At 41.1% G+C, this 279,644-nt stretch overlaps 2 protein-coding genes across 18 annotated transcripts; one reads left to right on the top strand and one right to left on the bottom strand.

Moving 5' to 3' along the window:
- Positions 1-44,229: 44,229 nt before the first annotated feature.
- Positions 44,230-48,934, top strand: LOC129466317 (uncharacterized). The gene is made up of 3 exons (XM_055249700.2): positions 44,230-45,006; positions 46,460-46,579; positions 48,101-48,934. Exons 1-3 carry the CDS (start codon positions 44,957-44,959, stop codon positions 48,276-48,278), a joined length of 348 nt encoding a protein of 115 aa, XP_055105675.1. The 5' UTR covers positions 44,230-44,956; the 3' UTR covers positions 48,279-48,934.
- A 12,836-nt stretch (positions 48,935-61,770) lies between these two features.
- Positions 61,771-196,014, bottom strand: ADD3 (adducin 3). 17 transcript variants are annotated; one of them, XM_063626165.1, is made up of 16 exons: positions 122,438-122,566; positions 120,264-120,321; positions 96,709-96,932; positions 84,598-84,736; positions 80,509-80,660; positions 79,513-79,593; positions 78,259-78,408; positions 77,649-77,792; positions 77,441-77,539; positions 75,819-76,001; positions 73,839-74,096; positions 72,173-72,292; positions 71,617-71,703; positions 67,133-67,256; positions 65,242-65,337; positions 61,771-64,012 (listed from the first exon to the last, which is right to left on the bottom strand). In XM_063626165.1, exons 3-16 carry the CDS (start codon positions 96,901-96,903, stop codon positions 63,720-63,722), a joined length of 2,121 nt encoding a protein of 706 aa, XP_063482235.1. In that variant the 5' UTR covers positions 96,904-96,932; positions 120,264-120,321; positions 122,438-122,566; the 3' UTR covers positions 61,771-63,719. The 17 variants fall into 17 exon arrangements, with proteins under 17 accessions (XP_063482235.1, XP_063482181.1, XP_063482191.1 ...); XM_063626111.1 differs by lacking the exon at positions 120,264-120,321 and adding an exon at positions 107,757-107,812 and having other exon boundaries at positions 122,438-122,507; XM_063626121.1 differs by lacking the exon at positions 122,438-122,566 and adding an exon at positions 107,757-107,812 and having other exon boundaries at positions 120,264-120,316.
- Positions 196,015-279,644: the final 83,630 nt, after the last annotated feature.

A 279,644-nucleotide genomic window follows, 5' to 3' on the forward strand; every position in this document is an offset into this window, starting at 1 on the left:
AGCAAACATGGCACCAACAGAAAAGTTCTCTGGGTTTCCAGAAGTTTTCCTGCCACCGGGTTCAGAGCTGGATAAATAGCTGCCTCTCACCTCTAATGAAGAAAATCATTTTATTAGTGTGGATCCTAAGGAGAGGTTTTGTTGCTTTTTTTTTTACAAGTCTATATAACTGGCTAACATTCGTGCTTATGGGTATTCTGAGAAAACGCCTGTCTCCATTAGGATTTGAGATAAAGTCTTAACCAAAGTGGACATGAACTCCTTTTGAAGCTGCACAGGAAATCTCTGGGAAACACAGTTAAAAAGACTCTAGTTCAAAGGAAACTTCTTTATTAATAATATTCAGAGATTTGTTTCTGATTTGACTTTGGTCACTTGCCTTGCTGAAAGAAACATAATAGGAATTTAGGCCATATCTCCAGGAGATCAAATCTAAAAAGTGGGATGTGGGCTGCAGATACTTAATTTGGGGACATCACCAGCCACCAGTTGGAGTTTTGACATGGTAAAGCAAGACCCAACAGCTGGGCATTTTGGTGTTTTTAGGACAGCCATTCAGAGTGTAAAACTATCTTCCCTCTTTGAACTATGGAGATTTAGCATCCTTTGATGGGGTTAATTTTACTGTGATAACAGATTTACCCAGAAAGGATACTTGAATAACTCAGGCCTGATTAGCTCTCTGGAAAGATGGGCCCAAAATATCTCATGGAGACGTTCTATTAGCAAAGGATTTTGATCGCTTAAAAATGTTGATGAGTTTTGCTGAGAGTTGGAATGATACTGAAATTTTAGTGGGTTTTTGCTTCGGTTAAGAAGTGTAAGTAAAAACAGGGCAGAAAGAATTTCTACTTTCAAAAAGAAGGGGTAGACATACTTTTCTCTATTCCTCCTAAGCACAACCCCAAACCTTAGACATTATATTATAACAAGCATAAGACAACTCTAAAAGGTGGAGAGAGAAAGGAAGACTGCCCAGAGATCTCAGAAGCCTAGGAAAAACACAGTGATTAATTCTCTGGGTTTTATTTTTGCCTCATATGTTCCAGGCTTGGAGCTGAAGAAGCCAGTAACCTGGACACACCAAAAAGTGCAGAGGCAAAAACAGTCTCAACAAAAGCCTATTCTCTCTAGCCAAAGGACCAGGAAAGGGACAGCCTAGCAAGACAAAAACTTTTAGATAATAACCACTCTACTGCAGCCAAGTACCACAGAGAAATTGTGACCCCACCCACACTCTCACCCAGAAAAGGCCAAGTGGGGAGCCTCAACTTTCACCCTAGCCAGGCTGTAACACGCCTTCCCAACTCCTCCCACCAGAATGATGTCAGAGAAGGCAGAATAGGGGGCCATGACCTTCAATCTTACCAGCTGGTAATAAGGGCCCTCCCCACTGTGGTTAGTGGAAACCACAGAGGCGCTCCCATTCCTGCACAATTTAACAAAGCGCCCCCTCCAGTGTCCATGGAGACCAACAAGGGAACTTGGACTTCTATCTCCACCTAGCAGTAACAAGGCAGTGCCTTTTCTTCCCCCGCCATGGTGGTGTTAGAGAAAGCCACATGAAACAGAATGTCTAAATAAAATGCAGAGCCTTATAACAAAACAGGAAAATTTCCAGGTTTCCAAAAAAAAATCATTCGTCATTCTAAGAACCAGCAAGATCTCGAACCAAATAAAAAAGACAATTGAAAGATGATGGGAGCAGAAGGGAAAATTGAGGAGATGTTGGCTAAAGGATAAAATTTCTGTTAGGGCTGGGCATAGTGGCTCACCTCTGTAATCCCAGCATTTTGGGAGGCCAAGGCGGGCAGATCACCTTAGGTCAGGAGTTCGAGACTAGCCTGGACAACATGGTGAAACCCTGTCTCTATAAAAAATACAAGAATTAGCAGGGCATAGTGGTGCACACCTGTAATCCCAGCTACTCAGGAGGCTGAGGCACGAGAATCGCTTGAACCAGGGAGGCGCAGGTTGCAGTGAGCCAAAATCGTGCCACTGCACTCCAACCTGGGCAACAGAGCAAGACTCTGTCTCAAAAAACAAAAATTTCAGTTAGACAGGAAGAATAAATTCAATAAATCGATTTACAACATGGTGCTTATAATTAATAGCAATGTACTGTATACTTGAAAATTGCTAAGAGAGTAGATTTTATGTGCTCTCACCACAAAAGATGATAAATATATGAGGTAATGAATATGTTAGTTCACTTGATTTAGTCATTCCACAATGTATACACATTGTGTATATACACATATATACAGAACAACATATTGCACATTATAAATGTATACAACTTGTGTTTGTCAATTTTAAAAATAATTTAAAAAATAGATGACAAAAGGCCGGGCGCGGTGGCTCAAGCTTGTAATCCCAGCACTTTGGGAGGCCGAGGCGGGCGGATCACGAGGTCAGGAGATCGAGACCACGGTGAAACCCCGTCTCTACTAAAAATACAAAAAAATTAGCCGGGCGTGGTGGCGGGCACCTGTAGTCCCAGCTACTCGGAGAGGCTGAGGCAGGAGAATGGCGTGAACCCAGGAGGCGGAGCTTGCAGTGAGCCGAGATTGTGCCACTGCACTCCAGCCTGGGTGACAGAGCGAGACTCCGTCTCAAAAAAAAAAAAAAAAAAATAGATGACAATGCTTAGATGAAAGAGAAATAGCTACAATAAAATGCTTCAATGAATAATTACAAACATACTTGAAATATATGAATAAATAGACAGTCTCAGCAAAGAAAAGAAGATATAAAAAAGAACCAAATGGAAACTGTAGAACTAAAAATTACAATAACAAAAGTTAAAAGTTCAGTAGATAGGTTTAACAGCAGAAGGGAGGAAACAGAAGAAAGAAAAATGGAGCTGGAAAATAGAACAATGAAATTATTTGACTGAACAATTGAGAGAAAAATAGACTGAAAAAAATGAGCAGAGCCTTATGGAACTATAACAAACGATTTAATATTCCTATCACTGGAGTTCCAGAATGAGAGGAGAAAGACAGCAAGGTTGGAAAAGTATTTGAAGAAATAATGATTGAGAACTTCCCAAATTTGTCAAGAGACATAAACCTACAGATTCAAGTAGCTTAGTGAACCCCAAACAGGGTTAATCCAAAAAAATTCATTCCAAGATACACCATAATTAAACTAAGTTTCTGATTCCAAGATAACCACAAACTAAGCTTCTGAAAACTAATGACAAACTCTTGAAAGTAACTAGAGAAAAATTGTACTTTATCTGTAGGGAAAAACAATTCAAATGAGAGTACGTTTCTCATCTGGAGGCCAGAAGGAAGTGGCACAATCTTTTTCAAGTGCTGAAAGAGCTGTCACTTGAGAATCCTATGCCTACTGAAAATATCCTTCAGGGATGAAGGGAGTATCAAGACATCTCAGATGAGGAGCGCTAAGAGAATTTGTCACCAGCAGACATACCCTAAACGAATGGCTTAAAAAGTTCTCTAAACAAGAAAGTAGATAATTTTTTTTAAAAAAGGAACTTTGAAACATCAGGAAGAGAGAACATGGTAAGTGAAAATATATGTAGATATATTAGGCTTTCCTTCTCCTCTTGAATTTTTAAAATTATATTTTGATGGTGAAAGAAAATAAAACTGACATTGCTCTAAATGTATGTAGAGGAAATAGTTAAGATAATTATATCACAGGATATATAATTCTCTTAACTATATGGTATATATGGAAGATGGCAAAGAATGGAGGAGGATAAAGATAAGTAAAGAGAGGTAAGGGTACTATGCTTCATATGAACTGGTAAAGTGATGATATAAGTAGACTGTAATAAGACTCCATAAAAAGCTACACAAAGAGATATTCTCAAAAATACTATAGAGAAATCAAAATAAAATTCTAAAAAATGAAAAACAAACAGAAAACAGAACAAACAAAAAACAAAAAATAAAATGGCAGAATTAAGTCTAACACATCATGAATTACGTTAGATATAAATTGTATAACACACCAATTAAAAGATAGAGATTGACAGAATGGATTTAAAAACATGACCAAACTTGCTGTCTACAAGAAACACTTCAGGCTGGGCGTGGTGGCTCATGCCTGTAATCCTAGCAATTTAAGAGGCCTAAGCAGGCCAATTGCTTGAGCTCAGGAGTTTGAGATCAGCCTGGGCAACATGGTGAAACCCAGTCTCTACAAAAAGTACAAAAATAAGGTGGCACATGCCTGTAGTCCCAGCTACTCAGGAGGCTGAGGTGGAAGAATTGCTTGAACCTGGAAGGTGGAGGCTGCAGTGAGCTGAGCTCATGCCACTGCACTCCACCCTCAGTGACAGAGTGAAACCCTGGCTCAAAAAAAACAAAAAACAAACCACCTCACTTCAAATGTAACACTAAAAGCAGGTTGACAGTAAAAAGATGAAAACAGATGTATCATGCAAGTATTAATCAATGAAAAGCAGACACAGCTATTTGAATATCAGATAAAGTATACTTCAGAGGATAAAAAACACGAGAGACAGAGCAGAATATAATAATAAAGGAGTCCATACAAAAGGAAGACATATCAGTCCTAAATGTACATGCACCAAACAACAGAGCTGCAAAATACATAAAGCTAAAACTGAAAAGAAATATAGATAAATTCAATATTATACTTGTAGATCTCAGTAATCTTATCTCAATAATTGATGGAACAGCTAGACAGAAAATCAGTAGGGATATACAGAATTCAGTAGCATCTTCAACAAACATGATCTAATTAACATTTATTAAACACTCTACCCAACTCTAGCAGGATACACATTATTTTCAAGTGGCCATGAGAGATACCAAGATAGATCATATTCTGGGCTGCAAAAAAGTTCAACAAATACAAAATAATAAAATCCTACAGGCCGGGCGCGGTGGCTCACGCTTGTAATCCCAGCACTTTGGGAGGCCGAGGCGGGTGGATCACGAGGTCAGGAGATCGAGACCACGGTGAAACCTCGTCTCTACTAAAAATACAAAAAATTAGCCGGGCGTGGTGGTGGGCGCCTGTAGTCCCAGCTACTAGGAGAGGCTGAGGCAGGAGAATGGCGTGAACCCGGGAGGCGGAGCTTGCAGTGAGCCGAGATCGCGCCACTGCACTCCAGCCTGGGTGCCTGGGTGACAGAGCGAGACTCCGTCTCAAAAAAAAAAAAAAAAAAAAATCCTACAAAGTGCGTTCTTCAACTGTCATAGAATAAAACTAGAAATTAATAATAGAAAGATAACAGGAAAATCTTCAAACATTTGCAAACTAAACAATGCACTTCCATATAATCCATGGATCAAAGAGGAAAACACAAGGGAAATTTAAAAATACATTGAACTGAATGAAAACTCAAATGCAATATATCAAAATCTGTGAGGAGAAGCTAAAACAGTACTGAAGGAAGTTTATAGCTCTAAATGAATTCATTAGGAAAGAGGAAAGTCTGAAATCAACAAGCTCTCACTTCACAAACCTAGAAAAAGAAGAACAAAATAACCCAAAGCAAGCAGTAAGAAGAAAATAATAAAGGGTAGAAATAAACAAAATTTAGAATACAAAATATACAGAAAACCTACAAAATAAAGAGTTGTTTCTTCGAAAAAATCAGTAAAATTGACAAATTTTTTCTTCAGAGAAATGCTTAGGTACAAAACAACAAACAGTTCTGGACTAGTATGGTGAATATGACACAATGCTGATGAAAGATATCAAATCTAATCTAAATAAATGAGAAATATACCATGTTAATGGATTGGAAGACTCAACATAGTAAAAATGTCAATTCTTCCTAAAATGAGACCCATATTTAATGCATTTCCTATCAAAATCCTGGAAAGCTTTTTTGCAGATATAAACAAAATTATTCTAAAATTTATATGGAAAGGTAAATGAATTAGAATAGCTAAAACAATTTTGAATTAAAAAGTATAAAGTGGTAGGTATCAATCTACTTGATTTCAAACCAGATTTTAAGACTTTGTGTGTATGTATATATATATATATATATATATATATATATATATATAGTCATGTGTCACTTAACAACAGAAATACTTTCTGAGAAATGAGTCATAAGGCAATTTCATAATAGTGTGAACATCATAGAGTGCACGTACACAATCCTAGATATTACAGCCTACTACACACCTAGGCTATAGGGTACAGCCTATTGCTCCTAGGCTATAAACCTGTACAGACTGTTACTGTACTGAATGTTGTAGGTAATTGTAACATAATAGTAAATATTTGTGTATCTAAACATAGAAAAGTTACTGTAAAAACTCAGTATTATAATTTTATGGCACCACCATCATATATGCAGTCCATGGTTGACCAAAATGTTATATGGTACATGATATATAGACACACATATACACATGCATACTGGAACCAGTAGCCACCACCTATGTTTCACATTCACAGCTCTCCTGCACAACAACAGTTTTGGTTTCCTTTGTTATATATAGTAAATCTTGAAAATCTTGGCCGGGCGGGGTGGCTCATGCCTGTAATCCCAGCACTTTGGGAGGCCGAGGCGGGCAGATCATGAGGTCAGGAGATCCAGACCATCCTGGCTAACATGGTGAAACCCTGTCTCTACTAAAAATACAAAAAATTAGCCGGGCGTGGTGGTGGGCGCCTGTAGTCCCAGCTTTTCGGGAGGCTGAGGCAGGAGAATGGGGTAAACCCAAGAGGCGGAGCTTGCAGTGAGCCGAGATCGCGCCACTGCACTCCAGCCTGGGCGACAGAGCGAGACTCTGTCTCAAAAAAAAAAAAGAAAGAAAGAAAGAAAAAAAGAAAATCTTGAAAATTGTCCAGGCGTGGCAGCTCATGCCTATAATCCCAGCACTTTGGAAGGCTGAGCCCGGCAGATCACTTGACCTCAGGAGTTGCAGAGCAGCCTAGCCAACAGGGTGAAATCTTGTCTCTACTAAAAATACAAAAATTAGCCGAAGGTAGTAGCACGTGCCTGTAGTCCCAGCTTCTTGGGCGGCTGAAGCAGGAGAAGCGCTTGAACCCGGAAGGCAGAGGTTGCCGTGAGCCGAGATTGCACCACTTCACTCCAGCCTGGGCAACAGAGTGAGACTCTGTCTCCAAAAAAAAAAAAAAAAGAAAAGAAAATCAAGTAGATTTATGCACACACACAGAGTAATCAAAACTGTGTGGTATTGGCATATGAACAGACATGTAGATTAATAAGACAGTAAAGAATCTAGAAATAGACCAACAAATATGCTCAACTGATTTTTGACAAAGGTGCAAATGCAATTCAATGGAGGAAAGATAGACTTTTCTTTAAAACCTCTTTATATATACAGAAATTCTAGTGGTTCTCTAAAAGTATAAAAATACTTTTTAAAATGAAACTGGCCCTCCCAGGATAGCTTTTTCAATAAATGGTGCTGGAGCAATTGGGCATTATAGGAAAAAAATTTTAAAACAAGAGAGAACCTCAGCTTAAGTCTCATACGTTTTATAAAAATTAGCTCAAATGGATCACTCGCTTACAGGTAAAACATAAAAATATAAAACTTCTAGAAACAAACATAGGAGAAAACTTTTAGGATCTAGGGCTAGGCAAAGAGATCATAGACGACATAAAAAGCATGATTCCTAAAAGGAAAAACTGATAAATTGAGTTCCATCAAAATTAAAAGTATTTCCTGTATGAAAGATCCTGTTAAGGGCCAGGCGCGGTGGCTCACGCTTGTAATCCCAGCACTTTGGGAGGCCGAGGCGGGCGGATCACGAGGTCAGGAGATTGAGACCACGGTGAAACCCCGTCTCTACTAAAAATACAAAAAAATTAGCCGGGCGTGGTGGCGGGCGCCTGTAGTCCCAGCTACCCAGGAGGCTGAGGCAGGAGAATGGCGTGAACCCGGGAGGCGGAGCTTGCAGTGAGCCGAGATTGCACCACTGCACTCCAGCCTGGGTGACAGAGTGAGACTCCATCTCAAAAAAAAAAAAAAAAAAAAAGATCCTGTTAAGAGGATGAAAAGACCAGCTACAGACTGGGAGAAAATATTCGCAAACCACGTATCTGACAAATATGTCAGATATCCACATATCTGGAATGTATAAAAATCTCTCTAACCTCAACAGTTAAAAAAAAGCAAACAATCCAACTAGCATATAGGCAAAAGATGTGAAGAAACATTTTACAAAAAAAGGTATACAGATGGCAAATAAACACGTGAAAAGATTTTCAACACAAATTAAAACCACAGTGAGATAGCCATCATATGCCTATCAAAATAGCGAAAATAAAACAAAGTGACATCAAATGCTGATGAGGATGTGGGGAAATGGAATCCTTCATACACTGCTGGTAGGAATGTAAAATGGTACAGTCACTTGGTAAAACAGTTTGGCAGTTCCTTTTTTTTTGAGACGGAGTCTGGCTCTGTCGCCCAGGCCAGTGTGCAGTAGCACGGTTGGTTCACTGCAGGCTCCACCTCCTGGGTTCACGCCGTTCTCCTGCCTCAGCCTCCCGAGTAGCTGGGACTACAGGCGCCTGCCACCATGCCGGGGTAATTTTTTTTTTTTTTTGTATTTTTAGTAGAGACGGGGTTTCACCATGTTAGCCAGGATGGTCTTGATCTCCTGACCTCGTGATCCACCCACCTGGGCCTCCCAAAGTGCTGGGATTACAGGCATGAGCCACCACGCCCGGCCGGCAGTTTTTTTAAAAACTAAATATCCAACAATCACATGACCTGTCAATTGTAGTTTTTGCCATTTGACCAAGAGGAAGAAAAACTTGTGTTCATACAAAAATCTGTAAATGAACGTTTACAGTGGCTTTATCTGTAATCGCCAAAAACTGGAAACAACTCAGATGTCCTTCAATAGGTGAGTGGTTAAACGAACTGGTACATCCATACCGTGAGATACTAGTCAGCACTAAAAAGGAATGAAATACTGAAACAAACAACCTTTTGGATGAATCTCAAAGGAATTGCCCTGAAAAGAAAAAGCTAATCCCAAAAGGTTGCACACTACATGATTCCATTTCTATATAATCAGAAATACCATCTGACTCAGCAATCCCATTACAGGGTATATACCCAAAGGCTTATAAATCATTCTACTATAAAGACACATGCACACGTATGTTTATTGCAGCACTATTTACAATAGCCAAGACTTAGAACCAACCCAAATGCCCAGCAGTGATAGACTGGCTCAATAAAATGTGGCACATACACACCCTGAAATACTATGCAGCCATAAAACAGAATGAGTTCATGTCCTTTGCAGGAACATGGATGAAGCTGAAAGCCAGCATTCTCAGCAAACTAACACAGGAACAGAAAACCAAACACCGCATGTTCTCACGCAAAAGTGGGACTTGAACAATGAGAACACATGGATACAGGGAGGGGAACAACACATATTGGGGCCTGTCAGGGGTGGGGGGCAAGGTGAGGGAGAGCATTAGGACAAATACCTAATGCATGCTGGGTTTAAAACGTAGATGATGGGTTGATAGGTGCAGCAAACCACCATGGCACATGTATACCTATGTAACAAACCTGCACGTTCTGCACGTGTATCTCAGAACTTAAAGTAAAAAAAAAAAAAGAAAAGAAATGATAAAATTATAGAGATTAAGAACAGATTAGTGGCTGTCAGGCATTAAAGAGGGGATGGATGCAGAAGAGAAGAAGTAGGTGTGGCTATAGAAGGTCAACATGAGGAATTCTTGTGATGGAAATATTCTGTATCTTAACTGTATGAAGTGTCAATATACTGGTTGTGGCATTGTATGATAGCTTTGCAGGATTAGAGAACTGGGTAAAGGGTAGAAAAGATCTACAATTATATCAAAATAAAAAGATTACTTAAAAATAGGGCAATAAATAAAAAGAAAGAAGGAATCAGAATTATCCTTGGAAGATATAACTATGTCCTCCATTCATAGGTGCTGAATATATATATATATATATATATATATATATATATATATATATATGTCAAAATATACCTTATTCCACTTCAACATGGGTAGCCTCTTGCCCAAAAACAAGCTACAATTATCTTAATGTGTTATAAATTTTTAAAAAGAAAAAAATACATTAGCGTTGTATAGAATTCCTCTAACACAAATGTTTGGTATAATATATTAATCGGTATAAGTTTCTTATATTCTAATAGTTATCACTGTATGTTTAATTTAGTTTTTATTTACTTATTTTTATATTTGCTTATATTCACCTTAATGGCATTTTCGTAAAATATTGGCTGCAGCTAAAACACACACACACACACACACACACGAGGCAGTAGCTCTCTTTTCTGCACACCGTTGTCTTGGGTTGAAGTTCTCTCTTTCATATGTACTGGGGCCTGGAGCTATCCCCCCTGGTTCCCATTCACATTTTTCCGGTGCAGCAGTGGTTTTGGTTTCCCTTGTTTTTTTCTCTTTTCCAGTCCTAACCAAAAATGAGGTGGCCACGTGGCAGAGACCCAGTGTCTGCTCAGAAACAGAATCTAGCACATGGTACTTGTCTGCACCATCACCCCAAGGAGATGTGACCGTGGAAAAGAAGGCCTGGCAATTGGTGGCATGTGTCTAAGAGAGTCTCTGGAAATGTCAGGGGCATCGGTCCCCGAGGGGCTGCAGATGAGATTCTGAGGCAACTGGAGTTTAGTGCTCTCTCCACTCCCCTCCCCTCCCTTTCAAGTCTCATAGAACTCTAGCCATCTAGATTTCCATTCGTCTTAAAAAAAAAAAGACAAAAAATTTCAAAATAAGTAAATAATCATTACAGAAATACAAAGATGAAAAAATTAGATAGTAGGCCGGGTGCGGTGGCTCACACTTGTAATCTCAGCGCTTTGGGAGGCCGAGGCAGGTGGATCACCTGGGGTCAGGAGTTCAAGACCAGCCTGGCCAACATGGCAAAACCCCGTCTCTACTAAAAATACAAAAAATTAGCCGGGCATGGTGGCAGACGCCTGTAATCCCAGTTACTCGGGAGGCTGAGGCAGGAGAATCACTTGAACCGGGGAGGCAGAGGTTGCAGTGAGCCAAGATGGTGCCACTGCACTCCAGCCTGGGCAAGAAGGCAAGACTCCATCTCAAAAAAAAAAAAAAAAAAGAAAGAAAGAAAAAAGAAGATGATAAAAATTATCAAAATCCCAGTTGCTAGTGATAACATTTTTGGTGGACATATACACAAAAACACCTATTTTTCCCCTTAGACTCCTTGGTTTGTACCTCCCCCAGCCTTCCGGGTAAAGTAAAAACATGTTATGTGAAAAAGCTATATTGCCATAATACAGAAACATTCTGCATAAGGCCCCATATTACATGTTCCCCTAGCAAAGTCCTCTGTAAAAAAATGCTCTCCCTACCTACACAGAGTGCATGTATGTATATTTTTTCTTGAAAATTATATATCATACAGACAGTTTTGTAACCTCTTTTTTTTTCCACTCAATAATGAATTTTGAACATCTTTCCAGGTCAATAAGTATGCTTTTATGATATCTTAATGACTGCACAATATTCCATTGTATGGCTGCACCATAATTAATTTAACTAGTCTCCTAAGGGTGGACAATTAAATTGTTTCCAAATATTTTTTGCTGCTGTGAACAATGTTCCAATAAATATTCTATAGCAAAATCTTTGCCCTCATCCTTAATTATTTCCTTAGGAAACCTCCCTGGAAGAGAATAGCTGGATAGACATTTGTACATTGTTGAGATTAGAGAAAGGTTTTATCCAATTGTCCTGGAGTTTATTTGCTCCCATCAGCTGTGTGTGAAGACGTCCACTTCCTATCCCGTCTCCCCAACACACACAGTGTCTTCATCACTTGAATGTCATTCTAATTTTCAAGAAGCTGCCAACTAATTTGTGATTTGCTCTTAACATATGCATAAAGGTTTATGCTGATGACTCTCCCATGGCAATTGGCACTTTATTTTTAATTTTTTTAATTTTTTATTTTTTGAGACCGAGTCTTGCTCTATTGTCCAGGCTGGAGTACGGTGGCATGCTCTTGGCTCACTGCAATCTCTGCCTCCTGGGTTCAAGCAATTCTCGTGCCTCAGCCTTCCGAGGAGCTGGGATTACAGGCGCCCACCACCATAACCGCCTAACTTTTGTATTTTTAGTAGAGATGGAGTTTCACCATATTGGCCAGGCTGGTCTCAAACTCCTGACCTCAAATGATCCACCTGCCTCGGCCTCCCAAAGTGTTGGGATTACAGGCGTGAGCTACCATGCCTGGCCAGCAATTGGCACTTTAAACATGGGTGTCTGAGAAGGGTCGTGTGGCCCCTTTAGTGGATCATCCCTCTGTAACATCTGCATCTGGCACTAAGAGATTGGGTGTCCCTCAACCACCACTGCCTCAGTAGACGATGATTTGCAGGGAGTACTTTACTCCCTGACCCTTTTGGGAAGAAATGATTCCACTAAAAACTGCTGAGCCCAAATCTGAGCAGTGCCAGCCCCTAGGGACAGACCCAGGTCATCTCTTCTCAGACTTCCAGGTTCACCACCCTCAGTGGTGGCGGTGCCCACTAGACCATCTCAGGTTTCAAATTCCAATTAGGAATCCCTGCGCTTGCCACCTTCCCTCTCGTGTGGTTTATCCAAAGCTGCAGGCTAGTGGCACTCAGTCCACGTCACTGACTATCAGGCCACTGCCTTGGAGCCACATTGAGAGAAAACAGCATGGGTCTTGAAACAAGGGAGATGAGAATCTTGGGCCTCAACTTTCCAGCAGGGGCATCTGGGACATGGAATGAAACCTCTTCCCTCTTTATTTTATCTGTCTGGGCAGGAGGAAGAAGGGAATCCTGTTCCATATCTCTTTCAACCCAACAGGATTGGACAGTGAAAGAATGCATGATGGGAAAGAAGACTTCAAGCCCTCAGGGCATACTCGCCTTGTGGTTACCACCATTGTTATCGATAGTATCAGCTAACATGTGCCAAGTCCTGACCGCTTTGGGCCAGACACATATCACTTAACAAACCTTAGCTCATTTAATCTTAGCAACAACTCTACCAGGTAAGTACTAGCATTATCCCCATTTTACTGATAAGGCATGTAGAGATTGCCCGAATTCCATAGCTAGTCAGTGAGGGAGCTGAGAATCTTACCAGGGTGGTCTGACCCTAGAGCCCATGTCCTTACCAGTGTGTGGAATTGCCTTTGTAATAATCACGGTGACATCTACCACTAGTCACTGAGCAGTGACTAGGTGCCTGGCACTGTGCTGAGAACTTGAAATGCAGAGTCTCGCTTAATCTTCTCCACCCCTGGTGAGATGAGGATTACGATCTCCAGTTTACAGATGAGCAAACTAAGGTCCTGACAGATTCGATGACTTGTCCAGGGGCCAGGAGAGCCCTGATCGTAATAGCTCACACACTGCTTCTTCAGCAGCCCGCGAAGCCCTGATCAGCCCTGACCACAGGACGCGGAGGACAGCATCTGTGCACACGCTCCCCAGGACCCCTGGCAAACGACACCCCTCCCGTTGCTCCCTGGCTTATCTCCTAATTAAGTATTTTGTCAGGGCAAGTGGCTTTTTGTCCTCAAAACAGAACTCCTCTTTCCTACAGAAAAAAGCAATTTCCCCCATGTCAAAGTTGCCAATATCTTTTCATTGTTGCTTCCTGGAGCCGGGACCTGGGTGACACCATCAACAATGCGGTTTCTCGCAGTGCCCCCGGCCCTCCCATCCACTCCAGCCTTCCTGGGGGGCTTTGCGCTTATCTCCAGGTACAGTGTTATCAGTTTTCAAAGCCAGCAGGCTTGCTTTATTTCCACAGAAGAGAAGCTTTTAGGCCCCGACTAGATTTGGAACGTCTGTCCTAACCAGGGCCAGAAGTGGCCTTCAAAGGCCGTGGAACTTCACCCTTCTGGAAGAGGGGCTCTGAGACCAGCCATGGCCTCTGGCTTCTTTTTCAAAACTAAAAAGTTAATTTTTACACATAAAAACATTTGAAACAACACAGAAGTATATAAGGTAGTGTAAAAAGTATAATTCTCATTCATTCTGTTATACCCTCATACACACACTACAATCCTTCTGGATTTTTCCTTCTATGTTTGCATTTAGCTATGCAAACATTTTTTAAACAAATTTTTTTAGAGATAGGGTCTCACTGTGTTGCTCAGGGCAGCCTCAAACTCCTGGGCTCAAACAATCTTCCCGCCTCAGCCTTTTGGGTAGCTGGGATTACAGGCACTCACCACAATCTCTGGGATTTTAATAATTTTAACTTTAATTAATTAACGTTTTCATCTATGCAAATATAAGCATATGGAATTTTATAGATGCAGACTTGTTTACACACAGAAAATAATACAGTATACCTTATGATTTGTTTCCCTACATAAAAATACATTTTTGAATATATTTATATATGTATATATCTTTGTGTTTTTCCCATTCTTTTGAATAGGCACATAGTGTTCAATAGTATGGATGTGACTTTTCACCTCTCTATTTTATTTATTAAAATAGTTTCTTTTCTTTTCTTTTCTTTTTTATTTTTTTGAAACAGATTCTCGCTCCGTTGCCCAGGCTGGAGTGCAGTGGCGTGATGTTAGCTCACTGCAACCTCCGCCCCCAGGTTCAAGGAATTCTCTTGCCTCAGCCTCCCTGGTAGCTGGGATTATAGGCATGCACTACCACGTCCGGCTAATTTTTGTATTTTTAGTAGAGACAGGGTTTCGCCATGTTGGCCAGGCTGATCTCTAACTCCTGACCTCAAGTGATCCGCCCACCTCGGCCTCCCAGATTGCTGGGATTATAGGCGTGAGCCACCGTGCTCAGCCTAAAATCGTTACTTATTTTACTTTTTTGAGACGGAGGCTTGCTCTGTCGCCCGGGCTGGAATGCAGTGGTGTGATCTTGGCTCACTGCAACCTTCGCCTCCTGGGTTCAAGTGATTCTCCTGCCTCAGCCTCCTAAGTAGCTGGGATTACAGGCACGTGCCACCACGCCCAGCTAATTTTTTTTTTTTTTTTTTGAGACGGAGTCTTGCTCTGTCACCCAGGCTGGAGTGCAGTGGCGGGATCTCGGCTCACTGCAAGCTCCGCCTCCCGGGTTCACGCCATTCTCCTGCCTCAGCCTCTCCGAGTAGCTGGAACTACAGGCGCCCGCCACCACGCCCGGCTAATTTTTTGTATTTTTAGTAGAGACGGGGTTTCACCGTGGTCTCGATCTCCTGACCTCGTGATCCGCCCGCCTCGGCCTCCCAAAGTGCTGGGATTACAAGCGTGAGCCACCGCGCCCGGCCTAATTTTTTAAATTTTAGTAGAGACGGGGTTTCACCAAGTTGGTCAGGTTATTATTTATTTTTTGTAAAGAAAATGGGAAGATGTAAGCTGTGCAAAGGGGCATAGACTATGTCTGTCTTGTCCACCGATGTATCCCCAGTGCCTAAAACAGTACCTGACAAATTGTGACTCAATAACAATGAGACACCTTTTGTTTATTGACTTATGTCAGTAATCGTGACTCAATGAACAAAGGGGTCGCTCTCTCTCTCACTCCTGGACTCCCACCACCCCACCACCTGGTTTCCTGGGTATCCTTCTGCAGATATTCTCCACACGCACAAGCGTATCTGCCAGTACAGTCTGTGATTTAGATACAGCCCTTTACCACCTCCCTTCTTCCTGCTATCCCCATGAGGATCGACCACGCTTTGAGGGTGGGAGATAATAGCCCACTCATGAACTCCTCTGCTGGTCATCCCACAAGCAGTAGAATCAAGTGTGAAGAATCCTGGCTGAGTCAGGAATGGGGACCTGGGGGCTTTGGAGAGCTCCTCTTGGTGAACTGCGACAAGGATGGGCCCAGACAGAAGATAGATGGGAAACCCTTCAGAAGGTGGATGCAACTGTTCAGGGGCAAGAAAAGGAGGGTCCCAATAAAGCTGGTGGTTTTAGAGATGGAGCAGGCAAGTTGTTTTGGGAGAAGATGTGGAGACCTTGAGAATGCTCTTTCTAAAAACCTAATGCAGAACAGAAGAAAAGATGGAGCTGAGGGAAGAGTTTGTTGTTGTTTGTTTATTTATTTATTTGTTTTGAGCCGGGGTCACACCCTGTTACCCAGGCTGGAGTGGAGTAGGGCAATCATAGCTCACTGCAGCCTTGAACTCCTGGGCTCAAGTGATCCTCCCACCTCAGCCTCCCGTGTAGCTGGGACTACAGGTGCACATCACACCTGGCTAATTTTTTTCTTTTTCAATAGAGAAGAGATCTTGCTGTGTTGCCCAGCCTAGTCTCAAACTCCTGAACTCAAGCAATCCTCCCACTTCGGCCTCCCAAAGTGTTGGGATTACAGACATGAACCATCACACCCAGCCAACAGTTTTCTTATTTGCTTGTTGGTTGATCTTGTTTTATTTCTTTGGATGGTGAAGTGTAAGCACAATTTTTGGCTGAAGGAACAAGACAGTGGATGAAAAGGGAGATTTTGAGGAAATAAAAGGTTGAATTATGTAATTCTTCAACTCAAAAAGCTTGTGTTTCAGGGGTCTCTCAACTACAGAATCTCCTCATTTTGTTTCATTTTGCCCAAAACTTCGTGTTCTAAGATTGAAATTCACTGGAGGATAATTCTAAAGACTATTCATCTGATATCAGTTTCAGGAAAGGCAAGTTTATATATTGTATATAGATGTGTGTGTGTGTATATATGTGTGTGTGTGTGTGTGTGTGTATATATATATATATATATATAATTTGTAATCTTTTTCATTGACTTCTTCAAAAATCTGAGCTAAAGGGCCAGGTACAGTGGCTCACACTTGTAATCCCAGCACTTTGGGAGGCCGAGGCATGCGGATCACTTGAAGCCAGGAGTTCGAGAACAGGCTGGCCAACATGGTGAAACCCAGTCTCTACTAAAAATACAAAAAATTAGCTGGGCATGGTGGTGCGCACCTGTAATCCCAGCTACGTGGGAGACTGAGGCAGGAGAATTGCTCAAACCCAGGAGGCAGGGGATGCTGTGAGCCGAGATCAGGCCACTGCACTCCAGCCTGGGTGACAGGACAAGACACCATCTCCAAAAAACAAACAAACAAAAAACCCAAAAAACAAGAAAAGACAAAAATCTCAGCTAAAGGTAACCCAAGCCCTCTAGTTGCAGAGCCATAATAACATCTCAGCCTGGCCAGGCATGGTGGCTCATGCCTGTAATCCCAGCACTTTAGGAGGCCAAGGTGAGCAGATCACAAGGTCAGGAGTTCGAGACCAGCCTGGCCAATATGGTGAAACCCCGTCTCTACTAAAAATACAAAAATTAGCCGAGTGTGGTGATACACGCCTGTAGTCCCAGCTACTTGGGAGGCTGAGGCACAAGAATCACTTGAACCCAGGAGGCAGGGTTGCAGTGAGCCGAGATCGTGCCACTGCACTCCAGCCTGGGCAGCAGAGCAAGACACCCTCTCAAACAAAAAAAAAAAAATAAAAATAAAAATAAAAAAATAACATCTCAGCCTGATGACTGGTATGCTTTATGAAACCATCACGACACCTTCCATTGTCAGTAAGAAAAGCCCTGGAGTTGGAATTGGAGACCAGAGTTCAGGTCTCAGCTCCAAACACACATCTGCACCATGTGACATTGAACAGGTCACTTATTCTTGGAGTCTTTGCTTTCTTCTCTGTGACACGAAAATAACTATAATTCCTGTTTGCTTACCTCGCAGTGTTAAGAGAGAATCCATTGGAATAGGGTTCCCAAAGGACTGTGTAATTGGTAGAGCACCATACAGTTATGGGGGGATTATTATTATTATTTTTTCATTACCAGACACTTACTCTGTGATTTTTCCTGTACTCTCTTCCATCTATAAGTGGAGAAAGGCGCTTTGGGCAAAGCCAGGTAAATCTCACCTGATCATCGGGAGGTGGAGAAGGTTGTGGCGGTTGCTCCTCCTCCCCTTCCTCAGAAGGGCCCTGGCCTGGAATTTCTGACCTACGGTGCCGGTGCGGGTGCCGATGCCGGGCTCTCTGCCCCAGTGTGGGAGGGGAGAAGTGAAATGGCAATTACCATGTAATGCGGTTAGTGTTGCAGACGTCAGCCCAGGGCCTGCACAGAGCACATTTCTCCAACATAGGGAATCCGAATCTGGGGACTGGTGGCCAGGGCTGGCTTCTAGGAAGGTGACCATAATGCTGAGTTCAAACAAATGAACAAATAGAAAGGCAAAGAAAGGAGCAAAGGCACTCCAAGCGGAAGGAACAGCAAATGCAAAGGCATGGAGGTTCTTAGAAATATAAAATAGGTTCAGGCCGGGCGCGGTGGCTCACTCCTGTAATCCCAGCACTTTGGGAGGCCGAGGCGGGCGGATCACGAGGTCAGGAGATTGGGACCATCCTGGCTAACACAGTGAGACCCCGTCTCTACTAAATAATACAAAAACTAGCCGGGTGTGGTGGCGGGCTACTGTAGTCCCAGCTACTCGGGAGGCTGAGGCAGGAGAATGGCGTACACCCAGGAGGCGGAGCTTGCAGTGAGCCGAGATTGCACCACTGCACTCCAGCCTGGGCGACAGAGCGAGACTCCGTCTCAAAAAAAAAAAAAAAGAAATATAATAGGTTTGGGGCCGGGCGCGGTGGCTCACGCCTGTAATCCCAGCACTTTGGGAGGCCGAGGCGGGTGGATCACCTGAGGTCGAGAGTTCGAGAACAGCCAGACCAACATGGAGAAAGCCTGTCTCTACTAAAAATACAAAATTAGCCAGGCATGGTAGCGCATGCCTGTAATCCCAGCTACTCAGGAGGCTGAGGCAGGAGAATCCCTTGAACCTGGGAGGTGGAGGTTGCAGTGAGCCGAGATCGCGCCATTGCACTCTAGCCTGGGCGACAAGAGCAAAACTCTGTCTCACAAAAAAAAAAAAAAAAAAAAAGAAATACAATAGATTCGGGACCTTAAATGGGACAGCCAAATTCATAAGACTGGCCAGCTCATACTTTTAGCTTTTGGGCTTTCCAAAGCTCAAATTACATCTCAGTTTGTTCTTATCCAGCCTCGAGGTCCTGTAGGCTGTGTCCCTGTCCCAGAGCATAACTCCACACAATTGTGGAAGCCAGGGAGCTCCAACAGTTGGCAGGTCAACCTTGACTCCTTTTCCATAAAGGATTTGGGCTGCAGCTTCATCTCCTGAAATACATCTGCCTTGTGAAGAGCCAGTATGCCATGAAAGAGTTTCTCACTGAAGGCAATTTTGTTATTAGGAAAAAAAAAGCCCCTGTCACCCCTTTCCTCTCCTAACTCGCTGACATGAGTCCGTGTCATTAGTTACTCGCTTCAGCAGTTTTATTATGGAAATGACATATTGAAATACAAATTGGGACGCGTACAATATAATTACTAATACTGCATATTCATTTCCTCCCTTTGTTACCGTTGAGTCCCCATAAAGCCCTCTCCCCAGCCACGTCCCAGTCCTGTGTGCAGTGGCTTCTGTGTCTCTTTTCTTCTGAGGGCCAGGCGGGGCTGAGAGGGGAAACGCAGCCAGAGGAAGTACCTGCCTTCCCCAAGAAGGGCTATTTTTGTGACAATGCTGAGCTGACGCGGCAATCGGGGCCTCCGAGGTCCAAGGGCTTCCCAGCTTGTCCCAGACAAACAGCTCTCTGACTGAGCCAGACATGGAAAGTCCCAGCCAGGGGACGTTTTTAAAAAATTAAATGCACCAAAACAAGCATTTCCAGTGATATAAGGGCCAGTGGCCGGGGCTGGGCTAGGCCATCCTCCAGGGCCCCTTCCCTCTCTTCCCTTGGCACCTTCTCAGGAGAAGGAGGTCACAGAAGCTGGGCAATTTTGACACCTATCAGGGTGGCACAGGCAAGCATTCAGTGCTGTGTAACCTACCCCATCTCCCTCAGCAGCCTTGGTTTCTACCCCTCCCCAGGGGAGCATCATGCTGCAAATACTGTATGCACAAGTGGCTAAGAGAGTCACTTCTGGGTTGTAATCTCAACTTTCTGCCACTTAACAGAGAACGCTTCTTAGGGAAAATTTGCTTTGTCCCTTCGTAACTCAGTATCCCCATCTGTAAAGTGGGACTACTAGCAGTTTCCATCTCAAGGAGGTATTATTCGGATTAAATGTTTTAATTAGGCAAAGCATGTTAAACAGAAATATTGGTTTTTTTCCCCTTTGGCCAGCAGGAAATATTGCCTCCCCTTTTCCCCTGACCCTTGCCCCCTACCTTTGGCCAGCAGTGACAGGTGGGCCAATTCTGAGGCTAGGCCCCAAGAGGTTTTACCCACTCTGCTCTCTCTTGGAATTCTGTCTCTGCCTTGGGAACATGCCCAGGCTAGCCTGCTGGATGATAAGAGACTAAGTGAGGCAGAGCTGAATCAGCCTCATTGTCCCAGCTGAGGCCCTAGATATGTGAGAAAGCACAGCTAATCTACAGATGACCAATAGCTGAACACAGGTGCACACGTGAAGCTGTTCTAGACCAGAAGAACCACCACATCAACCCACAGACTCAAGAGCTAAAGACAAGCATATTATTTTAAGCCACTACATTTTGGGGTGGTTTGTTATGCACAATAGCTAACTGATGCATATAGTAAGCTATTACTGTCCTTTCTCCCTAATCTAGTAACTCCTGTCTATGTCTCTTGACCTATTGCCCATCTACGTTGAAGTCCTAGGGACAAAGAGGTAGCAAAATATCAAGGCGAGAACATAGGCCCTGGAGTCAGACAGAGTTCAGGTCCCAGGCTGTGGCATGTACAGAGATGTGACTTTTCCCAAGTAATTTCTGTTCCATTATAGGGGAATAATAATATCTATCATGCAAAGTTGTGGTAAGGATTGAATAACATAACGGATGAGGAAGAGTCTCCCACACAGTGAGTAACTCTCTCTTCTCTTTCCACAGAAGCTCAATGTCTTACACATAAAATAACATTCAATTGGCCAGGGACAGTGGCTCATGCCTGTTGGGAGGTTGAGGTGGGCAGATCACTTGAGGTCAGGAGTTTGAGACCAGCCTGGTCGACATGGTGAAACCCTGTCTTTACTAAAAATATAAAAATTAGCCGGGTGTGGTGGCATGCACCTGTAGTCCCAGCTACTCAGGAGGCTGAGGGAAGAGAATTGCTTGAACCTGGGAGGCAGAGGTTGCAGTGAGCGGAGATCGTGCCACCGCACTCCAGCCTGGGTGACAGCAAGACTCCGTTTCAAAAAGAAAAAAAAAACAACATTCAATCATGATGATTGAAATCATATTGTTTTATGACTAGGTTGAGCTGTTAAGCTCAGTTACCTGATATTCAAAAGAGAAGCCATAGGTCACAGCCTCCATTCAAAAGCACAAAGGAAGTGTTCTCCAATTAGCCAGTGATGATCACCCAAATACCAGTAACAGAAATCCTTGGCATTTGCTTAGTATTTACAAAGCACTTTTGCATATATTACGTTGTTTAATTTCACAATAACTCCGGGGAGTCCCTTAGCATCAGCATTGTCCCCATTGTGTAGCCTCCAAGGAAATCATTGAGGTCAAGTGGTTTGCCCATTGATGCACAGCTGGTAAGTGGCAGGGCAGAGACTCTAAGAGCCCATCCTGCCCCCACAGACCAGTTGTTACAGTGTTGAGGGCCTGTGAGGAGTCCCACTAATGGGACATAATCCCTCTTTTTCTGTTTATTGAATATATATAGCTTAAAATGAAATGTTCTTGATCTCCTGGAAACACAATCAGACTTGACCTTGACTCAGCACCTAGGCCATTGACTTTTTCAGTCCAGGACCCTTTTTGCTGAGCTGAAGAACCACTCCTTCTCTTCATCACTCACTGCTCGGAAATAAAACGACCCAGCAGAGTTCTCAAGGAGCACTATTTACGTCAAACTCTGCAGCTGATGTATGGGTGGGCAGCCAGCCTAGCGTACTGGGGAGTCCTTCTTTCCATAATTCCTGAGAGGGTCTTTCTCCAACCACCATTGGACAATGTGTCCTGGCAGCCAAATCTGTTAAGGATTAGGGTATTTCCTAAAGAAAGATCACCAATCTCTTTCTTTTTTTTTTTTGAGACGGAGTCTCGCTGTTGCCCAGGCTGGAGTGCAGTGGCGCAATCTCGGCTCACTGCAAGCTCCGCCTCCCGGGTTCACGCCATTCTCCTGCCTCAGCCTCTCCGAGTAGCTGGGACTACAGGCGCCCGCCACCACGCCCGGCTAATTTTTTTTTTTTTTTTGTATTTTTATTAGAAACGAGGTTTCACCGTGGTCTCGATCTTCTGACCTCGTGATCCGCCCGCCTTGGCCTCCCAAAGTGCTGGGATTACAAGCGTGAGCCACCACGCCCGGCCTCACCAATCTCTTTCTTTAAGGACAGTAAGAAAGACAGGGCTATCCCTCTGCAGTATCAGTCAGCACAAGCACAGAGCCCTCGGGATGAGCAGATTTCTTTCCTGGGTGAGATCAGGGGTTGAGAGGTGGACATAAGAAGTATGACACGTCGGCCAGGCGCAGTGACTCGCTCCTGTAATCCCAGCACTTTGAGAGGCCGAGGCGGGTGGATTGCCTGAGCTCAGGAGTTCGAGACCAGCCTGGGCAACACGGTGAAACCCCATCTCTACTAAAAATACAAAAATTAGCCAGGCGTGGTGGTACGTGCCTGTAGTCCCAGCTACTCAGGAGGCTGAGGCAGGAGAATTGCTTGAACCCTGGAGTCGGAGGTTGCAGTGAGCTGAGATCATGCCACTGCACTCCAGCCTGGCAACAGAGCGAGACTCCATTAAAAAAAAAAAAAAAAGTATGACATGTCACGGCCGGGCACAGTGGCTCACATTTGTAAGCCCAGTACTTTGGGAGGCTGAGACATGAGGATCACTTGAGTTCAGGAGTTTGAGACCAGCGTGGGCAATATAGGGAGGAGACCCGGTCTGTAATTTAAAGAAAAAAGAAAAAAAAGTATCCAATGTCAAAGAAACAGCAAGTCCAGTCCCTTTCTCCCATGAACTCAAAATCCAAAGGGATTTTGGGGAAGCCATCTCCAGGATGTTGGTCAAAAGTTAAAAAGCTGTTTATATAAAGATATAGCAGCATGATCCACAGTGAGGAAAACCTGGAAATTGCCCAAATGCCCAACAAAAGAAAATAGTTAAGTACACTTGTTTTATTAAATTGATGGAATAGCACATTGCTGTTATGAAAGATAATAAGGGGCCAGGCGTGGTGGCTCACGCTTGTAATCCCAGCACTTTGGGAGGCCGGGGCGGGTGGATCACGAGGTTGGGAGTTTGAGAGCAGCCTGGCCAACACAGTGAAACCCTGTCTCTACTAAAAATACAAAAATTAGCTGGGAGTGGTGGCGGGCGCCTGTAATCCCAGCTACTTGGGAGGCTGAGGCAGGAGAATCATTTGAACCCGGGAGGCGGAGGTTGCAGTGAGCCAAGATTGTGCCACTCCAGTCCAGCCTGGATGACAGAACGAGACTCCATCTCAAAAAGAAAAGAAAGAGGAAAGAAGAAAGAAAGAAAGAAAGAAAGAAAGAAAGAAAGAAAGAAAGAAAGAAAGAAAGAAAGAGAGAGAGAAAGTAAGAAAGAAAGAAAGAAAGAAAATAAGGAAGTTTTTGAGCTATGATGCCTTCTCCAAAGAAAAATAAAAGAGGTAAAATAATATTTTTTTTTTTTTTTTTTTTTTTTGAGACGGAGTCTCGCTCTGTCGCCCAGGCTGGAGTGCAGTGGCGCGATCTTGGCTCACTGCAAGCTCCGCCTCCCGGGTTCACGCCATTCTCCTGCCTCAGCCTCTCCGAGTAGCTGGGACTACAGGCGCCCGCCACCACGCCCGGCTAATTTTTTTTTTTTGTATTTTTAGTAGAGACGGGGTTTCACCGTGGTCTCGATCTCCTGACCTCGTGATCCGCCCGCCTCGGCCTCCCAAAGTGCTGGGATTACAAGCGTGAGCCACCACGCCCGGCCAAAGAGGTAAAATAATATTAACTAAAAAGGGAAGATAATATGGAAGTTTAAGTAGATCTGTGGAAAAGTACATATGAAACAATTTCAGGTAAATAAAGAATACAAAACAGTTTCCAAGCCTTGATTACACCAGTGTAAAATCATATAAGCATAGTGATAATGACAGTAGGGAGACAGCATAACATAAAAATAACAGTTGTTTTAAAGTAAATGGGCATTACTGTCATTCTTAGTCATGTTTGCTTAATACGCATGAGAAATCTTGAAGGTAGCAAGAGAGAGACACGTGACATCTGGCTGTCAGAGCACTGCAAAACAGCAACCATGCAGATTAGAAGAAAACAAGTGCACAGTAATGGGGAAAATCAGGAAAAGTTGTGGTTATTCGAGTTGGAATTTGAGTGGCTTAATGGTAGACAAATGCTCAGCTGGCACGCTGGAACCATTTCTGGGGATCCCAGAAACACAAAGCCAAACCAAAGAATGTGCAGCAGGACCTATGATAGACCTTCAGACACAGAGCCAGCACGCTGGGGGAGAGTTTTAGGGTGCAGGGCGCCCTCTTCCACGTCCTTCAAATCACATCAGTAACTTGGATGCCCATTAGTCACATGAAAGACAAGTTCTTAAACTGTGGTTAAGTTTTCCTGTGACGTTTAAAAAATATAAATAAGGCCGGGTGTGGTGGCTCACACCCGTAATCCCAGCACTTTGGGAGGCCAAGGGGGGCAGATCGCTTGAGGTCAGGAGTTCAAGATCAGCCGGCCAACATGGTGAAACCCCGTCTCTACAAAAATACAAAAATTAGCCAGGCATGATGATGGGTGTCTGTAATCCCAGCTACTTGGGAGGCTGAGGAAGGAGAATTGCTTGAACCTAGGAGCAAGAGGTTGCAGTGAGCTGTGATTTTGCCACTGCATTCCAGCCTGGGTGACAGAGCAAGATTCCGTCTCAAAAATATATATATATGTGTGTGTGTGTGTGTGTGCTCTCAGACTAAAAGTGGGTTTATTAGGTGGGTTGAGTTTCAGGCTGTGCGGTTTAGGGTAAAGATGGTTTGTCGAGAGGATGGATGTGCTGGCTTCCCTTTGATCCCCAAAACATCCTACATTGAAATTTCTGATAATAAAACGTGGCTTCTATGAAGCAAATTGGATGCACACTCATCTTTGTTCTTTCCTATTATTTTGTAGTTCATATATATATATCTATAGATATATCTATATATATCTATAGATATATAGATATATATAGTTGCATCCGTTGTTGCATCCAACATCACATAGTGGTGATTTGCGCACAGTTCTAACTTTGAAACATGAGGTGTGACATCCTCCTCCCGGGAGAGGAAAGGTAAGGTTCACTCAGCCATGATCTTAGATGAGTCATTTCCCTTCAGGTACTGCATCTATAAAGGCAGGGTTAGGCTCCCAGCGGACGACTGGGATTCTCCTCAGCTCAGAGCCTCAGGGAGTCTCTGGACCGGAAAGAAAAGGATGCTCTGCCCCCCACGAGGGGCAGCTGCCTTCCAACAAGGAGTCATTGCGAGACAGATCTCAGCCCTTTGTGCAAATTACAGCAAACCCTCCCGGAAAACAGTCTGGGTTTTTTATTTTTATTTTTTTTCTAGTTTCATATTTTGACTCCTGATCTCCCATTTCTGTTAGAAAGTGTATAGTTCCTCAGTGCAGTGTGAGATAGAGGAAGTATTCTTTGTTAGCAGATTAAAAAAAAATGTTTTTGGCCACTGATGGACCCAGCAGCCCACAAGGACTACACAATAAATGAGCTGTGGAGGCAGGGAGAAAGGCGGGGATCCTCTCCAGGAAGGCCTGGGAGGACCACACATCAGGCTTAATTTCCCGGAGCCCAAATGCAAACAGAAAGAAAATCTACCCTGGGTTGTTTAAAGTCCCTGCCTCAAGGCTGTTAGGGAGAGGAAGGATCCCGTTCTGCAACCCCCCAGGCTACCAGAAAACTTCTGCAAAGCCACAACCATTCCTGCCCCTAGGGTGTCCTCCTGCTACAAGTTGAGAGAAAAGGACAAAGAAACTGACAATCACCTTCTAGGGGGGCGGCCGCCATGGTCAAGTCCAGGGTGATAAAGGGCTCAAGGGCAGCTCCAGGGTCATCACTTCAACTGTACCATGTGAGCAGCTGCTCCGGGTTGGGGATGTGGCAGAGCCCAGCCCCTGGTCCAGAAGCACTGACCCCTCCCCATTGACAAACAGCTGCTCTAGTCCCCCCACCAGCCTTTAGGCTCTAGGGGACATCATGTGAATCTCTGACACCCAGGATGTTAAACCAAATCTGTCACGGCTGTGGAGACCCGTTGGGGCTGGTGAAACCCTCCCATTTGCAGCGCAGGAGATCACAGTAGCAAAGGCTTGCAGGATACTTTCATGGGGATTTTCTTATTTATTTCTCAATGTAATCATGTGAAGTGGATATTCGTTATTATTTCTTTTTCCTTTCTTCCTTTTTTTAACAGATGAATAAACGGAGACTTAGAGAGGTTAAGTGGCAGATGCGAGATCAGTTCCAAGACAGTCTCTGTAAAGCCTGAGCACTTAACCTCTACATCACGGGAAGATTCTGGGCTCCTCTCAGAGGTGCAAAACATGCACAATGTCCTCCATCCCCTGAAGGCCATTCAATGGGAAGTGTTCAGCCCTCTCTCTCTCCCTTCTTTCTGAAAAATGTGGGGTGGAGGCAGTTGTTCCAGAGGTCTTGGGGCACAGGTTCAACACCAGTGGGGAGAAGGGAGATGAGGAGGTGGTAGGGGAGAGAGGCACATGTTCAGTGCAAGGAGGATGCTTGGGATCCAGCCACCTTGACCGCCCTGGGACCCTCTTCCTGAGTATCTTGCTCCCCTTTTCTAACACATTCCAAAAGCTGTTTTGTGCTAGTGACTATTGATTGCCATTAAGTCACCATCACAAACACTTTTACCGGGGGCCTTCTAGAAATAAAGATGTGACACTTTGGGTGATTTGTGGTGCCTGGAGGGTCTGAGGGGGAGAGTTCTACCTCTTCCTCAAATTGTACCTGGGAGGTTGCCACCCAGCCTTAAGAATCCCCATATTCAAAGGGAAGAAAAAAATACTGGGGAGAGGAGAGTAAGGGGGATGTGGTACCTGCCTTCAGATACCTGCAGGGCTGTCACACACACAAAAAAAGATTACGAGGTGGGGCTTCAGAGGGCAGAGAATCCCCTTGGATATACATCTTAGAGAGGGAGGTGTTCTTTAGCATAAGAAAGAACATCAGACTACTTTCTTGCTGTTGTTGTTGTTGTTATTGTTATTCTAGCAACAGCCATTTATGGAGGACAATGTCAAGTCGTATGCTAAGCACTTTCATCTACACTGGCTTAAGTAAACCTCCTGACCACCTGGGAAGTAGATGCCTGCAATTAATTACTGCCCCCAGATCACAGATGGGAAATTAAGTTCAGGGAAGTTAAGTAACTGGTTGAATGTGGCTGAGCTAGCACCTGGGAGAGCGGACGTCCCTACCTGCTGCTGGTTCTAAAGTCCACACTCTTAACCATTAACTCCATCCTCCTCACAACCTTTGACAGCCAGTGGTGAGTTCCGCATTCCCAGAGGTATTCAAGAGATGCTGTAACTTATTTGATACATGAATTGCCTAGATGCTCCTCCACCTCCAGATTCTCAGGCCTCGCCCTCCAGAACCATAGCTGAATCTCCGGGGAAGGGGGGGTGGGGCAGGGGTTGGTCCCCAGAGTTTGCTTTTAGCAAGCGCTAAGTAGGCGGGGGAGGCATGGCCTTAGGGAGTCCCCACTGAGAGGAAGCTGCACCCGATACTCTATTCAGGGCTTCCGACTCCTGTGTGGCCTGAGATTTGGAGATTCTATTTTTAGGCAGGTCCTTCCTGAGCCACTGTGTCAGACTTTCTGGCACCTTCTGATGGCTCCAGGGCACCTGAGCTGTCTTCAGAGCCGCCCTGATGCCCCAGAGATACCTAGAGCAGGGCTGGGAGGAGCTCTGGGAGCCAGGAAAAAGCAGAGGAAAGCCACATTTGCCAGATGAAGGGGAGGAGGTGAAGGGGGAGACTTTTCATTTCTAGCTGGGAGGGGATTCAATGATTTTCTCCGCCCTGAGGCTGACAGTAGAGAGCCGGTCCTCATTAAAACTCTCTCTTGCAGAGGAGAAGTTATGTTATCCCTTCCGAGACAGTATGGATGGATGGAGGGAGGTTTTCATGGACCATTCTCCCGACTGCTTTGATGGATGCTTTTTTGGGAAGCTGGCAAAGGAGATATTATAGAGAAGTCTTGTCTCGTGGGAACCCCTGCAGCAGCAAAATGACGGTGATGGCTGCTGAGCCTTTACTGATGCTTGCTGGATGCTGTGCTGAGCACCCTAAATCCTGCCCCCTAGTTAACCCTCACAGAAGTCTCATGAAATGAGTGCCATGGTTGCTCTCAGTTTAAGGATGTGTTAATAGGCTTAGAGAGGTACAGTTACTTGTCCCCAGCCCCGCTTAAACTGACAGAGATTTCAGAGCTCATGGATGGGACTACTACACTCTTAACCATCCCACGATACTGCCTCTTGGGCCCCAAGAGAACGCCAGTGTTTCTTAACCTTCTTTTGGAACATTGACTTTTGAAGATGTGCCAAAAGCTATTATTTTGTCAGCTAATGATCAGTAATATCTACCACAGGTCAAGTGCTGTTCTAGGTGCTTTACATGTACTAATTCATTTAATCCTAGCAACAACCCATATGGTAAGTATTCTCATTATCCCCATTTTACAGATGAGAGAGCAGAGCTTCAAAGAAGTTGAGTAACTTGTGTCACTGGTTGTAAACTGGTATAGCCAGGTTTCAAACGTGGTGAGTGTGACTCCACAGTCCACACCAGTAACCATTAGGCACATGAGCGTGCATGTGCATTCACACACACACATGCACAATTGTGTAGTCAATTTCAAGGGATTTGTGGCTCTGAAAGTCCTCTTTTGGGGACCAGTTCCAGGTGAGCAACACTTCAGAATTAATTTAAAAAAAAAAAACAAAACTCAAAACAGGCCAGGTACAGTAGCTCACACCTGTAATTCCAGGACTTTGGGAGGTTAATGTGGGAGTATTGCTTGAGCCCAGGAGTTCAAGAACAGCCTGGGCGACACAGCAAGACCCCATCTCTACCAAAAATTTAAAAATTAGCTTCACATGGTGGCATGCACCTGTAGTCCCAGCTACTCAGGCGGCTGAGATGGGAGCATCACTTGAGCCTGGGAAGTCAAAGCTACAGTGAGCCGAGATTGTGCCATTGCACTCCAGCCTGGGCAACAGAGCGAGGCCCTGTCTCACAATAAAAATGAAAAAATAAAATAAAAACTCAAGACTAATATTGGGGTTTAGACTTCTGCAAAGACCATGTGCTGGAGGAGGGAAGACCCAGGCCGGGGGTCTTTGGCCAGGCTGCTTTGGGGCCATCTTTTCCCTCTCACCAATTCCAGATTCTAGGGTCTGTCCCAGGCTGGAGAAGGGGGCTGGCCTGTCCACATCATCCTTTCTGAATGACCACGCTGTTGGGCCACTCCGCCAGCCACCTGACCCCCTGCCCTGAAATTACTGGGTGGGCTGACATTTGCTCCACCAGTAGAGTGTGAGCCAGGGATTGAGTTCAGGAAAGGTACCTGGGAGTGGAGCAGGTGAAGGAAGTTCTACAACTAGATCACGGTTTCTAGATGTTAGTTGACGTCACAATTACCTGTTCAAAAGCAGATTCCTGGGCCCCATCCTGAAGGATTCTGATTGAGTAGATCTGAGGTGGAGCCCAGGAATTGGTGTTTATTTTATTTTATTTTATTTTATTTTATTTTATTTTATTTTATTTTATTTTATTTTATTTTCTTGAGATGGAGTCTCACTGTGTCTCCCAGGCTGGAGTGCAGTGGTGCGATCTCAGCTCACTGCAACCTCTGCCTCCTGGGTTCAAGGGATTCTTGTGCCTCAGCCTCCCAAGTAGCTGGGATTACAGGCATGTGCCATCACGCCCAGCTAATTTTTGTACTTTTAGTAGAGACGGGGTTTCGCCATATTGGCCAGGCTGGTCTAGGACTCCTGACCTCAGGTGATCCACCCGCCTCAACCTCCCAAAGTGCTGGGATTACAGGCGTGAGCCACCACGCCCAGCCAGAATTAGTGTTTTCAATAAAGGTCATTATCGTTCCTGATAACATGGCCCATTGAGCAAGACTGGCTCAGAGTCCACATTGTCATCTCTGCTGATGGTTCTAGTCAAAAGTAGGACTCTCAGTTAATTCTACTCACATCTGGGGCCACGGCATCCACGGAGAATTCCAGAGGTGCGGGGGGCATCCTGGTTTTGTGCAGTGAGCAGGGAGGAGAGAAGGAGGTGGTCCCTGGAGCTGTTCCCTCCTGATTTTGAGCTAACTGCCCAGCGCTCAGTCAGGTGCCAGTCTCCGCTTCAAGCGGTGGGAGCTGCTGAGGGGTGCAAGGCTGAATTTATGACAAGACAGAGTCCCTGGCCTCCAGGGACACAGAGATTAGTTGAGAAGGTGGATGAGTCAACTGAGAAATGCCAGTGAAGCTGGGGCCTTTGAAGCCAGCGAATGAGGGAGCCAGAGCTCAGGGAGCGGGAAAGCGGAGAGCGTGCATGTGCACGAGGGGTGGGGGATTCCAAGTGAGAGGCTGCAGGGAGTCCTGGGTGGGCAATAAAGGCCACCAGAGGGGGGCCTGGGAAGTAGGATGACTAACCGACCTGGTTTGCCTGGGATGGAGGGGTTTCCTGGAATCGGGGCCATTCAGTGCAAAAATCAGGAGAAAGTCTTTTTTTTTTTTTTTTTTTTTTTTGAGACTGAGTCTCGCTCTGTCGCCCAGGCTGGAGTGCAGTGGCACAATCTTGGCTCACTGCAAGCTCCGCCTCCCGGGTTCATGCCATTCTCCTGCCTCAGCCTCTCCGAGTAGCTGGGACTACAGGCGCCCGCCACCACGCCCGGCTAATTTTTTTTTTTTGTATTTTTAGTAGAGACAGGGTTTCACCGTGGTCTCGATCTCCTGACCTCGTGATCCGCCCACCTCGGCCTCCCAAAGTGCTGGGATTACAAGCGTGAGCCACCGCGCCTGGCCCAGGAGAAAGTCTTAAGCAAAACCTATAAGGAAGGCAAGTCAAGGTCTCTTCAGAGGGCCCTGTGTGTTCTCCTAAGACACAGAAGAGTCTTCCTGAACTCTTCATGACACTAGACTCTCTCTTTCTACCCAAGGAGGAGGTGGCAGGAAGCTTGGGAGTCTGGGCAGAGACCTCTGCAGGTTTGGGGACTACTTGCAAACACTCAAAGCTATTTTACAAACCTTGTTGGGTCCTTTGAAAGACACAGAAGGCTGGATCAGATCACATCACGTTTCAAGGAAACAGATGAGTTATACTACAAATAAGCAGTGGGAGGAGCAGTGACTAAATTAGTTCTCATTAGCTGGGCGTGGTGGCACGCATCCGGAGTCCCAGTTACTCAGGAGGCTGAGGTGGGAGGATTGCTTGAGCCCAGAAGGTCGAGGCTGCAGTGAGCCGTGATTGTGTGCCACTGCACTCCAGCCTGCGTGACAGAGCAAAACCCTGTCTTGAAAAAAAAAAAAAGTTCTTAATTGAGCTCTTACTATGTGCCAGGACTGTGATAAATGTCTTGGAGAAACTGTGTCATTTAGTCCTCATAACTTCCCTGGGAGGCAGACTTTATTACCCCCACTGAACAGATGAGAAAACAGAGGCACAGAGGGAGGAGCCCACTTACCCAGAGTCATGCAGCTGGCAGTGGCTGTGCTGGAACTTTGACAAAGCACCCCTTAATAGAGAATCAATCAATCGCTAATAGGGAATAAATAAATAAAGCTTCACAGGATATTTGCTCCAATTGGTCAATGTGAAACCCCCCAAAGTTATTTATTTATTTATTTAGAGACAGGGTCTTGCTGTATTGCCTAGCCTGGAGTGCAGTGGTGCGGTCAGAGCTCACTGCAACCTTGAACTCCCAGGCTCAAGTGATCTTCCCATCTTGGCCTCCCAGGTAGCTGGGACCACAGGTGCATGCTATTACACCTATTAATTTTTAAATTTTTTTGTAGAGATGGGTCTCACCCTGTTGCCCAGGCTGGTCTCAAACTCCTGGGCTCAAGTGATCCTCCCACCTGAGCCTCCTAAAGTGCTGGGATTACAGAAGTGAGCCACGTGCCCAGCCAGTCCCTGAAGTTTTAAACAATACTCACCCATCACAGAGAATGAGAATCAGGGCAAGGAAATGACTTATGCCCAGGCACAATATTTTAAGAAAGAAAAACACAGCAGCTAAAGAGAAATGTCCAACAGTCAAAGTCAAAATGAGTTTTCAGAATGGAAGGCATAGGAGTCGCATTCTGGATGTCTAAGTCTAACCTAGAAGCTTGAGCCCCCAAAACAATGCTGTTTTTCCCAGGTGGAAATGTGCTTCTGGTCGGGAAGGCTGAGCAGCATTTGAAAAAAGAATGAAAGAATGTGCATTTCTGGGGCACAATGGATAACAAAGGGGGCCTCTGTCATTCTCTGGGTCCAGTGAGGTGACACTGCTAATCCTAAAATCTGTCCTGCAATCACACAGCCAGGGAGAGGCCCCCGTCCCCAGAGCCCTCAGCAGACAGTCAGACAGGTTCAGTTGGGAAAGTAGGGAAGCCCTCACATGGTAATTACCCTAGTACTGAAAGAGGAGCTCTAGATAAATGTCTTTTTGAATGTTTTGACTATAATCCACAGTAAGAAATACATTTTTTATCACAAACCCGTGCATACATGTGCATGTGTGCTTCACAAAGCAAAACTTACCCATGTTAAATGCAATACCCTCTGTTATTTTCTGTTCCATCCCAATTCCTTTGTTTTAAAGCTAGTTGTAACCTACTGCATTGATTTCATTACCCACAAATGGTTTATAGTTTGTAGTTTTAAAAACACCTAGCATCGTGAGCAGGGCCAGGGAAACTGAATGGGAGGTTAGAATGACAGGAATTTATATTGCAGTCATTATCTCTACCATTGTGCCTTTGAATAGTGTTTTGTGTTTACCCTACTTCCACCTAATAAACTTCTCAAACTGTGCTCCATGGGTTGCCTTTATTCCAGGAGAGTTTAATAGGTGTTTTACTCCGAAGTGCTTCTGCGGTCAAACAAGTTTGGGAAAGGATACACGGGATAGCCACATCTGACATGTCCCAGTGCTTTTAGCGTATTTAAGGCTCTGAGAAGGTCTGCAGTGAAGGTACCTGGTTAACTCTGTTAATCCTGCCTTTCCCAGACTTCTCTCTCTTTTTTTTTTTTTTTTTGACCAGAGAGCCAGTTTGGGGAGTAAGCCACTTACTTCCTCATGGGAAGTTTGGTGTTCCCCAGAAACCAGTCAGAGCCTGATTGCTTCACATTCTCCTTTGCGAATCCTCACCCACCGGTGAGGTCAGGAAGAGGGATGCTCCGTGGGAGGACTGTTGGAACAGACAGTTCACTTACCTGTCTGATCTCCCACATCAACTTGGGGCCAGAGCTGGGCCAGAGCCAGGCTTCCTCCCTCACCATCACATGGGGGAGCCCTTGGGCAGTGCCATTGATCCTAAGGGGCCACTTTCCTGATGGCACGAGGAAACGCCTCCCCACTGAGCTGCATGCAAGAACAGCAGAAGGGTGTGGGCACCAACAGCTGCCGTCTGCATTGCCTCCAGGGTGCCGAGTATCCCAGGAGTTCAAAGCTCAGCCTGAAGAATCTTTAGTTCCTCAACCTCCCCAGAGGCAAGAAAGGAATGGGAAGTGGCCATCCCCACCCTTTTGCTTCTGAACAGAGGTAAAGTAACTCACACAGTAATTCTGCAGGAAAAATAGCCACCCGTGACTTTCAGTTCCTGTTGTAGCTCAGGTCAAACTTGGCTGAAGAACATGTATTCAGGTTTGTGAAACAACTCTGCTGGTTTCTTTTATTAATTTTTTGAATATGCATTTATTTCTCTGGATACAAAAGAGACATGGGGATGTATGATAAACATTTCTCTCCTATCTCTTGCCAAATCACCCAGTTTCTCCATGGAGTCAACCAAATGCACTAGTATGTAGTATCTATGCAAACACTCCTTTTCCCTACACACACACACACACACACACACACACACACACGATAAACAAATTAACATACTTTGAACACTGTCTGCACCTTATTTTTATTTATTTATTTATTTATTTTTTGAGACAGAGTCTCGTTCTGTCGCCCCAGCTGGAATGCAGTGGCGCAATCTTGGCTCACTGCAACCTCTGCCTCCTGGGTTCCAGAGATTCTCCTGCCTCAGCCTCCTGAGCAGCTGGACTACAGGCACGCGCCACCACACCCAGCTAATTTTTGTATTTTTTAGTAGAGACGGGGTTTCACCATATTGGCCAGGCTGGTCTTGAACTCCTGACCTCATGATCCACCCATCTTGGCCTCCCAAAATGCTGGGATGACAGGTGTGAGCCACTGCGCTTGGCCTCTGCACCTTATTTTTTAACTTAATGATGGATCTTAGAGATCATTCCTTTTTAGTACACACAGAGCTTTCTCATCCTTTTTTACTGCTATATAAATTATGTTCCTTTATGGATGCAGCATAACTAGGCCCCCACTGATGAACACAGATTACCTCCAGGGTTTTTTGTTACGAACAATGCTGCGGCAGATAACCACGTACTTAAGTCGTGGTACACATGTGTGCGTGTGTATGTAGGTAAAGTTCTAGGAGTGGAATTGCCAGGTCAAAGCACAGGCACGTCTTTAGGTGGTGCTGAGTACTGCCTGGTACCCCTGCTCTGGCGGCTGGGATCCCAGGAAGAGACGAGGGTTTTTCCTTTCTCATTGGATGTTTAATCCCAGGCAGCTTCACACATTGACACCGGACACAGGAAACACGAGGTGTAGTCCTGCCCTGTCTTTGCATGTGGATCTCCATTTGCGCCAGCACCATTTATTGAAGACTCTTATTTTCACCACTGAATGGTCCTGGCATCCTGGTTGATAATTGATTGACAGCTGGGCATGGTGGCTCACGCCTATAAATCCCAGCACTGTGGGAGGCCGAGGTGGGAGGATCGCTTGAGCCCAGGAGATCGAGACCAGCCTGGACAACATAGTAAGACCCTATTTTTATTTTTAAGGAAAAAAAAAAAGAAAATCAATTGACCATAACTGTGAGAGTTATTTCTGGTCCCTCATTTCTATTCCATTGATCTCTTTGTCTGTATCTTTAGACAAGTACCACACTGTCTTAATTACTGTAGCTTTGTAGTAAATTTTTAAATTGAGAAGTATGAATCCTCTATTTTTCTATTCAAAATTGTTTTGGCTATTCTGGGTTCCTTGCATTTCCACATGCATTTTACAAGCATTCCACATTCATTTGATCAGCTTATCAACTTCTACAAAGAAGTCAGTTGGAATTTTGATAGGGATTGCATTGAATCTGTTATATCAATTTGGGGAATATTGCCATCTTAGCAATATTAAGCCTTCCAATTCACAACTATGGGATGTTGTTCCATTTATTTAGGTCTTCTTCAATTTCCTTCAACAATATTTTACAGTTTTGAATGTACACATCTTGTACTTCTGTTAAATTTATGCCTATGTACTTTATTCCTTTTGATACTACTAGATGTGAAATTGTTTTCTAAATTCTATTTTTGAAACTTTAATTGCTAGCATATGGATATAGAATTAATTTTTATATGCAGATCTTATATTTTGAAATCTTACTGAACTTGTTTATTAGCTCTAATAGCCTGGTGTTTGGGGGTAGATATCTTAGTATTTTCTATATAAAAGATTATTTGTCAACAGAGATAGTTTTACTTCTTCTTTTCCAAACTGGCCTTTTATTTCACTTTCTTGCCTAATTTCCCTGGCTAGCCCCTCCAGCACAATGTTGAATAGAAGTGACAATAGCAGCCACCCTTGTCTTGTTCATGATCTTAGGGGAAAGCTTTCAGTCTTTTACCATTAATTACGATGTTAGTTGTTAACTATGCAATTTTAAGTTTTCTAGTAGCCACAATTTTAAAACGTAAGAGTAAATGGTAAGATTAATTTTACAGGTAAATTTTATTTAACCCAATATATCAAAAATATTTCAACATGTAATTATTATAAAATATTAATGAGAGATTTTACTTTGCATACTAAGACTTTGAAATCTGATGTGTGTTTTATACTTTCAGCATATCTCAAACTCCTGACCTCAGTTGATCCACCCTCCTTAGCCTCTCAAAGTGCTGGGATTACAGGCGTGAGCCACTGTGCTTGGTCCTTTTAGCATATCTTAATTCAGAGTAGCTACATTTTTGGAGGGGTCGGCGGTGGGGAGTAGGTACATTTTAAGTGCTATTCTCTACTGTATTGGACAGCACAGATCTAGAACATGGCTGGCTCAAAACAAGAAGAGCTAATGTTTACTGAACACTTCCCACGGGCTAGGGACTCTTCTAAACTTTTTCACGTATTAACTAAATTAATCTTACAATGAGGAAGCTAAGGCATGGAGAGGTTATATTACTTGCATAAAATTGCCCAACTAGTGAAATAGCAGAGCTAGGATTCCAACCTGGGAAGTCAGACTTCAGAGCCTGAACTTTCTACTTTTAATAAATTTTTGGAGATCTAATTCACATACCATACAATTCACCCATTTAAAGTATACAATCAGACAGTTTTTAGTGCATTAACAGAGTCCTGCAACCATCACCACAAACAATCTTAGAACATTTCATCATCCCAGAAAGAGAGCCCATACCCGTTAACAGTCACTTCCCATTTCCCCCCAACCCCTCAGTCCTATCTACTTCCATCTGTATAGATTAGCCTGTTCTGGGTATTTCATATAAATAGGATTATATGATACGTGGTCCTTTGTGGCTGGCTTGTTTCATTTAGCATAATGATTGCAAGGTTCCTCCCTGTTGTAGCATCTATCAGCACTTCCATTTCCAAAAAATGGTCCATTGTATGGACAGATCAACTTTGTTTATCTACTTGTCAACTGATGAACTGGGTTGTTTTCACGTTTTCAGTATTATGAATAATGCTGCTATGACCAAGCATGAGCAAGTTTTTGGATGGACATACGTTTTCATCTCTCCTGGGTATACACCTGGGAGTGGAACTGCTGGATGATAGGGGAACCTAGAACGTATGTTTTTAATAGTTAGAGGAACTGCTAGACTGTTTTCCAAAGTGGCTGCACCATGTTACCTTCCCACCAGCAGTGTATGGGGGCTCCAGTTTCTCCACAACCTTGTCAACACTTGTTATTTTCTTTTTGTTTATAGCCATCCCAGTGGGTATGAACTGACCCAGAGCTTAAACTTTTAGCTGTTATTCTAGACCAGAGGCACTTAATGAACATGTGTTGAATGAATGAAAAAATAAACACATCTTGTCATTGTCCGTTGTGGGGTGTTCTGAATAATGGAACAAGATGCCAACAAGAAGCTTTAACAGAAGAGAACGCTGTTTTCCTTTAAAATGGTGATCTGCTGGCTGGATCCGAGCCACCTGAGGGGCATTTTAAAAGTACAGATTCCCAGGCCCCATTCCCAGAGATTGATTTGGTAGGTAAGGTGGTGTCTGGGAATCAGTATTTTTTTTTTTTTTTTTAAGAAAGCTTACCCAGATGATTCGGACATGCCATCAGGTTTGGGATCAGTCATCTAAAAGGGCATTTTGGAGTATAGTGCATGTATTTGCAATAAGCCAGTCACGTAAGTGTCTGCCAGAAAAACAAGTCTGTGGGAAGGACTGCAGTGACACCTGGCTGAGGTGTGGAAGCTGAGGCCCTGCTCAGTGCTGCTTTCCACATGATGGGGGTAAGAAGAAAACTAACAAGTAAGACTCATTGAGAGCTTACTTCCTTCCATCTATGTCTCTACATGCAATACCTCCTTTAATCTTTAAAACTTCACCCTATGAGAAAGGTACTGTTAATGATTCCTTCTTTGCAGATGAAAAAACTCAGTCTCAGAGGAATTAAGTTGCCCAAGGTCTCACAACTCAGTCGAGTTAGGCTTGCAGCATGGTCTGTTTGACTCCTCTCTGCTGTTTTTCCTTCCTGGCCAGTTCACTAGCCTTGAGGCACTCCCAGGATTCTGGAGGAGTCAGGACACAAATTAAAATACGCAGTAGCTGGAAAGGCCAACCAGGTAGAAACAAGATGCCTGGTGGGGTCTGCAGACAGGTTACGGCTGAAGTATTAGGGAGGAGAAGGGGAGGGGGCTCAAACAGAGGAAAAAGAAGTGGTTCTTTGTGGCAGGGCCTTTGGACAACTGGCAAGCCTCCAGCTGTCCCAACTCCTGCTGCACCACAAGCTTCCTCTGCCCCTATGCCTTCCGCCAGTCGGGGTGCTAATTTGCACGCTGGCCTTGCTTGCCCCAGAATGCCTTTCCACCCACCCTCTCCAGAGAGACTCAGATACAGCAAATATCCCTTAGATGCTTTCAGGTGCCATATCTCATTTAGATGCACTTTCAGATGAGGAAACTAAGGCTCAGAGACATTAAGTCACTTGCCTAAAATCCCACAGCAAATCAGTCGCAATGCTGAGATTCAAACTTTATTTTTAACAACCTGATGTGGTTTACATGTGTGTGCTCCTGCCCCCAATTTTTGTATTGAAGCCTAATCCCCAATGTGATAGGAGGTGAGGCCTTTGGGAGGTGATGTGGGTCATGAGGGCAGAAACCTCATGGTGGGAATACAACCCTTATAAAAGAGGCCAGATAGAGAGAGAGAGTCCTTGCCCCTTCCATCATGTGAGGACAGAGCGAAAAGATGGCCATCTATTAGCCAGGAAATGGGTCACTACCAGACACAGAAACTATTCACCAGGAAGCACCCAGGCTGGGGTGCAGTGGCGCGATCTTGGCTCACTACAGCCTTGACCTCTGGGGCACAGACGATTCTCCCACCTCAGCCTCCCAAGTAGCTGGGACTACAGGCGTGCACCACTATGACCAGCTAATTTTCTGTATTTTTTTATAGAGATGGGGTTCTCGCTATGTTGCCCAGGCTGGTCTCAAACTCCCGGCTCAAGCGATTCTCCACCCGAGCCTCCCAAAGTGCTGGGATTACAGGCGTGAGCCACTGCACCAGGCTTTATTAGTGATTCTTAATTTGGGATAAATCGTGGGGCCCTTTGGATCCTGTCAAAAGCTCCCTTCCCTGTGTTGTGAGTGCACACCCTGTGCGTGTGTGGGGCTCACTCACAGGGCATGTGCAGGGCAGTGTTCACACCCTGGTTAATAGGCTCTGCTTTATTTGTGATTTGAGGGGCCCCTCGCAGCAGCAGCAGTTTCACAAAGAACATACAAAAATCTCTCAAAGACAAAGGCAACTTAACATACTGGTTTATCACAGGGGTGGGCTGCTTCTTCACTGGCCCATGGGGACCCGGAAACCATCAAAAGCTGAGGCTGGGAAACCCAGCTTCCTGCTTCTGGCCTCAATTCCCCACCGCTGTCACCACCATGACCACTAAAAATAAGACCAAACCCAGCCCACGCCCTCTCGACGTCGTTCTCCTCATGATTTAGCTCCCCGCTTCCTGTTGATTTTTCTTGTTTTATTTCACAGCCTCTGACTTCGGCTCACACCCCACTAGGCATCTCCCCAGTTTTAACCAGAAAGAAAAAGGGAAGGTGGACGTGGGAAGCCGCAGGGGACTGAGGGTCCGTGTCCTGCCTCTCTGCATCCACGCTTGCACCCTCCACCCGGTGGCTGCCCTAAGGAACTCTGGTCCAGACCCCATTCAAATGCTGCCAGGCAAGTTTGATGACTGCCTGGTCATAGGTTTTTGATAAATGTACTCAATCTCCCACCAATGCTTGTAAGAGTACGGAAGGCACATTCTCTATCCAGAATTATTCAATCACATGAGGTGAGGACTGGGCCACATAGGACACAAAATCTCCGGAAGCAGTTGATGAGAAATGCCATTTGCCCCTTCCCATTTGTCTCGTGGAAATTGAGGGTTGTATGCTCAGTTTTCTGGTGGTGCCCCCAAATGCTTCTTCCAGCCATCCAGCGATACTTTTTTTTTTTTTTTTTTTGAGACAGAGTCTCTCTCTGTCGCCCAGGCTAAAGTGCAGTGGTGTGATCATAGCTTGATGCAGCCTTGACCTCCCAGGTTCAAGTGATCCTCCCACCTCAGCCTCTCCAGTAGCTGGGACTACAGGCGTGTGCCACCACACCTGGCTAATTTTTGTATTTCTTTGGTAGAAACGGGGTTTCGCCATGTTGCCCAGGCTGGTCTTGAACTCCTGGGCTCGGGTGATCTGCCCGCCCCGACCTCCCAAAGTCCTGGGATTACAGGTGTGAGGCACCACGGCCGGCCTCAGCCATAATTTCAGACTCCTTCCCTCCCAGGAGAGCTCCCTGGAGCCCTTCAGTAGAACTGAACTCCACCCTCTCCCAGTCTCTTGGCCTCCCTCTGCAATTTTTGTATTCATCTTCCTTGCTAGATTGTGAACCCTTGGAGGGGCAAGGGTGATCTCTTAATCACTCTTTTTAGAAATTTCACAACTAATAGATGTTTACTATGTGGAAATATTAGAAAATTCAGATGGCTTCCCCACCACCTCCCCTGCAGAAAGGATAAAACGTATCCCTGATGCCCAGCCGGGACCTGTAACATTTTGGTGATCTTTCCATTTTCTTACGCAGACACACACACACACACACACACACACGCACACACGCACGCACGTGTGCACACGCACACCTAACAGAATGGAATCCAATACTCTATTTTGAGTCTATTACTCCTTTCTTAACAACTCAATGACCTTAAAACATTTTCATACCAACATTTTCATCATTGAAAATCACTGCAGAGATGTCTATCAGTTGTATCACAGTTTTCTCAACAAGCCCCTATTGTTGGACATTTAGGTTATAGTCATTTTTTTGAGACAGGATCTCACTCTCTCACCGAGGCTGGAGTGCAGTGGTGCAAACATGGCTCACTACAGGCTTGACCCCTTGGGCTCAAGTGATTCTCCCACCTCAGCCTCCCAAGTAACTGGGGCTACAGCCATATACCACCATGCGTGGCTAATTTTTTTTTTTAAATTTTGTAGAAAGGAAGTCTCACTATGTTGCCCAGGCTGGTCTTGAATTCCTGGCCCAATTTTTTAAAAACAGCTTTGTCGGGATATAATTCGCATACCATAAAATTCACCATTTTAGGGTGTACAATTCAGTGGTTTTTACAATATTTACAGAGTTCTGAAACCATTACCATTATCTGATTTTAGAACATTTTCACCACACCCAAAAGAAACCCCACAGCCATTTCTGTCACTGCATTTACCCCACACCCCGAGGCCATGGGAATCCTTAAACTTCATTACATGTTTATGGATTTTTACTATTTTTTTTTCTTTTGAGACAGAGTCTTGCTCTGTCTCCCAGGCTGGAGGTGCAGTGGTGCAATCTCGGCTCACTGCAACCTCTGCCTCCTGGGTTCCAGCAATTCTGCCTCAGTCTCCCGAGTAGCTGGGATTACGGGCACCCGCCACCGCGTCCAACTAATTTTTTGTATTTTTAGTAGACACAGGGTTTCACCCTGTTGGCCAGGCTCATCTCATCTCCAACTCCTGACCTCAAGTGATGCACGTGACTCAGCCTCCCAAACTGCTGGGATAACAGGCGTGAGACACAGCACCTGGCTGATTTTTACTATTCTTGACATCTCAAGACATTCACATATCAGTGAAATGTTACAATAGGTGTCTTCTTTCACTTAGCACAGTGTTTTCATGGTTCATGTTGTAGCATTTATCAGTACTTCATCCCTTTACATGGCTAAATAATATTCCTTGAATGCATATGCCACGTTTTGTTTATTCATTCATCAGTTGATGGACATTTGAGTTGTTTCCAGATTTTGGCTATGATGAATAATGCTGCTATGAACATTTGTGTGAAAATTTTTACACGGACATATGTTTTCATTTCTCTTGGGTATATAGTGAGTAGTAGAATTGGTAACTCTATGTTTAACTTTTTGAGGAAATGCCAAACTGTTTTTCAAATATGGTTGTACCATTTTACGTTCCCATTAGCAATGTATGAAGACTCTGATTTCTCCATATCTTTGCCAACACGTTATTGCCCACCAATTAATTTTTCATTCTGTGCAACACCCAGACACGTTCCTTGAATACAGGAAATGCTGAATCTGTTTGTTGGACTGATCATGCACTTCCCCTAAACAGAAACTTTTTGGATCTCTGAAATTCATTTACGTACTCTGTCCCCTAAAACACCAAGCCAGATCAGGCCTCCACACTCGTAGTGGGGGAAGGTTTCATGAAGGAGGAGGTATTTGAGCTGGGAAATAGACGTAACAGGAACACATGGATTTAGGCTCATAATTGATCTAGGACTGAATTCTGTTTAACCACTTGAGACTTGGTTTTATCACCTACTAAGTGGGGATAATAGTATCTGTCTCATGAAATAATGCAAATAAAATGCTTAGCACAGTGCCTGCCACATAGCATGTTTCCTTCCTCCCTGGAGGATAAGAAGTTGACTCTCAGTTGAGCAGACTAAGGACCTGTCAAGTGGAGAAAAGAACATGTGCAATGGCCTAGTAGTGTGAATGCAAGTGGCAGAGTGAGGTGACTGGTGGGAGGGTAGCAACCAAGCCAGGAGGCAGATAAGGCCAGGGCACCAATGGACTCTCTCCCTGCAAAGGAAGTTGGATCTCATCTCTCACAAGTCATAGGCAACTAGGCTGTGAGTGACAGACCGTGATTTGCATTTTAAAGAGCTTGTTCTCCAGCAGTGGGAGGTTGGACTGAGGGTTGAGACAGGGGGTTCCAGGAAGACCAGTAAGGGGGTCAATGAATTCATTGTTTAAATGAATTCAGGTGGGAAACCAGGGGCTTAGACTGGGGCTGTGACAATGGGGACAGAAAGAGGAGCTGAATAGGAGAGAGGTTTCGGAAGTAGTGTCAGTGGGCAATGGTGGCCACGTGGCCTGTGAGTTATGGTCTGACAAGCTCTCTGCACACCTGCCAGGGAGGGAGGGCAGGGTGCTCTCCAAGTCGCACCTTATTAAATCCTCACAACACCTCGGCAAGGAGGCACCCGCTTTCCCAGTTACAGATCAAGAAACCAATACTCACAGGAAGTAAGCAACTTGCCCAAAGTCATAAAGAGCAGGGATGAAGTTTGAATCCAGGTCTGTCTGCTTTCTTTCCTCTTGATGCCTCTCTGGGAAGGACTTAGCTGCACAGGAAAGCCTGGGATGGATTTGAACAGGCAGGGAGAAGAGGCAAAGTCAGTTCTTTTTCGTGGTGAGCAGCCTTGGTGTGATTGGCAGGTCAGAGCTCAGGGGATCCAGCTGAGGCCTGGAAGAGTTCTCTAAGGAGCCAAGGCAGAAATGTGGAAGTAAGAGAATTTGTCCAACAGGAGGTTGGGATGTCTCTGATCCTCTCTTCCTCAGGGTGGTGGGCACAGTAAGACGCCTTGGAAACAGAAGTAGGTTGAATGGAGTGACCATGCTGGGGTGAGGGTGGTACAGGGTCCCAGGCAGAGAGCAGGCAGCTTCCTTCCTCCTTCCCCATTCAGAACCCCATCCCGTGCTGGAAGCCTGGATTCTCTGGGTTTGGGGCCACGCTGAAAGGGAGTGGAGGGTGTTCACAGGGCTGGTGGCCACAACCAGGTTCTCCCAAGCAGCGTTGAGCCTCTCCCTGAGCTCTGCCACCAGTAGGGCTGTTACAGACCCCGCGCCTTGCAGGAAAACTTAACATTCACACTGCATGGAGCTGTCCCAGGGCCCCCCTCACAGGAGCTGCCAGGTGGTGTGGAGATGGTGCGAGATCCCTCTGAACAAGTTGGGAGCTTGGATTCCTCTCCTGGTGCCTGGGGGAGGGGCCACCAGGCCCAGACTCTGAAGCTGCCAGGCCTCACACACAAGGGGAACCCCTGGCTTCTCCTCTCCCCCAGGCCACACCTCTCATGGTCCCCTTCATGTGCACATTGGCCTTTGTCCACCAGGCCCTGCTCACTTGGCTTAAAGTTAGCAGAGGCCCAGATGGGGACATGGCAGGGAGCCATCTGGTCTTCTCCCAAGACTCTCAGCCCCCCACCCTCCCAATGCCTCAGCCTGCCTTGTCCTGACGACCCCCTGCTTCTCTCTCCCAAAGTCTTTATCCGTGTTTACTATCTGTCAATTAGGCGGCCTCAATACCCTGCACATGGAAAGCCAGCCAGCCAAGCGTGGTAATCCCTCAGCCCCCTCTCCACACCTCTTTCCCTTTGGGTTAGGGGAGCGGGCAGGAGGAGGAAGGCAGTCTGCAGTTTCCCCTCCAGTGAAAAGTGGCCGTGGCGTGGTCTCTGTGGTCAACGTTTTCTCCCTCACTGCAGACCCCTCCCAGGCCACAGCTGGAGTGGGCGGAGGTCGGGGTGAGGAGGGACGGCAGCAAGCAGGTGCCTGTGAGTGAGGGGTGGGTAGGGGCCAGAGGCGTGGGGTGAGGCTGCCATGAGACACACGCTCCTGACTGACTCAAGGCCTGGCTCAGTTTGCCTTTCCAGCTCGAAGTGTTCCAGGCTACGGGCAGGTGTGTCTAGTGGGTCCTCCCCAAGGGAGAGCCAGGCTCAGCACATCTCCTTGGCCACTCTGAGGCCTCCATCCATGCAGAAGGAAGAGGGAAAGAAACAATGAAAGTGGAAGAGGAAGGAGACAGGGAGAGAGGTGGTGCAGGGGGACTGGGGACAGAGGGCGCTTCCCAGGAGGAGCCTCTCGTGCCCTCCAGTGACAGCATCTGGATTCCTGCCGTGGACCCCTCCAGCACCGGGCACTGACCCACACTCCCTTCATCCCAGCCTCAGCTCTAAGAAGATGAGGGGCTCACCCCTACGCCACAGCTGAGAACACTGAGCTCAGGGAAAACACTCGGCTGGTCCTTGGCAAAACTTCTGGATCCATGGTTCTTCTTCCCCTCAGCCTCCTCACAGCCCAGCGCCTCCCCACCAGGTGGGGAATCCGCCTTCTTGCGAGACACAGGCACTCTGATTTCAGGCTCCTGGTTTGTTCTGGAAAAGCCTGTCTTGCTACAGGGATCACATGAGCTGCCCTAACAGCTTCCCAGGGCAAGATGGCCCAGGCTCCGTCCATTCCCAGGGAGGGGGTGGAGCACAGCAGAGGCACAGAAGAGCCACAGATTGGAGGTCGCAAACTCTGAAAGGCGACTTTTCTCAGGAGAGACACAGTGGCTCAAAGGGCTCAGCAGTCAGAGACACCAGGCTTTCAGTCCTGAACCCCACTTACTAGCCACCAGTTCGAGCAAGATGTTTAGCCTCCCTGTGCCTGCAGTTCCTCCCTCCTAAGGCAGGGTAGGTGATAATGGTGCCTACCCCGTGGGGGTGTCCTGGGAGGGTGATAGTCCAGGTAAAGCCTCCAGAGCCCTGCCTCAGACTTGAGGGTCCCCACACGTGCTGGTGGAATTGATCGCTTTTGTACTTTCTCCCCCCCAGGCTGACCTCTCCCAGGGCCCACGCATCACTCCAGGCAAGAGTTTTTTCATCTGCACACAACACAGACTGGCTCTGACTCCCAGCTGCCCTCCAGGCAGGAGGTGGACTCCCCTGCTTTGTTCATCAATGTCAAATGTCCCAGGTTCTTGCAAGTGAGGGATAAACCCCATCTAAGAGGACAGGAAAAATTCCGGTCGAATTGCTGGCGCTAAAGCCAGCATGCAGGTCTGAGGGGAAGGCGGACAGCTGGCAGGGCAGCTAGTTTTAGGCTTGGTCCCCCCAGAGTCTCCCTTTATCCCAGTCAGTGGTGGCTCTGATCCATCCCATAAAGCCCCTACTTGGAGGGCGGCCTGCCCCACACGTGCGCTGCTCCAGCCAGGGTGGGCTGAGACCTGGTCCTTCTATTTGAGCTAACAACTTGGTGTCCTGGCCTGCTGATACCCTCTCAGTATCTGTTACTTCTTTTTCTAGAGAGGTGTTGAGCACAGAGAGAGGGGTGGAGGGCCAAGTAGGGTGGGGTGAGAGTGTCAATGGGCTTCTAACACACAACCACACCCAGAGGGAAAGGCCCTGCTGTTCACCAGATTGTCATCTTTGGCAACCAATGGATGCTAGAGGTCTCAATGCCTTCCTCCACCTCAGAGTGTTTTATCAGAGTCTTCTTTTTTAGAAAAAAATGTTTTTAATAGAGACGAGGTCTCGCTATGTTGATCAGGCTGGTGGAAATCCTGGCCTCAAGTGATCCAGCCCCGTTGGCCTTCCAAAGTGCTGGGATGATAGACATGAGCCACTGTGCCAGCCGTAGTATTCTTTCAACCACAGACAGTAGACTTCCTACGAGGAATTCCAGGAAGTTGATGTTTTTCATCCTTTCCACCTTTGTCAGAATGGATTTTAAGTCCCTTACAGACTGGAGCGCTGGCTAACGGCTGTTGACCTGCTTCTTACTCCAGCTCTGGTTCCAACAATAACACTGGCTCCTCAAACTTCCAACCCAAGGAACAGTTTCTGCCAAGAAAATGTGCCTTAGGAGCTGAGACTACCAGTGGAGCAGAATTCCAGCGGTTCTCCAGGTATGAGCTCCCAGGAGAAGGGACAGTGTTGACTAGAGAATCCATCAGAAAGTTTGTTTTCTAGAAGGACAGGACTGGCCGATGCTGAGAAGGGAGGGGAGTAGGAGAGGCGGGAACTCCCAGCACAGACCCTGGCCACTTGACCTGTCACCCCAAAGAGCTGGTCATGCCCCGGATCACGTTTCATCTCCCAGTGGGGAAAGGCAGCCAGCCACCCTTGGAGGAAAGCGTCCGTGTGGCCACCGATGACAGGGAGAGCAGTGTGGGGACAAATCTCTTTTTGGAAGAGGAGACACAGTTGGATGGGTGGTTCCCTGGCCTTATCAGGCCTCTGCAGTCCAGCATGGCACTGGGAGAGATGGGCTGTCCTATCTCCGCCCTGCTGGGCTTGGCTCAGTCCTCATTAGACGGAGGGCTTTGCCTTCTCACCCCTGCACTCCATGCCACCCTGCTTCATTGACCCCACTGGCCTCCAGGCCGCAGCCAGCTGTAGTGGGAAGAGGAGTGGGTTGACTCTCAAAGTCAGGGGTAAGGACAGGCATGGCGCTGCCTGGACTGGGCAAATAGTGGCAATGGCAGAAAGCAGGAGAGGTATGTTGAAGGGGAGTTAAGATCCAGAGCATTTAGAGACAAATTAAACAGCTCTTCTAGAATTCACTCAACTGGGGGTATTGATCACAATTTTCCCTGGTGGCAAAATGGACATGGCTTAGATAAGTCAAGGTAGCACATACTTGGGAATGCTTTCCATTTTCCACTGAGGTAGGTGATGGCACAGCTGTGGCTTCAGGCTATGTGCTTGACATACTCCGACACTAACAGTGTGACCTTGGACAAGCCGTATCTCCACCTAGTCTCACTTTCCTCATCTGTAAAACTGAGAAAAAGTTTTCACGAAATTAAACCCAGGCCAGGCATGATGGCTCACCGTTTAATTCCAGCACTGTGGGAAGCCAAGGCGGGCAGATCACTTGAGGTCAGGAGTTTGAGACTAGCCTGGCCAACATGGTGAAACCCTGACTCTACTAAAAATACAAAAATTAGCCGGGAGTGGTGGCGCATGCCTGTAGTCCCAGCTACTCAGGAGGCTGAGACATGAGAATCGCTTGAACCCAGGAGGCAGAGGTTGCAGTGAGTCGAGATTGCACCACTGCACTCCAGCCTGGAGGACAGAGTGAGACCCTGTCAAAAAAAAAAATTAAACACAATAATGTATGTGAAGTACAGAGCCTAGGACACGGAAGGTACTCAGTCATTGTTCCCTCCTTCTGAAAGCACCTTTCCATCATTTTCCACTTGACTAATCTGATATTGAATAATTGATTATTATAAGCCATGGTGGTTTTAAAACATGTTCACCGATTTTTTGAGACTCCTTTCTTCAAAAGGTGTAAACTAATGTCCCTCCCCTTCGATTTGGCTGAACTTAGTGACTTGCTTCTAATGATGAGAATGTGGCTGAAGTGCAAGTGTGTGTCACTGTGGTTTCTGCTTTGTTCTCCCTTGGATTGTTTGCTGCAGGGGCTGCCTGTCACGAGGGCACTCAAGCTGCCTGCGGAGAGGCCCATACGGGGAGCATCTCAGGTCCCATCAACAGCTGGCACCAACTTGCCAACCATCTGGGAAGAAGACCCTCCAGCCCCAGTCAAGCTTGCAAATGGCTGTGGCTCTGGCTGATGTCTCAACTGCAACCTCTTGAAAGACTCCAAGCCAGAACATTCCTGAATTTCTGACCCCCCAAGCCTGCGAGGTATATTAAATGTATATTGTTATTTTAAATTTCTACGTTTTGATTTGTTATATAGCAATAGAACAACTAGCATATATCCTGTTGCCTTCCAAAACGGTTTTGAAACTGCATATAGGTAAAGTCATAGCTCTAACTAAATGAAAAGCTATTAGAACAGGATTTAAAAGGAGACAGAGAAATAATAAATAGGGTAGGTATAGGGAGGAGTCTGGCTGTACTAGAAAACCTGGCTAAGGACAAAACATAGCTCTAGGCTTCTTGCAAGCCAGGGCAAAAATGGAAACTTGATAGGTCACATTAAAACTTTTTGTGGTGGTGGTGGTGACTCTGAATGCGGATGTGCATTTGACATGTGGACCTTTAGGTAGACAGCATCACACTGTCTGGTGGGTGGTGCCGTGCAGACACTCCACCTACTGTAGATCAGACCCTGCGTGTTTGAAATGGTGAATACAGTAGTGCATACGGTTCACGTATAACCATGCACATTCTGACAGTTTTCAGGAACTCCTGGCATCATAAAAATAGAAAAAATATATTAATACAGACATACATATTCAAAAGATATAACTTTTAACATAGGTACTAGTTTTTGTTTGTTTGTTTGTTTGTTTGTTTGTTTGTTTTTTTGAGACAGAGTCTCGCTCTGTTGCCCAGGCTGGAGTGCAGTGGCACGATCTCAGCTCACTGCAACCTCCTCCTCCCAGGTTCAAGTGATTCTCCTGCCTCAGCCGCCCGAATAGCTGGGATTACAGGTGCCCACTACCACACCCAACTAATTTTTGTATTTTTAGTAGAGACAGGGTTTTACCATGTCAGCCAGGCTGGTCTTGAACTCCTGAGCTCAGGTGATCTGCCCGCCTCGGCCTCCCAAAGTGCTGGGATTACAGGCTGCTCCCAGCTCATAGGTACTAGATTTTTTAAAAGGCATAAAAGGGTTGATAGTGGAAAGAAAGTCTCCATTCCACCCGTCCCCCACAGGCCAGTTTCCTTTCCCGTGACCAACCCTATGTGATTTCTGGCTTAGACTTCCAGGGATATTTTATACACATACAAGTAAGTCATATAAATTGTTTCCCCTTCATTATACTAATGGCAGCATACCATAGGCATTGTTCTGCACTGCGAGCTTTTTATTACTCCGTATTGACATGACTCCAAGAAACATCTTCCCGGCTGGGCGCGGTGGCTCACGCTTGTAATCCCAGCACTTTGGGAGGCCGAGGCGGGCGGATCACGAGGTCAGGAGATCGAGACCACAGTGAAACCCTGTCTCCACTAAAAATACAAAAAAATTAGCCGGGTGTGGTGGCGGGCGCCTGTAGTCCCAGCTACTCGGAGAGGCTGAGGCAGGAGAATGGCGTGAACCCGGGAGGCGGAGCTTGCAGTGAGCCGAGATTGTGCCACTGCACTCCAGCCTGGGCAACAGAGCGAGACTCCGTCTCAAAAAAAAAAAAAAAAAAAAAGAAACATCTTCCCCAAATTATCACAATTTTTGATTTTCTGAGTTTCTACTGTTTCATGGTTCAACACTGAGAAATATAAAAAAGTTGATGTTGTGGCTCATGCCTATAATCCCAGCACTTTGTGAGGCTGAGGCAGGAGGATCACTTGAGGCAAGGAGTTTGAGACAAGCCTGGGAAACATAGCGAGATCCCGTCTCTACCAAAAACGTTAAAAAATTAGCTGGGCAAGGTGGCATTTGTCTGTAGTCCTAACTACTCAGGAGGCTGAGGCGGGAGGACTGCTTGAGCCCAGGAGTTCGAAGCTGCAGTGAGCTATGATTGTGCCACTGCACCCTAGCCTGGGTGACAGGGAGTTCCTGTCTCTTAAAAAAATTACATATATATATATGCACACACTCATATACATACATGAGTTAATATATACATATACACACACATATAAGAGTTAAGACAATAAAAGGCACTTGTAATTCCTCCAAGAAAGCACTGTTAAATCCATGCTGTTCGAGTGTGTTCTTTCCTGTCTTCCCCTTATAAATATGAATATGTGTACCGCGTTTAATTTTCAAACTACAATTGGCACCAAAGTGTAGAAATAATTTTACAATCTGGCTTTTTTCCCCATTTACTATACATACTTTCCCCCCTCCCCAACCATTATATTGTGAGTATAAGCAGGGTTTTCTTTTCTTTTCTATTTCTTTTTTTTTGAGATGGAGTTTCCCTCTTGTTGCCCAGGCTGGAGTGCAATGGTGCGATCTCATCTCACCACAACTTCCACCCCCTGGGTTCAAGCGATTCTCCTGCTTCAGCCTCCCGAGTAGCTGGGATTACAGGCATGTGCCACCATGCCCGGCTAATTTTGTATTTTTAGTAGAGACGGGGTTTCTCCATGTTGGTCAAGCTGGTCTTGAACTCCCGACCTCAGGTGATCCGCCCGCCTCAACCTCCCAAAGTGCTGGGATGACAGGCGTGAGCTACCGCGCCCAGCCATATGCAGGGTTTTCTTAAGAAGCAGAGTTATTTTTCTTAATGTTCTGCCAGCACAGGACCAACATGAACCTGCCTTTTCTGTGTCTGCTCCAGATTGCTGAGAACAGCTTGGTCTAACCTCTGTTACCAGAGCATCCCCAAGATGGAAAACTTGGTATCTGCAAGACACCAAGAAAACCGAAATTGTGAAGCATTAAGCTTGTTCATACAAGACTTTCCTAGATTTCCAAGATGAAATAGCCAGGGCCACACAGCCTGCAGATGACCAGCCCCCTGTGCCTCCTCAGTATTCAAGGGGCAAAGAGAGCTACAAAATGTCCTTTCTTTTTTTTTTTTTTTTTTTTTGAGACGGAGTCTGGCTCTGTCGCCCAGGCTGGAGTGCAGTGGCGCGATCTCAGCTCACTGCAAGCTCCGCCTCCCGGGTTCATGCCATTCTCCTGCCTCAGCCTCTCCGAGTAGCTGGGACTACAGGCGCCCGCCACCACGCCCGGCTAATTTTTTTTTGTATTTTTAGTAGAGACGGGGTTTCACCATGGTCTCGATCTCCTGACCTTGTGATCCACCCGCCTCGGCCTCCCAAAGTGCTGGGATTACAAGCGTGAGCCACCGCGCCCAGCCCAAAATGTCCTTTCAACAACAGCCTGAAAGGCAGCGGCTTCCACTGAACACATCTTAGAACCACAGTGACTTGTCTGTCATATTCCTCTAGAATTCTCCAGGAAGCTGCTTGCAGTCTAGGTATTCCCATTGATCTTGAAGCTGCTGCTCTAGACCATCCTTGTCTGGGGGGGAGTCATCATAATCTTTTAATCCATCACCTTCTCAAGGCACAAATCACACTTCCCAACAATGGGGTTTCTTACTGGAAAAGAGTAAATTACATAACTTATCTGTCCATTACTCATCTTCTGTCCTTTTTTAAAGACTAGAAAACTGGTCACAATTCAGCAAAGAATTCCATAAAGAATAGGAGTGACAAATTTCAAGTGGATAACTGTGAGAGGTAAGCCAGCGATTGTTTAATCTGTCTCCTAATATGCATTCTCTTCTAGCAGATCGAGATAGAGAAAAGTGATAATACAAACAATACCAGCATCAATTGAGGGCTTCCTGATACTAGAGTCTGCTAAGTTTTTTTTTTGTATTTTATAATCTTGCTTCTTATTACAACCCTAAGAGTTTAGCATAATTATTATACCCATTTCATAGAAAAGTGAAGAGGTAGGAATCAAACTCAGGTCTCTATGACTCTACAGCAATAATGCCTTACTATTGGACAAAGAAAAAAAGTGCTACAACAATTTAAAATGTGGAAATTTCAGGGTATTATTGGTGTAATTGCTTAATGAGATAACATGCAGCATATCATGTGTCATAGCTATTCTATCATCAAATTGAGTGGGAAAGAAAACACAAGCCCGGTATAATGTAATGTTTTATTTAACTGATGCCAGCTGTCCCCAGAGATCCACAGTAAACTAAGATGATGAGTAAGACAGCAAGTATTTTTGGGAATCAGGGAAAGTGGAAGTATAAACTCTCAAGTTTGATTGCTTAGGTTTGAACCCCAGCTTTGACACTAACTGTGTGATCTTGGGCAACTTCTCTAAGCTTTAGTTTTCTTCTCTGTAAAATGGAGATGATAACAATCTACCTCAGAGGTTTGTTGTATTAAATTAATGCATCAACTTAAAGTACCTGGTGCTCAGTAAATTCTAGCTATTACATTTTACTCAGAGTTAAAATGTGCCAACAACCTCTATTGATGACAGCAGCTCTCAGTTAAATAAACAATTAGTGAAGATCCAATGGACAATACATGAATTAGAAAACCACACTGCTGATCAGAATAGTGAAAGTGTGCTATCATTATTCATTTTATCAGCATGCTTGTAGTAGGGTTTGCTAAGACCAGTACCCAGTCTTTTATCCTTTTCACATCCCCAAAGTTATCCTTGGCTACCTAACTGAAGCGACACTGGTGCTCTGGAAGGCCCTCTGCACCCTAGATTAGCAAATGCCAGTGGGGGTGCCAACTCTTTCTCACCTAGAAGCCACTTTAGCTATGAGAGAGACAAGTTGGGGAAGGCTTCTCTGACGTTGCTGCAAGCTCTAATACCTGATTTTCCTACTAGCTGGCGAGAAGGCTGCACTCAGTGAATAACCTGGCATAACAGTTAGAAACAGACTTAGGAGTCTGAATCCACTTACTAAGTGGTGAAATGAGAAAAATTCCTTAGCCTCTCTCTAAACCTGTTTCCCCCTTTGGTGGAGATAACCATATAGTGCAGGATTGAGGATTAAATGAGATAATGTAATTAAAACATGTAGTACAAAGCCTACATGGTAGGCACTTGATAAACTGTAGCTATTATTATTATTAGCTTTATAGATCAGACTAATGGCTCCAAGGAGGATTTTCACCCTAAGCCACTTCCTGACTTTCACTATTTAAGATATATGAGAACATCTTTCTGCTATGTACATGTTATTAACATGTCACCAACATGAACAGTGTTGTCCATTGTGAGCAACAGAAACACAGAATCTATTTTTGGCCAAGCATGGTGAAGGACAAAAGGATGAACAAGGTATATACAGTCCCTGCTTTCCCAGAGCTTATGATCTTGTAGGGGAGACAGATGCATAATCAATAATGCTTACAGGACAGGCTAAGTATGATCCTGAAGTGCTACTGGAGTTTGGTAAAGGAAGAAGTCATTTTGATGAAAGGAAACATCCTCTATCAGTGTGCCCAGGTGCAGAAGGGTGCCTGGACAGCTAAGGCGGTCACTGGGAGGGTATACGTCTTCTGCCGGGTACCCAGGTTGGGGAAGATGGGGTGGGAAAGAAGGCCGGCTTGCCAGGTGACAGGGCTAGGTGTTCTATGGACAACTGTGGGAGGACTGGATGACTCATGCAGCTGGCTCCTGAGTCCCTCGGATGATGACAGATCGGAGCTTCTACAGGTGCGGTCCTAAGGAAGCCATTCTCTCCAGAAGCAGGTTGGAGGAGTGAACTGAGAGGTCATTATTTGGGCGGATGTGGCAAGACAAATCAGAGAGGCCTCTGACTCAGTGGCAAACGGCTATTGCCACGACCAGAGGGTTATGGAGGACGCCATGTGGAATCGAAGGTGTTTTGCCAGCATAAAATCATAGCCTCATTTTTTATAGGAGGAGGAAACACAAACCACTGTCTTCGATTCCCTTCTATTCAATTAGTGTTCTTGAGGTGCATCTTATAGTGACTCCTGGTAAGAGGGTGGTGGGGTCGGGGGCGGGGAAGGGCAGAGACATCACTGGAGCTAAATTTTTCTATAGTGAAACTGCCTCCAGATCGGAAAATTAGTTCACAGGAAATATGGGGCCATCTTCACAGCCAGTGTTTCAGTAGCACTTGGCCTTTGCTTATTCATCTTTGCTAGCCCTCAGGTAGGTTCTAGTGTGAAATATTAACTCATTCCTGCAGCCACTCTTACGTGGCTGTCTTGTTATCACACAGGGTTGCTTCCATTGTGACAGTCAGGTCAGGGCGCTTCCCTGTCTCTGCAGTGCGCCTCTCCCGCAACGACTAGGGCCACTTGACCCGCTTACCTGGCTGTGGTGTCCAGGACTAGTCCTAATGAGGCCAGCGGAACTGAGGTAGCTCTAGCTCCTGGCTCTGGGACTCACTCAGCACCAAGCCAAGCCTGTCCCCAGGCCAGTCGTGGCCTTGTCTTGGCTCTGAGCACTGCCTGGCTCCTGGGATTCTGAGCAGTATTGTGTACCTCAGTTCTGATAAGAGGATTCCCATCTGTCATTTTCCTTCTATTCGAGTTCCTGTCTTGAGGAACTGATAACTATACCCAGGCCCCTTAAGCCTGAGGTCTTGCCATGATCTTGCCATTACCCCACAGGAAGTAGAGGAAGCGCTGCTCTTAGAGCTTAGCCTGTGGCTGGCACTCCTACACATGCTGCTGGGCTTCTGCCATCCTGCTTTCTTACTCCAGAATCCTGACTGGGACTCCCACTTCCCTGATGCAGACCATTTACCAGACTATGCTTTTGGCTGATGGCTGTGTTCTCCAGGCTCCATGTTTCACTGGCTGGGCTGGGCTTCCTACTAGCTCTCCAGCTCAAGCTGTTCCGCAGTGCCTGACTTTGCTCAGTGAGTGGGTAGAATTCCTGAGCCTGCCCCACCCAGCCTGCCCTGTTCCTCTGCAGTTAATTGAGCCATGCTCAGCTTGGCTTTGGCAAGTACATGTGCATATACCCTTGCTCAATATTAACTTAAAGGTCAAAAGGGAGAAACACGACCATACCTACATACCAAAAAGTTTCATATTTTGAAAATATGTTCTAAAGTAAAACACTATTTTAAAAATAATTTAAAAACAAAACATCTCAATTATCACACAGGATATTTTAAATTAAATAATTTAAAAGGCTTAAGAAGATACCCAAACATCCGGGTGCAGTGAGTCTTACCGCGATGTGGACCAGTAGATAATATTTGGGATACAGTCTTGGTTGTCCTAATAGCCGCAAATGACCTTTATTTCAGTTGAAACAATTGAAGCCAACATTTCCAAAACAGAAATCAGGTAGGAAGAAATGTTGAACTTTAACTCCTTAGTCCAGCAGACACCTTTGGAAGAGATTGCCTGTGCATGCCAACAAGCTGGCTGTATCTACATGTTCTCTCATAAAACTAGGAGCTCATCTACTCTGAAGTCAAAGTCTAGCAAGCCAGTTGACACTGAATCCAACCTCTAGAGCATTACTCAACAGGAAAGGGGTGAGTTATGGCATGCAACAACTACTTCCTCCCTAGCTCCTGCTTAGTGAAAATCTTCAGAAGCTATTGCTTTCGGGGAAAAAAAAAAAAATTAGTTTAGATCTTGACTGTCTATGAAAGAAAATGGTCTTCAAGGAAGGACAGAACACAACTGGAAAACCACTGAGAAGAGTCTAGCAGCACTGTAGCTCCAGGTCCAGGCTGGGGATTGTCACTATATTCGTTTTATAAACCCAGAAAAGATAAGTCAGGAGTACCACAGGGAAATCCAAAAGAGCCTGACTTTTTTTTTTTTTTTTTTTTTTTTTTTTTTTTTGAGATGGAGTCTCGCTCTGTTGCCAGGCTGGAGTGCAGTGGCGCAGTCTCAGCTCACTGCAACCTTTGCCTCCCGGGTTCAAGCGGTTCTCCTGCCTCAGCCTCCCGAGTAGCTGGGACTACAGGCGTGCACCACCATGCCCGGCTAATTTTTGTATCTTTAGTACAGAGGGGGTTTCACCATGTTGGCCAGGATGGTCTCAATTCCCTGACCTCGTGATCCGCCCGCCTCAGCCTCCCAATGTGCTGGGATTTCTTGGGCCCAGCTGAGTCTGCCTCTTAAGGCCTGCATTTTGCTGGGTGCAGTGGCTCATGCCTGTAATTCCAGCACTTTGGGAGGCCAAGGCAGGTGGGATCACCTGCCGGGAGTTCGAGACCAGCTTGGCCAATATGGTGAAAACTTGTCTCTACTAAAAATACAAAAAATTAACTGGGCGTAGTGGTGGGCATCTGTAATCCCAGCTACTTGGGAGACTGAGGCGGGACAATTGCTTGAACCTGGGAAGCGGAGGTTGCAGTGAGCCGAGATCATGCCACTGCACTCCAGCCTGGGCGCGACAGTGAGACTCTGTCTCAAAGAAAAAGACAATAATAAAGCCTGCATTTTGGCAGGGCGCGGTGGCTCAAGCCTGTAATCCCAGCACTTTGGGAGGCCGAGGCGGGCGGATCACGAGGTCAGGAGATCGAGACCATCCTGGCTAACACAGTGAAACCTCGTCTCTACTAAAAATACAAAAAATTAGCCAGGCGTGTTGGCGGGTGCCTATAGTCCCAGCTACTTGGGAGGCTGAGGCAGGAGAATGGCGTGAACCCGGGAGGCGGAGCTTGCAGTGAGCCGAGATCGCGCCACTGCACTCCAGCCTAGGGAACAGAGAAAGACTCCGTCTCAAAAAAAAAAAAAATAAAATAAAATAAAATAAAGCCTGCATTTTAATACATATGTAACAAACCTGCACATTGTGCACATGTACCCTAAAACCCTAAAGTATAATAAAAAAAAAAAAAAAAAAATAAAGCCTGCATTTTATAACTGTACTACTTCTTCATTTCCATCCCTATCTGCTAGAATATATTATATTGCTTTGGGAAATCCAAGTTTTTCTCAAAAATTTCAAGTCTAAATATCAATCTGAAGGGACATTGTTTGGTCTAAGAAGTCCAATTAACACTCTTCAATGGTCTTTCTATAGGGCTCACATATTTACCAGCTTTTTGAGTGCAAGTCTAATATGAATAAACAATGAGGAAAATCTTGTCTATAAGTCCTTTCATCTGGTGCTGCAAGTTTGTACTACATATTGATTCTGCCATTTCATAAACACTTAAAAAAAAAACCTAGCGTTTCTTAGAAATCTAATATTCTTCAATACACATTCAAATTAGATGAATAAAATCAATACTATTAAAGCATGTTGTTCAGCAAGGAATGAGTATTTTGCCTAGTGACAGCAGTCATATAGCACTGGAGAGGTTTTCTTACCATCAGAAGCAAGGTCAGGACTGACTCTGGAGAATGACAAAACCGTTTGTGTAAAAATAAAATCTAGAAACAAAAAGGCAACTTAATAACTTTCACAGGCCGGGCATGGTGGCTCACGCCTGTAATCCCAGCACTTTGGGAGGCTGAGGCGGGTGGATCACCTGAGGTCAGGAGTTCAAGACCAGCCTGGACAACATGGTGAAACCCTATTTCTACTAAAAATACAAAAATTAGCCAGGTGTGGTGGTGGGCACCTGTAATCCCAGCTACTTGGGAGGCTGAGGCAGGAGAATCGCTTGAACCCAGGAGGCGGAGGTTGCAGTGAGCCAAGATTGCACCACTGCATTCCAGCTTGGGCACAGAGTGAGACTCCATCTCAAAACAACAACAACGACAAAAACCCCCTTCACCATAGCTTCAGTATAAAGACTTACCCAACCAGAAATTATATAGGCCTTAAAAATAATTGTGGGCCAGGCCTACTTTGGTTGCGTGAAGGAGGGTGAAAATTCTGTGTCATGGCAGCTCTGAGTCCGTGGAGTCAACACCATGAGCAAAGATCTCCTGAGTTGAAAAAATTTATAGACAAGAATTATTGTTGGATTTAACTGGTGACAGACATGTCCAAGGAAAATTGCAGGGATTTGATCCCTTTATGAATCTTTTGATTGATGGATGTGTGGAGATTGCAACTAGTAGGTAACAAAATGATATTCCTCATGGTGATACGAGGAAATTGTATCATGTTAGAAGCCTTGGGATAAGTATAAATCAAGGTTGTTTTGCAGAGAAATCCACGACCTCTCTCCAAAGGGCCTATTTTACTATGATGTAAAAATTGGGTCATGTATATTTTCATATTAAACTTTTTATTAAATAAAAAGGAATTGTGGACTGGATATATATCCATCTATTTTCCTGCTAGATAAAAAACTTTTTTTTTTTTTTTTTGCTACAGAAGGAATATCAAAATGTGCCCATTTGTCACTTGAAATGTAAATGGCATTTAAAATATCAGAGGTTCCAACAGTAAAATCAGCAACTTGAGACAATACTGTAAAGACTCATTGAGCATCTAAAAACTTGAAATTTTAGGAAAGAATTATGTATAAATAATAATTAGGCTTGGTCTTGCAATGTGTTTCTCTAAACTGTTCCCGTAATAAAGTTCTAAACATCACAATTTGCAGTAAACTTTAGAAAATGTATCTATTATCTATTTTATCCATTCCTAGGTTATGCCCTGATGGGTTTTCAAGGAAAACTGTGGTATGACAAACATGAAATGCAGACTTAAAGACCTTTTCTTGAATGCGGGCCTTAGCCCCGCCATGAAGTGTATGACATTAGGTAAGCACCAACTCTCCGAAGGATAATTCTTACAAAGTCAGAACAAGATAACCAGGCTGTAAGGAACAAATAAAATAATCTGGTATCTATAAACTTTCCTCAACCTTAAACTGCCCCTAGCAATGCATAATCAAAATAGAGTTCTAAATCAAGCCCAAAGATACTTTGGAGTTCCCTCAATGAGCTAAAACTAAATTTGGATGCAGTATTGCCCCCTAATGGTCAGCTCTTAGAAATGAAACCCGTTTGAAAGTCAGAGTATGCAAATTCAGGGTTTTTTTCTATCAAGTTTCCTCAAAAGGCTTGTACGTTAGGTTTTTCTCCAAGACAGATCACCTTCAATTACATTCATTTAAATAAAATTGTAGATACAGCTTATTTCTGACCTTTAAAATGACTTCTGTAACTAGATTAAGCTACCTTTTCTGGTTTTAAAAACATTTTCCTTAGAATGTCTGTTTCCAATAATGGAAATCAAGAAGAAAAAGAAAAAGGGCTTCTTCTCAAGTCTCTGCTGCACCTTAAGCAAAAGTATGATAACTTGTCTTCCAGGTGTCATGGTGAAAATTTAAGAGCTGGTTCTTTATCCTAAAGGTTGCTATCACCACAGGTCATTCCTGCTTCTCAGGTATCCACCAATTTCTTCATTCTTGAGGTGATTTGTTAGGCAAAAAGTTTTCCAAATCAAAAGTCAATGTTTGATCCCAAATCTACTTACATCAAAATACAAGTTCACCATGGCTTGACTTACAGTCCAAACTAAGGTAACTGCCTCTTCCTAAAAACCACGGAATGTACTGCAGCCACAGGGTCTGGCACACAGATGGAATGAGTAATGACAGAAGTCTGAATCTCTATGAGTGGAATCCTACCACCTACTTTTCATCTTCTACAAGCCTTAGTTTCATCATCTACAAAATGGGGATAATATCATCTACTTTGTTGGGATACTGGGAAGGCCAAATGAAGTCATATATGAAAAGCATTTAGCCTAACGTTTGGTACACAGAAGGCATCAACAAAAAATATTATCGGTTAGCTCCTTAGTAAAAAAAAAAAAAAAAATGTCAATTATTGAAGGAGGCATTATCTTGTCATTCACGGGTATGAAAACTCTGAGGTGTCACATTCTATCACAGTCTCTGAGAGCACACCACAACAACCTTCTATGTGTTCTCCACTGTGGGTGGTATCTGTAATGGGACCTGCTAAGGAAACAAAGTCGAGAACTATCTACTGAGGAGAATAAGCAACAAAGGAAATGCCTTCTCTTTCAAGTTCTGGGTATTTCACAACCAACATGGTGCCTACAGACTAAATAGGGAAGTTGAGTGCAAGGACTGGAAACATTGGATTGTTAGATCTATTACTCCCTCTAGTGGCCACAAACAAGACTGTTTTTTTCAAAATCCCAGTTTGGCCAAGATTGCAACTTGGATATGTGTATGTCTCAACCCTGAGTTTGAAAAAAAAATGACCACTTTGTATTTTCTGCCTATGTGGGGCAAAAAAGGGGCCTGATGTTAAGGAAAGCCAATGCTGTCACAAATTTTATCAGTTTGTTTCTTTTTATTCCTTGCTGAATGAAAATACTAATCAATGAAGAAAAGGCACGTGCTAACTTTCGTGCTATATTGACTCTCAAGTGAGAACTGAAGATAATCGCCTTTGTTGCTTTATGAAAGGGAATTTTGAAATGAGCATCTTTCTAAAATAGCAATTTTTTACCACAGGGTTATTTACAAGCCAAGGTAATAATTAAATATGCCCAAGACTATGACTATTTTTCTCTGACCAAACCCTTCATTTTTATAACGGGTAATTATAGTAAAAACTTCAATTAACCAGAGCCCTCAATTAACATGTTATCCTCCTCTTGTACTGTATTTTTAGGACAAAGTAGAAAAATAATCACAAGAAATTATTTATATGACAGATTTAGTTTGAAAGTCTTCTAGATGGGTTACCTAAGTAGGAAAAAAAAACCCCGAAAAATTACATTCACACCATAATATATAAAAAACACCGATATATAAATGATATATATATAACTATATCTACATATAACTAGATAACAGCTGGAAGGGAATATAATTTTTTAAAATGTGAATATGGACCAGGCATGGTGGCTCATGTCTATCATCCTAATGATTTGAAAGGCTGAGGCAAAAGCATCACTTGAATCCAGGACAACACGGTGAGATCGTGTCTCAACAAAAAACAAACAAAATAGCTGGGTGTGGTGGTGCATGCCTGTAGTCCAAGCTACTTGGGAGGCTAAGGAAGGAAGATCACTTGAGCCCAGGAGTTTGAGGCTGCGTTGAGCTATGATCACACCACTGCACTCCAGCCTGCGTGACCATGTCAAAAAGGAAAAAAGGCTGGGCGCAGTGGCTTACGCCTGTAATCCCAGCACTTTGGGAGGCCGAGGTGGGTGGATTGTTTGAAATCAGGAGTTCAGGACCAGCCTGATCAACATAGCAAAACTCTGTCTCTACTAAAATTACAAAAATTAGTTGGGCATGGTGGCGCACGCCTGTAATCCCAGCTACTCGACAGGCTGAGGCATGAGAATCCCTTGAACGTGGGAGGCAGAGGTTGCAGTGAACCAAGTTTGTGCCACTGCACTCCAGACTGGGCAACAGTGAGACTCCGTCCCAAAAAGAAAAAAAAAAAAAAAAAAAGTGAATGTGATGAAATTGTGAACTATTTTCTACTCTTTCTGCTGTTTTTCTGTTACATTGTTATTTGTACAACAAATACATTAAAAATCTGAGAGGTACATATCCTGCAACATCTATTCTTTGACAGAGGCCGCCATACCCATTATCAAGAGACAAAACAGGTCTCTCAAGGAATATCTCCTCCAACATAAGCTGAAACAAGACAGGTTTTGTATATAGATATATAATTTTCAACTAATTTGAAAATATATTTATCAGGATATTCTTTATTCAGAAGCATCAATAACTTAAAGTTTCACTGAAGTATAAAACTCAACAGACCACGAATAGGCTAAGTAACCACCTGTGAATGGAAACCTCATGATACAAATCCGTATATTTAAAATACTGTTTATTTGTGATTTAACATTAATTAGCATTACATCTAAGAGCAACATCAGATAACATTTATACATTTTTCCACAGGACACAGAGGTTCATTGGCTCATTCTTTATGCCAAAGAAAGTAAATAGAGGCATTAGCAAAAGGTGCAATAGTTCACTGTTATGTTTAAAAAATATGTATGCACATTGCATTCATTTAGATATATATTTTTAAAAAGTTATGGAAAAGCATAGTTCACAGGTTACTGTTTCTACATACATTGTAATACAACATAAATGATGTAGAACATTAAAAAAATCTTCCAATAGAGAGTTAAGCAACTGAAAGTTTCCACCAAGAGATTAAAACACTGATTCCAGTAGTTAGTGAGATCTAGAATGACATTTCCAGGCTCTGGCTCAACTCTGCATTATCATATGCACACAGTCAAACAGAGCCAGCTCCAAAACACACTGTAATCAATGTAATTTTTTGCATGCCAACTCACCCTTAAGAAACACTTTGAGTTATTTTTACCCACTGATCATTCCGGATCATTGATTTTGCATCGAACTGTGACATCACTTGGGTGAAAGGGGAAAAGCCTATATTAAGCCTAGGTTTAAATTTGTATTTACATTAAAAAGAAAGTTAACTGAAAAGATTTTTTTAAATCTGTAGAAATCAAGAAGTGGTAGTTTTCTTACTGGTGGGATTAGACCTGCAGATTTCTTCTAGTGCTGCCCTCTAAAGATACACAAGATTAGAAAGATTTGACCCTTTTAAAACTCAAATATCAACCAAGAAAGACATTGCTTTTGGCAGAGCAGCAGAATTGTAGAAATTTGGGACATGTTTCCAACAAATCACACTTTGTATCCTATCGTGAATACGAGTCACTATCAAACTAGAATTCTCCTTTTCACATCCCATCTTTTGTTCCCTTAATTTTTCACTTGCCCTTTCACTCTTTTTCATTTGGCTACCTTATGAGACTTTTCTTTACTCATTAGCAATACTAAGAGAAAAATACAGTATAAGACTCAAATATGAATCTAGATGTACCTTTATATGCTCTAATCCCGTTTTGACACCAAGTCCCTGGATTCTTGAGTTATATTTAAGAATACTCAGTACCAAGCAGCCTTAAGTATGCTCTACTGTGAAAAGATTGGCTAATATGCTTAGGACACTTTTATACTGAATGGTATACAAACATCAACATACAAAAATTTATTTTTTTTTTGCCAGAGTTAAACTAAATAACCCATGTTATGTGTACAAAATCCCCTTTGTTGAAAAATAAGGGGCTTTCTAAACTAATAAAAAAGGAAGTTTTCAAAAATTATAGTTTATTAAAACAACGTTTTTGGCAAACAAAGTTACTTCAGGTGAGGAAATTTTATACTGTGAATAATATTTCAAATGAATCTTTTCTTAAAACTTTTTAAAAAATTATGTGCCAGTGTATACTAATGCTATAGATTCTTGTCTTAGAAGCTTTTAAAGCATTCTGTTAATGCCCATTGAAACAATGGGACTCCAAAAATATAGTCAATAATCATGATAAAAAATTATAATCTGATTACCCAAGTGAAGCAAGTATTGAGAAATAAAAATTCTCACTTGCTCACTGGCAATTTCTTTCTAACAGATATTATGGAGAAGGCCTGAAGTAATTCAGACAGATAGCTGTTTATGGTGAATTATAATAATACTTCATGAGGGCAGAGCTAATTTAAAACTAGTAATTGCTTAAAATTCAAAGCCATTTTTGGACATATAAAATGAGAGATGAATCTGAAAGTTTTTATCTTGTAAAACCTCTTTCCAGTTCTTAAAATCCAGTTTGCTACATCCCCCAACTGATCTACCATTGCATATTAATGGTCAACTTAAATGTGGTATTTAAATGTGCAATGTCACATTGTTATAATAATAATTATAAAAAGACTTTATTTAGGCCTCAACTTTCTCCTTTTTTTTGTTCTTTTTCAGAAAAGAAGGAGTGCGGAATTTCTTCTTTTTCTTGGATGGCGATTTTGAAGGGGAGCCTTCAGGTGACAGGACTTCTTCGATTTTCTCTGGAGACTTAATCGTAATCTCGATGTTTTCTATGGTTGTACTTGTGGTTAACCTACTCACTCGCTTAGCAAGCTCATCTTCAACATCATGTATATCATCCTTGCCATTTACTACCATGACAGGCACTTCCATGGAGATGAAGCTCTTGGAAAACAGCTCATGGTTTTCTATGAAAGGGGAGGGTTTTTTGGGGGTTATTTTATATACTTAACATTTTTGCTTTACTTTACAAAACTGAAATGTTTTAGCAATGTAATAAGGCATTACTTTGATTCCAATGAAGACAGATCATTATTTTAATAAACTGTGATCTATTAGCATGAAGCTAATTTTCTTTAATGATTTAAGGGGAAAGGAACAAAATTGTTAAACCAAAGAGCAAAAGCTAGATAATCTCAGTTTAATGAAATGACAGTTTCACTGTAAATCAAGTAAGCATAAATGAGGAAGACAACACATTTTTCTTTAGCTTTGGGATCATTTGGCAATCAATACTGAAAAACATTTCATGCTGCTGATTGGGAGATGTTTATTTTAATTCCACAAATTCTTCTTTTTTTTTTTTTTTTTTTTTTTGAGGCAGAGTCTCACTCTGTCGCCCAGGCTGGAGTGCAGTGGTACGATCTTGGCTCACTGCAAGCTTCACCTCCCGGGTTCACGCCATTCTCCTGCCTCAGCCTCCCGAGTAGATGGGACTACAGGTGCCCGCCACCATGCCCAGCTAATTTTTTGTATTTTCTTTTTTGAGATGGAGTCTCACTCTGTCGCCCAGGCTGGAGCGCAGTGGTGCAATCTCGGCTCACTGCAAGCTCCGCCTCCTGGGTTCACACCATTCTCCTGCCTCAGCCTCCTGAGTAGCTGGGACTACAGGCGCCCGCCACCGCGCCCGGCTAATTTTTTTTTGTATTTTTAGTAGAGACGGGGTTTCACCGTGGTCTGGATCTCCTGACCTCGTGATCCGCCTGCCTCAGCCTCCCAAAGTGCTGGGATTACAGGCTTGAGCCACCGCACCGGGCCAATTTTTTGTATTTTTAGTAGAGATGGGGTTTCACCTTGTTAGCCAGGATGGTCTTGATCTCCTGACCTCATGATCCACCTGCCTCAGCCTCCCAAAGTGCTGGGATTACAGGTGTGAGCCACCACGCCTGGCCAATTCCACAAATTCTTAAGAACTGTGGGTTGCCAATACTCAGATTAAAGTAAATCAATATAAATGTTGAACAAAAGTAGTACCCCATTTTTAATGATATAAAATATGTAATTATTGGGAGATATAAGTAAAATATGGAAAACTTACTGTGATGAGGTATCCAACTTCCTCACATGAAAACAAAACACAGAGGGACAGACTCAAGACTAACTCAGTGAATGCTATGCGGGAAATTACATTGAGTACCTTCTAATTTTTCAGAGACATTTTGCGGTGACTGAGTTTGAGACTGAATTTGTGAAACAGATGAAGCGTCATCTGAGAGTAATTCCTGCTCAGCATCTGTTGGATAAGAGTTTAGTTAAAAGCCATGCAAAACAAAACAAAGCAGCATATGATTTTAGGGAGGTTAGTGCATACATCAAATGCCCGTATACACAGAGATGATAAATTCTTCAGCAGTGAGCTGAGCATGCTAACAGTTATCCCATATATCCATAATTATACAGTAAGAGGAGGTTAACGTGTTAACATTTCTGGCTGCTAATGGTTATTTTACATACAGGTTACAAAAGATGCACAGCTACTGGCAGCCCAGACAAATGATATGTTGCATGTAGCTCTTGCTAGCATTAGAAAACCAAAACACACTGCGCAGCCAGATGAAAAAAATTATGAAGCCTCACCAATGATGCTACATTAATGAGGCAGAACGCTTCATGGAATTTATGAACAATATTTAATTAGTGATTCCTGTCAGAGCAATGTTACTGAGCTAATTCATAAGGTCACAATAAATATGGAAGAAACTAGTTATAAAGTTTTATAAAAAAGGTGACGGTTCTAGAGTGCAACATTTGTTACCTGGCATCTTTAGGCTTTCAAAAAACAAGAGATTAAAGAGGGACATTTTACAAAATACGAAAAACAGAGAAAGCTCCTAACTTTATGTTAGAATAAACAAGTTCAATAACACCACTTAGAAAATTTAGTATAATTACATTAATGAATCAGGATGACTCCCTTTTGTGACAAAGGCACAGAAAACTGTTCCTTGGATGATCAAGATGTCATTAGTTTTCCTACATGATATCTAACATGGACAAAAATTCATTAACTATTGGCTTGTTTTGCTTTGCATAAAAATTTCAACCGTATGTTGTGGATGCTGTAAAGCAGAGGCTCCTTATCCTCTTTTTGGGTGACAGGCTTCTTGTTCCTGACCCTGAACCCTTCGCTCTCCAAATGTGTACCTTAAACAATTAAGCATGTATTTTTCGGGTGGCTCATAGACTGCCTGAAGCTTATCTAAAGACTCAAGACACAGAACTCCTGCTAGGAAGAATCTCTTATTCCAGAGAAAAAGGGAGCTAGTAGTCAATTGTTTAAGATGTTTTCATTAACAAGTCTTAAATATAATCCTAACAATCTACTTACTAAGAGTTCCGAAGCCAGAAAACTCAACCTACTAGAGTGTCCGTGTGCTTAAGGAAAGTCACATCAAAATTTTAGAAGTTAGTTTTAAATTTTGAAGTGACAATGTTGGCACCTTGAGATAACCAGAAATAGAGATTTTACAAAGCATCAAAACTACATACTTATGAATCTATAATTATTTAAAATTAAGAGTTAAAAAGCCACATAATTATGAAATGTTTAAATCCATTAATTTATCTACATCTACTTTGGCTAGTAATTCTTTACTCATCTGGGAATCTCACTTTCTAGAAGATTTTATTATAAAATAGTAGCATTCAGATTGTTTTCTTTTTCTTTTTTCTTTTTGAGATGGAGTCTCTGTCACCCAGGCTGCAGTGCAGTGGTGCGATCTCGGCTCACTGCAACCTCTGCCTCCCAGGTTCAAGTGATTCTCCTGCCTCAGCCTCCTCAGTAGCTAGGACTACAGGCGTGCACCACCATGCCCGGGTAATTTTTTAAATTTTTAATAGAGACGGGGTTTCACCATGTTGGCCAGGCTGTTCTCAAACTCCTGACCTCAAGCAATCCGCCTGCCTTGGTCTCCCAAAGTACTGGGATTACAGGCGTGAGCCATGGTGCCGAGTCACACCGACTGTAATCCCAGCACTTATTGTTATCAGTGTGGCTTATCCTAGGTTGAATGGAAAGATTAACTAACCTTCTAGGCCTTGTTGTTTACGTTCGATTGTCTTCTTATACTCTTCAAGTTCTCCTTCTGTGAGATGACTAAATGGGTTAGGAGGAGCTGGCGGGCCATGATCATCATCTTCAAATTGCATAGTCTTACAAAGAAAAAATAAAAATCGATTCATTACCAAGAGTTTTACTCATATATCCATCCATCCATCCAACCATCTATATACACACAAATGCACATATGATGTTTGTGAAGCCTTATTTCACAACAATCCTAAGAAATGCAAGGTAACATGCTTTGTTTAAAATGCTCTTGTAAGATTAATGCTCTTAAACTACTGATCCAATGGACTAAAATTGCCAGTGATATTTCCTCAATAAGCCTGTATAAGTAAATTTTAATAATTTTTAAAAACCATTATGCCAAGTTCTAATAAGCTTCACATAAAAAAAACTTGAAAAAAACAAGAATTGCTCCATTTCAAAGACCTTTGTAAAAAAGGCTTACAGAAATGAAACTGTACCAAAAGTAGTTCTTTAAATCTGTTATGAAAATAAGCTTGTAGCTGTTTTCTCCAGGAAAGGAAATAATGAGAATTTCAGTTGCACTTGGCATATGGAACCCATGTATTTATTTTTCATCCCTCCCAAAACCCCACTAAAATGATAGTAAAGGAATAGAAAAAACAACAACAACAACAACAAAAAAAAAACGAAACAAAAAACCCTTAAGGACAAAAGAATGTGAGAGGAAACAACAAAGAATGAGAAATGTTAACATATTTTTGGAAGATGGAATGCAAGTGGAACAGCAGGTAGCAGAGCTGAGAAAGTTGAAGCCTCAGTCCTGAAAAAAAAGGATGCAAATGAGAAGCATGCTCATTTGCCCTGAAGAGGTCTGATAAGGCCCAGAAACTAGAGGCAATAGGTACCATAGAAGGTGGTGGTAAGGAAAAGGTGAAAATAGAGGAACAAGTTAAAAGTCTGAATAAGAAACAGATTCCCAGGTTCACTTCCCTATTCCACAGAGCAAAGCATTTCCCTCTCTCTCATCTCTGCAGAAGATCAGAGGCTTAAGAAAGAAAAACTAGGCAGGGCGCAGTGGCTCACGCCTGAGTATCTCCCAGCACTTTGGGAGGCTGAGGCGGGCAGATCACCTGAAGTCTGGAGTTCGAGACCAGCCTGACCAACATGGAGAAACCCCGTTTCTACTAAAAATACAAAATTAGCCAGGCATGGTGGCGCATGCCTGTAATCCCAGCTACGCAGGAGGCTGAGGCAGGAGAATGGTTTGAACCCGGGAGGCAGAGGTTGCTGTGAGCTGAGATCACGCCATTGCACTCCAGCCTGGGCAACAAGAGCGAAACTCCGTCTCAAAAAAAAAAAAAAGGAAAGAAAGAAAGAAAAGAAAGAAAGAAAGAAAGAAAGAAAGAAGGAAAGAAAGAAAGAAAGAAAGAAAGAAGAAAGAAAGAAAGAAAAGAAAGAAAGAAAAGAAAGAAAAGAAAAGAAAAGAAAAGAAAAGAAAAGAAAGAAAGAAAGAAAGAAAGAAAGAAAGAAAGAAAGAAAGAAAGAAAGAAAAACTAACTAGGGGACACAAAATACAGCTGCAGGCTCCTAGAATGATGGTTGGAAACTGGCAGGAGACTGGAGTTCTTTTCCAGATAAACTAAATAGTCCCAGATAAAAGAATTACAGAGAATAATGTTTGGGGATTCCCCAGAAAAAAAACCTGGTCCACATCCAATCACCCTACAGTGAAGCCCACTAATCCCCGAGCTCTGTGTATACCCAGAGCTTCTGATAGGCTTTAATGTCTCATTCTTCCATATAAACAGACATATGGAACAACTCAGAATAGACAAAGACAACAAAGGCAGATAAAATTTAAATTGATACCCTTAGAGCAATAAGAGAAAGTGTAAAGATCAGGATGTTATTAAAAAGGAACATTCAGGGAATAAGAACTCTTAAAAATAAAAAAAGTTGGGTGGGCGCGGCGGCTCACGCCTGTAATCCCAGCACTTTGGGAGGCCGAGGCAGACAGATCATGAGGTCAGGAGATCGAAACCATCCTCGCTAACATGGTGAAATCCCGTCTCTACTAAAAATACAAAAAATTAACCGGGTGTGGTGGCAGGCGCCTGTAGTCCCAGCTACTTGGGAGGCTGGGGCAGAGAATGGAGTGAACCCAGGAGGCGGAGCTTGCAGTGAGCCAAGATCGCACCACTGCACTCCAGCCTGGGCGACAATGCGAGACTCCATCTCAAAAAATAAAAAATAAAAAAAAATAAAAAAAATAAAAAAAGTTAACATCAAAATAAAAAATTAAAAGGGTTAGAAAACATTCTGCCAGAAAGTAGGATACAAAGATAAAGAGATGGCAAGTAGGAGAGAAAAGAAAAAAATCAGAGGCTCAAAGAGGCCCAACATCCAAACTAACATAATATACTGACAGAAAAAGAAATGGGAAGAAAATACTCTTGAAGAAACACTTTAAAAAAACTCCCAGGCTGGGCACGGTGGCTCACGCCTGTAATCCCAGCACTTTGGGAGGCCGAGGCGGGCGGATCACGAGGTCAGGAGATCGAGACCACAGTGAAACCCCGTCTCTACTAAAAATACAAAAAATTAGCCAGGCGTGGTGGCGGGCGCCTGTAGTCCCAGCTACTCGGAGAGGCTGAGGCAGGAGAATGGCAGGAACCCGGGAGGCGGAGCTTGCAGTGAGCCGAGATCGTGCCACTGCACTCCAGCCTGGGTGACAGAGCAAGACTCCGTCTCAAAAAAAAAAAAAACAACTCCCAGAACTGAAGGATATGACTCTGTAGATTGAAAAGGGTTACTAATTACTTAGAAAAAAGACTAAAGAGAGATCTATGAAGCACATGATCATAAAATTTTAGAACAGCAGGGATGCAGAAAAGGTCTAAAACCAAAAAAAAAAAAAAATCCTAAACAAAGGTTCAGGAATTCCAATGCCTTCCTACTTCAACAATAAAACAGGGAACAGAATGATGCTTTTCATATTTCAGGGGAAAATTATTTCTAAACTATTCTATATCCATTATATGCACACTTGAAGGTAGAATAAAGGCATTTCAGACTGTTACCACCTATGTATCCTTTTCTCAGAAAGTTATTAGAGGGTGCGTTCTGCGATAAAGGAGGAAATCAAGAAAGCAGAAGACACAAGATACAGGAAACGGAATACAATGTAGATCAGCAGCACAGGAATCCTCCAGATTAACCTGTGCAGCTGGCCTGAGAGCAACCAATTTAGATTTGGATCAGAATGAAGGGGGGCTGGAACAGAGAGATTACCTGTTGCCTTTCACCTGATGGAAAATAATATTAGGACGGATTTTATGTCATTCTTTTTTTTTTTTTTTTTTTGAGACGGAGTCTCGTTCTGTCACCAGGCTGGACTACAGTGGCACGATCTTGGCTCACTACAACCTCCGCCTCCCGGGTTCAAGTGATTCTCCTGCCTCAGCCTCCTGAGTAGCTGGGACTACAGGTGCATGCCACCATGCCCAGTTAATTTTTGTATTTTCAGTAGAGACGGGGTTTCACCATGTTGGCCAGGGTGGTCTTGATCTCTCCACCTCATGATCTGCCTACCTCGGCCTCCCAAAGTGCTGGGATTACAGGCATGAGCCAACGCGCCCAGCCGGGACTTTACAATTCTGTTAAAAAGTTTGGGAAGAACTAAGCCAATGTACCCCAAATAATAAGCCAATGAAAAAAAGGCAAGATGAGGGTAGGGAAGGGTAACTTATGTAAGAAAGGAAATACTATCTGGCTCAGCAACAAACATGTAGTAATATAAATAATGAAAGCTGATCTAACAGAAAAAAAAAAAAAAAAACTGTGATGTATCCTTACTGGCAGAATGGGGAGAGGGAAAAAGGGAAGCATTGTATAAACGGGCTAAATCCCCATCTTTCAAAAATATTTCATTAATTCTAAGATGAACTTTTTCCATCTCTGAAATTGGGAATCATCTTATGGCTTCCTACAATTATAACTGGCAGTGCTTTTTCTCTTTTAGTGACATATAAAAACAATGGTACTTCTTATAACGGATAACACAGATTTGATGAAAAATAGTCAAGGTCTAAAACTGATAGACCAAGAAAAAGTAGAAGATACTCTTTAGAAACATCAAAGTAGGACCAGGAGCAGTGGTTTATACCTGTAATCCCGATACTTCAGGAGGTCAAGGCTGGAGGATCACCTGAGGCCAGGTGTTCACGACTATCCTGGGCAACAGAGTGAGACCTCATTTCAACTAACTAGAAACATCAAAGTAAACATTAGAAGCAATGAAAAGAACAGAAAGTGGCTGCACCTGGAAACTGGGAATTGTGGGTGGCATTTTAAATCTTGTGAGTTGACTTTTTAACTTGTGCTTATATTAACCTTAGTAAAAATAAATATTGTATTTAAAAATCAATGAAATTAATGTGGTAAATCAAAAACAAAGATCATATTGCTTCGTAAACTTACAGGAGGTGGCTTATCCACAACAATTCCAGCAAGCAACTGAGATTGTGGTCCTGCTGTTTTCAAGTCATATCGATTTTGTTCCCGAATCTGAATTGAAAAACAATTCAATACAAAGTTCTTGAGGGCAACTATGCAGATGACCTTTGCTTTATCTTTTCATAAAAGCTTACTATTTGACATTTCCAGGGTGAGAGTCTCTTCAATTCCCACCTCCATAAAGACCTCTTTTACCATCCTAACAACTCACATTAGCCTCCTCTACTTTTCCTGGCAAGTTATTTCCTTTTGTCTTAGGTTGTTAGAGAACTGAATTTTCCCCTAGTAGCAGGGTTCTCTAAGGCAGAAATGTGTTTAATACATCTTCCCCATGTAGCCTTTCACCAATTACTAGCACAGAGCTGGAGGCATTCAATATAAGCTAAAATTATACTGAATTAAGTTCCAAATTCTTCTGTATTCAAACTTCTAAGTTTGACATTAACCAGATTCAATCACTGGTGATTTAAACATAAAACAATTAAAATGTCTCCCCTGGCTATAGAAAACCATGTCTTACCTTATTTCTCTTTTCTAGTACCTCGTTCGGGTTTGTGTTTAAAGGAACAAACTGATTTGGATCTTCAATTTTGATAGGTGTTCCACCACTAACTTTAGATGAGTCTTCTGCTTTCATCCACTAAAGAATCAAAAATTTTCTAAAATGAAGCTTTGTGTTAAGAAAACATTAGTAGATTGCTAGATAACTGCTTATAGTCTCAAGAGGGGCATTGCCAATGTTTACATAATTTCACTAAGCAGTATCTAAGCGGTGAATTAGTTTCATCTCATACTAGTTAGAAAAGGCTCAAAATCAGCATTTACTTAAAAAATAAATGCCATTATGATTCACACAAATATTCAATTATACTGCTAATCTCCTGTCAAGTGAAAATATGATGCTGAAACTACTTCAAGCACAGAGAGCATGATCTCACATTCACTCACATTCAGTGTTCTGTCTTCTGTACTGAAGACAGCAGTCAGATGAAGATGGCCAAGAAGTAATAATAAAAAAAAAACCTTAAGAAATATCTTAAGATTTAGTTTATCAGACTTCACTTTTTATTTTTGGCTGACAGAAAAGGCCAAGCCCTAATCAGCATTTTATAATGGGGATAATCTGGTATATAATAGCAAAATAGAACCATAGGGTTGGAAGGAGCTTACATAATTCTTCTCATTTACCCTATATTATAATCCTTAAAGAAAGAGAATCTCGATCAAGATTAATGATGGCTGACCATCAAACTCTGTAAACAAAATGAATTCTGAGAAACCAATGAGTTTAATTATGTTCTTTTACCGGGAGGCAAGAAATCTTATAGACTACAGAAAAGACATTTTGATGCCTAGGTATTTTCGTATTAATGCCATTAGTTTATATAAGATGAACTAATTCTGAATATGTAGAGCTGTGGTGTGCAATCTTTTGACTTCCCTGGGCCACACTGGAAGAAGAATTGTCTTGGGCCGCATATAAAATACACCAACGCTAACGATAGCTGATTAGCTTAAAAAAAAACCACAAAAAATTCTCATAATGTTTTGATAAAGTTTACAAATTTGTGTTGAGCTGCATCCAAAGCCATCCTGGGCCATGGATTGGACAAGCTTGACCTAGAGAATGTTTGGTGGTATGCACTCCAAAACCAAACCAAACCAAATCTAATGCAAAATTCTGAAAAAGATAAAATAACCCATCTCTCTACCTACAAGATCTTGCCTAAGGGTAGCTAGCTATGTGCAGTGATTCATGCAGCTTTGGTACAATTAGGCATTGATAACTTTTATAATTTTAATTCACTGGTGAATTAAACTACTGCTGTAGTTTAATAGAAACTACAAGGCAGTATCATGTAGTGGGTAAGAACTGGGCTCAAGAGTCAGACTGTCTTCATGCAAATCCTGAGTTTACCATTAAAACATGATTAATTAACCCTTCTTGCCTTGGTTTTCTCATCTATAAAATAGAAAAACAGCATCATTCATATTAGGAGAGTTAAATGAGATAATTCGTGTATGGCACTTAGAAGACTGTCTTGCACAAAGTTAAAGCCACATAAGTGACAGTAATATTTTTAATATTATTTTACTTTCCAAATATTTTCAATATAGAACATTCAATTCTTGAGTAACTAGGCAAAATATTTAGTAAAGGCAAACTACGTAAAATACTGGCATACCGTGATTTTGGTTCGGGGACTGGTTTCTCCATTCCGAGACTCCTCAGGCACATTCACTTTCATGTAAGTATTTGGTGAGTTCAGCCATCTTGTTTTTTCACGCTGTTGCCTCTGTGCCATGTATTTGAGAGGAGAGAGTGGCACTGTATCGTCTTCAAAGGAAAAAGCAGTCACAGTTGCTGGGATTTCCACATCACTCTTGTGCCTAGGCTTCTCCCGAATGAGAGGATGCCTGTAAGCATAGCCTGTTCTATACCCCTAAGGGAGGGAAAAACCACATTTGAAGCATCAAACCTGTATCAATAACAGCATTTGGATCCTAATTCCTTTTGTATACAAATAATTTAAGACTCCTTTGCTGAAAAACAAAGAAAAAAGCATCCTTCCAAACACCACATAACTTTCATGTAACACTGGAGTTGAAATTATGCAAATTTCAAGACCTAGTTAAAGCTGATTACAGCTGATATTGCAATTTCCACTCACACAACTATTACCAACAAAGGAACAGTTCTAAGTTGCTGACCAGAAGTGCTTTTCTATCTATAAAACTGTTTTGGGGAAGCAAATCTCAGTGCTCATTTAAGTCTTTGTTCCCGGGTCTGAAGGCAGGCAGCCTTCTGAGCCTTCACAGAAGAGGGTAAAATCTAAGATAACATTTGCCAAACCATACATCTTTTAAAAGGTTACTATCCAAAATATATCGGGAACTCAAAAAATAGCAAGAGAAGAACCCAATTAAAAAATGGGCAAAGGATATGAATAAACATTTCTCAAAAGACATACAAATGGTCAAGTGTATTAAAACATCACTAATCAAGAAAATGCAAATTAAAGCATGAGATATCATGTCCTATCTGTTAGAATCGCTATTATAAAAAAGATGAAAGACAACAAGTCTTAGAATGTAGGGAGAAAGGGACGCTTTGCACACTGTTGGTAGCAATGTAAATTAGTAAAGCCATTGTGGAAAACAGTATGGAGGTTCCTCATACAATTAAAATTACCATATGACCCAGCAGTCTCACTACTGGATATATATCCAAAGGAAATGTAATCAGTATGTCAAAGAGGAATCTGCACTCTCATGTTAGGTACACCATTATTCACAATAGCCAAGATATGGAATCATCCTAAGTGTCCATTGATGGATAGGATATAAATGTGGTATATATAACATAATGGAATACTATTCAGCCTTAAAAAAGAAATTCTGTCAACTGTGACAACATGGATGAACCTAGAGGACATCATATTAAATAAAATAAACCAGGCACACAAAGACAAATACCCCATGATCTCACTTATATACAGAATCTTAAAAAGTTGAACTTGTTAGGCATGGCAGCTCACGCCAGTAATCCCAGCACTTTGGGAGGCTGAGGTGGGAGGGCTGCTTGAGCCCAGGAGTTCAAGACCAGCCTGGGCAACATGGAGAAACCCTATCTCTACAAAAAGTAAAAAAAAAAAAAAAAAAAAATCAGCCAGGCGTGGTGGCACACACCTATGGTCCCAGCTACACAGGAGGCTGAGGTGGAAGAATGGTTTGAGTCCAGCAGGTTGAGGCTGCAAGTGAGCCCTGATTGTGTCACGGCACTCCAAGCAAGATCCTGCCTCCAAAAAAAAAAAAAAAAGGTTGAACTCATAAAAGTAAGAGTAGAATAGTGGTTACTAGGAGGTGGGGGTGGGGAAATGTTGATCAAAGGATACAAAATTTCCGTTAGGAGGAAAAATTTCAAGAGATATATTGTACTATGGTGACTACAGTTAATAACAATATATTGTAATCTTGAAAAAAAAAAAAGGACATTTGTAAGTTCTGTTTAATTCTCAAAGGTGTGGTTAAATCACACTGAAATGCTTTCCTAGGGCCAAACTCAGCTTCTGGAAAAGTATGGAGCATGTTCTACAAAAATGGAAGCATCTGCTCTTGAATCTGAAGACATTAAACCCAAGTTTTATTTCAATTTTGCAACCTACCAAGTTGTCCAGAGTCCTCATAAGCCCTTCAAACTCAATTTCGCCAACCTTCCATTTTTGATGGGAACCCATATTCACACCTCCTCCACCAGACGCTGCTACAGTGTAAGTGAAAGCTTTATACTTCTGAAAGTCCAGTACATGGAGATTGTCTACTCCACCTGCCCCTGCTAGGGCCTGCACCTGTAATCAATGGTAAAATATACAGAGATACAAAACTATAAAGATTGTAATGAGTATTTTAGTTTCAAAAAGGCACAATTTCAATCCGGCAAATATCTATAATACTTGCTCAGGCTACTAACAACAAAGACAAGATGACACTCTTGTGCCAGCAGACAGCTGAAGTGTCTTTTCCACCTATCTGAAAAAGAAACCTTCCAAGACTCTGATCCTCCCCGATGGAAAACACATTTAGCGCCATACCTCTTAACATATTTTAAGCAATGGAATTCTGTTGCCAAATTTTAAATTTCTTTTCTTGAAGTTTTCCCAGGGTTATCCAGTTAATACTTTTGCTAAAAGTTATAATTTTAAGGGAATACAAAAACACTGTACTTTGAATTTAAAGATATTTAGGTAGAAGCCATCAGCTCATTATCTTAATTTAATTAAGTTTTTCATAGCCCCATTTGAGAAGAGGAGGAGGGACCATTAAAGCAAAAAAGAAGTTGATTGTTAGGACAAGTTAATGTTGGTAGAAAAAGGTTTTTTTTTTGTTTTTTTTTTTCCCCCTTTCTTGTGTCCCTTCCAATAAATTAAGATTATTACCATTTGCTTCATGAGAATCTGCCTTATTTATTTATTTATTTATTTATTGAGACGGAGTTTCGCTCTTGTTGCCCAGGCTGGAGTGCAATGGTGCGATCTCAGCTCACTGCAACTTCTGCCTTCTGGGTTCAAGCGATTCTCCTGCCTCAGCCTCCCGAGTAGCTGGGATTACAGGCACGTGACTCCACGCCCTGCTAATTTTGTATTTTTAGTAAAGACAGGGTTTCTCCATGTTGGTCAGGCTGGTCTCGAACTCCTGACCTCAGGTGATCCACCCACCTCGGCCTCCCAAAGTGCTGGGATTAGAGGCGTGAGCTACCGTGCCCAGCCAAATCTGCTCGATTTAAAGAGAAAATTAGGGCCTTTAAATACATTCAGCATCTCTGATGAAAAAAATGGTTAATAAATATCCAACCTCTTATCATAATGAGGCTGTGGAATTGTTGAAAACTGCAATTTCATAAAACTTCTGGTCCTAGTCAAACTTTTTACAGAAGCGACCACAACACATTTGATTCTTGATTTGCAGCTGTTTTTCTTTTTTAATTAGCACCACCACTAGAGGGTGAAAACAGAGAAATATGCAATTGTCCTAACTTAAAAAGCAGGATTGTAGGGAAAATGATGTTTATGAGGCCCTTAGATTGTGTGTGAGAAAATTTTAATTTCCTTTACTCCTATTTTCAATTCAAGAGATAACTGAGTTGATAACCCTGTCTATATAAGTAGAGCAGAACTTCTCTTAAAAGACAAAAAGCCACTAACTAATAAGTATTTGCAAATAAGTACACAAAATCCAATGAAACGAGCAAATAACAAAGCAATTAAAAAAGGGGAATAATGTTTCCTACCTGAATCTCACAGGCTAGCTGCACATTAAAAATATAATGAAAAGCCTCCTCTAATGTTTCTCCAAGGGCTACCACACCATGATTCCTGAGTACCAGCACCTAAAATAGAATGCCCACAGCAATCACTTGAAATAACTGGCATAGCTCACAGTTTTCATCAACAGCAGCAGCAACAAAAATAGCTCCTTAGACAAACTCTACTACATACCTTACAACTTGGCCCCAGAACTTTCTGCAGTTGAATTCTCTCCTCCTGTTCTTCAAGTGACCCTTGGTAGTCATAATAGGCAACATCTCCCAGAAGAAGAGACTCTTGAGAAATTGGAAGGATCCCACATTTCATGGAGGATACCTATTTGGTTTGGCCCATACCAAGATAACACATTTGGTTACTACATTTTCATAGGAACCTAATTGGTCAGCTCAGGAAAACACTGGCCTATTCACTGTGTTCACCATTGCAGCCCACTTCCCACTTTATTCACTTCCCATTTTGTTTCTTCCACACACACACAAAAAGGACTTAAGGAATACAACTCAACTTAAATGCTGTGTCAAATATCATGAAAGAAGCTTTGCTCCAAAAAACTCAATGACCCAATTTTCAAACTGGTTAGTTTTAAAATCCAAATGCTATTTCTCCAGTTGTTTCCTAGAATGGTAGCATTTGGTCCCAAAGGCCTTTTGCTTTCTGGGTATGCAGATTATTATATCAAATATGATTTTGAAAAGCAGATAGTAAAGCATCCTGTTGAGAAAGCCACAAAAATAATACATCTTCCAGCGTCACTGTCAGTTTTGGCCTTTCACTGACTTACAGCTGCTGTTGCAAGGGTATGGATGTGTATCACACACTTAACATCAGGACGTGTTGAATAGATTGCAGCATGGGGACTGAATCCTGTATGGTCAATTTTCAAACTGGTACTTCCCTGGTCAACCACTTCTCCTATTATATTGACTTTCACCTGGAAAAAATCAGAAAGACATTTAACTGGTACATATGTATCAAAGTTTGTGTTTCATAAGCTAAACCAGGCAGTAGCAAACCTTTTTGTGAAAGGCCAGATAGTAAATATTTTGGACTTTGTGGGCCTGTGCTGCAATTATTCAAATCTGCAGCTGCAGTACAAAAGCAGCCATAAACAATCTGTAAGTTAACAGGTGTAGCTTTGTTCCCATAAAACTTTATTTATAAAACAGGTGCAACAAAACTTAGTACTTGGCAAGAAGTACAGTTTCCAAGAAACGGAGAAACTTAAGCTCTTCATCGGAGGTCTGAACAAGTCTGGCATGTATAGAAGTGGCTAGAAAACTTCTATTTGCTAACATTGCAGCAAGCACGCAGAACCAAGGTAGCTCCTGTCACTCTGTAAGCTGATGACAGTGGCTAGGAGTAGTCATGGAAAAGATAAAATACTAAGGTCAGATCCTATACTCATACCAGCTGAACTTTGTTTAAATCCAGCTATGAACATTGTATGTGTGTGTTTTCTCGCCCTGTAGCCCAGGCTGGAGTGCAACGGCGCTATCTTGGCTCACTGCAACCTCCACCTCATGGGTCCAAGCGATTCTCCTGCCTCAGCCTCCTGAGTAGCAGGGATTACAAGTGTGCACCACCATGCCCAGCTAATTTTTTGTATCTTTACTAGAGATGGGGTTTCACCATGTTGGCCAGGCTGGTGTTGAACTCCTGACCTTGTGATCCACCTGCCTCAGCCTCCCAAAGTGCTGGGATTACAGGCGTGAGCCACTGCGCCTGGCCGCGTGTGTTTTTTTTTTTTTTTTTAAGACAAATTTCTGAGTGTATAGGGTGGAAAAAAAAATCACGATTCCCTTCAACACACAGACAAATTAACTGATAAGACCAACTCATTTATTAGTCTCTTCAATTACGCTATTCTCTAAAGCTTTTCTTTAAAACAACAACATGGTTCAAATTCCCTTCACTGTTCACCAATAAACGTTTTTCCATCCATACCTTCTTATTCTGTCCTGTGCTAAAAGCTAAAAACTGTCAGAAAAAAAAAAAGAAAGCTCAGAAAAAGCAACACAGGAATGGAAAATTATACCAAATTGGAGGCTGTAGCTTCAGAAAAAGATAGGCCTCTGGGAATTAGAATAATGTGGTCTTGCTCCTTACTTATTCTTACCTGGAAAAAAAAACAACAGAGAATTACTATGAAGTGGTTCATATTTTGCAGTGGAAACATGACTACAAATATATTTACAAAGAATAATTCTAAGAGATCAGGAAAAAAAAAACAACAAAGCAAAAATTAAAGGTCTACAACATGAAACTTTCCTGAAGTTTCCCTCAAGTACTTGCTAAAAAAATCTGACTTTGGTTTCTTATTTACTGGACTTACCTAAAAGCATTATTGTGGGGCTCTAAGGTTATTTAGGGTCAGCTACGTTCATGAAAAATAAATGCTAATATTATTGAAGCCAATGTGGTAATGATTATAACCTTAATTTATAACTTGGAAGTTAAGGCAAAATGGGCAAAGGAAAGAGAAAAAAATCTCTTCCTAGGAAGGAATTAAAATAAAGATGGAAAGGGGAAAGGAAGAAAGATTCTTGGTGGACTGCATCTGTACCATTTCCATTGTACAATATTTTAATCCTCTTTTGTTTCCAAATAACATCTTTTTCCAAGTGTGGCAAAATAAAAACATGATGGTGAATGGAAAGAATATATTTAAAAAATAAAGACCAGGGAGGAAACTTCCCTGACCTCCTCTATCTTCCTTGCCTCAAATGCTTTTTAAAGCCACTGATGCTCAGATATAATTATCATGGAGAGGGACAATTTTGCCAGAAGGATTTCTTCCTGGATAGATTCTACAGTTGGTCTGAACCAAAGGAACAACACAGAGGAGAAGAAAGATGGGGGAACTGTAGCCTCTCCCTTGGGGATAAGGTTTAAATCAGTATTTGGTTGTGACCTAGCATATCAGGTTTAGAGAATAAGTCTGAAAACTGGACTTCCAGGTAAAGGTAAGAAGAGTATAGTTGCCTTCTAGTTGCAATATTTTAAAAAAGGAATTGAAAGCTGAAGAACTCACTGAGATATAGGTATTTGCCAGGTGTGCCCATCCAAACAAGTCTACAAGTCTGTACAGGCTGGCAAGTTTACAGCGAGTAAGTTTTTCTCCCTTCATATATGAGGATGTATCTGCACCAGGAAGGTCATTGATAGGTGTGACCATGCCAAGACCTAAAAGAGCAAAAAATGTGGAGAGAGATACGAGTCACGCAATCCCTTACCTGGAAATTAGTTGCCAGGAAGTAGCCTGCGTCTGGGAGTATCCCAGCCTTCTTGTATATAATAATCTGAAATTTATCAGCCCATACAATATTTTATTAGCTTATTCTCCTTCAGAGAGGTACACTGAGAGTAAAAATAAGTATCAGCTATCTTTGATTGCTTAGTAAAAGTTGCTTCATCTAGTGCTTGCTAAGAAGTGACTATATCAAAGGCTCACACCACTGGGGAAAAATGGTTACATATATCTCCAAGGGTAAAAGTGTTAAATACTGAGGTTACTGCTAGTTTTATGATGAAAAGACCTCAACAGAAAGCTACTTTTCTATTATCTCTCTTGACTTTTATTCAAACACAAAAAACATTTGAGATGGAAAATAATGCGTGCAAATAGTAGTATGATTTCTATCCTATTGAAGGTCTTGAAGGAGTCTTGAAGGTCTCTAATGATCTAACTGCCAAGTTCAACTGTTACCAAGTTCAACTTTTGCTCAGTCTTCATTCTCCTTGACTTCTTTACAGCTTGACACGATTTACACTGCCTCATTCCTAGAACTCTTCTCAAGGCCCATGTAATACTATCCTAGATGTCTTGTTCCTTGTCTACCTGCTTTTCTCCTTTAACAAGTTCATCTGTTCCCTTTGCCCAACTTTGGCTCTTTCCCAAAGCTCAGTCCTCCACCATGTTCTTTCTCATTTTACTTTTCCCTATAAAAACATTATAGACTCTCGAGCCTCCCTACTGTTATTTTTGTGTAGATGACTCACTCCATGGTCTTTAGTTCTGATCAGGTCCTCCTCCCCATTTTCCAGCCTGCTTTTTTGTTTTGTTTTGTTTTGAGATGGAGTTTCACTCTTGTTGCCCAGGGTGGAGTGCAATGGCACGATCTCGGCTCACTGCAACCTCCACCTCCTGGGTTCAAAGCGATTCTCCTGCCTCAGCCTCCTGAGAAGCTGGGATTACAGGCGTGTGCCACCACGCCCAGCTAATTCTGTATTTTAGTAGAGACGGGTTTTTTCCTTGTTGGTCAGGGTGGTCTCAAACTCCTGACCTCAGATGATCCACCCGCCTTGGCCTCTCAAAGTGCTGGGATTATAGGCGTGAGCCACTGCACCTGGTCCCAGTCTTTTTTTTTTTTTTTTGAGGCAGGGGTATTACTCTGTCACCCAGGCTGCAGTGCAGTGGTGTGATCATGGCTCACTGCAGCCTTGAACTCCTGGGCTCAAGAAATCCTTCCACCTCAGCCTCCTGAGTAGCTAGGACCACAGGGCACGCTGCCACACCTGGCTAATTTTTTAGTGGAGATGGGGGCTCACTATGTTGCACAGGCTGGTCTTGAACTCTTGGCCTCCAGTGATCCTCCTGCCTTGGCGTCCCAAAGTGCTAGGATTATAGACATGAGCCACCATGCCCAGCCTAGCCTGCTATTTCTAGCTGCCTACAACACAGTAACATGAAAATTAAAAGGGTCTAAAGGTGATTTTATCTTCTGTCTCCTGGTTTTTCTTACCTTCTCTCTTCTCCTTACTTTGCTTCTAATACTGATATTACCATTCCCATATGCTCAAACTCTGAGTTTGAGTAACCTCTACCTCTTAACCTCTCCTGGGTTACCATATATAATGTCACCACATTTCATGACTGTTTTCTTCAAAAGGTCCCTTGTTGTCCACACTTGAGTTCAGCCCTTAACTCATGCGTGGATCCCTGCAATAAGCCTTATTCTTGTCCTTGACTGTGTAGCCCCTTTCTTTGTAAATTCATTATGCATAAAGCCATTGAGTTTTCTAAAGCACTGCTTTTTACCTGAGAATATGAGCAAGAACTTTTTTTTTTTTTTTTTTTTGAGACGGAGTCTTGCTCTGTCACCCAGGCTGGAGTGCAGTGGCCCGATCTCGGCTCACTGCAAGCTCCGCCTCCCGGGTTCACGCCACTCTCCTGCCTCAGCCTCTCCGAGTAGCTGGGACTACAGGCGCCCGCCACCACACCCGGCTAATTTTTTTGTATTTTTAGTAGAGACGGGGTTTCACTGTGGTCTCGATCTCCTGACCTCGTGATCCGCCCGCCTCGGCCTCCCAGTGCTGGGATTACAAGCGTGAGCCACCGCGCCCGGCCGAGCAAGAACTTTTAAGAGAATATTTCAATGGAAAACCTTTTAATTTTGAGATGTTTTGAAGTAATTTGAATAGTTTTAATACATAAGCCACACGAAATAGTACAATTTCTGACAAAATTTTAGAGTCGGCCATTAACCTGTCCCCTATTCTCCCCGTAACCTTCCAACTTTAACTTTTGCTTTTCACAACACTACGTAAGTATTTCAGGCAACTGGTCGCTATTTCCTGATCTCCAAGCTGTGGCACATGGCTTTCCTCCTGCCGTGCCTTTGTACATTCCAGCCAGCAGGCCAAGGTCTCCTGTAGCTCCTTGTTCCCGCCATGGAATCCAGGACACTTGCAGGGCAGCTTCTTTTACTATTTCTGTTTTCCCTGACTAGTCTTCCTCTCTGAGCTTTTGAGGTTTTCTCTTTGGAATCTTTTGTCAGCCCATACTCTTGTAAGATTATTTAATCAATGTCCACAGCTTTGAGTACTACTTCCCTATGGCCATCTGCCAAGTGTTTCTCCTAAGCTCTCTGACTGCATTTCCAATTGCTGCAATGTCTTGGCAATGCAAATGGAGCATGCCCAAAGTTGAACTTCCTCTATTTCCCAAGCCAAACTAGATACCCAACTATTCTATTTTTGTTAATACTACTATGAAATCTCCAAGTTCATTCTTCACACAGAAAATATAGTGGTCTTGGCCAGGCGCGGTGGCTCATGCTTGTAATCCCAGCACTTTGGGAGGCCGAGGCAGGCGGATCACGAGGTCAGGAGATGGAGACCACGGTGAAACCCCGTCTCTACTAAAAATACAAAAAAAATTTAGCCAGGCGTGGTGGCGGGCGCCTGTAGTCCCAGCTACTCGGAGAGGCTGAGGCAGGAGAATGGTGTGAACCCGGGAGGCGGAGCTTGCAGTGAGCCGAGATCGGGCCACTGCACTCCAGCCTGGGTGTCGGAGCAAGACTCCGTCTCAAAAAAAAAAAGAAAATATAGTGGTCTTTTAAAATCATCTTTCTGCTTAAAATGGCTTCCCATCAAAGGAATAAAACCCAAACTTCCAAATCCAACTGTGATATGATTTATATCCAGCCACATTAAAATCAGATTATTTTAGAAAATAGAGACAGGGTCAGCCTGGTGCAGTGGCTCATGCCTGTAATCCCAGCACTTTGGGAGGCCAAGGTGGGTAGATCACGAGGTCAGGAGTTCAAGACCAGCCTGACCAACATGGTGAAACCCCGTCTCTACTAAAAATACAACAAATTAGCCAGGCGTGGTGGCGTGCACCTGTAATCTCAGCTACTCAGGAGGCTGAGGCAGGAGAATCGCTTGAACCTGGGAGGTGGAGGTTGCAGTGAGCCGAGATCGGGCCACTGTACTCCAGCCTGGGCGACAGAGCAAGACTCCTGTCTCAAAAGAAAAAATGAACAACAACAAAAAAAAACAAAAATAGAGACAAAGTTTTCACTTTGTTGCTAGGCTGGTCTGGAACTCCTGGGCTCGAGCATTTCTCCCACATCAGCCTCCCATATGGCTGAGACTACTGACACATGCCACAAGTCCCAGCCCAGAATCATGTCTTATATCATCTTATAATCTGTATAAAGTGTAGTAAATGCCTGGTTGATATGAAAAGGTAGGACGTTCTAACACTATGTTACTCTAAGTATTAGATGTTATAAACTTAAGGACTGAACCTGAGCATAATATGCTGCTAGAGATGTACAGTGTCCCAAAGTGGAAGTAAAATTATAATGTTTAAAACTCTCCAAAACTGACATACTGAGAGGAGGTGAAGAAAAACCCGAGAAAGAATTGGCCATGATGTAATCTGCAATCTGCTGTAATGCTAGTAATCCAGTTGGGTTGTGGCCTTTCTTCATCTGTTCTTGAATAAGGCATTCCAAGTCTTCCCGAAAGGCCTGTAATACACAAAAATAAAGACTGAGTAAGCAAGACTGAAAGGCCCAAAAGTAACTTGTTCCGATACAATCAATCTTTCCCCCATCCCTTTTCTGAATAGCTTTTACCTGTACTATTTAAAAACAAATATAAAACACAAAATAATAAAATCAAAGCATTGCAAGAAGCAGCAAGAAGCTTGCTTTTAGGGGAGAAAACCATTAGGCATTCTTCATGACAAAGAAAATGAGATATTATAATATCTACACTAGACAGGCACAGATAAAACTCCTCTAATTAATATACAACTCAAGTACTAAGAAACCGTTGTAAAAAAAAGGTGACCCACTCCTTGCTTAGCTAAGACAGAGTCCCTGGCCAGGCGTGGTGGCTCACGCCTGTAATCCTAGCACTTTGGGAGGCCAAGGCGGGCGGATCACCTGAGGTGGGGAGTTGGAGACCAGCCTGACCAACATGGAGAATCTCCCTCTCTACTAAAAATACAAAATTAGCCCAGCATGGTGGTGCATGCCTGTAATCCCAGCTACTCGGGAGGCTGAGGCAGGAGAATAGCTTGAACTCGGGAGGAGGAGGATGCGGTGAGCCGAGATCATGCCATTGCACTCCAGCCTGGGCAACAAGAGCGAAACTCCATCTCAAAAACAAAAAAGAGTTCCCATGTGAATGGGGCACAACTTTGAATACAGAGTGACTCAATGGCAAAAGTTTTCACTGAGACATACTAAAATAAATAATTTCTATTTTATGATTTCCATGGCAATTCCTTAGCTCCATAAACTCTGAAAGTAAATTAATAAGAGTTGAGTTCTAATTACTCTTCTGCAACACTGTGGTAAATGACAGTTTTTTTGTTTTGTTTTGTTTTGAGACGGAGTTTCGCTCTTGTTGCCCAGGCTAGAGTGCAATGGCGTGATCTCAGCTCACCACAACCTCCGTCTTCCGGGTTGAAGCGATTCTCCTGCCTCAGCCTCCTGAGTAGCTGGGATTACAGGCATGCGCCACCACCCCAGCTAATTTTGTATTTTTAGTAGAGACTGGGTTTCTCCATGTTGGTCAGGCTGGTCTTGAACTGCCGACCTCAGGTGATCTGCCCACCTCTGCCTCCCAAAGTGCTGGGATTACAAGTGTGAGCCACCGTGCCCAGCTAAATGACAGTTTTTAATGGAACTTTGGGTTCCATATGTTCCCATTCTGGAGTTCTGTATCTTTTTGGGGATGGGGTGGGGTGGGGTGAGGTAGTGGCAGAAACAGTGTTTATAGAGATCAAAATCCTGAACATTAAGAGAACGCCTCTATTCCAGTAACCCTCGAGTTACTAATATGGCTCATGATCTGAAACTTCTCCCAATCCTTCACATCACAAGTAGTTGGTTCTGACTTTCCATCACACCCAACCAACACTTATTTTATTAAGTTTGTCATTTGTTCTCTTGCTCATGTCTCCTTCATTTTAAAGATGAAGGTTCTTGCAACAAAAGTCACTTAAAACCCTTGCTCTTCCATTTGAGATTAGTTACTTATGTAGCAGGATGCCCTGCCAGAAATTAAGTTCCATTTCCCCCACTTTGCCTAAGAGGGAGAAGGCAGAAAATTATTTTGGAATCACTCCCTCCAAGAAGGGTAGGTATGAAAACCTGGGAGATAACTGAGAAAACCTCCTTTAGAAGGGTGAATGTCTTTTGAGTCACTGACAGTGGTCTGCCTCATGACAGTAGGAATAAAATCTCCTGGAGTCTCCACTTAGATGGAGCCTTTCTGAGAGGGTGGGTAAATAACCCAGAGGTCTAGGAAACTTTTTTTTTTCCGCTCTGTTGCCCAGATTGGAGTGCAGTGGTGCAATCTCGGCTCACTGCAACCTCTACCTCCTGGGTTCAAGTGATTCTCCTATCTCAGCCTCTCAAGTAGCTGGAATTATAGGTGTGCACAACCATGCCTGGCTAATTTTTGTAGTTTTAGTAGAGATGGGGTTTCACCATGTTGGTCAGGTTGGTCTCAAACTCCTGTCCTCAAGTGATCCACCCCTCTCGGCCCAAAGTGGTGGGATTACAGGTGTGAGCCACCACACTCAGCCAAGAACTTTAAACAAAAAAAAAAATGGCATAGGAGCTCATGGTGGTTAAGGGGAAATGTGGTTCTAAGGGTATGAGGTGGTAGATGTTAGAACCAGTCCTGACTCAGTGTTTGCAGTGCACTTAGAACAATAGTTGAGAAGTTTCCATGATGTGAACTCTAAGAGCTGGGTGCTAAGAGTTGTAATCTTGGGTGCTCAACCATAAAGGACTGAGCTTAGCACCGGAAGATCCCTCCCTAATGCACTGTGGTGGCCTGCACAAACATCTGGGTCAACAGGGAACCTATAGCTCCTGTTGGACAGTTTAAGACTGGTTTTCAACATTCTACCATAGGGCAGGGAAGTACAGTGGCAGTGGTGGGCTGAACAGACTCTAGTGTGTCTCCCTCACATACATATATACAGATGCATGGACACACGACCCACACCCATCTTGGATATGGAGGCCACTGATTAACCCAGTCAGTGTAAGTCACTAAAGTTCTGGAAAAATTCAGAGAAAAGCAGAAATTCCAAGAGAAAGATGGTGTACTCTCCGCTAATAAGGCAAGTGGATATTTGAGTGATTAATTTTTAAAAATACTAATTGTGACATTTGAATCCTAAGTTCATGGAACAGTTTACACCAGTTAAATATGGCTTTTCTTTTTACAAATTCAAGGCTTGTTAAGTATCAATCATTCACAAAATATAATAAAAGTTCAAAAACATCTGGTTCTATTGACGGTATCTAGTTCATTTAAATAGACTATTTAAATCAGAAAAACTGTCCTGTAAAATATCCTCTACAAAGATATACTTCATTGATCAGAAAACTCCATTAGGGAGTTTTCTTGTTCATCCAAGACCCTGTGAAGATAAGATGGCTGAGAGCTGTATACAAGATAGATGGACACCTTCATACAGATAAGCAACGTAACTATCTTACCATACTTAAGGCTGAAAGGAAAAAAAATGTTCCAGATATCCTCATTTATCTTTATATAAAGTACAGAAAACTTCTGGACACATGGCAACAGGCCAGTCTGCTCTTTTGGAACTCTATCTTCCCTTCAAAACCAAACTATTTAAACTTTTCTCAGTTCAAAGTAGTTATAACCAATATTCTTTGATTCAGTTTTTAAAAACCCAAAATTAATGATACCTACTAAGTGTATCACTCATTACATATATTACAATAGCTTGGAGAAGCAGGCATTATCTATTTTATTAAATATCTTACACCCATGTTCTTCCAGGAAAAATTTAAGGCAGCTTCCATAGATTAAAATGCTACAAAAGTAAATATAGGTAAGAAAAATAAAGCTGAAGAGAAAATAAGCATAAGGAGGGTAGACAGAGCCAGGAATGAGGTTAAGATATGAAGTGAATGCCATAAAATTGTATGCATTTGCTAGAGATGGGACAAATTTTATCTCAACTCTGGCAGCCAACATGAATTAAGACAGCCTGCTCAGTGTATTGATTTACAATAGTTTTTAGATTAAAAAAAAAATCAACCGGGTACTCAAGAGAATCACAATTATTTATTAAACTGGTGAGAAATTTCTGCTGGGTGGGATGAGAAAGTTAAAGAAAGGTTGAAAACCTGTTCACGGACATACAGCTAGTAAATGCCAGGGGCAAGGACACAGGTCCAATGCTCTTTTTACATTAGTGAAATGCTTTCTTCATTACCATATATCCCATAATATGTGAACACCATTCTAAAACCTTTGGGATAGCTATGGTGTCATAGACAGATGTATAAGCCCTTCTGAAATCAAATTAAGAGTAAGAGGGAAAATACAAACGTCTCCTTTAAAGCTGACGAATAGCTTCTACACAGTATAGGTACAAAAAAATTTTTTTTTCAAAGTATATGAAATCTCCCCAGCCTTGTTTACAGTTCACAGTGCTTCAACAGGTAAGAATTCTTCAGTGCAAAAAAGGTTTAATATTTTGTCATGAACATTTATTACTCATTTCTACATGTTTCAAATGTTTCTCAAATATTGTTCAGATAATTACCTAAGTCATAAAACAGTAAGTGTAAAAATTACTAACATAAGACTAATATAAAAAATAACTAATTACTAATTTCAGCTGATTTTTAAATTTATCAGTAAATTTATTGAGCTTTCATTAAAATATTAAGATAAAAATTTTATTTATCTTTGAGATGGGTAGTTAATCATATTTTTACTAAAGTTCAATGTTAATAATCCTTTATAGTTGATTCATTTGAGTCTCACCACAAAGTCCTGAGATAGGCAATGACTTGCTCGAGGTTACAAAGCTAATAAGTAAATGGAATAAAGATTTGAATCTGGAACCCTTAACTGAGCACAAGATCTTTTCCTAATTTTATTCAGACTTGGATTGTATCTCTGAAACCAAATACAACTAATAAGCTAGCAGGCATGTTGTGATCTGAAATGTTGAGTAAACCTCTTAGGCTAGATTAGAGCATTAGATTGCAATGGCAGATAAAGCAAAAAAATATATATACTGGCAGATTATGGTGATCCTGGAATACCAGGCTAAGTACTTGCCCTCTTGTAGCTAAGAATTCATCAAAACATAATGAGAAACATAATTTCTAATCAGGGTGGTGAGGCCACATACTGGGCTTAAGTCAGATTAGCCAAGAGTTCCCTGGAGTCTCCACTAGAGAAGAACTGGGTTAGAAGATCAAACAACATATACACAAAACCACGGCATAAACTATGTCTTCTTTCTCAGATACAGAAGAGCATAGAAGAGGAGGTAGTGGTAGTTGTTAAATTTTGTGAAGATGAATAAACCAGAATGCCATCAGGGTGAAAGATTCAAGACCTTCAAAACCCAAAATATAGTCTAAGGAATTAAAATCTTCAAGCGTTGCCACAAAAGCATAATGTACTTCAAATTAGCAGTAAATATATAATTTCCAAAAAATAGTTGCCCACTACGTGCTGCGTGCTGTACTGCATGCTCTTATGTTATTTTATTTGTCACAACCGTGTGAGGTATTTTCCCCATTTTATCAACAAGGAAACTGAAGCTCAAGTTAAATGAGCTTCCTAATGTCACATAGCTAGTAAGTGGTAGGCAAAGTAAAATTCGAACCCAGATCCCAAACAAACACTTTTATAAAAAATTGTGTAAACAAAATGGGCAATGATGAGAAAATGTACTGACTCCTAACTTAGGTCAAAATGGCTTGGTACTGCAAAATTTCCATAGTCTGCTGCTATGTAATTTTTTTTGCTTTATCTGCCATTACTACCTCATGCTTTAGCCTATGAGGTTCTTGCAGCATTCTCTGATCGCAACTTGCACTTCTCTAGCCCTGCTCCATCTACTTCATCCAATGGAAGTACTGACTTCCACTGTTCTTCTTCCTAATGAATTCTTTCCTTTATTCAACACATCATAAATGCTACCTTCTCCTTGAAGTCACCTAATCATCCAAGTTAGGAGGGATCTCTGTATTTCTTCTCTTCTACACTTCACTGTGAACTTTCCCTATACTATACTTAGGGTACCTATTGTATGACTGTGATTGTTTAACTATTTTCCTACTCTACTGTACCATATTATCTGAGGACTGAAACTGTGTCTTTCACATTTCTAGATTCTCCCTGAGTGTGTAGTTCAGTGCTCAATTAATACTAAGAGTTTCTTTTCATTTTCCTAGATATAAAGAAAGCGAAGAATCTGATCTCAATCTTGACTCAGTTAACGTAGCAAATATCCATTTCATAGGTTATTAGCTAGAAAACAGTCTTATCAGTCTACTACTTGAATGAGAAATCCCTCCTGCATAATTAGGCCTACCCATAATCTACTAGGTAAGATTTATTTTCTTTAAATCAGAAATTCATCCTCATTGAATGTTATAAACTTTTAAAAAGCCATTTAATTCTTCAACTCAAACAAAATCTTACTTGAAAACTTAATTTGCCCCCAGAACATTATAGTTTGAACAACTCTTCAAACATAGGTCCAAAAAGTATGGTAAAAAAATCACTAGATGAAAAGCAAGATGTTTAAGTTAGAGACAGGGTGCCTTAAAAGCCTTATCTGAATCTCACATCCTTTGATTTTATGTGTCTATCAATGTCAAGGGAGTGAGGCTATAAACTTTGAATTCATAAAGTATGGACATAAATGGACTTCTAAAAATGTCAAATATTCAAAGATTTGAGATTCATGTAGGCTAAGAACACACTTTAAGTACTCACATATTCCGAAATACTATAAACCAAAAGTAGAATTCACTTGAGGCATCACATTTTAAGGCTCTGTATCCAAGGTCAGAACTTTCAGGAGAAAGTGGCAGGATTGATAAAATACTTACGTCACAGAAAAGAGAACCAATCTGATTTTTTAAAAAAACCTGACCTGATAAAATTATTTCAATTAATGCTTAAAAAAACCCAAAACTCCATGTTGGCTCATTTATCAGTAATGTCTAACTTACACTCAGATAATAACACTGATAAATATCGGAAACATCAGAGATGAATTTTAAATATCCACATCTGGATGTTTTACCTCAAAATTACCAGAGAGGAAAATTGGGGCAAAAAGTAAAAAAAAAAAAAAAAAATTACAGACTTGCTGCTCCCAAGGCACCCTATAATTATGTTATTAGAGCTCTCCTAAAGCAGGATTAGGAGCATAACAAACTTACTTAGAATTTCTCCATTAAGAAATGTACTCATTTGGAAATAGAATACCACTGGCCCTGTTGAAAGGAGAAAAAAAAATAAACCATATTTTCTTCTGGATGGTCTTCCTTCTGTATCTAAGTCTTAATTAACATGAAGCTAAAGGTTAGAATATTTTTCTTGAAGCTGTGTACAACAGAAATGTAAATAAAGTTAAGAATACTTGCATCTTAAACTTCTCAATGGACCACAGATCATGGTGATTTTGACCAATTTGAATTAAGGAACCCTGTTAACACGTAGGCCTTACTTCCAGTGATATCCTAAAATGTATACGCCTTTGACGTTTCTCCTTGCATCAAAATAAGCTTGCAGCAGTATGCATTGCCCTGTTATTAAAAACTGTTAGTATGTCATGTGCCCAGGCTACCATCACATACACTCCTGTTATTTTTCAGAATAACACTGCACATTTGTGTCAACCAGTCTAAACTGCTTCCCAAGGTGGTAAGGCTTAGGAAGCTCAGCAACTGTTTTCCTTGTTAAGCAGTCAAGTTCAGTAGGAGCCTGTTGGACAATATTCAAATGTTTAATGTTTCAAAGCCCACCTAGCTATTCACTATCCATCCATGCATTCAGAATTTAATAACCATCTCTTGTATTCAATGTGCTATTGCTTAGTTTTTCAATTTATATGCTTCTTTAACTTTGAAAAGGCATCACTTAATTCCAATAGTTTGTGACACTTCGTTTTGAGAAAAGGGGGTAAATTACAACTTAGGGTCTCCACAGACATCATATACGAATACAGCGGACAAAGAGAACTTGTGGATTTTCTCTACTGCAACAAAATCTCAAGCCAAATTAATTTACCAAGTGGTATTTGATTTCTAAGATAAATATTTTATTTTAAAAAATTAAATATGATAAAAAGGCTGTGAAATTCCTAGAAATAAGTAATACCTGAGGGCCAGAATAAGAAAAATTATTTGTTATTTTCTCAGCTCAAAGTAATAAGGGGTGGTTTTTGTCATCCAAATTTACATTTACACCAAAATGTCTTGTGATTATAAACTCTTCCAGGTTGCGTTGAATTAACTTGAGCAGCAGGCTTTGAAGATGAATAAGATGATATAAAAACATATAGGCAGAATTTTTTCATTGTCATTGAATGCTGTAAGTGGTAAGCCTAGTGATTACAGGTGTAAGCTTTGCAGTTTAAATTCTGACCACATCATTTAACTAAGCTGTAAAACTTCAGCAAGTTATCTAATGTCTCTAAGTTTCAGTTTATGCCATCTGTAACTTAGGCATCTTAATACTTCTTTAACTGAATTGCTTTGAGGATTAAAGATACATAATAGGTGCTTGGCATATAGTAAGTGCTTAATAAAAAAGTATTATACTTTGCTTTTATTAATTTCTCTCCCGATTTCTCTTCTACCCAAATTAGCTGAGAACTTTAAATAGAAGGTGTACAAATTTGTCACTTACAAACATGAATTAGTAAAATCTGACTTTAATCTTTATTGGTTATGGATTTTGTTTAATAGAGTGAATCCCAATATTTACAGGAGACTGACAAATTTTTTAAAGAATTACATCAGCAGAAACACTGTAAGCTTGGGCTGAAAGGAACAAAGGCAGTACAAAAGGAAAAGGGGCTTTTGGACTCCTAAAACTTCTGTAAGAAGAAAGCAGACTAAGAAAAACACAAAGTGGCAAACACAGGCTACCTTTCAAGAAAAAGGAAGGATGATTTAGACAGTGGAACCAAGAACCTAGTGGGCAGAGTCAAGCACCAGGGAGGTTCAGTCCTGGTAAATAGTAGGACTGAGTCCTAATCAAAACACTTCCGAACATTTGTCCAGATGGATTTCACAACTGCTTTGGACCAGTGTCTCCTTTGTATTTCTCAATTTTCTCCTTTTTGAAGAGGAATGTCTATAGCAGTTATCTTATGCCTTCTCCTGCCACTGGGGAGAAGATAACATGAATCTTTATTTCACAGGTTAATAGATTTACAGGACCTGTACTTAAGGTTCTACACCCTGAGGACAATCATCTGCAGCTGGATTACATTTAGATGATGAGATTCTGGATTCAAGCTAACGTTGGAATGGGATAAGACTTTTTAGGAGGTGCTAGGAGAAGAAGAGTGTATTTTGCATGTGGGAGGAAGAAAAATAAATTGTGGCAGAAGGACAGACTGCGGTTCCTTTAAAATAAATTGTGACCTACCAGGCATGGTGGCACACACCTGTAGTCCCAGCTACTCAAGAGGCTGAGGCAAGAGGATCGCTTGAGCACAGGATTTTGTGTGCTATGATTGTGCCTGTTAACAGCCACTGCACACTAGCCTGGGCAACACAGTAAGACCCTGTCTCTAAATAAATAAATAGTAACTAGAGAGTGGACAATTCTCTCCTCAAAAGATGGAGCTTAATTTCTCTCCCCTGGAGCACGGGGAGAATTGAATGACTCACTTCTAACTAATAAATATGGTAGAAGTGATAGTGTGTGATGTCTGAGATTAGTTCAAAAGCAGCATTGCAGGCTGCTCTCTCTTGGATCCTTGCTCTGGGGAAGAACACTCAAGCAGCTTTAGAAAAAGGTCCACGTGGCAAGGAATTGTGGTCTTTTGCCAAAAGCCATGTGAGTGACCCAACTTAAGAGTGGATCCTCCAGCCCCAGTAAAGCATTCAAATGACAGCAGCTCTGGCTAACATATTGACTGCAACTTCATCAGGGAACTTGAGCCAGAAAAACTCAGCTAACCTGCTCCTAAACTTCTGACCCACAGAAATGGTGAGATAATGAATGCTTGTTTTAAGCTGCTAAGTTCTGGAATAATTTGTTATTTAGCAGTAGATAACTAATACAAGCCACCAAGCATCATTTCCCTTGGTAAAGTTTCTGTTGCATTAAAATAAACTTAAAAACCACTGTCCTGAAATATGGCAGGAAGACAAAATGTATACACTTTCTTAAGTCTTTCACAAAGAAGATTTTAAATTCATTAGCCAAGATCTAGGAAAAAAAGTATCAACTTTTAATTCTTTTAAATCTCAGCCTTCTTTGTTCCTCTCTGGGCAGAAAGTGATCATTCTTGTTAAGTGAATAGGGAAATGATACACTATGTGTTTGCCCTTTCACATTATTTCACTAAGTTCCCCAAGGCATAAGTAAAATTGTTACTTTTAAGCCAACTTACAAATAGAAATACTAAGTATAAAAAAATTAATCTACTTAACATTATGCACCTTTAGTTTAATAGGTAAACTATAAGACAAAAACCCTGGCATAAAAATGGAGTTTAGTACTTTCTTTCATTTAAAATCTACAGTTAGAATTCAATGGTCCTCTTTGAGATACTTCCTAAAGAAATCTCAATATTTAACAACCTTAACCAAAACTGAAACTTCACTTCATTCTTTCAGTTACTATATGCTATCTGTTACTACAATCATTTGGTTGATAAGTTCTCTTCAAATTTTTTTTGAGACAGGGTCTTGCTCTGTCACCCAGGCTGGAGTGCCATGGTGTGATAACGGCTCACTGTAGCCTTGATCTACTGGGCTCAAGTAATCCTTTCATCTCAGCCTCCCAAGTATGAGACTACAGACTCACACCACCACGCTCGACTAATTTTTTAATTTCTTGCAAAGACTGGGTCTCACTATGTTGCCCAGGCGCTTCTCAAACTCGTAGGCTCAAGCAATCCTCTTGCCTTGGCATCCTAAAGTGCTGGGATTACAACCGGCGTGAGCCACCATTTCCAATCTAGTAAGTTAGTTCTTAAAAATGGGGTTTCTTTGGAGAAGGAAACAAATCTATTTTGATCTAAATAATTAATGTGCTCTTCAAGTCTTTATAAACCTAGACACTCGAGTTTGCATAAAGTAAGGCACTGAACATTTACTCTCTCATCATGACTTTTCTGATGAATCTTTCCATTTGGAAAGAGTTTCTTTAAAGTGGGCACTATAAAAAAATAAAATTACTCAAAGCTTACATTGTTTTTATAACTTGTACTTCAATGCTTTCACCAAGGCCACTGGTATGGGAGAATTAATTACTCAGAGTGGAATTCCCCTTTGGTTTTGGACTTACCTCTATGAATAAATTCACAAGGACACAACAAAAATGATTTACCAGGGCTATTTCAGGCAGCTCTATGCCTTGGTGCTAATTTTGATACCCAACTTGGAAACCTAATATAACCCTAACCTGGGCATCACGTGTCTGTGTGCTGAACTCTGCCTTAAGGGTGCATGATCTTCATTATGCAGAAAGTTACGAATTCCTTTTGTATTTTAAATCAAACTGTTCTCTCATTTTCCATCATGTATTAATACATTTCCACTAAGATTTTGTAAAAAACAGATCATTTGAATATGATTCACAAAGTCTGACTATTGCTGTGCAGACATGATTTTTCAGCTTGAGTTGATTTTTTTTTTTCTTTTTTTTTTTTTGAGATAAGGTCTCACTCTTGTTGCCCAGGCTGGAATGCAGTGGCATGATCACGGCTCACAGCAGTCTTGACCTTCTGGGCTCAAGGGATCCTCCTGCCTCAGCCTCCCAGGAGTAGGTGGGACTACATGTACACATCACCACACCCAGTTAATTTTTAAATTTTTTTGTAGAGACAAGGATTCACTATGCTGCCTAGGCTGGTTTCAAACTCCTGTGCTCAAGTGATCCTCCTGCCTCAGCTTCCCAAAGTGCTGGGATTACACCGTAAGCCACTGAGCCTGGCCTATAATCTACTTTTAATTTAGTTAATTTAGTGTGTATGCACGTGTGCCTGCAATAGGCATATGTAATACTAGGCTGCCAAATCACAGACGTCTTCAAAAACCTTAAGTCCTTTCATGCCGCTCTGGGTGTCAAGGTACCCAAAGGAAGAAGAAAATACGTGCATGGGATATACCTATTTATTGGTTTCCTATGACTTGAATCATGCCTTTCTTTTCTTTACATATTCAGTCTGAATGGGGTATCCTCCTTTAATAAAGTGCTATACCCAGAAAACACACAAAATTCAAACCACCAAACACAATACTAGTTTGTCATTAAGGCTCTGCAAATCAAATACACAAATTAGATGTCCATTTCTCCTTTGAAAGACTGGAAGCAACTGGTCATCACTCCACCTCTACCCCTCTTTTAACCCGAGGGTAGTTTGAGAAACCTTCTACCTTATTATACTAATATTTCCAAAGAGGGAGAAAAATTACAGCTTTCTAATTCAACTCACAGGACTTTGCAGGATCTGAGTAACTCGTTTCCTCTGCTCCATCATGTTGAAGTCTTGTCGTAGATCAGGAGACATGTTCCTCTCCCTAATGTATTCTGGGTCATTTTCATTGATGCGGTCAAAATATCTCTCTTTGTGAGGCATGCTGGGAGGAGGAGGAGTGGTAATCACGCCTTGGCTGGCATCTGAGCTCATGTTTTAAGTCTGTGGATTACTCTTGTTATCTGCGTTAATAAACACAAAGAAGGACATCCATGATAAATTCATTAAATTCAAAATTTACATGGGTCAATCAGAACTTTTACATTTTGCCCTCAGAGCTAACAGGTGCACTTTAAAAAGTAGCTTCTCAAAAATCTTAGAACAATTTTTTATTCATATAAAAAGATCTTAGATTATAATGCTCAATTTGAAATTGGTATTTTCAGAGCTAACAGAAACTCATGGTTCAATTAAATTATGTTAATGTTATCAACTGCCTTTTTTTTTTTTTGAGATGGAGTCTCACTCTGTCACCCAGGCTGGAGTGCAGTGACGTGATCTTGGCTCACTGCAACCTCCACCTCCTGGGTTCAAGAGATTCTCCTGCCTCAGCCTCCCGAGTAGTTGGGACTACAGGCACGTGCCACTTCGCCCAGCTAATTTTTGTATTTTTTTTTTTAGTAGAGACGGGGTTTTACCATATTGACCATGCTGGTCTCGAACTACTGACCTCATGGTCTGCCCACCTCGGCCTCCCAAAGCATTGGGATTACAGGCATGAGCCACTGTGCCCAGCTGGGCTGAAGTGATCCTCCTGTCTTGACCTCCCAAAGTGATAAGATTACAGGCATGAGCCTCTGTGCCCGGCCCCCAACTCCTACTTTTAATACCACATATGCAAAGTCATACTTTCTAAGTATTTCAGAGTAATAGGAACTAGTACAAACCAGTACGAATTACATTAGGAAAAAAATAGTCTTAAAAAACATTCCTTTAAAATGCTGCAAAGAAAAAATTTTTAGCCGGGCGCGGTGGCTCACGCCTGTAATCCCAGCACTTTGGGAGGCCGAGGCGGGCGGATCACGAGGTCAGGAGATCGAGACCATCCTGGCTAACACGGTGAAACCCCGTCTCTACTAAAAATACAAAAAATTGGCCGGGCGAGGTGGCAGGCGCCTGTAGTCCCAGCTACAAGGGAGGCTGAGGCAGGAGAATGGTGTGAACCCCGGGGGGCGGAGCCTGCAGTGAGCTGAGATCGCGCCACTGCACTCCAGCCTGGGTGAAAGAGCGAGACTCTGTTTCAAAAAAAAAAAAAAAAGAAAAAGAAAAAATTTTTAAAAAGTAGTTATGAAACTTGTGAACACTAAGGGCTTCCCTCTGATGTAGCCTTTGGCCATGCAGATTAGAAACAAGGTATCATGTATATACAAAATTCTAGTTTTAAAAATCTTATGCAAATATTTATGCAACAACTATCCAACATGCATGTTTAAAAAACATTAGGTTCAAAACACAAATAGATGAAACACTCCAGAATGGTGGCTTTCAAACATTTTATATTGTATTCACATACAAATATATAAGATACATAACTGAAATAAATTAATGACATACTTTCCCTTACTGTGTGGTATATTCCGATATTTTCTATTTTAATCTATTTCATTTTAATAAACGCTAGTCAAATTGATTCATGATCCACTAATGGGTTGTGACCCACAGCTTGAAAAACAATGCCCTAGAAACTCTGAAGTTATGGTCAGGTAGGAAACGGAAGGGAGAAGGGGTAGGAAATGTTAATTGAGAATGAATATATGCTAGAGAGGAGAGTAAGACCGATTTTTTTGAAGAAATGTTGCAGCTTATTACATATTTCTTTACATATTAATATTTTAAAAATAGTACTCTTACAGTAAATCACATTTTTGTATTTTTTTTTTTTTTTTTTTTTTTTACATAGCGTTTAGGCTGGGCATGGTGGCTCATGCTTATAATCCCAGCATTTTGGGAGACTGAGGTGGGAGGATCACTTGAGCCCAGGAGTTACAGATCAGCCTGGGCAACATAGTGAAACCCTGTCTCTACAAAATAAATTAAAAAAAAAAAAAAAAAAAAAAGCCAGGTGTGTCGGCATGCACCTGTAGTCCTGTAGTCCATGCACCTGTAGCTACTTAGGAGGTGGAGATGGAGGATTCCTTGAGCCCAGGAAGTTGAGGCTGCAGTGAGCCATGATCACACCACAGCATTCCACTCTGGGTGATGGAGTGAGGCAAAAAAGTTTCTGTATTCAGGCCAGCACAGTGGCTCATGCCCATAATCCCAGCACTTTGGGAGGCCAAGGGGGCAAATCACAAGGTCAGGAGTTCGAGACCAGCCTGGCCAACATAGTAAAACCCCGCCTTTACTAAAAATACAAAAAATTAGTCGGGCGTGGTGGTAGGTGCCTGTAATCCCAGCTACTCGGGAGGCTGAGGCAGGAGAATCGCTTGAACCTGGGAGGCAGAGGTTGCAGTGAGCTGAGATCACGCCATTGCACTCCAGCCTGGGCAACAGAGAGAGACTCCATCTCAAAATTAAAAAAAAAAAAAAAAAAAAATTTTGTATTCAAGAAAATAGTTCACAATTTGCTTTAAGAAACATGGGTGTTCAAAGAACTTTAGCCAGTCACAGATAAAATGTCACAACTATCTGCTTAGTTTAGATAGAAGGCTTTGCAAATAGCACAATGTCTACCCATTTAAAACACATCAGTGTCAGCACTGCAGAAAGATAAAAACATTTTCAAGCTCTCTGAGGATATTACCAAGGGCTGTTTATGATTCTATGAATTATACATCTGAAAGCACATTTTTGGGGAGGATTTTTGAAAACAAGTACCTATAAAACAGATACTCTAAACACAGAGCCACTTAAAGATACTCCCAATGATTACATTTCTATCCAGTCCCTTAGCCATCCAACTCCTAGGATTATTATTCACAGATAAGAATAATATTTCTGCAATGTTTCAGTATATTCAACCATTTCAAAACAGAACTACAGAAGACTAGGTTCCTCTGAATGAAATCAATTGACTGCCTTAAATTGAGGATCATTGTACAAAACAACTGGCCAAGTACTCTTCAATCACGTCAAGATCATGAAAAATAAAGACTAGGCTGGGCGCGGTAGCTCACGCCTGTAATCCCAGCACTTTGGGAGGCCAAGGCGGGCAGATCATGAGGTCAGGAGATCGAGACCATCCTGGCTACACGGTGAAACCCCGTCTCTACTAAAAATACAAAAAAATTAGCCAGGCGTGGTGGCGGGCGCCTGTAGTCCCAGCTACCCAGGAGGCTGAGGCAGGAGAATGGTGTGAACCCGGGAGGTGGAGCTTGCAGTGAGCCGAGATTACGCCACTGCACTCCAGCCTGGGTGACAGAGCGAGACTCTATCTCAAAAAAAAAAAAAAAAAAAAAAAAGAAAAGAAAAAAAAGAAAAACAAAGACTAAGGAACTGTTCCAGATTAAAGACAAAGGAGACTAAGACATGACAATTAAATGCAACATGTAATCTTGGATCAGATCCTAAACCAGGAAAAGGACATTAGGGAGACAATTGGTGAAATTTAAATAGAATCTGTAAATTTGATAACAGTATTTACATCAATGTTAATTTCCTGAAACTGATAATTACAGAAGATATTATCATTTAGGGAATCTGGGTAAAGGACAAACAGGAATTCTTTCACTATTTTTGCCAACTCTTTTGTAAGTCTGAAATAATTTCAAAACAAAGCACAAAAAATCCAAAATATATACATAAACATTAATCCAATATAAGACAAATCCAATCGCAACACAGTCAAAGGAAAATATTAATACCACAATTTTCAAGGCCCTCCTGAATTTTATAGTATACCATGTTCTTTCCTCACCAAAGAATTTTTAAAAGTTTGCTCACAGGTAAGATAGGATACAAAACACACTTACGAAAAGAAAACCCCCAAACAATACCTCAGCTATTACACAAAAACAATCATACATATGAAAACTATATTCCCAATCCACTTAGATTGGTATAAGAACCCTCAAAACTCAAAGTAACAGAGGTAACATTGTATAACTGTTAATATACTTAAACAGTATCTGACACACGCTTATACCATATATTTTGTAAAGCTGTTCATTATCAAATTAACCCAAAGTGTTCACAGACTGAGTAAAATATCCCTACGTTCACTTCTGAGTTCACCAGCACTGCTAGTGCCAAGCTTGCCTATCTTACAATCTGGTTTGCTTGTATTCAGGTCCACTTGTAGAGCCCTTTCCATCTGAGTTACGTTAGATGTCTCTAGAAGAGCTGGACTCCTGATTTGGGCTCTGCGGTACATGGTTTTTCGAAGACAGCCTCAGGAATTCTTCCATGCTTCCCTGCAATCCACTTTTTCCACTAAAAAGTAGAGACTATTTTCCTATCCCTTAAATCTGGTTTGGACTTGCGATTTGCTTTGACTAATAGAATGTGGCTGAAGTGACATTATACACTTTGAGGGTTGTGCAGCTGCCACACCATGAAGAAGCCCATAATGAAAAATGAGGAGAAAGAGGCCCAGCTGTCCCCAGTAAGCCAGGTTCCCAGCAGACCCCACCAGCTAACTATTGCAACATGAATGAGTCCAGGTAAAAGCAGGTAAGGTGCTACTCAGCCAACATACAGAATCATGAGAAATAATAAATTGTTAAAGACACAAAGCTTTGTTTTTTTGTTGTTGTTGTTTCTTTTTTTTACACAGCAACAGGTAACTAAAGTGAAAACTGGTGTTACTGGTGCTGTAATAACAAAAACTGAAAACGTGGCATTAGCTCTGGGGCCTAGGCAGTGGGGAGGCTATTAGTGGAGGCTGACAAAGCAGTGAGGAGACTGCTACTGGAGGCTGGAGAGAGGGTTATGTTGCATAATGAGAGCACAAACTAACAAGAATGTGTTAACTTGAAAACTAGAAAACATGCTTAACAAATGTGGAGCTGGCTAAGATTTCTAGGTAGAATGCTGAAAGAGCCAACTGAGTTTTGTTTTTTTCCAGAAAAATATTTTTATATGATTATCTATAATAAATAATACAGACATCCCTTATGCCCTTTTCCCCAGTTTCTCCCAATGGCAACACACTGCAAAACTATATTACAGTATCACAACCAGGACAGACAGTAATACAGTCAAGAAGGAGATTATTTCCATCACCAGAAGTACTCCTCATGCTGCCCTTTAATAGCAATGCCCATTTCCACTCCCTCCTGAACCAGCAGCAACCACTAATCCATTCTCTATTGCTATAATTGTCATTTAAAGAATATTATACAAATGAAAATATGCAATATATAAAACCTTTGGGGATTGGCTTTTTTCACTCAGAATCATTTACTGAAGATTTATGGAGGCTATCGTATCAATAATTTGTTCCTTTTTACTGTTGAATGCTATTCTATGGTATGGCTGTATCATTATTTGTTTAATCATTTGCCTACTCAAAGACAACTGGTTATTTCCTGTCTTTGACTATTATATAATTATAGCATATTTTTTCATTAATAGCAAAAAGTAGAAACAACCCAAACATCTATCAACTGACAAACACATAGTATTTTGTCATATGGTAATCCAGAAAGTGGAATATTATATGGCAATAAAAGGAAATGGAATACTGATATGTGCTTCAACATGGATGAACCTTGAAACATTGTAAGTGAAAGAAGCTAGTCACCAAGGACCACATATTGTATGACTCCATTTATATGAAATGTTTAGAAGAGACAAATCTATAGAGGTAGAAAGCAGATTAATGTCTGCCTAGCACTATGGGAAAATGAGGAGTGGCTGCTAATGAGATTTATTTTTGGAGTGATGAACATGTTCTAAAATTATTGTGGTGATAGTTGTACAACTCTGTGACTACATTAAAAACCACTGAATTGTATAGTTTATATGGGCAAATTGCATGGTATCTGAATTATCTCCATAAAACTGTTATTTTAAAAATCCAACCTGAGAAGCTACTGACCACCTTGCAAGCTTGGGAATGGGGACTATCTTGTAGTCCTCACAATGGAAGAGAACTCCATAAATGGGGGCTGAATTAAGTTACTTTACTATATCACAACTCCTTCCAAATAAATCTGGTTTGCATTATTTCTAGGCTGGGAATAGTAAAAACAATCTTTTGAAAAGAAGTTATTACTTACAAAAAATCTTTCCAAACTTAAAATTCTTGGCAGTTTGAACAGCTTTCTTTAGAATAAGCAAAGAGATGGCTGTACTTTCAAGTACTAGACCTATTGTTCCACACTTAAAAGAATAATCAAAGATATGCCAAGACCACAAAGCAGCATATTTGGTTAAAAAACAAAACAACAAATGCTATTTTAGTTTTTCTTGATGAAAGTTATTATGAAATTTTAAAGTTATTTGAAGTTCTAGAAAACAACTTAGACCCTATACAAACTATGACAAGCTACTATCCTTAGATCACTAGTGAAATTTTCTTCATTTTAAGTTCTAAAAGACATGAGCTACTTTTAAATGCTAGCCAAAATTTTATATACAACTGACATGGAAATTGACAGATCTGAAAACTTGAAGCAGAAATAGATAAAAACGAAGAAAAATGGGAGAAAAACCCAAATGACCCAGGCATTGAGCAGCACTGAGTAATACAGATGGCACTAAGTGCGCAAATGGAGAAAAATTTAATTATCCCACAAAGCACTAGGCTCTTATTCCTAAAAAGCTATTGATTTTATATGAGCTTCTCTTGAAATATTTCAGACTAGATTCAATGATCACTTTTTACAGATGAGAGAAAACTATACTCAGTGGTGTTGAGTGACTTTTCTAAAGTTACGTTGCTCAAATATCATATTATAAAATCATAATAATGATGTTTATTAGCATTACCATGTCATCCAGATTGCCCCATAATCAAAATTTACTCCTTCAATGAAATATAAGAAAGAAAACAGACCCATCACACCATGTTTATGTATGTATTTTATAAATACCATCCACTGAGAGGAACAGGCTATTAAGAAGAGCTAAAATTCTAGTGCTTGTAATAGACTTAATGGTCCATTTGCCTAGCATGCACAGAAAAATAGATGTACAAGTGGGGTAGTTGTATAATGGTGATTTATTTGACCTAAATACCAAAGGGACAAGTTTTAAGTAACTATGTCATTAAATATTAAAAAGTACTCACTAACATTTTATCAATACAGTAGTAGTTCCCCTCCTTAACTGCAGTTTCAGTTACCTGTGGTCAACCACTGTTCAAAAATAGGTGAATATAGTACAAGAACATTTTGAGATGGAGGGAAAGACCACATTCACATAACTTTATATTTTTCATACATACACACACACCCCCACACATCATAAAGACACTTGGTATCTTTGCCATTGGTACTTAGCAAAACATATAAATAAGATGCATAAAGACAAAGAGTATTAGGAGATGGGCAGACCAAGAAGCTCAATGAGCAGGCAGATAAATGGTGTAATAAAATATCATGGAACATTCCACACAACTTTGAGTTCCAAACAAAAAGGAACTACATGCAAGGTATGGACCACTAAATTGGCTCAAGTCCATCTGAAAAGGAGACTACGTTGGCTATTGATCAGTATATAGGAAGTCTTAACTCTTTACCTGACAGATGACCACTATGATTTAATTAGAAGCTATTAACAAAATGACATTGATTGTGCTCTGGGTAATAATAAATTATTTAAGTTTCACTTTAATATAATTTAGCATCATATTAAAAGAGTTGAGGGCTGTATTATGAAACAAAACAAACCTCAGAAAAAGATTCTGTTGGGACCTAAAGAGTTAAGACAAGTATAATACACCAACTGAAATGAGTGGTAATAGAAATTGGTCTAATATAGATACTAAATAGAAATGCATGTATACATAAACATGCCTAAACTACAAAATCAGTAATTTAATGAAACATTTTAAAGCAATCACAGAATTCCAGGTACTATGCTCTACACAGATTATCTCATTTAATATCCTTTACAACTCTGGCCAGGTGTGGTGGCTTATGCTGGTAATCCCAGCACTTTGGGAGGCCAAGGTGGGTGGATTACTTGAGGTCAGGAGTTGGAGACCAGCCTGGCAAACATGGTGAAACTCAGAGGCTGGGGCAGGAGAATTGCTTGAACCCAAGAGGTGGAGGTTGCAATAAGCCAAGATTGCACCACTGCACTCCAGCATGGGTGACAGAGTGACACTCTGTCTCCCCAACCTCCAAGAAAAATCCTTCACAACTCTGAAAAGGCAACCAGTATCCCCAACTTTATAGGTAAGAAAACTGAGGGGTTTTTTTTTGTTTGTTTAAAAAATAAATTGTATTTATTTAAAGTATACAACATAATGTTTCCCCACCTCTTTTATGTTAGGTTCAGGGGGTACATGTGCAGGTCCGTTACATAGGTAAATTGTACAGCATTGGGGTTTGGAGTACAAATGATCTCATAAGCCAAGTAAGTGAGCAGAGGACCTGATAGGCAGTTTTTCCGCCTTCGCGCTCCTCCTACCTTCCCATTCAAGTAGGCCCGGTGTCTATTGTTCCCACCTTTGTGTCCACGTGTATTCAATGTTTAGTTACCATTATAGGTGAGAACATGCAGTATTTGGTTTTCTGTTCCTGTGTTAATTTGCTTAGGGTAATGGCCTCCATCTGCATCCATGTTGCTGCAAAGGACATGATTTCATGTTTTGTTATGGCTGCATAGTATTCCAAGATATATATGTACCAAATTTTCTTCATCCAGACCACTGTTATGGACATCTAGGTGGTTGATTCCATGTCTTTGCTATCATGGATAGTGCTGCAATGAACATACTTGTGCTTGTGTCTTTTTGGTAGAATAATTTATATTCCTTTGGGTATATACCCAGTAAATGGGATTGCTGGGTCGAATGGTAGTTCCGTTTTAAATTCTGTGAGAAACCTCCTGCTTTCCACAGTGGCTGGACAGCAGTGTGTAAGTGTTCCCTTTTCTCCACAACCTTGCCAACATCTGTTATTTTCTGACATTTGAATAACAGTCATCCTGACTGGTATGAGAAGGTATCTCCCTGTGGTTTTGATTTGCACTTCTCTGATGATTAGTGATGTTGAGCATTTTTCCATATGCATGTTGGCTGTGTCTATGTCTTCTGAGAAGTGGATGTTCATGTCCTTTGACTATTTTCTTACGGGGTTGTTTACCTGTTGGGTTAAGTTCCTCATAAACTCTGGATATTACACCTTTGTTGGATGCATAGTTTGTAAATATTTTCTACCATTCTGCAGGTTGTCTGTTTTCTATGTTGATAGTTTCTTTTGCCGTGCAGAAGGCTCTTTAATTATGTCATACTAGTTTATTTTTGTTTTTTGCAATTGCTTTTGGAGACTTCATCATGAAATCCAGGTTTTCTCCTAGAGTTTATAGTTTTAGGTCTCACATGTAAGTCTTTGATCCACCTTGAGTTGAATTTTGTATATGGTGAAAGGAAAAGGTCCAGTTTCAATCTTCTGCATATGATGGCTAGTCAATTATCCCCGCACCATTTATTGAATAGGGAATCCTTTCCCCATTGCTTGTTATTGTTGACTTTGTCAAAGATCAGATGGTTGTAGGTGTGTGGCTTTATTTCTGGGTTATCTAACCTGTTCCATTGGTCTATGTGTCTGTTTTTGAACCAGTACCAGGCTTTTAGTTACTGTAGCCTTGTAGTATAAAAACTGAGGTTTAATAAATTTGTCTCAGATTACCAAAGGTTCTTCACAAATAAGGAAATTACTCATGGTTATAGATCTTAACAGGCATGGTGGAGTTAGCCAAAAAAGATGAGATGGCTCAAAGGACTATCGTTTCCTTGAGATATATCCAGCCATTAGATCACTGACTTTATTGGGGGGAGGGGGGGCTGAAAATATTATATGATCACAATACTCAACACCAAAGTGGAAATAGTAAATATTCTGAAAGTAGCAATAAAATTTGCACGAAGTCTTCCATGGCTATCAAACCTACACATGTGGAAACCTACCTACCTCTCTTGCCTGCTGCTGGAATTGTCAGATTGATCTATATTATTCTTAAATTCCTGAACCCTCTTTTTGTTCTTTTGAAATGACTTCTGTTATCTTTAAAACTAAATTCTAAACATCAATATGAAGTCCAGGAAACAATAAATCTATAGTTGTTTAGTAAAAGTTAGGACTGAGCCTTAGTTTAAAATCCAACTTAAAGTCAAGGGAAAAAAACTCCACAACAATAACAAAATGAAATAAAATAGTAACAGCAACCCACTGTGGTACTAAATGTTCTGTACTTAATGGAAGTTGATGTCTGACTAAGCAGTCATTTAAAAAAGATAAAATAAGTGTCAATTGGAAGCCACAGCTAAGAGGGTGTTTCAGTTTCAAATTTTGTTTTATAAATAAAAATATAATATGAATTAATATAAACTCTTAGCAAACATGAGTCTGCTTGTGATTGGAACAAAGCAGTTAGATGTAGTCATAACACACACATTGTTCACAATGTAAGTGCAGAACAGTAAGTAAAAAAATGTCAAGTAGGGGCTGGGCATGGTGGCTCACACCTGTAATCCCAGCACTTTGGAAGGCCAAGGCAGGCGGACTGCCTGAGCTCAGGAGTTCAAGACAAGCCTTGGCAACATGGTGAAACCCCATCTCTACTAAAAATACAAAATATTAGCTGGGCGTGGTGATACATACCTATAGTCCCAGCTACTTGGGAGGCCAAAGCATGAGAATCGCTTGAATCCAGGAGGTGAAGGTTGCAGTGAGCTGAGATCACGCCACTGCACTAAAGCCTGGGTGACGGAGCGAGACTCTGTCTGTCCCCCCGCCCCCCAAAAAAAAAAAAAAGTCAAGTAGGTGCTTGTTATGTCAATATAATCATTCAACAGGGTGATTCAAAGACTAAAGACAGAGTTGGACAATGCTGAGGATCAATCTAACCTCTGTGTCACTAACGATGAAGGATATTTTATTGATCTACGTTACCTGTTACAAGGAACAGTGAGGAAAACAGATTTCTGTACTTGAGGTGATGGTGGGGACTGGAAGAGGAAGAGAGGCAGTTACTTGCTTAGACATTGGTAGAGGTGAAAATAACATTCATTGGTAACTTGAAATAAAAATCTTTATTATAATTAGGTCAAATTTACCAATTACAATGGCCATACAAGGGGCAGGGTTACAAAGTTGAAAACATGTACAGAAAGTTCAGAGAAAGTATTTCTTCAAGTCCAAACTCAATCATTAGTCATTATCTAACATTAACTTGAATTGTTCCCAACATAAACCATTTGGAAAAGTAAATATGAAACATTTTATACATATATCATATATATTATAAACATGTATCATATGTACACATGTGTGTGTACATATATATATATATTTTCCTATGAAATGAGTAAAACAACCACAGAAAGGCAATCCCTCAAGTATCTTACAGAACCCAAAGACACATGGCCTTGGTGTGCCTTTACTCTCCTTTCTACAAAATATGATGAACATTCTATATATATTCCCTTAGTCACCATTTGTCTTCAACATGGAGTTTTGGAAAATGGTTGAGAAAAAAATGAAGGGTTCCCCACCCCACATCCCAACCCCTTCCTTAAAGAAAGCTGACAGAGACTAGTGGATTGATTACTTGGATGTGCGTCTCAGACATTTAGTTTCTGTTGAGTTCCCTCCTATTAGAGAAAATTTTAAAACTGAGATCCAGGAAACTACCCAGAACTTGACAGCTCATGATAAATGAGAGGTTTTAAAAAGAGGAATCACTAGAAATTATTTTTAAATAAACACTCATTGCTCTCAATTTCAGGAGATACCTTAAGTCTCTGACTCTTCTTTGGTAGTCTTTCTAGGCAAAAAGCTTTTTTTTTTTTAATTTTTATTTTTTAAAGAAACATCAACTCTCATATACTTCATACTTTACTGCATACCCACTCTACAAATCTAAGTGGACCTTTTCTAAAATGAATATTCAAATACAAATAATATAAGAAATTTAACTTCCCCAAATTCCAATCTTACATCTACCTATTTCACAAGCTGAAATTAGATTTTAACTGAAGAAATGCAAATAATCCAACAAAGCTTATTATTAAAAATGAGCTGAGTCTGCAAAATATGCACTGGAAAAGCTAGTCTAGGAAACGGATTTGTTACCACGGGCTCTATTTCTGTGTTCCATTCCTAATACAGTCATTGTGACGTGCCACGGTGGGGGAAAGGGAGGGATGGAAAGACATAAAAAATGAGACAAAGTTCCTTATTTTAAAAATTGGAGGAAAATACACAAAAAAATATTAAAGAACCACAGGGCATAATTACCAAGAGTTCATTTTGATCTACTATTTCAGATATTCAAGCTAAAGACTTTTGGCTTTCATAACTTATAAAATACAGCTGCAAAAGTCAATCCAAAAACTGTAGGTAACTCAACACACTGCAACTGCAAAGCAGTCTGATTTGAAGGAGGAGTTTCTGCCTTCAGATTTTGGCTGCTAAGGAACATTTCAAGATCATCACAACTTGATCTGTTTTCTTTACGAAACGCCTAATATTGTGCCATGAAAATGCATCTTATTAAGCACAGATAATGGTCCTTGAAAATTACTTTCAAAAATACTTTTTGGTTATAACCTGCCACTTCAGCAATTGGTTAATGGTTTTAAGTGGAAGTTCACGAAAAGAGATTTTTATCAATCTCAGAAATCTGTTTCTCAAAATGGATTTGTCAAAAACTGGCTTTTTCAAATGAATCATCTTTTAAATCTAAAGACTGACATTCAGCCATACTACCATACTATAGTTGTTGAATAGTGTCTTCCCTAAAAATTCATGTCCCCAGAAACTCACAATGTGGCCTATTTAAAAATAGGGTTTGTAGATCAAATTAAGATGAGATCATACTGGATTAGGGTGAGTCCTAAATCCAACGACTAGTATCTTTATAAGAGGAAAGTGAGAGAGATTTGGACAACGTAACAGAAAAGACACACAGGAAGAAAAAAGCCCTGTGATAACAGGACAGGGACTGAAATGCTGCAGCACATGCCTAGGGACCAAGCTGCAAGCTGGGAACCATGAGAAGCCCGGGGAGGGGCATGGAATAGATTTTTCCCTCAGACCCCTCAGAACGAACCAATCCTGCCAACACCTTGATTTTGGACCTCTGGCCTCCAGAACTGTAAGAGAATAGAGCTGTTGTTTTTAGCCACCGGGATTACAATACTTTGTTACAGCAGTTCTAGGAAACTAAAACATACACTGTTCCAAAGGAATTTCCATCCTAATATCTATTTTTGAAAGCATTTTACCATCAACAGTGTGAATAGATAGCACACCTTTGCAGAATCAATGTCAGCTCTTCAGAAATAACAAATCGTCAAAACACTAACCTGAACAAGACATCTGATATACATAAGTACAATGCAACATTCTGGTTTTCCACAATGGCATGTGGAAACCCTGTCAGTCAGTGTTTCCAAGGAAATCTAAAGCAAGAAAAATATGAACATTCTTGTCACATCAAATGAACAAACATTTCTTTGTAAAACTGAAGATTCATAATGAAGGCCAACCACAAATTAAAGACGCAGCAGGCTCTACTGCTTCCATCATAGCAGAAACACTGTTAACGCAGTTACTAAATCATAAAATACTATGGAATATATTTTCACTTAAGCAAGGGTGGACTTAAAAGCCACTTGCTCAGGGCCAGGTGTGGTAACTCATGCCTGTAATCCCAGCAATTTGAGAGGCCAAGGCAGGTGGATCACTTGAGGTCAGGAGTTCAAGACCAGCCTGGCCAACATCTCTACTAAACTCCATCCCTATTAAAAATACAAAAATTAGCCAGGCGTGGTGGGTGCCTGTAATCCCAGCTACTTGGAAGGCTGAGGCAGGAGAATTGCTGGAACCTGGGAGGCAGAGGTTGCAGTGAGCTGAGATGGCGTGCCACTGCACTCCAGCCTGGGTGACAAAGCCAGACTCAGTCTCAAAAAAACAAAAAAAATAAAAGCCACTTTCTAAGGCGAGTGGGTTTCTTGCCATGTGTACATACATGCTGCATTTCTGCTATTCTACTCACATTGGAGACCGCTGAACCAACACCTTGCAGGTTCATGCCAGGCTCTGGGACCCCTGGATTATGAGAAACCCTAAGAAACTAGTTCAGCATCTCAGCATCAAGTCAGTCTTACAGTTGTTCCCGCTCTGATGTTCTGACACTGATGTAAAGAACTACCTGAGACTAAGTAATCTATAAAGAGGTTTAATTTACCACAGTTCCACAGGCTATACAGGAAGCTTGGCTGGAGAGGCCTCAGGAAACCTACAATCACGGCAGAAGGGTGAAGGGGAAGCAAGCATGTCTTCGCATGGTGGCAGGAGAGCAAGCGAACGAAAGAGGAGGTGCTACATACACACTTTGAACCAACAAGATCTTGTGAGAACTCTATCACGAGACAACACTAGGGGGATGGTACTAAACCATTAGAAACAACCCTCATGATCCAATCAACTCCTGCCAGACCCCACCTCCAATACTTGGAATCACAATTTAATATGAGATTTGGGTAAGGACACAAATCCAAACCATATCAAGCCTGCTTTTTGTTGTTGTTTTGGAGATGGAGTCTCACTCTGTCCCCAGGCTGAAGTGCAGTGGCATGATCTCGGCTCACTGCAACCTCTACCTTCTGGGTTCAAGCGATTCTCCCGCCTCAGCCTCCTGAGTAGCTGGGACTACAGGCACATGCCACCATGCCCAGCTAATTTTTGTATATTTAGTAGAGATGAGGTTTCACTCTGTTGGCCAGGATGGTCTCGATCTCCTGACCTCGTGATCCGCTCACCTCGGCCTCCCAAAGTGCTAGAATTACAGGCGTGAGCTACTGCGCCCACAATTTTTCTTTTTGTTTCTTAGACGGAGTTTCGCTCTGTCACCCAGGCTGGAGTGCGATGGTGCGATCTCGGCTTACTGAAACCTCCACCTCCCAGGTTCAAGCGATTCTCGTGCTTCCGCTGTCCTAGTAGCTGGGATTACAGGCTTGTAACACCATGCCCAGCTAATTTTGTATTTTTAGTAGAGAAGGGGTTTCTCCATGTTAGTCAGGCTGGACTCGAACTCCCGACCTCAGGTGATCTGCCCGCCTCGGCCTCCCAAAGCGCTGGGATTACAGGTGTGAGCCACCATGCCCGGCCCAAGTCTGTTTCTTAATCATTAAACTCTGAGCCACTCCACTCACTCTCAAGCAGCCTAATTCACTTTCTTGTTTCTCTATCAGGTAACTTCAAATACTTTTACAATTGAAGGTCTATGCCTGAACCCTAGGACCCACGTCTCAGTCTTAGACTCTTCTATCATTTGCCACTGTTCCCTGAGGTCACCTGATAGCTCACATCTTTGCATACGGCAGTAGATCTCTGATGCCATGCAGATCTCCCTGGTACTGATTGGATCTGGACTTCTACCAATCACCACCCTTTACCAAAAATTCCCTGTCCCTAAACTGCCTATGTGCTACCACTTTGACACCTACTGAATCTCACTCATATTGACTTTTCACATACCTGGACTCATTCCTATTGAGAGGTGACAGCGTGCTGGCAGTTCTTACAGCCCTCACTCGCTCTCGGGGCCTCCTCTGCCTGGGCTCCCACTTTGGTGCCACTTAAGGAGCCCTTCAGCCCACTGCTGCACTGTGGGAGCCCCTTTCTGGGCTGGCCAAGGCCGGAGCCTGCTTCCTCAGCTTGCAGGGAGGTGTGGAGGGAGAGGAGCGAGTGGGAATCGGGGCTGCGAGTGGCGCTTGCGGGCCAGCTGGAGTTCTGGGTGAGCTGGGCTTGGCGGGCCCCACACTCGGAGCAGCCGGCCGGCCCTGCCGGCCCCGGGCAATGAGGGGCTCAGCACCCAGGCCAGCGGCTGCAGAGGGTGTACTGGGTCCCCCAGCAGTGCCAGCCCGCTGGCGCTGCACTCGATTTCTCACTGGGCCTTAGCTGTCTTCCTGGGGGGCAGGGCTTGGGACCTGCAGCCCACCATGCCTGAGCCCCCCACCCCCTCCGTGGGCTCCTGTGTGGCCCGAGCCTCCCCGATGAGTGCCACCCCCTGCTACACAGCGCCCAGTCCCATCGACCACCCAAGGGCTGAGGAGTACAGGTGCACGGCATGGGACTGGCAGGCAGCTCCACCTGCAGCCCCGGTGCGGGATCCACTGGGTGAAGCCAGCTGGGCTCCTGAGTCTGGTGGGGACGTGGAGAACCTTTATGTCTAGCTCAGGGATTGTAAATACACCAATCAGCACCCTGTGTCTAGCTCAGGGTTTGTGAATGCACCAGTCGACACTCTGTATCTAGCTACTCTAGTGGGGCCTTGGAGAACCTTTATGTCTAGCTCAGGGATTGTAAATACACCAATCGGCACTCTGTATCTAGCTCAAGGTTTGTAAACACACCAATCAGCACCCTGTGTCTAGCTCAGGGTTTGTGAACGCACCAATCGACACTCTGTATCTAGCTACTCTGGTGGGGCCTTGGAGAACCTTTATGTCTAGCTCAGGGATTGTAAATACACCAATCGGCACTCTGTATCTAGCTCAAGGTTTGTAAACACACCAATCAGCACCCTGTGTCTAGCTCAGGGTTTGTGAATGCACCAATCGACACTCTGTAGCTACTCTGGTGGGGACTTGGAGAACCTTTGTGTTGACACTCTGTATCTAGCTAATCTAGTGGGGATGTGGAGAACCTTTGTGTCTAGCTCAGGGATTGTAAACACACCAACCAGCACCCTGTGTCTAGCTCAGGGTTTGTGAATGCACCAATCGACACTCTGTGGCTATTCTGGTGGGGACTTGGGAGAACCTTTGTGTCCATACTCTGTATCTAGCTAATCTAGTGGGGACGTGGAGAACCTTTGTGTCTAGCTCAGGGATTGCAAACGCACCAATCAGCGCCCTGCCAAAACAGACCACTTTGCTCTACCAATCAGCAGGATGTGGGTGGGGCCAGATAAGAGAATAAAAGCAGGCTGCCCGAGCCAGCAGTGGCAACCCGCTCGGGTCCCCTTCCACACTGTGGAAGCTTTGTTCTTTTGCTGTTTGCAATAAATCTTGCTACTGCTCACTCTTTGGGTCCACACTGCTTTTATGAGCTGTAACACTCACCGCGAAGGTCTACAGCTTCACTCCTGAGCCAGCAAGACCACGAACCCAGCAGAAGGAAGAAAACTCCGAACACATCCGAACATCAGAAGTTCGGAACAAACTCCAGACGCGCCACCTTAAGAGCTGTAACACTCCCCGCGAGGGTCCGCGGCTTCATTCTTGAAGTCAGTGAGACCAAGAACCCACCAATTCCGGACACACTATTGCCCATTTCTGGGAATCTGCTCCTGACTGTTTACCTGGATTCCAGTCAGTAAAATCCCCTGGGTATTCACCAAATTAAATCTTCAACAAAGTGTAATCTAAACTATAATTATGAACTTCAGAAAAAGTTCTCTAGATCCTGGTCTCCGGATTATATATGCCCCATTATTTCATTTTGAACTGTGTTGGACATTAACTGCCATGCAAGCTTGTGGGTGCATTTAAAGAGGTCTAGGCTCTGTCCTGATAAAACAGGATTTAGCTTTGAAAAGTAGGCCTAGTTGATATGAATAAGAATTCTAAAAATGTATGCATACATTGATATTTTATGACACCAAACTAATTCATATAAAAAAAAAAGGGGGGGGACTAAAATTATTTCTAACATGAAGAAACTGGAAATAATGAGAAGATAAAGAGAAAACAACCTAAGTCTCCAGTCCACTGCTAGAAACTGAACTCTCAATAAAAAATGAGAAAATCTGGCAAAAGACCTGAGAAGTCTAATATCAAATTCAGGAAAAAGAGATAATTAACTATTTAATTTATGGAGGAAAGTTTATCAAAAACAAAAGAAATGCAGACTTTAAAACAACGAAGAATAACTTTCATACCTTTTTTAGGGTTGTTGAGAAACAACATTGCTTTGTAAATACAACTAAGAACTCTTCCAACAAGAGGAGTTTTTCCCTGATATTACCTAATGAGAGCAAAAAGAGGAATAGTATCCTTAGAATTTAAAGGTGTTAGAGCTTAAAAGGATGTAAGATATTATCAAATCTTATTCTACCTCATTTCTCATATGGAGAAAGGTAGAACAGATACTAAGAGAGAGAGTGACGTGTCCCAAGTCCCTCAATTTATCTTACCCAATACTTTTCACTTTATCTAGATTAGAATGAGATACATAAGACTGTAGACCATATGATCTGTTCATATAAGAAAAATTTAAAACATGAACTGCACTTAGAAATTTATTTAACTAAAGATTTTGGTAAGCACAATTTTAAGCACATTTCAGGTGCTACTGTACATTAAATAAACTGTTAACTTTTATTTTTAAAAAGCCAGGTAATGCCTCATGTTACAATTTCTTGATTTTAAGGGGTTTGTAGGTATTTGCTCATGATTAATATACAAAACATTTTGTTGGTGTTATTTCCATAAGAATCTAAAACAATTTTTACTATTTTAAAATAATGAGAGTGCTTTTCTTTCAAGCTTTCATGGTAATTCACCAGGAAGAGTAAACTTCATGACTCAGCTTTTTGTGCCCACTCACACATGCCTGAAAGGTCCACTGAAATTGCTTGCTATGTTTTAAATTCCAGCTTGAAGTAGGACTCTTGTTTTTCTGAGGCTCACAAAGACTAGACTCACAGCTTAGTTCTATAGGGTCTATTTAGCTGGACTTAAAGCCTACATCAAGTACTTTATTGTCAAATAAAAAGCTATCTATGAGGAGCTTAGTAACTTAAGTAGCTCTCCAGAGTTTGGTAAATATTTTGTGTCTACTTTTGATCTCTATTGTCTAGGAAAGGTTCTGTCAAGTTGTAAAGTGCTAGAAAGTGTTATTTTAAACCTTTAAAAGGTAGTAAGAGTACTACAACCCTGGGATCCTTGGTTGCAACAAAGAAGCACAAAGCCAACTACTATAGTTTTCCAAAAACACCATTTCCTCAGTCCTTCCTCCAAGGAAATAAAAAAGCATCCAGGAAGTCCCATCTTTAAAGAATACTTAGCTATCAGCCTGGGGCTTCTAAAATTCAGGCTCTGAAAAAACGATAGGAAAGACTTCAAAGTCTATCCCTATTAGGTTTAGAGGGAAATGACTCTTCCTAAAAAAAAGCCATCCCCCTGATTGTTGCTTTGCTCACTATACTTCTTTTTCTTTTTTCTTTCTTTTTTTTTTTTTTTGAGACCGAGTCTTGCTCTGTCACCCAGGCTGGAGTGCAGTGGCATGATCTCGGCTCACTGCAAGCTCCGCCTCCCGGGTTCACTCCATTCTCCTGCCTCAGCCTCCTGAGTAGCTGGGACTACAGGCGCCCACCACTATGCCCGGCTAATTTTTTGTATTTTTAGTAGAGACGGGGTTTCACCGTGTTAGCCAGGATGCTCACCGTATCTTATACACTTGGACTGTTTTCCCCTCTCATCTCCATCCATCCATCCAGTATTTGTCTATACTTTGAATTCTTATTCAAAAGCCAACCGCTTCCATAGTGACTTTCCTAAGTTCCTCCATCGTAGCTCTCCCCGCAACCTTAGTGTTAAAAGCACTTTGTCATAGTCTGTATTGCCGTTTAATTATTTGAGTATGTCTGTTGGCTCCAAGTAACTGGGTCAATATTTTTTCCTTTCTTTACTGTCCACTTAGAGTTACTCAATAAGGGTTTATTAACTCACTGAGGTGAGTAAGGCTCTTGACTCATAATACCCCCATTCTCTACTTGTCTTAGAATAAACCAGGACAGGGAATCTAGAGCAAACTCTGAAAACTGGGCTATTCGTGGTTTGATAAGACTGGCCAAGTATCCAAGATGGTTGAGGTAATGAATATTGTGACCTGAATATGAAATGTCTTATGAGAAGAGCATTATCGGTATCTGGAAATACTTAAAATAAGTAAATACATACATAAAAAGAGCAATTTCTAAAAATCTATATTTACTGCCATGTTTTGAGACCAGGTACAAATAATGATACAAAAATGTTATCTTCAAACACCAAAGAAACTACTGATCCAATCAATCAGCAAATGCTAATTCAGGTGTTAGGAAAAGGCTATAATGACTATTTAAGGCACAGCTCTGATTCCTGCCCTTAAGGACTTTCCAGTTTATTAATAATTGTGGAGAGAAGTAAACCAAATAAGCTATCTCGTAAGACAGTTTAATGTTTTATAGAACTTGAATTTGTGGCTTCCAAAACTCAAAATAGGTCTTTAAATGGACATTTTTCATACCCAAAAGGTATGTTTAAAATAATTCATTCTCATCTAAGGACAGGAAGTGTGTAGAGTAAGCTAAGCCTGCAAAAGGTCATAACCACTATTAAAGCATTTTTTTCTGATCTTTTTAACTGTCATGACTTTTATGCCCAACAGTTACTGATGGTCAAATGTATTCTGAAGCTCAGCCAAAGCTTTTTTTTTTTTTTAAGAGTGATACTCAAAACAAAGCAAATATTGGCTTAGTCATGACACTTGTTGTTCTAAAACGTTAATAGCCTATTGTTCACTGTGGTTGTCTCAGCAAGATAATACATTGAAAAACAGCATTTCCTGATAGGAAGTGAATTCCCACTGTGTGTCACAGGACCCTAGCCAAATGCTGGGCTCCAAAAGAGAAACAGCAGTGCCTTCTGGGACTGCGTAACAGACCAGGGTAATGAGACTTCCCCCTCTCTCGTTTAAAATGTCTGTTTCAGCTCAAACTACAATCTATTTGACTGACTTTGCTACCATAGGACTGTTTTCCTAAAATGGCTTCAAATGCTTTAGACAAAGTTTGTTCAACATCCTGCAGACAGCAGCATCCTGTATATTTCTAACTATGAAGAATTTCCTTAGTTATATATGCCACAATGGATAGGGTAATTTGACAAAGAAGCCATCAGGATGTATCTTCAAAACAGTGTGTGACCATTTTCAAGCGTGGTTTCATATAAGCAATTGTTAAAAAATCGTAATATGTGAAGCACAATAATTGCAACAGATTTTCATACATCAGATACGTTTTAGTAGACAAAAATTTAGGCTCAATTAGTTAGTCCAAGCACCACAGCATTACTTAGAGTTCAATTAGTTAGAAACTGATGTCACCAGCAGAGCCTCATACAGAAGAGTGTGCCTCCAAAGTAACTGACACTGTACTAAGACATTAAGACCTCCATTTTAAACACTGAAAACATACTTTTCATCTATTTTCACAGATTCGAATTTAAATAATTTTTTTTTTTTTTGCCAAGTTCCAATCACCAGTGGATATGAGAAAGCTCCAACAACGCAAGAAACAGGAGCAGTTGTCATTTTAGAGGATTCTAAGCAAGACTGTCTCAGTTACTTAGGTACTCCCAGCATTTAATTCAGTGCTTGGCTGCTAGAAGGTCTTCGATACATTTTGCTAAGTGGAATTGTATGTCAAAAAATGTGTATGAAAATTAACAAGGAATACTAATAATTATCTAGCATTATTTGAATAATAAATAATATCTCAGATTCTCAGATTATAGAAAAGTATATTCAAGTTATATTAAGCCTTCTGCCAAGAAACTAAGGTAACCACCACACAAACATACAAACTCTCCTACCTTCTGGCCAAGAAAACGTCTTTTATCTTCCAGTTGTAATCACACAAACTAAATGAAGTCCTTACATCATTTTATCTTTAGAACAGCTGTCATTTGATTGAATTATGAAACGAAAACTGTGAAACAGGCAATGCTACCCAATGCTAAATATCCTATGTGTGATGCAGCAAAAATACTGCTTTTGTTACTTTATAACTTTGCCATGTAACTTTGTAACTCTTCCGGCAGGATATAGTTCACCTCTAAAGCAGCTTCCTCAGCATCAAATCTGAAAACTTTAGTTAAATAATGTCAGTTTTAGCATTTAACGAAACAAGGAGATGGATTAAAGGGCTAGAATGTGCAAACAGTTTAAACAAGAAACCTGAAGCCAAGTTTCAAAGCCCTAGGATTACTTCTGAATGGTCGGACTCACTGAAAATTATAAGGATCCATTTTAAAAACAAACATAACCTCACAATCTTCTTCCTCAAGTATTCAAGCTTGATAAAAAGGATTTGCTTTTAATTCTGGAATGGGTTTTATACTTTTGAAATTGACTTTTTAGAAATGGATAGTTTACGTAAAATATAGAATGATATTCAACTTTCCTTTTTTACATTCTTAAACTTTAAATAGCTTAGGCCATATGGAAGGTCAAATAAATTACAGACCACACAATATATACAAAAGATGTTTTTAATTTAAATACGAGAAACGTCATATAATTTGGGTTATCCAGTTTAAATCAATATTCCAACAAAAATACTACATAAATATGGAAGTTGGATGGGACATTAAAACTCATCTATTTCAATCTCTCATTTTATAGATGGTAAAACTGAGCATTCAAGGAGGTCAGGTGACCCACCCCAATACCACACCCAAGTTACCCAACTTTGAACCCAATGCTCTTTCACTGCTCTGAGGAGAAATGACTTCCTCCTGGGGCAGTTCTTACCCGCCCCCCCCGGCCAACCCATGAATGCCTGGGATAGTGCGGCCTACTTTTGGAGCCCTAGTCTGATAAATAGAAGTTGGTGAGGGAATTTTCTATTTCCACACAGCACTATTATACCTTCCCTATAGTACCCGAGTTCTGGGTTCTATCCCAAAATGGAGGTAGGAGAAGACTGATAGCGTAAGTACGTCTGATGGAGAGGGAATGGGAACAAACTTGGAAATGATCCAAATATCCATCAAAGAAGAAATAACTGAGTTACAGTACATCCATCCACACAATAAAGTACTATAAAGCCATTAAAAAGAATGAAGTAGGCTGGGTGCAGTGGCTCATGCCTGCAATCCCAGCACTCTGGGAGGCTGAGGCAGGTGGATCACTTGAGGTCAGGAGTTTTGAGACCAGCCCGGCCAACATGGTGAAACCCCATCTCTACTAAAAATACAACAATTAGCCGAGCTGTAATCCCAGCTACTCAGGAGGCTAAGGCAGGAGAATCCCTTGAACCTGGAAGGCAGAGGTTGCAGTGAACCAAGATCGCACCACTACACTCCAACCTAGGCGACAAAGCGAGACTCTGTCTCAAAAAAAAAAAAAAAAAGAAAAGAGTAGATACATAATGGTATGCATGGTATAATTTTATATGGATTAAAAAGATATTCAGGTAGATCTCACACACACACACACACACACACACACACACACACACACACACACTCTCTCTGTCTCTCTCTCTCATCGACATTTTTTTGAAAAATAAATTCCCCTCTGGGGAGTGGGGCTGAGGGATTAGGGTGGGAAAAACATTTTGTCACATGCCCTTTTATATTATTTCATCTTTTTACCATATGCATTTTTTAGTAAAATTACCTTTTAAAAGTACATTAAAGCAGAGAAAGGAAATTCCGTGGAGCTCTGGGAGATAACTCTGGTGATGAAGATAAAGAAAGGGTTTATCAATGGTAATTTGACACTGTATATCTAATGTACATGACACATTATATCTAGTTCCCTAGAAAAGCCCTCTCAATGCTTTTCATGTCACGGTATGTGTATTAGTTCTCACTAATAGGGTATGCATAAATAAGACAAAGCTTGCATAGCAGACTGGAGTAAACAGGAGGAGATTGAGGGGCAGATGCACAGGGCTTGGTAAAAAAATATTCCATTTTCTTTATATTATGTACTTAGGAAAAGATAGAGTATTATTGGAGATATTAACTATGATTTTCTATTAAAGTTCCAAATAAAAATCTATTTAAAAATCTTCTAATTTCAATATTTAACAGCAAATTCGTTGGCAAGCTTTGCTCCAGCTTAACTGTAAAAGTCGAAGTTTAACTGTATTCCTCCAGAGTTTAAAGGGATAGTACAATGTAACCAATATTTTTTGAAATGAAACAGAACAGAAAATAGCGTTTTCTGTGTTGTAAGAGAAATTTATTTCAGAGACGTAAAGTGGTTCATGTGTGTCATGATTGGGTCATGATGCAAAATATACTGAAAAAAGTTTGAAAGCCACTTTTACCCAAGGCTACACAACTAATAGCTGTACACTGAGTAGCCAATGTTTAAGGAAAGGTCCACGAAAACACTTGTGGCAGGAGGTTGACCTAATTTCAACTTGAAAATGCTGATGAGATGATTTATATAGCTAGTTCTACTACTCAGATATTAAAAAGTAAATTTCAAAATTCCTGACAGACACAACTTCTTAAAGTAAAGCTTTAGTTTTCATGTCACTTATAAGAATGACTGAGTTAACATCCAAACATTTTTCTCTCAATTCTAGTATATTCCCTTTAGCATTGCTGGAATAGTCATGTGTCTTCACAAAGAAAATTAGCGTACTCAAAGCTAGAAAAGATCTTAGAGGAGGCTAACCCAAATTCCTAATTGTATAGGTAAAGAAACTAATGTCCAAAGAGGTAAAACAGTCTCTTGATTCCCAGGCTAGCGCTTTTTGCTATGATACCACACCTGTGCTTTATTCTTACATCCTTATGAAGTTAGAGGACAGCTAAATCCAATTACTACCAAGTAAAAAGGAGGAAGCTGAAGCAAGCAGATGCTAAGAAGTCTTAGTTCAAAAAGGATGACACAATGTCACCCCTGCAAGCTTTACAGAAATTAGCCATTTTCAACATTCAGCTTTGATTTCAACAGAGGCAGTTGTTCAATTTGCTTGCACCAAATGAGTGTCTACCCAAAGTGTACACGTGACCACACACCAGAGAGTATCGATAACACAAAGCACAGCCTCTCTCTCTCCACATGCCCACTTCAGTCAGTGAATAATTAAACACTCCAAAGGCATTTAAAACTCAGGTACAAAGAGAAAGTGTGTGAGGGGGAAAAAAGATCAGACAGAACCCAGTTGCAAAAAAAAAAAAAAATTGCTGAACATGGACCTCAATGAACAACAATAATTCTCCTATAGTTCAACTCACCATTCACGTCACAAACTCTAGAAAGAACACAGAGGCACGGAACTGATGAGGCATGGAACAGAACTTTGGGCTGCAGCCTGCCCCAACTCTTCTGACAAATACCCAACAGCAACAGGACAAAGCATCATTATGACAGAAATAAAAGGCTCTTTAGATGCTGCCTTTTTTTTAATTCAATGAACCCACTCTTACACACAAAGTTCATGTCACGATGTCTCGAAATACAGTATTGCCAGATTATGCTATTAATGGGTCCAATAAATTCAGTACAAAACACTACTTCAAGCATTTTCAAGTTAAATAACCAGCACATTTGGGGGAATACTATTTGCCTTCATTTGAACAGTCAGTGTCATCCCCAAAATCGTTAAAAATAACAATTCAGTAAACTGTTTAAGAAACGGAAAGAAAAAAAAAGCAGACAAGTGAACTAAAAGAAAAAAAACTTAGTTGAGTGATAAAGCCAGAGGCTCCTCCCAAAGAAGAATATTGCAATGTTACCAGCAGCTGGCACAAAGCTTAACCATCTATCTTATCTGTGTTTCCCCTTAAGCTGTGAGCAATCAGTATTACAATAGACAATCCATTACTTACAAAAAAATTGAAGGGCTGTAAATTTCTTAAGCTGGTTTTTGTATGGCAATTCTGTTGCAATACTGCCCTAAAAATGAACTTTGTTTTAAAGAGCAAGATATCCACACTCAATGTGGTTAGAGCAAGGGTGGAGCTCACTCTGGGGGAAACAACACACCCAGGCAGACTTCAGTGAGAGCAAACTGCACGTTAATATTGCCACACATTTTTCAGAGCCTCAGAGTCACAATTAATTGATTAGTCCTCCTAAAAAAGTGGGGGAGAGTTCACGTTTGTAGATCAGCTTTCCTGCCTTGAAGTAAAATGTATTCTCATTTCTTGTTTGTGAAGAAAGTAAAGATAAAACGCAAGACAGATCACACAGTTCAACCAACACAATGTTAGATGGAAGTGGAGTACTATAAAGGAAGTCCAACCATGCCAACTTCTAAGTTTAGCAACAGCAGCTTTTACATATCTCAAGGTGTCAGAAGCATTGCTCATTCTAAAACATTACTTCAGCCTGTTTCCAGAGGTCCTGAACATGAACACAAATTACCTCTTTCTCTCCTCACCAGTGCTCTAGTTCTAGCAATGCACAAACAATAAAAACATTTTATTATCAACTAGCAATAGTTCCTTTCAAAATAAGATGTCATTTATGGAGTTGCTTTGGTAGAATATTGAAATGTACATGTAAAAAAAAAATTATTACACATACCATACTTTTAAAAATTTTATACTCACCCACTTTTTCAATAATTTTGTAGGAATTTTATTTTAAAAAGTTTTCCACAGTATGTGTAAATACTGTACAAATTAATAGGATCTAAAATAATTTATCAGTTATTGAAACTATTATCGAACATCTGATAATTATTCAAAGTGATTTTAACCAATACTATTTTCTGTATATGCATATTCAGAAACACAACCAAGAGTTATTTTTAATTGAATTCCTATAATCATAAAATTAAAGTTTGAGTAAAATAAGCGTATAAAAAACTATATAATTGTTTACAAAGAATTTAAAATGAACAATGGAAAAGGATTTGAGAGAACACCAGGAAAATATTATTTTTAATGATTCATGTTGTCACGTTACTCTAACCAAGAGCTACTCTCTCACATTGGAACAATAAATCAGTTTGGAGTATTGAACATTTCAATATTTTGAGAGATGGCCTAGAACATCCTCTCTCAGGACCTTAGTGAGGGTCTGTTGATTGATCTTGCCTTTGTTGGATTATGAGGTCACTCCTGCCACATGATAAATTAACCATTCCAACATACTCTTCTCATAGTCTAACAGCCTGATTTATTTTTTCAACCATCTATGTAATTATGATTATCTACTATCTCTTCCTCATCTCCCCCTCAAACTAACAATTCAAAGTTACCAGTTGGTTATTATAGTAGAAGAATCCTGTCTTGATACTTTTTGGATTTGCACTGGCAGAATGTGTTTTCAAGTCAAACTTCACTTTCACAGCTGCAAAGGAAATGACAAGGAAGAAAAACACAGCCAATATATATCAGCAATTAATTCCATCCACAACTGCCCAGCTGTTTGTGCATGGAAGAATCAATCTGTTTCCTTTTGGGGCTTTCACCACTGAAAATTGATACTGCACATTCAGAGACACAAGCTGTTTGTAACATGTCAGGAATGTGCGCAAGATCACATAGAGTTGAAGAGACAAAATGAAATCCAGATCTAGTTTTCTTGGGACTTGCCAGTATTATTTCATAGCTTTAAAACAAAACAAAACAAAAGAACAAAAAACCATAAAAACACCCCAATCACAGAGAGAGCAAAATACATGAAAAAATATTCTCCCTTCTGAATATCACCCTTCCAATAAAGAGAAAATCTGCCAATGATACCAGATTTAGTATCAAGAATAGACACTGATTTATTGGCATAGACAAGGTGTGACATTCTTAGGAATCCGCATGCCCTCAGTATGTTAAATCCAGCCAATACTCCGGACTACACAGCTACTTGCCCAATGTGTAGTTAGTCCCTTTTAAAAAATCCTTATAAATGTGAAAGTTGTTGGGAACCAATGCTTTCACCACAGTCATGCAGAAAAGCAAGTTTTTCTTGGTTAGTCTTGATATTATTTGGCACTCACATACATGCCTGTTTCAGGGATTCATGTAAATTTACAGATCCAATCTTCTAGGGTAACTTTCAAGCAATGAAATTTCTCCTTCCCTCCCCCCTCATCAGTTTTGTGGATTTTAAATAAAAATACTCTACTGAGTGCCAGAGGCTTAACAACTAAAGTATGGGCTTGTGTGCAACTCATGAAGCATGCTATCCCCCTTCTCTCCCTGTCCTCCAACTCCAATTTTATTTCAAATATTTGTTTCATTTAAATTTTGTAAAATGTCATTTTGTCATATTGTATTTTCAGTACATAAAATGACTTGCGATTAGTTATTGTTATGAAAGTTAGTGAAAAAAGATAGCATTTTAAAAACAAAATAATTGAAAACATCTTTTAGCTTTGTTTAAGATAAAAAAAAAAAAGGAAATGAGGTAGCCCCATGACTGAATTCATTGTCCTTAAGGGCCTTCACCTTCCCCTTTTGCCCTCCAATCAACGTCAGCTGCACAAGAGTTCACGCACTCCTGATGCCTGTACATTCTCAAATACAACATAGACAGGACATTCACTCTGGGCACCACTAGGATCTAGGGCTTGATCAATGAAGAGAAGACAAACTGTCTACTCCAAATAGGGGAGTGAATGAAACATTCCATAAGCTTCCAAATGGAGATGTTTTCAAGTGCCAGAAATCAAACCAGCACAATGAGAAACTGTCTCTAACTAAAGTGCTATGAATCCTGAAGTCACGAAGTTTGATTTGTTAAGGAACTACTAGGCATCTCAAACATGTGGTAGACGAAAAGCACAAAACCAAAAAAAAAGGGCTTTTTCTTTTGAACAAACATCATCTGGTCAAGGATATATCGGGTTGGCAGAGGAGAGGAGAGAAGTTTAATCTTTGGCTGATGGTGACACCAACTTCTAGAAATGTGGTATAACTATTAGTGACTTAAAACAGCCACAGAGATGAGCTTTGCTTGGCAAGCTTCAGCTCTGTGGGACATTCAGTCTAGCTTGAAATGTCTATGGAAAGTAACCTCTCCACCTACTACAAGACTGGCTAAGGAAAAAAAAGTCCTGTCTAAACTGTTTAAATCAGGTTAAATTCATGTCAGTCTGGGGTGGGAAGCTGGCTGCTTCCATGGGTTCCTCTACTCAGTTGGGAGCACCTTTGTATTCCAACAGATAGCACAGAGCTTAGAGCTTAGCCCACTGAAATCATCTGTAAGTGCTGAATGGTAATAGGCATTTAGTTATAATAAAAACAAAACAACTAAGAATGAACACTCTCCAAAAAAGAAAGCAAAATGACAGAAAAATAGGGGGCAAGGAGATGATCAGAATAAAATGCATGAAATATTAAAAAGATTAAAAACCAACTGTGCAAACTTGTGTGTCCTCAGAGATCTAAATGCTGCTAAGCAGTTAAAGTGCCACTGGAATAATTCAGACTGCTGTGCAGTGCACTTTACATACTTATTCCATGTACTTCCACGGCAACCCTATCGGTAGTACTGTTATGATGCCTCCTTTACAGATAAGAAAACTAGGGCCGGGCGCGGTGGCTCAAGCCTGTAATCCCAGCACTTTGGGAGGCTGAGGTGGGCGGATCACGAGGTCAGGAGATCAAGACCATCCCTGCTAAAATGGTGAAATCCTGTCTCTATTAAAAATACAAAAAATTAGCTGGGTGTGGTGGTGGGTGCCTGCAGTCCCAGCTACTCGGGAGGCTGAGGCAGGAGAATGGTATGAATCTGGGAGGTGGAGCTTGAGTGAGCCACTGCACTCCAGCCTGGGTGACAGAGCTAGACTCAGTCTCAAAAAAAAAAATAAAAAAAGAAAACTAAAACTCAGAGGTTAAGCAAATAAGGTCATACAACTAGTGGCAATAGAGATAAGTCGAACAGTGATTTTTTCATCCCTGGTAATTTTCACAATAGGCCAATTTTACACATACTATGGAGGTTCTAGGTTGAAGAAAACTCAGTTGTGGGATTCAGCTGAGGGAGTAAAACTCAAGGGGAGAAAAAAAGGCCTGGACAAAAGGTAAACCAAAGCCAAGGTGTAAGAGTTATGTGAGTTCTATGTAGGAGGAAGCTTCATGAAACAGTCTGCCATCCTATAGTTAAAATTCAGAGATGTCCCTTGAACTGTAGAAGGGCTCAAGAGTAGCTCTTACTCTCTCACAGCTTTGGTTCCCCCAGTTAACTGTTCTCACAAGTGATAATACCACATAGATAACTCCTTGATAAAAATGCTGACCATGGTGTTCATGCTTCAGAAGACAGTAAGAGCCTATCCAAGTTGGTGAAATCCAACTGTTGTCTGCAGGCATTTCTGACTATATTCTATAATTTCCTATTTGAGGGATGCCCTGGTTTAGCCTCTCCTGCAAAGACGGATTTGTGAAGAAAAGCCTCCTACAGGCCTCCACCCGGTAAAGCCTCAAGTCCCACAACCCTCTGGCTTACTTCCAACATAGCACTCCTTACACTGTTCCCTGGGTATACCTCTCACACATACAGTGTGCAACTTGAGGGCAGGGCCCCTCAGGACCTAGACCAGGGGTTGAAAAAGGAGTTTAAAAAATATTATACATGGTGGCCAGGCGCGGTGGCTCACGCCTGTAATCCCAGCACTTTGGGAGGCTGAGGTGGGTGGATCACAAGATCAGGAGATCGAGATCATCCTGGCTAACATGATGATCTCTACTAAATACAAAAAAATCAGCTGGGCGTGGTGGCAGGCGCCTGTAGTCCTAGCTACTCGGGAGGCTGAGGCAGGAGAATGGTGTGAACCCAAGAAGCGGAGCTTGCAGTGAGCCGAGATCGCACCACTGCGCTCCAGCCTGGGTGACAGAGCGAGACTTCGTCTAAAAATAAATAAATAAACAAAATTATACATGGTAAATGAATAATGTCCCTTGCCTATTTAATATGTAATAGATGGTTATTTGTTAAAACAGGTAATCCAGGATTTAAAAAGGAAGAATTATAGAAAAGGCAAGGTTGGGGATAAGTGAAATATGGTTAATGTTCAAAATAGGCTTTTTCTGGATAAAAAAATGTAAACAACATAACCTACAACGATTGATAAGTTCAGCTTATTAAAGCTGAGGTTGAAATTCAGTTAAGTCATTAGGTCTAAAGATTAGGCATGATCCCCATTTAAGACAAAAATTAACCAAACTAGTGAGGTTGTATTATATCTTCAAGGTTGCCAAACTAGAGGTAGAAAGACATAATACGGCTTTGACTCTATTGATGGCATAATACTTCTGAAAACTATGCATTTTATTAACACCTTGTGAAGACACAGAGTACATGAAAAAGAAAAAAGCACAGAATAAAAAGTGAAGAATAAATCTATTTGTGCCATTAAAAAATCTGCAATCATGAATAATTTCTGTTTTCGGAAAAGTTCTAAAATGGAATAGAAAACAAGTAAAAACAAAATGAAATATAGCCACAAAATACGAAATATTCATGACATATGCAACTTGTTTTTACGTTCTAAATCTTTGAGGTATAACTTTTATTTTTAACTGTGGTAAGAATACATGAGATCTACCCTCTTAAATTTAAGTATACATTACTGTTGATTATAGGTACAATGTTCTATAGCAAACCTAAAGAACCTTTTTATTTTGCTGGACTGAAATCCTCTCCCCTGCAATTTGTTAAAAAAGTTACTTTTGCTTTGAGCTGTTCCATCTAAGGATATGGGGCTCTGTAAGCATCTTTAAATTGCTTTTTCCCACTATGAGACATCTCTTTACTTGGAAAAATATGTTTTATGTTTCAAATACTTTATCCAGTAAAAGCCATTCCCCCAATTTTTTTTAATCTTGGGAAATTTAAGTATTTATCCATGATGTTTCTAAAAATTATCCTCCTAAAACAAATTCAAGCACTTAGCTTCAAACACTGCTGTCGGATAGGTAGGAGGCAAAGCTGGCTCCCCACCCCCCCAAAAAAAAAACAACAAAAAACTAAAAACAAACAAAACCACATGATGTGTTTGTAGGCCTACTAACAATCTCAGCTTCTCTGAGATCTAGCTCTAGAACTTGGGCTGCCTGTATATGACAAGAGCCACATCCCAGCCTCTAAAATTAATGCTTTAAGAGTCCTCAGATATGATAAGTAAGCTTTTTCCAAGACAGGGCGAGAGACAAGTTTGGATATCCGCACCCCTACCCCCCAATCTTTATCTTTCAACCCCTGCATAACTCTGCCTGCCTTAAAGTATCTTAATGTGTTTTTCCACTCAATGGTTGATAGATTTGCTATATACTCAGTAACATGATAGAAGGTGTAACAAAAACCAAAACAAAACTGGTCTGTAAATGTATCTCTTCTGTACATTTTAGAGGGATTGCAGTTTACAGAATCATACATACTGCTCCCAAACATAACTGAAGTGTAGATTATCAATTTATTTTCTGCAACCTACAGCTGTACTGATCACATAACCTACTTTGATTTTAGGTTTTTTAAATTTATATTTAAATTCTGAGTTGGTAAATCAATTCACCGTATATTTCTTTTCTACTTTTTTCTTCAATACATTTATTCTATGAACTATTCATTCCCCAACTATTACATGCTACAATTGAACAGGTAGCATGGTAGAAAATGTAAGAAATGAATGAGACATTGTCTCTGACCCTAAAATACTAGCAATTTAGTGGGTTGGGGCAGGGAAGAGGGAGAGACAATTGTAGCACACTCTGTTATTATGTTTTAATAGATATACTACAGATTCAGAGAAAGGAGCCTATTTGAAAGGTTACAGGGCAAGTTATCCTGGAGCTTGGTCTAAAAGGAATGAGTATATATATGTATGGGGTGAAGAGAAGAAAGATTAAAAAAAGACAATATATGTTTTAATAAACTTTTAACACATGGCTTTACTTTAAATAAAAGTATCACAGATTACAACTAATACAAAAGGGAAATCAAAATTGCCACTGGGTAACAGTTTACTGTGGTTTGTATAATTTAAGCTACAGGAAGCCTACAATCTATTAGCGAACCACACAGTTTTGTGTCATGTGCTTTTGCTTTCACTCTAATCTGACTTGCATGCTAAGAAAAGAAACTCAAAAGCCATTTATATTCTTTTTTAAACAATGCTTGTTCTTACACTGCATTAACCAATGACTTAGAAATAATTAAGACCAATTATCTTAAAAGCCAATCAAATTGTAATCTGACACCACATCACCATGAAAAGAGGCGTAAGAAAGTTCTAGGTTAATACTAAGGTCAGTAAACAAATTTCATGGTCAACGTGGCACTATAGTATATTATACCCTATGGGCTCAAATCCTTAAAGGCATCAAGCATAAGCAAGGTAGATTTAATGAGAGAGGGTGGGAAGGGGAAAAAAAAAACACAACTAATAAGCATTATGTTTTGTAAGGCACTTAAGTTCTAAGGTTCACTGGCCCAGAAAGCTGTTGATATATGAGAAAGGTTACTTTTGTGGATTGAAAAATGGGCTAAGGTGATTAAATATACATTTAAAGCTGAATGGGATGATATGTTAAATTGCTGAGACTGGGTCACTCATTTGATCAACTTATTATTGATGAGAAAATGCCACAGGATTAATGTTTAAGATGCTTCCACATTGAAGTACAAATAAATAACAAATCTTCCACTTTTATGAAGAAGAATATGCAGATCATTTACAGCATATACAATCATGACAATCTGAGAGGAAAAATCCTTTAAAACGGAAAAATTAAGGTAGGATTATTTATGTAAATTATTTAAAGATTCCTTGCCAGGTTCTCTTAAATAGTAATCGCACCTGCATTTAACCATGTTATATTGAGATACAGGCAATTTTTTTTTTTTTTTTTAAGACAGGGTCCCACTCTGTTGCCCAGGCTGGGTGCAGTGGCATGATCATGGCTCACGGCAGCCACAACCTCCCCGGGCTCAAATAATCCTCCCAGCTCAGCCTCCTAAGTAGCTGGGACCACAGGCTCACATGACGACGCCCAGCTAATTTTTCTATTTTTTGCAGAGACGAGGTCTCACCATGTTGCCCAGGCTGATCTCAAACTACTGCGCTCAAGCGATCCAGCTCCCTCAGCCTCCCAAAGTGCTGGGATTACAGGAACGAGCCACCATGCCCAGCCACTAGCCAACTTTTTAGGAGCATATACTTTATACAAAGCAAGGGCTATAAGTACTTTATACTAATTAATTCACACCTACAAATCTAAACTTCGACAAAAAAGAAAAAATCCTTTTGCCTTTCAAAACGTTCACTTCAGGAGTTTAATCCTGGAGTAGGAAATCCTCAATGAATTCTTTGGATAGTGTGTATGTACAGCTGTCCCTGGGTATCCATCAGGGATTAGTTCCAGGACCTCCAATGGCCACCAAAATCCAGGATGCTCAAGTCTCTGATATAAAATGAAGTGGTATCTGCATAAAACTTTGTACTTCCTCCTGTATACTTTAATCTCTAGATTACTTATGATGCCTAATACAATGTAAATGCTATGTAAGTAGTTATTCTGTATTTTTACTCTAATATTTTCAATCTGCGGTTGGTTGAATCTGAGAATGTGAAACCCTCAGAAGTGGAAGGCCAACTGTAACTTCCTCAGAAGATTCAGAGAAAAGGGGTGGGGAGGGAGTAGAAAAGCTCATGACAATTGCTTCTGAAACTCTGAGAAGGAAAGTGACAGGAGTAGTACAAAAACTGGGTGGAAGGGGGAAAAGGACGAGCTAAGAAAGCAGATGAAGAGACAATATAGGGAGCCAAGGGTGACATGAGATAAGGCGATCAAGTAACTGTGGCAGCCAAAGAGGCTGGGCCACACCCATAGAGAGCTATGTGGCTTATTTCAAGGGGGTGGAACACTGAGCAAGTGAACAATTTTGGTTTTGTTTAACTGAAAGGTTGCACAATCCTGTAAATGGGGGAAGGAAAGGGGGTGTTTTTCCAGTATAGAGAAAGTTAGGATAAATAGCTATCACTTTAAAAAATATTAAACAAACAGAAGTAATAACTACATCATAGGAATATGAAAAAAACAAAGCAAATCAAAGCAAAAATAATCTGGCATTGTTGGTATTTTAGAAAAGCAATGTATACCTTATACATGAAAATGAAAAACTGAGAACCTTCAGGAAAGAAATATAAACTCTATGTAAACTCCGAACATTACTTATTGACTGTCATGATGAAGCTTCTTATCTTGTGGACCATGCCATCCTTCAAACTACAAGATCCCCATAAAGTACACTGACACGAATTCTGGGGTATGTGGATCAGTGTAAGGTTCTTCCTCAGTCCAACTTTAAATCTGGCAGCTTATAGAAATAATTCTCAATGACTGGATTCTTAAAACTTAATCCAAGATAAGCAATACTGTGACTCCTGTGGGATATTTCCAAGTTATTAATCTGAAACAGTTCTCAGCCTTTTTAAACTCATTCCTGCTGGTCCAATATAATAAATGATATGCTTTAAATAAAAAGGGGAGGCAGAGGGAAGAAAGAAGGCCCAAGTTAGCACCTCTGAAGTTGCTTTAAAGTTTAAAAAAACTGCAAATGAGAAGTAATAACATAATATACATTTATTATATTTTTCAATCATGTGGCTAAAAACTACAGAAAAAATTTTAGAAAGGCTTTCTTCCAGATGCAAATTACTTTATTTGATCTCACGTTTAACAGTTACTGCCTTTACTACACTCTAGGAAACGCAAGTTGAAAAAATATTTCAGGTTTTTTGTAGATGATTTATTAATCAAATCTATCTGATTTTTCTAAGCATTAATATCTTCCTACAGGGATTTTTTTAAAAGCCACTATACGTTTAACAAGCGTTTGCTGTCACCATAATACAAAAGTCAAGGTGTGCTTGCTAAACCAGAAACCAATCAGTGCACCTAGACCCGTGTTCTTAACACAGTCAGAACAGAGCAACAAAGTGTAGCTTTAACATTTTGGCTTACCAGTTTGTAAACAAAAATTTGTAGCTAGAGTGCAAAAGAGGGATCTAAATATACAAACCTCTCTCAACATTATGTCATTATATAGATCACACCATTAGTAAGAAACGCTCATGGAAAAACTCTTATTTTAGAATTTCCAAAAAATTCTAGACAATTATATCTCAAAGAAATATAAGCTGCTTAACATTTACAGAAGAATTTCAGAGTCATAGTCAACAACTAGAAACCAGGTTTTCTTCAAGTCACAAATTGTGGGGCTAGGCTTATCGAAGCCTGTAACAGACTTCTATAAGATGGAGAGTTGTTACAGAGAACCCCACACACACACAAAAAATGTTGAAGGGTTCATTCTTAGTTAAAAGGTTGACCAAAAAGAAAGAAAAAAAAAATCTATCCCTTAACGGAGAGAATTAAAAACCCAAATCAAGGTCCGGGCACCGTGGCTCACACCTGTAATCCCAGCACTTTGGAGGGCCAAGGAGGGTGGATCACGAGGTCAGGAGATCAAGACCATCCTGGCTAACACAGTGAAACCCCGTCTCTACTAAAAATACAAAAATTAGCCAGGCATGGTGGCACGCACCTGTAGTCCCAGCTACTCAGGAGGCTGAGGCAGGAGAACTGCTTGAACCTCGGAGGCAGAGGTTGCAGTGAGCCAAGATCGTGCCATTGCCCTCCAGACTGGGCGACAGAGAGAGACTCCATCTCAAAAACAAACAAAGAAACACTCAAATCAAAAAGCCTTCTCTGTCTTTTCCAGAACACTGAATGGAAAAAGTCTCCCTTGCTAATCTGTAACAAGAGGCCCACACTCACAAAGATTTGAGATTTGGGTTTATACACCAGCATGGTCCAGAAAACCCCAAGTCAAGAGAGAAACATGAAGTGGTCTTCATGTTTCAACACCCTTAAATTAAGATAAGTGTTCAAAACCCTTAAAGATAAAATTAGAAGCATGAGAAAGGAAGATTTTATAAAGACCAGCAGATTTTAAGGACTACTGAATAATCGAAAAAACTTAATGGAGTAACAGTATATGAGACCCAAGAGAGTAAACTAAAATACAGACTTGAAAAAACTAGCCAGAATGAAGCACAGAGAGACAAAGAAACGGAATATACAGAAGAGAGGCTAAAAGAGGTCGGGCGTCGTGGCTCACGCCTGTAATCCCAGCACTTTGGGAGGCTGAGGCAGGTGGATCATTTAAGGTCAGGAGTTCGAGACCAGCCTGGCCAAAATGGTGAAACCTCGTCTCTACTAAAAATACAAAAATTAGCCGGGCATGGTGGCACACATCTGTAATCCTAGCTACTCAGGAGGCTGAGGCAAGAGGATCACTTGAACCTGGGAGGCGGAGGGTGCAGTGAGCCAAGATTGAGCCACTGCACTCCAGCCTGGGCAACAGAGTGAGATTCTTTCTCAAAAAAAAAAAAAGGGGGGGTAGAGAGAGAGAGGCTAAGAAAAAACAAGACAGAGAGAGAAACAGAGACAGACACACACTAAGGGACTTTAGTAAAGTCCAACATACCAAAGTTCCTGAAGAGGAAATAGATCAGGGGAGATATTCAAGGAAATCATGGCTAGAGGCTTTTTGCAGAGTGGTCCAGGGACAGATTGCCTACAAAGAACTGACAAATAAACCTACAACAGACTTCAAAAGAAAACTAAATAAAAACAATGAGACAAAGAAATATATTCAAATTGCTGGGAGAAGATGTCAGTCTAGGAATTGTATATCTAACAAAACTATCTTTGGAGAATAAGACTAAAATAAAACACTGTCTCACTAAAAAGTTCTATGAACTTACTAAAGGAACTTTTAAAGGACAAATTCCAGGAAGAAAGAAATTAAAACTGGAAGGGCAGGCTGGGATGGAAGAAACAACAGTGAGTGAAGAAATTTTTAAGTTTTTTTTCTTTTCTGAAACAGGGTCTCGCTCTGTCACCTAGACAAGATCTCAGCTCACTGCAACCTCTTGCTTCCCAGGTTCAAGCGATCCTCCCACTTCAGCCTCCTGCGTAGCTAGGACTACAGGTGCGTGCCACCACCCCTGGCTAATTTTTGTATTTTTTGTAGAGATAAGGTTTTGCCATGTTGCCCAGGCTGGGAAACATGTAGTTTTAAAAATACTATATAAAACAATAGCAATAACAAATGCAGGTGTTTAAAAACAAGGTGAACTAATATCCTGCTTAATAATAGCATATAAGATAAGAATAGAAAATAAGAGTGTTTTAAGATCCTGTATTGTTCAGAAAAAGGGAAGAGACAGCTATTAACTTTGGATTTTAAGAATGGATGTTAACATTTTAAGGGTATCTGATAAAAGATAATCCAGAATATATCTTTTTAAACCATTGATATCAATAATAAAAAGAAAAATAACCCAATTTTTCTATTAGTAAAAGACGTGAACAGCACTTTGCAAAAGAACATCCAAAAAACCAGTAAGTACATTAAGAAGTGCCCATCATCATTAGTTATAAGGGAAATAAAAATTAAAGCCACAGTGAGATACCACTATCTACCTACCAGTATGAAAACAGAAACAAAAAACTGTTAATATCAAGCACTGGCAAGGATGTGGAACATCTGGAACTCAAAGTTGGTGTGTCAATTAGTACAAATACTTCCGGAAACTGGCCTTATCTGCAAAAGTTGGAGACACACATGCCTGTAAGCCAGCCACTCCTCTCCCAGAAATACACTCAAAAGAGCTGCATGGACATGAACACCAAAAACCATACAACAAGGATGTTCATGGCAGAATTATTTTTAATAGATGCAAACTGGAAACAATCTGAATGACCATCATCTAAATGAATTATTTTATGTTCATAAAATGGAATACAGTACATACAATAAAGAGAATGAATTACTGTTACATTTAACAACAAAGACAAATCCCACAGGGAAAAAAATGCTGGGCAAAAGAAGCGGGAGACAAAAGAGTAGATGCTGAATGATTCCATGTATACAAAATCCTGAAACAGGCAACGCTACTCTATGGTATTCAAAACTAAATTTTGAATTTAGAATATGGTATGTTCAAAACTAAATTATGTCAGGATTATGGCTACCTTGCAGACAGAGGGGAAATGCCTGAGAACCCAGAGCAGGGTGTTGCTAGCATTCTAGTTCTTGACTTAGGTAGGTTACACACGGTGTTCACTTTATATATATATATATTACATATATATATATATATAGAATATATATATTATATATATAGAATATATATAGAGAATATATATATAGAATATATATAGAGTATATATATAGAATATATATAGAATATATATAGTATATATAGAATATATATAGTATATATAGAATATATATAGTATATATAGAATATATATAGTATATATAGAATATATAGAATATATATATAGTATATATAGAATATATATATAGAATATATAGAATATATATACAGAATATATATATAGTATATATAGAATATATATAGAATATATATATAGTATATATAGAATATATATAGTATATATAGAATATATATAGTATATATAGTATATATAGAATATATATAGTATATATAGTATATATAGAATATATATATAGAATATATATAGTATATATAGTATATATAGAATATATAGTATATATAGTATATATAGAATATATATATAGAATATATATATAGAATATATAGAATATATATATAGAATATATATAGTATATATAGAATATATAGAATATATATATAGAATATATATAGTATATATAGAATATATATATACATATTCATCAAGCTGTACTGTTATGATTTCTGTACTTTTCTATATATATATGTTAAACTTGCATTTAAAAGTTTATCCGAAAAAATTAAGTGATTTAAAAGAAAGAAAAGCCTCCCCTCTTTCTATAGCAAGAACTTCTAACTTGATGCCATTTTTTCTGTTGGTTAGCTTAGCTCTCTGGAGACACTGTTAAATCCTCTTTCTCACAAAACCAAAGCATTTTCATATCCACTTTCTTATAAGAAGTAATCTAAGTTCTCTTATATGAGCTCTATATATACTCCTATACAAAATATAAATGATCCATGTAATAACTACTTAGCATGGAGGCATAATAAATAAAGAAATTCAAGAAAATTTAGGTCTCAAATCAGTATACTAGTTACTCCGCTTCTCCACCTCAACAATATAATGGATGTAAATATATAGTGCAGCATAAATTATCACAATGTTCAATCACTGTGGCCAACAGCAGTGTTACAGTATTAATGCACTCTGTTGTCTGAATTCAACAGTTTCTCCCGTCTTCAGCTCCTGATGCCATTTTTCAGTGGTAAGAAACATTAACAACACATTCACAAAACACAATCTAAATCAGGCCTTCTAGTCGTTAAAAAAAAATGAAGATATCGTTCAAAACTAAATTATGTAAAATGAAAACAAAAACCTGCATGTAACCACTAATCCACAACAAATAATTAAGAATCATTTTTTCCCTTAATCACAATCTTTCTGCTGGGCAGAGATAATCAGAACAGATCCTGAAATATCTGTTCAAGACTAACACATTTCAGGGTTACACAATCTTGCCCTATCCAATCTTGTCCTAAGAGAATTTTCTGAATTCTCAGGGTAATAGAAATTTTATATCCATATTATGCTACTTTTGACTAATACTGTTTTATCTCATAGTTTAAGAATCTGATAGAGAGTGTGATATGGAAACATATCTGCTGGTAGAATGCTACTTTCTGATATGTTACTGAAGAGCAAAGGCTGGGAGGAAGATCCCTAGAAAAAACTAATTTTGTCTTCTTCACTAACTTATTAAAATTGGTTACCATTTTGAAAATTTTGGGGGTACATTTCATACTTTCAAATATATAAAGGTAGGTTTGTATTATTTTTATTTAATTTTTGAGACAGGGTCTTGCCCTGTTGCCCAGGAGAGAGTGCAGTGGTGAGATCACAGCTCACTGCAGCCCTGACCTCCTGGGCTCAAGCAATCCTCCCACCTCAGCCACCTAAGTAGCTGGGACCACAGGTACACACCCTCACACCAGTTTTTTTTTTTTTTTTTTTTTTTTTTTTGAGACGGAGTTTCACTCTTGCTGCTTAGGCTGCAGTGCAATGGCATGATCTCGGCTCACCGCAACCTCCGCCTTCCGGGTTCAAGCCGTTCTCCTGCCTCAGCCTTCCAGGTATCTGGGATTACAGGCATGTGCCACCACGCCCAGCTAACTCTGTATTATTATTATTATTTTTTTTTTTAGTAGAGACAGGGTGTCTCCATGTTCGTCAGGCTGCTCTTGAACTCCCGACCTCAGGTGATCCGCCCGCCTCAGCCTCCCAAAGTGCTGGGATTACAGGCATGAGCCGCTGCACCTGGCCTCGATTTTTTATTTTTTGTAAAGATGGGGTATCCTCCTGTTGCCCAGGCTAGCCTCGAACTCCTGGGCTCAAGGGATCCTCCTGCCCTGGAACCCCAAAGTGTTGGGATTATAGGTGTGAGCCACCGTGTCTGGCCTGGCCAATTTGCATTCTTAACAGTAAAAATCTAGTAGTCAGCAGAACTAGCTTCTAGTTCCAGTTCTAGCTCTGATTTTAACTCACACAATGATTTTGGTTAAGTTACTCAGTCTTTCTAGGCCTCACTTTGCTCAAGTGAAAATGAGAGGACTGAATTAGATGCCCTTGAAGATTTCATACAATTCTAATACCCTATAATGGATCTAGTGTAGAATGTATCGCAGACTAGAAATTTACAAGGATGATTATGGTACCCAGATAAAGATAATACAGCAATAAAAAAGAAAAGCAAATATTTAACCCTTAATTAGCCAGTCCAATTTGTTAAGTTAGGTCTCTGCCCAAATGGATATTCCTTCCTCTACAAGCACCTGGATTTCATCTATTTCAGCACTTATGTGCACTGCAGAAGTGTTTATGAAATACAGTACCTATTTGCTTTATACCTTGCAAAAGTACTTCTTGAAGATGCTATCATTCTGCTTTCCCAAAGGAAAGCTGACTCCAGTCAATCCTCTCTCATTTAGACTTTCAACATCAATTAGCATTAAGGGGACACACACAGAAACCACCACCCCACCCAAAAAAAAGACTGACAACCCTTTTCCAGGCTGCACTACACCAATAAAACTGTCATTGAGTAAGTCAATCCCATAAGCCCCTCTCTACTACATACACTGTCAGGAAGCCATCAGCATTACCTGTATCTACTTTGGCTGTCATTTATGGCTCTGCTGGATGAGCCTCACCATCTGGAATACCATGGCTTCATCTTTCTAAATTCAACAGCTCAGCTGGCTTACCTCTTTCTCATCTTTCATATTATATAGTGGTGGATCTTTCAGAGTAATAGGCACTAATACAATGAGAGGGACAACATAGTCGTAGCACAAAGCTCAGGCTCAGTGAATGTCACATACGGTCGAAAGGACCTTATAGGTCATCTAGTCCAATTCTTTCTTTTCACTTGTGAGAATTCAGAGGCGCCCAATATCACTATCTAAGGTCATACAGAATGTGCATATCCTAACTTCAGGCTAGTACTCTTTCTACTCTATAAAATTTAAAGTTGCCTCTCAGGAAAGAATGCTTAAATTGGAATCCACCTCCTATAGAACACGGTATTTGTCATTCCTCTATATCAACAATGAAATATCCACTTCAAATGAGATGAGATACTGAAAAACTTCAAGTTCTGTCTGTCCAAATGTCAAAAAATGAATTTGTGCTAATAGACACAATCTACTAGCATATTAGGCTCAGACAGAGTGCAAAATACCAAGGAAGTAGTTTAATATTGTTCCAGTGGCAAAGATTTTTAGGATAGTGAGATGAAAGAAATGTCCCGAAGTTGTCCTCAGGCTTTGAGAGAGAATAAAATGGTGGAATGGTTAGAACACAGAGCAAGCATTTGATTCTTTATAAAGAAATTATGTGATTTGCAAAGAAATAAGACAACCGCTTCAATTATAGCACTAGGCTAAAATATCCAAGTGCTTTTGGGATTTTCTTGTAAAAATTTATTCGGGGTGGGGGGGTTTCCTTGTCATTTAGTTTTTGCAGCACACACACCCCATATTTAATCCACTATCTGCCTACAACCTAGTATTTAGCTATTATTCACATTCTCATGTGGGCATATACCCAACTTCTTACTCCATCAAACACCGGAATAAATGTTAATATATTAGGAAATTAGAAAAACGAAATGAACAGGAGGGAAAGCAAATACATTTTCACACAAAGTACAGGATACAGCTGTGATCTGTCAAACTTACAAGACTGTCTCCTTAGCTAACAGCAAAGCTACAGGACTATCTTCTCAGCTGAACAGGAAGTCGCAGTCTAAAAAATATAAATGTTCCCAAGCCTCAACTCTATTCCCTTCACTTCACATTTCTAGCACACATTCACCCTTTGACCAGGCCTGTGTAATACACCCATTCAAGTAGGCTTGACGAGGTGTCAGCAAGTCTATGGATGACAAGTACTTTGAGAGTCCACAGAATAACCTTTAATCATGATGTCCCTAAATAAAAAGCCATGTGGGACTAATGTGTTTGGTTGTACTCTTCAGAATAAACAGGTTGTAGCAAGTAAGACAAAACCAACTTTGGCCTTTAAGAAAGTCATACTTGTATGAATGATCTTTACTTTTTTTTATTTTTTTTGAGACAGAGTCTCGCTCAGTCACCCAGGCTGGAATGCAGTGGCACCATCTTGGCTCATTGCAACCTCAGCCTCCTTGGTTCAAGCGATCCTTCTGCCTCAGCCTCCCGAGTAGCTGGGACTACAGGTGCAAGCCACTACAGCCAGCTAATTTTTGTATTTTTGGTAGAGACGGGGTGTCTCTATATGGTGATAGTGGCCAGGCTGTTCTCGAACTCCTGATCTCGTGATCCGCCCGCCTTGGCCTCCCAAAGTGCTGGGATTACAGGCGTGAGCCACCACATCCGGCCTATTTTTTATTTATGAGACACTTTGTCACCCAGGCTGGAGTATAGTGGAGTGCACTCAGCTCACTGCAACCTCCGCCTCCCGGGTTCAAGAAATTCTCCTGCCTCAGCCTCCCGAGTAGCGGGGATTACAGGCATGCGCCACCACGCCCAGCTAATTTTTGTATTTTTAGTTTAGACAGGACTTCATCATTTTGGCCAGGCAGTCCTCAAACTCCTGACTTCAAGTGATTCAACTGCCTCAGCTTCCCAAAGTGCTGGGATCACAGGCATGAGCCACAGCACCTAGCCTGTATGGGTGATCTTTATAGTTTTCCAGTTCTGAAAGTGTTTCCATGGTACCAAAATATAACTAAAAAAATAGAATTTCCTTTATCTTTCATAGGATCCTATGTCAGCTAACAGACAAGGCACCTAACCCAGGCCCAAGGCAATGGAGGTGAAAAGAGAGCACTTCACAATGGATCTAATGTAATTTTTAAGTTATTTATAAATTAAATGTCCCTTATAAACTATAATTTTAAAAGATGAGAGTCTAGGAAAGAAGGAAGACAGTGTTGTAGGCACTGGGAAAAATTTTGCAACCAATGATAATTTAACAGTAATATGGCAGATCCTTCCTACAGTTCCACTTTAGAATGGACTTGTGATACTGAAAAGAATCATGAGCTAGATACTTAGATGCTGATTAGAGGTGCCCAGGTACATCAGCAGATCATATTCCAAATGGTAGTTCAACATACATGAAAGGCTCAATACAAAGGAAATAGTGATATCCTCAAATGGTGTGTTTAGAAAAGAGAGGAGGTGGTGAGCATTTTTTCCCCCAAGAAAATGCTACAGAATTATTTTCAAATTAATACTCCTTTCAATGTCTTGATTTCCCAGCTTATGCTTTACATCAGAGGAGAGCACAGCACTGTTGCCACAGTCCTCACAAAGTACTATCACCATGGGTATGATACACACAGAATGGAGCTAACTCTCAAACAGGAAGTCACCATCTTGTCAATCAGATAGTACACATTAGAAATGAAAAGATCAGCAATATGTGTAGAAAGCAATAAAGAACATGTAGAATCGAGAGAAGGAATTCTGAGATCTTGCCCTTTTTCACAGGCGGCTCCACAATTTATGAACAGCTGGGAAATTTCCTGTTCACAGGAAAAGGATGACTTCTTAGTTCACATTAAAGTGGAAATGACAAAAACTGACTGCATCACACAGAAAAAAGGTGTTTCCTGAAAAAAGGAGAGACAGAGCGCTGCCTTTATTTGCAAAAGAAATTGCCCTCCTCAAAAAATACACCACAAAAACCCAAAGTACAAAGGAAAAGCAAAATAACATGCATATGGCAAGCAAAAAAAAAAAAAAAAAATCTTCAGGAGATAAAGGAGAAAATAACTAAATCAAAAATATTTCATGGTAAGAGTTAGCTTCAGTGGGAAAATCATTTTGTCCCTGTGGGTTATTTTAAATGCAAATATGCATAAGGGAAATGATAGCATATTTCTACTTGATATTCATGCAAAGATTTTTATCTGTAATTTTTGAAAATGATTATCTAGCATCAGCTTTTCTACATACATACACAAAAGAATCCATACTTCATCACTAACTTATCATTAGCTCCTATAGATTATTTCAAAGAATCAATGCTTGGTTTATTCTTTAAATTATAGTGATTCTGAAAAAGTACATTCTTTCATTGCAACAAAAAATATTTGCTGGGTGCCTACTGTTTACCATTTTACATGCTGGGGTCTCAGCGGAGAACAAGCTCCCTGCCTTCCTGGAGTTTTGCCTAGTTTTATTGACTAGAGCAGTGGTTTTCAAACTTCACTGCAAATTAGAATCAGATGAAGAGCTTTAAACAAATCCCAGTACCCAGACTGCACCGACACCATTTAAATCAAAATCTCAGCAGTGAGACCTAGACATCAATAATTGTGAAGCACCAAGTGACTCCAAAGAACAATAATGTTGGAGTACCAGTAGATCTAAAGCATTAGTTCCTAGCTAGGAGCGGTAGCTTAGCCCATAATCCCAGCGCTTTGGGAGGCCCAGGCAGGAGGACTGATTGAGGCCAGAAGTTTGAAAGCATTAGTTCTCAACTTTGGGTCTTTGAAAAAACACCTCTTGGTCAGTAAAACTGTTTTCCTGCATCTTTAAGGAAGACGAATTTTCCAGAACTACTAGGAAAAATTACTGGCAACTATTTTTGGATAAGTAACAATATAATACATTCAATGCAGAGAAGAGTTAGTTGTCACATAATACCCAATTAGAAAAATGCAGAGTGGGGTACAGAAAGGGTTGATATGGGGAGAATTGGGGGTATGAAAAAAATGCACTGGGTCACTAACCCCAGCCCATCTCTTATCCACAAAGGCATCAAAATATTTTGCAACCTAAGGAACTCTTGAAAAATAATTGGAAACTGTTAAGAACCTAGAGTTTCCCTATATCACTGACCACAGGAATCCAAAGAACTTTCAAATAAAGACATGGGTCTAGAAAGAACCAAAACTAACCTAATTATAATCCCATCTTCCCATTAGTATAGCCACTGCCCAAATAGTCCCTGTGATAGCTAAAGAAGACCAGTAAAAAGGAAGAGTTTTTCCTTTGCTCCAGGTGCATGGTAAGGGTACTTTTGAGGAAGGTGAGATAAAAAGGAACTTCAAGTTTTACTCGGTATAGAGATCTTAGAATTTAAATTTGTGACAATTGTTTCAAATTCAATACTTTAAGGAATCTATTCAGTGTTGACTAGTTGACTAGAAAAATCTGATTTGTCCATTTCCCTTCTATTAACTCTTAGAGCAAATTAATACTCTAAACCACAAAATTATCTTCACTTTCTACTCCAAGTCCTGTAATTATTTTGCAAAAAATTCCATTTATTTCCCAAGCATAAGGAAAGGTATTTTCTACTTCTAAAAATTAATGCCTACTACTGTTTGTGATAAGGAGAAAAAACCCTTACTTCGGCTGTGCTGTCATCTTCAAAGCAGTTTTAATTCCCAATATAAAATGGGGTTGACACTAATTCTCTTGATCTTTGCTAGTTTTCAATTGCACTTTCCTGCTTTTGTAAATATTATGTTTATGCCTAAAATTAATCATTTATCGGTTGATTAGAAAACATATCAATGTAAGAACAGAATGTCTGCAAATGCAAAATGAAAGTAACTCTAGTATGCAATTTATTCTTGAAACTAAAGATTATATACATTTGAGCATCATCAGAACCTACTGTGAATTATGTTAGTTTGAGGATTAAGGCTTTCCCTAAACCCAAGAGCCAAGGAAGGGTAGCAGTGATGCAGCTAGTTATCTCATTAACACTGGAATTGTGATGTGATTTCAGATGTCTTTGCTGACTTATAAAAATCTGCTTGCAATACAACAGTCTTCAGGTCACAAACTCATACATATGCTACTAAAGGGATTATATAGTCTGCATATTTAGCTAGGCCAAGAGATTTCATAGTGGTTAGCATGAATTTATGTTTCATTTGACCATTACTGTCTTATTCCATTGAGAAAATTTGTATAATGAGCTTTATGTCATTTAATAAACTATGCGAAGAAAGTCTTGATTAGAAGGAGCTGTGTAATCTCTTTCTATCAGCATAGTGCCTTCAAGTTTATAATGCACTTTTACATCCTTCATTTCATTTTATGCTCAAAACAACTTTTAAAAACCATAGCTCCAATACATAGACTAAGATCCGTCTTGTGGCTTAGAGAAGTTAAGGGATTTACTCAAGGACACAGTTACTAAGTTGCTGAGTTAGGACAGGAATCAAAGTCTCTGATGCCTGCCTCTTTGTTGTTAGACAATTGAGCTGCCATAGTTACTCACTTATACTTTATCCATTTTTGTTTTAATCTGGGCTTTTCTTAGAAAAAAAATCAAGAAAAAATAAGATATTAATATTGTAAATATTCATTAAAGGCTGAATCCGAGATAATACCATCACCAAATAACTTATGCTGTGAAACTCAGCAACCCGTATTTTTTTTTATCAACTGCCAAATACGGAACACTGAACTCAGTACTTGTCCCAAAACATGTTTATTTCTCAGCAAATTAACGTTCAAGAAGTACCACATGTAATATTTCTGAAATTAAGGGTAATAGCGACAAGCAGCTGAGTGGCTTATGTAAACAGACTGGTTTACCACTATTTTCTATGGTCATGCAATACCATAATTCAGAACACCTTGGCAAGAAGTTCAACAGTTCAATAAAATATTTTGACTACACCTGCCCGTATGTTTTTATCATCATAACTTATTCCTGTTTCTTGTCTGATATTTTTTCCAGACTGACATGTCAATCAACAAAGACTTCAGTAGCATTAAAACAGCTAATATTATTGGGCACTTACTAGAGGTAAACACTTTACATGAATTTCATTTAATGAGAAAACTGCTGGGTGCGGTGGCTCATGCTTGTAATCCCAGCACTTTGGGAGGTGGAGGCAGGCAGATCACGAGGTCAGGAGTTCAAAACCAGCCTAGCCAACATGGAGAAACTCTGTCTCTACTAAAGATACGAAAAATTTGCCAGGCATGGAGGCCGGGCGCGGTGGCTCACGCCTGTAATCCCAGCACTTTGGGAGATCGAGGCAGGCAGATCACGAGGTCAGGAGATCGAGACCATCCTGGCTAACACGGTGAAACCCCATCTCTACTAAAAATACAAAAAAATTAGCTGGGCGTGGTGGCAGACACCTGTAGTCCCAGCTACTTGGGAGGCTGAGGCAGGAGAATGGCATGAACCCAGGGATGTGGAGCTTGCAGTGAGCGGAGATCACGCCACTGCACTGCAGCCTGGGTGACAGAGCGAGACTCCGTCTGGAAAAAAAAAAAAAAAAAGAAAGAAATTTTGCCAGGCATGGTGGTGCATGCCTGTAATCCCAGCTATTCGGGAGGCTGAGGCAGGAGAATCACTTGAACCTGGAAGGCAGAGGTTGCAGTGAGCCAAGATCGTGCCATTGCACTCCAGCCTGGGCAACATGGCAAGACTCCATCTCAAAAAAAAAAAAAAAAAAAACCCAATGAGAAAACTGGCTTTCTCCCAAGATCTTGCAGCTAGTTGAGTGATAGTCCTAGATTATCAATCTAGGGCTTCTAATTCTAAACCCAAGACTCCCTGTATTACACACAAATAATAGCATTATCTGATAGTGCTAAAATATTTTGCGACTCAGATTTATGGCTCTTAATCTTTATACTACATTCTTGATTTGTGAAAATGCATTATAAAAGCAACACATACTCAATATTCACATACCATTCCCCCAAAATAAATTTTAATCAAAGTCAGGTACATCTTTCATACATTTTCTCAGCATATATAAACAGAAACTTTATTGTTCATACTTTTAAAAATCTATTATATTGCATATTCTGTTCTACAGCTTAGTTTTCAAACATTTATAGTGGACATTTTATTCTAAGTCAGTACACATCAAATGACCTCATTCTTCAATGGTTGCTGTGCATGATTATGGCATACACATCTCCCATTTCCAGGTCGGTTTGTTTTCTTGTCATTACCAATTCTGCTATGATAAACATCTTCGTACATAGAACTTTGCATTTTCTGGAACTAAAATGTAAATTTCTAGAAACGTAACTGACAAGTCGAGGGGTAGGCGCATTTAACCTCTGACAAACTGCCTTCCATAAAAGTTAAACTTATTAATACTTTCATCACCAGTGTGTACATGAGAATTGGAGTTTTCTGTTCTAGGGGAATTTTACCTACTCTTATTTTACCTATTGATGAGAACAATAATCCTCAAGGAAAATGAATCAGTCATTCTATTAACTTCACAGTGAAAATTAAGACTACTGACGGTTAGTAAAGGTTCCAATTACTATTTTTTTAAAGTTAAAAAAAGTGAACAAAATCAAGCTATAAAACAAATTCGTAACACAAGTACACCCTGTGAGAGAAAATGTACTACTTTAAGTTTTTTCATAGAAAAACAATAGTCTTGGGTATTACAGCATATGTACTAATTTCTAATGAGTATTACTAGAAATGCAGACATAAAATTTAAACATAGCACTGAACTTTATAGAATCCAGATAGACAGTTTCTAACAGTTATAACCAAAAAGAAGATACATTGAGAAATGGTCAATGAAAAGTAAAAAGCTATTTTATATTCCATTATCATTTGCCACAACAACAACAAAAAAATCCACATTATACCCAAGCAGAAACTGGCATTATGTAAATTCGTCTACTTGAAAGTGAATCCAAGAGCATTCTTTTTATTACTATTGAACTAAATGTGAAAATGTAGACAGATCACTATGGTAAATTGTTCAGCTGATTTTTCCCCATTCTGCTATGCTCTTATGCTCTCAGCCATCTGGCTTGTATTTACTGTACTACTGGGAAGCTGTATTTGCTCACTAACAAAAGTAAAACTCTATTTTTCCTATTGTGTTTGCATAGTTATTCCCATGTGTGTGTTTGTTTTTTTCCATTTTCTAATTTTTTTGCCCACCTCAGGACAAACTCTTCAAGGCCTCATTATTATTTGTATCTTCACAGAACATACTATATTTACGGTCGTTCCTGCACTCCGTTTGAACAATGATTTCTTCAAGCTCTAAGGAAATTCACCTTTTCTACTTCAACTTCTACAACCCTGTCTTTGAATGGACCTTAGTTCCTTTCATTTGAGTCACTGACTTTCCTATCAAATATAACCTCTGACATGGTTTTCAGGCTTAAAAATATAACTATTCACTTATTTGCGTTTTTGATATAAGCTATTTGTCAAAGTAACCACGTATCTTTATGTACAGAGGGAGCCTGCAGTTTAAGAAAGCTGTTTTACCCTAAACATTTATTAGCATAGACCATCAGTCCCCAACTTTTTTGGCACCAGGGAAGACAATTTTTCCACAGACTGGGGGTGGGGAAGAAGGGGGATGGTTTCCCGATGAAACTGTGGCTCTGATTATCAGGCACTACATTCTCATAAGGAGTGTGCAACCTAGATTCCTCGAATGCACAGTTCACAACAGGGTTCGGGCCCCTATAAGAATCTAATGCTACCACTGATCTGACAGGAAGTGGAGCTCAGGTGGTTATGCTCACTTGCCTGCCACACAGCCCGGTTCCTAACAGCTACTGGTCGGGGTCCCAGGGAATGTGAACCCCTGGTAGGGACCATTAGGCTGAAGTAGGTATCTTATGAGCAGTGATTCTTTGGTGTTTTCCTAAAGAGGGAGAGGGTACCTACTTCTTACTTTCCAGGTAGACAGAGACGATACGAAAGATCCCTCTATAAAAGAACATTATTGGTACAATTTTTTTTTCAATTCACTTATAAGTAATACCTGTACATAGTAAACAATTCAGTGGTACAGAAAAAGCCAAACTGGGCTGGGCATGAAGGCTCACACCTGTAATCTCAGCACCTTGGGAAGCTGAGAGAGCACCTTGGGAAGCCCGGGTGCTTGAGACCAGCCTGGGCAACATGGCAAGACCTTGTCTCTAGAAAAAAAAAAATTTAAACTTAGGCATAATGGCGTGGGCCTGTGGTCCCAGCTACTTGGGAGGCTGGGTTGGAGGATCGCTTGAACCCAGGAGGTTGAGGCTGCAGTGAGCCATGTTCGTGCCACTACACTTCAGCCTGGGCAACAGAGCAAGACTCTGTCTCAAGAATAAGTAAATAAATAAAAAGCCAACTGTAAAAAGGAATCTATACAATTAAGTTAGTCTTCCTCTCAACCTCGAACTCCTTCCTAGAAAGAACTACTTTTGCCACCTTGTGATTCTTTCTATGCATTTCCTGTTTTTACAAAAATTGGAGAATGCACACTTCTCTACATCTTGCTTTGTTCTACTTAATGGTATACCCTAGAATATGTTCTATTTCAGGACTTAGAGAGCCATCTAACTTATTTTTAAATGGTTGCACAGTATTCCATTGTATGGATGTATCACTATTTAGCAAATTCCCTATAACAGGCATATAAATTTTCCCTAATATTTCACTATTATAATGATGCACTTATATATACTTATTTGCAAATATTTATATAAATTTTGTATTATGTTTAACTTTTGGAGGAACCACTGTATAGTTTTTCCATAGCAGTTGCACCATTTTACATTACCAGCAGCAATTTCTAATTTCTCCACATCCTCATCAACATTTTAGATTTTGGTAAAGTTCAATTATCTATTTTTCCTTTTGTTGCCTGTTTTTTGGTGTCACATCCAAGAAATCATTTCCAAATCTGATGTCATGAAGATTTCCCTCTGGTTTCTTCTAAGAGTCATGGTTTTAGCTCTTTATTTAGGTTTTTGATCTATTCTGAGTTTATTTTTGTACGTTGTACAAGGGTCTTACTTCATTTTTTTGCATGAGGACATCCAGTTTTCCCAGCGCTATTTCTTGAAAAAGACCATCTTCTCCCCCTTGAAAGGCACCCTTGTCAAAAAAAATCAATTGACTGTATATGTGAGAGTTACTTTCTGGGACAATATTAATTTTGATACTGGCAAACTGCCCTCCAAACACCAACTTATACTCCAACTGATACATGAGAGGGTTCATTTTCCACATCATCCAAACACATCTGAGAGCAATATAATATGACTTGATGTACTAGTCCATTTTCACGCTGCTAATAAAAACATACCTGAGACTGGGTAATTTATAAAGGCACGGTGGCTCATGCCTGTAATCCAGCACTTTGGGAGGCAGAGATGGGCAGATCACTTGAGGTAGGGAGTTCAAGACCAGCCTGGCCAACATGGTGAAACCCTGTCTTCACTAAAAAACGAAAATTAGCTCGGGGTGGTGGTACAAACCTGTAATCCCAGCTACTTGGAAGGCTGAGGCAGGAGAATCGCTTGAACCCAGGAGGCAGAGGTTGCACTGAGCTGAGATTGTGCCACTGTACTCCAGCCTGGGCAACAGAGTGAGACTCCACTTCAGGGAAAAAAAAAAAAAAAAAAAGAGGTTTAATGGACTCACAGTTCCACGTGGCTGGGGAGGTCTCGCAATCATGGTGGAAGGCGAAAGACATGTCTTATATGGTGGCAGACAAGAGAGAATGAGAACCAAGTTAAAGGGGAAACCCCTTATAAAATCATTAGATCTCAGACTTATTCACTACCACAAGAACAGTATGGAGGAAACTGCCCCATGATTCAACTACCTCCCACTGGGTCCCTCCTACAGCACATGGGAATCATGGGAGCTACAATTCAAGATGAGATGTGGGTGGGGACACAGCCAAGCCATATCATTCCACCCCTGGCCCCTCCAAATCTCATGTTCTCATATTTCAAAACCAATCATGCCTTTCCAACAGTCCCCCAAAGTCTTAACTCATTTCAGCATTAACTCAAAGTCCACAGTCCAAAGTCTCATCTGAGACAAGACCAGTCCCTTCTGCCTATGAGCCTATAAAATCAAAAGCAAGTTAGTTACTTCCTAGATACAGTGGGGTCCAGGCATTGGGTAAATACAGCTGTTCCAAATGGGAGAAATTGACCAAAACAAAGAGGCTACAGACCCCATGTAAGTCCAAAATCCAACAGGGCAGTCAAATTTTTTTTTTTTTTTTTTTTTTTTTGAGACGGAGTCTCACTCTGTCGCCCAGGCTGGAGTGCAGTGGCGCAATCTCAGCTCACAGCAAGCTCCACCTCCCGGGTTCATGCCATTCTCCTGCCTCGGCCTCCCGAGTAGGTGGGACTACAGGCGCCTGCCACAACGCCAGGCTAGTTTTTTGTATTTTTAGTAGAGACGGGGTTTCACTGTGTTAGCCAGGATGGTCTCGATCTCCTGACCTCATGATCTGCATGCCTTGGCCTCCCAAAGTGCTGGGATTACAGGCATGAGCCACCGCACCTGGCCAGGGCAGTCAAATCTTAAAGTTCCAAAATGATCTCCTTTGACTCCATGTCTCACATCCAGGTCACGCTGATGCAAGAGGTAGGTTCGTATGATCTTGAGAAGCTCCACCCCTGTGGCTTTGCAGGATACAAGCACCACCCTGGCTGCTTTCCCAGGCATTGAGTGTCTGCGGCTGTTCCAGGCACACGGTGCAATCTGTCAGTGGATCTACCATTCTGGGGTCTGGAGGACAGTGGCCCTCTTCTCACAGCTCCACTAGGCAGCACCCCAGTGGGAACTCTATGTGGCAGCTTCAACCCCACATTTCCCTTCTGCACTGCTCTAGCAGAGGTTCTCCATGAGGACCCCAGCCCTGCAGCAAACTTCTGCCTGGAATCCAGGCGTTTCCATACATCCTCGGAAATCTAAGTGGAGGTTCCCAAACCTCAATTCTTGACTTCTGTGCACCCACAGGCTCAAAACCATGTGGAAGCTGCCAAGGCTTGGGGCTTGCACCCTCTGAGGCTACGGCATGAGCTGTAACTTGGCCCCTTCTAGCCTTGGCTAGAGTGATTGGGACACAAGGCACCAAGTCCCTAGGTTGCACACAGCAGGGGGACTCTGGGCCCAGTCCACGAAACCATTTTTTCCTCCATGCCTCCGGGCCTGTGATGGGAGGGGCTGGCACAAAGTTTTCTGACATGCCCTGGAAATATTTTCCCCATTGTTTTGGCGATTAACATTTGGCTCCTCATCACTTATGCAAATTTCTGCAGCCAGCCTGAATTTCTCCCCGAGAAAATGGGTTTTCCCTTTCTATCACATCATCATGCTGCAAGTTTTCCAAACTTTATGCTCTGTTTCCCTTTCAAAACTGAATGCTTTTAACAGCACCCAAGTCACCCCTTGAATGCTTTGCTATTTAGAAATTTCTTCTGCCAGATACCCTGTCATCTTTCTCAAGTTCAAAGTTCCGCAGATCTCTGGGGCAGGGGCAAAATGCTGGCAGTCTCTTTGCTAAAACACAGCAAGAGTCACCTTTACCCCAGTTCCCACCAAGTTCCTAATCTCAATCTAAGACCACCTCAGCCTAAATTTCATTGTCCATATGATTGTCAGCATTTTGGTCAAAGCCATTCAACAAGTCTCTAGGAAGTTCCAAACTTTCCTATATTTTCCTGTCTTCTTCTGAACCCTCCAAATGGTTCCAACCTCTGCCCGTTACGCAGTTCCAAAGGAGCTTCCACATTTTGGGGCATCTTTACAGCAGCACCCCACTCCTGGTGCCAATTTACAGTATTAGTCCATTTTCATGCTGCTGATAAAGACATACCCAAGGCTGGGTAGTTCATAAAGAAAAAGAGATTTATGGACTCACAGTTCCACATGGCTGGGGAGGCCTCAAAATCATGGTGGAAGGGGAAAGGCCATGTCTTACATGGTGGCAGACAAGAGAGAATGAGAGTCAAACGAAAGGGGAAACCCCTTACAAAATCATCAGATCTCGTGAGACTTATGCACCACCACAAGAACAGGATCAGGGAAACTGCCCCCATAATTTAACTATCTCCCACTGGGACCCTCTCACAACACATGGGAATTATGGGAGCTACAATTCAATATGGGATTTGGGTGGGGACACAGCCACACCATATCACTTGAGAAAGGATACATTTCATATTATACTTAGCTAAATATTTTTAAAGTATAGTAATAATATGTTTGTTTCTAATGGGATAGTGGTTCTCATTAGTTCAGTTGGATTTTAAACATACTCATTTTTACCTTACCAGCTGAAGACACTCCCAAGATATTCTCTGAGGATATATATTAAACAATTTCTTTTTCCCACAGATAATTCTCTAGAATTTACATTTTTTTTATTTGTGCTTCTGTGAAGCTATCTCACTTCTCATTTTGCAACAGAGACTTTTTCCTATAACTGTCTTTCCTTATTTTCCTAAGTCATACGATAAGTGGCATGACAAGTTTCTCTATTAGTTCCCAAATACTTAAGATTCAAAGAATATTAAAAGATAGTATCTGCACAAATTTTCATTTATAAAATGGTTTTTAGGGATACATTAAAAAATTACCTAGGCCTCAACCTATACAGGTTCTGATTTAGAAGACCTGGAATGGGACCCAGACATATATATTTGGAAAATGCTAGCACCTGATTTTAATAGAGTTCCCCACTTAAGAACCACTAGAACTCATTTGATCATCATGACAATTCTATGTACTAATTCTGTGTTATAGTGTGCATTTACAGATGAGCAATCTGAGGCTGAGAGAGCCAAGCAACTTGCCCAAAGTCATATACTAGAAGCCAAGTCTCCAACTATAAGTATATTATGTAAAACTGTCTAAGCCTAATAATACTCAGACTGTTGCTAAAAGTGTGTTAATTCAGTACATCTACTTTGTAAATTGTAAGTTACCCATATTATTGAGTTTTAAACATATAAATGATCTATTAATAGCATGACTTTTACAACTGTCCTAAAGGCAAATAGAAAGATAATGAATAATATTTATTTAGCTACTGGAACTAGCTATCTGTATTATTCAGGGCACATTAGAATAGCATGGCTTTAAAAATATCTATCACAAAGAGTGATCTGGTGGAAATTCCATTCTGCTGTCTTTGGGGTGAAAACTACTATGTCTCAGTAGTCAGCACTTGTGACCCTTTGGGCTTATAGTAGAATCACTTCAGAATTACTGAACTTCAGCATTGCTTCAATACAAACTTCATAAAACCAAAAAAAAGGACAAAATTATCCTGGATTATGACAGTATTTATTTAAGGTGTTGTTCTTTTTCAATTTCAAACCAAGTATTTCCAAACCAGTATTTCGTGCTTGATTCCCAGCTACTATTTTTAAAGCACCTGTTATGTACAAGGCATCATGCTAAGTGATTTACATATTTATTTTATTTAATACTCACCACTGCCTTAGTGAGGCAACAATTACCTCCATCTTGTAGATGAGGAAAACAAGACCTAGAAAAGTTCAGCAACTTCCCCAAAGTGACAACAGTAGGTAGAATTTGAATACCCTTGCTCTTGTAACTTTGCTTTCCATTTAACCTATACATCTATGTATATTCTATAAAAATTTCACTTTAGATGAGATTTTATATCCTTCAAAGCTTTTGATCCTCCCCATCTCTAGAATTACATACAGATGACCCTTGAACAACATGGGAGGTTAGGGGCACCAGCCTCTGACGCAGTCAAAAAAAAAAAAAAATCCACATATAACTTTGGACTCTCCCCAACTATTAATAGCCTACCATTGACTGGAAGCTTTAGTGATAGCATAAACAGTTGATTATGTATGTTATATATAAAGCAAGCTATAGAAAATACTAAGAAAATATTAAGAAAATCATAAGAAAATACATTTACAGTATTGTACTGTATTTATTGATATCATAAATTTATGTCATCTGTTTTCAAGACGAATCATTTGTCTGAAATGGTGGCAACAGCAGCTGCAGACCTCAATCTATGGTACGCATCAAGCAATTCAACTTTTTCTTAGAATGTCATGACTTTTCTCTGCTTCTTGAAAGCATCACTTGAAAGCAGCACTTTGTATGGGTCTCATGGTGTTATTCAAGGTTTACACTTCTGCATTAGACACAATGAAAGATACACAATACTGAGAGGTCACTTTTTACTGAAATACGCAATTTACTGGAAGGATGAACTGTTCACATAGATGATTAGCATCACACAGCTTTTTAAGTAAATACTCCTAACACTTGAGCTCACAGCAACAGCAACAAGAGGTGGCTACATGATTACAGGACTACAGTATGTACTAGAGTTAATTATATGCAGCTATGATTTAATACTGCCTTTTTATGTTTGTTTACATTTCTCTCAACTGTGACAGTGCCATGTATGGTCCGTGTTTGTGTAAGTTTTCATAAATTTTAACTTTTTATAACAGATGTATGTATATTTTATGGTGGTAAATGATAAAAGTAGACTAGAATCTACATATATTTTCTGCATTCATGACTTTATTCTTATTTTGATATTTCTAGTTCATCCATTTTTCCAAATTGTCACAAATCTCCAAATAATTTTCCAAAAGATGTACTGAAAAATATCTTCATGTAAGTGGACCTGTGCTGTTCAAACCCACATTGCTCAAGGGTCAACTATAAGGCGATAAAATTTATACAGATCTTTGCTATAACTAATATTATAGCTCAAAAGTGCTAAACAGCAATAGAGGAACCAAAACCATTCTATTCTTTCACCATAGGTACTTTCTCTCTTTTTTTTTTTTTTTTTTGAGACAGAGTCGTGCTGTGTTACCCAGGCTGGAGTGCAGTGGCACAATCTCGGCTCACTGCAACCTCTGACTCCTGGGTTCAAGCAATTCTCCTGCCTTAGCCTCCCGAGTAGCTGGGACTACAGGCGCACGCCGCCACGCCCAGCTAATTTTTGTATTTTTAGTAGAGACGGGGTTTCACTATGTTGGCCAGGCTGGTCTTGAACTCCTGACCTTGTGATCCAACCCACCTTGGCTCCCAAAGTGTTGGGATTACAGGCATGAGCCACCGCGCCCAGCCAGGTACTTTACTTCAAACTACCCAGTGTTTGGGAAAAGTATTTTCTACTGAGTAACCAACTAGTCCCCCAACACCTTGAATAATTGATGTTCTTCCTCAGGTCTGGAACTACTTTACAGTAAGATTCCACTTGTAAGACTGTAGTCAAAATTCAAACGCACATAGCCAAACGCACATAGCAATCTATTTTGAGGACTATGCATAGTTATACACATAGTTTTACTACGAGTATAGCACTTTTAGAAACAGCATTTGATAAGGTCATACAGTTACCTAGTCCCAAAGTATAAATCACATAGCTTCATTTTGAATTAAAAGGGTCTTATTAATTGAATCTCATGGGAGAAATCTGAAGACTCTCTGCTACCTCCTCTTTTGACACCTATTACTTCTTTAGTCTACAATTTTATTTTGAAGGAACATATTTGTTCTCCTCCCCATTACATCACTAACTGTATCTGACATAAAAATTTCATTGGTGTTACTTATCAGCTGTGGATGTTCTATGAATATTTTTAACATTTTGAAGCTAATGTACAGAAGGCAGCACCTATGTTACATTAAACAAAGAATATATGAAGTGCTTGTCTGATTTTGTATGGAAAATTCTAGCTTCCTAGTTGATTCATCTCTCAAAAATCATATGATAAGCATCAATTAAGTAGGAAGTTCTAGAAACACAAAGATAAAAATATATGATTCTCACTGTCAAGGAGCCAATGGTCTAATAGGCCAGAAGACACAATAATACAAAGTGATAAATTCTCACATCAGCTGTCCTAATATAATCAATCTATAAAGTTTCATTTATAGAATCAGAAGTTTCCTTTTTCTAAATGTTCAACAAAATTTTTTTTTTTTTTTTTTTTTTTTTTTTTTTTTTTTTTGAGACAGAGTCTTGCTCTGTCACCCAGGACGGAGTTCAGGGGCGCGATTTCGGCTCACTGCAACCTCCGCCTCCCAGGTTCAAGTGATCTCATGCCTCAGCCTCCCGAGTAGCTGGGACCACAGGTGTGTGTCACCACGCCTGGCTGATTTTTGTTATTTTAGAGACAGGGTTTCACCATGTTGATCACACTGGTCTTGAACTCCTGACCTCATGATCCCCCCACCTCAGCCTCCCAAAATGCTGGGATTACAGGCGTGAGCCACCACACCCGGCCTGTTCAACAAATTTTATAAGTCTCATATCTCCCCTAATTTTCACTCCTCTCAACCCAAAAATAATATTTCCTTTGAGCTACCACAGCTCTTAATCTGTACTTTTCACTGTAGTTATTTAAGCACACAGTGTATCTTCTCCATTGACCAGATATTCCTTAAGAATCTATTTCTGATTTATCATTGTATCCCCCATAATGTTTATTATCAGCAAAAATTAAAATATTTATTGAATGAAGAATTTAGAGCCCTGATGCAATAATTTGAAAATAACACCTTAGTTTCAAGAGACTAACATAGCTTTTACAATTTCCCAATCTACTCTTAGGAGAACTTACGCAGTGGAAAAATGTGGCTCCAACATTTCTCCCTAAGAAATACATGTTAATTTTACTGTATCATTCTTACCAAGCTATTTATCCCTGGTTAAAAAAATACAAATAAAGCAGCAGGCTGCTAAGTTAACCCTAAAAATGGAATAACAGCAAATAGGTGAGTGATATATCTAGAAACATCCAAACGCAACTTTTGTAGTAAAGATAGAAAGTCACACAAAAAAAGATCAGCCATACTTAAAAAATAAATAGCATTTGTTTAAAAAGAAAACCTGGGAGGGGGTCAATTTCTTTATTTAAGTTATAGATTTCTCTAAAGAACATTAATTCAGATGCAAGTTAAAAGAAATACTCATTTGGAAGAGAAGTCCACCTGTAAAGGCCAAGCCGTTCAACTGAAAACTGGGCTGGCCCAACAACCACACACACCAAGATCTTCAGGACATAATTAAAACACAAACAAAATTACTATGTCCTCTGTAGGCTATTCCACAGCCTGCAAATAAGTTTTTAAAGTCAACATTCTTGATCACTGAGCCAAGATTAATCATTACTAGGCCAGTGCATGCCATTTGCTGAAAAGCTGAAATACGTGATCATTAATTAAAAATATTAAATGTGACCCACTGAAACAGAAAAATACACATTCTATGTTTTCCCCTCAAAGTTTTAATAACTACTTTGAAAAAAATTAATTTAAATTATCTTGGTATGGATGTACTTTAGACAAAGAACAAAATCAAACTGCTTTACCATTACTGGAAACTTTCTCATGAAATAACTGGATGATAGAAATTGAAGCAGTACTTATTACCAGGAGATTACCAGGAGAATTCGATTTGGTTCCCAAACCTAAGAAGTAAAAAAACTGATGGAAAAAAAAAGAGCACCAGACAAAATTCAGTTATCAATAAGACTATTAATATTTTATTAGTGTGCTAATTCTAACTTTTTCTAGATAACACCAAAATCCAAATTCCATGTTATTAGACTATTTCTTGATTAAAGATAGCATTATTTTAATTGAAATAAATTTATTTTAAAAATCATGAGTGGTTTTTTTGGTAAGAAGATTTAAGATTATTTCTCAGCTCACTGAACATACATTTCCAAGCACCTCTAAGTCACTTGAGCAAGACTGACTGACAAACATGAACAAGAAAGGCTTTACTTGCACTAGGAAAGCCCCCTGAATGCCTGGACTCTTTGTCATCTCCTGGCTGCCTTACTACCACTGCCCTTGCTGACACCCTCCCCTCACCCAAGTAGTACAGAACAGAACGTTTAAAATAACTAGTAGTTCTTCCAATATAATTGTGCTCCAAATCACCTTATTTTTCTTAAAGTGGCACTAGTTTATCCACAGAATAGGTGGCTGTCTTCTAATTATGGCAAGCTCAAACAACACTATTTAAAAATTAAAACTACTATAGAAATACTTACCTACAAAGATCTAATCACAAAGTTTATTTCCAAAGAAATATGCTTCTCCTTTTACAACTAATAAAGTCATAAAATATTCCAGAAGTGGATTTTTATCTGGAAAAGGAATTTCTTAATACAGGGTCATGGATCCTAAGAGATGCTACCAACTTTAGAATATTTTTATTTGAATTCTCTCAAATATAAAAAAATTATCCACACATTTTTTCGGGGGAGAATCCATGGCCTTTATTAGTTCTTACAGGGGGTCTGTGATCCCAAAAGAATTTTAAAAGTAGTCTAACTAGCCTGGGAGTTTAAAGTAATGGTTTTGTTGCTAAATGCCTATCAGCTGTGAGGTGTCTATTGCAAGTAACTTGTCGTTGATTAAGTACAAAAATTTCTGAACTAGTTGCTTTTCAAACATGTAACAGAGCAGGCCCAAGGTTACTGTTATAATAGCATAGTTCTCACAATCTTGCATTTCTTGTATGACAGAGAACCAGAGCAGTGGAAATTGCCCATAATTCTAAGCATGTCTGTGGAAATGTGAGTGTGAACATCCTATGTCACACATAATCTAGAAGAAAAAAGCTTGAGAACTGCTGATTTGAACCAACTCTTTGATTTTACAGATGAGGAAACCTAGGCTTAGAGATGTTAAATGATTTATTTGAAGTCACAAAGGGGTCTGATACCTTATTCAATGTAACCTCAAGCAGGGCTGGGATTGAAATGGATCCCTACACTGGCATTTTCTTAGTCTGGATTGTGGCTATAAAAAGGATGATTTTATACCTTGGTATTCAACAAAGTTCCATCCCTGGTGTACTTCTCTCACTCTGCACATTCACCTTAGACAACCTCATCTGCCTCCCACAACTTCAACTCTCAATTCTCCTGCTATTAATTCGCAGATCTGTTATTTACAGTCCTGTCAAACTTCTAGCTTGTGCTCCAGATCTCTATGTCCAACTGCCTACTTAAAATCTCCTGCTGTGGTCTGCTGTTCAAGTATCTCAATCTTCACATGTTGAAAAATCAAACTCTTATCACCCACATATTCTTCCAAAGACAGAGAGACAGCGAGAGAGACAGTGAGACACAGCATGAGCAAGAGATACAGCGTGAGTGAGACAGAGAGGGACAGAGAGAGAGAGACAGACACACACAGAGAGAGAGACAGACACAGAGAGAGCGAGCGCGTGCACGCAAGCTTTGTTCCAGTTCTCTTTCTCCATGCCAGAAACTAGGCACTTCTTTAACCTGAGATTCAACTCCATCATTGCTTCTGTTTTACCATTTTTCCTTTCAGGAAAAGTCTCTTCCTCTCTATCTGAGTCCACTGATTTAGTTCAGGCACTCATTCTCTCTCTCTCCTGGAATACTTTAGTAATCTCTTTACTTTCAACCTTCTCAGTCCACTCTCAATACTGTTGCCAAAGAAAGATTTTTAAAACACAAATCTGACCACATCATTCCACTTATTATAAATCTTTCATTGGCTCCCTATTTCCCACAGAAAAAAAGTCCAAATTCCATAACACAACATTTAGGGTATGTAAATTCCATAACATAACATTTAGCGTATGTAAATGTCTCCACGGTATAATCTTTGTTATAAAACTATCTGCTTTATACTGCAATGGAATAATGAGTACTTAAATATGCAATTAAGTACTCCTAATTATGGATGATAATCATCAAAAATTACTGGGTACATATATTAATTGGCCAAACTAAATTTGTGCTGTGTGATCCTGCCAGTGTCAATCTGTTCAATCATGTTTCAGGTAAGCTGGCCTATTAATCACCTTCCAGTCTTGGCAAAGGTTTTACATAATGTATCTCCACTAGGTTAAGAAAGCTGCATCACATGTTCCACTAAGTATATTCTCACCCAAACCTCATGCAAACTTGAATGTCTAACATATCTTTATGAGGTAAAGATTGGAAATCTGAAAAAAAAAATAACTTCCCTAACGATTTACCTAACAACAGCCTAAGTATTTGCAGCAGGCAACCTCTAAGAAGTCCCTAACCATCCCATCCTCCTGGTATTCACAACCATGTGTAGTCCCTTCTCACGTTGTATCACAGTTGGTCTGAGAGAGCAATAGCAATAGGGGCAGAAGTGGTGGTATGTTCACAAGATGAGATTATTTTTCAAACTGGCTTCCATCTTGGGTCCTCCCCGTCCTTCTACTTGTTCCAAGGGAAGCCTGCTGCCACATCTTAAGAACACTCAGATGGCCCTGTGATGAAGCTCACTTAGCAAGGAACTGAGGGTCTCCACCATAAGCTCATGAGGAACTATGGCATGCCAACAACCAAGAGCAAAGTTAGAGGCAGCTTCTCTAGCCCCAGTCAAGCCTTGAAATGACTGAAGCCCCAAGCCGGCAGCTTGACTGCAACATCATAAAACATCCTGAGCCAGAACCCAGCAAAGCTGCTCTTGGATTCCTGCTCCACAGAAACTGTGAGATAATAAATGTTTGTTGTCTAAAGCTGCTTAGTTTGGGGGTAATTTGTTATGTAGCAACAGATAACTAATACAGTATTTTATGGTTTTGCGTTTTTCTTTGAACAAGAGGCTCATTGTATGCTTTCCCACTGGAAATAACTTCAGCAGTTTATAATAGCTTCACTTTGATATACATAATTAGCATTAACTTCAAAAGACAATCCTCCTAGATTATATCCAGGTGGCTGGGACTCTCTGCCACTACATCATGCCTCAAGGGCAGGGCCACACTCCTCCTTCCTCATTAGTCCCTCCACCTAAATTGCAGCCCTGAACACTTTTTTTTTTTTTTTAACTTCACCAATTCAAGCTCTTTCCCAATCAGTTCCTGAGTGCTTAAATTGGGGTAGGAGAACTTTTAAGTCAGAAGGTCTTGAAGGATGGGAGGAGGTGGTGGCAGAGTAATTGAGTGGGGCAAGCAACGACATGATTACTCTGGAAGGAGAAGAGTTAGGAAGACTCAAAGCCAGAAGCAATGTGCAAGGTAAGGGAGAGGGTCTGGTGAGAGTGGGCTTAAATATGAATCATTGTTACAATTGAAAACTACAGAAACATTTCTGAAGAGTTCCTGAAAAGTTAAAAATCACCACAAATCTGCCAACGCAGAGATAATCGCTAGGAAACACTGTGGTAATATCCTCCAAACACACATAAAGGTATCTGTTCATATATACATGTACATTCATGTAATTAATTTTTCATATTACACATATTATAGCCTATCATTTACTGTAACATCTTTCTAAGCAAATAAACATCATTGTTAATGGCTGTGTTATATTCTAATGTTGTATCATGTGTGTAGTTACTAACACTTATTTGACCAGTCTCTTTCAAACATGCCCAGTTTTTTCTAGTCTTTACTAGTTCACAAATATAATTTTCATCCTTATGCATTTAACTTTTCACATTTGGACTCTGCAGGTAAATTCTTTGGAGAATTATCAAGTCAATGAATACAAACATTTTAACACATATATATATGTGTGTGACCCTTAAGAAACAGTGCATCAAGACAACGTGCTTTTAAAGAGCAGCTAATAGAGTCCTTTTATAGTAGACAGGCTTTTATATCTGTTTAAAAAGAACAGTTAATAATAAGACAGATTGTAAGGGCTGCATAATATTCTAATAGTACTTAATGATTAAGGACAAATGTTAAACAAATGTTTTAATAAAACAGCATACAAAATTGTTTTTACGCTGCTGTCCCAGATTTGAGCTCTAGTTCTTAAGACCTGCTATGGATTCTTCCAAGGTCTCTCCTTCCTTACAGGCTGGCTGCAAAAGATCCAAGATGCAGGGCAGAATTCAAAGGCTCTGGGGGATGGGGGCCACCAGATGAATTAGCCTGGGTCCACAAACCCTCTTCTACCCCCACCTAGTCTACACTGAACTACATGTAAGTGGAAAATAAGTCACTGAAATCTGGAGATGTTAATAAGCATAGATAACCTATCTTAATATAAGAGGCTATCTCTGGGTGGTGGTTTACTGCTAATTTTTATCCACCAATTTATTGCTGTATTTTCCAAGTATTTTTTTTTTCTTTTTTTTTGAGACGGAGTTTTGCTCTTGTTGCCCAGGCTGGAGTGCAATGGCACGATCTCGGCTCACCACAACCTCCGCCTCCCGGGTTCAAGCAATTCTCCTGCCTCAGCCTCCCGAGTAGCTGGGATTACAGGCATGCGCCACCACACCCGGGTAATTTTGTATTTTTTAGTAGAGACGGGGTTTCTCCATGTTGATTTGGCTGGTCTCGAACTCCCGACCTCAGGTGATCCACCCGCCTCGGCCTCCCAAAGTGCTGGGATTACAGGCTTGAGCCACAGCGCCCAGCTTGTATTTTCCAAATATCTTACGAGTTTATGCTGTTTTTACAATCAGAAACAAACATACATAAAAATATTACTGAATGCAGTGTATGTTATGATATGGCAGTGTTTTCTTTAAATTTATATAAATTTTAAATCACCAAAACATGACTTTTGAAATAAATATTATATACAGTTAACTTTTTTTTTTTTTTTTGAGACTGAGTCTCGCTCTGTCGCCCAGGCTAGAGTGCAGTGGCCAGATCTCAGCTCACTGCAACCTCCGTCTCCCAGATTCAAGCAATTCTCCTGCCTCAGCTTTCCAAGTAGCTGGGACTACAGGTGCCCACCACCACGCCTGGCTAGTTTTTATATTTTTAGTAGAGACGGAGTTTCACCATGTTGGCCAGGCTGATCTCAAATTCCTGACCTCAAGTGATCCGCCCGCCTCGGCCTCCCAAAGTGCTGGGATTATAGGCGTTGAGTCACCTGCCTGGCCTATACAACTTAAGAAGCTGAACTGTGTGGCTAGTCACTACGTGACTGTGTCACAAAATTTCATGCCAGTATTAAAGAACAGCAGGAACCCATGGTAAGACTGAAACAGTGGTCAACTGATGAGTGTTTAACTGGCTGTAAAACTTTAGGCAAGTCCAGGAAATGTTCCATTTCCTACCATATAAATTGAGAAAGCTGAACTCGAAAACCTCTGAGGTCTATGGTCAATTCTTTCCAACTAGTATTTTCTTTCTTATGATGTACCTAGTGCTCTCAGAATGCTTCATATCCTAGAAAACCCACCTCTTACCCTCAGAAATTAGAACCTGACCACTTAACGGGAAGCAAAAAGCACTAGTCTAGTTAACTGTGGCCCAGGTAAAAAAGAGGCTGTATTTTTTGTGGCTAAAGCAGTGGCTGCTTGAAGAGGAATATGCAAAAGATCTTTCTCCTCACCTAATATCTAACTCCAGAAGGCTAGTCATAACACTACTTTCTACTGCTGGGGAATGACCTGCATGTTCCTCTATGAAATGCTATCCCCATGCCTTAAACAGCCAATATATATTTAGAAGATTACGTATATGACAATACCTCAGAGAGTGAAAGCATCTACTTAAATTGAAATGTGATCATGTAAAAAAAAAAAAGAAGCCCGGGCGCGGTGGCTCACGCCTGTAATCCCAGCACTTTGAGAGGCCCAGGCGGGCGGATCACGAGGACAGGAGATAGAGACCACCCTCACAGTGAAACCCCATCTCTACTAAAAATACAAAAATTAGCCAGGCGTGGTGGCGGGCGCCTATAGTCCCAGCTACTTGGGAGGCTGAGGCAGGAGAATGGCATGAACCTGGGAGGCGGGGCTTGCAGTGAGCCGAGATCACGCCACTGCACTCCAGCCTGGGTGACAGAGCAAGACTCCGTTTCAAGAAAAAAAAAAAAAAAAAAAGACACTTTCTAAACTATGTAATGGGATTATCACATGAGAAATATAACTTGGAGAAGGTATGAACAATTCCAAAACTGGTAAAGATATTCTAAGTTATAATAATGAAACTGGACTCCATGGTAAAATGCTGCCTCACTGTAGATGAAACCAATATAGGAACAGCTAATAAGAAAACAGCTTCTGGGACAGTCCACAACAGATGACAGGTTTGTTTGTTTTTTTGAGATGGAGTCTCGTTCTGCTGCCCAGGCTGGAGTGCAGTGGCATGACCTCGGCTCACTGTAACCCCCACCTCCTGAGTTCAAGCGATTCTCCTGCCTCAGCCTCCTGAGTAGCTGGGATTACAGGCATCCGCCACCACACCCAGCTCGTTTTTTGTATTTTTAGTAGAGACGAGTTTCATCATGTTGACAGGGCTGGTCTTGAACTCCTGACCTCAGGTGATCTGCCTGCTTCAGCCTCCCAAAGTGTTGGGATTACAGGCATGAGCCACCACGCCCGGCAGATGATAGGCTTTGATGGGGACAGTGGTGGCATAAGAAACAGGAAAAGAGAAAATTCAAAGACATTTCTTAGTCTAAAAAAAACACTGAGTCTCAAACTTGGTCTCAAACCAATAGCATCACCTGGTAACTTGTGAGAATGCAAATTACTGGGCCTTCAGACTTAAAGAATCAAAGTATAGGGTGTGGCCTAGCAATTTATGGTTTAACAAGCCCTCCAAGTGCTTCCAATGAATGCTAAAGTCTGAGTACCACTAGTCTAAAAGGATTCATACTATTACTGGTAGTAGAAAGGAGAGAGGGTCAAACTACAGGCAGCTGACAAAGCGCCGCAAATGCAATTTCTGTTTAGTCAGTAAGTCTAGCTTGGATTTAGAGCTTTTAATGGCACTTCTGTTGATGGGCAGTTGCTTCGCTTCCTGATGGAGTCAGTTATCATTAATCATTAGGCTTCCTCACCAAGCAATATCCTTCAGAATAAAGACTGTTCTAGTGAGTTTACTCCCTTTACCTGTAATTTCTTTAAAACATGGGATGCAGTTAGGTGGGGTTGGGGATAGAGCAGAAGGTGGAAAGGGAATATCAATGGAGGTATAGCAGCAAAGGGGCGCTGAGATAATGATGAGAAATGGATGAGCTCATTACCTTACAGATCTTGTACCATCTAATGAAACCCTAAGGACAAAAAGTTTACTTTATATTTCAGTATGAAAAGATCCCTCCCTCAGAATTCCACTTGGTGTTTGATGGTCTGGTTATAAATACTACTTAGCATTAAACATGCCATTTTTATTTATTCAGCAAATGGTAAGCCAAAGCTAACAAACATGGTCTTCCAAATGCAACTGAAAAAATTGTCTCATGATTTGGTTTGAGGGTTAATGGCAAAGAACTATTTTTCTAGTAGGTTACATTTATACATTACATGTTCCAAAACCTGAAACATAGCTGGTTAATCTTTTTGGGTTTAATTTACTTAATTTATGCATTGGCTTACACTTAGAAGCTTGTCTATACTTAGTATTTCCTATTACTCACAAAATGACACAACTTTCCAGTTTTACAACCTGGGGATGATTCAGGATCCACATTTAGATATAACATTTTTTAAAAAACATTCTCAGATGTCATTTTTAAGGAATTCATGGAAAGCAAAGAAATGTTTAAAACCCTTTATATTCAGATTAGAGAATACAAACAGTAGACTGGTATACGTAAGTAATTTGCTTATCTTTAGAGTGTGATTGTCTAGGTTGAGAGTCTCAAAACCTCATTTAATATAACTGATTACATGGCAGTATCTTGGATTACTGAAATCTTTGGTTTTCCTTTCAGCTCAAATGAGAATTATAGACTAGTTTAATTGCTACTAAAACATTTATCTTACAGTTGAATTTAAAATAATATTTTATTTTATTAATGAAAAATATAATTTTAAATTATAAAATATTTGCTAAAGAAATTATCTGGTTTATCAAAAAATGTAATTTTTTGAAACAAAAGGAAAATTATATTTACAAAATATCAAAATGCCCCAAGATATATGTCAATATCAATTCAAAGACGTACCCTATAGAAATTAACATTTCTATGTAAAATGACCTTATGAATACTGATTTTTAAAACAAAAGCATTATATCCCCAGGCTGAGATATTTGTAACTACAAATTTTAATTGTAATAGTTCCAAAATGCAATCAAAAAAATAAACTCTAGAGATTTGTTAACTCATAACTTAAGGGCAGTGTTTTCCCTAAGAGTGTTCTAAGAAACAGGAGCTCCATGGGATGGAACTAAAGAGACTGATTTCTGTGGTCTAGTGACATACTTGAGACACATTGAGTTTTAACAAAACAAGGCAAACCCTGTACTTAATTGCAGTACTTCTCAGTCTTTGCTATGCTAAGGTACAATATGAACCTTTAAGAGATGGTACAGAAAGTAGTTTCCCAAACATATTTGGCACTATTTATCCTGAGAAATCTCTTAGAACTAATGATCTACATTAGTGGGAAATGCAGATGAGTTAATCCTAATAAACACTGCAGGCAACTAGCAAATTATGGTCCCGGAGACTCAAAATAGAAATTAAAGGCAGCTGAGTACAGCACAATGACTTTATTGTCCCTGCTATTTATTATTTACAAGATGCACAAAGTATTTGCACTATATACATAATACTTGTACTATATACATTTTAATATAGCACTTATGAGAATTTTAAAATTAAAAATTAACTGGTTTTTAAGTGACTATACTTCAAGAACACTGCTCCCTCTATGAAATCCCATTCCTCAGAAACGGGCCCATCTGATTAGCACAGCTGATCTGCCAGCTGGATGGATCCCAAGTAAATTTCAAACCAGGACTTGGCAAAATATCCCTGTACCCAGCATTTTACATGGAACACAAACTAAAGATGCATTCTGGGACTGCCCTGAGAACCAAACAATTGTATGGCAACATGAACATATTCAGTTTATCCTCTTTATATTAAATTTGCTAGATGACCAATTTAAACAATACTTCAAATGTTGTGCTTGAATTCTGCTTACATCTATTCTGTTATTAGTCTGTTGGCATCTAACACTGGATCAGAAAAGACTGCCATCTGGTAGTTATAGCAACCGTTCACTAACTTGGTCAGAAGTTGAAGACCATAAGCCTCAAAGAAATGCAAACCAAGTTTATTACTATGAATATATCAAAATCTTCTTTTTGTAAAGCCATTCAATAGGGTTTTTCATTCAAAGGGAAACACTGTGCTCACACACATTATATAATCGACCTACAAAAGTCAGGTTTTAAAGGAGTTAAAGGGATGAATGATTAAATTAAATGAGTAATTAGGTCCACATTCCCCTCACCCACAAGGCTGCCACTGTCTCTTTTATAAAGCCTAGGGATGAGAGCCAAATTGGCCCTATTTAAATTGGCTATTTAATATAACTCTAACTTCTCTTAATCATAATGTGTGTGTTCTTGGGTACAATTTTTTTCCTCTTGATAAAGTTTCTGGTAGGCAATACTTTAGATGAAGAGAATTAACAGTATAAAAACAATAACAACATATATACAGCATATGAGCATGCACAAAGTATTTTCAAACGTAACATGATCTTAATCAGGAAGGAAAGCCAGAGAAGTATTAATAAAATAGCGATTAATTCAGATTCTACACTTTCATAAGGTTACATAGTTAGGGTAATGGTAGAACTGAGAAAGCTGAATCCACACTACCTAGTTAGAAATTCTCTTTCTAGCATACTATACTCTCTTTCCTGAAATAGTATTTTACAGTTTACATAGCTCTTAGTATTATAAACACAATATGCATGTACATGTACAAATACTATGCACTCTGAATATGCCCAAGTATCCCTGCTGCCCACTTCCCCAGACAGGTTTTACTCCCTTTTTCCTTTTTTGTCCTTCCTTTTCTCTCCTTATCTTTCCAAAGTCACCATCACTTGCTTGAGCCGGAACGAAGGCAGAAGTGGATGAGTGAATGCAGAAGCACACATGATTTGTGATCACACCTATTCTAACTTAGAGACTAGCATGCCAACACATGGACTATTTTCCCGAGCTCTCATTCTTAATGCAACAATGTCAAGGACATGGCCATTAAGAGATGACCTAGGATTATGTAACACTTATCCAGCTTAATATGCTTATTCTATCCCATTATTTTACTTCAACCCTCTTTGTCTATAAAAATCCCTTTTCCTTATATGGCCAGTCTCTGAAATCCAAGATTTGATATTCCTGGCATTTAGCAAAAGAGATTCTCTTCTTGTATCTCTTCCTGAAGGCATCTGAAACATTTTTTGTTGACTGATTTTCCAGGTGGCAAAGTCACAGGCTTGATCTATACTGTTCAACTGGCTGCCAATAAGATTAAATCTCTTTGAAGTTGCTAAGAGGGGAAATTTTAAATGTTTTTGCCACAAAAAAAAAAAAAAAAAAAGTATTGAGGTAATACATATGTCAATTAGACTGATTAATGCATTCTCATAAATCATATTCCAAAACCTTATGTTCTAAATGTACACATATTCCAAATCATGTTTTACATAATACATACATGTAACTTTTGTCAATTTTAAAAAGTTACTTAAAAAAAAAAAAACAGCTCACGTCTCTTCATTAACATCTAGGCCACTCAATAGGTACTAGATAGGGTAGCACATTAAAGTCATCCACCAAGACAAAGGAAAACAACTTAAAGATCCTAAGTATTGATCAGTCAACACCATTCGCCAAGAAACTCCTTTATAAACAGTACTCCACTTCATGTTAAAGGACACACATAGGAAATGAAAACATAGGGGAGTATAATACAGCTGAAAGAACACTGGTTCTAGAACCAGGCTGGCTTGGGTTGGAATTCCATTCTGCCACCTACTAGCTGGCCACTTACCCAGGACAAAGTCACAATGTATCTGAATCTGTTTCTTCGTAATTTATAATATAAATCCGGTGGAACTGATGTGATGATTCATGATTTTACGTAAAGTACCTAGCACAGTACCGCGCACATGGCAGGTGCCCAATGGATAGTAGCCATAAATTTATTTTTTATTTTTATTTTTTGAGGGACAGAGTTTTGCTCTTGTTGCCCAGGCTGGAGTGCAATGGCACAATCTCAGCTCACTGCAACCTCCACCTCTGGGTTCAAGCGATTCCCCTGCCTCAGTCTCCCGAGTAACTGGGATTACAGGCATGCGCCACAACGCCCAGCTAATTTTGTATTTTCAGTACAGACAGTGTTTCTTCATGTTGGTCAGCTGGTCTTGAACCCCCGACCTCAGGTGATCCGCCCGCCTCGGTCTCCCAAAGTGCTGAGATTACAGGCATGAGCCACCGCGCCTGGACTTATAAATTTATTTTTATCACCTGTTTTCAAGAAGCTGGTCAGGAGTTAGCAACCATTAAAAGATAGTGGGTGGAGCAAGTGGTTTGGTTTCGTTTTTTAAACTTCATCAATGGGAGGGTTAGAGAAGGAGTAGAGGTTGCTTGTAGGCAATAGCTCTCAAAACAGCACTGTAATGCAAATTGGCCCAGCCAAGTCAGCTGGAATAGCTGTACCTAATGTAATCAATATAAAAAAAAGTTATTTTATGTTCTTTTTCTTGTACTAGGTCTTTGAAATCTGTATATTTTTATAATTATAGCACATCTCAACTAGGACTAGCCACATTTCAAGTGATAAACTGTTGCGGGAAGTCAGGGACCCCAAATGGAGGGACCGGGCTGAAGCTGTGGCAGAAGAACGTGGATTGTGAAGATTTTATGGACATTTATTAGTTCCCCAAATTAATACTTTTGTAATTTCTCACGCCTGTCTTTACTGCAATCTCTAAACACAAATTGTAAAGATTTCATGGACACTTATCACTTCCCCAATCAATACCCTTCGTGATTTCCTATGCCTGTCTTTACTTTAATCTCTTAATCCTGTTAGCTGAGGGGGATGTATATCGTTCCAGGACCCTGTAATAATTGTGTTAACTACAAAATTGTACAGCATGTGTGTTTGAGCAATGTGAAATGTGGGCACCCTGAAAAAAGAACAGGATAACAGCAATTGTTCAGGGAATAAGAGAGATAACCTTAAACTGACCGCCGGTGAGCCAGGCAGAACAGAGCCATATTTCTCTTCTTTCAAAAGCAAATAGGAGAAATATCGCTGAATTCCTTTTCTCAGCACGGAATGTCCCTGAGAAAGAGAATGCGCACCTAGGGGTAGGTCTCTGAACTGGCTCCCCCAGGGCGTACCTGTCTCTTATGGTCGAGATTGCAGAGGTGAAATAAACTCCAGTCTCCCATAGCGCTCCCAAGCTTATTAGGAAGAGGAAATTCTCACCTAATAAATTTTGGTCAGACCGGTTGATCTCAAAACCCTGTCTCCTGATAAGATGTTATCAATGACGGTGGTGCCCAAAACTTCATTAGCAATTTTAATTTCGCCTCAGTCCTGTGGTCCTGTGATCTCGCCCTGCCTCCACTTGCCTTGTGATATTCTATTACCCTGTTAAGTACTTGATGTCTGTCACCCACACCTATTCGTATACTCCCTCCCCTTTTGAAACTCCCTAATAAAAACTTGCTGGTTTTTGTGGCTTGTGGGGCATCACGGATCCTACCAACGTGTGATGTCTCCCCCGGACACCCAGCTTTAAAATTTCTCTCTTTTGTACTCTGTCCTTTTATTTCTCAAGCCAGCCGACGCTTAGGAAACTAGAAAAGAACCTACGTGATTATCGGGGCAGGTTCCCTGATAATAAACAGCCACACACAGCTAGTGGTTACCATAATGACGGTGGAACTCTATAATTCTGGCACCAAGCCTGGGCCCATTCCAAAGAATCTACCCTAATACCTTTTTCATAGGTTAGCCTAGATCCATGCCAGTTAAAATCATCTCACAAATCTCTAGGTTACCAAGAGAATCTAGTTGCTTAGACTACTATAAAACACCTATATGTCAAAAGCTCACAGTCAGCTTGACAAACATATACACAAGTATACAACTAGTACTAGCTGTCAGAAGGTTTCAGAAATTGGTGGAGCAATGCCAATCACATAATAATCAACATTTTCTTTTTTTTAAGATGGAGTTTCGCTCTTGTTGCCCAGGCTGGAGTGCAATGGCACGACCTCGGCTCACCGCAACCTCCGCCTCCCAGGTTCAAGCGATTCTCCTGCCTCAGCCTCCCTAGCAGCTGGGATTACAGGCATGTGCCACCACGCCAGGCTAATTTTGTATTTTTAGTAGAGATGGGGTTTCTCCATGTTGGTCAGGCTGGTCTCGAACTCCCGACCTCAGGTGATCCGCCCGCCTCAGCCTCCCAAAGTGCTGGGATTACAGGCATGGGCCACCGTGCCCAGCCATCAGCACTTTCTTGATTGTCTATTAGAAGAGTACATTCCAATCAGGTGAGCTATCTTCAAAATTCCACAAATCTGAAGGAAGTTTTAATAAATAAGACTCCTTAAGAGTGTTACTAAAATAAAGTACAAGTCTGGGCCATTTTTAAAGGCCAATAATAACTTTAAAAATTCTTTATCTCTGATTTGTCAGGATATTCCATGCATTTGGACAATCATACCTTTAGTTAAGTTTGTTAAAAATTCAACTAAACTGTAAGCAACTTTCAATCAGGTAAGAAAAGTCTTGTCATATGGTTTGCTTTTTTGCAATTCAAAAAATACTTTCAAAGTATATAAAGTGCAACCAGATGCTACTGGCAAGAAAACTGGATTTTTCAAATGTGACTGATTTCCAAGAACATTACCACAGATGAGGCCTACACATTGGTGAGCTTAAAGCTTTGGAAAGCCCTTATCTAATCATCTGTTCAGAACTCTCCATGTTTTCCCACTTTTCAGTATTTCAAATTTTCAAATAAATATCTCAAAATATATAGCAAATCAGAAATATGATACGTATAGGAGGACTTCTCCTTAACAGATTTGGAACACACTGTTACACAGCTAACGTCATAGAAAGTATAAATTAATGTTAATACCGGAAGAACAATACGCCATTTGCATTATAACAAGAAGTGTAGTCGCCAAGTGGCTGTTTTCTTCCATTTAGAGATGTCTTCCTTAGTTCCAATTACTACAAGTTTACAATCATCACAACAATCTATTACTCTGTATATTAAACTTGCAAAGTAGACATAAAATGTTTACATTCCAAATTGCAATAACTACTGTGATAAAACTTTTAAAGAAATGGAAAGTGAGCCGGGCACAGTGGCTCACGCCTGTAATCTCAGCACTTTGGGAGGCCGAGGCAGGTGGATCACCTGAGGTGGGGAGTTTGAGACTAGCCTGACCAACATGGAGAAACCCCGTCTCTACTAAAAATACAAAATTAGCTAGGCATGGTGGTGCATGCCTGTAATCCCAGCTACTCGGAGGCTGAGGCAGGAGAATTGCTTGAACCCGGGAGGCGGAGGTTGCAGTGAGCCGAGATCGTGCCATTACACTCCAGCCTGGGCAACAAGAGCAAAAACTCCGTTTCAAAAAAAAAAGAATGTAAAGTAATGAATTTGTATCATATGTAGGGAAAGATGAAAAGTTAATTGTGATTTTTCTCTTAACTGAAACAAATTCAGAAACGTTTACTAATGCTATTAATGGTGTAAGTACATGGAAATAAAATTAGCAAAATTCATTTCTTTCTATTTAAACAATGCAAAGTATGAATGATTCCACATCATTACTTTCTGAACTTTTCAGATAAAAGTACTGAATTGAAATCTCAATCACAATGCTTAGAGACTCATTTGCTCAGGTCAAACACTGAGTCCCAGTCAATTTTGTAAACGGGCTATTTATTTTTTCTTTTGTTTTGAGACAGAATCTCACTCTGTCGCCCAGACTGGAGTGCAATGGCATGATGTCGGCTCACTGCAACCTCTGCCTCCCGGGTTCAAGCTATTCTCCCTGCCTCAGCCTCCTGAGTAGCTGGGATTACAGGAGGCACCTGCCACCACGCCCAGCTAATTTTTGTATTTTTAGTAGAGATGAGGTTTCACCATGTTGGCCAGGCTGGTCTCGAACTCCTGACTCCAGGTGATCCACCCACCTCAGCCTCCCAAAGTGCTGGGATTACAGGCATGAGCCACCATGCCCAGCCAGGCTGTTTATTTAATATACTTCTACATTCATTTTAGGCTTTTCTCCTCTCTTTTCCTGTCTCATAAGGGGAGACGGGGGTCAGGGATGTAAATAAGCAGCAAGCATTTATTCAATACATATTTATTGAGCACCTACTATGTACCAAATATTACCCATATTACACACTTTATGTACGTCATCTCATATAACCCTCATAGCAACTTGAGAGGTATTTAAGCCCAATTCTATGTATGAGGAAAATAAAAAGGCTCAGAGAAGGCAGCTAACTTGTTCAAGGCCAACAGGATTCTAAGATCTGAAGTCAAAACCTGTCCCAACTTTTCTTTCCCCGCAACCTTTTCTACCCAAGCTCTCCCCTCACTTAAGCATAACCAACTGAACCTGCCCCTCTGAAGTTTTCATCAGTAACAGTTACATTTTTTCAGTAGTACTAGCTTTTGGTTATCACATAAAGCACAAATGGTTAAAACATGCCCCAAGAATGGTTTAATGTGTTTTTTTCCTCTCTGAAGTGTCCCATTTTCCTTTCAATTATAGAGGGAGCATACAAAGAAATGGCAAGACTTTAGTCCCCCCTAGAAAAACCGCTAGTGGAGGAATTCTCACCCGAGGTGGGATAAAAGAGAAAGATGTTCCAGGGATATGCTATCCAATTTGATAGCCACTAGTCACATGTGACTACTGAAAACTTGAAATGTGGCTAGTCTGAATTAAGATGTGCTAAGTGAAAATACAGACAGGACTGAGCAAAAAATTTTTATGCTGATTACATGTTGAAATTATATTTTAAATATATTAGGTTAAATCAAATATATTGAAACTAATTTCACGCCTGTTTCTTTAAAAAAAATTTTAATGTGGCTTCTACAACATTTTAAATTACATACATGGCTCACATTTTGGGGTGGAGAGAACAGTACTATTTCAGGGCCTTCCTATGAGACTTCAAATTATACCATGCAGGTAGTTCTAGCTACTCAACGTGTACAAAAGGCTCGCTGAACAGAAGGTCTAATCCTTATGATTACAACTCTTGATAGCTCACTAGATTTTCTCTTAAAAGACAAACATTTTGGGAGGAACCCACCTTATTACTCTGATCAGAAATGGCAAACAAATTCTTACAGTAATAAGCCAAACTAATGCAGTCTTCTCCCTCATTCCCCCATCTTAAAAGCCATTTTTCCAATTTTTGGTTTCATATACTTTCATGAACATATTTATCTTTACTGTTTAAGAATTATGCAAGTATTAGGATCTTCATTCTAAATATTGATTCTAAGTATAGAAGACCAGAGAAGGTATAGTTAGCATCTGCTGATTTTAGGACCCAGCCAGAAGATACCACTTCGAATACATTACTGAAATCCAATGGTATTCTTAATCATTTGGTCCTCATTAAAATGAAGAACCCAAACTTTCAGGTAATTGAAGTTTCCGCTTAACTGACATATTATTCTCTACCAACCAAAATCTCAGGCAAAGGCACTAGAAGTTTAAAAAAAAAATCAATCATTAACTTAAAAGAAATATTACATAGTTTTTATGAAAACTGACCTACCAGATTTTTAATATGAATATTGTCACCAGGAAACACAACCAGACTCCAACCAGTTTAAACCAATGTAAAACATTAAATCCAAAATTCTCAAGTACCTTGACCTTGTACCTGGTCCTATTAAAATTGACTTAAAAGTACGATCAGCCGGGTGCGGTGGCGCACGTCTGTAATCCCAGCACTTTGGGAGGCTGAGGTGGGCAGATCACCTGAGGTCGGGAGTTCAAGACCAGCCTGACCAACATGGAGACACCCCATTTCTACTAAAAACACAAAATTAGCCGGGTGTGGTGGCACGTGCCTGTAATCCCAGCTACTCAGGAGGCTGAGGCAGGAGAATCGCTTGAACTGGGAGGCCAAGGTTGCAGTGAGCCGAGATCACGCCACTGCACTCTAGCCTGGGCAACAAGAGTGAAACTCCGTTTTAAAAAAAAAAAAAACAAGAAAATTAGCATCATAAGTTCTATATCTATTTCACTCAAACGACCTAAAACTATTCCTTTTCATTGGGGGGTGGAACTGTTTCTCATTTAAATACATTCCTTTCCAAAAGAAAAAGGAATGTCAAGGCAGCCAAATACATCCATTCTGATATTTCAATATAATGTTCCTAAACATGTCAGAAACATTTACCATGTACATGACTTGCTTCAGCGGTGAGCACACTAAAATTGGAACAATATACAGAACATCAGTGTGGCTTCTATTAAGAAAACAAGAAAGTTCCTGACACATTACAGATTTTGGAAAAAACTTCACAAAACTTTCCCAAATTCAATGAAAATTTTTTTTCTTTTTTAAGGAAAAGGAAAAAACAGGTAACCTGAAAAGAAGCCTCAAATCTGAGAGACTGGGGTCTCTCATCCTGTCCAAACCCTGCTCTAGGGAAGGTCAGGTGGAATTCTGTCAAAACCCCTCACCCCAGAGTTGCATGAATGGAGTTAAGATGGCTCGTAATGTAATGAAGTGAAAAAGCACTGGACAGAGGCAGGAATCTTAGTTGTGAGTCTAGATCTGCCACAAGCAACATGTTGCCTTAAACACGGCACTTCCTTTAATCAGACCAGGTTCTTCATTCTTCTTTTTTTTTTTTTGTACACAATACAGTTTATTTAAAAAAAAAATTGCCTTTCTCTCTTAAGGAATTCATGTAGAAATGTTTCTATATGAATATTGGTCATTTCCTTTTTTTATTATTATACTTTTAAGTTTTAGGGTACATGTGCGCAATGTGCAGGTTTGTTACATATGTATCCATGTACCATGTTGTTGTGCTGCACCCATTAACTCGTCATTTAGCATTAGGTATATCTCCTAATGCTGTCCCTCCCCCTACCCCCACCCCACAACAGTCCCCAGAGTGTGATGTTCAGGTTCTTCATTCTTAAAATGAGGTAAGGTTTCGCAATTCTATGAATCTAGATTTTATCACCCTCTCTCTCTTTATTCCTATTTGCTTCTCCTTTAAAGTATACAGAGAATTCCTACGTCTACTCATATAACAGAAAGTCTGATTTTACACAAAGGCATAATTTTAGCATCTGAAGAAACTTGCAAGCCTAGAGACCCCTTACTTCTATTACTAGGGGACTTGCTTTTAATTGAACCATGGAGGCAGAAGTTGGCTACCATCACTCTGAAGATTCCCATCTCTCCCATAAACATCGAACTAAAATTAAAAAATATGAAATTAAATTAAATTAGTATTATTAAATTTAAAAAGTTTATTTATACTACAGTACGAGTTAAAGATTATTATAGCTACCACCTCCCACTTTCTGTACCTCTGCCTTAGTGGAAGGGACGCTAGGAAAGGAAACATTTTAATAAAATCAGACAATGGATCCAGAAACCACATCTAGGAGAAGAATTCAGGTGGTTCTTTCCCCAGGTTTTTCTGAGCCTAAAGCTATTTCTTATGCAGCAATTCATTTCCCAGGTGTAGGCAGGCCAAGTCTTGATTCAGGAATTTTAAAATAAACAATGAAAAACATTTCTGAACTAATGTACACGAAAAGACAGCCAGGTGCGGTGGCTCACACCTGTAATCCCAGCACTTTGGGAGGCCAAGGTGGGTGGATCACTTGAGGCCAGGAGTTTAAGAGCAGCCTGGCCAACACGCAAAACCCGACTCTATTAAAAATACAAAAAAATTAGCCAGGCATGGTGGCGCATAACTGTAACTCCAGCTATTCAGGAGGCTGAGGCACAAGAACCCACTTGAACCCACTGCACTCCTGCCTGGGTGATGCAGTGAGACTCTGTCTCCAAAAAAAAAAGAAAAGAAAAGAGGAGGAAACTTGAGTGGTTTGGGGGTGACAACTTACTTTTCACTGTATACGCTTTTGTGCCTTATTTTGTTCCATGTCCTTATATTTCTTATTCAAAATTTCAAGTATTTAAAAAATAAAACGGATTTTATAAAAATTTGATCCAAATAGTAAGTTTAACTTTAAAACCAATAAAATCATTATTGCTTTTAAAAAACTGAGTGCTTTTCACTGATTTTCATTTTACTAAGAATTACTTTTGGCCGGGCGTGGTGGCTCACGCTTGTAATCCCAGCACTTTGGGGGGCCGAGGCGGGTGGATCACGAGGTCAGGAGATCGAGACCATGGTGAAACCCCGTCTCTACTAAAAATACAAAAAATTAGCCGGGCGTGGTGGCGGGCGCCTGTAGTCCCAGCTACTTGGAGAGGCTGAGGCAGGAGAATGGCGTGAACCCGGGAGGCGGAGCTTGCAGTGAGCCGAGATTGCGCCACTGCACTCCAGCCTGGGTGACAGAGCAAGACTCCGTCTCAAGAAAAAAAAAAAAAAAAAAAAAAAAAAAAAAGAATTACTTTTGAGTAAGTTATTTTAAACATCTAACACTTAAAAATTTTAAGCATGGAAATTTTACATTGAAATAATCTAGAAGTTAGTTCTGTCAAATTCAGTGTTTTCTCCCACCCATTTATAAAATCACTATGTCCTAATATAAAGCCCTGTGTTAAATATCTTATTACAAGGAGCTACAAACAAAAATGGTCAACTGTGCCTGTAACAAAGCTACTAGAAGAGCCAAATCATCTTCTTTCACCATTCGAATGTGCAAAAAGTCTTACTGGATTGGATTCTCCACTAAATTCACATAGCAAAAATAATTCTGCATGTGATTTTTTTTTTGGTAATAATTTATTATAGGTGCTTACTCTATGTTTACTTTTGAAGTTCCAAGATAAACCACCATATGTTATTAACGGGAAACCAAGATGGCACAATGACTTCCTGTAATGACAACATGCAATACTTGATATTGCAAAGCCCAATGCCTTCAATTCTTTTGTTATTCCATTGCACAAAAGTTCTGTTTACAATTACAACTTTTATTTTAGATTCAGAGTGTGTACCTCTGCAGGTTTATCACACGGGTATATTGTGTGATGCTGAGCTTTGGGGTACAATTGATCCTATCACCCAGGAAGTGAGCATTGTGCTGGACAGTTTTTCAGCCCTTATCCCCTCCCTCTCTTCTGCCTCCAGTAGTCCCCAGTGTCGACTGTTCTGTCTTTATGTCCACGTGTATCCAATGTTTAGCTCCCACTTTAAGTGAGAACATGTGGTATTTGGTTTTCTGTTCCTGTGTTAATTTGCTTGGGATAATGCAATGCACAAAAGTTTAAAATTAAATGCAAAAACATAGCATAGGGGAAGCACCTTCATTTGGAAACAAAAAGACTATTCTTTAGCCAAAATGATGACTATTCAACCACTTCCAAATTCATAAATGAAAACAAATTCAAAGACTGGACGATTGGGTAATACTTGAGCAGTAAAGCAGATTAAGAGCTAGTCAAGTTTCTAAAATGTTTATGTTTGGGAAGAAAAATATACCTTCAAAACTTGCTGAATCTACTTCATTTCTAAGTAGTACAAGTGTTATCTTTCCTCTGTCATAAATCAGAGTATTGGAAATGGAGTCAAATGCCACATTTAGATTTCAACCCTCAGTGACTATATATTTCTTCAGCCTCTCCATTGTTCAGCAAGTTGCACAGATTTCTGCCTCCAAAATGTCCCATTCCTTCCTGTCTTAGTCTGTTCAAGCTGCTATAATAGAATACTATAGACTGGGTAGCTTATAATATAGCAACAAACATTTATTTCTCACAGTTCTGAAGCCTGGGAAGTCTAAGATCAAGACACTGGCAGACTCAGTGTCTGGTAAAGGCCAGCTTCCTTGTTCATAAATAGTTGTCATCTTGCTTGTCATCACATGGAGGAAGGAGTGAGGGAGCTCTCTGGGGTCTCTTTTGTAAGGGCACTAATCCCTTATAATCACTTCCCAAAGGCCCACCTCCAAACACCATCACATACCAAATACCGTTCTCTTTCGAATCTCAAAGCCATGGTCTTAGTTCATTTGCTTATCTCTAAATGCCTCCTAACCTCTTTGCCAACACTCTCTCTCTCCATCGTGACTTTCTTCACACCACCAAATCTCAGACACATTTGATTATGCCTCTTATCAACTGAAAGAGGTGCCACAGAATAAAATCTAAATTTCTTAAAATAGCACCCAGGGCCTGCATGATCTGGTCCTCTCAATTCACCATTCCTACTTCCTCTCCCATATCATAACCATCCCACAGACTTACGTGGCTTTGCATATTCTAGTATTATGGCCTATAATTCACCCTCCTCCCCAACAGCTGAAATGCTACTGGATCCTCTAAAGCTCAAGTCAAATGCCACTCTCCTCCCTGAATTGTTTCTCCCCAATGAGATATTTCCCTTCTCTGTGCCCACCTGTACTTCCTTTGAATTGTTGCTATAGTGTAGCTCGCAGGTTTGTGTTGGAGTCCGTTACTTACATAAATGTTACTTACACTAAGGTTTCTGTCTGGTTCACATATGCTTCCCTTAAAATACTGAAAAATTATCAAGCTATGAATATGGCAGCCATTCAAATAATATGGACCACTGTTTTCTAGAAGTTTTCATTCTAATAAATTATATATATATATTCAAAATAAAATTAGGAGGTGAATTTTATGGTATGTGAATTATAGCTCAAAAAAATAACTTTAGGATAAGTGGTATATGAAAGGTAATTTAGAAATATTTTAGCCAACCCAGTATCATCCTCTTTGATGGTTCTGTTTTCTTTATGAAGATAAATATAACTTTGGGTTGGCTAAAAAAAATTATTGGGAATTGATTATTTCGTATTTTAAAATTATAGATATGGAGAAAAACGTAGACTATCTTTATTGCTTAAGACCTAATAAACTTATTCATAAAACAGTTCCTACTCTCTGAAAACCCATGGAAAGGATCATCATAGAGGCTTCTTCAGCTTCTCTAGATCATCCCCCACAAAATCAAGTGTTAAAAAAAAATTAGACTCACCCCTGAGTTATCAAGCATAGGATCACAAACCACCTCCTGATTTCTACCTGGACAAGAAAAGCATCTTAACCCGGCCTCTTTAAGCAAAGAAGGCTAAACCAGGTTGAGTGTGGTAATTCTTGTTTCATCCAACTTTCTACTGGAAAAACAGTTCTGTTTTAGAAATAAGGTCCACATAAGTTATTTTAGTTATTCTTTCATACATCTGAATTTGCACGCACAGATTTTTTCCTGGTATTTTTGAAAACTTGAGACATAATTCACATACCATAAAATTTACTAATTGTACATTTCAGTGGTTTTCAGTATATTCACAATGTTGCACAACCATCACCACTATCTAGTTCCAGAACTTTTTCATCATCTTTCCTTTTCAAAAGGAAACCCAGTACCCATTAAGCTACCACTCCCCGTTTCCCCCTCCCTGCAACTCCTGACAACCACTAATCTCCTTTCTGTCTCTATAAATGTCTATTCTAGACATTTCATGTCAGGGGAACCACATAATATGTGGTCGTGGGTATCTGGCCTTTTTACTTAGCATGTTTTCAAGGTTCATTTATAATATAAAATGCATCAGTACTTCATTCCTTTTTATGACTGCATAATATCCCACTGTATGGATACCACATTTGTTTATCCATTTACCAGTTGATAGGCATATGGGTTGTTTCCATTTTTTGGCTATTATGAATAATGTTGCTATGGTTACTAGTGTACAAGTTTTTTGTGGGAATACGTTTTCAATTCTCTTGGGTATATACCTATGAGAAGTGCTGGATCGTAATAACTGTTACCATTTTTAACCACGTTAACTCTGAGGAACAGCCAGACTGTTCCATTTTTAAAGGGCAGTAACAACACTATTTTTATTTTCACATTTTGATTAAAATAAAATTGTTCAATCCCTAGAGAAAATGGTTTCCTTCAGGACCAAGTGTCCTTAGCAGTTAAAATAAATTCAAGGTTTTATAAGATAAATTAAATCCCTTCAAAGCATAAAGATGTATAGAAATACCTCAAACCCATATTACAGCGAAGCTTATTCTAATCATCAAAGGGATTAAATATGCATCCATTTAAAAAATGGAGAAGGAAAATGACAACTCACAAGTTTATATAGTTAGCTTATAATTATGCACTGATCTCTCCTCATAGCAACTTCCAAATAGATGTCTAATAGACATTTCAAATGAATGTCTCAGACTGAACTCTTATTCTCTCCCATTCTCCAGACTGCTCCTCCTTAGACTTTTGCCTAGGCCCAAAACCTTGGTGTCAAGTTTGACTCCTCTCTCTCAACATATACCCCCATATTCCAGTAAGAAAATCCTACTGATTTTATCTTTAAAATATATCCAGAATCCAATCACTTCTCACCACCTCTACCAGATACATCATCTCTCACCAAGAGTATCTCGCATTGACCTCCTAAGTAGTCTCCCTGCATCTACACTTGCTCACTATGGTCTAGTCTCAAAACACAGCCAAAAGAAACTCTTTAAAACATCTGTCAGATTGTGCCACACCTCTGTTTGAAGTTATCCAGTGGCTTCCCATTACCCCCACCACGTTCCGCTTTATCATGCCAGTTATGCTTGGGCCTCGGGGCCTTTGGCTTGTTTCCTCTGCCTGCAATGTTCTTCCCCCCAGACATCCACACGCATGCTCTCTCGTCGTCTTCAAGGTCACCTTCTCTGTGAGGACTTTTCCTGGCTGCTCTATTTAAGTCTGCAATTACTCCCAAACACTCCCTTAGTTTTCTTTCCCTGCTCTATATTGCTCCATAACATTTATCACTAACGTGATATATACTTTATTTCTATTTACTTCCAAGAATATAAACTCCATTAGGCCAGGAGGACTTGTCTGTTTTGCTTACTGCCAAATTCCCAGCACTTAGAACGGAACCTGACACATAATAATTGCTCAATAAATACTTGTTGAATGAATAAATGAAGGATGCACTGAGCTGCTCAAAAAAATAAGGGCTAAACAGGTCACAAATATTTATGAGGAACTAATACTACTACATCTGATAAAGTTAAGATGAGAGTGGAAAGCATTTATGGGAAAAGATACCACCATGTTTCTACAGTTTGCTTTAGGAAAAGTTGCTATCCTTGCTCATTTCATGTATTTTGGAAAGAATCTGTCCTTTGCCAAAGGCTCTTAGCTTCCGAAGAGCTGAAACAAACTCTGGGAGTTGACAAGCTCCTGGGGTAATGATGTCCTTCTCTTAAGTGCCACATATACATAGAGCCAAGGACCTTCATGGTCTTCATCTTCTATTAGCCCCATTCCCAGAATCTTCACACAATACAATCAATAGGTTTCTTGACCACTCTCCAAGTAAACCTACAAACTGGTGAATTCAGCTTCTTCAGAAGCATAATCACAGCACCTTCAAGCACAGATGAATCTTAAAAAAATGCTTTATCCCAATGGCTCACATAACTTATATAAAAGAAAACTAGCCGGGTGCGGTGGCTCACACCTGTAATCCCAGCACTTTGGGAGGCCGAGGTGGGCGGATCACGAGGTCAGGAGATGGAGACCATCCTAGCTAACACAGTGAAACCCCGTCTCTACTAAAAGTACAAAAAATTAGCCAGGTGTGGTGGCAGGTGCCTGTAGTCCCAGCTACTCGGGAGGCTGAGGCAGGAAAATGGCATGAACCCGGGAGGTGGAGGTTGCAGTGAGCTGAGATGGCGCCACTGCACTCCAGCCTGGGCAACAGAGCAAGACTCCGTCTCAAAAAAAAAAAAAAAAAAAAAGCTAACAGTTACTTGCTCAAAATGTCTTGAATAGTTACAGTAAGAATTTTTCAAATAGTAAGGGAACATGACAAGTCTGAGTGAGAGAACTGAGACACTTTGGAACAAATCTAAAATCTGAAAACGGACAATTTTACAAAAATTTTAAGTAAAATGGTCATATCTTGTATCAACTCTATCCATCCATCATCCACCTATTAGATTTAAGTTACATAACAGATATTGACAGAATATGCTCTAGCATTAGGCAAACAAAGTAAATGATGGACAAATACAGATTTTTAAAAACGTACACCTCTTCCCCAAAATGAGGCTTTCCTTGTCCAGTGCTGGGAATGATGAGGATTCCCAAAGTCTTTCTATTAATACTAACTTTCCTAAGCATTACTGCCTTCAAAACAGATGTATAAGGATATTCCTATAAAACCAGTAATTTTCATATGGAGTTAAGAGGGACCACTGTTAAAAGTCTCCATGTGACCACCACCGCCACTCCATCCCCTCCCTTCACTCCTGCCATATTCTAATATATTTCCTAGGGAGGCCAGTCCTTGACACTGTTACAAATAAGTCTTCGCTGTAGCCGTTAAATGCCTTATAGTGCCAAGATATTGTGAACCACTATTATAAACTATCTCCCATCATGCTATAGAAAAAGAATCATTTTCGTGGACAGTAATTTCTGGCCAAAATCCTTTCCATCTTCTCCACTTAATGAAATCTTAACTCCTCCTTCAAGGTCCACCCTTGTTCTTCTTTCCCATGAGGGCTTTTCTGACCACTCCATCTCTTTTCTTTTTTTTTTTTTTTTTTTTTTTTTTTTTGAGAGAAAGTGTCGCTTGTCACCCAGGCTGGAGTGCAATGACATGATCTCAGCTCACTGCAACCTCCGCCTCCCAGGTTCAAGCGATTCTCCTACCTCAGCCTCCCAAGTAGTTGGGATTACAGGCGCTGTCACCACACCTGGCTAATTTTTGTATTTTTAGTAGAGACGGGGTTTCACCACATTGGCCATGCTGGTCTCGAACTCCTGACCTCTGGCGATCCAACCACCTCAGCCTCCCAAAGTGTTGGGATTACAGGCGTTGAGCCACTGCACCCAGCCCACTCCGTCTCTTTTCTTGATCAGTTGACCTGTGGCATTTGTTTACTGTATCTATCATCTGGCATTCATCACATACACTGGCAAGTAACATCTTTTGCATTGTTGTCTTAGTTATTGCTGACCGTTCCTATGTTTGACTGGGAAAGCCTGAGTCTCAAGGAGATGTGTCTCATAGCTTATGGAGATTTTCTGGAAGACACATATTAAAGTATAATTCCTTACAGATAAAGGAGAAGGGCCAGAAGCCCTAAGGGTGACTGGCTTAAGAATACACAGCACAACCATCATTTAACTGCAATTTTAGAAGCTTTTGGTTATACCAAAACAATGATCCCCAATCTTTTTAAACAAGATACCTTTTATGCTCAAAATGTCTTAACAAACAAGAGCATTACTCATAATAGTAGTCAGGTATTAAATATCTCTTAATTTAAAAAATACATGGATTCAATGAAGTTTTAGTACATACATGTAAGGTATGGTACTTATTCAGTACACAGAACGTACTTGGTATGCACAAAAAGTTGGTTTCCCCTAGGACCTCAGGATGGCACATGGTTTAATTTTATTGTACTGTGGACATGGATTATTATTGCCATATTGAAAAATATTACCACATAAAAATATTTAGAAGGAAGCAAAATAAATACATATATTATATATATAAAAAACAAATCCCCACTCCCCTACAAAAAATAAACCCAGCCAAAAACTCTTCAGTAACTCTTCCATGGAGGGTATATTTTAAGCACATGCCCCAGTGTGAAAACAATTCACTTCATGTTTCAATAAACTTTTCTTGTGGTTTTAAATATAGCAGAAAGAACAAAAGTTAACATAGACGAAATCATATAGAAAACATTTGGAAGTTCATCTTATGTATACGTCCTGATTCTAGTGAAATCTCAATCCTATTTACCCATGTTACCACTCTCTTAAAAACAACAACAGAAACCAAGAACCCTAGCATCAGTATTTTCCAGCCAAGGCAGAAATATTCTAATCTTGGTTCAACTCTTCTGTGCAGTCACCAACAAAAATAAACATAAATAAATCAGCAGTATAGCATAGTGCTTAAGGGTATTAGCCCTGACCTCAAATCTTGGCTCTACCCTTTATTAACGGTGTGATCTTGGGCTTACTTCACTAAACTTTGGATAATTTATGTGCAGTGCTTAAAATGATCCTTGGCAAGTTTTAAAGGCTAATAAAAATGGTTACTAATTAAGTAATTATATATAATAGATATAAATATATAACAATAAAGTGTATTTTTATAGCAACAATTTCAAAGCTTCCTTTCAATTCATATTTTCAAAGTTCCTTCTTGTCTGGCTTTAACAAGCCTATTCCAGATACCTTAAACCTCCACTGACCTGTAACCTGTTCTACTACCTCCAGTTCTACCCATGGCTGCTACCACAGTAAGTTTTTGGAAAATAGGGAAAGAAAAAACAAACAAAAACCAGGAAACCACTACCATACACCAAAACAACAACAAAATCTACTTTGAAACAGTGAATTCACTCAAGTAGTAATCATTGCCTTAGAAAATGAGACAAAAAGGGCAGGAGAAAAAAACAATCAAAGTATTCAAGTATTCTTAAAACTCTTACCTCCAGTTAGGCAAATGATTTGTTTGCTGACTCTAAGCCCAAGCAGATTTTAACATTTATTGTCTGCAAGAGCCATCAATAACCAACCAGACCTGCTACTGAAAGACTGCTCTCATTAAAATAATTTTCTTTATCACTTAATTTAATTTCACCTCTACTTGGTTGTTTTTAATGTAAGACCCAACAACTTCTTCAGGTTTCTCTTTTCCCATGCATTCCAACAAGTACTGAATTAGTTCTTCATCATGTGTTTAGGCCTCCTGCTGGGAAGCATAATTAAAATTAAGCAGGCAACAATTCCACTTGGTACTAAGATCCTGTCAAATCCTCCAAATGAAGCTGGGCCTGGTTTCTCCAGGAATTGGCTGAGTTCTGTAAGGAAAACAGGAGCTGCTCAACTTGATGCTGGCCATTCAGTAGATGGCACTCTTCCCTTTGAGCCCAAATTAAACAGCCCCAAGAAGTATGTTCTGCTACATTCAGGTGTGACACGAAGTAGGGGTTCTCTCTTCAAAGCACTTAACTGATAGTCACAGTCCCTCCTGAAATGCTGACTGGTGAAGGCAGACACTCTAAAAGAGCACAGGGATGTTTAGATTATAAGACATCAAACAATATAAAATCATCTAAAGTGATTACCAATTAATCAGCTTCTCAGAGGTTATTACTATCTCAAGTAAATACACCGTTCTTATTCAGGCATAAAATGCTCCTTCCCTATTACATTCTGCTGTAACAGTGACAGCCTTCCTGTGGCTAGTGACTAGACCCTTGTCTATCCCATGTTTTACTAAGGTATTTAGTGATGGCAAATTGTTTAGATAAATACAATTTTATCATTATTAACATTCACTATGACAGATGAAGTAAAAATGTATTACTTTCAGCATTTTTAACTGAAAATAAATTTGATGCCCACTTAAAAAAAAAAAAATCAAACATTCTGCCAGGAGTGGTGGCTCACGCCTGTAATCCCAGCACTTTGGGAGGCCGAGGCGGGCGGATCACGAGGTCAGGAGATCGAGACAATCCTGGCTAACATGGTGAAACCCTGTCTCCACTAAAAACACAAAAAATAGCCGGGCATGGTGGCGGGTGCCTGTAGTTCCAGCTGCTTGGGAGGCTGAGGCAGGAGAATGGCGTGAACCCGGGAGGCGGAACTTGCAGTGAGCCGAGATCACACCACTGCATTCCAGCCTGGGCAACACAGCAAGACTCCATCTCAAAACAAACAAACAAACAAACAAACAAAATCAAACATTCTAATACAAATATCAGTGCAGATCTAGTTTTTCAAAAAACAAGTATTTTTAAAGCAACGAATTTCTAATTGATAACGTGTACTTTAACAACTAATAGCTCCCAATTATTAAATGTTGAGTAAGGTTTGTCACACTTCTATTTTGAAAATCTTTATTTGAAATTTAACAAGCAGACAGTTGTGGAGAAAGAAAAAAATTCCTTTTAGTGCAACCTCCAGTTGAAAGCTAAAATTTTAAGCAATCAGATAGAATTCACCTTAAAAATTCTACCTTCCTATCCTGGCCAACATGGTAAAACCCCATCTCTACTAAAAATACAAAAAATTAGCCAGACGTGGTGGCCCATGCCTATAATCCCAGCTACTCGGGAAGCTGAGGCAGCAGAATCACTTGAACCAGGGAGTCGGAGGTTGCACTGAGCCGAGATCACACCACTGCACTCCAGGCTGGCGACAGTGCGAGACTCCGTCTCAAAAAAAAATTCTACCTTCCCTTAGGAAAGTGAACTCAACTCTGACAATAAAAACTGTAAAAGAAGGCCAGACGCGGTGGCTCACACCTATAATCCCAGTACTTTGGGAGGACGAGGCGGGCGGATCACCTGAGGTTGGGAGTTCAAGACCAGCCTGACCAACATGGAGAAACCCCATCTCTACTAAAAATACAAAATTAGCCGGGCGTGGTGGCATATTCCCGTAATCCCAGATACTTAGGAAGGCTGAAGCAGGAGAATCGCTTGAACCCGGGAAGCAGATGTTGCGGTGAGCTGAAAATCGTGCCATTGCACTCCAGCCTGGGCAACAAGAGTAAAAAACTCTGTCTCAAAAAAAATAAAGATAAAAAAACTGTAAAACAAAGGCAAGGTAAGAGGTACACTGTTTTTACCTTTAAAAAGTTGGCTGTGGAAATAAGGAATACGAACAATGCATCAACTTCATTGCAAATCCCTTTCTACCTCCCATTTGTGCAGCTCAGGCGATGAAGCATTCCACTCATCCAAGGCACTTATGTCCAATCACAACTCCATTTGAGCTCTGACCATTCATTGCCCTTTTCCAACCACTTCCTTAGATATTAAAAGGCTGACCTTTTAGAATTTTGTCATGTATTAAGACAAATGAGAACAGAAGTCATGATGCAGCTAACAGTTGCTCACTCTAACTTCCTAGGGCATAAAAGTGGAGTGTTCTCAGAAGTCCCTGGGGAGGCCTTGACTTCCAAATATACTTCCTTAGATATACCAAGTAAGCCTAACTATCTTCTCCAGGAGGATGAGTAAACCCATCTTTTTGCTCTAGCATTTAGTCATTCTAGCAAATCAAAAGATGACAGGATGAGAATATTGTATGGAAAAGGAAAACGGAAATGCTGTCCTTGCTCAGTATGAGCCGAGCCATTGTGGAAGAACTGCACAGAAACACTGCTAGCGGTGACAAAGATATACACCGAGTTCCCATGACACTAAAAACTCAGCACTTCTCCAACCTGATTGCTTTTACATTGTTTGAGTTCCACCTCCTCTAGCGGGTGACCAACAAACAGCCATGGGAGCAGAGTTAAACAGGCTGAGTCATTCACATCAGCACCCTCCTCTTCCATTCCATCTGAAAAGGTGAGCACTTCCCTTGGTGAGGGAGGGGAAAGTAAGAAATCACAAGAATAAATTTAAAGAGGTATGGAAGCTTAAAAAAAGAATTTCGTGTATATTACTTGGAGTTAGGTTATCCTGCTTGATCCATTGCTTGCCTTAACGTATCTGTGATCACTGTTATTTTATTGCTTCACTAATATACTTCTAGAGACATTGGTTTTAAAGATATTATGTTACTGTCCTTAAATTTCTCAGAAGTGTTTTCACCCCCTAGCTGGTTGAGGGAAATGTTTATCCTATGGAAATTGCATACGCTCACTGCAGAAAAAAATGAGTTTCATAACCCTAGATTAAAACCTTAGCCTTGGCCGGGTGCAGTGGCTCACGCCTGTAATCCCAGCACTTTGGGTAGCTGGGCAGGGAGGAACACTTGAGGTCAGGAGTTCAAGACCAGCCTGGCCAATATGGCGAAATCCCATCTCTACTAAAAATACAAAAATGAGCAGGTCGTGGTGGCGGGCGCCTGTAATCCCAGCTACTCAGGAGGCTGAGGCAGAACAATCACTTGAACCCAGAAGGCAGAGGTTGCAGTGTGCCGAGATCACGCCACTGCCCTCCTGCCTGGATGACAGAAAGAGACTCTGTCTCAAAAAAAAAAACAAAACAAAAACCTAAAAAAACAAAAAAACCGTAGCCTTGTTTCTAGAGGTAGTCATCTTAAATGCCAGTTAATGTACTGTGTACAAACCAATCTCCTCAGGCCCATTTTCATTGAAAGAAAAAAAAAGTAAACATAACATATGGTGCTGATACAGATCAGTCTGACATCAAGTAAAGGCTCAATTTAGATCTAACCTTACCTTAAAGATATAAACCAGGCCTGTGGCTCATGCCTGTAGTCCCAGCTACCTGGGAGGCTGAGGTGGGAGGATGGCTTGAGCCCAGGAGTTCGAGACCAGCCTGGGCAATATAGTGAGAGCTGTCTCAAAAATACAAAAAAAGAAAAAAAAAAACGATATAAACATATGCCAAGGCCTATACATGTTGTACAATAACGGTTCAGCTTTTAGTGGAGTTAAAACTAAGCGATATTATCTTCAAGAAACAAACTTACAAGAACAGTAAGCCTTTTAAAATCAAAGATAGGTTTCATCCATTTAATACCTTTTGGTGATCATGCTACTACTATTTGGATTATGCTAGACAACTCTGAAAGCCGCATTCATTCTTTCAGGTTTCTAAGATACTCTAAATTTATTCCTTCAATGCAGTTAAGTAATGTCCTAGAAGCCTGAAAGGGATTGTTAATGCAGCTTTTCAAACATACTCAACCAAAAACAGTTTAAGGAAACAAGGGGCTCTGATTCTCATTATCTGTGCTACCATCTAAGACTTTAAGTTAAACAGTACTTTCTTAACATTTAACATGTTTTCAACTGTGCAGTTCAGTTTTGAACTTTGAGACTGGTCCAGATATTCAGCAACATTAAAATACACATGAAATAAATAAAAGATCCACAAACCTTTTTTCTCCAACACTTTTTTTCCCACATAAAGGTATTACTATATGCATACTGTTGGTACTCAATAAATATTACATTAATATACCAGGTGAATAATTTTTAACTTTACCTAAAAGGAAGAGAATCCCTCAAGTAGCATGGTTTGACATACACATACATACATACACACATCCATAATTAGCTACTTCCAAGAATAAAAAATAATTATATTCATCTAAGGGATAACAGACTTTTTCTTTCAAGCAACAGCCAATGAAAGACTTCTAACCTGTATGTTTTAGAGGATTCTTGATATATACAACTCATTACAGTAAAAAATTACAGTAAAAATTTGAGACTGTCTTGGCATTTGGCCAAGAGAATTGAATCTCTGGCAGAACCTGAAAGACCTCATAACAATCTCACCTATAAATACTCTGGCATGGACCCGGAGTTCAAACCATTCTTCATTAACAAAGAAGACATAAAGTATTAAGGCACTCATTTTGAATCTCAATGACATGACAGTCTATGACTGTCCAATTAATCTTAAATTGGGTTTAAATAACTTCAAATAGGTCTATGTTTAAGAGGAAGAACAGCACTCAATTAGATATTTAAAGTTTTTTTAAAAATTCAAACTCTACATATTTAATATTTTCAAAGGAATCTGAAAAGCACTAATTATAACAAAAACAGTGTTTAGCGTGAGAAACAGATTAGTAACCTGTGTCTTCAATAAAGCTTGCACTTTCTCAATTCAACGCATGCTTGTTTTTAAGCATTTTTTCCTAACATTACATTGCACTAAGTTGTCAAAGGACATATCATCTATCTACAATAATTCTAAACATTACTTAAAACAGCTAATTTAGTTTATAATTTGTTTGACATATCAACTACAATGGTGAAGCAGCAACACACAGTTCCTTGAGGAATGTGAATGACAAAGTATAAGCCACAAGTTATATTTTTGCATTTAGGGTTCATTTTAGGAAGCAACTCAGGTGGTATTTAGAACAAATTTAAGTTAAAATTTATCTCAGGTTGATATGATGCTGGTAATCAGAAAGGTGATAAGGTTTACTGATTTACTGCAGAACTGGAATCTCCAATGGGAATTAGTGCCCTCTGGGCCACCTGGGGCCCTACATGTCTGGTAAGCTTCAAAAAAAAAAACACTTTAGTATCTTTAGTAATTAGAAAGATAGCATACTCTAGCACAAACTCTAGCACCCTAAACATATGTTGTGTATCAAAAGAGAATACTCTTTCAACGTCAAAAGGTGACTGTATTTAATGCAGATTAACCACCACTCTTTAGATGTAAGCACAACTTGGTAGTATTAATGCCAGAGGATGTGGTTAAACAAGACATGCACACCTGATAGTCTTGGGAATACTATGAAGACCTCTCACTGGTTTGCAGTAATTACCATGAGCTCAATAGCAACAAGGGGCAGTGGTTACATGGGCCCACTCTTGGGCCAGATTCTGGGTTCAGAACCAACCTGTGTCACCTTGGGAAGATAACCTCTCCATGCCTCTGTTTAGTCACTGGGTTGTTGGAAGGACTAAGTAAATTAAATCATATAAAACTCTTAGTGCCTGGCACAGAGGTTAGGCAAATAAATATTGGCTATTACAAATATTTGCTGAGTCTTCACATGCTGGGTAGCATGACCTAACAGCCTTCAAAAATATATGTCACTTTATATACTGATAATGATAAACACAAAAAGCACTGAGTACAAACCCTATTCTAAGCACTTTACATATAACAACTCGGTTAAGCTAAAGTTCTGATGTGACTGTTCCCCAACACGCTACACAGTTTGTTCAGAGCCAGGTTTCTATGCTTTTATGTGATTTCTTCCCTCAAACACTTCTTATACTCTGATGACATGCATACATGCCACGCAGTACTGCTAACCAACTGCTTTGAAATGGGAGAGATTAACCAGCTAACCACCTGTAGGCTTACATGTGACAAAAGCACTCAGACATGATAGGCCTACTTCAGGAAGCCTCAAAACCTCAGAAGTTGGGCACCACCCTGTATCTAGGTTTTAGGATTGTGTGTAGGAGTTGGGCTGTTGCTGATGGTATGTTCTCCTGGTCTCAAGACATTCTGGTTTTACAAAGACCAGATCTACACTTTAAACATAACTGAGCAGAATTCACATTCATCCCAGCATAATATTGAAAAAAGGGGTGAGACAGCAAAGTGTATAATTTTCTCCCTTTCAGTCAATGCTTGAAACTTACATTCCGAAAATACAATCCTTCTATCATGCAAAATATTTCCCAAGTGTCATATGATCAACAATGTCAAATGTTTACCAAACATTTCCTATCATATACGTAAAATGTAGCAATATATTGAATGTCTCATAACCAACTATCTCAAGAACTCCTTCAAATTATGTTTAACATTCAAAATGGATACACCCGTTTCTTCTTTAAAAACTATTACCAACATGCCAGCACTTCCGGGCACCTTAAGTGTTAGCACAGACTGAACTCTTCAGAAAGATGAAGAGTTAAATGTAGCGGCCTTTATTTTATCCTGGTCCTCCTTCCATAAAGTTAATCTGCTCCATTTAAGCAAAGGAAAATAAGTTATAATGCAAATGCAATATAATAGAGACTTCGATATAAAAACTTTCTACAAATGCTCTATTTATAATGTTCCAGTTATTTATAGGGTTAAGTAACTTAACCCTATAAATGGGTTGGTCCCATAACTTAATTACACAAATATTTTTAACAGTCAAGTATTTAACTTAAAAACGACAAATTGCACTGTACTCTTATTTTTTCAATCTTTAAAAACACTCTCACTAGGAGTCTTCTAAAGCCAAAATTAGGAACGTACCCTGCACTATGTAGTCAGAAGCCATTCCAAGAAAAGCAACCATTTAATACTGCTAAATCTAAAATCCTACATAATTTAACGTTAACGTCCACGCACGTGTATGTAGCTAGTCCCATACCCCAGAATCTTATCAATCCCCTCCCCAAACTTGCATATAATCCTCCCTCAAAGCCTCTTGGTTAAGTTAAATTCCTTAACACTCTACCAGGTTAATTGCAACAGCACATGTGCCAAGGAAATTAGTGGTTTTCCTTGCGCTCCCATTTTCAATGGGCACCTACTTGCAATTAAATCTCTGCAACAAAAAAGTTCACCCGAGGCCGTTCTTGCCATTTTAAAAGAGGCCCAGATTATGCTACCTGTCTGTGGTCTTGCCTGAGCTATAATAGCATACCTCCAAAGAAGCTGGACGTGCCCCAAACACCAGCACACCAGACCTGCTGCCAACTTCGCTTGTCACCCCTAGCAGGAAGCTCAACCTAACATGTATACGTTTGTAGGGGTGGTGTGTTTGTGTGCGTGTATGTCTGTTGGGGGGGGGGAAGCGGATTATAGAAGAAAGGTAACTGAACACTTTCCACTTGTAACAAAAAAAATGTTTTTTTAATGAGGAGAAAAAAAAAAAACTAAAACCAACATTCTCTCTCTTTCCTCCACCTTTTCCAAGCGCAGGAACCTCCCACTCCCCTGAAGCGCACCTTCAGGGCTTAAGGTCCCCGGGGTCACCTAAGCTTCAGCTAGCATCTGATTTTAGTACTCCCCGCCTTCGGAGGGAAAACTAGAGGACGCGCGAAGCGTCGGACCCACCCCGCGGCGCCGCAGGCCGTGCACCGCCGCCCCCGGACCCTCCCCCGCAGGTACGCTCCCCTCTGGCCTGGCCGTGGTCCCCACTCCCGCCCCGGAAAAGGGTTCACCTGAGGCCACAGGGACAGCCAATGAGAAGTCCCCTCGGCCCCGCCAGCCGCCGCTCCCTACCCCCGCGCGACCCCCGGTAGCGTCCCCGCTGCCAGCCCCCGCGCGGGTGCCCGCGTACCGGCCCGGAGGAGAGGTGGGACGACGGCGCGTCCTCTCCCCGCAAGATTACCTCGCAGCGCGTAGCCGGCTTTGTGTTTCCCCTCCCTCCTTCTCCGCAGCCGCCGGGGCTGCAGTAGCCGCCGGATCCGCCGCTGCCGCCGCCTCTTAAGCGCCGCAGAGCCCCAGAGGGTAGGGCGGGAGAAGGGGAGGGGGCTTGAGGAGGGAGGGACCTGTACGCCGAGCCCTGTGCAGCAGGAAGCGGCGACACCTGGGATGCCGACGCCTCTAGCTCTTGCTCTGTGTTTTAAAAAATCTAATTTAAACCCCTCTTCTTTCCCTCCCGCCCCTCCCACTGGCGACCGTTACGGGCTGGCGGCTCGCGCTCTGGCGGGACTCGCCGAGCGCCCCTCCAGCGTCCCTTGGTCCCGCCCCCTAACGCCCCGCCCCTAGGTCCCCAAGTGCCCCCCCCCGGTCACGCCCCCAAGGTCCGCCCCTCGCAGCCCCCTACGCCTCTGGCCCCGCCTCTTGGGCTCTGAAGCCTCCCGGCCCCGCCTCCTCAAGACCTCGCCTCTGGCAGCCGCGAGCTCTCTCTGGCCCCGCCCTGAGCGCCCCTCTAGAGCCCTGGCCCCGCCCCCGCAGCCCCCTCCGCGCCCTCAAGCGCTAAGTCCGTGAAACTGCGGCGGTGGGGGCCTGCAGGCCCTGCAGCCGGGAGGGCCTGGTTCGGGGCGGCTGCCTGGCGCCTCTTCAACGTCCTCCTCTGGCTGTGCAGCTCGAATCCACGGCGTCCCCGGAGGGCCAGAGGGGGAAACGACCCCGACAGAAACCCGACCGCGAAGGGGAGGAGGGGCGCCTCGTAAATGTCTCCCGCCCTAAATGAGCGAGCCCCCCACACCTACTCCCGAGGCTGAGCCGCCGCTTTGAGTCAGCCTCGGCCGCCCACACTGGCTGCTGGGGCTTTAGGGGGAGGCCACTGCAAAGGTTCAACCTCCGCACGCCCCCCATGGGGCCTGGACTTTGCTCTCAGCACAGCTGCCTTCGCGGGCGCCTAGTCCCTACAACCCCTGCTTCACCTCCACACAGGGGGAGGACAGGGGCTCTCGTTTCTGCTTCATTTGGACCTCTCGAGAGTCTTCACTCCCGCTTTGGCTCCCGGCCTCTGAACCTTATGAGAGCTCACTTCTTTGAGGCGAAAAGTCGAAGCATCGCCAAGAACCTTCAAAATGAATGCGGGGCCCGGCAAACTTTCCAACACGCAATTGCAGGGCTGTGGATCCATCCACAGGTGACACCGGGTCGCCCACCCCCGTCGCCCAGACATGTTTCTCACCCCAACCTATTCTCGAAATAGACCTCCCAGCGGTGCACACTTTTCTTTGCCACCCACGACTTCCACGTCCCTTCTGCACCAGTACACTTGCAAGCACACCCCTCCGAGCGCCATTCTAGTGATTCATGGTCCCTTGGGCCAACCCCACCCTAACACACACAACAAACTTCGTTCCCCACCCTTATCTCCCTTCGTTTCCAAGGCACTGGCGACAATCCACTTCATTTCCTTTCCTCATCTGCAGACTTGTCCCCCTCAAATACCTCACGCCATCCCCCTCATCTTCATCCCCTCCCTCCTCCCTAAAAATGTGCTAATTAAAATGTAGTTTCCTCTTCCCACATATGAAGTGTGGAAAATGAATCTTGTCTTGGCACAAACTGTGATGCATTTATCGTTTTCTCTCTCCGCTGGACTAAGGCTGTAGAAATTTTAGTCTACCACCGTCTCCCATTTGCTCAAAAATCCAACCATGCCTTATTATTTTTAAATACTCTTAACGAATCGTGGGGAAGACTTCCTAGTTTGGGGAAGAAAATTGTTTAGAAAATGCTCAGCCTGACATTTTATTTGGCATTTAAAAATATCTGCAGTATTTGAGAGAGATATTGGGAGTGGCTGGATATTTTCTTGCATTTAAAAAGCAAAAAAATGAAAAGCTTTGCGTGCATCAAGGTTAGCCTTTTTATGAATAGCAAAAAAAGTATCCTAAGGGCACCTATCAGCATATAGTCCCCCACTGTATTTTGCTAGTCGCAAATCTAGACACCCCCACCACCACCAAAGGAAGACAAATTAACATAATCCATTTTAAGCATGTCTGATGAACAGTCTTTTCCACGATCATTCCTTTTCTCACAGTTTCTGGACAAAATAGCTAGATAGAGCTCCTTACCCACCGAAGATCCAAAGCTTCCTTCTAACCAGGGTAGTAGATGTACGTGTCTGTCTCTTCTGTTCTCTAGGTGTGGATTCTGCAATGCTGCACAGAAATCCACTGCAGCCTCAGACCAACAGCAGCGGCGGCGGCGGCGGCGGCGGCAGCAGCAGCAGCAGCAGCAGCAGCATTAGCAGCAGCAGCTTCTCTCAATGCTGAGTAGTAAAGTGTTTGACTTAGTAGACTCTACAATTACCATTAGGCGCTTGCTTAAAGAGAGGAGGCGGAATCTTTCTTAAAGGAATGGGTTTTGTTTTTCCTCTCTAGTATTGCTTCATAAGAGGCAGAGAGGGTGGAATCAGGGAGTTTTGTGGACTGAGTAAATCAGTACAGCTGTGGGAGGTCAAGGTTAAAATTAACTGGGTGATTGAGGAATGGAGGCAATGATTTTAGTGTAAGTCAATGAAATGCTAGAAGCACCAGTTTTAAAGAGCCCTGCTAATTTCAAACATTGGGGTAATGGCAAAATAAAGTTGTATGCCTTGAAACTGATTAGTAATTTGTGCTAATATTTAATTTCCAATCATCGTACTAAAATAATAACTATGTAAAGGAAAGCTATTTAGTATTTAATATAAGAATAAAAAGAAAAATGAATTAAAACTCGTTTATGTGACTAGAAGCAATGGATTCAAGTCCTACCTATAAGCATACTTGGAACTTCAGTGAATACCAGTATTAGAAAATATACTGTTGACAGATTTCAATGCGTGCTCATGTGTTATAAAAATCACAATATTATATATAGAAAAAACAAAATATATCTAAAATAATTTTTGGATAATAGCACAGTATTATGCTATTTCAGTGGCAATTCAAAGGTCAGCAAAATTAAGAAACACAAGTGGATTGACTGACTCTAAGTGCATATGAATCTACTATTTACACTATTAAAATGTGTTGTGTCCACACAAGAATCTGCATTATAACCTTACATTTTATCTTTATATTACTTGATTTAAGCACTGACCAGTTATGTTTTTTTCTCTATAAGTAAATGAAGAGGTGTGATCTCAAAATATGAATAGAAAAAAATACAGAAAATATTCTGCCATTGATTTTCTTTGCACAGCTTTTGTTAATTCTGTACCTGTGTGATCTTGAACAAGTAAATAACCTTATTTGGTTCTTAGTTCCCTGTTTTGTAAAGTGAGGAAGTTGGATTGAAATTTCCCAGAGTCTGGCTGGCCATGGTTGGTGGCTCACGCCTGTAATCCCAGCACTTTGAGAGGCTGAGGCGGGCGGGTTACAAGGTCAAGAGATAGAGACCATCCTGGCCAACATAGTGAAACCCTGTCTCTACTAAAAATACAAAAATTAGTCGACTCACTGCAATCTCTGCCTGCTGGGTTCAAGCGATTCTCCTGCCTCAGCCTGGGACTACAGGCGCATGCCACCACGCCCAGCTAATTTTATGTATTTTTAGTAGAGACGGGTTTCACAGCGTTAGCCAGGATGGTCTCAATCTCCTGACCTTGTGATCCGCCTGTCCTGGCCTCCCAAAGTGCTGGGATTACAGGCGTGAGCCACCGCACCCGGCCTCAATTTTTTTTTTTAATGCCTCCTGTAGGGAGAGAATTAAAAGAAATTAGTTGCCCAGTTTCCTTCATCTGTTTTTGTTTTCCTTGCTTCTCTGCAAGGAGGGCTTTTTGTTTCATCTACCAGGTAGTATTGAACAATGAATAAAATGGTGATTATTTTTATAATTCAAAGCATTCCCCCACATCCCCTCGCCGCAGATTGAATGCATTTCTTTACCTCTTCCCAAAGTGCTCAGCACAGTCTCTTATATAAAGGCACTTAATAGATACTTTAAAAACTGAATACACGATTTAATGAATGAATTGCTCCCAACATATCCAGAAACTGACTACAAAGTGTTTTTGTTTGTTTTTAATTTGCATTGTCCAAAACAACTGACTCCATTCTCTACCTCCCTTTCCTAACCCAGTCATGATCTAAAAGAAACAATCTCTTTTCTGTAGAGCTCTTTAGAAATGCCTGATTTGTATTCTCCAATTAAATTGTAGCCACAAATCTCAACAGGAACTCTGGGTAGATCAAGCAGTAGCAGAGGCACTTTCTGCCAAGAAAACACAGGCTTCAGTTTCAGAATTCTGGTGTTCCAGTTCTAGATGTAACACCGACTGGTTATATGGCCTTAAACAAGCTTCTTGACATGCTTGTGCCTCAGTTTAGCTATCTTTTAAGTGGTGGTGGTGGTGGATTATAATACCTGCTGTACCTACTTCATAGGCTTGTAGTGAAGTTCAAATGAGATAATAAATATAAAAATGCTTTGAACTTTTCAAAGCACTGTGTATATATAAGGTATTATTATAGGCAAATGTATTTAAAATCAATTATCTAGTTCAAGGGACTTTACCCTAAACAACCTGTTTTACTACTTGTTGTTTCAGAAAGCAAACAGGTTTATCGTTCTCTCTTCCTCTTTCTCTACACACAGACACACACACACACACACACACACACCCTTACTGTTCCCAATTTAACAACTTCTCAGCTTTGAGGATTTTCCCTTGGGTTGGGAAATATGCATATGCCATTTGAATATGAAGAGCCAAGAATTTATAGAATCCTCTCCCTATCCCACCCCCTAAAATTTACCTTTTTAAAGCTCTCAGACAGAAAAGTAAACTTAATGAAGCACAACAGCCTCTTCAAACTACGTAATGTTATGTATTTAATCAGTGGAGTTAGATGAGCCATTCATTTGAAACTTGGCCATGCTACATACACTTTGATCACCCTTTTATGCCAAGCCAGTCTGGAAAGTACTTGGGGAACAAGGCAGGGAGGACTAACATGGAATTCATGCTAATGAGTTCTCCATTCCCCAAGGAGATATAATCAGGGCAATACTCAAGGATTCGTCAACATATTTTATTAGTACTATGTGACCTATATGGTTTATTTTAAAGGAATTAACCAGGCCGGGTGCGGTGGCTCACGCCTGTAATCCCAGCACTTTGGGAGGCCAAGGCGGGCGGATCATGAGGTCAGGAGATTGAGACCATCCTGGCTAACACAGTGAAACCCCGTCTCTACTAAAAATACAGAAAATTAGTCGGGCGTGTTGGCGGGCGCCTGTAGTCCCAGCTACTCCGGAGGCTGAGGCAGGAGAATGGCGTGAACCCGGGAGGCGGAGCTTGCAGTGAGCCGGGATCCCGCCACTGCACTCCAGCCTGGGAGACAGAGCAAGACTTCACCTCAAAAAAAAAAAAAAAAAGGAATTAACCTCAGCTAAATATCTGAAAGATCTTTATACAACTGTTTAAGTAATCAAGCCTGATATATTTCTGAAACTTTAATGAAATATCACCCTTAGGGTCCTCCTTTTTTTTAAGTGTTTATTCTCATTTATTCATTTTCTATTTGGTAACTTAAAATCATCATGGCTAAATAAATATGCAAACAACTGCTACAAATAAGAAACTCCTAATGGGAGGCTCACTCATATGTAGAACATAAAGACTCATATAAACTCAACTTAAGAGTCACTAGTTTCCAGCTGGGCACAGTGGCTCACGCCTGTAATCCCAGCACTTTGGGAGGCCGAGGTGGGCAGATCACGAGGTCAGGAGATCAAGACCATCCTGACTAACACCGTGAAACCCTGTCTCTACTAAAAATACAAAAAATTAGCCTGGTGTGCGAGGCGGGAGCCTGTGGTCCCAGCTACTCGGGAGGCTGAGGCAGAATGGCGTGAACCCGGGAGGCGGAGCTTGCAGTGAGCCAAGATTGTGCCACTGCATTCCAGCCTGGGCGACAGAGCGAGACTCTGTCTCAAAAAAAAAAAAAAAAAAAAAAAATCACTAGTTTCTTTTTGTTTGTTTGTGTTTGAGATGGAGTCTTACTGCGACCTCCGCCTCCTGGGTTCAAGCATTTCTCCTGCCTCAGCCTCCTGAGTAGCTGGGATTACAGGTGCGTGCCACCACGCCTGGCTAATTTTTGTAGTTTTAGTAGAGACGTGGTTTCACCATGTTGGCCAGGGTGGTCTTGAACTCCTGGCCTCAAGCGATCTGCCCACCTCAGCCTCCCAAAGTGCTGGAATTACAGGGGTGAGCCACCGCACCCAGCCAAGAATCACTAGTTTCTATGTAGAAAAACTTTAAAATGAATGCAAAAAATGCAATTGCTATGTGAAACCTAAAATACGTTAGTTGCATATACATCTTTTCTTTTTTTTTTTTTTTTTTTTTTGAGACGGAGTCTCGCTCTGTCACCCAGGCTGGAGTGCAGTGGCGCGATCTCGGCTCACTGCAAACTCCACCTCCCGGGTTCACGCCATTCTCCTGCCTCAGCCTCTCCGAGTAGCTGGGACTACAGGCGCCCGCCACCACGCCCGGCTAATTTTTTTGTATTTTTAGTAGAGACGGGGTTTCACAGTGGTCTCGATCTCCTGACCTCGTGATCCGCCCGCCTCGGCCTCCCAAAGTGCTGGGATTACAAGCATGAGCCACTGCGCCCGGCCAGTTGCATATACATCTTTCATCACATGGTCATATGCCTTCACACTTCAGCTACGAATCTCTAGTATATTACATGATCTTAAAACCAGATGTTTTACTCCTTATGACAGTATTTCTAGAAAGTAAATCAGGAACTACCTCCAACAGAACCATTTGGAGTGTTTCCTAAAATACTGATTCATAGGCTGTACTCCAAATTTACTGAATTAAATCTTTTAGGATGGGGCCCTGGATTGAGACTTTTTTAAAAAAATCTCTGAATGAAGAAGAGGATTGAGGGCCTTTTAAGCACCCCAAGTGATTCTCATGTACCACTAGTTTGATCACAGCTATCCTATAGAAACAATGCACTGTGTAGACAGAATCTCAGAGACATGAGTGAAATGCAGATGGCCCCCTTTTCATTATGTGAAAGAGATTCAGATAAGGACAAAACTGGCTACACCTTTTCTGCTGCATAAATGTGTGCAAAATATTTAACCTCTCTGAGTCCTAGTATTTTTTTTTTTTTTTTTTTTTTTTTTTGAGACAGGCTATTACTCTCTCAGGCTGGAGTGCAGTGGTGTGATTTCAGCTCACCACAGCTTCAATCTTCCAGGCTCAAGCGATCCTCCCACCTCAGCCTTCCTGATAGCTGGAACTACAGGTGTGCATCACTATGCCTGACTAATTTTTGTGTTTTTTGTGGAGACGGGGTTTTGCCATGTTGCCCAGGCTGGTCTTGAACTACCGGGCTCAAGTGATCCACCCACCTCGGCTTCCCAAAGTGCTGGGACTACAGGTGTGAGCCAACATGCCCAGTCCCTAGTATCTTAATCTGTAAGATAATACCTGTTTGACATTGTTGTGAGGATTAAATGACATAACATATGGAGAGCTTCTAATGCCTGACACCATATGGAATTTAAATATTTGTTTATTCTCTCACTCTTTGTTCAAAAATGAGTTTCCAGGTGCATTCTTCTTGTCTAGTGTTCTTAGTATGTTTGGTAGAGTAATGTGAACTAGTAATTTAATGATAGCTAAAATTTTGAGTTCTTAAAACATACCAGTACTGAATGTCTTACATTTGTTATTTCATCTCATACCTACAATAACCCTTAAAGGTAGACATTACTGTATTATTATCTTCACTGTACAGATTAAGGAACTGAGCCTTGGAGAGGATAAGTAACTTGCCCAGGATATCAAAGCATAGAATTAACACTGCTGGGGTTCAAATCCAGGCTTTCTGACTCCAGAGCCTAACAGTTCATCATGCTGTATGTTCTTTACATTCTCTAAGTACTTAGATTCTAAAATATGAGCCAGTTTCTTGGGAAGAGTAAGCAACTGCAAAAGTGGAGTTTATAAACATAACAGAAATATTGACAAATGAATGTCATAATTTCCCTATTTTAGAAGCCTTTACCAATTGCTCATAACAGAGTGTGGCACATAGTAGGTGTTCAAAAGTACTCGTGGAATGAATGGAAGGGACAGATTGCATCAGCACACTATTTAAGCAGCTGACAGATCCAAACCCAAGTTTTCACACAAAAATTGCAGACTGAATTGATCTGATTTTTCAGACCAGCTTATATTCTGACATAATGCAAATCACTAACTCTCAGAGCTATAAATCATCTCTTATTTACAGCAGATAGTTCTTGAGCATGTGTTATTAACAGCACACTAGTCTGGTAGTGGAAGGATTATTTAAAAAAACCTTAAGACGCCAGGTGCGGTGGCTCACGCCGGTAATCCCAACATTCTGGGAGGCCGAGGCAGGCGGATCACCTGAGGTCAAGAGTTCAAGACCAGCCTGGCCAACATGGTGAAACCCCATCTCTACTAAAAATACAAAAATTAGCTGGGCATGATGGTGCGTGCCCGTAATCCCAGCTACTCGGGAGGCTGAGGCAGGAGAATCACTTGAACCCAGGAGGCGGAGGTTGCAGTGAGCTGAGATCACACCATTGTATTCCAGCCTGGGTGTCACAGTGAGACTCTGTCTCAAAAAAAAAAAAAAAAAACCTTAAGACATAGCTTATGGTCTCAACATCTAGCTGGAAAATGAAACACAAATGTATGAAACAACTAGATTGCAGAATTATTTCACATGACACAATAAATGTAAAGCTCCTAGGAAATGCTAAATGTTCAATAAATAACTGCCTTATCAATATTTTTATTTTAATAATTATTAAGATATGATAGTTTTATTAATAATGAGAACTAATATTTGTTATAGCTACAGTTTAAAGAGTGATTATGTGCCAAGCATTATGCTTGAAGTTTATATTACATTTAATCATGATATCAGTCCTGCTAAATCAGTATCATTGATCCTGTTTTTCAAATGAGGAAACTGAGGCTCAGGGAGGTTAAATAATTTGCCCAAGGCACATATTCTGTAAGTATAATATACCAGAGTCAGGGAATAAGAGAGTCCAAAAGGAGTCAGGGAAGATAGAGGCCAATTCCTGCTGGAGAAAACAGGGAGGATGTCTGTGAGTAGGAAAAGCAGAACTTTGATGGGGGAAAGAGGAGGAGAAGGGCCTTAGGTGATGGCGGTGGCAGGAGGAAGTGTATGTATGTGAACTTTGTGAGACAGGTCCCACAGTGCTTTGCTCAGGGTCAAGCTCATTATGAATGCACAACTTAGGTCTCTTCACTGAACATGGACAGCAAAATATAAAGTGTGTTGGTAGAACAGCAAACAAATCTGTTTGCCTGGAGTAGAGAGTTTGTGTAGGACAAATTTAGAATGTACGTAGTCCCCAAACCCTGAAACACCCAGCCTTCATTTACTGAGAGCTTATTTAAGTCGCCCCACTTCCAGTTACTGTCCATTAATTCACTCAGTTATTTTCACTCATTAAGGCAACAGTATTTGTTGAACTCCTGCTATGTGCCAGGCACTGTTCTGGGTGGTAGAGACAAAGCAGTGAACAAAATGGACAAAAATCCCTGTATTCATGAAGCTTTTATTGTACTGGGAAAACAACAGATGTTAACATGTAAACAAATCAATAAATAAGGTGATTTCAGATGCTAAAGGCTAAGAAGAACGTAAAATAGGCCATTGACAATGACTAGCGTGGGGGAGGGGTACTGCTTTAGTTAGGATGGATGAAGAAGGTGTCTTTGAGGAGGTGACATTTGAGCTGAGACCTGAATGATCTGTAGTTGGCAGCTGGAGAGACAAGTAAGTTCAAAGGTCATGAGGCAGGAACAAGTTTGGTATGACTGAGGGATTGAGGGAAAGGCATGGTGGTCGAACACTGCGACTGAGGGAAAGAGGCCTAAGACAGGAGAGCTAGGTGGGGGCCGGATCATGTGGGTCTGGCAGATCACAGTGAGGAGTTTGACTTTCAGAAGGTTTTAAGCAAAGGAAGGCTACAGTCTTGTTTGCATTTTTGGAATTTCCTGGCTGCTATGTGCAGAATGAACACTAGAGAGATGTGACTAGAGACTGGGAAGCTAGTTAGGAAGCCATTACAGTCATCCCGACAAGAGGAAATGGGGTCTTGTTGTAGGGGTAGCTGTGGAGAAGAGAAGTGAAAGGTCTTGGGTATATTTTGGAGACTTGCTGATGGAGTACATGAGGTGAGTGCAGAAAAGGAGAGAAAGAGAGGACTCAATCCAGAGTGATCTCCAAAGCCTTTGACCTTAGTGTCTTGGTGGATGGTAGTACCATTATCTGAGACAGAGAAGACTTGAGAAGAAGTAGTATAACAGATAAAAGTGAGCCCTTCTGCTAAGGTTGAGATTACCCCCTTTCTTCTCTTCAGAGTACAAACTCCACTCTATAATTATTTTGTTAATTAATTTTGTTGTACTTATTTATCATTAATTTCCTCCCCATAGGAATCTTCAAAAGAGTAAGAACTTTATCTTGTTCATTGTTGTCTCCCTAGTACAGTCTAGAGTCTAGAACATTGATTGTCACAGAGTATATACCCAATAAATATTAGGATTTGTTGAGACTGGTTCAGTAGTTCTCAAATTTAAGTGTACATGAAAACCACCTAGATTTAGATGGTTATTAAAAGTTTAGCATCAGCCACCATCTTAACCCTTCCCCATCAAAACTCTTCTGTAGTAGGTCTGGTGTTGCACTCTGAAAGCTGCATATTTAGCCAGCACTGTAGGTGTGCAGTGGACTACAAGCTAAAGCAGTGGTTTAGATGTATCAGTGTTCTTTCAAATATTTGCCTTAGAAACTACATTTCAGTGGCATCTGTGTAAAAGACCATAAAGCATGGCTTTGAGAATTCAATGGCATTCCCAAATATAGTCAAATCATACGGTGTGATTTAAAAGCTTTTGAGAGAAAAGCAGCAAAAGAATCCTAGAGTCCCTTCTTTCTCATTTGACTTATAGACTGTCATTGTGAAGGGGTCCTTCAGAAGGATTCATCATGTGAAGAAAAATGGCTACCTAAGTGCAGGGATTTCAAGGGCAGCAACAGCCTTCTCTGACCATATCTCCAAAGTATCCCTATTTACAGGTCTGTGAAATTCCTTTACTTGGTGATTATAGTAAATGTATGTTTTTGTTTGCACAGCATTCCTTCCCTTTTCCAGTAAGAGTGCCCCAATATTCCTTTGGAGCCTTTTTTACCTCATTGCTGCAGCTTGGCACCCCGCCCTCTTCTGAGATAGGTGTTGACCCCATGCTGAACCAAACAGATAATCTCTCCCTAGCATTTGAATCTTGAGTAGTAACACAAAGACTTAAGATTAGAATTCCACCTAAAAGAGGTCCTGGAAGAAAATGAGATTAGATACTGCTACAAAGACCTCATAAAACCCACTTAGCTCCTGTCTTTACAAGACCCAATTCTTCAGCTTTCTCTTCAATTTCGTGAGCTCTGTGCCTTATTCTTCCAATAAATTCCTGCTTTGCTTAAGTTAGAGTGACCTCAGTTGCTTAAAATATAATCTATGGCATAGCAATAAAAACCTTGTGATCTATAGTTAGAGGCAAAGCTTTCAAAACAAATCCTTCCTGGGAGTAGTAACACATTAACTTAAATTCTCACTAAAGTGTAAATGTATGATAGCAGAGCCTGAACAGCACAATTCACTGAGGCAGAAGAGAGTGAAGAGCTCCATGGCTTGACATCAGTCCCACCACTGAGGTAGGAAGGAAAGTTTACACATGATTTAAATACCTTGCTGCAAACTGTCTACACTTTTATTTCATAGTTTCTACTAAGCCCTCCCAGGTACTGAGTTTCTACCTTCAGACTAAACTTTCAGAGCAAGGCTTTCCAAAGCAGGGCATAATTACTAGGACACATAAACCTAAGACATTAATTTATGAACATGAGAATTCATAACATTAAATTTAGTTCTCATTTCCTTCTCTGGCCCCAGGGGAAAAAAGGGGAACATCCTGTCCTTTTAATCATTTGAGTTAAATCCTAGTCATTTGTTGACCTTCCTCCTTCCCCCATTTTTGAAAAGACTTGTAACTCTTTAAAACGCTAAGAAATTAATGACTTACCTCATGTCTTATGCACAATATCTTCTGAACAAGACAAGTTTCTCACAGTCTCATTCACAATGATTACTGAAACTAAAGTAACAACAGAAAGCATACTGAACAAAGCCAGCAGGAGTTCTGGGTGTAAGCCACACCCAGGGAGAGATAACAAGCATGTTGTAGTTTAACAAGAGTAATAAAAATGAAATCTAATCACTTGCAGATTATATGCAGTATAGAGATCAAGTTGTAAAAACCAGTCTAGTTAATATTTTTTATTTTTAATAGTGGTTGGTATTTGTGAAAATTAAACATAACAAAATCTAGATATAAAACAATATTGATTCTGCATGGCCAATCATTTTCATTTCAAATGGGGGTGGAGAAAAATCACCATTCTTATTAAAACATAATAGTATTACTAACATTTGCTGAGCACTCACTATGTGCCAGGTACTATGTTAAGTGCTATTTAATGTAGATTGTTTCATTTAATACACTTCCATGTGGTATTGCCCTAATATACCTATTTAGAAACAGTGGAACTAAGGCACTGAGAGGTTAAGTAATTTGCCCAAGATCAAAGAGAAGGTAAATAGCAGTGGTTGGGTTTTGAATCCAGGTAACGTTAGACACACCTGACAATGATAACTTGACTTGTGCGTATCCTGAGAATGATCCTACATGGCAGATGCACCTGAATGTGTGTTCAGAATTCTGAGCTAAGAAATCCAAGAGTGGCCAAATCAGGGATCTATTCCTTATCTTATAAGGACCATCTGAGCCCCCATGCTCTCCAGTGGAATGAGGGCTGTACAGGGGATCGAGGTCCTTTGTTTTGGGTTAAATGAAGGTTGCCAGGTGGAGGTTTTAGGCGCAGGGAGTTAAGCGAAAATGCTATATAAACTGCATGCTTTTTTCAAGTGGTTCTCATACCCAGCCCACCATCACTGGCCTTTCTCCTCTGTAAAACTCCATATCTCTGAGTCTCTTCTTTGGCCTCTTGAACATGGTGCCATCCCCATTGGAGTCTATAGGAGTTCAGCACAACACCAGGCAACGAAACGGCTTGAGTCTGGGCTATCAGCCCCTTCTCTTTACCGCCTTCCAACATTGCTTGGCCAGTTAGTGGAAGAGCACCTGGTCTTTGCTTTTGCCTGTACTTGCGGCCCTTCTAACCTTCATTTTGAATGTTTAAAAATTACATTTTGAAAACTACCTGAACCAGGTAATCAAAGTAAATAGGCTTTCCAGGAGTCAAATTGTTTGGATGTTAATTGTTAACTCAATGATAAGCCTTTCTAGCAGCTTTTACAGAAATTTACTTATCCAGACTTTACATTAAGTTAAATAGTAAGGATTTAGGGATCTAATCAAAGTCTCAAAATGCATGAGCAAGGCCTTTGGTTTTCAAATGCAGTTTATACTCTGTTACAGTGAATTTGGGATGAGGAGGTGAGTGGCATTCTCTCTCAGAAAGGTAAGTTATTTTTCTGATAGGTGGTTTCACTTCTCTGCCAGGGAAGTAACTGAGAAACCAGACTGGAACTTGTATCTGCGACCTGGTATGGAGTGTGGGTGGCACATAAATCAAACAGCCAACTCTTAAACATTCAGGGGCTCTTCAAATACAGTGTAAATTTTCTGAGCCAGTCTTCCTGAAGTCTGGCCATGACCCAACATGCTTCAGTCCAGAAGGTGGTGGTTTCTGAAAGACTTCATTTTTTTTCTTTTCCATGAAATGGGATGATAGAATTGATACAACCCTGACTGCTTTTAAAAAGATTGCCAGAGTTTTTACTGGATGTACCTGTGGTTGGGATGGCTTTTGTATTTTTGAGGAATATTTCAGTCCTCTTTCTCTATGCTATTGCTTTCTTTATATATAGCGTCAGTACTTTTACTACTAGATGAGGAATTCAAAGCATTAAAAAACGTAGGGTGACCGGGCGCTGTGGCTCACACCTGTAATCCCAGCACTTTGGGAGGCAGAGGCGGGCGGATCACAAGGTCAGGAGATCGAGACCATCCTGGCTAACATGGTGAACCCCCTTCTCTGCTCAAAAGTACAAAAAAATTAGCCAGGCGTGGTGGCGGGTGCCTGTAGTCCCAGCTTCTCGGGAGGCTGAGGCAGGAGAATGGCATGAATCCAGGAGGCGGAGCTTGCAGTGAGCCTAGATCGTGCCACTGCCCTCCAGCCTGGGCGACAGAACAAGATTCCGTCTCAAAAAAAAAAAAGTAGGGTGATGTAGGGTGACACCAAATGGTCCTGCGCTAGACTGCCCCTTGTGCCTTTGTTCTTGGAAGAGATAGGAGGAGAAAATAAAAGCATGACACTCTCTGCCCCAATCCTGTGTTTGTTTAAGATATCAAGGCAGAACCTACAAGAACAAACAAGTGACTAAAGGGATTCAAGATAATATAGACAAGATGGAAGAAAGTCTACAAACTTAGAAGTAGGTGTTTTCTTGTGGAAAGGTCAGTAGAAGAGCCACCACCATGCTTGGGGTCTGCACTAATTAGCTGTGGACTTGAACGAATCATTTAATGATTCTAAACTTCTGTTTCCCTATCTGTAAAATGGATATGGGAGTCAAAGTATACATATGTAGACTTGGAAGAGGACTGATCCAGCCTCTGACCCACTGCAGAAATATAATCTACATTATTCCTGAAAAATAACCCATCATCCCACCTCCCATGAAAAGCGACTCATCTTCTTACGTTCCTTATGCTGAGCTAAGTTCTGCATCTCAGCACCTCCATTCATTGGTCTTGATTCTTTTTCTTGAAGTTCTGAGTTGGCAACTTGGATGGCAAGAGAAACAACAGAGTACAATGGAAAGAAAATCGGATGAATCTGAGTCTGAACCCAATCTTAATCACTTTACTGGATATGAAATCTTGACCCAATCGCATCAGTTCTGTAAGGCTCAGTTTCCTCATCTACCTGACAGAGATATTGCAACTTACCTGACAAGTTTATTGGGAGGATTAGAAATAATTTCTAGGCCAGACGTGGTGGCTCACGCCTGTAATTCCAGCATTTTGAGAGGCGAAGGCGGGCAGATCACGAGGTCAGGAGATCGAGACCATCCTGGCTAACGTGGGGAAACCCGTCTCTACTAAAAAATACAAAAAAATTAGCCGGGCGTTGAGGTGGGCGCCTGTAGTCCCAGCTACTCAGGAGGCTGAGGCAGGAGAATGGAGTGAACCCGGGAGGTGGAGCTTGCAGTGAGCCGAGATTGCACCACTGCACTCCAGCCTGGGCAACAGAGCGAGACTCTGTCTCAAAAAAAAAAAGAAAAAAAAAAAAAAGAAATAATTTCTATAAAATGCCTTCACATAGAGAGTGCTTGGTAAAATTACAATTAAGAATTCTTTTCTTAGAATATATTGAAGTCAGTATTTCTTGGGGCCTGAGGTGTTTATGGCATGATTTCAGGTTCCTGCTACGATGATTTGTTCTGAAATGTTCTCAACTTTTCCCTTGTTCCTGTTTCAAGTAAATAACCACTTTCTGTATATTGCCTTGCATTTTCTTTCTCAATAAAACCACCTGTTCGTTTGCTTGTACAATAGAAAAGAAGGAAGCTTAAACAGGGACTTAATGAAGCTGTACACAAGTGTATGCTAACTAGCTAGAAAAAATCCACGGTGGAGGTAGAGTTTAATCTTTACTTTGCAGCATGAGAGGCTTCTGAAATAAAGGATAGTTTGGAAAGGATGTGCTCTGGGATAAGAGATTGTCGTAATGCAGGAAACATGCTAACTTTACTAAAGTGAAAGGAATTCCATGAGTTTAGGAGTGAGATAACCCAGAGCTGTGGACCTCACAGTCATTTGAAACTTCACAGAAAGTTTCCGTAGGAACAGAAGCTTCAAAACATCTCTTTTTGAACTTGGCCATAAGTATGAAAAATTAAAACATGTGACTCTTTGACTAAAAAAATCCATGGTAATGAAGTTACTGTGCAGAAATTCTTGTGTGAACATTTAAACAAGATAGTTACAAGGATGTTCACTGCCAGGTGGTTTCCAATGTCAAACAAACAAAACAACAGTGACAACAATCTAAAGCTTTCAATAGGAGAATAGTAAAAACAACGGTAATGGATCCATAAAATGGAATACTATACAGCCTTGATGAAACATCATGTTAACCTGGTATGATGTCCATGATATATTGTTGAGGAAAAAAGTAGGTTTTAGACCACTATATGATGAGCTATATTTGTATATATGTATCTATGTATGCATGGGCATGTGCATATATTTATGTGAGTATATAGATATAAATATATAGCGTATGTCCAATTTAGAAAAAAGCTTGGAAATCTGTATGAAAACTGTTAACAGTAGTTAATTCTGAGGGGTGGGATTAGGAGAAAGAGAGATTTTCATTTTTTGCTTTAAATGTTTGGATATTTGAGTGCTTTTACATGTGCAAGTATTATTTGTATAATTTCAAAAAACAGTAAAATAAGAATAGCTAAATTCACAAACATATATTTAAGCACTTGGTTACCTTTTCACAAAGTTTAGGAGTCCTCACTTGGAGAATACCTTTTTAAAGGAAATAAATAAGTTAATATGTTTCCTTTGGATAAAAGTCAGAACTGAAAGACCATCTGGTTTAATACCCTAGAAAGACCCTCACCTATCTATGCCCCCAAGACAAGGGAGGAATCTGGAACCCCTGACATCTAGGGTTCCTTTATATCCCTCCACAGCTTCCTTTGGATCTCAAATAGGGCAAAATGCCCTAACTGGCATATGGCCATTATGAATGTTTTTCTTGAAAGGAAGTGAGACTTGGTCATCAGATAATTTCCCACAAAAAACCTGATGTGAGCACTTGGAGCTTAGTACTGGTTACAGTGACTAAAGCTCTGTGGCCCAGGAGCTTGCCTGCTAAAGCTGGGCACTGCAAACATCTATCATCTAACATTTGCCAGATGCCAGTTCATTTGATTAAAGAACAGTGTTCATGAGCACTTGAGCTTAATTTTTTTCAAGGAGCCAAATTGCCTCACGCAAAGAAATATTCAACAACCACCCTGCATCACTAATTCCAGCCAATTGCTTCTTGAAATTGTTCCACTAGTTGTAAAAATTAGTGGAGTAGAGTGTGTAGTTGGTTAAGTTTATCCATTTGTTCATTCATTTATTCATTTATCTCTTCATTCAATTGTCAGTAGTAAACACAGAAGTTAGCAGTCAGCTGGGGGCTTAGGGGGTCAGCAACATTTGAGTTTAAATTCCTGCCCTGACACCTACTGGCTATAAAATCATGGCAATTTATGTAACCTATCCAAGTCTTTGTTTTCTCATCAGTAAAATGGAGGCAGTAATCAAAAAGTTGTCGTGAGGATTTAAGAACATTTAAAGTACCTAGCATAGAACCTGGCACATATTACATGCTCAGTAAAAGTTAGCTGTTGTCATTCATGAGTTTGTCATTCAAAAAATATTTGAGCACCTACTGTGTGCCAAGTTTTGTGCCAAATTCTGAATTTTTAATGTGGTTAAGATATGATCCTTGCTTTTAAGGGGGTTAAGTCTAGGTGAGAGGTTATTAACCTAATAGAATTCAGAGGCTTCTTGAATTTGGATGGGGAAAAACAATCACATGTCTATTTTCTACTAACCTCTAACTAAAATTTTACATTTCCTTCAATTGTAAATGTATTCACCAAAGCACAGAAGTACTCACAATATGTGTGACTTTGTTACCAAGAGAAATCATAGATATTTTCATAGCATATAGTTTGGCAGAAATTTTAAAATGTCATTTATGCACATCATAACTTTGAAATTATAATAGTTATTATACTCACTGCTAGATGTAGAAATTGTATTAATGAAGCACATATGTAATTATATCTGAAATTTTTTTGTATTTTGAAAGCTGTACATTTATTTCTTTTGTGTTCCTATGTATTTATTCATTTAAAAAGTATTCTGAAATGGGTACATATATGTACTGTATTACATGCATGAGGATGTTTATAATAGCACTATTCATTAAATAAAAAACTGAAAACAAAGTAAATGTCCATCAAGAGAAGAATGAATAAATCACCATTGATATAATCATGCAATGAAATACCACCCAGAGATGAGAATGAATAAACAATTGCTACATTCAGCAACATGGATGAATCTCACAAACACAAGTTTAAGCAAAAGAAACCAGACACAAAAGAGAATGTACTATATTTTTCCATTTACATAAAGTTTAAAAACAGACTAATTTTAAAATAGTTTACTTTTTTGTGGTGTGGTGGCTGGGACAAGGGGGCTTTGGGGTTAGCTAATTATTGATCCAAATGCTAGTAATATGAATATATTCAGTTTGTACAAATTCATTGAGTTGTACATGATTTATGCACTTATAGTTGTAAAAACTTACTTTAGAGAATCACTTGAACCTGGGAGGTGGAGGTTGCAGTGAGCCAAGATTGTGCCACTGCACTCCAGCCTGGGTGACAGAGTGAGACTCTGTCTCAAAAAACAACAAACAAACAAACAAACAAACAAAAAACATACTTTTAAAAAGGAGATCCAGGCCAGGTGCTCCTGCCTGTAATCCCAGCACTTTGGGAGGACGAGGCAGGCCGACTGCCTGAGGTCAGGAGCTTGATACCAGCCTGGCCAACATGGTGAAACCCTGTCTCTACTAAAAATACAAAAATTAGCCGAGTGTGGTGGCACATGCCTGTATTCCCAGCTACTTGGGAGGCTGAGACAGGAGAATCACTTGAACCCAGGAGGCGGAGGTTGCAGTGAGCCAAGACCAGGCCATTGTACTCCAGCCTGGGTAACAAGAGTGAAACTCAGTGTCAAAAAAAAAAAAAAGGAGATCCATAGACTTCCCAAGGCTGCCAAAGGGGTTCATGACACAGAAATGATTAATAATTTCTGGTCCAGATAGAGAGATAAATCCAGAGAAATTACTATAATACAATGTGTTATAAACAGCCTGGATTTTCCAGGCCATTCCTGACCCGTGTATTCTAATCCTATTGCCCCATTAAGTATAACATACTTTTCAGAGCATGCATCGTTTTATATATATAGGAAAAATAAGAAAGGAAATACAAAGTAAGGGAAGTCAGGAAGAAATCTCATGAAGGAGATGATATTTGAGTGGAGCCTCAAAGAATAAGTTGACTTTCAGTTGAAGAGCTTGCTGGCAAAGTGAGCAGCATCAGGAGAAAATGGGAAGCATGCTGTGTTTGGAGAACATCAGGTGATCTGGTGTGGCTGGTTCTTAGGGCAGATAATTGGTGGGGGGAATGGGTGGGAGATATGAGAATGACTGTGCATTATGCTAAGGGAAATTGGCCAATGTTTTTTGTTTGTTTATACTTTTTTATTGACAGAATAGACATAGAGAAGAGTGACCCAAACGTAAGAGTACAGCTGCATGGATTTGCATAAACTGAACCTATCTATTTTTCTAGTACTCAGATCATGAAATGGGACATTAACAACCTATCAGAAACCCCTTTCGTGCTCCCTACCAATCACTACTGCTCCACATCCCTGCCAAGTGGAATCACTATCCTGACTTCTAACCCCATAGATCGGTTTTCTAACCATTATGAACTAAACATATTGTTTAATCCTTGAACAACTCTGAGATAGAATTTATATCCATTTACAGCTTTAATGTGTGTACTTTTTTTGTGTCTGGCTTCTTTCACTCATGTTTATAAGTGAAATGGAATGTCCTTGCCCATGGTTATAGATTGTTGCCACCTAAGTTTTAAGCAAGGGAGTAGTATGGGCTGACCTCTGGGTTAGAAAAGCTACTTTAGCAGCTTCGAGGAGGGTAGAATAGAAAGACAAGAAGACCCATGGAAGGAGCTAGAGAAATAATCCATGCAAGAGATGATGAGGACTGACCCAGAGCCCAAGCAGTGGGGATAGAGAAGGGGTGGACAGATCAGAGCTCTGGAGAAGCAATTCAAAACATGTGTTCCATTTACAGTGCCCTTCAAACACAGAGGAGAACACTCAGCTGAATGCTCAGAACCCAACCAACATTAACTGACCACGGCATTAGTTTGGGTGCTTTTCAAGATTTAAATGAAACAAACTACATCCCTCTGAGAGTCTATTGTCATAAATGACAGGGACGAGACAGAAGAAGCTAACACAATGTGGATGAATGACAGTGTCCCTTGAGGCTTTAATGACCTCAAATGTTGTTGGAAGAGTTTTGCAGCTGATTTCTTTTTCTTACATATATTTTGAGTAGCAGAGTTTCAACATAAAATTTAGATTAGTAAGGAAAACAAAACCAGAATTGAAGAGAAAACAGGGGTAGGGAAGAGTTTTAGCAGAAAGTTGAGAGGGATGAGGCGGTGAGTGGGTGTGTAGTACAGATGGAGGGGAGATGGCTGGTGAAGCATGAAGTGAGAACTCATTCTGCATCTATCTTAATCTCATGCTTCTCAAACCTGGGTGTACATATCTCTGAAAGCATGTCAGGAGGAACTAGAGCACCCAATAAATACAGTACATTTTGTTGGAATGTTCATTTTATGCTAGGACTGAGGAGAAAGATTCCATTTATCTGGAAACAAACAGTATGTTATGGAGTAGAATGCAAACTTCATGTGATGTTTTAAGATAAAACATAAGACTTTAAGTATATTTCTAGCAAATGGTTTTTTGGCCTTCAGCCCCAATGCCTCCCTTGCGATTAGGTAAAATCCAGAAGAAAAGTTTTGCAAAATCTCATCTCCATCACTTTTGACTCCATGCTCCACTCTATGCTGCTAGGACCTACACTGAGCTCTTTTCCAGACTGTGGTGTTACTCATTCAGCAACATTCCTTCCTTTCTTTACTCACTCATTCCAAACATGTTAAGTAACGGCCTGCCCTATTGTAAGACCTGGGAGATAGTTTTCTTCTGTACAATACTGTAAGCTCCAGAAAGGACTGTGCCTTAAAAGAAAACATTTAGAATCCCTACAGCATTTGTCAAAACTTGCACATATTAAATGTTTTATAAATATTTGTTGACATAAAATGAAATGGGATATTTGCCAAATCTTTGCAAAAACTCAGAGAGGAATTAGGAGAGGGACAATAAAGAGGAGAGAAAGGTATGAATATAAGTGAACTGCTAACAATTATGAACTAAACATATTGTTTAATCCTTGAACAACTCTGAGATATAATTTACATCCATTTTACAGCCAAGGAAACTCAGGCTGAGAATGAATAAAGTAACATGTTTGAGGCAACACAGCTAGTATCAGAGTACAGATTCAATCCCAGCTTTATCTGGTACTAAGGTCCATGGAGAATATCTATAGAAATGTAAAATGCATGTGTCCTTTGACCCAGTAATTCTAGGAATTTATCCTCTAAATACAATCAAATAAGTGCTTAAAGATACAAACACAAGGATGCTCATTTTGGTGCTAATTGCTAATTGTACCACCATGCCCAGCTAATTTTTGTATTTTTAGTAGCGACAGGGTTTCACCATGTCGACCAGCCTGGTCTCAAATGCCTGATTTCAAGTGATCCACCCAACTTGGCCTCCCAAAGTGCTGGGATTACAGGGGTGAGCCACCACTCCTAGCCAAAGTAAATGTAAACGTGAGTGTGTATTACTTGTATAATAAAAAGCAAGTTAATAAAATTAAATGAAAAAAACCAAACAAGTTAATAAAATTAAATGAAAATAAAGTTAATAAAATTAAATGAAAATAAAGACTTAGATTTAAGTCCTTGATCTATCTTGAGTTGATTTTTATTTTTTATTTTATTTTTTTGAGACGGAGTCTCGCTCTGTCGCCCAGGCTGGAGTGCAGTGGCGCAGTCGCGGCTCACTGCAAGCTCCGCCTCCCGGGTTCACGCCATTCTGCTGCCTCAGCCTCTCCGAGTAGCTGGGACTACAGGCGCCCGCCACCACGCCCGGCTAATTTTTTTTTTGTATTTTTAGTAGAGACGGGGTTTCACCGTGGTCTCGATCTCCTGACCTCATGATCCGCCTGCCTCGGCCTCCCAAAGTGCTGGGATTACAAGTGTGAGCCACCGCGCCCAGCCGAGTTGATTTTTATATAAGGTAAGAGATGAGGATCCAGTTTCATTCTCCTACAGGTGGCTTGCTAATTATCCCAGCACCGTTTGTTGAATAGTGTGTCCTTTCCCCATTTTATGTTTTTGTTTGCTTTGTCAAAGATCAGTTGGCTGTAGGTATTTGGCTTTATTTTTTGGTTCTCTATTCTGTTCCATTGGTCTATGTGCCTATTTTTATACCAGTACCATGCTGTTTTGGTGACTATGGCCTTATCATATAGTTTGAAATCAGGTAACATGATGCCTCCAGATTTGTTCTTTTTCTTTAGTCTTGCTTTGGCTATGCAGGCTCTTTTTTGGTTCCATATGAATTTTAAGATTGTTTTTTCTAGTTCTGTGAAGAATGATAGTGGTATTTTGATGAGAATTGCATTGAATTTGCAGATTGCTTTTGGCAGTATGGTCATTATCACAATACTGATTTTACCCATCCATGAGCATGAGATGTTGATCCATTTGTTTATGTCATCTATGATTTCTTTTAGCAGTATTTTGTAGTTTTTCTTGTATAGGTCTTTCACCTCCTTGGTTAGGTATATTCCTAAGTATTTAATTTTTTTGCAGCTATTGTAAAAGGAGTTGAGATCTTGATTTCTCAGCTTGGTTGCTCTTGCATGAAACTATACAAATTCTAGAAGATAACATCAGAAAAAACTTTCTGGACATTGGCTTAGGCAAGGATTTCATGACCAAGAACCCAAAAGCAAATGCAATAAAAACAAAGATAAATAGCTGGGACTTAATTAAACTAAAGAGCTTTGCAGGGCAAAAGGAACAGTCAGCAAAGTAAACAGACAACCCACAGAGTGGGAGAAAATCTTCTCAATCTATATATCTGACAAAAAACTAATATCTAGAATCTACGATGAACTCAAACAAATTAACAAGAGAAAAAAAAAACAATCCCATCAAAATGTGGGCTAAGGACATGAATAGACCATTCACAAAAGAAGATACACAAATGGCCAAACAAACATATGAAAAAGTGCTCAACGTCACTCATGATCAGGGAAATGCAAATCAAAACTGCAACGTGATACTACCTTACTCCTGCAAGAATGGCCATAATAAAAAAGTCTACACTTCTACACTGTTGGTGGGAATGTAAACTAGTACAACCACTATGAAAAACAGTGGAGATTCCTTAAAAAACTAAAAGTAGAACTACCATTTGATCCAGCAATCCCACTACTGGATATCTAACCAGAGGAAAAGAAGTCATTATACAAAAAAGATACTTGCACATGCATGTTTATAGCAGCACAATTCACAACTGCAAGATCATGGAACTAATTCAAATGCCCATTAATCAATGAGTGGATAAAGAAACTCTGGTATATATATCAAAGATATATAAACTGTGATATATATATATGTAAAAAAAATATATGATGGAATACTACTCAGCCATAAAAAGGAATGAATTAATGGCATTCAAAGCAACCTGGATGGGATTGGAGACTATTATTCTAAGTGAAGTAATTCAGGAATGAAAAACCAAACATTGTATGTTCTCACTCATAAGTGGAAGCTAAATTATGAGGCTGCAAAAGCATAAGAATGACAAAGTAGACACTTTGGGGACTCAGGGGGGAAGGGTGGGAAGGGGGTGAGGGATAAAAGACTATGAATCGGGTTCGGTGTATACCGCTTGGGTGATGGGCGCACCAAAATCTCACAAATCCCCACTAAAGAACTTACTCATGTAACCAAATATCACCTGTTCCCAAAAACCTATGGAAATAAAAACATTAAAACAGAAAGAAAGAAAATAAAGCCTGCACATACTGTAACACACCATGGGGGCCAGGCACGGTGGCTCATGTCTGTAATTCCAGCATTTTGGGAGGCTGAGGCAGGCAGATCACTTGAGATCAGGAGTTCGAGTCCAGCCTAGCCAACATGGTGAAACCCCATCTCTGCTAAAAATACAAAAATTAGCCAGGCATGGTGGTGCATGCCTGTAATCCCGGCTACTCAGGAGGCTGAGGCAGGAGAATCACTTGACCCCATCAGGTGGAGGTAGCAGTGAGCCCAGATGGCGCCACTGCACTCCAGCCTGGGCAACAGAACGAGATTCTGTCTCAAACAAACAAACAAACAAACAAACAAAAAACCCACCATGGTGCATGGGGTGGGAGCCTAGACGGGCAGGGAAACTTTGGAGGGAAGAGAGCTGGCTACTTCTAAGTTGAAAAAAAGCAGAAGGCGCTAAGAGGCAAAGGAATCGAGAAAGGAAGATGGTGGTGTTAATGAAGCTCATATCAAGGCAATGATTTTTATTTATTTTTGGCTTAAACAATAGAAATGTATTGTCTCATAGTTCTGAAGGCTGGAAATCTGAGATCAAGGTGTGGGCAGGGTTGGTTTCTTCTCAGGGCTGTAGGGAAGAATCTGCTCTATGCTTCTCCCCTAGCTTCTGCAGGATTGCTGCCCATCTTTGGCATGCCTTGGCTTGTAGATCTCTGCCTTCATGGTGTTCTCTCTGTGTATGTGACTGTGTCCAAATTTCCCCATTTTGTAAGGACATCACCCTACTTCTCTGTGACTTCATCATAACTTAAATCTGCAATTATCCTTTTTTTCAACTAAGGTCACATTCTGAGTTATGGGGGTTAGGGCTTCAACATATAAATTTTTTTAGGAGAGGAACACAGTTTCACTCATAAAGGTAGGTATAAAAAAATTTGGAGGGAACTTGTGTCACAAGCAAGGATTCGAACTTCAAGAATTTTGGTTTGTCCATTTAAAAGATAACCCTTTTTTTCCCTGTGAAATCAACAATCTCTAAGTGTTAGTCAAAATCATAACTTATGCAAAGGAACTCTAGGGATATTGACAAAACTGGAAGGGTAGATATCTCTAGCCAACTGGAGATCAATATGAGCCAAGAGGCCAGGCGCGGTGGCTCACGCTTGTAATCCCAGCACTTTGGGAGGCCGAGGCGGGTGGATCACGAGGTCAGGAGATTGAGACCATGGTGAAACCACGTCTCTACTAAAAATACAAAAAAATTAGCCGGGCGTGGTGGCAGGCGCCTGTAGTCCCAGCTACTAGGAGAGGCTGAGGCAGGAGAATGGCGTGAACCCAGGAGGCGGAGCTTGCAGTGAGCCGAGATCGCGCCACTGCACTCCAGCCTGGGCGACAGAGCAAGACTCCGTCTCAAAAAAAAAAAAAAAAAAAAAAAGTATGAGCCAAGAGGAAACTTGACAAATTTGGGGGAACATTCAGGTATATATAATGGTCATGGTTGTTCACTGTCTATTTACACTGCCTTAAGCTGGTGCTTTTGGCAGACTTAGTGCCCTGAGATTTCAACACTGAACCTTCATAACTATGACTGAGAAGCATGATAAGACTAACGAGACTATTTAAAACAACTATTTAGGCTGGGGGTGGTGGCTCACACCTGTAACCAGCAATTTGGGAGGCCAAGGCAGGCAGATTGCTTGAGCCCAGGAGTCCCAGACTAGCCTGGGCAACATGGCAAAACCGTCTCTACTAAAAATACAAAAATTAGCCAGGCGTGGTGGCACGCGCCCGTAGTCCCAGCTACTCAGCAGGCTAAGGAGGGAGGATTGCTTCAGCCTGAAAGATCGAGGCTGCAGTGAGCCGAGATTGCACCATCGCACTCTAGCCTGGGCGACAGAGTAAGACCCTGAATCGAATTAAAATAAAATAAAATAAAATAAAATAAAATAAAATAAAATAAAATAAAATAAAATAAATAAATAAAATAAAATAAGAAATAAAATAAAATAAAATAGAACTGTTTAAAACAATGAGACTATTTAATACAAACTGTGCAGGATGCATTCTATCCTGCCTCCCCATCTCTCTTTCTCTCTCCCTCTTATTAAAAAAAAATTTAAAATGTTTAACTGTGATAAAATAGACAACATAAAATTTATCATCTTAACCATTTTTAAGTGTATAGTTCGGTATTACTAAGGATATTCACATTGTTGTGCAACCAATCTCCAGAGCTTTATTATCTTGCAAACCTAAAATTCTAGTCTCCCTAAACACCAACTCACCATTTCCCTCTCCCTCCAGCCCCTGGCAACAACCTTTGTACTTTCTATTTCTACGAATTTGGCTTGTCTAGTTATCTCATGTAAGTGTAATAATACAATATTTCTCTCTTTTTGTGACTGGCTTATTTTACTTAGCTTAATGTCCTCAAGGTTCATCCATGTTATAACATGTGTCAGAATTTCCTTTCTTTTTCAGGCTGAATAATATGCACATTTTGTTTATCCTTTCATCTGTCAAAGGACATTTGGGTTGCTTCTACCTTTTGGCTGTTGTGAATAATGCTGCTATGAACATGGCTGTACAAATATATCTTGAAGATCCTGCTTTCAATTCTTTTGGATAAATACCCAAAAACGGGATTGCTGAATCATATGGTAATTCTTTTTTAATTTTTTGAAGAGCTGCCATACTATTCCAATGTTTTTAAATTGTGATCTACTCATTGCACAGTTAGACAGATAGAAAGCAAGAAAGTGGCTGTTTCTCAATACATAAATCACATAAAACCCAAGGAAGTAAGCTTGTCATCAGTAGAATCAAGAGATTTTTAAAGAACTCTGTGATATCTAAAGCAAATGTAGGAGCATGCCTTAGGCTGTTTTCCTGGGAAGTGGAGAAGAAAAAGCAATTGCTGACTAAGCTGAGTGAGGAGCTAAGTATTTTCTACTGGGAAATATTTATCTGCTTGGTGCAGTTGCAAGTTCTGGGGAGTGTCCTTATTAGAAAACAGCTGATAATTCCAGGAAAATTTGGAAGAATCACCATGGTGATGAAGAGTGACCCATTTAAAGTGTAAAGCCTATTGTGAGTTGAACTTTAAAAGATACTTGTATAGAAGTTTCTCTTTCATGTTGCATTGGACGTAAAATATGATATAAGGTAACATTATTATTATTATCTCCATTCCTCCTGCTGCCTGATGTACTGAGGGAGACCCTAGGACACTTTTAGAGCCTGGTCCTGACTTGGCTACTCCTTAGCCACATGACTTTGACAGGCCACTCAACCTCTGCAGTCTCAGAGGGTTGATCTGAAGAGCCTCTAAAGTCTCATTAGTATGTGGGTTTACTTCTATGGGTATATCATTGTTTTGGCTCCTTTTCGTTTATTACTCATTTTCTCTAGAACTTGGCTATTGAGCATACTCACCACATCAGACACAGAGGAGAAGGAGGAAATAAGCCAAGATGTGCTAATGGACAGACACAATGGCAAAGTCCATGTGCTAAAGCTCCTTCTCCTTATTGCTTTTCTTCGACCTCAGGAGCATGAGGTTGAGTAAATCATACTTGTGAGTTCATGCACCCTTTCATCATTAGTCTGGATAAGGCCTCTCTCTGTTTAATTTTACTATATTATTTTCTTTTTTTTTTCTTTTTCTTTTGCGGGGGGAACAGAGTCTCACTATGTCGCCCAGGCTGGAGTGCAATGGCACAATCTCAGCTCACTTCAACCTCTGCCTCCTGGGTTCAAGCAATTCTCCTGCCTCAGCTTCCTGAGTAGATGGGATTACGGGTGTGCACCACCATGCCCGGCTAATTTTTGTATTTTTAGTAGAGATGGGGTTTCACCCTGTTGGCCAGGCTAGTCTCCAATTCCTGACCTTGTGATCCACCAACCTTGGCCTCCCAAAGTGCTGACCTGGCCTAATTTTACGATATTATTTTCTTCTCCATCATCTCCCATCCCCTTTCCCTTTCCAGGTGCTGTGCTTGTGGTATAAATGGACTATCTTATTTAATTCTAATGACAACACCGGAGTAGACAATGCAGACAATGCTGTCATCCCCATTTTACATATGGAGAAACTGAGGCTTAAGGAGGCTAAAGGGAAGAGGCAGAATATCAAACTAACTAGACAGATCCAGAATCCAGACTCCTAAACACCACAGAAGCTAATCAAGAAAACTGATTGAAAATACAACTTGTCTCTAAGTTATTCTGAATTGTCTGTAGGACGCCTCTCCCCCATTATTCAAAGGAAATATTAACATATCTATTTTGAGGCACTTTGTTTCTCCTCATTCATCTTTTGCAGGACACTATCACCAGAGATAGTTTCGAAAAACTGGGATGATAGTCTCTCTGGATTTCCATTTCCTCTGTTCTATTTCTCTTGCAAAACTTGGAGCTATAATTGTCAACTTGTGCCTTGACTCTATGGCTTGCTGGGCGCATAATTGAAATGATGTAAAATAGCATTTCCCCTCCTTAAACAGAACACCTGTCCACTCACATCGTACTCTTTCTGAATCTCATTTATAAGAAGAAGATTGTTGATGGGCAGAATATGCTACTGAAGTGACATTTCTCCCCTATGGGAGAGAAACATGAATAGTGCAGAGATTTATAATAGGATGAAGTGTGTGCCACTTTTAAGGTAAAGCCACACGAATTGATGGTTACCTAAAGTGATGGCCATTCCTGGTAGTCTTAGCACAACTTAATATGTGATGGGACAAGATTTTTAGCATTGACTACATTTTGTTTGTGAACCCTGGTGGGAGGGGAGTACAACCCTCAGGGGAGATGCAGAGATAGGAGTGGTTAAGGGCTTGTTTGACTAGGAGAGTTCTTTCCAGGGAGCTCTGAGGATGGATTACCAGGATGGGGAGGTCAGATCATACAGAGAGGGACCATACTGGAAATTAATAATAATAATAATGTTGTGGATGATGATAATAATGTCAATCTCTACTGAAGGCTTACTGTGTGTCAGATGCTGGATTATATTACTTTATATGCATTATCTTATTTATTCTTCTCAACAACTTTAGATAGATACTATTATGGGGACCTGAAGTAGATATTATTATAATCTCTATTTTACAGTGGAGGTAACTGAGGCTTACAGAGGTTAAGTAACGTAGCCAGGTCAAGATCACGTGGCCAGCAACAACTCATTGGTCCATGCTTTTACCAGCACACTTACAGAGCCAGTGAGCTTTGGACGCAAGGAATAAGGTCAGGAGAGAATGGGAAAATGCCTTTTGAAGGGGATAATTGAAAGGGCCACAGTGGGATTGTGTGAAGGGCCCAGGTTTGATCGAGTGGTTCAGTTTTACTCAAATAGGAAGAAAGAAAACATCAGGTTGGTCCCTCTGGTTTGAGAGATGGGGTGAAACTGCTTAAAGAATCCAGACCAGAGCCACACTCTGCCTTTAGAATCATCTCTTCACTATTTTCCACCCAATTTTAAGGCCATGTTGTTATATAATTTGGATATGACAGCCAGAGATAATTTTCTGCTTGAAACAATTAGTCATATTTTAGGTTGGATAGGTTTGACTGAGTAAATCTTTCTTCAAGTGAGCATTTTACTAATTATAGAAAGGGCTTGGAAAGACATCCTTTCAAATAACGGAATCAAACCCTTTCTCTAAGAGAGGAATCCCTAAGCCTTACTGGATCTTGCACAAAAATCATATACCATCCCACAGCTAAATTCATTTAGAATCCCACCAGAACATTCTAATGCAATTTTTATGAGGTGCCTTTTATTTTGTACTTGCTTACTCTGTAACAAATGAGTCATTGATTTTCAAAAAATTTTAAATGTATCCAGAGGGTTTTTTTTTTTTTCCAGTTTTTGTTTTGAACAGCCATTCAGAAGCCAAACCCAGTAACCCTAAGTTCTCCTGGCTGCTTTGCTGTAAAGATAGCTTTCCTCTGAATTGATTGTAGTGGTTGCTTTGACAAGAACGAACCACTTTCTTGTTTTAAAAAAATTTTTTATTATATTTTATTTTAAGTTCCAGGTTACATGTGCAGTACGTGCAGGTTTGCTGTATAGGTAAACGTGTGCCATGGTGTTTGCTGCAGCTATCAACCCATCACCTAGGCATTAAACCCCGCATGTGTTAGCTATTTATCCTGATGCTCTCCCGCTACAGGCCCCAATGCGTGTTGTTCCCTTCCCTGTGTCCATGTGTTCTCATTGAAGAACGAACAACTTTCAACCAGCCAAATTGCTGAGATGTGAAAGAAGTACGTTACAAGTCTTTCTAAAATGTTGTCCAGCAATTATGTTTTAATATTTGTGTGTTATGTCGGGGAAGGTCTGAAAACAACAATAAAAATGGAAATTTAGGGACAATCCTAGTTTTCTTTGTGATCATGAGGTATTCTAATCTAGAGTTCCTTTGGGAGCCTTTCCTTGTGAGTTTAAGTAGGAAAGCCGACAGGAGCCTCACCATACAGCTGTGGTCGGGTACAGTAATCCCCCGATGACTAGTCAAAGACAGATTCACTCGATGCCTATGTTTTTTTCTATCATTCAAGAGTGGCCAAGGAGACCAAGGGTGGGAGTGAGAATTCACTAGAGTTTTCAACAAAGCATTCCAATAAATTAAAAAAACAAACAACTTTTGTAAGAATGAGGTGTTTGGTAATGCTGGTTGGTTACAGCGCCCTCATGTGTCTCAGCATGGAAGTGTCATTTTAGGGCTTTCCAAGGGCATGAGATTCTCTCCTAATCATTAGACCAATGCTATTGAACGGAGTCCTTTTCCTCCATGTTTGTTTCTAGGGTCACAAATAGACTTCTTTCTTCTTTAGGTGTCAGTTTGAATCTCCAGTGTGATTATAATTTTTATTAGAAGCTGTAAACATAAACTATCTCGTTTTCCACAGTCTATTTCTGTGCATGCTCGTTAAACGCTTGCTGAATTTGAGCTCATTTAAATATCAATTCCTGCCAAAAAGTGAAAATAACCCAAATGCCCAGCTGGGGAATCAATAAACACATTGTGGCACATCCATACAATAGAATACTACTTAGTAATAAAAGGAAAGAACTACTGACATGCAGCAACAAAAGGCTGTGAATTATAAGGTTCTACTTATGAGACATTCTGGAATCAGACAGATACCAGATCAGCAGCAGCCACAGGGCTGGGGAAATACGGTGGGATTGGTTGCAAACGGGTATTAGGGAACTTTTCAGGGAGATGGAAATGTTCTTTATCTTACTTGATGTTGGTGACTTGACTACATACATTAGTTAAAACGTATCGAACTGGCAATGGTGGTATGATGATGAGTATAGCTGCTTTCCAAAACTCATTGAATTGTGCACTGAAAAAGGGTAAAATTAACTGTATATAAATGATACCTCAGTAAGCCTCATAAAAACTTTCAATTCCTTAAAAAATTATCATGGATTTCTTCCAGAGTACTAAACACCAACCCCTCTGGGATGGCTTCCTTTTCTTTGCCTATCTGAAAAAGATGCCACGATCAAACTCTTAGACTCTGCAAGTTCCAGCCCAATTCAAAGTCCCAGTGGGGCCAGACTGCATTCCAAATAGTCTGCTCCCCGCCTCTGCCATTATACCAGAGACGGCGTATGCAGTGACACAGTCTCTGTAGCATTTGGATACTGAAAAGGAAAACATCAAAGTTCCAGGCCAGTGCTAGCCCTGCCACCAACAAGCACAAGCCCCATGAGGAGAAATGAGATCTGGGCCCTGAAGGCAAATTCATACTGTCAGTTTGCTGGCTCTCCTCCGTGAAGGACAACAACCACGGTTCCTGGGCAGAAGCTGTGCTTTGCACAGATCATTTATTAGCCACCTTGACTGAATGTTCTGCCCCAGGCAGTGCCCAATATCTGATTCTGGAAAACAACTTTGGTTCCCGCAGCTCCCAAGATGTTCTACCTACCCTCATTCCCTATGATGGTGACCTACAAATGTTGATACAGGCCAGTGGTTCTTAAACTTCACTGGGTTCAGGAATCACTTAAGGAGTGTATTTTCTAAATGTCAGTTCCCAGTCTTCACTTGCACTCTGAGATTCTAGTGTAATAAGCCTGGGAGCAGTTCCTGGAAATTGCATTTTAGAAAAGCACCTCTGGTGATTCTGATGCAGGAGGTTAAGGCTCACACTTTAAAATATGATGATCTGAGGCCTGGAAAAATTCATATACCATCTAGGCTTCTGTTTTCACTTGAAATAGTTGAAAAATTAATTCATTGGAAACATCTGACTCATCACGTGGTTAAGTAACACAGTGACTAACAGTGGGGCTCTAGAGTGGGGTTCCTGGGTTCAAAGCCCACCTACACCTCTTACTACCCATGAGGCTTTAGACAGGTTACTTAATCTCTTCACAGCATGTGTGTAAGAGGAAGTAGGATCAAATGAGCTAACACTTACAAAGCACTCAGAGTGAGTGCCAGTAAGCATTAGATAAACATCATTATTATTCTGCCCAGATCAATAAAGACTGAAGGGAATATTGCAAACCATGAACAAAGAAAGATACTTCAAAGAGCTTTTCATTTAAAGCTTGGACAACTCTAAATACTTCAAATGGTAGAGGGAAATGTAGCCACTTTATGTATGCCAAGTTTCCTACATTCCAAATTTCTTTGGAATTTAGGAAATTTTTTATATTAAAAATATAAGCTGAACGAATATGTAAGCTGAACTTAGCAGTACCCCTTTTCTTTGATTAAGGAGCTTATGACAACTCACATATATCAGCTTGCTCATCTTTATAAGTTATCCATAATATTTGGTGCTTCTTAAAGATGCAAATCAGAATCATATGTAGAGCTTTTGGAAAGGACAAATTTTGACTCAGTAGAGATTGGGGTGGGGCCTAGGGAATCTGAATTTCTAAAAAGCTCCTCCATGATTTGGCTGTATATTCCAGGTAGAGAACAACCATTATAGGTGAAAGTGGGATAATCTACCTTGTTTTAAAACGTAAGAAACAGAGACAAAAGATGTTAAATACTTTGCCCCAATGTCATTCAGCAAATCATTTGCAGAGGCAGGAGTTGGATTTTTGTCAGTAATTCCAGGGGCTACTATATTAGTACTTTCCATTATGGCTTATACAGTATAAGCTATTTGTATAGGGTAGGATAAGCACAGTAAATTTTTACTCCCTCATTTGCTTATGAAATAGTACTCTGATCTGAATATGTAGGAACTTTAGAACTGCTGATCTGGGATTCTGAATTCCTTTCAGATTCCACTTCTTACCCTCTTAGCCACATATCCCCATTTACTGATTATCTCCATTAAATCCCTGGAAGTGTAAAGGAGAGATGGCTTATGCAGTGCTTGGGTCAAATCCCTATGGGAAATAAGATCATGTGCTTAAGGACTTTTTCTTCCCCATTGTTGGAGCATAAGGACCACAGCTTCATCATGATCAAATCCAAGATAAATTAGTACATAAATCTAGGAAAATGAGGATCTCATAAGATCATGAATCTAAGAATATTATCTTATAAATTACTGACTCATAAATCACTAGGGCATGAATCACACGAATATCAAAAAGGCCATTCTAGTGGCTGAAGGCAGTGGCATTTTGGTGGCCTCTACTCTTGAGATTTTTGTGGATTCCCTTCTCATCTGGGAAATATCTGTAACCTATGAAGTCCCTCAGAAACCATTTTCCTTAATGTATTATCAGAGAAGAAAATCTGTTAAAGTCTATCACTGGGAGGAGGGTGGCCACCAATCAAGTGAAATCATTCTGCTGAACTTGAGCCAGGGAACCAAATTGGGGCAGTATCATTTTGCATGCAAGATGGCCCAGCAGGCTGGAATCCCTGCCTGCAGACCTTCACACATCACCAACTTCTTGCTAATAAAACAGACCCCATTATTTAGTTACTTGTTGGCATCCACTGGCTGCTTCCCTTTCAGACTTTCTGTTGCCCATATTTCAATATCCCGCCTTTGCATTCTCCTCCTGCTCTTGTTAAAATACTGTTTCTTTCTTTTTCTTTTCTTCTTCTTCTTCTTAAAAAAAAAATCCCTTTTAATCAGATAGCTCCTGCTGGCATGAGCCGTCAGAGGTATTCATTTCAGTGGACTCTGGCCTTATGCTGCATTACCTTGGCAACAAGATTTCGAAGCAAAGCCTTGGCCTTGAACTTGTCAGAGTCTCCAACGACGTGAACTCAGCACATACTACTCTCTAGCATATCAAGTTGTCATGCCAACCACTAACAATAAAACCCATCTCTGTCTTCTAAGGTTTTAATTCAATAACTTTTCAAATTGGCTCCTTCTGTAATTCAATTGGTCTGGAAATGTAATATATGAACGTGCACGTGTGTGTGTGTGCACAGTGTTTAACCAGTCACTAATGGCCTTCCACTAAAAGACTGGAGATTGGAAATGCAATATAGGTCAAAAGTTCATCAAAAAGCAAAGAAAACCAGTGCTGGATCTAACAAAAAAAGCCTGAAAATTTGGAAATCCTGACAAAGAGGTAACTAAACGAAGCCTCAAGAGCTGATTTCTGCCTTCAGATATATGCACATGACTTCTATTGGCACGGGTGCATAGCACATTTGATACTCAGAGTAGCTGTTCCCCCATACATATTTAGAACTCCTTTAGTTTTGAATACACAACCAATTTCCATTTCTTTTTTTTTTTTTTTTTTTTTTTTTTGAGACAGAGTCTCGCTCTGTCGCCCAGGCTGGAGTGCTGGAGTGCAGTGGCGCCATCTCAGCTCACTGCAAGTTCCGCCTCCCGGGTTCACGCCATTCTCCTGCCTCAGCATCCCGAGTAGCTGGGACTACAGGTGCCTGCCACTACGCACAGCTAATTTTTTGTATTTTTTAGTAGAGACGGGGTTTCACTGTGTTAGCCAGGATGGTCCCGATCTCCTGACCTCGTGATCCGCCGGCCTCGGCCTCCCAGAGTGCTGGGATTACAGGGGTGAGCCACCTCGCCCAGCCAACCAACTTCCATTTCTTTTTGAGATGGAGTCTTGCTCTGTCACCCAGGCTGGAGTGCAGTGGCGTGATCTCGGCTCACTGCAAGCTCCGCCTCCTGGGTTGACGCCACTCTCCTGCCTCAGCCTCCCAAGTAGCCGGGACTACAGGCGCCCACCACCACGCCCAGCTAATTTTTTATTTTTGCATTTTTAGTAGAGACGGGGTTTCACCATGTTAGCCAGGATGGTCTCGATCTCCTGACCTTGTGATCCACCCGCCTCGGCCTCCCAGAGTGCTAGGATAACAGGTGTGAGCCACCGCACCCGGCCCCAACTTCCATTTCTTAAAAGCATTCCTATTTTTAGATTTACATTTCATTTTCCTCTGAACCAGAAAGCTCTATAAGAACCTGTCCCCTTTGAAAGACTCTTAATCTTCTAAGGACATTCAAACAGGGATTGCATGGAATCTAGGGGCTGGAAGTAACCAGGGGTCGGGGTTTCTCAAACTTATGTGTTTCAATGCCTCCTTATCCTTGTGCCAACTCTGTGATTATTTGCTCCTTGTTTTTATCCTTTAATTGACATGTTTTAATAAATTTAGAGAGGGAACTTTGTATCATTAGTCTGATACTCTGCTTTTTAGACCCTCTACCCCTAGGGGCATAGTTCTCTGTTAGTTTTCAATAATTAACACGTATAGGGTTGTCAGTGTGCTAGCTGATGACCACTAACTCGTTTAATCTTCACAATCATCACAGCAACCCTTTGAAACAGGTAATTATTTTTAATCATCACAGCTTCACAGAGGAGGAAACAAAAGATACTGAGAAGTTAGGCAGCACATCCACAGCCTAGTATAAGTAAGGACTGAGTTTCAAACCCTGCAGCCTAGTTCCAGAGTCTCAACTCAGAATACTGCTTTATTGGATTCTGGCTGATACGTGAGCCTGTCTGCAAAGTTTTATACAGGAAGAACTGATTACCTAAAATTGCAAATTTCTTGAAGGCAGAGACCGTCTTTAATACTTCCATCTCTCTCTTAGTGCCTACTTGAGTACCTTTGACATAATACTTGCTTAGAAATATGCTCAGCTTATGAAAGAGTGATCTGGGAGAATCCTAGAATATCAAATTCAAGGCCACTTTGAAAAATCTAGTTTTTGTATAAGTTGGAACAAGAGGGGCTATCTTCACCTCTAAACCATACATATATAAGTTCTTCTGTAGAACAAATTCATTGACATTAAAGGCCATGTTTGGTGGTGTGATGGATATTCTCTGTTGGCACCCCTACCCCGGCCCGACCTAGAGACACTTTCCACCCTTCCCCACTGTGCCCTCTGCCCTGGGCACCTGACCTTTACCAACTGCATCAACTGGACTTTCTTGCTTTCCAGCTTTGCATTGGGTTGGAAGGCACTGGCTGGAGAATGAGAGAAAGGTTGAACTATTTATTCCTGTAGCTTACTCGTTGCTGAGGCACAGTTTGTTAATGCTTTCTTCTACCCAAGACCATTGGTTCTACTGCATAGCCCTCTCCTACAGCTACAGCTCTTGCTGGTATGGAAACAACTTCCTGCTGGTACTAGTTCCAGGGCACTTCACCATTCCTTATTGGTGTCCTCCTATAAGTCTAACTTAACTTTAATTAATAGTCTCTTCAATAAATGTATCATCTGTCTCCTGACAGGATCCTGGCTCTTAACACTTGTCATCTGGCCAAGTGCTTCTCAAATATTAATGGACATGAGAATCACTTACAGATCTTGTTAATATCCAGATTCTTATTCAGAGGACTGGGGTGGGACCTGAAATTCTGCATTTCTAACAAGCTCCCAGGTCAACGGATGCTCCATAGGTCACACTTTTGGTAACAGTGATCTAGTAGATGGTCTATAGTTGTCACTTGACAGGTGTTTTAAGTTGAATTAAAGAATGGCTAAATGAATGCCTTGGATGCAATGCTGCATTCAATACTGGTGAAGGAAGCTACACCTTCACGCCACACCTATCTTGTAATAACTTACCCCTGAGGTCCCAGCAGGGCTGCAGCAGACCCACCTGGTCACACCACAAAGTTCACAGCTGCTTGGACACCCGTATCTCTGTTTTTCTCATTGGCACAGCCACCCTGGTGCTTCTCATCATTTTCAGTTAATACTGTTTATTAAAAACAGCAACTACCACATCTAACTTCCTAGAAATTGAATTCGCACACACAGGTATTTTTTTCTTCAGAGATGAAAGCAAAACTGATTATTTTCAACATCAGAATCAATAGCCCCTGAGGGACAATCCTTGATGAATGAAAGGTGGAAGAGAAATTCATGGTTTGCCAAATAGTAAGTTTTATTTGCTCAGATTCTGTATAATCTTGTACAAACAGGCTCTATGTGCAAAGGCAAAGTTAAGCCGCAAGGGATCATTCAAAACAAGACCCAGCTGATGGCAAACTACACCTAGCTGTGCTTGTAAATAGATCAAGCTGTCGGGAGATCTGAATTCCCTTTTACATTTAGCTGACCAACATACGATTTTTGAACACAAACTAAGTGCCAGGTACTACATCTCTTTGTAGGACATGATTATGTACAAAGTAAAATGTTATTAATTTCAAATCCAAATATACTGAATATTGTGATAATTCAGGCGGATGCTAACCTGTATTTGACTATTTCACTAACCATGCAAAAAAGACTTACCATGCCAATCAATAGGTCAACAAATTGCAAAAAACTGCTTAAGAAAATAAATGATTTTCAAGACCTCTCAAGTGGTCTTGAAAGGTACATGTAGGGTTTTTTTTTGTTTTGTTTTTTAAATCCCAGCCCTTTGGGAGGCTGAGGCAGGAGGTTTCCTTGAGGCTAGGAGTTCAAGACTAACCTGGGCAACAACCCAAGACCTCCTGCTGGGATTACAGGAATGAGCCACCGTATTTGGCCCCACATTTAGGTTTTTAGAACAGAAGACACTAGTTGATTGATTAATAATGTTGATTGTTGTGCTAATTAAAAAACATTCTTCTAAATGCATTGTGATATTCCAGATTGCATCCTGGAGCAGGAAACTGAAATATGGATAAAAATAAAATGTCGAGTTTAGTCAGTAGTAATGTACCAAAGTTGTCTTCTGAGTTTTGGCAAATGTACCACGGTAATATTAAGATGCTAACATTAAAAAAAAAAAATCTGGGTGAAAGGTATGTGCTAACTCTCTGGGCTAGCTATGCAAATTTTCTGTAGCTGTAAAATTATTCCAAAATTTAAAAGTTTATTAAAAATTCTCACACATTCATAAAGTGTGATTCTCCAAGAACCCCTACCAACAACAATAGAAACTATTTAGTGAAAGATACCCTACTTGGCACAAGGCCAAGTGCCTTACACATTTGTTCACAACAACGTTATGAAGTAGGTATGTATGGTTTTTTTTTGAGATGGCATCTCACTCTTTGCCGAGGCTGGAGTGCAGTGGCGCAATCTTGGCTCACCGCAACCTCCGCCTTCCAGTTTCAAGCGATTCTCCTGCCTCAGCCTCCTGAGTAGCTGGGATTACAGGCATGCGCCACCACACCTGGCTAATTTTTGTATTTTTAGTAGAGATGGGGTTTCACCATGTTGGCCAGGCTGGTCTCAAACTCCTTACCTCGAGTGATTCGCCCGCCTCAGCCTCCCAAAGTGCTGGGATTACAGACGTGAGCCACTGCACCCAGCCGGTACGGTTATTATCTTCAATTTGCAGATAAGGAAACTATAGCTCACAGTGATAAAGTGCCCAAAGACACACAGACACTAATTCATCGATGCAGTTAGGATGTGACAAGGTCTGTCTGACCCCAAAGCCTGGGCTCTCAGGAGTTCCACAGCTATACTGTCTTGCCTCTCCTAGCTTGAGTTTTGCTGTAAGAAAGAGTCATCACTTATGCAGATTGGCCCTCATCTTTTATCTGAATTGGTGAAACATGTGAACCCAATTATTTGCACCGTACCTTTAAGTAAACCAGAGCATTATTTTGAAATAACAAAGTTTAATAGAAGGTCAAATCCCTCACATTTCTGCTTTGTTAAACTGGGCCTCGGTTCTCCAGAAGGAGGGGGCAGGGAGAGACCTCTCTTCCAAGGAACTTGGAATGCTCTCAGAGCTAAGCAACTGGCCCTTTCCCCTTGGCTTCTGTCTTATTTTGCCCATCATGTGTTGGGATGCTGGGCCTGATGCCCAGGATTCTCCCAGAACTTTCCAGTTGGGCTTTGGCTGTAGATGGCTTACTCGGAAATGGAAAAAGGTAGCATGCTACAGCACAGTGCGTGGTTCAGGGTCAAGACAGCCAGTTCTGGCCGGGCGCGGTGGCTCACGCTTGTAATCCCAGCACTTTGGGAGGCCGAGGCGGGCGGATCACGAGGTCAGGAGATCGAGACCACGGTGAAACCCCGTCTCTACTAAAAATACAAAAAATTAGCCGGGCGTGGTGGCGGGCGCCTGTAGTCCCAGCTACTCGGAGAGGCTGAGGCAGGAGAATGGCGTGAACCCGGGAGGCGGAGCTTGCAGTGAGCTGAGATTGCGCCACTGCACTCCAGCCTGGGCGACAGAGCGAGACTCCGTCTCAAAAAAAAAAAAAAAAAAAGACAGCCAGTTCTTTATGCAGAAAGAGAACTGGATCCCTTAACTGAAGAGGTCCTGGAATGCTCTCTATCCCGAAGTATCACTCCTGCTGCTCCAGCAAGGCAACTGTGATCACCTAATTTGTGTTAAATGCAGCACACCGTTTGTCATGGGCACAGAGTCTGTTCACAGCTCCTCAAAGTTTTGCTCAGATACACCCTCGGCACATTCCATGTGTCTCTGCAGCCCAGCTGGGGATTGGCTCAGTTTAACCCATCATTCATTCATTTGTAAAGGGACAAATATTATTACCCAGCACGGTTCCCACCCTTTCCACCCCGCTGTTGACAGCCAAAGAGGATTGTGTATTTGTGAATTGTTTCTGCCCTCTGAGAAGGATTCTGTCTTCTAGACCAATGGTTCGTTGGGCTTTCTTGGGATAGAATCAGAGAGGAAGTGGAGAGAGGAGGAAGACGTGAACGAACTAGTGAGAAAGAGTCTTTGGAGAAAATTGGTGGGCGGCTGTTTTCGTGACAGAAGCACAAGAACAGCCGCAGGATATGAGTGGAATCCTTGAGAAAGAAGTGGGGCTTAAAGAAATATCACTCTTCCCGGTGTAATGCCTTCACGGTGTTCAGAAAATGCAGATAAAGGAACAGAAAGATCTTTTTGCTTGCCAGACAGTATTTCTTTGACTAAGAACGCCTGCCTGCTCTGAGGCTGGAGCACGCAGTGCAGAGCTTCAACAAGGATGCACATGTTCAGCACCAACTGCCTCCTATCCTCGCCAGCCGCTGCGCTACCCCTGCTGCCAGCTCTGATCTCTGCCCATAGCACTCCCCTGAGCTCTGTGGCTGAATCTTCATTGATTTTCCAACTGCCAAAGTCAATGAGCACTTCCAATCCTTATCTAATGTCACCTCTCTGCAGCTCTTTTCTGTTGCCAGCTATCTTAGCCGCGCCCCAGGTACTGATAATCCTTCAAGTTCAAGGTTCCAGGTGCTTTCTATTCATTATTCACTCCTCACAACTTCAGGAAGGAGATTTTATTTCTCACCCCACCTTCATTTTGCTAAAATGGCTCAGAGAAACCAGCAACTTATCTAAATTCTTCGAACTAGAAAATAACAGAACTAGAACTTAAGCTCAAACCCATTTGAGTCTGAAACCCTTTTACTATTATTATTAAATAAATAATTATTATGTATTATATATGATATTATATTATATTACAATAATATAATTTTAAAATTATTATTATTCTTCATTAGTATTATGTTCCTGGCTTTAACTTTCAGATTTCATGGACTAGAAAAAAAAATGTAAAAACATTTTTGGGGCTCTGGTATGGGGCCGCCAAATATGCGTGTATGTGTGTGATTTTGTGGGGTGTTTATGTGTGTGTGTGTGTGCAGCCTTTAAGGCATTTTAAGAATACCCAACTATAATATATCATCAGTCACTTAATTTTATAAAATTCCCCAAATGTACTGATATAGAAGTATCTCCACAATATATTGTTAAAGAAGATGCTACCTGCTTAATTAGAAATGAGTTCTACAGATTTATCTCCTTGAATAAGCATTTTTTGAAGAAAAAGAAATCAGTAACTGTTTTGGGGTGGGAAAGAGGCTTCCCACATAGTCAAGGTAGGAGGTTTTTGAACATTCTAAATTTTGTGCAAGGGGTATCAGGTATTAACCATTCAAAAAAAAACACATAAATTGGAAATAAATCTCTAAAACAAAAGCTATTTTAGGATCTCAAGAAAGATATGGCTAAAATAATCACAAAATCATTTGAGTGAATTAACTTTATCCTTGTTTTTCCCATTTTGACGTGCCTTGGTGGGAAGCTGGTCAGGATCTGACTGTAGCCTGCAGGCTGACCCCGCGTTAGGCCAGGTTCTCACTATCTGCCCCCAGGAATGCATGAAGGTGATGTCCCAAAGCATTCCTGTGCCCATAAACAGAAGCATCTCTCTTTTTTTTTTTTTTTTTTTGAGAAGGAGTCTCGCCCTTTCACCCAGGCTGGAGTGCAGTGGCACGATCTCGGCTCACTGCAGGCTCCACACCCCCGGAGTTCACACCATTCTCCTGCCTCAGCCTCCTGCGTAGCTGGGACTACAGGCGCCTGCCACCTCGCCTGGCTAATTTTTTTTGTATTTTTAATCCTCCTACCTTGGGATTACAGGCGTGAGCCACCGCGCCAGAGGCATCTCTTTTTGTGGTCCCTTCTAGGTGCCCAAAACTCTAAACAAGTTTCCCAGTATTAGAGTATAAATAGAAGAGTTGGGCCTGGCTGGAGTCAGTGGCCTGCATTTGAGCAGTTCTCATTCTGATGCAAGTTCTTGAGTTTGGCTGTACTTCAGAATCACCTGGGTAGTTTGTTTAAATAGCGTCTTCCTAGAGACTGTGTCAAACTCTGCATTTTGAACAAGTGTCCCACAGACTACTCTGAGAAACCTGAATAGCTCAGACTGTATATCCTGTTAGACTGAGGATGATGACTAAGTTTTAATACTAATGCTAGAATTTCCTGGAGAAAAAGAGGCCCTCGGTCAGTGACGGTCAAAAGTCAAACAGACCATTTCCCCTCCCCCGCCACACCAGAGGTCAAACAGGATGTGTCTCATATGGAGTCCGCTGATGCAAACAGGATCTGGAGAGAAATAGCAATTTTTCCTTTTCACTCTGAACCTCACTCTGACCAGTTCCGGAAACAGTCCTGATTAGAGCATAATTGATTTGGACTCCACTAGCAGAGCAGCCAGGCACCTTCCCGCACTGAGCAGGCTGTGCGGTATCATCTGACTCTTTACTGCATTAAAAACAATGTAATATGACATGTGCTGGTCTCCTAACAACATTTGCAAACTCAGTAAGATTACCAAGTCAACGCCTGTGCCAACCATACTTTAGAGAAACAGCAGAACGTTTCTACCCATCCCCCAACAACAGCAAACAAACTGGAAGCATTTTAGTTGCATAAATATGAACCGGTCACACAGGATTTGGGGTCTTTTGCTGGCCAGGAAATGATCATGTATTTCTTTCAAAGCTGAATCAGTGATTCCAGTTTAAACAAGGATTCTAAACAGTTTGCTTTTTTGCTTTTCTCCATAGCACACATCATAGAGTGACTGTAATTCAGATTTATCAGGGATTGAAAAGACAAACCAAATAAACAAAAAACCCATCATACCAGAAGGCTGGGAGGAAATGAATTGAGTCAGAGAAGAATTCCAGCAGGGACTTTTTGGTCAGTGTGCTAGACTCCTTTCTTTCACGGAGTTGTTTCCTCTTTTTGCCCCAGTCTAAGTCAAGACCCTACTGAACTGCAAATGGGCCCCCAACCAGCAAAGCAGTAACCGCTACTCTGAAGCATCTCTTAGACATCATAAACTCTACTCTCTGAATTTACTGTTTCCCAAAATGAGGTGAACACAATCCAGTTATCTGAAGAAGCGAGAATACCAAATGTGCTATACACATATTATCTGTGACTTTATAGGAAAGCACAGATATTCTGTCATAAAATATTCAGATGTGTAAAACACTTATTTATGCTTTATCTCCAAATGGCTTAATTCTGCGTCTTTTCCATTTCATTGTGTTTTATGCAGACCTAAAACAGGGATCTTTTATACTTTAAAAAAAAAACCCTAAATATTCTGTTAGATCCTACTTTGGTTATTTCTATGAGATAAAAATAAATGCATCTTTGACAACTTTTATTTAAACCTTTGTACTATGAAAAATTTTAAGCATCATATATGAAAGTACAGGAAATAAAATAATGCTCTCCAAGTTCAAAATTGTCAATTTTTGGCCAATCCCCAGCCTCCATTCCCAGATTATTTTTAAGAAAATGCACAACATTCTATCACTTCATCTGTAAATGTTCAATAGATAAAGATTCTTTTAAAGGTTGGGCGCGGTGGCTCAAACCTGTAATCCCAGCACTTTGGGAGGCTGAGGCAGGTGGATCACTTGAGGCCAGGAGCTTCAGATCAGCCTGGCTAACATGGCAAAACCACTTCTCTACTAAAAATACAAAAAATTAGCTGGGCGTGGTGGTGCACGCCTGTAATCCTAACCACTTGGGAGGCTGATGCGGGAGAATCACTTGAACCCGGGAGGGGGAGGTTGCAGTGAGCCGAGATCGTGCCACTGCACTCCAGCCTGGGCAACAGAGCAAGACTCCATCTCAAAAAAAATTATTTAAAAAATATATACACAGTACTATTCTTATACTAAAAAAATTAACATTACTTCTTTAATATCAACAGGTGTCCAGTCATCTACTGATTTTTAAGCAGAAACCTTACAGAAAAGCATGTTGATGAAAATCTAACTATTCCTGAATTGCTACAGGAACCGTGGGATCTCTCGCCCACAATCCCCTCCAAGGCAGGGATGCTTAAGAATCAGATGCACAAAAGTTCTTTCAAGGACTTGAGACTGAACTCACGTGTCGAAACCTCCCCGGCTGCGGAGACAGGGTTGGACTCTCCAGCACTGTTGACTTTGGTCTGGATGTTTATCCATTCATTTTTCAGACCTCCAGTCGCTTGTTTATTTTGGCCATCCCTTTCCAGCCTGAGACTTCCCACACCCTGCCATCTGGCACCCTCTCTGGTTTCATTCCTACAGCCTCAGCTCTGAGCAGAAGCCTCAGCGGAAACAGATCCAGCAAAAGGTCCCGAGCGCTGGGTCTATGCTTCTGTGCCCAAGTCCTCCTGCAGAAGAGAAGGGGCAAAAGGAACTTTTGGAGGGGATCTTCAAGGTTCATTACCAAGAGAGTACAACTCTATTGCCAATCAATAGATAGTCAATAAATATCTTAGTGCCTTGGTGAATGTTATCTTGTTGTGATAAGCTTAGAAATGAGGTGCAATGACAGATATCAATTGTCAGAACTATCCCTGCTGTTTCCCTTAAAAAAGAATCATGTAGGGTAGGGCGCGGTGGCTCATGCCTGTAATCCCAGCACTTTGGGAGGCTGAAGCAGGTAGATCACGAGGTCAAGAGATTGAGACTATCCTGGACAACATGATGAAACCCCGTCTCTACTAAAAATACAAAAATTAGCTGGGCATGGTGGCGGGTGCCTGTAGTCCCAGCTGCTCCGGAGGCTGAGGCAGGAGAATCACTTGAACCTGGGAGGTGAAGGTTGCAGTGAGCTGAGATCGTGCCACTGCACTCCAGCCTGGCGACAGAGTGAGACTCTGTCTCAAAAAAAAAAAAAAAGAATCATGTCACCGAATATTCAACTTGTGTCCCAAGACCTGTCAATTGCTCTAGCCACAAGAGCAAATATTTAAGCTATGAGGACTATTAGTTAATTTAGATTAACGGAGCATTTTGATTCTAAACAAGGTTTTGCATTAATCCCATGTAGACTGAAGCAGCTAGGTAAGTCTACCTACCACATCCTAAAAAGGCCTTCCACTTTCTTGCTGTCCTGGGAATCTTCCCTGACTCGTCACACTTATCAGTCCTTGTAAGCCTAGTGAACACTCAGGCCAAAGAGCTCCCCCTCTAAGTTCCATCAGATCGATACCATCTCCACTACCACCACAACAATGTCTACCGTTTCCTGAGTACCTACCACGTGCTGGGCACCTTGCCACTCCCTTAACGTATTACCTACTTTATTTTGTTTAATTTTTGGAGACAGGATCTTACTCTGTTGCCCAGGCTGGAGTGCAGTGGTGTGATTTCAGCTCAATGCAGCCTCGAACTCCTGGGCTCAAGCGATCCTCCCACATCCATCTCCCAAGTAGCTGGGACTACATGCACATCCCACTATGCCTGGCTAATTTTTGTAATTTTTTTTGTTGAAATGGGGTTTTGCCAGGTTGCCCAGGCTGGTTTCGAACTCCTGAGCTCAAGGGATCCACCCGCCTCAGCTTCCCAAATTGCTGGAATTATAGGCATGAACCACTGCGCCCAGCTGTGTATTACCTACTTTAATCTTTACACAGTTCTGGGAGGAGAGCGCTACTAGCATCATTATTTTGTAAATGAAGAGAATAAGGAGAAATTAGGTAAAGACCCAAGGTGGTAAGGACAGGAAATGACAGTGCTGGGCTATCTGGCTTAAAGTGTCTCCCCTCAATCTTGAAGCTACATTGCCTTAAAAAAAAAAAAAATTCGACCTTGCATTGTCAATGACATATTTATGTACATGTTTTTGGACCCCCTCTTTGACGTGGTAGACCTAAGCTATTTAGCCTAGTGTCTGGCAGTAAGTGCTTGGTGCTTGATAAATGTTAGCCGTTATCGTTGTTGTTGTTGACATCAGTAATTATTTGTGATGTGGCCCAGGACAGTCTCACCTCCGCAATGCTGTTGCAGATGCAGAAGCATAAGAATGTGGCCTTACTGCTGCCAGATTTGGCAAATAAAAATATGGGATGCAATACTTGAGAGGTACTTATACTAATACATTTTTTGCTGTTTATCTGAAATTCAAAGTTAACTGGGCATCCTGTATTTTATCTGGCAACCATCGTCGAGAATCTTAATAGCAATCAAGAGAGATGAGCACAGCACTATGGAGCAAGAACAACGTTCCCTGCTAAGCCATATGGTGCTGATTAGCAGTGTTGCAAGATTTCTGAGAACGGAGGGCACAATGTGAACTGGGCAACCAGAGAAGGCTTCATAGAGGAGGTGGGACTTCCCAATCTAGCAGAGTGGGGGTTTTAAAGGTTTCTGGGCTATAGAAAGTGTTAGTGGAAATAGCAATAGACTAAGTGATTTCTAAAATGTGCTTATTATGGAAATACATTCACAGAAACAGAGCTGAAAGGGATGATACCCCTATATGTTCGTTTTTGTTTTTTTACATCTGGGTCTTGCTTTGATGTAAGTTGGTTTTTTTTTTTTTTTTTTTTTTTTGAGACGGAGTCTCGCTCTTTCACCCAGGCTGGAGTGCAGTGGCGCGATCTCGGCTCACTGCAGGCTCCGCCCCCCGGGGTTCACGCCATTCTCCTGCCTCAGCCTCCCGCGTAGCTGGGACTACAGGTGCCTGCCACCACGCCCGGCTAATTTTTTGTATTTTTAGTAGAGACGGGGTTTCACCGTGTTAGCCAGGATGGTCTCAATCTCCTGACCTTGTGATCCGCCCGCCTCGGCCTCCCAAAGTGCTGGGATTACAAGCATGAGCCACCGCGCTCGGCCGTAAGTTAGTTTTGAAAGTACATAAGGCCAGGCGCGGTGGCTCACGCCTGTAATCCCAGCACTTCCGGAGTTCAAGGAGGGCGGATCACCTGAGGTCAGAAGTTCGAGAGCAGCCTGACCAACATGGTGAAACCTCATCTCTACGGAAAAAAAAAAAAAAAAAATTAGCTGGGCATGGTGGCGCATGCCTGTAATCTTAGCTACTTGGGAGGCTGAGGCAGAAGAATTGATTGAACCTGGGAGGCAGAGGTTGCAGTGATCCAAGATTGTGCCATTACACTCCAGCCTGGGCAACAAGAGTGAAAATCCATCTCAAAAAAAAAAAAAAAAAAAAAGTGCGTAAGACAATGAGTTGTCCATGACATTAACCTAAATTGGCCCAAGCAACATAGTTGCTGCAAGGCTAGAGGCTTCGTCATTCCTGGTCTCTTGTTAGGAGAAGTGGAATAAGCACAGATGTAACTTCTGAAGCCCACCAGGCCCCAGGGAGAAGCAGTTGAGGTGTGCTGAGGAATAGGATAAGTCTGAGCTTTGTTGGAGAAAAGAAAATGGGGCATACCTGCTGTCAAGGTGCTGCCCTAATCCTCTCACATGGAGATGTGAAGTCAGAGAGATCTGCACGATGCATTGCATGGATAGAGCAGCCATTCCATGCCTTTATGTGTTAGGCAGTGTAAATACTTGATATAATTTAATCCTCATAGTACTCATACTTTATATTGTTATCCTTATTTTGTACAAGTGGAAACAGAGGCTCAGAGAGTGGTTCATTCACTGCTGGTCATGCAGCCAGCAAGTGGCAGAGCCAGGATTCAAATTTAGGTCTGCCAGATTTCAGATCCTGTTCCTTCTCTCCTCCACCACCCTGACATGAGTCAGTTTTCTGCCAGTCATCTTTAAAGAAACATTCTTCTTGTCCTCCACTTAAGGGACAAGGACTATGTTCTCATCCCCAGTGATAGATTTCTTGTGGTTCAGATGGGTAACCAGATTACTCCTGGTACTCAGGGTTTCCTATCAATAGTGGGGCATGTCAGCAAGCCTTCTTTTTCATCCTCTTGTCCTTAGGAGGGCAAATTCTCCCCTGAGGCATGCCTCCCAGATCCCTAGGCGTCTTTTACTGGAGTGCTGAGTCCTCAGTACCACCAAAGCCCCCTAAGGCACTTCGGTCTCTTAGTGACTCGAGAGGCCCCATTTCCCCCCAGCCTCTCTGTGTTTGGTGTCTCCACAAAGAAAGGAAGGGAATGAAAAACCCTTCCAATTAAAAGAACTTTCCAGGTGCAGGGAACAAAATCCAGGCAGATTACCGCTCAGGACAGGCTAGCCGCTAGCGTTTGCAAAAGTCTAAAAGGAGCCCACTTACGGCACAGGGTAGAGGGAAAGACACTTCAAACTGTAAAAAGCAAGATGTTGTTAAAGGGCTATGAAAACAATCTATCTAATTTATTGGAACATGTTTTTCTAGCAGCTTTGAGTTGGAGCTGTGATTGCCTCCTGCAGGGATTTGTGACCTCATCCTTCCTCCCCCACCCTCCCCGAATGTAACTATAGGGTTTTCCCGTCATAACCTGACATATGGTTTGCAGCAGGAAGTGCGAAATCCCAGGAATGACTAGAGGCTCAGGTTTCAGACTCCAGAGAGACTCAGGTGAGCTACAAGGAATGGCCTTTGTTTCGTATAAAAACAGCTGAAAAGAGAGTGGTTGGTGACCTCCTGGTTTGGAATGAGGTAATTAATTCTCCAGAAACTCCCACCAGTTTCCTGGGCAACAAAATCAATGTGTTGTTGCTAGAAAAACTGGGAATAATAAATTGGTTGAAATTACAGATTTCCTTTAAAAAAAAATACAGACTTCTTCCTTACCAACCCAAATATAAAACAAAACAATTCCGAAACACACACACACACACACACACACACACACACTCACACACTCCCTCTTTACCCTTTCACTCACCCTCACTCTTTAAAAAAAAAAATTAAGTTTATTGCTATCTAAATATTATCATACTTGAGAAGATAAGAAAAGAGAAAGGTGGATCAAATCCCATGCAGAATTGTACACAGAACAAGACAGTTTTTGAATATGTTTTAGGCCAAATATTCTCACAGAGTGGGGTGATGGTAGGGTCAGCATACAGTATCAGAATTCCTGGGGGTGTCATAGGGAGGGGACCAGTATGAGGTCTTTGTTTATCAAAAAGCATTGAAGGTTTCTTTTTTAAAAGACTGGAAAACAGCTTAGGCTGCCTTAGCTTTTTATCCATTTCAAAACAAAGTAAAGTTTTCGTTTCTTTTTTTTTTTTCTTTTTGATGACCAATTTAAGAACTAGGTGAATGGTGAGGTCTCAGAAATCCTGTGTACAGAATTTTCTGAACTCCTAGTTGAAATCAAAGTCTATTTTTTTCCCCTCCCCTTCTCCCTGGGCAGCTGGGAATCTCTCATTGCCTGGCCTGAGAACACAGACTCCACAGTCAAACTGCCTGGGTTTTACCCTGGCTCTCTCTCCCTGACATTTCTCATCAATTTAAGATACTGTTGCTGTAAGATGAAATATTATTTTAAGCATCACTGAAAAAGAAAAAATGTGGTTAAATTATGACACAATGCTAACATGCCATCAATTGTAGGACACATTCTAATTTCAGTGATGTTAAAATGTGACAAAAATTATTTTAGAATTGATGAACTATGGTATTTGTTTAGGAAATTTAATCTTTCCCTAACTTAACATCTCTCTATTTCATCTTTTCATTTAAAAAATGGGAATAATAAGGGCCGGGTGCGGTGGCTCACACCTGTAATTCCAGCACTTTGGGAGGCTGAGGCAGGCAGATCACAAGGTCAGTAGATCGAGACCATTCTGGCTAACATGGTGAAACTCCATCTCTACTAAAAATACAAAAAATTAGCCGGGTGCGGTGGTGGGCGTCTGTAGTCCCAGCTACTTGGGAGGCTGAGGCAGGAGAGTGGTGTGAACCCGGGAGGCGGGGCTTGCAGTGAGCCGAGATTGCGCCACTGCACTCCAGCCTGGGCGAAGGAGCAAGACTCAGTCTCAAAAAAAAAAAAAAAAAGGGGGGGGGGAATAATAGTGTACCTACCTCAGGGTTGTTGTGAAGATTCAAGAGTCAGTTCATGTAAAATGCTCAGAACATTCCTTGGAACATAATAAGTGATCAATTAGCTATTGTTATTATTCACTATATCCCACTCAAGTCGACAAATACTTGCTCAGTTGAAGTATGGAGGTTTTCCTGGTTGTCATTCTACTTGGGGAAAAAAACAGCACAGTAACACCCACATATTGCAAACCACGATTTTAGAGAAATAAAAGCAGGCCAAATTGGGAGGATGGTAACAGATCGTTCCTCTCTGCCTTGGTCTCTGGGTGAGTTTTTCAAGTACACCCTGGTTCCCACAGAAAAGTGCCTGGCTCCTCTGGTGATTATTCTGTTATGGGAAGAGTTTTTGCATTCATGATGCTCTTGTGGATTATTTTTGCCAAGTTTTTTGTTGCTCTAAGCACTTCCTGGAGCCACCCCAGCCATAGGAGGATTCTGACCTCAGAGGGATGCCAGGCGGGGTTTGATGCAAACAATCCATGCTGTGCATGGGCCAGATGGTTCCACACAGCAAACACTGTTATTTCATTCACAAAAAGTCAAAAACAAGCTGATTTCGCCATTTTAGGCCTAACGAACGGAAAAGTGAACAGCCCTTTCTTGATAGGCAGGCGCATCTTGATGTAACTCAGTTTTGCAAATAGATGAACATAGGTGCAAATGAGAATTCCCAAAGTAATTGCTGGCTAGATGTAGATGGCTCCGAAATAAAACCCACAAGGGCAAGGCTCCAACTCCACATATGTTTTCCAGTCTCTTGGAAACTTTTGCATTTTGTTGTTGTCCTTAGCCTTCTGCTATTCCTAACTTCCTCCCAAGGTTATTGAAGAAATAGATATTTGGATGACTAGAATGTGATCTAGCTGGCACAAATTTAAAGACACATGGCTGTTTTTGTACCCAACCAAGTTTGATCAAAAAAGAAACTGCGTGGGAGTTGGCACACTGGGGCTTAGGATATCTAGATCCAGAGTTTGAAAAAGCACAGGACTGGGTTTAGGAGGCCTAGGTCCTTGCCATCTTTTGGGTGATCCAGGTATCACTTTCCACCATACTCTCTTCATCTATACTCTACAGATAAGGAATCTAAGGACCAGTTCTTAGATTCCTTACCTATAGATTATCTCCTAGCCCTACATCTCTATGAGTAAGGAATTTTGTAAACACTTCGGTCTGTTGGCATCTTTAAACACTCCACAGTGGTTAATTTTATGTGTCAACTGACTAGGCTATGGTCTCAGTTGTTTGGTCAGACACTAGTCTAGATGTTGCTGTGAAGGTATTTTGTAGATGTGGTTAACATTCATAATCAGTTGACTGTGAGTAAAGTAAAGTGGATGACCCTCCGTAATGCAGGCGAGCCTCATCCAATCCAGTTGAAGGCTTTCAGAGTAACAACTGAGGGTTCCTGGGGAAGAAGAAATTCTGCCTCTAGGCTGCAACATAGAAATCTCGCCTGTGTTGAAATTCTGTTGGTCTGCTCTAAAATTTCAGGCGGAAGCCTGCAACACGACTCTCGTTTGAATTTCCAGTCTGCTAGCATGCTCTATGGATTTCAGGCTTGCCAGCCTCCACAATCGCATGAGCCAATTAAAAAAAAATAAATCTCTCTTTTTCTCTCGCTACAGCCATTTGCCCTGACTCACCTTGCACTTGACCTCGCTACCTGACCTCAGTTCTGGCTTATTTTTCTGTATTTGCGTCACCCCTCAGCTCTATATTTCTAGCTTCAACCTTGTGCTTTTCACCTAGATGACCATTATTTAAACTTTCTTTTTGGCCTTGACTACCATTTATTTCCCTGAATAAAACTTCCTCTGATCTTCCTCCAGCTCCGAGACTTCATAGATTGACCCAGAGGGACCTGGACAGGTATGACCGAGCTCAGCTTGGTACAGGCATGACTGTTTACATGCTCACAGCCTCCAGGGCTTCTGCCTTTCGGTGCTTCCATGGCTTACAGCATTCTTGTCCTACATACCTCTGCTTAGAAACCACCTCCTTTATACAGTGTTCCCATACTTTTACAAAGGGTTAAAAAACAGCAGGACTCATTTCCACCTCCTAGGTGTTGAATTTCTTATTCATGTCACAGGAGACATGTGGTTACAAGAGGACATGTTTGTTAATTAAATGGGAGGGTGTATAATCACTCTTATTCACAAGGGTGATTTTTAAAAATATGGGTGAGTGTGTGTGTGTGTGTGTGTGTGTGTGTGTGTGTATGAGGCTTCTTCACAGCAAATGTTTGCAAAGCTCTTGGAGATCCATGGAAAGAGGTTGCTTGGCCAACCCCAAGAATTATTAGAAATACAAGCTTTGCTGTTGTTGGCTCTACTCTAGAAGACTCTTATCATATAACAAGTGCTTGCGTTTATAAGGGGCACTGTACAGGAAGTCTAGGGTGTATTATGACTTCAATGCATTGCCCGTCTGTCAATGCCTAAAGAGTCCTATATATGGTCTCAGTCTGCAGTGTGTTTAAAGACATTTAGACATTTTCCTCTCCCTTGTACTCTAGTGGAATCAGGCTGAGCTTGTGTTATATAACACCACCGTCCCACTCTGTAATGAGCAACTTCTAAAGAGGAGGCAGCAGGGGGAACAAAGCCACCTGGCCTTTGCCAACCTCTCCAGGCTCTGCCAGTGCACCTGCAGAGAGCTCCGAGAGCTCGGCCTGGAAGAGAAACTGGTTATTATGTTTCATTGCGTGAGATGACACAGTGCCTTTCCAGGACAGGCTGGACTGAAAAAATCTCTGCCTTTATTTCTTGGCCAAATTTTATCCAGGGTCTCCCAAGACTTAGGGGATCATTAAGCAGCTGCCTCATTGAACCCCTGTCTTTCACTCTCACCTCAACTGCTTTGATAAATTTGATCAACTCAGACAGAAACATGAAATATTCATAAGAAGCTTTCGGTGAGCAGTGTCTCAAGAGCTTGCAGGGCTAAACTGGGGAAGTGTCACATGTTGGTTTTATGCCTCAGTAGCACTTGTGCATGGTCCGTGTCCGACCCATTGGTGTACTAAATCAGACTGAAGTTTCATCACTATGCTTTGAATGTAAGACACATATCACTCCCTCTCACATTGCCTGCTATTGCTAGAGTAGGAGAGGTTATCAATTAGGGCCCTTTCTGTTGGGACAGGAAACCCAATTCAAATTGGTTTAAGTGACGAATGAACTGTATTGAATCAACGAAAAAGCCCAAGGCTAGCTGGCTTCAGGAGTGGGGCTTCAAGACTCAAATGAGGTCATCAGGGCTTGGTCTCGCTCCATCTCTAGGCTCTGCCTTCTGTTTGATTGGCTTCATTTTAAGCCTTCATGTTGTGGGCCCCAGTATTTCCAGACTCCCCCTTGTGGTGGCAAGATGGCAGCAACAGTTCCAGCCTCCATAGTATAAAGCAGGGGTCAACACATTTTTTCCATCCAGGTGCCAGAGAGAAAAGATTTCAGGCTTTGTGGACTGTGTGGTTTCTGTTGCAGCTACTCAGCTCTGCTATTATAGTGTGAAAACAGCCATAAATAATACATAAATGAATGAGCATGGCTGTGTTTCAATAAAACTTTATTTTCAAAAACAGACAGTGGGCTGGATTCAGTCAGCCAGCTGTAGCTTGCCTACCCCTGTTAACTACATAGAGTTGTTGTTGGAAAATGGCTGCTCAGCGGGGGATGTACCTTCTGGCTTCTCTTGTAATTGGATATGGCCATATGACTGAGTTCTTGCTAAAAGAACCTAGGTGGAAGTTATGTGGACCCTTTCTAGGTCAAAATTGTAATAAACAGGTATGCCCCTTCACATTCTTTACCTTCTGCAGCTGAATGCAGATGATGAAGAAGTTTTAGGAGTGGCAGAGCCACAGGATAAGGGAGTCTGATTCCTGAATCACTGTGTGGAGTGGACCCACTTAATGACCAGGAACAACTGCCTCAGACTGTTACGTGGGAAGGAAATAAATTTCTATTGTGTTTGAGTCATTATACATTTTTGATTTATTTTCAACAGCAGTTTACTTACCTTAAGTAGTAAAGAAGTCAGTGTCAGAAAGAGTGCTAATGTATGAAATAATCATAATATGTAGTACTCAGTAGTTGTGCCATGGGAAGCAAGAAAACAGAATAGGCTGCAAAAATGGTGACCTGTATTATGCCATGGCAAAATAGTTCTTAAAACCATTTGGAAGGCCAAGCAAATATCTGCTGCCCCTGTAACTCTAGGGAAAGCCATTATAAAGAGACAGAACATTAGTGTGTGTTACAGTTGAGTTATTTGCTGCTTATCGCACGTTATTACTAGAAAAATATATTCCCTGGCAATAATTGGCCAGTTTATAAGCAGAAACAAAAGAGAATAAAGAGTCCCCAAATTTGGAAAAGCCTATTGATTCTGGACACCCAACTGGAAATAAGACTGGGCCGGGCGCGGTGGCTCACGCTTGTAATCCCAGCACTTTGGGAGGCCGAGGTAGGCGGATCACGAGGTCAGGAGAGCGAGACCACGGTGCAACCCTGTCTCTACTAAAAATACAAAAAATTAGCCGGGTGTGGTGGCGGGCGCCTGTAGTCCCAGCTACTCGGAGAGGCTGAGGCAGGAGAATGGCGTGAACCCGGGAGGCGGAGCTTGCAGTGAGCCGAGATTGCGCCACTGCACTCCAGCCTGGGCGACAGAGCGAGACTCCGTCTCAAAAAAAAAAAAAAAGACTGAATCAGAAAACAAAAAAACAAAGACCCCCCAAAAAAACTGAAACCAAAAAACACAAACCCAATTGCCCTCCTCTAAAAAAAAAATAGAAACTTTGAAGGGAGAAAAGCCCATTAAGAAATCTCAGTTAAATACAGCAACTCAACTCTGCAGCAAAGGGCTCCTTTCCACCCAAACCTATTGTTCAGATGGTCTCAAGGTGGCTGCCATTAAATTGAGAGAAATCTATGGAGACAAGGAAGAAAATAATTTGGGCTTCAGAACTAGGTCTAGGAAAGAACTTTGGGTGTGGTTATTGGCACTTGGAATTTACTGGAAACAAATAAAGGAGAAACTTTCTATTTTTGAGGGAATTGTATTACAAAAAAAGAAAAATCACAAGCTTGGATGAAATAATCTTTGATTGGTTAAGCCTTACCCTTCCGTCCTAAATTTGTATGAGCAGAAAGTGAGCTGTGTTAAGTAAAATTTACAGGAGGCTGTTGGCTTGGACTGAGCTCCTGCACTGGGCCCAACAGACTAAATCAAAATGGAGTCACTCATGCTAAAGTTCCACATCACCAAACTGAAATTAAGTTGTTTATGTGACCTTCCAAAAAACCAGGAGAGAGAAAGGGATAACAGTTAAATCCCCAAGCAGGCCAGTTTTAGCCGACGTAAGAAAGTCCCCTCTGCACCAGTCTGGGCAACAAAGTGAGACCCTGTCTCTGCAAAAAATAAAAAATTAGCCAGGCATGGTGGTGCACATTTGTAGTCCCAGCTACTTGGGAGGCTGAGGCAGGTGGATCGCTTGTGCCCAGGAGTTTGAGGTTGCAGTGAGCTGTGATTGCGCCAAAGTACTCCAGCTTGGGCAGTGGAGCAAAACCCTGTCTCAAAAAAAAAAAAAAAGAAAGAAGAAAAAAGAAAAGAAAAAAAGAAAAACAAAGCCCCCTTTGCTTTAAACTTTACCCTTTACTAGAAATGTAACTTTGAGACAACCAATCCACATTTTGTTTCCTGTGTCTGCTTTCCTCAGCCCTTTTCTGTCTATAAAACCAACCTCCTCTGCTTGGCTCATCAGAACACTCACTCTATTTTATGGGATGAAGTGTTGCCCGATTCTAGAATTGCAAATAAAGCCAATTAAGACCTTTACATTAAATTTATTGTAATTCTGTATTTTGACAGCTCTATAATGGGGGTACAGTCTCCAAGGAGGACACTCCAGAAGTGGCTAAAAATAATAAGGGACACGGAAGGATACCCAAGAGGGTAGTGTAAGGGGCCCTAAACAAAAATAGACAAAAAATTCTTCCCAGAGAGCAGATTAAGGACTAAGCAAGGAATTTATCTCCCCTGCCAGGCAGAGGGTCTTTACACTGTTGGCCCAGCAGAATTCCATCATGCTAGTAAGTAAGTACTGTGTTCTTCTCATTTTTCTTTTTTTTCTGAATGGGAGTCTTTTTGAGGTTATCAGGTCTTGGGTCCACCGCAATATAGTGGACATGTGTTAGAGGGACAGGTAACTGGTCTTTGAGTTCATCAATTGCTGGACCAGGAGGAACCGCATATAGACCGGATTAAGAAGACATTGTGTCCTCAAGCATCCTGGACTTTGAGGTGGATGTAGTGGCTGAATGGGACTTTGGGTTTTCTTTCTTGAGTAGGGCATGGGTGTAGTCTCCATGAGGGAAGAAGGATGCAAATGGACAGTTGGCATACAGTAGGGTGGACTGTGATAGACTGATAGCTGTTTACTAAAAATCCATTTCCTTTTCATCGTGAACACAGCTGGACCACATGTTCCTGGCTGTACAAGCAGTTAGGTGTGGCTACATGATTGAGTTCTAGCCAACAGAATGTGAGTGGAAGTGATGTGGGTCGTTTCCAGGCCAAGAAGCCGGTGTGTCCTCTCCTGGCTCTCATTCCCTTCCTGCTGATTGAATACAGATAATCATGAGGCCCAAGACCCTAAGGAACAGTGCAGCCAGGAGTCGGAAGGAGCCTGGATTTCTGAATCATCACATGGAGGGGAGCTGTCTTCAGTTGGATACTGGGTGAGTGAAAAATAAACTCCTATTGTTTTTGAGCAATTATAAGATTTTGTATGCTCGTTACCACAGCTTTGTTTATTTAATTAATGTAAGAAACAACATGATCTCTTTTTCTCTGTGTGTGCTAAACACGTTCTCTCTCTGTAGGCTGCCTTTTGTTGCAATTCTGCATGTAACTCAGTTGTTAGCTGGAGCTTCCCTTTCCCATAAGGTCTAGGTGAAACTGGAATGATCGCCGTATCATATGGGTATTTAAAACTTTCCCAAGATATTTCTGAATTCCCAATGGAGCTTCTGTTTTCTGTTTTTAAAGATTCCTTTCCCTTTTGAAGTCTTCAGCTCAAATGGTCTCTGTCTATCTCTCTTTTTTTTTTTTCCTTCTTTTTTTAGAGACAGAGTCTTTCTTTATTGCCTGGGCTGGAGTGCAATGGCACAATCACAGCTCACTGCAGCCTGGAACTCCTGGGCTCAAGCAATCCTCCTGTCTTGGCCTCTGAAAATGCTGGGATTACAGGTGTGAGCCACCGTACCTGGCTGGTCTCTGTTCTGTTCCACACTTTTTCCTTTAAGTTACACATGCATACATATATACTTCTCACTCACACAAATTATTTATGAGAGTAAGAGATTGTAGTGAGAAATTGGTGAGGAATAAGTAGAGGAAGGGCTTACACTCACAGGAGTGCAAACCTCAAATGCAACAGACGTGTCACCACCCTGAAGTCACCTACTACTGGTGAGTATCCCTGGCCCTTCACTTCACCTGGCCCCAATTTGTCTCCTTAGTTTTCATTCTTCCCTCTCCCTCTATTTGTCTTTTTTCCCTTTACTTGTACCAAGAGCCAGACAAAAGCCCTTGGATATTCTGGAAAGACTAACAAGTTGGTACATTGGGAAATCTAACAAATTGGATGATTTTTCAAATTGCTACTTGGAGGGGAGGCAGAATCCTGCCTGGGGTACAAAGCAAAGTGGGAGGACCACACTCAGCCTCTGCTCTGTCATCCTGAACAGTTCAGCTCTGGCCCCAACATGCACAACTTACTAAAATAGAAGAAATGTATAGAATAAAATAGAATAAATGGATTTTGCTCAACCCACCCTTTTTAGAGTGTTTTTTTTTTTTTTTTTAAAAAAAAACAACTGTCTGTTTTTATGCAATCATGTCCCTGGGGACTCACCCCAACCCCATATGGCTTATCAAAGTGTTCATTAAAAATGTACCCTTCTCTTTCTGAGTTTTGTTAGCCTAAATTTTCCATTTTTAGTGACATTTAAATTATCCTAATGAGGTTTCACTACTGCTTATAGATTGGCATTCCAGGCCGGTCTACCAGCTTCTTCCTAATATAGGATTGCTCAACTCTTTCTCTACATTTTAGGAGAAAAACCGAGAAGATTTCTTCTTTATCTCCAGTGGAGTTTCTTTTGTTCTTCTCTGATGTCTTGGCATCAACTTATGTTTCTTATTGAAGGATTTCCTGAGCAGCTTATCATGGTACTTTCCCATACAAAGATAATTCTTTCCCTAAAATAAACTTAGGTTCTAGCTGGTAATATCATAAAAGCTTTTCTTTTTTAACCTTGTTTCATATGTACTTGATAGAATGCAGTCATTTAGCCCTGGAACTAAATTAACTTTCAACTCCAGTGGGGTTGTCATGTACACTTGTATAGGTTGTACACTAAGCCACCCTAGGGAGCACCTTTTACCTATAGTCTATGTCACTAGTAATTTCTTTTCTTTTTTTTTTTTTTTTTTTGAGACGACGTCTCACTCTGTCACCCAGGCTGGAGTGCAGTGGCACGATCTCGGCTCACTGCAACCTCCGCCTCCCAGATTCAAGCAATTCTCCTGCCTCAGCCTCCCGAGTAGCTGGGATTACAGGCATGTGCCACCACGCCCGGCTAATTTTTTTTGTATATTTTTTAGTAGAGACGGGGTTTCACCATATTGGCCAGGCTGGTCTCGAACTCCTGACCTTGTGATCCACCCGCCTTGGCCTCCCAAAGTGCAGGGATTACAGGCATGAGCCACTGTGCCCGGCTGTCACTGGTAATTTCTAGAGTTGTGTAGTCTACAACCTGTACAACCATATGTTGTATAGTCCTGTCTCAAGGACCACCCACCATCCAACTAACTATTAATCTCAATGTCTGAATTCCAAATTTCTGGAAGAAAACATTTGGTGGTCCATTTTGGGCCAGTTGTCCACTCTTCTCCAATCAGATATGCTCAGATTGGAAACATCATGTTGTAGGCACATAGGTCCAGAGCCTCACTGCCTTTAGAGAGCCTATCTGGGGGAAGTGGAAAACTGTTCTCAGAGAAGGGGTTGTATGAGAAAGGCAGACATCTCAAAACACAGCATTACCAAGGGCCAGTGATAAAAAAACCATGAATAGTCCAAAGGTATATTGAATATAATCTAAGCTGATGTTTTTCAAACTATGAGGTATGACCCATTAATGGGCTATGAAATCAATGTAGTGAGTCGTATTTCTAAACAACATAGAAATGAAATAAAAGAGATTAGAAATTAGGAAATACTAGCATGCAACCCACCTAGTAAAGGTAAACTAGTATATAAAGTATAGATTGTGGTGCAACATGATCAAAAACCAAACCAAAGCCCAAACCATTTCACTCCTATCTGCCTGCCCACAGGTTTGATGCAGGTGCCCTAGGGACATTTATCTGAGAGGATCTTTCTAGGCCTTGTCTCCCTCACTACTTCTGTGATCTTGCCTTATTTTCTTTGCTGAAACTTTGTTTTGAATCTGATTCCTGCTCCCCATTCGCTCAGGTCTCAGACTTTCTTTCTCTCAGCTCCATGTCCAGGCCCAACTCTGGGAAGTTCAGCCTGGTTTGACTCCCCAGTGCCCCAGGAAGTGAAAGTTGAAAAAATTATAACACTGTGAGTTGCCAAGCCCAGCCTTCCTTTGCCTCACTTACTAGGAAATCGAAACCTTCTTTGGTTCCTGAGCCCACCCTTATCTTGGCAGATGGTTTGTTGGAGTCTCCAGTCTGCAGAAGTAGGACCTCAATTTAGTTGTGCTCATCTGAGCCCAGTATCCCAATGGCATGGGGTATGTCCCACAGGCTTGCTTGCTTCCTCAACTACAGCCTATGGCTACCTTTGCCTAACTGAAACAATTGAGCTTTTGCTTAAATTTTCTGCTCTGTAGTCTCTGTGCTACAGTTTTGTAAGCGAAATCGTCCTGGAGACTGGACAATGTCATTAACATCTCCCTCTTCCCATTGATAGGCACAGGTTATGTCCCTTGTCTGGATGAACCCATGAGCAGAATCCTGCTGCCTGCCTGCCTTCCAGAACCCCCTCCCACATGTTGCCTATGGAGATCACCTACAAGCTAGCTGGGGACAACAGTTTTCTGTATCAGGCATGTACATGGGACCGCCCTCCTCCTACTTCTCCCACCCATGGATTCCTTCTCCGGATCTATGGGTTTATCGTCTCTGGCTTCCTATACCTGCTTCCTGTCCCTTGGTTTTGGTGACTAGTTTGGATGTCCTTCTCTGCATCCATGGCCTTAGCTCTCCTACCTCCTTTCTCTTTTGAACTGGCCAAGCCTTCGAGGAATATCTACAAGTTCTTCTAATAATTCCCCTTACATAGGGTTGCTGCATTTAACAAATAAGAATACAGGACACCTTGTTAAATTTACATTTCAGCTTAGCAACAAATTTACATTTCAGCTTAGCAATAAATAATATTTGCATGTCCCATGCCATCTATGGGACATACTTCTATTAGGAAATTATTCACTGTTTACCTGAAATTCAGATTTAACTGTGTGTCCTGTTTTTTATCTGGCAACCGTACACCTACAGTTCCTTGCTGAGGAAATGGCCTTAAGCTCTTTATGCACAGGTAGGTGGTCATGCTGTGTCCCATAGGACCCCACCCCTACCCCATCCCCAATGTCATAGCTAATTGGATCAGGAGTGAGCACTTGACCCAAGGTCAGCTAGTGCATAGGTTGGCCCACAGTCTAAAAAGTAGCCTGGTGCAAGACCTTTGCACCAGAGGGAAATAGCTTTTAAGTGAACCAATCAGAGGTTTTCCCTCAGTAGTCAGAGAGTAAGAGAATAATCAGTAAGAGAGAGTGAGAGAATCAGTTGGTAGGAAGAACAAAAGCCAAAAGATACATAGAGAGAAAAAAACAGTAAATAGAATTCATGAAGTCGTAGAAGTCCTGAACAAGCAGCTCTATGGGGAGGGAAGAAGGGTGGAATCAGGACTTGGTCAGTTGCAACAGGAGCAGCTGAAGTAGAAGGAGAGAGAAAGGAAACAGCGGAGGCATGGTAATGGTAGGATGCCAGGGACCAGTCAGCAGCAGACCTGAAAGTCCATGAGATAACCTGCTGATTCGACTACCAGTTTCCAGACCCCAAACCAAGAGCAAAACTCCCTAAGACTCCCAAACTCCCTAGGCTGGGCCATGGATTCTTTTCTTTCTGTGTGGGCTTAGCTTGGTTCACACGAGAGGCCTACCAACTTGGCTGAGCTTTCTTATTTCTATTTCTATCATTATAATGAATCTCCATAATTTCTGGTGTGAAGTTAACCTAACCTAGGAGGGAAGCACTCTTAGCTTTGTTTGTGCTGTTCAATACACCATCCAGGTGAAGGGGACCCACACCACCCCTGTCCATCACTCACTGCCATGCAAATCTCCAGATACTGGTACCTGCTGCAACTGACCTGAAACTTCTGACCCTAGGCCTTATAGCACTGCCTGCCCCTGTGAAATCTTGGTTCAGGAATCTTCCTGTCCTCACTGACCTAGTGCCTAGCACAGTGTCTGACACATGCCTGGAAAACAATGACTACATGCATAAATGCAGTCAAATTCGTCTCTTTTGGCTTGAACGGTTGTGGTGGAGAGGAGATAGAAGCCCTGAATGTGAGTTCTGGCTCTGCAACTTCCTCACTACATAACCATGGGCAAGCTACTCAAATCCTTTAAGCTTCCATTTTCTCCTCTGTGAAATGAGGATGGCATTATCTACGTGTTAGAGCTATTGTGAGGTTTAAAATAGCAGACATGTGAAAGCCTATATATAATAGGTCCTCTGAAAACTTTACTGCATCTAAGTATAAGGAAGCTGCATTTTGTTAGGGTTGCACTTTATGAGACCTCAGATGAGTAGAAAACAAACAAACAAACAAACAAATCTCATGATATAAGATTCCTCTTGGCAAAGGATGGCAGCCATTTATGTTGGCCAGCTGGCAAGAGAAGAAGCAGAGTTTATAGTTCGCTGAGATTGGAGGTCAAAAATCTTGCAATTTTGGACAAATTTTTATTTTTAGATTATGCGGATAATTTTCTTTTCTTTTTTTTTTTTTTTGTGATGGAGTCTCGCTCTGTCACCCAGGCTGGAGTGCAGTGGCGCAATCTTGGCTCACTGTAACCTCCACCTCCCGGGTTCAAGTGATTCTCCTGCCTCATCCTCCTGAGTAGCTGGGACTACAGGCACCCACCACCACGCCCGGCTAATTTTTTTTTTTTTTTTTTTTTTTGTATTTTTAGTAGAGAGGGGTTTTCTTTTTTCTTTTTTTTTTTTTTTTTGAGGCAGAGTCTCGCTCTGTCGCCCAGGCTGGAGTGCAGTGGCGTAATCTCGGCTCGCTGCAAGCTCCGCCTCCCGGGTTCACGCCATTCTCCTGCCTCAGCCTCTCCGGGTAGCTGGGACTACAGGCGCCCGCCACCACGCCCGGCTAATTTTTTTTTTGTATTTTTAGTAGAGACGGGGTTTCACCGTGGTCTCGATCTCCTGACCTCGTGATCCGCCTGCCTCAGCCTCCCAAAGTGCTGGGATTACAAGCGTGAGCCACCGCGCCCAGCCTAGAGACGGGTTTTCACCGTGTTAGCCAGGATAGTCTTGATCTCCTGACCTCATGATCCGCCCGCCTCGGCCTCCCAAAATGCTGGGATTACAGGCGTGAGCCACCAGGCCCGGCTTGGATTATTTTCAAAATTTCAGAAAGATGAATCTTTATTATTACTTTTGTATTAGTCTCTTTTAAATGTACTTAAATCAAATTTGCTTAAAATGCCCCTGCCCCCATTCCATGATTTGAAGGAGAAGAAGATGAAAAACGTACTTTGTGATACAAAATGGATGATTCTTTGTGGTCCTGCACAGCTGCGTGTTCCAGCATCACATTAACCTCTGGATCTTCTCAGCATTCACTCTGGAATTTTTAAAATGTCATAACAGTGTACTTTCAAAATAATATCCTTGTGCACCCCCTCCTCCCCAATCGTGTAATATTGTCAGGATGTTTTATCTGGTGCCATATATCCTGCACATGACAAATCCATTTCCCCAAACAAACCATCGCATATGTCCACACTGTCTATAAATTTTGAATCCTGACGTCAACACTATTACCCTCTGACGTTTGGATTGGCCTGAGTTGTGCAAAATTGAGGGGGTGATGTTTTTAAGGAATGAGGGGATGTCACTCTTTTCTTTCTGATGGGTCTCCTCTGGAGAAAGTGATGTCAGGAACATGCAAAACTTAACCCTGCTGGAAAAAGCCCCAGATACTCTCCCCAGGGTATCCGGAGATTAAGCCGGCCAGATCTGTAAGCATCTCCATCTCTGGGGGTGATAACAAGGTCACCCTATACTTAGATTTGGCTTTATAATAATACATCTGGCATCAATAGAGATTCTTTCTTTTCAAAGTGCTTTCCTATTTATGATCTCATTTTGCCCTTGCAGGAGGAAGAAAGGGAGCTGGTTAGGAAGCAAACTTGAGTTTCCCGTGCTCTGTGGCTGAGGAAGTCACTTCACCATTCTCAGGTTCAGTTTCTCCATCTGTGAAGTGGTATTATAAGGGCTGTTGACTGCTTAGGGTTGTCTAAGTGCAAATGTTGCTGTGGGTTGGGCGGGGAATGCTTAAGGAAATACAAAAAGCCATAGACAGAACTGCGCTGTGATGATAAAAGTCATTTAGACACTCTGGAAGTTGTAGAGCTGGAAGGAACTTCAGAAATAATAGTAAAGAGGTTTTAGTCTTTTATCTTGTGAAGATGCACAGATGAATCGTGGGCAGGAGCAGGACACATTACTTTGGTGGCTCAGATTTTTGGTCTCTCACTTTAAAAGGCACCTAAAGTGTAAGCAAAATGCCATCGCTGGCATTGGCTCCTTCTCCACCCCACTCTCACTCACTCAAGAAAGTATACCAAAATGTTAGTGAGAGAGGTTATTATAAGGGTAACCTTGATTTCACTCTATTTTTCAAAAATGCAAACTCAGGATTCTCACATGGAACAAAACCCTGACCCAAATCGACTTAAGCAAGAGTTGATATTTATTGACTTGTGAAATTAAAGAATATCCAGCAGTAGATGCTTTAGTCCTGGCTAGATCCAGGGGATCACATGGTTTTGTCAGAACTTAGACCATTTATTCATCTCTAGGTTCTGCTTTTCTTTGAATCGACACTGTCAGACAGAGTCTTTTCATGAGTGATAAATGGCTGTTGGCAGGCTTCGGTTTGTATCCCCAAAGCTTAGCACCCTCTGTGAAAAGAGAGCTTTCTTCTCCCAATAGTTTCAGTGTTAAGTTCTAAGATTAAGACTCATTGGACTGAATTGGAATCACTGTCCCCTATCCTTGAATCAGCCACTGTTTTCAGGGCGGTGGGATATGCTGACTGCCTAGGACTACATCTTCTCTCTCTTTTTCTCCAGGATGGAAGTGGGGATGGAGGTGGCATCAGCCTCATTTGAACCACATGGACTAAGAGAGGCTATGGGGGTATTCCCCAAAGGAAGACTGAGAGGCGTTACTAGAAAATGGGAGAATGGAAGCAGAGTGGGCAAAACCAACAGATGTTCCCTATAGTAAATAAAAAACTTGGACAATTATTAGTGAGCAAGTACTTATAACACATGTGGCACATGGGCTTGTGACTCACCAGTGTGTTAGCACGGTATGGTCAAAAACCTCTGATCCAATTCAACCTACTCATCTTAACGATTTTATCAGCATTTAATAAGTTTGTTTTGGCCGTAATGTGTTATAGTTTTGTTTGTGGTTTTGACACCTCATTAGAGGTTTCATCAGTGTAAGGAGCCAACCTAAGAGCTCTTCTCACAAGTTTCCCAAGAGAGAAATTGCCCCTCCAAATGTGAGGAGTCCCACTTTATATAGATAGCATCCACACTTCTTGCAGTGGAAAACAAACCTTATAAAATGTAATACGTTTGGTTTCCTAACTTTTTCATGACCCTGGGGTGGTAGAAGGAAGTGCAAGTTTTATCACTTGGATTTAGAGACAAGGAAATTGAAATGGAGAGAGAATTGGGCTCACATGCAGGCAGCATGTCTAGCTGCCTCCATAGTGTGATCTGAGGCACCCCATGAGGCCTATGATTACTGTAAACCTCTAAAATAAATTTAAAATAAATGAAACAATCTCTGCCACTGAAGTGCTTCTTAATGAGATGTGTGTAGTTTAATGGGATCAAGGCATTGGATCACTTGAAGGACAGTGTATAATTAATGTGTTTTTACAAGTTGGTTCAATTCAACAAATAGTTATTGAGGATCTACTACTAGTTCTATCACTGAGGATGTTTTGGTTACGAATACAGGCATACCTTGAATATATTGCAGGTTCAGCTCCAGATCACCGCAGTAAAGTGGGTATTGCAATAAAGCTAGTCACATGAATTTTTTGGTTTCCCAGGGCATATAAAGGTATGTTTACACTATACTATAGTCTGTTAAATCTATAATAGTATGATGTATAAAAATGTACATACCTTAATTAAAAAATACTTTATTGCTAAAAAATACTGACGCAGAGACACAAAGTGACTACATGCTGTTGGAAAAATTGTGCCGATAGACTTGCTTGACGCAGAGTTGTCACAAACCTTCAATTTGTGAAAAATTCAATGTCTACAAAGTGCAATAAAACGAGGTATGCCTGCAATAGTAAACCTCATTTCAACAGTCTTAACATATAAAAGGAATTTATTGACAACCCCAGTGATAAGGTGACCTTCAGGTGAGGCTTGATCCAGAAGTTCAACAATGTCATAATACCAAAGATCTAGTTCTTTCTCCTTTTCTTCTCAGGCTCCCAGGTATTTGCCTCATCCTAAGACTGGCTGCCTGATGATCACAGGGTGGCTGCCAGAATGTTCTGAGAATTACATGCTTCCTTATTTATACTCGTGATGAGAAAGCAGCTGTCCAAGGAGTTTTTAAGTGTGAGACAGTTCCTTCCCAGGCAGCATCTCCTCACATCTCCCTAGTTCAAACTAGGCCACGTGCGCTGCCTATTCCTAAACCAAACTTGGTGGCTAGGAGGAGGGGATGTGCTGAAAACCAAGGATCATGCCTGACACCACCTTCTCTAGTGGCATATGGGCTGTGGGGAGAGGGATCTTTCCTGAATGAAAACCTAGGCACTGTTAACAGGAGGAAGGGAAATAAATGCAAAACCACCCCTCATTAGGAGCTGAATCTTTGTCAAAGAGTAGAATAGTAATGAATATTTGTAAATAGAACAAAGGAAATCAAGTTTCAAGGGCAGAAAGAGAGAATAATTTTAATTTTGGACATGTTGAGTTTGAAGTATCTGCAGAATATGTGAACAATGCTGTTGAGGAGTAAGTTGGAAATAAGGACCCAGGACTCAGCTTTGGGCTGGTGCTGTTGATATGGTGGTTAAAGCCATGACAGGAGAGGCCAGCAGGTGCAGGGCAAGCCCCCCTGGGTGGTGCAGGGAGGGTGAGTGGAGCCCTGACACCGCATGCTCTGGGCTTATGAGGGAAAAGGAAGGGGGCTCCACAGGATTGGAAAAGTGAGGAGAACACTGTATTAAGAAGACGTAGGGAGAGGCCGGGCGCAGTGGCTCACGCCTGTAATCCCAGCACTTTGGGAAGCCCAGGCGGGCGGATCACGAGGTCAGGAGATCGAGACCATCCTGGCTAACACAGCGAAACCCTGTCTCTACTAAAAATACAAAAAATTAGCTGGGCGTGGTGGCATGTGCCTGTAGTCCCAGCTGCTTGGGAGGCTGAGGCAGGAGAATTGCTTGAACCCAGGAGGTGGAGATTGCAGCGAGCCGAGATAGGGCCACTGCACTCCAGCCTGGGCGATAGAGCGAGACTCCATCTCTCTCTCTCTCTCTCTCTCACACACACACACACACATACACACACACAAGAAGGCATTTGGAGAAAAACAGTTCATGAAGTGGGGAGGCATTGTCTCAGATGGAAGATGAGGCCTTAGCTGTTTCTGTTCAGTTTGGCCACAGGTAGGTCCCTGGTGGTCTCTGTGGAGGGATGTGGAGTGGTGGAGGAGGAGTCAGTGAGGGAAGTGATGAGGCTGAGGATGTCGCCTAGCAGAGCCTGTCTCTGAAGGCCCAGGGGAAAGGAAGAGAGGGCAAAACTCAGAGAAGAGGGAAGACACTATTTTTTTTTTCCTGAAACGGCTTTGAAGATGTTAAGTACTTTTTGTACCAGGCCACCTAAACTGATGATGCACCTCTCCCTGGACAAGGGAGCAGATGTGGACAGAGAAGGTGGGGCCTGGGATCTGCTACAGATGATGTACTACAGTATATAGACCCCAAATACTTCCTTCCTGTTACAGTTAGGATATTTTCCCCTTCCCAAATCTCATGTTGAAATGTAATCCCCAATGTTGGAGGTGGGGCCTGGTGGGAGGTGTTTGGATCATGGGGTCGGACCCCTCATGAGTGGCTTGGGCCATCCCCTTGGTGGGATAAGTGAGCTCTGGGTCTGACTTCACATGAGATCTGGTCATTTAAAAGCGTGTGGCATCCCCGCACCCCACACCCAGCGCTGTCTCTCTCTCTCTCTTTTACTTTTGCCATGTGAAGTGCTTGTTCTTGCTTCACCTTCCGCAATGATTGGAAGTTTCCTCAGGCTTCCCCAGGAGCAGATGCCAGCACTACTTCCTGTACAGCATGCAGAACCATGAGCCAATTAAACCTCTTTTCTGAGAAATTACCCAGTCTGAAGTATTTCTTTATAGCAATTCAAGAATGGCCTAATATATCCCTCCTAGACTGAATAAGGATGATGTCACCTTGGGGTGCCCATCTGTAATGCACTCAGGTATCCAGGTGCCTTCCCACTCTTCTCATTGACCCTGAGCCAGCCCAAGGACGTCTTTCAGTGGCCGTTTGGGCATCCTGGGTGGTAGCAGGTATCTCCATTGCACTCTATTTGCCACCTCACCCTGAAGGAAGGTACAAGGGCCCCTTCAAATGCCATACAAAGACCTTCCAGAGTGCCCAGTGTGCAGATTGCCTGGTACAATGTCCAGCCTCCCCAGACCTTCTATCTTCACTTCTATCTTTCTCTTGCAACTTGACTTTCATCTGTTCTGAAATCGCTAATTGACCTGGGCCTGGGCATGGGCCTTGGGAGGATCTGATGAACATTCTTTTTATTTTCTTACTCACCCCTGCCACGAACATTCTTTAACAGGCCTTAGCCCCTTTATCTCTTCTTCTGTCTTCTTGTCTCAAGGGCCCCATTGCCTCTTTCTTTCTTTCTTTCTTTCTTTCTTTCTTTCTTTCTTTCTTTCTTTCTTTCTTTCTCTTTCTTTCTTTCTTTCTTTCTTTCTTTCTTTCTTTCTTTCTCTTTCTTTCTTTCTTTCTTTCTTTCTTTCTTTCTTTCTTTCTTTCTTTCTTCTTTCTTTCTTTCTTTCTTTCTCTCTTTCTCTCTTTCTCTCTTTCTTTCTTTCAGACAGACTCTTGCTCTCTTGCCCAGGCTGGAGTGTAGTGGTGCAATCTCGGCTCACTGCAGCCTCCGCCTCCCTGATTCAAGCAATTCTCCTGCCTCAGCCTCCCGAGTAGCTGGGACTACAGGCGCACACCACCATTCCCAGCTAATTTTTGTGTCTTTAGTAGAGACAGGGTTTCACCATGTTGGCCAGGCTGGTCTTGATCTCCCGGCCTCAGATAATCTGCCTGCCTCAGCCTCCCAAAGTGCTGGGATTAGAGGCATAATTAAAGGCCTGCCCCTTTCATTTCAATCTGTTCCTGAGTGTCCCTGTTGACCCTGTCCCTCACTGCCTGTCCCAATGGGAAACACCCGAGACTGGAGGGCAGGGCCTAAGGACAGGCTGCAGGGTCGGGGCATGTCAAAGTTTTTTCTGCTCAGCTGCTTCTCTTTCCCACTCTGCTGTTCCTTACTACTTCAGAGAGAAAATCCCAAAGAGGGTGTTGCTGCGGCTTGGCGAAGGGAGGAGAGAGTTCATGGGTTCTCAGGAATGCTACAGTTAATGCCTCTAATTAGCACCCCAGGCGCTTCTGCTATGGCTGCACTGCTGCTTTGTAATCGTGTCTCTGCACTCTGCCTCAGACATGCACTCTGGAACTGTGAACCATTTGGGAGGTGCAAGAGGATTCCAGGAAATGGCAGCAAGGCCTCAGAGGAGTTTAAGTATGTACTTGGCCAGGACTAAAGTCTGTCTTCATCTAGGCTCTAGGTGCTGACTTCTGTAACAGGGGAGCTGTTAACTTCTTCCTGGGAATCCACCTTCTACCCCACACCCAAAAGCAGAGCACCATCCACTCAGGCCTCCAAGTGCTCCAGGCCTTGTGTTCCACCTCTGTCTACTTTGAGCCAGCAACTGATTTCAGCAGGAGTTCACTGAGACTGACGTCCTCTATGCTCAGCACTGTGTGCCAATAGTATGGCCACACAAGTAGATTTTTCCTATTTCTCTTTTTTTAATGCTAATGGTTCAGCTCTAAAGATAAGACTTATGTAAGTAAAATAAGCAGAAGATCTATTAACTTCGTATTCAGTTCCTGAAGGAATATAATCAAGGCAATACAGGGAGTCGGTATAAGGTAAAGTTGTGTGTTCAATATGGTAGCCACTAGCCACAAGCACCTATTTAAATGTAAATTAAAGAAAATTAAATGACATAAAAAATGTAGTTTCTCAGTCATACTAGGCATAGTAGGCGCTCAACAGCCACATGTACCTAGTGGCCGCTATACGGGAAAATGCAAAATTAACCTTCTCACTAGAGAAAGTCCTATTGGACAGTGTTGGCTTGCAGTAATAGAGGCCAACTTCAGAATATAGGTGTGGCTACACCTGGGCCTGGAAGTATAGCAGAATTAGATAGAAGAGGGGGGAAAGGGAAAAGGTCTTCCAGGTGGGACAAACGGTGTTCAGAGATTGGAATGAACCTGGCATACCGGGCCAACACACAGCGGTAGAGGACTAGCTGGAGTAGAACATTCCTTTTGAGGAACTGGGAAAGGCATCATCACTGATGATAACAGGCACAGAGAATGCAACAGAAAAGCCCAACCTCCTCCTCTCAATTCTCAATTGAAATTGAGATTGATGGGATTCCCGTAATCCCACCCTTCACATTTACTTCACCCCATCAAGAGGACAGGGTTCTGATTCAACCTGGGGCTTCTGATCTTGGAGGGTGGGAGCTTGGAGTCATAACTAATTATCTGCTCTATTTGAAAACACTGCTGGGACTGGACTGTGTTGGGGACCTGAACCTGCAACCTGTGAACTTCCTCCCCACTCGAGCTGGCCTTTGAACCTGCTTTGTCACTGAGAAACGATGAAAAGCTCAGAAGTCAGACCCACTTGAATTCAATTACTGGCACTTCTACTCACCAACCAAGTGCTCATAGGCAAGTAATTTAACTCCTCCAAACCTCAGTTTACCCATCTACAAAATGGGGATGATAATAGCATTGGCCTCACAGAATAGTTATGATGGTTCAATGGGATAACAGTTGCAAGGGGCTTGGCATAGTTCACAGCAAAATGAAATGAATAATCTATTCATTACGTTATTCCCCTATCACACTGAAGCTGTTTGCAGGTTCACTGCTGTTATTGTATCTGCTTCCTTCTGAATTAAAAAATTTTTAAATATAGTTGAATCTGTCAGTTTTTTTCTCTAATGATTTGTGTTCTTTGTGTCTTATATAAAAAAATTTTCCCTACCTCAAGACCTTAAAAATTGTCACGTATCTTTTCTTCTAAAAGTGTTTTTAAGTATATTTTTAATTGTAGAATATTACACTTACAAGGTGCACAGATGATAAAAGTATATCTCCAGGAATTTTCATAAAGTCCACACATCTATGTAAGCAGACCCAGGTTAAGAAAGAGCATAATCAGAAGCCAGGGAGCGTCACTCAGGCCTCCTTTAGTCACAAGCCCCCTAGCCAGGGTAAGTATTAATCTGACTTCTAATGTAACAATTTAGTGTTTCCTGTTTTTGAACTTTATAAAGGCCTACAGATGCAGCGTATACTCTTAGGTGTCTGGGTCCTATTTGTGTGATTCATTCACACTGTGCATACAGCCACAGCTTTCTCATTCTTATGGTTTTACACTTTTCAACTGTATGGATAGACCACAATTTATTTATCCATTTCACTGTTTTTAGGCGGTTGAGTAGTTTCCAATTTTTGACTACAATGAACAGTGCTGCAATTGTATGTGCCTTTTGGTGAACATATGTACATATTTCTGTTGGGCGTGCAGGCTCAGGAGAGGATCATTCCTCAGTTGTTACCGTAGTCTCCAAATGTCATAGCAGGAAGAAGGCTTGGGGTACATCCAGTCTGCCCTGTTTCAGAGAAGGGGAATATGGCCCAGTGTGGACAGTGATCTGCTGAGGTCCTGCAACTCACATGTGGCAGAACTGGGTATCCTAAGAGCCAGAACCCTAATTTGTCCTGCTTTTCTTCCAGTTCTGTACCAGTACACCCCTGCTCACCTCCTCCAACTCCTCAACCTAGGAGCTCCAATTAAGAAAACTGTAGCCCCTTACGACATTTACAATATTGCTTTCCTTTTTCTTTTCCTTTTTTAGAGACATGGCTTCACTCTGCTGCCCAGGCTGGAGTGCAACGGCACAATCACAGCTCACTGCAGCCTCAAATTTCTGGGCTCAAGTGATCCTCCCAATTCAGCCTCCTGAGTAGTTCCGACTACAGGCATGTGCCACCATGCCTGGCTAATTTTTAAAAAAATAGATATGTGGTCTCGCTATGTTGCCCAGGCTGGTCTTGAACTCTTGGCCTCAAGCAATTCTTTCACGTGGGCTTCCCAAAGCACTGGGATTACAGGTGTGAGCCATCACACCCAGCTTAATACTGCTTTCTCAACTCAGCTTCAATTTTCCCTCCTTTTTGGTCAAACTTTCCCTAAAAGCCCAGAATACCTCCATGCCTTTTTGTTCCAAGTCTGCTATAACTATTGTCCTCCATGGTCTTCCCTGAACATGTCCTACTGCCCTGCAACCTCTCCTTTTCATTTTCAGCATACCTGGTAGCTTCCTTCTCTAGGGCTCTCTAGCATGTCTGGTACGTGGTATGGACCTGTCTGATAATTCCATTACACTTATAATAAAAGCCCCTGCCCTCACCTGGCTCCTTGACAGCTGGTGATAATGCATGCATGACCCACCAACCATGGCTCCTTCCATTGGCTTACCTGGACCTCCTTGGATTTATAATGTCCAACCATATTGCTATAATCCTAGGGTGTGGGAGGCAGCATGGAAAGGGGAGAGATGCTGCAAACCTAGCTATAGAAGTGACCTGCCTAGGCTGGGCTGGGTCCCCTCGGCCAGGCACTACTCCGGGGCACTGGCACATCCCACCCAGGGCAGCTCTTTCTTCTCTTCTGTGACTTTGTCAACTTTGGTGCTGCTGAACCATCAAGATATTACTCTGAGGGCCCACTCCTTTACCTCCTTTAAATGTTAGGCTTCCAAAGAGGCCTTTCCTGACACTCCTAGAGAGATTACACCCCACTCCACTTCCAGCAACCCAATTTCCCTTCCCTTCCTTTTTATTTCTCTTTAACACTTATCACTGCCTTACATACTATATTTTTATTTTATTGCTTGTCTTTTCCCACTAGAATGTAAGCTCCACATAGGCCAAGATTTTGGTTGATTTTGTTTTTTGCTCTATTGCTACCACTTAGACTGGTGCCTGGCATGTTGGAGGACAAAAAAAAATTTGCTAAATATGTGAATAAATTCAGAAGTTATCTAGAATTGGTGTCTCAGTCCTGCTCACCATCCTTTTTAGATCTTCAAACTCTAAAGCGTTGATCTTACTGTCTTTCTAAGGCTACATGACATTACCTTTGCCACATAAAAGATCTGCTTGCAAGTGATTTTTATTTGACGAGGGGGGAAATTTCTCCTTTTTTACTGCAACACAAGGTCTGGCATGTGAGTTGCATGGAAGAGGACAATTCAGCTGAATGGTAGGTCAACTTCGTCTGACGCTGGAACAAAACAGCCCCCAAGTTTGATATCCACTGAGTGTTCTGCTGCCAGGTGGGGGCAGGGTTCAGTCATCGTTGACTCCCTTGTGGTGCCACTGAGCACAGTGCCTGGAACATAACAGGTGCTTAATAAATATTGCCCAATCTAGTCTTTCTCATGTACTTCATTCACTGCTCTTCTCAGTCAGTTGAGTTTTGCAAAGAGATGGTTCTTCTCCAAGTCAGTACATCTAGACTTGAGGAATCTGAGCTCCTCAGAGAAGGAAAAAGTCCTGAGTATTGTGGGCTGCATGTGCTATCTACACATTCATTGTCGTATTAAATGAAAGTGAGAATCTCACATGTCCTGAGAATTGTGCTAAGCCCTAAGAATGTAGTGTGGGAACAGGACTGGGATAGGCCCTGCCACCACGGAGCTTACTGTTGTGGGAGGCTGGCACAGATGACACTCATAAGGCCAGAAGGGCAGGGAGGGCTTCCTTATGGAAGACATTTCACCTGATCCCTGAAGAAGAGTAGAAGATATACAGGTGAACGGTAGGTCAACTTTGGCTGAAGCTGGAACAAAACAGCCCCCAAGTTTGACATCCATGGAGTGTTCTGCTGCCAGACAGAGGCAGGGCCCAGTCATCTTTGACTCCCTTGTGGTGCCACTGAGGACAGTGCCTGGAACATAATACATGCTTAAGAAATATTGCCCAATCCAGTCTTTCTCATGTACTTCATTCACTGCTTTTCTCAGTCATTTGAGTTTTGGGAAATTGCATAAAGGAATCTTTTTCAGCCTTTAAAAAAAGGAGGTCCAGCTATTTGTATCAACATGGATGAACCTGCAAGACATTATGCTAAGTAAAATAAGCCAGATACAGAAAGAAAAATACTGCGTTATCTCTCATTTTATTTGTGGAACCTAGAAAAAAAGAAAAAATCAAATACATAGAAACAGAATTAAATGCTGGTTATGGCAGGGGGCAGGAAGATTAAGATTTTTTAGAAAATAGTTGCCAACTTGTTGGCCGGGCATGGTGGCTCATGCCTATAATCCTAGCACTTTGGGAGGCCGAGGCGGGCGGATCACGAGGTCAGGAGGTCGAGACCATCCTGGCTAACACGGTGAAACCCCGTCTCTACTAAAAATACAAAAAATTAACCGGGCGTGGTGGCAGCCTCCTGTAGTCCCAGCTACTCGGGAGGCTGAGGCAGGAGAATGGCGTGAACCTGGGAGGCAGAGCTTGCAGTGAGCCGAGATCGTGCCACTGCACTCCAGCCTGGGCGACAGAGTGAGACTCAGTCTCAAAAAAAAGAAAAGAAAAGAAAATAGTTGCCAACTCATAAAAACAAAGAGATTTCATACCACCCCTCTCCCAAATCTGTTAGCATTGGACCTGTGGTTCATGCTTAAATTTTGCATTATTGGGGCAGAGGTATTGGGGCAGAGGTATTGGGGCAGAGGTATTGGCGCAGAGGTATTGGGGCAGAGGTATTGGGGTAGAGGTGGTGTGTAGAGGGGCTGATTCCGAGGATGTGCAATATCCTCAGACTGTGGAACAGGATGTGCAACAGTCCCGAGGCACAAAGGAAGGTGAGACAGGGGCCCAGAGAAGGTGCATGGATGAAGCGGAGGGTTGGGCAGAGCCTTGCCCAGCACAACAGCCTAAGGTTTTTAGCCTTTGAAAGCCTGTTTGCAGTTTTACTTTTATTGTTTATTTAAGGTGTACAACATGATGTTTTGATATACATAGTGAAAATCTCACAGTTACCCTTTTTGTGTGCGTGTGTGGCAAGAGCACCTAAAATATATTATTTTAGCAAATTTCCAGTATACAATGTTATAATTGTATACCTCATGTTGTACATTAATCTCTAAATGTATTTATCCTACATATCTGAAACTGTGTACTCTTTGCCCTAAATATCCTCATTTCCTGCCCCCTGCCATAACCACCATTTAATTCTGTTTCTATGTATTTAACTTTTTCTTTTTTTCCAGGTTCCACAAATAAAATGAGAGATAATGCAGTATTTTTCTTTCTGTATCTGGCTTATTTTACTTAGCATAATGTCCTGCAGGTTCATCTGTGTTGATACAAATAGCAGGATCTCTTTCTTTTTTTTTTTAAGGCTGAATAATATTCCCTTATGCAATTTCTTTATCCATTCATCTGTCAACAGACAGGAGTTGTTTCCATATCTTGAGGCTATTTGCAGTTAAAGGGCACTGGAAACTGGTGATGGTGGTGTAAACACGAGATTTTTAATCTATTACTTTTTTCTTCTTTACTTTACACCCACATGATTCTAATCCCCTCTAACTTCAAAGGAAGGAAGGAAGACCTGGTTGGTGACGAGGTCATACAATAGCAGCTTTTTGTTTTGCTCTCTTTCCATTTAAGAGTAGCTCCTCCTTTGTTTGAAGTTGCTGGAAGGTCTCTTTGTGCCAAAGAGCTGGGGGAAGCCATGGGAACAGGTTGTTTTCACAGCTGTGCTGACCTCCAACTCAGAGCTGTCCATCCCACTGCTCACACACTCGGGCAACTCTGGCGAAGAGGGAAAGGATGTAAGTCGTGCCCTCCCACATGTGTTCTGAGCTCATTTGTCTCTGAGCCTCACCCAGGGGACTCTTAAGCTCTGACTATTAAGGAGTGAGCCAAGGCTGCGGGAAAGGTGACTCTTTAGCATAACAGTAAGGCCTACCCCATGGGCAAATCTACTCTGGTGTCTGCAGGTGCGCCTTGGTTTACACAATAAGGGCATTGACAAAACCCTAGACTGATGGGACCACATGCTGGCCAGGGCCACCACCTCCTCTTGTGGAGGAGGAAACTGCTTTCCTCATAAGTTTAGTGGACTAGAAGGTCTCCAAAGACTCTTCCAGTTTTGACCGTCTATGGTTTTATAAAGATGTATAGATATCAGATTTGTACAATGCAGTGTGGGAGCCCTCTAGGAATAATAGAGCCAACATTCGTGGTGCTCTTTCTGTGCTCCAGACAGTGCAAAGTACTTTTCTTGTGGTCTTTCTTTTAGTCTTCAGAATAGCCTTCAGAGTCAGGTGTCCTTTTTCCCACTTTACAGAAGAGGCTTAGAGAGAAAAAAGTAAGTTGCTCAAGATCTTACAGCTACTAAGGTGCAGAACAGGCATTCAAGCCTTGATCTATTTGACACCAAGCTTTGTGGTGTTAAATACCTAAGGTAAGGTGAAACTCCTTTCAGTGTCTGTGACCCAATTGCAGACTAAGCTTTGGTCACCTCCGAGGACTAAGAGCTTGCGAAGAGTCAAAAAACGTGCAGTATGCTTTTCACAATCAACACATGAATGAATCCAGGCATACCAGCTGACAGAGGACTTCAATATGCAGAGTGCTTTGCTCCACAGAATCTGTTGGCCTGGGATCCACCGAGGCCTGCAGGTTACCACGGTGCACACTACCAGTTAGCAATTGACTAGGAGAGTGGATGTGCTGCACAGCAGCCTGAACTAAATGGCAATTTATGGAAACAAGTAAGGCCCAGCTCTTCACACTTGGGAAAGTGAAGGGCTTCAGTTCACAAGTCTGCATGCTGTTCCCACACCTATCCTTTGGGGAGACATGTGCTCTGATGCAACATGCCTTTTTTTTTTTTTTTTTTTAAATCTGCAGAGGCCTTGCTGCATCTGCTGCTTATTTTGTGAACTTAGGCCAAAGGCAGGCCCCACAGAGTCCCCACAGCCTCCTGCTCACCCTGATGCTTCCCTCACAAGCCCTGCAAGCCTGCAAAGATCTCAGTTGCCAACCAGTATCTGTCTGTCTGGTGTCTATCTCTCTCCCTCTCTCCTTAACTGGGACCAGGTGGGGTGGGGGTACTTCTACAGAGAGCAAATGCATAAACACATGTCTCAATTATCTGGAATAAGGGTCCCGAATTAAAATACTTTCAGGAACTAGGCAGGTGACACGATAAGAGAGGCTCACTGGATGGGTACTGGGAGGTACTGTTCAACTCTAGCCTGTTGCTTGCAAAATTTAAGCAGGAACCACAGGTCAAATGCTAACAGATTTTTTGGGGGGCGGGGTGAAATCTCTTCTTTTTTTTTTTTTTTTTTTGTTGAAACGGAGTCTCACTCTGTCACCCAGGCTGGAGTGCAGTGGCAGGATCTCTGCTCACTGCAAGCTCCGCCTCCCGGGTTCACACCGTTCTCCTGCCTCAGCCTCTGGAGTAGCTGGGACTACAGGCGCCTGCCACCACGCCCGGTTAATTTTTTGTATTTTTAGTAGAGACAGGGTTTCACCGTGTTAGCCAGGATGGTCTTGATCTCCTGACCTTGTGATCCACCACCCTCGGCCTCCCAAAGTGCTGGTGTTACAGGCGTGAGCCAACGCGCCTGGCTGAAATCTCTTCATTTTTATGAGTTGGCAACTATTTTCTAAAAAATCTTAAAATACCTTGTAGGGTAAGCTAAATACATCTATGGGCTAGAATCAGCCCATGGTACCCAGAATCACCGAATTCTCCACTCTGTTGTATGTATGAATGCAGCCCCTGCTCTTGGAATTATAATTGCCCCAGTGTTTGCTAAGCACAGCTGGCTGAGAGACTATAGGGCGAACCCATCAGAGGAATAGAAGGGAATCAGAAGACCTAGGTTTCAGTCTCTATCTGGGTTATCAGTTCTCTAATAAGCAGCTGTGTGGCCTTGCTCACATGAATCGCGGTTTGGTTAGAGCACTTTTATATATAAAATGAAGGCATTGATGAAGGAATCCTTAGGGCCCCTTCTAGTTCCAAATTTCCATGTCTATGCCTTTAAATGATTGAATTACTTTATTTTGTTTGTATCTAAAATACCTAGGCTAGATACTTAGAGACTTTGGCTTAAGTAGCACTGTGGTAACAAATCTGATTTACAAGAGTGAAGGGACCCTTGAAGTGTGATTTTTCCAATGGAGTCCTCAACAGGAGAGGCTAAAGAAGGGTTCACTCTAAAATTAAATGCCACTCCACTTCCCCAATGGCAAAAGCAGTTAGGAATTTCATTTGAACTCTGGGGACAGTTGATGGAAAAAAGAAAACAAATATATTAATAAAGAGTAGTAAGAATAGTCATTACTGGTGGGAATGGTGCAGCTACTTTAAAAAAAAAAAACAGTTCGTCAGTTACTCAAAATGTTAGTCATAGAGTTACCCTATGACTCAGAAATTCCATCCTAGGTATTTATCCAAGAAAAATGAAATCTACCTACAAAAAAACTTATGCACAAATGTTCTCGCAGCATTATTCGTAACAGCCGAGAAGTAGAAACAATCTAAAAGTCCATTTGAATGGATAAGTAAAATGTGGTACATTCATACAGTGGAATATTATTCTGCAAAAAGAGGAATGAAGTATTGATGAATGCTACATTACAGATGAATCTTGAGAACACTATGATAAGTGAAAGAGGCCAGTCACAGAGGATGATATGTTGTAGGATTTCATTTATCTGAAATGCTTGGAAGAGGCAACTCTATAGAGATAGAAAGTCCATTAGTGGTTGCCTGTGGCTGGGGAGGATGGGAGGAAAGAAGAGTGATGCTAAAGGATATGAGATTTCTTTTTGGGGTGATAAAAATGTCCTAAAATTGGCTGGGCACAGTGGCTCATGACTGTAATCCCAGCACTTTGGGAGGCCAAGGCAGGAGGATCACCTGAGGTCAGGAGTTTGAGACCAGCCTGGCCAACATGGTGAAACCCTGTCTCTACTAAAAATACAAAAATTAGCCAGGCATGGTGGCAGACGCTTGTAATCCCAGCTACTTGGGAGGCTGAGGCAGGAGAATTGCTTGAACCCGGGAGGCAGAGGTTGCAGTGAGCCGAGATTGCACCACAGCATTCCAGTCTGGGCAATAGAGTAAGACTGTCGCAAAACAAACAAACAAAGAAAACCAAAAAACAAAATTCTAAAAGTTCCTGTGGGGAATGGTTGTAAAACTCTGAATATAATAAAGACATGAATTGGACACTTTAAAGAGGCAAATTGAATGGTAATGTGAACTATATCTCAATAAAGCTGTTTAAAAAAGAAAAAGTAAGGGTAAAAAGTTTATTAAATTGAAGGAGTAGATGAATAAAATGTTAAACAAAGGTTAATGAGAAACTAAGGAAAAGAATATATATGACTAGGTTATGTTACTAACACATCTTTTAGAACTACTCATTGTATGTTGAGAAGGTGCTGCTTTTAGCAGGCAAATTGTGATGAGGGAAAGGGATGACTAACAATAATAAATTGTGATTTTCATTCTTGGATATGGTCCTAGGCACTAATTGTTTTTCTGAGTATTTTTATGCACTGTTTTGAAGCTCAGGCGGCCTGTTACTCTGTTTTTCAGCTCCAATTGTTTGAGTTTGGCAGATTTGAGTTAGTAATGAGGATGCATTATGGCAAGGGACATTCATGACATCAGTACACACAGGGCTGCCAGAATTCTGGGGTCTCTGCCAAGCCCCAGTGAGTTGCCCCATGCCTTGCAAAATCCAAATTGCAAAATAAGAAGAGTGAAGACTTGCTAGTTGGTGTTAAGTTTGGGGGATTCTATGTTTAAGTGCCAAAGGTGAAACCATTCTGACCAGAAGTAGTTACCTTAGCTTAGTTGCAAGGGCAATTTCAGTGAAGTTGAAATCCAGGCCGTGCTTTGTCAGATTCTCCAGGAGGAGGAGTCACAAGTTTGGATATCAATAATGGTTTAGCATTAACCAGTGTAAGTGGTTTGGCATTAACCAGTGTAAGTGGTTAAATGGAGGGCTCTCTGTCCCATTTCATGGGACCAGTCCCTGCGCTGTTCATGTTCCTTGTTACTGTATAGAAGGAAAGACCAGTATTGCCAAACCAACCTCCCAATTTTTCAAAAGAGACCGAAGACACAGATTTTTATTTTTATTTTTATTTTTTATTTTATTTTATTTTATTTTGAGACGGAGTTTCACTTTTGTGGCCCAGGCTGGAGTGCAATGGCGCCATCTGCACTCACTGCAACCTCCGCCTCCTGGGTTCAAGCGATTCTCCTGCCTTAGCTTTCCTGAGTAGCTGGGATTACAGGCAGGCACCACCACACCTGGCTAATTTTTTATTTTTAGTAGAGATGGTGTTTCTTCATGTTGGTCAGGCTGGTCTCGAACTCCTGACCTCAGATGATCCATCTGCCCCATCCTCCCAAAGTGTTGGGATTACAGGCGTGAGCCACTGCGCCCGGCATGGATTTTTAAATAGTGAAATCTTCCTCTTTGAATGTCTCCATCTAATTAGAATTTTAAAAGAAATGTAATAGCCCATAGATTGGGAGAAAGTATTTGCATATTATATAATTGATAAGGGACTTGCATCTAGAATATATAAGGAATGCTTACAACTCAATAATCAAAAAAACCTAATAACCCAATTTAAAATGGGAAAGGGATCTGACTAAACATTTCTCCAACAAAGACATATAGATGGTGAATAAACACACGAAAAGAGGCTCAACATTGTTAGCATCAGGGAAACGGAAATTGAAACCACAATACTACTTGAAATACTACTTCATATCCACTAGGATGGCTGGAATTGTAAAAAAGATAACCAGTATGGATGAGGATGTGAAGTTGGAACCCCCAAACAGTGCTGCTGGGAATGGTGTAGCCACTTTGGAAAACAGTACAAAAGTTTTCCACAAGGGGTTAAACATAAAGTGACCACATGACTGCGTATTTTCTCTCCTAGGTATATACTCAAGATAAATGAAAACATATGTTCACACAAAAGCTTGCTCATGAATTATCATAGAAACATTCTTCACAATATCCAAAAGTGGAAGCAACCCAAATGTCCATCAACTGATGAATGGATAAACAAAGTAATATTCTGTATGATGGAATTTTAATTGGCATATTTGGTAATAAAAAGGAATCAAGTACTGTTACATCCTACAACGTGGATACATCTTGAAAATGCTATGCTAAATGAAAGAGGTCAGTCACAAAAGACCAGATATTAAATGATACCATTTTTATGAAATGTCCAGAGAGGCAAATCTATAGAGACAGAAAGTACATTAGCAGTTGCCTAGGGTGGAGAGGACGGGGGGAAATGGGGAGTGACTGCCCTAGGGTATGAGTTTCTTTTTGGAGTGATGAAATTTCTAAAATTGTGGCGATGCTTGCACAATTCTATGAATATAGTAAAAACCATTGAATTGCACACTTTAAAGTGGCTTTGTGTATGGCACGTGAATTATATTCCAATAAAGCTGTTATTAAAAAAAAGAATGTAGTGCTGAGCACAGTGTAATCCCAGCACTTTGGAAGGCTGAGGTGGGTGGATCACCTGAAGTTAGGAGTTTAAAACCAGCCTGGCCAACATGGCGAAACCCCGTCCCTACTAAAAAATACAAAAATTAGCCTGGCGTGGTGGCACAATCCTGTAGTCCCAACTACTCAGGAGGCTGAGGCAGGAGGATCGCTTGAACCTGGGAGGTGGAGGTTGTGGTGAGCTGAGATCACGCCACTACACTCCAGCCTGGGCGACGCAGTGAGACTCTGTCTCTGACTCTGTCAGAAAAAAAAAAAAAAAAGAAAAAATATATATACTCAGGGTCAAAGAAAACATATTGGATTTGATTACTGCATAGTCAGACTGGAAGGCATATGTCAAGCCCAACACCTTAAGAAACCAGGGGAAAGGGTGCTCTGCCAGTTCTACAGTCACACATTTATTTAGTGGCAGAAACAGAGTCAGAACTTGTCTCTTGACCGTGACCTCTAGGCTGTGCTGCCTCTCTCCAAAGCCCAGTTTTGATGACACAGCCTGGAAGGGATTGTGAGAAGTCAACATCATGAACAGCTGGATATACTCTCTTCCCTTTCCCACATTTTGCAAAGGTCCCCCAAAGGCTTCTTGAGGAGGGGATAAATTATGGTAAAAAGGAATACTCCTTAAAGGAAGAGACTGCCATAGAGCTTCCCTGAGTCTTTTCCCTCATAGGATGGGAGGGTCTGTGTGTTTCAAAGAACACTTACTCTGTATGTTTCTAATTCATTTGCACTTAGCTCATCAATACGTTGTTTGTGCAAGAACCATTTGATGTTCAAGAAACCCTCTGGGCCTCTTAAAGGGCTTTAAAAAAAATTTGAGCCAGAGAATTGAACTTTGCCAAGAGTAAATGTAACTCAGATATCAAAAGGTCTGCGTTCAGTTTTCATTGAATACAAAGGGCGAGTAGATTCTGAACTGAGCCAGATGCATTCTCCCACCCTTAATTTACAGTACATTGTTTTGGCAGACTCTACAATTCTGAAAGTTGGCTTGTCTTTTCCCATTCCTTTCTAGGGTGCAACCTCAAGCCTATCTTTTAGTTCACTTTACAAAAAATAAGGCCACGTTATAATGATTTATGAGAGCCTCACTCATCACTGTTCTTGTAACTATCAATTTTATTAGAACAAATTGAAATGCTTGAAAAGGTTAAAACTCTTCTCTAAAGCTATAATTTTGTTTGCTCTCCTACAGGGATTTCTATTTTTTTTAGTCCTCTCATCTGAGAGTTTATCAAGAGATGTTGCTCCTCTTTGAATAAGTGGTCAGGTCATCAACCAATTATCAAGTTGAGTACTAGAGGGCTACTATTACTTGCAGTGCTTGGATTTGGAGTACAAAACAAGTTCCTTTGCTCTGCCTTCCAAGGAGTAAGAGCCAGATAAATTATTAGTACTTTGAGTTTCTTTTTAATAAAAAACAATCTCAAAAAAATGGCAAAATTAAAATCAGTCCAAGTTCTGCCACCTCAAGTTACGCACTAAGATTTTGTGGATCACTTTCCTTTTATTCTAAAAAAGTGCTTAGGCTGGGTGTAATGGCTCGTGCCTATAATCCCAACACTTTGTGAGGCTGAGGCAGGAGGATTGCTTGAACCTAGGAGTTTGAGACCAAGGCTCGGCAACATAGGGAGACCCTATTTCTACCAAAGGAAAAAAAAAATTAGCTGGATGTGGAGGTGTGTGCCTATGGTTCCAGCTATTCAGAAGGTTAAGGTGGGAGGATTGCTTGAGCCTGGGAGGTCGAGGCTGCAGTGAGCTGTGATCACACCACTGCACGCCAGCCTGGATGACAGAACAAGACCCTGTCTCTTCCCTCCCAAAAAACCCTATATCTATATATCGATATCAGTATACATAGTTATGGATATGTTATTATAAAAATGGGATATTGGCTGGGCGTGGTGGCTCACGCCTGTAATCCCAGCACTTTGGGAGGCCGAGGCGGGCGGATCACGAGGTCAGGAGATCGAGACCATCCTGGCTAACACGGTGAAACCCGTTTCTACCGCAAATACAAAAAGTTAGCCAGATGTGGTGGTGGGCGCCTGTAGTCCCAGCTACTCAGCAGGCTGCGGCAGGAGACTGGCGTGAACCCAAGAGGCGGAGCTTGCAGTGAGCCGAGATTGTGCCACTGCACTCCAGCCTGGGTGACAGAGCAAGACTCCGTCTCGAAAAACAAAAAACAAAAAACAAAACAAAAAAAGGGATATTATATTGTTTTACAATTTACTTTTTCCATTTGCTAGTTCGTGATTGTCTATCTTAATAAAATGACATCTACTCATGCATAAAATTCAATTGTACAGATGGTTACTTAAGTAAAGTTCAGTGGGACATCTGGTTTAAGGTGTCGCAGGATGCAGCACTCAAATAATGTTCTGAGGTCTGCTTCTCTCCTTTCTATTTGCTCTGCCTTCTGCTGCCTTGGTGCCATTCACATGTTGCACAAGAAGGCAGCAGTTCAAGTATATGCAGCCAGGATCTTGGCTGGCAGAGGCGAGCAAGACTCTATTCCCATAGCAATATCTGATCCTACCATTGTAGCTTATGTCTGGGTTACATGATACACTCTTGGAATCCAAGTGTTGCTCTAGGATAACATACACTGAGAATGGGGGGAAGGGAGGGAAGTAGGGAGAGGTAGGCCCCAGAGGGAAATGGGAGGACGGTTATCAGAAGGAGAATGAATGAATGTCGGGTGGCCCAAAACATAGGTCCACAATCTATACACAGACATTTGGAACTTGTTTTGTATTGGTTTCCTAGGGCTTTCGTAACAAAGTACCACAAACTGGGTGATTTGAAAACAAATTTGTTGTCTCACTGTTCTGGAGGCTGGAAGTCCAAGATCAAGATACCCACAGGATTAGTTCATTCTGAGGGCTGTGAGGGAAAATCTGTTCCATGGCACTGTCCTAACTTTCGGCAGTTTGTTGGAAGTCCTGGTGTTTGCTGGCTTGTAGATGTATCGTCCTGATCTCTGCTTTCGTGTTCACATGGTGTTCTTTCTGTGTGCACAGTGTGATTTCTTTTTTTGTTTTAAATAAAGACACATCATATTGGATTAGGGATCCTTCCTACTCTAATATGACTGCATTTTAATTAATTACATCTGCACTGATCCTATTGCCAAATAAGATCACATTCGAAAGTACTAGGGGTTAGGGCTTCAACATATGAATTTTTGAGGTCACAATTCAACCCAACATATTTCCACCATTTTTCCATCCATTTAATATTTCTGGCTACATCTAAGACCCATCCAGTCTGGGTGTGAATGCCGAAACCAGCTGCCTCCCTCTTTCTGCTGTGTGGGCTAGGAGACTGGATGAGGCCACCTCTAGGGTCTCTTCCAGATAGCTTCGCGATTAAGTGTCAGGGCTAGGAATCCATCCTGCTGTCTGAATGTATGTTACAGTACCACCACTTACCAGCTCAGGGACTTTGGGCAAGGGGCTTAACCTCTGCAAATTTCAGTCTCCTCAATCAGTAAAATGAGGATAAGAGTCCTTCACCCATTGGTTTGTTGTAGGCTAGACACATAGCCTTCAATAAATGTCAGGCAGTGTGACTGTTCCACTTCTTTGAGGATGTAAGGACTGTAGAGCCAGGAGAAGAACCTAGATAACTTCTAGTGTTCTCATTCTCTCGTGGTAATTCAGTGCCATAACTTCTCTGGAGGTTCTCTTGTTAGAATTTCAAGAGGGAGGCCAGGCACAGTGGCTCATGCCTGTAATCCCAGCACTTTGGAAGGTCGAGGCCAAGGAGTTCAAGACCAGCCTGACCAACATGGTGAAACTCCATCTCTACTAAACACAAAAAATTAGCCAGGTGTGGTGGTGCATGCCTGTAATCCCAGCTACTTGGGAGGCTGAGGCAGGAGAATTGCTTGAAGCCGGGAGGCAGAGGTTGCAGTGAACTGAGATTGTGCCATCGTACTCCAGCCTGGGCAAAATGAGCCAAACTCCGTCTCAAAAAACAAACAAACAAAAAAACTTCAAGAGGGGAAAGGGTTCCTTTTTTTTTATCTTGCAAACAGGAACTCAAATCCAGCTCAGGGAATGCAAAGTATTTCTCTCTCTCCCCTGAAGCTGGATGCCGTAAATTCTGAGCCAACTCCTTTTCTTTTAGGCAATGTGATTATTAAATACCTGTCCCCCTTAAGTTCCACTTATCTCTCTCTCTCTTATCTCGTTTTCTCTTATAACTTGATTTTTCCCACCAGCTTTCAGATGTGGGCTGGAACCAGTATTTTATTTACAATCTCTCTGTTTTTGGCTTCATAAATTTGGGGAAATGGAAAAGATGTGTGCTGCTTTCCCAGGAAGCACATCTTTAGTTTTTTCATGCTTTAACTACACAGTCTAATTCGGCTTGCCTAAATGCTTATTCAATAACAACTTTGAGTTCTTGCAGGTAGCAGAACCTATCTGATACAGGTATATTAGGCCTTAGACCAAGGTCGAAGCAGGAGGAGGTGCCAATCACCTTTACAAAAATGTGGTCACTTTCATTTAGTGCCAGATGTTGTTCTAAGCACCAGTGATATAACGATGAACAAGAGAGCCACTATCCCTGCTTTTGAGGAGTGCACATTCTGAAACATTCATTTCTGCAGAAAATATATGAGAACTTATGACATGTTAGATATCGTTCATCATTAAACAAAACAGAAACAATCTGCACTGATGGTTATGTTGTGTGTGTGGGTGGTGGCAGGAGA

This window comes from Symphalangus syndactylus, chromosome 2, assembly GCF_028878055.3.
Source record: "Symphalangus syndactylus isolate Jambi chromosome 2, NHGRI_mSymSyn1-v2.1_pri, whole genome shotgun sequence".
In the NCBI taxonomy this organism is placed as follows: Eukaryota; Metazoa; Chordata; class Mammalia; order Primates; family Hylobatidae; genus Symphalangus; species Symphalangus syndactylus.

Excerpts from the sequence above, each read along its gene's own strand:
- LOC129466317 (XM_055249700.2), top strand. The coding sequence starts at position 44,957 with ATGGTTCTTCTTCCCCTCAGCCTCCTCACAGCCCAGCGCCTCCCCACC. Across the intron at positions 45,007-46,459 it reads GCCCAGCGCCTCCCCACCAG|CTCTGGTTCCAACAATAACA; the intron begins GTGGGGAATCCG and ends TTCTTACTCCAG. Across the intron at positions 46,580-48,100 it reads GAATTCCAGCGGTTCTCCAG|GGGCTGCCTGTCACGAGGGC; the intron begins GTATGAGCTCCC and ends TGTTTGCTGCAG.
- ADD3 (XM_055249520.2), bottom strand. The coding sequence starts at position 96,903 with ATGAGCTCAGATGCCAGCCAAGGCGTGATTACCACTCCTCCTCCTCCC. Across the intron at positions 77,540-77,648 it reads TTCTGGGGCCAAGTTGTAAG|GTGCTGGTACTCAGGAATCA; the intron begins GTATGTAGTAGA and ends ATTCTATTTTAG. Across the intron at positions 72,293-73,838 it reads GTCCCCGAACCAAAATCACG|TGGATGAAAGCAGAAGACTC; the intron begins GTATGCCAGTAT and ends TTGATTCTTTAG.